This window comes from Lepidochelys olivacea, assembly GCF_965140295.1.
Source record: "Lepidochelys olivacea isolate rLepOli2 genome assembly, chromosome: 3".
NCBI classification, from domain to species: domain Eukaryota; kingdom Metazoa; phylum Chordata; order Testudines; family Cheloniidae; genus Lepidochelys; species Lepidochelys olivacea.
The window spans coordinates 70,611,805-70,900,162 of record NC_140413.1 but is presented as its reverse complement, the minus strand read 5'-3'; the positions used below and the strand labels follow the sequence as shown (position 1 = coordinate 70,900,162).

General features: G+C 42.0%; 1 protein-coding gene across 3 annotated transcripts; it reads right to left on the bottom strand.

Annotated features, from left to right (window-relative positions):
* Nucleotides 1-45,580: 45,580 nt before the first annotated feature.
* On the bottom strand, nucleotides 45,581-280,142 carry LOC311518245 (uncharacterized protein). Of its 3 annotated transcripts, XM_084623881.1 has the most exons (4): nucleotides 64,336-64,805; nucleotides 62,954-63,154; nucleotides 46,821-46,894; nucleotides 45,581-45,953 (listed from the first exon to the last, which is right to left on the bottom strand). In XM_084623881.1, exons 1-4 carry the CDS (start codon nucleotides 64,406-64,408, stop codon nucleotides 45,936-45,938), a joined length of 366 nt encoding a protein of 121 aa, XP_084480007.1. In that variant the 5' UTR covers nucleotides 64,409-64,805; the 3' UTR covers nucleotides 45,581-45,935. The 3 variants fall into 3 exon arrangements, 1 of the variants encoding a protein (XP_084480007.1); XR_014710932.1 differs by lacking the exons at nucleotides 62,954-63,154; nucleotides 64,336-64,805 and adding an exon at nucleotides 279,981-280,142; XR_014710933.1 differs by lacking the exons at nucleotides 62,954-63,154; nucleotides 64,336-64,805 and adding an exon at nucleotides 147,537-147,589.
* Between the last annotated feature and the right edge of the window lie 8,216 nt (nucleotides 280,143-288,358).

The window sequence follows — 288,358 nt, the reverse complement described above, 5'->3', positions numbered from 1 at the left end:
TAGTGACATGGTACAAGAAATAATGTAATCATTCAACAGGAAATCAACTCTAAATACCGAAAGGGACTGAATAAAAATGTCAATAACATTATGAGATTTACAGCTCTCCAGAAATGACGAGGATCAGTTTAAGAGGAAGTTCTGTTGAAAGGAAACTGTAACCACGAGGTATTGTGAGTATGTGAAAATAAAAAATGATGATTAATGAACACAATTAATAGATAATGAACAAAGGCACAAAAGGCAGTATATCAAAGAGCAGGCAAAACATTTATGTGTTGTAAAGCTTACGTGAAGTGAAAAGTCTTCAAGGTAAATTCAGCCAAAGTTTGTCAGTAGGATCCACAGAGGGTATTTAATTGTTCTACACAAATAATTCCAGCACTTGAGTCAAATAAGAATTCAGAAAGAATAAACAGATGCTGATTCAGAAGTTGTAGTGGTTTCATCCTGCTGGGTTTGAACCAAGTTTATTATGTTGGAGAAATCGGGAGACTGATAGTGCTGGACTGTGGACTGATAAGTTATATGGTCTTTAAAGTTTTCTTGGCTTTATGTAAAGTGGACTTTGAAAAGAAGAGACACTGCAGTAACAGAAGAAACACAAGGCCTGATTCAGAACCCCTAGGACTCCCAGTGATTTCAATAGGTTTTGGATCAGGCCTACAGAGAGTGCCAAGTTATCTAAGGTGCTATAACGCACCAAAAAACAGGCCTTGTGGAAGCATTGCAAAGACCATTGAATTGTGAATGGCAGAGGAGAACCCAGGGCCTCATTAGTTGAAACCTCTGAAATTCCAAAAGCAAAACACCTGCATGTGATCTGTTATAGTATGGACCTTGGGTTCTGGGAACAGAATTCATAGTACTGTAATACATTTACAAATCTAAAGCACTAAAGGACTGTTGTCTCATTTAACTGTGTAAAGATGTGATGCAAAACTTCGGTTTTGATGGCACCAGCTCAACACTTTGTATGAAACAAGGATTGGACTTTGATTGTTCCACACCATCTTTTCAAAAAGGTTACCTGTCAATGAGCCACCTAACACTGTGGGGGCAGTGGGGGGAAAGAAGCTTAATGCCTTCAAGAAATTGCTTAACAGAAGCTGAAAAACAGTAAGATTGGAAACTCAGTCATTTGTCTGTCTACCAAGTATCCTTGCTATTGGTAACAACAAAGACACAGTTTCCTTCTGTATGCTTTCCTTTCCCTACTCTTTTGAAATATTTTGACCTTGATTGATCCTTCCCCGCTATCGGAAAAATGTGCTCTAGTGTGATCATGAATTTTGTAATGTAAGTTGTCAAGCAGCACTGAAGGAATTTATTAATTTGTATAATGTTTTTACTGTTGAAGGAAGATAAACTGCACATTCTTAAGTTAATACATATGTCGCCCCCCAAGCTGACACCGAATGTATGAACTTACAAAATAATGAAGGAGCAGTTGTCCCCTCCATATTTGTCAATCTTCTCTTTATCGATCTTGATTATTTTTTTCCTCACTGACACAATAGCATAAAATTGTTAAGAATAGGCAAATAGGTTGGAATAAATTATAAGCCTACCTAATACTTGTGCCTTTTAAATGTTTCCATGAAGCTGAACATGATCATAAACATATAGTAGCATACTGACAAAAAGAACTGTTTAATTCCATTTTGAACATTGTATTTTTCTGGTAGGTCCAACTGGACTCTGTATGGACCTGATCCTATGATGGGCTGATGAGCACATCCCATGACCTATGTTCACATCAGTGGTAGCTGAGGGTGTACAACACCTCACATGAACATCAGACCCTATAGGGCTCCAGCTGTCCTCTCATGTAGTGTCATCAGTATATGGGTCATTTACCTATATACTTGTATGTCCTTTAATAGAACAACAAATAACTTAGAATAGGGTAATTACCCATCTAGATAAGTGTTAAACATTATAGTATACTGAAGTATAGTCTGGAGGAATGGCCCCAGTGATTGGACACAGGCACTCCTGAAGTCTAATCCTGTCTCTGCTACTGATACTCTCTGTGGACTTGAGCAACTCACTTTGCTGCCTTAGATTCACCTGGATGTGAAATAGGGATAATGGAACTTGCCTATCTGTCTTTCCAGGAATGGAGAGCAAAGATGATGTGGTGACTTGAAGAAGCTGTCTATGTACAACTTAAAAATACCAATTGATTTTATGAAATTGCTGTAACATTGAGTGCCTCAGTAGATATGGAATCAGCCATCTGCTACCAAGACTGGTGTCACATTTCTCCCAGACCACAGTCAATGGAGTCAGTAAACCTAAATAGTCTCCCATTCAAATGGGAGCACCTTAGAAAAGTGGGATGACTTTATCCAAGGGGAAGCCAGTTATGCCCAACTTGTCTGCTTGGAGCGGTGGAAATTCCCCATCAGGACAGGAGAGCAAAGGCAGAGGTGTTTACTGCTGTCTTGTAAAAAACTCAGTGGCTGGGATGTCCAAGAACACAAAGGTCTTGCATTCTGACCTAGGGGAACCATTTGATTGCCAGAGAAACACAAGCTGAAGGGAGCTTACTGCAGAATCAGAGAGGAAACTCCATGATAAGGAAGAGAAGAATGAGTCCAAGAGAGGGGACTTGGGACCCTGAAAAGACCCTGAGCAAATCCTAAGGAATGCTCGAGAGTGGTAAGAACTCTGAGGGAGGGAACTGCATGCTGGTGTGTAATTTTGCCTAGATCTCTCTATCTCTTGAGATCTGTCTATGAGTAAAATGTGTGTGTTTAAAAGTTACTTTGTAAAGCATCTAAGGTCCAGGCTTCAACTGTCATGTATCCCAAAGGATTAAGATGTAAACAAGAGTACCTATGAGGGTGGAGCTCTGGACAAGGGTGTGCTTAAACTACTGGGGAGAGTTGTGATGGGGGACGGGGAGACAGGTCATACCTAGTCTCCGACAGCTAGACTACATGCTACCGCTGCTGAGAAGAGGTACCAAACAGGGATTCTGGATCAATGGAGTGGGCCTTGAGGCCAGAGCCAGTGTCGAGCCTGCTCAGGGGAACTCAGAAGTGGATCCATCATGCGGGTCTAAACCCAGCAGCCTAGTAAGAGTTCAGCAGGGGGAGCTCAACCAAGACTTACAGAAGCTCTACATAGCCTGAGGATTCCCCTACCCATGTGGAATACTTCTGGGGCCAGTTTGACCAGATTTTGGGGTGCTTTGCATCAGCAGAGCTAAACCAAGCAGCTCTAGTATACAGGCATAATGTCTTACTGGTGTAATACCTTGTAGACATACCCTGAATGACTACACTGGAGCTGCAGGTGTCATTTCCAGCTTGGGTAGATATACCTGTGTACTCCAAAAACAGAAATGTAGCCACAGCGGCCTGGGTGGTGGGATGGGCTAGCTGCCCCTAGTACAATCCTGTTTGAAACTCTAGATATGTACTCGAGGTAGCTTGTGCATCTCACCACCCATGGAACTGGGGTAACACTGTTACTTTTGAGCGTAAGCTTTTGTGGGTAAAAACCCCAGATGTATCTGAAGAAGTGGGGTTTTTACCCACGAAAGCTTATGCTCAAATAAATCTGTTAGTCTTTAAGGTGCCACCGGACTCCTTGTTGTTTTTGTGGATTCAGACTAACACAGCTACCCCCGATACTGTTACTTTTAGCATGCAGGCTCGATGACAGCTAGAGCAGGTATGCCTACCCCAGCTGAAAATTACATCTCCAGTTCCAATGTAGACATGCCCTCGGAACCATACCTCTGTGGAATGTAAACTTAGATTAGAGACAGATGAAAGTATTTCTTTAGTCATCTCAGGGGAGATCTTCAAAAGACCACTTACGCACCCAACTCCAACTGGCAGTCAACAAGAGCTGGGTGCCTAACTACCATTTGTGGCTTCCCTTAATCTTTTCCTCCCTCCACTTCCTACTCACATTTCCCCCACCTTTCAGAGGGAGCAGGATGGACTCTTAAAGGAGTGACCTCTCTATTGGGAATCAGGAAGGAGTTTGGAAGGGAGCTCCTGCTATACAATGCTTTTGCCCAGTGAACTGTTAGCAGGTATGCCGCTTTATCTAGTGAAGTGGAAATTTTAAATGTCAAGCAAGCCAGTGGAAGGAGCCCCTGGAGGCAAAAAGAAGATGAATGATGCCTCCCTGTCTACATTTCCTTGCTTCACAGTAACTAATAGAGTAAGCATTAGTTTTCTTTAAGGGCATTGCTCCAAACCTCACTTCAATATCCTGCTTAAGTGTTCCAGTAAAATCCTCAGTCTTTTCACAGTTCTCTCTCATGATACCATATTCTGATGAATGTTGGCAGTGACAAATGACAGCATGGCTATCTATGTAGCAGTTCTCATTTGCATTCTCTCCACTTGCCCTCCATCATCTCTTTGGAATAAAAAAATTAAATTTAAAGACAGCACTTCTGAGAATGACATTAATGCACCAAACACTGAAGCAGTTTTAGCAAGGCATTATTGGGGTACCTGGCATTGGCCACTGTCGGAAGACAGGATACTGGGCTAGATGGACCTTTGGTCTGACCCAGTATGGCCACTCTTAAGTTCTTATTACCATGGTATAAAATACCTTCTGATTGCTGTGGATTCGCAGGTGTCTGACTGTAGAGACATCTGAAAAATGGGAAACATGTTTGCTTGAAACATTCCTCCATTTTCAGTGGAAAAAACATTTTCAAGAGAAATTTTGCTGCTCAGAAAATGTGAAAATGTGTCCCATTTTTCTGAAAAAAACTGTTTTGAGGGAAATTTGGACTCGATAGTATTTTACATGCACTAATCATGGGAGCCATGATTCAGCACATGCTTAACAACTTTCTGCTTGGTTTGCTGAATCAGGGCCTAACTTTGCAGTGGTTAATTCCTATACAAGGGGCAAGACAGTGGAGAATCAGGCCCCTTATGAATTGGACCAAATATATATATATCTATATTAGGGCTGTCAAGTGATTAAAAATATTAATCATAATTAATCATGCTGTTAATAATAGAATACCATTTCTTTAAATATTTGTGGATGTTTTCTACATTTTCAAATATATTGATTTCAGTTACAACACAGAATGCAAAGTGTACAGTGCTCACTTTATATTTTTTATTACAAATATTTGCACTGTTAAAAACAAAAGAAATTGTATTTTTCAATTCACCTAATACAAGTACTGTAGAGCAAGCTCTTTATCATGAAAGTTGAACTTAAAAATGTAGAATTATGTACAAAAAATAACTGCATTCAAAAATAAAACAGGGATGGATCAATTGATGATTACCTGTTTTGTTCATTCCTTCTGGGGAACGTGGCATTGGCCACTGTCAGAAGACAGGACACTGAGCTAGATGGACCTTTGTTCTTACACAGTATGGCCACTCTTATGTAAAACTTTAAAGCCTACAAGTCCACTCAGTCCTATTTCTTGTTCAGCCAAACACTCAGACAAACAAGTTTGCTTACATTTGCAAGAGATAATGCTGTCTGCTTCTTGTTTACAATGTCACCTGAAAGTGAGAACAAGTGTTCTCATTGCACTGTTTAGCTGTCGTCGCTAGATATTTATGTGCCAGATGCACTAAAGATTCATATGTCCCTTCATGCTTCAATCATCATACCAGAGGATATGCGTCCACGCTGTTGACGGGTTCTGCTCAATAACGATCAAAAACAGTGTGGCCCGACTCATGTTCATTTTCATGATCTGAGTCAGATGCCATCAGAAGAAAGTTGATTTTCTTTTTTGGTGGTTTGGCTTCTGTAGTTTCAGCATCAGAGTGTTGCTCTTTTAAGACTTCTGAAAGTATGCTCCACACCTCGTCCCTTGCAGATTTTGGAAGGCACTTCAGATTCTTAAACCTTGGTTTGAGTGCTCTAGCTATCTTTAGAAATCTCACATTGGTACCTTCGTTATATTTTGTCAAATCTCCAGTGAAAGTGTTCTTAAAATGAACTGTGCTGGCTCATCATCCAAGACTGCTATAACATGAAATATATGGCAGAATGCGGGTAAAACAGAGCAGGAGAGATACAATTCTCCCTCAAGAAGTTCAGTCACAAATTTAATTAACAAGCATCATCAGCATGAAAGCATGTCCTCTAGAATGGTGGCTGAAGCATGAAGAGGCATACGAATGTTTACCATAACTGGCACATAAATGCCTTGGAATGCCAGCTACAAAAGTGTCATGCTAACGTCTGTTCTCACTTTCAGGTGACATTGTAAATAAGAAGCATGCAGCATTGTCTCCTGCAAATGTAAACAAACTTGTTTCTTTTAGCAATTGGCTGAACAAGAAGTAAGACTGAGTGGACTTGTAGACTCTAAAGTTTTACATTGTTTTGTTTTTGAGTTCAGTTATGTAACAAAAAAATCTACATTTGCAAGTTGCACTTTCACAATAAAGAGATCGCACTACAGCACTTGTTTGTGGTGAATTGAAAAATACTATTTCTTTTGTTTATCATTTTTACAGTGCAAATATTTGTAATAAAAATAATATAAAGTGAGCACTACACTTTGTATTCTGTGTTGTAACTGAAATCAATATATTTGAAAATGTAGAAAAACATCAAAATATTTAATAAATTTCAATTGGTATTCTGTTTAAAGGTGCAATTAAACCTGTGATTAACCATGATTAATTTTTTTGAGTTAATCACGTGAGTTGATTAATCAAGAGTGCTACTCTATCTATCTATAGCAAATTGCTGGCATAATTTTTATACATGTAATTGCATGCAAAATACTGGACATCTGAGATGCTTGCAGCAACAGCTGTGTAGCTCCTGTAAATTTTGACTTATCTAGTTAGTTTTGTTGCCACATCAAAGAAAACTGAATGGGATCATTTTCCTTTTTACTTCATCAAAATGTTTGTTTAGCTCAAGGCTATAATACTGAATACCTCCCACTTGCCTGGCTGTTTCCTACAGTCCTTTCCTAGGTTCTTCCTTCTATCCTTCCTGCTGATTTTACATCCTGAGGAAGAGCACACTGCTACAATTGTGTGGGATGACCATTGTTCTGACTGGGTGGAAAATGGCTCCAATTATTGTCATGATACTGGACGGCTAGAAAATAAAACTGGTTGGAAAATATTGAGGAAAACAAAATTTAAATAAGAAAGGGAAACAAATGTGTGTGGGCTTTTTTTACCCAGCTAACTCTAGTGGCAAATGAGCATGGGATGAAAAGGAGGTGGAGGAGCAATTGTTTCTCTCACCAACAGAAGTTGGTCCAGTAAAAGGTAATACCTCACCCACCTCGTCTCTCTTATATAATCAGTGGAAGAGATACCATGGTCCATTATTTATTTATGTTGGGTACCAAACCTAAAGTGGAAGGGTGAAATATTTAAAGAGTGCAAACTGTAAGTATGCTGTAAATGTATGTAAATGTATGTAAATGTATGATCAAATGTATGTATTTGATCATAATCTTTCGTGAGCTACAGCTCACTTCATCTATGCATCCGATGAAGTGAGCTGTAGCTCACGAAAGCTTATGCTCAAATAAATTGGTTAGTCTCTAAGGTGCCACAAGTACTCCTTTTCTTTTTGCAAATACAGACTAACAAGGCTGTTACTCTGAAACCTGTTATATCTATATCTGCTAGACTGCAGAGTCCACTATCAAATGTTTTCTCCCCATGCAGGCACTGATCCAGTCCCCCTTAACCTTCTCTTTGTTAAACTAAAGAGCTTGAGCTCCTTGAGTCTATCACTATAAGGCATGTTTTCTAATCCTCTATTCATTCTCATTGCTCTTCTCTGAACCCTCTCAAATTTATCAGCATCCTTCTAGAATTGTGGACATCAGAACTGGACACAGTATTCCAGCAGTGCCAACTATAGAGGTAATATAATCTCTATACTTCTACTTGAGATTCTGCTCTTTATGCATCCAAGATCACATTAGCCCTTCTGGCCACAGCATTGCACTGAGCGTTCGTGTTCAGCTGATTATTCACCATCACCCCAAGTCTTTTTCAGAGTCGCTGCTTCTCAGGACAGAGCCCACCATCCAGTAAATATGGCCTACATACTTTTTTACTATGTGTGTAACTACATTTGGCCATAGTACAATGTGTATTGTTTGCTTGTGCACAGTTTACCTAGCTATGCTTGTAGCTCACCTGCCTCTCAGTGCAGGATTGTTCACTGCTTTATATTTTCACCTGGTTTGTCCATTCATTTCAGTTTAAAAAGTTTCATGTGATTGGGATTCCAACTCATTCCATGAGTGTCTAAGACAGTGCCACAGTTAGGAAATTTGGTGGGCCCCAATTTATGGTGGACAGGAAATGACCAAAGGTCTGATGACACTGCAAGTAATTTATACTACATATTATATAGTATTGCATAATATATTTGAATGCCAAAGGCAGGATTGTAAGAGGGGGAGCTGAGTGCAGAAAAGAGATCTGAGTTCAGAGAACCTGGCAGCTGGGCCAGAGGGGCAATCTCTGCAGCCTCATAGGCAGGCACAAGTTAAACCAGGGTGGGGGAGGGCTGTGAGTACATGTGTGGGGCTTAGAAATGAAGTTTCAAAATGACTCTCAATGAAGTTGTCTGGATCCAGGAGAAGTTTGCAGTGCTGAGCAGAAGCAATTGCATTGCTGGCCCAACTGCGCTGCTCTCCTCTGCTCCCAGCTGGTCAGGGCATTCCTCAGACAAGCCAAGAGCCACCCATTCTTCAGCCAGGAGTTCCTGACCCACAACCATGAAGATATCAGCTTCTGTATTCACAAAGACTCAGATTTGGGTGGCTCTGGGTGCTAATTAGGTGGGCGGTGGCCCACCAAGGTCCACCTGTGGTTATGTCCTTGGTCTAAGAAGTTTCATTATTAGCAATATCCGTACTAAATTTTCCTGTACTTAATCTCTTTATTCCAAGCCTCTCAACAACACTGCTAAGCAATGTAAATCAGATTTGACACATATCCTGCTCAGCAGAGTTATACCTGTCAATCTGTCAGTGCCTAAATGTGTGACACATTATGGGACAAAGACGTGAAATGAGTTACTGAAGGAAAGTAATGCAGGTCACAAAGCACAAAACATGAATCAGCATGTGTCCCTCTCACCGTATCCAACTATGGCAGTCAGTGGGGGAAAGGATGAATTTTCGCCACCAGCACGACCCATGAATAGGTCAGCCAGAATCGCAGCAGCTGAACTTGTGCAGTACAGAGGCTTCCACCAAGTTGCTCTCCCAAAAGAAGACAGTGAGGGGCAGCTAGAGTCATGACTCTGTCCCCTCTCTCCCCCACTCACACACACACATCAGTGAATATGCTGCACCTGTTAAAGGAGAGTTGCAGATTGCTATCTCCATAGCAAACTCTGAGAGTTCTGGGAGCTATTGTGCCTCTCTAAGTCAGAATGCTTCCCAAAGGGCTATGACTAAATGCCATGGCCTTGCCATATGGAGTTACTTTCTTAAGCATTTCGCTAACTTGAGTCCCATGATTCAGCAGGTCTTCTATGAACTCGTTGCAATAGTAAAAGTATGGCAATACCAAACCATTATCAAGTGAGAGAGAGGTGTGAATTTTGGTGTACAATATGAGCTGTCCCTGGTAATGAGGAACAGTTGGGGGTAGGAACAAATCAATGGGCAATGAACTTCAGTCTTGATAGGTCCACAGGGTGATGCACAATGAGACCAGAGCATTAGACCTACCAGGGTTTATACTGTAACAATATATGTATAAGCTCTAAAATTATCCAGTTTTGTCTCTACAAGGCAACTGGGAGAAGAGTTACAGGTGGTGAGGATGTTATAAATGAATACTCAATTGGAAATATCACAATTAATTCAATAAGTGTTTTTATGAAGTGCTTTTTGAAGCAACTGCTAAATTTAATGGGCCCCAGAAGTGCCGTAGAGTTAGCAATGTCATTTGTAGCAGAGAAGAGGAATGTAAATCTTGTAGCAGTTTACAGATGTTTTTATTTAATATCTTTAATCCAAAAGATCTGACAAGATGAAGCCACCCTGGAGTTCTTCAATGCCAGGACCTCATGGGCTTCAACACGTTGCAACTAGTAGCAAATCCTTATAAATCCCTTTAGCATTTGTTATAACAACATTAATCAGGATGAACTCTCTTGGTATTAATGTACATGTCACAGATAATTCCATGGGAATCCCATTGCAATTTTAAAAAAGCAAACCCCTTATAATTGGAGTAGGAGTCATAAACTAACTCAGTGTTTCAATTTTAGTCAAATGAATTTGTTCATCATTGGAAGAGCATTGATTATATTCAATTCATTTGTGGGTGTCACACTTATGGAGGACATACTTTGGCATGCCATTGCAATCCAGCATCAGTCAATGGACTTAAAGAACTAAAGCAACTGAGAAGTTAATCACAACTTAAACCACTTGTTATTTTATACCTAATTTTGTGTCATTATGGCATGTATAATCTGCCAGATGAAAGATCAGAAATGATGCAACAAAAACTGTTTGTACTGGGGGTCTCCCTGTTTAGAGCTAGACTTCAATGGTTTATCAGGTCCAGGTTGAAATTTCTGGTCAAAACAAGAGCAAATAGACACCCAGAAAGCCAGTAGTCTAGTATTAGGGCATGCATATAGGATTGGAGACCCAGGTTCAAGTCCCTTCTCTGTCATATTTGGAATAGGAACTTGAAGCTGGGTCTCCCACATGCCCGCTGACTGTCCTGACCACTGGGCTATAGAGTCAATCTCTCCTATTGGAGCTGATCCACTTTGTATAAATGAAATATTCCACTGGGCCAGCAAGTACAGAACTGAATGTATAGCTTGGTGCTTAAGGCATTCACATGAGCGATGGGAACCCCAGGTGCAACTCCCTGCTCCAAATCAGGCAGATCAGGGACCTGTACCTGGGTTGTACACATCCTAGGTAAATGCCCTAACCGCTTGGCTATTTGGTATTATGGGGTGGGCACTTTTATCTCTTTTGTGTTTTTTTGTGAAAAAAATTCAAAAGGTCTCATTTTCAGTCTAAATGAAGAATAAAAACAAGTTTTGAAACTTGAAAAACAAAATTTGCTAAATGGAATTGTTATTTTTCAGCCAGCCCTAGTATGTCGTCCTCAGTAGCCATGCATGTTTTCTATTGTCATCATTGCGAGTTCCATCATGTGTCAATGGGGTATTAATTTGTAACTTGATGACTCCTTATTGATTCTCAAGAAGGTCCCATTCAGAAATGACACATGTAATCCATTATTCCACAAACAAAATGCTCCATTTAAAAAAATATAAGGTTGCTATGTGACAAAGGGAAGTTGCCTGTCACATAATTTACAAATTGATTTTATATCAGAGATAAAGTGTCTGTGTTCAGGAAAGGGGATCAGTATACATCTTAGTATAGAATCAGAGAGACTGTCACCAGTCCATAGAACCTATTTTATATATATGAGTTGCCTTTGGCTTTTATTACTTAAGCTAAAGGAAGAGTTTTTATTATTTATGAGATGAACTCATAATCTTTTCAAAGCTGCTACCAACTTGCATGATCACTCAGATATATAGTACTTGGTCTTCTTCCTAGTGAAGTCAATAACAACGAATGAGATTGGCCACAACAACAAAAAGTTGCAGGGAAGTATTGCTCAAATACAATCTATTTTCTGCAAATATGGTTGGCATTGGGTGAAAAGACAAATTTTTGAGCAAGATGGAGACAAACAAATGTTAGACAAATGGCAATTTTTTCCAATCAAAGTAATATTTTATAAGCTGTGTTTTAAACCAGTGATTGTCAACCTTTTTCATTTGCGGACCCCTAAACATTTTCAAATGGAGGTGCAGACCCTTTTAATAACATTGGACATAGTCTGTGGACCCCCAGGAGTCTGCGGACCACAGGTTGAAAACCACTGACTTAAACAGTTTGACAAATTTTCTTTAAACCTGGCAGAAATACTCTTTTGTGCAGTATAAGTAAATATGGTAATCTTCAAGCCCAGCCAGTATTCCAAGACAAAGTTTTTGGAGGTTAAACTGGACTTTGTAATGGTAACTAGTTGCAACCTTTACTATGGAATGTCTCGGTTTGAACTCTGTGAGGCTGCAAGTTTACAAATCCTTTGATTAGCAAGAAAGAAATGGAAAGAAAAAATAACCTAACTCCTCATAGCATAAAAGAAAAGAGACGGAAAAGATTAAAACTGACAAGTATAAAATCTTTAAATACCACAAAGAATGCTAACACAGAATTTTCTAACATACTTTACAGAATGATGGATATAAATGGAAACTGAAGAAAAACAAATCAGAGCAAACCATTTTTTCAAGCAGAAAATGTACCTGGCAAGATTGCTGCTACAAGCATACTAAGGTTACTGAAGAAACAGATTCCATTCTCAGGCAGCAACAGTGGTATGTCATGTATAATTTTGGTATGTCATGTACTTAAATGGCAGGATGAGCATCTACATGAAAAGATAGTATCTTGAAAAATTTATATCTGGCTAACAAATCTGGGCAGTTATATTCCAAAAAACCTAAAAACCTTTTTAAAAAGCTATACTGACTGCAAATTCTTGCACTTCATAAAAGCTTTACAGCTCCTTTTTCTGAGACGGAGATTTCATAGTTATTTTCCACTCTGCTGATTACAGACAGCTCAACAGACAAAAATAAAAGGATTTTTAAAAGGCAGCAGCTACTAATGTGTGCTTTGTCAATGCTATTCATTATAAATAAACCTGCATGTTATCTTGCTATTTTCTATTTAACAGTGTCATAAAAGCAATCATGGAAACTCTTGCACTAAATGCATCATACCAAGGAAAGTGGCTTCTGTGATTCTACTGGGACTTAGGTAAATCTCCTTTATAGTCATTTCTATCATTTCCTGCAAGGCACGATCTAACAGAAACTATTGCACTTTTCACTGGTTATCATTGTATCAGTATATGATTTGGCATGATACTGACAGGCAATATTAGTCTAACCCAAGATAGTTTCAAAGTACTGGACCATATCCTGTGGACTTCATATTGCAATACAGTAGAATCATAGAATCATAGAATATCAGGGGTGGAAGGGACCTCAGGAGGTCATCTAGTCCAACCCCCTGCTCAAACAGGACCAATCCCCAATTAAATCATCCCAGCCAGGGCTTTGTCAAGCCTGACCTTAAAAACTTCTAAGGAAGGAGATGTCATAGTACTTTAAGCCCACCACCTTCTGCCAATTTCTTGGAAGATTTAAAAAAAACAAACAAAAATTACAGGAACTTAGTGAGTCACAGGTTACTTAAATGTTTACAAAATATACAAGCTTTATACTGCAGCACCCACAGTTAGGAACATTTTTTTTTTTTTACATTCTGTTCGGTGTGATGTTTGATGCCTTTTAATAATCCAGTACATTCTTCATCAAAAGGACAGCCGAAAATGCCCATTGCAATAGGTTGTTAGCTTATTACCATCTGCAAAAACAGTTAGGTAAAACAGAGACTACAGGCAGAGGGGCTTAAAACTACACATTGCAATACCCTGGGCAATTTGCTTCACATGTGATGTGTCACATGATGAAACCACAAATTAGGTTTCTAACTGATCCATATTGTAAGGCTGTGATATGGATTCTTAATATCCTTTCCTTTTAATCTTTTGTGGGACTGATTGGTAGATGCTTATCGAGTATTCACTGGTTTACCCAATTTTGGTGAAACATTAACATTATATTATAAGTGTGCTGTGTTCCTGTTACAAACTCTGTAATGAAACACTCAAACCTTTTTTAAAAAATTATTATTCTTTTTTGGAAGCATCCCCAAGACTTCTTGATCAAGATAAATAGCATAATGGATAAGCGAGCTTTAATTTCTAGGCTACTGGCATTCCAAGTGCTTGACTCACATTGTCATATGGAATTATTTGGTGTTCCGTATGAAACACGACTTCTTGATTGTTTTTTTCCCAGACAACCAGCCACCAGGAAATTATTGTCGGAGTCTTAAAACGATTTCTCAATGATTGCTCGTTAGGAAAATGAAATTTCTCTCTTCTCTTTCTCATTCCTTCTCTTTTGGGGAGGGATGAATCCCTATACTCTTACAACGAGGTGTGCAAATACTGTATAGATCGATCTCTGCTTCTCTTTCAGGAGCAGTAGCAACATCATTTAGCAGGGAATCAGTGAGCTAGTTTCAGAGAGAGGGTGGTGGAATGAGGGTTTAACGTGAAGAATGGACTCTTGAGTAAACAGATCTGATATCAGAACAAGGGGCTCATCAGTATGACAGCAGGCAAAAAAAGATATAGTAGCAAGGGTGATGGAAGGTGTGGAAGTGGGCTGGCATAAATAAAATAAAGGGAGGCAGAAGAGACAAGAGGATGGGAGGTGCTGGAAACAGAACAGGGATGTCTGAGGTGAGAAAATCATGGCCAGCAAAGATTGTTGAAGGAATGAATCTTGGGAAATACTTCCATCTAAGGAAGCTGTGAGTCTGAGCATGTTTTTTTCTAAAAGACATGAACTAATCTACTTAATTAGTAAAACATCTTGTGTTGTATTCGGTAATTTCCCAAGGAAAAATGCTGTTTCTTTTAACTGTATGATAAAATATCCCACACTGTGTCTGACCCCTGGCCTGCACAGTCTATCTCTAAGGCCCTGCCAATATTAGGGTTCAAACCAAGTCAGGAAACCATGTTTAAACACTGTCTCTGGATAGAGAAGTTTCTGGCACAATTTGGCTGGTCTATGTGGCCAGGTCATCATGTTCTAGCATTGGTAAGAACCACATTATAAAACATAGGAATATTAGACTAACATTATTAAATCTGTTGCCCTAAAGAGAGACATGGGCTAAAATACACCTTGAATTATAGTTCTATAGATCCACATGGATCAGTCAAACTGCATCAGAGGAAGTTTATCTGGAACTGCATTTAAACCAAATTTAAACAGGACTCTCAAAGGTAGGATAGACAAAGTGTGGACAAATAATTGTGTTTCTATGGGCCAGATTTTCATAGGTATTTAGGTGCCTTAAGAAGCATCTAGTGGGATTTTCATAAGTGCCTAGGTGCCTAACTCCCATTGAAATCAATAGGAAAACATTAACTACATTACAACTACATTGAAATCAATTGGAAAGCAGTACATTACATTACATTAGAACTACATTGAAATCAATGGGAGTTAGGCACCCAGGTGATATTGAAAATCCCACTAGCCACCAATCTGCATTTTTAGGTAAATAAATACCTTTAAAATAAAATAAATGCCTTAAAATACCTTATATTTCTTCTGCCAATGGCCTATATGCTACCAAAAGCATGGGGGTGGGTCGGGGTTGTTTGTTTGGGGTATTTTTTGTTGTCAATTGTGATGTGGGCACTTCTTCCATGTGAGCTAGAAAGAGACCACCAATATATTTCACTTGCTGTAGGTCACTGAAAGCCATTAGTAGTTATAACTTTCAGTCACCATTTACCTAGACAGAATGTGGACCAATGGTTAGCAGATAAAGGCACTGTATTCCACTACCACTCTTCTGAGACATGAATTAAGGCAACTCTACTTCTTTCAAATGCCTTGGGCCAGAGCCTCTGCTGGTCGAAACTGGCCAGTGAATTTAGTGGAGACACGTCTATTGACACCCGCAGAGGATCTGACCCCTAACTCTTGTGAGTTTAAATCCCAGTATTCAGATTATATTAATAACCCTTTTTTTGCACTGAATACTCACTGTAGTTCACTGTATTCTTTGGGGGGAGATGACATAGAAATATAATGCCGTGATATGGTTCTATTTCATGAGTTATTAAAATGTACACACAGCAAATTACTTTCCCTTTTATATATGCATATCAGTCTCAGTTAGTACATTTCTTTGATGGACAGTCCAAGTCCGACAAAAGTTAATCTTGGTTTGCATTCATTATTTTTTTAATGAACTGGTGCAGGGCATGAAATCCTTCTTGCACCTGGCACTAAGGTCAGCTAAACTGATCATAGATGTGTGCTTCACAAGCGAGCAACACCAAACTGAAGTGCTACTGCTCCGGTTCTCTTACTTGGGAGTTGCTGATTTCATACCAGGTCAACCGTGTTTGCCTCAAGCACTAGCATATGAGCTCACGTAAAAGATTCTTATCCCACGGGCAAGCCACCTTTTACTTTTACTTTTGGAAATTCTGATCGTATTTGCCACTTTATTCACTTCAGTAGCAAATATGTCGCCCAGGTTTTCATGGGGAATTAAAGGATTATGCAGCCCGACAATAACAAGTATATTTTTAGCACCTATGATAGGTATCTAGTATTTCTGTGTCTAAACATCCTTAGTCCCAATTCCCTGTGCAGATATCTTGGAAATAACCCATGGTGGCAACTCCAGATTTTTCTTCTTGCCTGATGGTAAACTGTGCTATACAATGTGAGCCCTCTTAATTGTCACTATTATGTTACTATAGTAGCAATATAGCAACTTGCTAGAGTAAATTGTTATAATAATTTACCTACCACAGGCACACTGCAGTAATCTCCTTGGAAAGTAACAAACTCCACTGTGGTGAGTTCTGTGTGTGAAAGAAAAGAATGCAGTTTCCTGACTGGTGGTTAAAGAAAAAAAGTCTTCTCAGCCACCGCTGCTAGCTGGATATCCAGAAGCAGTTGATGATCCTACAACAGTCCAAGTTGCAAACCTGAGTAATAAAAGATGATGAAATACTCACAAGTGAGAGACCTGATATCACCTCCACTGTTTCTTCCACTTCTTTTCCCCAGCCTAATAAATCTTGGTCCCAGCAAGGCCATCTCTAATCCCTAATGAGATGGGTGACTGTATTAGTAGGTCCAATGACACAGAAGCATAGAACTGTGTGTCAGCCATGTTTTGGAGGCAAAGCAGCTTCACTATCTCCCTTAACATCAACAGCCCTCAAGGACCCCTCCACACAGAGTCCTAGGCAGATGAATAAACTTGTGTCCGCTTAAGAGAAAAGAGAATGAAGCCACTTAAGAGTGAATTCATGTATATCCCTATCAGGGTCTGCAACTGCGTCAGCAGCACATCATAGTCAACAGCATCCAAGTCAGCTTATATATTTAAAAGAATCATCATGGGTGTCTGCTTCTTGCCCTTCATCAAAAGTAGATCAGTGGAATTACAGCAGTCCAATATCATACCTAGGTGGGTGAAGAATTAAAGATGTTCAAGGACTTCAGGCACTGGCAGAACTGCATCAATAACTACCTCTCTGTGACCTTCACCCAGAAGGACTATTTAAGTCACATCACCAGAAGATCTTGCCTTTTAAAATGGGCTTTTCTAAGATATTCATCACCATAGTATCTAGCACTTCACATGTATTATTGAACTTAATCTCATAACACTCTTGTCAGGTAGGTAAATATTATAGCTTCTTTATCTCTCTGCCACCAACAAGCCTGTTACTGTTAGAGGTCTGTGGCCAGGGAACTCTAGAAAGATTAGAAAGTGTTCCTCAAAGGTAGGGCTACCATCTTGCTGTCTTTTTATCTACTTCGATGGGGCAAGAATTTCACCCTAAGAACCTAAATCTCATTGACTTTCAATGAGACTTGAGCTCTTACGTGCCTAAGTTGCTTTTGCAAACAAAACAAGCTCCTAAGTCACATCGCTGCTTTAGAAAATTCTCTTTTTCCCAAAATTTCTGAAATCCATTTTTAATATACTCTTAATAAAATATTGCAACTCCTATGGGTTGTTAGTGACAATCTGTACGAAACAGGATCTCGCTGCAGCAACAGAAAGAGCCATCACTTGTGCACAGTTCTGGAAAAACACCTAGTTTGTGACAAGGACACAAGAAGAAGAAGAAGAGGAAGACTACTATGGGTGGATCCTTGGAGGTGTTCAATACCTTCCGCAACACATTGAGGACCATCAGTTTCAATGGTATTTAACGGGAACTGGTATTACTTTATTATTGTTATTGTTAGACATCCTCTAGATTTTATAAAGCTTCCTAAAATGATCCCATTTGACATTTATGCCAAAGGTATTTCCACATCTATCTTGAAAAATAACAATATGGCTATTTTCCTGCAAGATGCTGAGCTCTCTGGCCCTGCTCCAGAAAACCACTTAAACATGATCAAATTTAAGCACATGAGCAGCCTTATTTGGCTAAATCCTCAGATGATATAAATAGCTATAGCTTCACTGAAGTCAATGAAACTGTCAGTTTACATCAGCTGAAGATCTGGCTCATTAACCTCAATGCAACTATTCACATGCTGAAACAACTGTCTGGATTAGGAACAGAGTGCTTAGCACCTTGCAAGGTCTAGCCCTACATGGGCTTCTTTGTCGGTCAGGGTGTGAATAACTGTTTCTTAGTCCTTCATGAATGGCTGCGCCACTTTGCTGGGCCCATACCACTAATCCATGGTCTGCCTCTATCCCATTTTGGCAGGAATCAAAGGTGGTGATGTTAGAATAACATTCTGTCTAAAACTCAGCAGACTCACACACTTGATTGAATTTGCTTTCAGTGATGCTTGATTGCTCCATAATTATTAAGGACTGCCAGTGTTCTCACTGTATACTCAGGCAATATTGACATGCAAGTACACAGCCTTGAGTAAACTGTTTACAATGTTTATTTGCTTGTTGTAAACACTCAAGCTATATTATTTAGTGTGGGGAAAAACTGAAGTGTAATAGTATGGGACAGTATATTAGTTTCTTTATATTCCAAAACAAGCAATTAATGCAGAATGCAGTTTAATCATTTTGGGGCATTTGGGATATTTAAAAAAAATGTAGGTGCCAAAAGGCTGCGTACATAGTAGCTGCTTCTCTGTTTAATAAAAAATCATTACACTCACACTGTGTGAGGACACTCCCATACAATACAGCATATGTGTTAATAGGTGTGGGCCCATTTTCTAAATTAGGGGCACGCAATTGAGTCCAGATATTTGTTCATCCCTAAAGTGTTCTGGCAAACCCCAACCGTGCACACACAAAGCACATACCTTGTGCATGTGTAACCCATACACCTTCTGGGTGTGGTGTTGTAATAAATGAAGGGGGTATAGCTCCCTTTTATGGACACCCAGCCAGCCAGTTAGCTATAAAGTCCCTCTTGGTGGCTGTTCTCTGCTTGCTTTCCCTGTAAAGGGTTAACAAAGTCCCCCAGGTAAAGGAAAGGGAGTGGGCACCTGACCAAAAGAGCCAATGGGAAGTCTAGAACTTTTTAAAATGGAAAAAAAATAAAAAACTTCCCCCTTGTCTCTGTTGTTATTTTCCGGGAAAGAGGGAGCAGTTATGCTGTGAAGAAGCTTTAAGCCAGATATGAAAATCATCAGATCATATCTAGAACTACTATTAACAACTCAAATGTGTAAGTAGATCAGGAATGTTTAGAAATACGTGATTAGGTTTATTTCTTATGGCTAGTGGACTCCTCTGTGCTAACCCCAGATGCTTTTGTTCGCTTGTAACCTTTAAGCTGAACCCCCAAGAAAACTATTTTGGGTGCTTAATTTTTGGAATTGCTATTTTAAAATCTAGCAAAAGCACACATTCCAGAGGTATTTTTTCTTTTTGTTCTTAATAAAATTTACCTTTTTTTAAGAACAGGATTGGTTTTTTTGTGTCCTAAGAGTTTGTGCATATGTTGTTTAATTAGCTGATGGCAATAGCTGATTTTATTTGTTTTTCTTTCTCAACTCTTCCCCAGATGGGGGATAAAAGGGCTTGAGGGTACCCCACAGGAAGGAATTCCCAAGTGTGCCTTCCTGGGTTCCAAGGGGTTTGCAGTTAGGTGGTGGCAGCATCTAGTCATCAAGGTCAGAGAAGAGATGAGATAGGTGAAGCGCTTGGAGGCGGAAATGCAGGTGAAGCGCTTGGAGGCGGAGTTGGAGCTGAAGCGCTTAGAGCTGGAAAGGGCTAAGCTGGATCAATCAGGTAGCCCCTAACAATCTTTCTCCAAGTACCGCTCCCCATTCCGAAAAATTCCCCACATACAAGGTAGGCAATGATACAGCGGCCTTCTTAGAAAATGTTGAAAGGGCCTGCCTTGGTTACAACATCCCTACAGACCAGTATATGGTGGAGCTAAGGCTACAACTCAGTGGACCCTTATCAGAGGTGGCAGCTGAAATGCCTAAAGAATATGTGAATGAGTAAAAACTTTTTAAACACAAGACCAGAATTAGGATGGGACTAACACCCAAGTCGGCAATTCAGAACCCTCAGGTGGAAACCAGACATGGCATTTTCCTGACACACCCTATCACATTGTAAAAAATTGGCATGCCTGGATATCAGGAGCAAGCGTTAAATCTCTGGAAGATCTGTCTCTGCTAATGCAAATGGAGCAGTTCTTAGAGGGTGTTCCTGAGGAAATAGAAAAGTACATCCTAGATGGGAAGTCCAAAACTGTAATCGAGGTGGGGTAGACGCGCACACACACACACTCCCCCACCCCGAACAACAAAAGTTTTGCTGACGAAAAGCGCTGATGTGAACAGCACTTTGTTGGCACGAGGGTAGTCCTGCCAACAAACCTACTGCCGCTTGATGGAGGTGGATGACAAACAGCGGCAACACTGTGCACCTTTAATGGTATGGCTGTAGCAGCACAGATGTGTTGCTAAAAGGTGCGTCGTGCAGACATAGCCTAAAAAGGTTAATGGTGACCAGATACTCAGCACAATTAATGGGGGAAGGAACACAAGACAAAATAGGAAAAGAACAAGTTTAAGAATACTTAGATAAGTTAGATGTTTTTAGTCAGCAGTGTATGACGAAATTCACCCTAGGATACTCAAGCTGAAGCAATCTCGGAACCATTAGCAATTATTCTTGAGAACTCATGGAGGACAGATTAGGTCCCAGAGGACTGGAGAAGGACAAACATAGTACCCATTTTTAAAAAAGGAGAACAAAAAAGACCAGGGAATTATTGACCAGTCATCCTAACTTCTATACCTGGAAAGATGCTTGAACTAATTACTGAACAATCAATTTGTGAGTATCTAGAGGATAATAGCTTTATAAGGAATAAGCAGCGTGGATTTGTCAAAAACAAATCATGCCAAACCAACTTCTCTGACAGGGTTTCTAGCCTAGTGGAGAAGAGAGGGAAGCAGTAGATGTGATATCTCTTGATTTTAATAATGCTTTTGACACAATCCCACATGCCATTCTTATAAGCAAACTAGAGAAATATTGTCTAGATGAAATTACTATAAGGTGGGTGCCCAACTGGTTTAACTATTGTACTCAAAGAATAGTTATCAATGGTTTTCTGTCAGACTGGGAGGATGAATCTAGGAGTCCTTCAGTTAGTCCTGGGTCCCGTATTATTCAATATTTTCAACAATAACTTGGATAATGGAGTAGAGAGTATGCTTATAAAATTTGCATGTAATACCAAACTGGGAGGGCTTGAGAGAACTTTGGAGGACAGGATTAGAATTCATAATGATCCTGACATATTAGAGAACTGATCTGAAATCAACAAGATGAAAGTCAATAAAGACAAATGCAAAGTACTACACTTAAGAAGGAAAAATCAAGTGCACAACTACAAATAGGAAATAACTAGCAAGTGCTGGCTAGTGCTGAAAAGGATCTGGTACTCACAGAAAATCACAAATTGAATGAGAGTCAACAATGTGATTCAGTTGCAAAAAAGGGCTAATATTCTGGGGTGTATTAACAGTAATGCCATATGTAAGATGCAGGAGCTAATTGTCCTGTTCTATTTAGCGCTAGTGAGGCCTCAGCTGGAGTACTGTGGCCAGTTCGGGGCACCACACTTTAGGAAAGCTGTGGAGAAATTGGAGAGTCCAGAGGAGAGCAACAAAAAATGATAAAAGGTTTAGAAAACCTGACCTATGAGGAAAGGTTTAAAAAACTGGGCATCCTTTGTGTTCAACACAGAAGATGAGGGACCTGATAACTGTCTTCAGATATGTTAAGGGCTGTTATAAAGAGGAATGTGATCAATTGATCTCCATGTCCACTGAAGGTAGGACAAGAAGTAATGGGCTTAATCCCAGCAAGGGAGATTTAGATGAAATATTAGGAAACTTTCTAACTATAAGGGTAGTTAAATTCTGCAATAGGCTTCCAAGGAAGGTTGTGGAATCCCCATCACTGGAGGTTTTAAAGAGCTGGTTGGACAAACACCTGTTAGAGGTGGTCTAGGTTTATTTGGTCCTCCCTCAGGACAAGTGCTAGACTCGATGACTTCTTGAGGTCAGTTTCAGCACTGCATTTCTATGATTCTGTGATCTCTGTTATTCTAAGGCCATGTCTACACTTGAAAGCTTACAGTGGCATAGCTGTACCGATTCAGCTGTGCTGCTATAAGAGTGATTGCGTAGCCGCATTATGCCAATGGGAGAGAGCTCTCCCATTTACATAATAAAACCAGCTCAATTAGTGGCGGTAGCTATCCTGGCTGGAAAGCGTCTCCTGCTGACATAGCACTGCACACCCGAGCATTTATTCTGGCAAAATTTATGTAGCTCAAGGGAATTTTTTTCACACCCCTGAGCGACAAAAGTTTTGCTGACATAAGTGCAAATGTAGACATGGCCTAAGTTAGAGCAGTTGCTGGATGATGGACAGGGCTGAAAATATGCAAGACACATGTCATAAATATAAAGGGAAGGGTAAACACCTTTAAAATCCCTCCTGGCCAGAGGAAAAATCCTCTCACCTGTAAAAGCTAGGATAAAGCTAGGATAACCTCGCTGGCACCTGACCAAAATGACCAATGAGGAGACAAGATACTTTCAAAAGCTGGGAGGAGGGAGAAAAACAAAGGGTCTGTGTCTGTCTGTGTGATGCTTTTGCCGGGGACAGAACAGGAATGGAGTCTTAGAACTTAGTAAGTAACCTAGCCAGAGATGCGTTAGATTATGATTTCTTTAAATAGCTGAGAAATTAAGCTGTGCTGAATAGAATGGATATTCCTGTCTGTGTGTCTTTTTGTAACTTAAGGTTTTGCCTAGAAGGATTCTCTATGTTTTGAATCTAATTACCCTGTAAAGTAGTTACCATCCTGATTTTACAGTGGTGATTCTTTCTTACTTTTTACTTCTATTAAAATCCTTCTTTTCAGAAACTGAATGCTTTTTCATTATTCTTAAGATCCAAGGGTTTGGGTCTGTGTTCACCTATGCAAACTGGTGAGGATTTTTATCAAGCCTTCCCCAGGAAGGGGTGTGTAAGGTTTTGGTGAGGATTTTTGTGGGAAAGATGTTTCAAAACGAACTCTTTCCCAATAATAAATATCGGTTAGACTTTTGGTGGTGGCAGCGAAAGTCCAAGGGCAAAAGGTAAAATAGTTTATACCTTGGGGAATTTTTAACCTAAGCTGGTAAAAGTAAGCTTAGGAGGTTTTCATGCAGATCCCCACATCTGTACCCTAGAGTTCAGAGTGGGGAAGGAACCTTGACAACACAATAGCACCTTTGTTTTTCACACAAACACTCCCATTTCCTGTCCTTAGTGCAGGAATTTAGGAAGGAGAATCTGTCCCTTAGTGTCCACACATGTTAATTGTTTGCAGCCAATTTTGTCAACGTATTTCTGTTCATTTGTCTAAATTACTACATACATTATTAAGATTTTTTTCCTTGAAAGAGAAGACAGTTTACAAATAGAAAGGCTTCTTTACCGGCACTATTCTTCAGCAAAACTGGCTTAATTTATGAGGATACATTCCCCACTGTGTATAGAGGTATGGTACAGCTGACTTACAATGTGGAGCTCTTCACCTGTTTAATGCTGCTTGTGGCAGAACTATGCACTCACTACACTTTAAATTCTTTATTAAATGAAGCCACCACTTCATTAGCAATCAGATTAAAAAGTCTGTTCATGTAATGAATGAATATGTTTCTCCCTGTAGTGCTGGGAACTCTGTTTGTGTGCCATATTAATCCTATATCGGTGCATTTCACCCTATATCCCTGACCTAATGTTTTGTTCCATAGAAGCAGATTGCAGTGGCAGAGATGGGGACACGTTTTTATGAAATTCCAAAGCTGTGACCTCAAAAATCTGCAGCAACAAGGGACTGCCTAGAAGAGGTTACACCAAATCTCATCTTGATAGCGGAAACGAAAGGTTATTTGAGGACAGAAAAAGCCAAATGCTAACTAAAAATTGCAATGGTTTTGCTAGAAATACATATAGACATTTCCAGCAGAGTTTTGCTTGAGAATTGATCACTGTATCTCCTTTGCATAATCATTGACAAGTTGATTGTATCAAATATTTTGGCATTTTTAATTTAATCTCCTCCCACCCCCACAACCTAGCTCTCTTTATCAGAAACTAAAGGGAGCATAAAGGAATTTTAAAAAGAGCAAATCTCTGGTAATGATGACCTACAATGGAGTGAGTAAGAAAAAAGTCAGCTGGAAGGAAGAACTTGCATTTGACAATAAGGAGCCTGCTACTGGAAGTACCAGTGCTGCAGTGGGAAACAGTGCAAGGTGAAGCCAAGAAACAGAGAGAGAGAGACAGACAGAGAGAGAATGGAGTACAAGAGACTGCTTTACTATTCTACTGTTTCAGGAAATCCCTTGCGGATAAGGCGTAGCACTGGAGTAAGTCAGATAAATCCAGAGTTTTGTTTAGCAGAAGGGATTAATAGTGTGAAGAAGAAATTGTGTCTGAAAAGATATTCTTAAATAATAAGCTGCTATAACTTGCTAGGTCACTAAGCAGCATGTGAATGTGCTGCAGAGGAAGTTAAACAAGGGACATTCTAATTGTAAACTTAATCAATTTGCTAGCTATCATTGTTTGTCATAACCAGACATCATGCCCCAAAACCTGCCCTTCCCTTTTTCTGTGGGTATATAAGGCTACCCGCTCCTTTAATTCCGTTCTCATAACCCATTTCTTCAAGGAAGCTTTTCAAGTCTTAATAATACATGTGTATCCAATTTATAATGAAAATGAAAACATCAGCAATGTAGTTCTCAAGATAGGCAGGTTAGCCTCCAAAGTGTCTGCCCCTTGTGGCAGTGTATGCATGCCCCGTCCTCTGTTGCCACGGACTATGAGTGTGCTGACAGCACGGTCATAGTCTACCCAACTGATTCGGGCCTCACCACAAAAAGGCACAGTGGTCAGGTTCAATACAGCTGCCCTTGGGGTTGCGGCTATGTGGCCTAGTGGCCAAAGTCAATAAGGTGGCCCTTGGAGTCCAGGCTGGGTGGCCTAGTGGCCAGAGTCAATATCGTTGCCCTTGGGGGTCAGAGCTATGTGGCTTAGAGGCCAGAGTCAATACAGTTGCCCTTTGGATCAGGGCTAAATGGCCTAGTGGCCAGAGTCAAAGAAGGGCCAGCCAACAAAGGGGAGTGGCAGCAAGAGTGGTAGGGGGACCCAGCCGCTCCCTCTCCACGGGTCCTGGCCTAGGGCCCTGTCAGCAGAGTGTGTGGTCACCACCCAGTCAGTGGGGATCCTACTGCAATATGCTGACCTTCTCTGGGTGCGAGGTATCACTCACTACACCCCTTGGGCCACTTCTTACCTTGTGTCCTGAAGCTGGGGTCTGTTCATCGTTGGGGTCGCCGAGCTCTTTGGTGTCGGTAGCTTGTTGGGGCTCAGACTCCAGTCAACTGGTTGTGGGCAACCAGTCTCTGGTCTGTGCCTCCGGCTTTCTGGTCTCTGTAGTCAGGGGCTGAAGCGGCTCCCAGACTGGAGCCTCCACCAAGTGTCTTCCTTCCCCAGCAGTCTGAGCTGGGCTGCACTCCTTTATACTAGTGCAGCCTTTGGAGCATGCCCAATCTGATCTAAGGGGTGGGACTTCCGCTGCCCATAGTGTGGGATTAACCCTCTTCTGCCTAGTGTGGGGTATGCAAGTCCCGTCACACACCCTCTCCCTTAAGAGGGACCCCCGTGGGGGTCCATCTCCCCCCCTACCCCTTCCAGCCTGGAGAAAAAGTCCATGTTGGTGTGAGCCTTACCTCATCAGTGAAACGCACAGAAATCTCAGGGTTGGAGGGAGAGGTACCAATGCATGATCTGGGGATTTGTATCCATCATGCTGTGTAACCATCTGAGGTGGGCATGATCAGTAATTAGTTTGAAGGTGGTCCCAAGCAGGTAGTAGCATAGGGCATCAATAGCCCACTTCAAAGCCAGGCTTTCTTCTCAATCATTGAGTAATGCTGCTCGCTAGGGAATAACTTGTGGCTCAAGTATAAAATGGGGTGCTCTTCCCCATCAACTTCTTGAGACAGCCCAGCTCCTAAACCTATCTCTGAGGCAAAGGTTTGAAGCATGAAATCTTCCGCAAAATTGGGATGTCTAAGGACTGGTTCTTGTGTGGCCACTCTTTCAGCATCTGGAAGGCCTCTTCACACTCAGATCATCGCACTTGCCTGGGCTGGGAGTTCTTAGTCATGTCAGAGAGGAGGGCCGAAATCGTCGTGAACTCTGTCACAAAGCATCAATAGTATCCAGCTAATCCTAGGAATTGGTGTGCCTGTTTCTTTGTCTTCAGCACTGGAGTATCAGAAAGAGCTTGCATCTTAGCGACCAGCGGCCATAACGTACCCCCTCCCACTACGTACTCGAGGTATGTCACCTCTTCCTCTCCAAGATGGCATTTTGTGGGGTTGGCAGTGATACTGGCTTCCCAAAGGGCCTGGAGCACACTGGCAAGGTGCTGAAGGTGGTCCTCCCGGTTGCCACTGTAGACCACAGTGTTGTCTATATAGGCTGCCATATTCTGGTAATGAGGTTGTAACACCTTGTTCATCAGCTGCTGGAAAGTGGTGGCTGCCCCATGTAGCCCGAATGGCATTGTCATGAACTGGAAGAAGCCGAATGGTGTGGGAAAGGTCATCTTCACCTGGGAATTCGGTGTCAGGGGTCTTTGCCAGTACCCTTTGGTTAAATCCAGAGTCAACAGATATTTGGCTCCCCGCAACTATTCTAGGAGCAATTCAATATGGGGCTGTCATAAATATAAAGGGAAGGGTAAACCACTTTAAAATCCCTCCTGGCCAGAGGAAAACTCCTCTCACCTGTAAAGGGTTAAGAAGCTAAAGGTAACCTTGCTAGCACCTGACCAAAATGACCAATGAGGAGACAAGATACTTTCAAAAGCTGGGAGGAGGGAGAGAAACAAAGGGTCTCTGTGTCTGTCTATATGCTGCTTTTGCCGGGGATAGACCAGGAATGGAGTCTTAGAACTTTTAGTAAGTAATCTAGCTAGGTATGTGTTAGATTATGATTTCTTTAAATGGCTGAGAAAAGAACTGTGCTGAATAGAATGACTATTCCTGTCTGTGTGTCTTTTTTGTAACTTAAGGTTTTGCCTAGAGGGATTTTTGTTTTGAAATCTAATTACCCTGTAAGGTATCTACCATCCTGATTTTACAGGGGTGATTCCTTTACTTCTATTTCTATTAAAAGTCTTCTTGTAAGAAAACTGAATGCTTTTTCATTGTTCTCAGATCCAAGGGTTTGGGTCTGTGGTCACGTATGCAAATTGGTGAGGATTTTTAACAAACCTTCCCCAGGAAGTGGGGTGCAAGGGTTGGGAGGATTTTGGGGGGAAAGATGTGTCCAAACTATGTTTCCCAGTAAACCCTAGTTAGAGTTTGGTGGTGGCAGTGGCTATTCCAAGGACAAAGGATAAAATTAATTTGTACCTTGGGGAAGTTTTAACCTAAGCTGGTAAAAGTAAGCTTAGGAGGTTTTCATGCAGGTCCCCACATCTGTACCCTAGAGTTCAGAGTGGGGGAGGAACCTTGACAGGGACTTTGGATACATGTTGAACAGAGAGATGGCATTAACCTTGGGGAAATGGATACAAAACTGGATGGCCCCATTTGGCTTAGGGACTAGGAGAATCAGGCTTCACCACTCGCTTCTCGATTCTTCGACTACCCCCATCTCAGGCATCATGTCTAATTCCTGGTGTACAGCTGCCTACATCTTCCGGGCAGAGGTCAGTGGTCATTCCTCACTCTCTGCCCTGGGGTTGTTGCAATGTGGTGACTTATGAGGTTGGTCTGTCCAGGGTGGGTCAACAGGACATCCAGATAGTCCTGTAAGAGACATTGTGCCTGTTCCCATTGGGTGGTACTGAGACCTTCCCCAAGTACAGCTGGTTTGGTGTCTGGGGTCTCCCTGGTCCTCCAGGCTTTCAATAAGTTCACATGGTACCTACGTGTCTCTTTCTGTCATCCAGGTAATCGGACCTCATAGTCCACTGGCCCTACATGACAGGACACCTTGAAAGGACCTTGCCACTTGGCCAGGAGTTTTGATTCTGTAGCGGGCAACAAGAGTAAAACTCGGTTCCCTGGCTCAAAGCTATGCTTCTTAGTTCCCCTGTTATGTTGTCATTCTTGGGCCCTTTGGGCTTATATCAGGTTCTTCTGAGTGAAGGCACCCAAAGCCCAGAGGCACTCCTGGAGGCGCAGCACGTACTGAGCGGTTCTCAGGACTCACGTCTCTTGTGCCTCCCAGTCTTCTCTCAGGAAATTGAGGATCCCCCCATGGTTGTCTGCCATAAAGAAGCTCAAACAGGGGGGAACCCAGTCAAGGCTTGGAGTACCTCCCTTACGGCAAAGAGCAGGGCTGGAAGCAGTAAATCCCAATGACAGGGATCATCCTCTATGAATTTGCATAACATGGACTTCAGGGTGCCATTGAAATGTTCTACTAATCTGTCTGTTCAGGGATGGTATACCAATATCCGGAGAGTCTGTATGCTCAGAAAACAGCACAACTCTGCTATTAATTTGGAGGACACGTTGGTGCCCTGATCAGTCAGGATTTCTTTGGGTATCCCAATCCAAGTGAAGATCTTCACTGGCTCAGTGGTGATGGTGGGTGCTGTGGCCAAGCGGAGGGGTACGGTCTCAAGCTATTGTGTTTTGTAATCAACGATTATGAGGATAAAGTGATTCCCAGTTTTACTTTTTTCTAGGGGCCTGACAAGATCCATTCTGATGCATTCAAAGAGTAAGCCAATCACAGGGAGGGGTAAAGGGTGCTCAAGCTACCCCTTTGGGTGTGGCCTGCTGGCATTCAGGGAAGGAAGCGCAATAGTCCCTGAACTCTTGATGTATGCCAGGCCATAAGAAACAGCAGGCTATTCTCTAGAGAGTCTTTTCTCGACCCAAATGGCCCACCCAGGGTGTCACATGGGTTAAATGCAGGAGGCTCCAGCATAATCTTCTGGGGACCAAAACTGACAGATAGGCTCTAGTGTTTGTAGTTCTTGTAGCACCTGGTATAAGCGATCTCACTGGATCTTGAATCATGGCCTCTGTAGGGGTCTTGGCACGTCGTCCCCTTTTGGATCTGAGGCTGCTGCCTGTCGCCAGGCTCTACTCAAGGTCGGGTCTTCTCTTTGTTCCTGCACAAAATCTCCATCTCATTCCAGCTCCACCTCAGTGGTGTCTACGGGGTGATCAGCATCTGGCTGGGCATTGGCAGTCGGCTCAGGGGGGTTGGAGGGTCCTTACCTGGGGCCTGGTGGCCATCACCTTCTCATATACTAGACCATCCTGGGGGTCTAACCCACAATAAGCTGCCTGCACTGGCCTGGTCAAATAAGTGGCCAAAAGAGTGGCCCAGTGCCCTGGTGGCCATCCAGCAGCGGTGGCCACCCGTTCAAATGTTACCAGGAATGCCTTGGGGTCATTGCTGGGTCCCATTTTTGACAGCCGCAGTGGGAGGCCGGCATGAAGAGTTCCTCGGTCCAGTCCAGAAGGGCTGGGCTTCGGCATCCCAGTGGGAAGCATCAGCATAGCCAGCTGTTGAATCAGGTGCTCTTGCTGGGCTTGATGTTGTGCAGCCAACTCCCTCAACAGCTGTTGCTCCTGAGTTGTGATTTGTTGCAGTAGCTGCACCTGCTGTTGCTGCTGTTGGGTGGCTTGTCGCTGTTGGCTCTCCAACAGCCATTTCAACATCTTCTCCATCTCCATCTTTGGTAAGGTGGTGAATAGGCTGGCAAAGAAGGGTTGCTCTCCTAGCGTTCTTCTCCCCCTGGACCTTTCAAAAGGGCCTGATCATTATGCCCGCATTCTCCACCATGTGTGGCAGTGTATGTATGCCCCGTGTCCTGTTGCAGCAGGCAATGGGTGTGCTGACACCATGGTCACAGTCCACCTGACTGTTTTGGGCCTCACCACGATAAGGCACAGTGGGCAGATTCAACACAGCTTATCTCGGAGTCAGGGCTGGGTGGCGTAGTGGCCAGAGTCAATATCACTGCCCTTGGGATCAGGGCTGTGTGGCTTCATGGCCAAAGTCACTGTCACTGCCCTTGGGGTCAGGGCTATGAGGCCTAATGACCAGAGTCAATGCAGTTGCCATTGGGGTCAGGGCTATGTGGCCTAGTGTCCAGAGTCAAAGAAGGGACCGGCACCAAAGGGGGGTAGCAGCAGGGTTTGTAGGGGGACCTGGCTCCTCTCTCTCCACCAGGTCCCAGCCCAGGACCCTGTCAGCAGAGTGTGTGGTCACCACACAGTCAGCAGGAATCCTACTTCAACACTCTGACCTTCTTCGGGTGCAAGGTATCACTCACTACACCCCACTGGGCTACTTCCTACCGCGTGTCCTGAAGCCAAGTTCTGTTCGTCGTCAGGATCCCTGAGCTCCTTGGTGCGGGTAGCTTGTTGGGACTCTGAATCCAGTCAACTGGCTTTGGGCAACCAGTCTCCAGTCTGTGCCTCTGGCATTCTGGTCTCTGTAGTCAGGGGCTGAAGCAGCTCCCAGGCTGAAGCCTTTACCGAGTGTCCTTCTTTCCCAGTGGTCAGTGTTCCTTTCTAATACTGCAGCCTCTGGAGCATGCCCAGTCTGGTCTAAGGGTTGGGATTTCCATCACCATAGTGTGGGATTAACTCTTTCCTGCCTAGTGTGCGGTATGCACACCCCATCACACCCCTTTATATTGTTCTTAACTTTAGCCCATGCTGCCTTTTCCTCCTCTTTTTTGGCATCACCTCCAGTTCTGATCTTAACACTATATATAACCTCCTTGGGGCAGGGACACCACCATGAACTGTTTTGTAAAATGCTCTGGTGATCTATAGACTATAAGAATTATTTGGCCCCAAAGACTTTGGAACGACCCAAGAATCCTCTATGTGGGGAGGCAGAATGAGTCAAGCAAATGCAAGGGGTCTTCCGCTCCTGCATGCCATGGAATTTCTACTCCATAGGGGTCCAATCTGTTGTTATGATACAGAGAATGTTTGAGGGAAAACAGGAGAAGTGTTAAATTGTGGCCACTGGCCATAGGGAAATGAAGTGGCACAGTCTTCAGAGCCTCCATTTAAGCCCTGGAATCCCCTTTAGGGAAGGCCTGTTTACTTGATCTTTAAGGAGAAGAGAGGATCTGGGCCATTTAAAAAAAGAAAAGGAGAGAACTGGAGAGAAAAAGGCAGGAAGCGGGGAACAACTAGGGTGTCGTTAGTATCAGAGCAATTTTCATTTCAGGTTCTTTGAGGGTCAGGTAAAACATGCGGATTTCACAGCCTTTCAGCTAATGCTGAGGGTACTTCCTTCCAGCTAGTCTTGAAACCTTAAAGTGGGCCCTACTGAGCAACTGTGGGAATTCCCCTAAGGGAAGGTGTAACAGACTATCTGGCTCTTTATGTTAAAAATAATCAGGAAGGATAGGGTCTAGGATACCCCAAGTAGCCACAGCCACACAAAAGCCCTGGGCACGGCAGGGGCAAACATGGGGAGAGAGAAAGTGATTCCAGGGTAAAACTGAGTGTCAATGAGAAGAAACAACTGTTTCTTTAAGGGCCAGAAGCCTTGTAGTGGCAAGACTCTCATCTCTCCCAATCAGCTCTCTGAGGAATCAAGACAAAGCCCTGAGGGAAGGAGTAGAAGAAGAGACTGCTCTGTCAGTTAAGTCTTGATCCCCTGGAAGGAAAAGGGGTGAGCTGAGTGTCCCTTCTAGAACCACTCCCTCCAAAAGGAATGCTGGGAGGAAGGACTTTTCTTTTGCTATCAGTGTCTAAGTTTAAAGTAATTTTTGATTTTGAAAGACTTGGACAGTTAGATCAGGTATAGCTGGTGCCAGGAAATTTAAAAGATACACCAAGAAATATCATAGCTGAGGACTGTAAGCCCACCACAGGAAGATAATACTTTTTTTTCTTTTGAAATCTATTCCCTGCTGTGATAAATGAAAAGGGTGGGGGGTAGCTCCCTTTTATGGACACTCAGCCAGCCAGTAGCTATAAAACCCCTCTTAGTAGCTGTTCTCTAGTTGCTCTACCTGTAAATGGTTAAAAAGTCTCAGTGCTATGCACAGGTAAAAGGAAATGAGTGGGCACCTGGCCAAAAGAGCTAATGGGAAGGCTAGAACTTTTTAAAATTGAAAAAAAGTCTCCCCTTTTGTCTGTCTGTTGTTGTTCTTCCGGGGAGAGGCAGACAGGGCAGCAGCTACGTTGTAAGAAGCTTGGGCCAGGTATGAAAAATCATCAGTATCATACCTAGAAACTACTCATTTAAAACCCCAGATATGTCAGTAGATCAGGAAATGTCTAGGACGACGTGCTTAGGTTTATCCCTTTTATTTCATTATGGCTTTTGGATTCTTCTGTGTTAACCCCAGGTTAACAGGCTTTGTTTTGCTTGTAACCTTTAAGTTGGACCTCAAGAAACCTATTCTTGGTGCTTAATCCTTGTAGTTGCTCTTTTAAAATCTAGCAATAGCCTGAGTTCCCAGATGTATTTTCTTTCTTTTTTTAATTAATAAAATTTACCTTTTTTAAGAACAGAAGTGGATTTTTATGTCTTAAGAGGTTTGTGCACGTTGTTTAATTAGCTGGTGGCAACAGCTGATTTAGTTTTTTCTTCTTTTCAGCTCTTCTCAGTTGAAAGGGCTTGAGGGTACCCCACAGGAAGGAATTCCCAAGTGCACCTTCCTGGGCTCTGAAAGGGGTTCTGCACTTGGATGGTGGCATCTACCAATCCACGGTCAGAGGAAGCTGTAACCTTGGGAGTTTAATACAAGCCTGGAGTGGACAGTATTAATTTTTATAATCCTTGCAGGCCCCCACCTTCTGACAAATTGGGGAATTAGCTTTGACATCTGCTCTGAAACATTTTAGGATGTCCAACCAATCAGAATCCTAGAATTCTGGCCTTTGTACACTGCAAAAGAAGGTGCCTCATCTTGCTGATTTAGACTTTTCGGGTTGTCCTGGCTCAGTGGTAGTCTACTGCACAGTAAGAGAACAGGGTGTTTATGGTAAGAGTTTTACTTTTTTTTTAATGTTATTTCTTTTCCTTTATCCTTGTGCTTTATAATATACATTGTTCTGAGGTGACCTGAGCCCTGATCCTGCAAACATCCATGCATGTGTTTAACTTTATGCATGTAAGTAGCCTCACTAAACACAGTAAAGTCAAGTGCAAGCATATTTGCAGGACTGAGCCCTAATGTGCATTACTGAGGATATCTAATTTCCAGTTTGAGAACGTAATAGAGCTGTTCAATATCACTTTTTGGCCTTCTGTCATCCCACACCCAGAATGTTAAGAGTCAACCTCTCTAGCCACCATGAAACCTAGAACATAGCAACTCCAAAAATAGGTTCCTTTGGTTATACAGTGGAGGGATACATTCTGTACCTGTGTCTCCTTTTTCCCTTAGCAATCCCTAGAAATCTTACTCTTTACTCCTCTCATTTCCTAGATCTTCCTATTTAGGGAAGAGTTACAAGCTGTCAGATGGAAAGGGACCCAGAAAGAGCCAAAAAGAGCAGTGGGTTCATCCTACTTACAGAAAATCATTGGGTTTATGATTTTGAGATTTCTCTAAAGATGAGCATTTACTATGCGTCTGCAAGCCAATTCACATCAGCATGCTTTAGCAAACAAAAGCAGACTAAAAGTTGTAAAAATGAGCTATAATTCAGCTCTCTGGGAAACAGCCACACAAATAGATAGTACATGGTCAGTGTATCCCACTGCATTTCCATGTGGGGATCCAGCCAAGCCTCTTCTCCATAACTAAAACTTATCTTTTTAATGTGCTGTTATGTTAATTTAGTGATTTGCCAGAGATGGATCAAAAATACATCTGTTTTTTTATTTATTTCCTTGGAGGCCATGTTCAGACTGCTTCTCCTGCTAGTGGTAACCTCCTCTGTCTAATAGTTTAGTTTTAGTATCTCTCTTTTTTTATTTGGAAGAGCACCATGATGTCTATTGACCTAAATTAGCCAAGTGAACTCTCACCCCGTCTGTATATCCGTTAATTTTACTGGTGGAAAATGTACTTGAATCTGTACTTGAATCTTTCTCCTTCATCAATATATCTGCTATCCAACATTACTGGGCTTTTTTCCACTCATCCTGGCGGTAGTTCAGGATATGTCAATCCTGGATTCTAGAGGGGGAAATCCAGTGATTATACAGAAAACAGACCCATTCACTCACACATAATCATAAATAAGCAAACAATTATATATGATTCAAGTTATTTCTTCTACAGTCTGGGAAGGAAGACAGTTTTATTTATAAATACTTTGGGAGGTACTGAGATACTGCAGTGATGAGAACCATACAAGCTGCAAGTATCTGGATAGATAGATAATCCATTTACATCTAGATGTTGTGCCTTTTCAGTTGTTCAACCCTCTCCCACTTTCACAAATAATATCTTCAGTTAAGTACAGAATGGAAAAAACCTAGATACTGTATATTCTTTAAATTCATTCCGTTCTTTCCTTTCTCTGTTTGTGGTTAAAATTGTTGGATACTTTTTTCACTCCCCAAACCACTTGTAGTATCTCTTGCACTGCCATCTGCATCTCTGGGGCAATTATGTAGTGGCATATAACTCTAAATCCTGGTGAAACCTTCCATGCAAAGTCACCATCCCGCCTGGCTCTGAAGGTGTCTGTGCTTAGCTTACAGACAGAAGGGCTGAAGTGAATAAGAAACTCTGAGTCTGAACAGGAGAAATAGGTCCTCACATCAAAGCTGTGTATGGCTTTGGCTTCCCTTCTGTTGCCTAGGTAGCACCTCTGCTACATCTCAAGGCCAGATATCCTTGACCACTTCAGGGACTTCCTTCCTCTGTGAGAGGTTTAGCCAAATGGAGAAAGGGCAGTAGGCAAGTTCTTTAAACAATTTCTAAATGCAAGATTCCTTTGATAGTAAATAAACGGTTCAGATCCACATCAATGTTGGAAAAGAGTAAGGTACCAACTATATGGCTTCTAAGAGGCAGTATAACATTTTGAATAAGTAGAACCACATTTCCAAGGAACGGTTTTCTTGATGTGGTGAAAGCTGAGGATGCTTTAAGGAAGAAGTAATATTCTAAATCCTTTTAAAAGACAGCCTTAAAATAATTCAAATGCTTTAGGTATATAGCTATAGATAGATATTCTGTTTGGGACCAAGTCTAAAAAGAAGCATTCATCCAATAAGGAAATAGGACAGCAGAACTTCTATAGGAGAAGCAGAATTAATGGCTCACAACCTGCAAGCTCGGACCTGAATAAACAGGAAAGTTTGTTCCTGATGGAATTTTTGACAAAATATTCAGGCAATTAACAAACACCCACAACGTTCAGGAAAACAAAGCAGATATAGCAAAGAAATCAAAACAAAAATTCCCTTACAATAAACAGATTCTGAAGACTATTATTTTCTTTATACTCTTCATTCAGTGACTGATCATTCTAGGAGAATTGGAGCATCTGGGTGAGGGCAGATGGCTAAACTGTCAGATAATGACATTTTACAAAATTTCAGCAATCTAAGTGCAATATGGTTCCAATCCCAAAGGTAAACAATGGTGCTGAAGTTACACCCCTAGCAAAAGATTATTGATTCTAATTATTCTGAGAGAAGATTTCTTCCCTGAAGACTAAATTGACAGGAAGATTGAGAGCCCCCTTAGAAGGAATTTTGTGGCTGCCTCCTTGGTACTGTTCTGACATCTTTTTCCACCACATGCTTCAACAGTGGCATTTGCTTGCTGTGGTGAGCAAAAAGAAATGAGAATCACCAAGAATAAGATATTCATGTCCTTCGTTAAGAAAATACCTCTTCTATGAATCTTTCAGAGATTTGCCACAAGGAAGACACTGTTGCTAGGATAAATATCCGTCTCTGTCCTTGGAATGTGAAGAGACTTGGAATCTAAACAAATTTTATCATCTGCCAAGTTCAAAAGAGGAAATTTGTTTGCAAAGATATTAGGAAGTGGTAGCTGAGCCCGGGGCAGAAACCAAGAAATCCTTGCCTTTAGTGAAGTCCCAGGGAAACAAAAGTAAGAGCGCTGGATGGACACTTTTATAAATCTAAATAATTAAATTAAGCTTTTACAAAGAACAAAGACGTTTTTATGGGAACAAGGATTCAGGATACAAAAGAAACAAGTTTTGGATCAGAAGAAACAAAACAGGCAAGTCAGGACAGGATAGTTTTTTCTTTTAAACAATAATTCCCATTCTACTGTACTGTATGACAGAGAATAGCATGGAGAATTAGCTGTAATCTATGGTTTATAATTTCACTCTGGTGAAGGACACAGTTAAAGAGACCCAGCTGATTTTGTTAGACCTGTCAACACCCACTGATACCATCGACCATGTAGTTTTGTTGACTGTCTGGGGAGTCTTGAAGAAGTGACTGAGAAAGCCCTTCCATAGATTGTCCCTTCCTCTTGGTTGTAAGGTACACTTGATCGTCACCCCTGGAGTACTCATGTGTGAGCTCTGCAGACTGCCAATTTGCCACCTGCCTTGTTTTTAATTTGTGACTATGGGGATGGGGTCCATATAAGTCCCTTCACTGATAATAGACAGAACAGTAGACAAATAGATGGCCTCTGGAGAAAACAATGAGATATTTTACTGTTTAGTGTTATCAATATACAAATAACACTCAAGCCTACATCTGCTTTTTATTAAACTCACATGCAGCAATTTCCATGTTTTGCAGTGCTTGACAGATGTGGGAAAATAAACTAAATGGAAGTGAATTAGCTCAGGCTCAATCAGACAAAACCATCGTGATGCTGATAAGTAAAGGAAAGAACCTAAAGGAAAGAGCAAGGGTAATAAGTTGTGTTGGAGGTGTATATCTGTCCTTTCCAATATGATTCACAGTTTCCACATCATATTGGATGCATCACTGTTCCTGGAGCTTCAATGGAAACAGTGACTCAGAAGCTGTAAATACTTCTCTCTGAGGTAGATCCTACCATAGCGATGCAGGTCTTCGTAAACTTCAGGGTAATTTAATACAACACACTGCACCTAGGTCTGCCCAAGGAAATATCCAGAACCTTCAGGCATTCAAAGATCCACCTCTAGTGTGGGTGAACTATCATAAACAAATAACACTAGTGATCTTCACTCTTGATTGGCTACCTATTTGCATCTGAGTGAGAGTCAGGATGCTGGTTATGCTCTGTAGCAATAAATCGTCTGGGAACCATTTAACTGAGAGATTGCTTCTTTCCTTTTTTCATGTCCTGAGACAAACCACTGGGATATGCTCACTGTTGGTACTTGGAATTAAACTTTTCATGCCGCCATCAGAGCATTCTCAAGGAGGGCCTATGCCTCTGGAATTTGTTTCCTCCAGTTGGCTCAGCAAGTTCCCAAGGTTAATGAGCGTCATGGCATAAAATAAGACTAATCTGTTTGGTAAAATATTTGTATAAAATATCTTTGTAGCACTAGCTGAAGATGTGGCTCTGGGTTGTTTCTCTTATGGAACAGAGAGTTCATTATTGATTTTCAAGAACTGGCAGGCTGGTATTTTGCTGCTTGTAACTGATCCGTTTTTTAAAAGTAAATTGCTTTGGTTCTTCACAAGGGGAGCCAATATAAATTTCCCAGGGCTAGATTCTGCCAGTCTTATGAATGTTGATTAATACCTTACTCCATGAGTAGCCACACTGATTTCAATAGCACTCTTTGTAGAGTAAGGTAGCTCTCTATGTGAGTAAAGGCAGCAGAATCTGTTACGGGTGATGGTGTTTTGCAGTAATGACTACTGGTGGCAAGGTGACTCAATACTTGTGTTTTGGACATGCTGGCAGTGTGCTTGTTCTTTTAGAGTATTTTATAAATGATTACAGTGTTCTGCTTTGCCATTTGTGCTCAATCCTAGAATTGGAAAACTACCACCCCAGGGCACAAGGTCAGGTGTAAAACTGAGCATGATTTAAATGTTGTGAGCACAGTCTGACTTGCAAGGGCAACAGTACTTTTTTATTCAATGACTTTTTTTTATTCTCATTCCATCCCTGGAGGATCTGCACCTTGTTCCTTATTTCTAAATTTTACATGCAATGCCCTCTGGTGATCTGTAAATAGAGTTTCCTCCACCTATGGATCTTCCACTCTAGTTAGAAGGGGACATCAGCCACGTCCAAGGCACTGTCCCTGGAAGAGTAAATACCCAATTGCTAGCACATGAGTGATTGTGCAAATAAGTTGATGTTAAGTTTTGACCAAAACTCTAGATGGGCTCAAACACACTGAGCAAGATAAGGGAAGTGAAAAAGAGAATGAATAAATGTAAGTTAACGCACATTGACTGACATAGTCTAAGCAACTCGTATGTGCTGATTGGCTCTGAATGTACAAGTCCTCTGAGAAACAAAATGATTCATAGGATAGCTTGGTGGGGCTATTTGTCTAGAGTGCAGCATTAAATGAAACAGTTAATTGGAGGGTACATTATAAAAGGGGGACAATAGAAAAAGTATTTGTGTCACACGGTATTGAATAATGGTATGCCCTCATTTGGGTAACTGCAGTTTTGTCACCTTTACCTTTAAAAAGATACATGGCCAGACTCTTCAGTGAGATCCACCCCTTTGTATCACTCATGAAGTGTAAAGAAACCATAACCGGGTTGCAAATTCCTAGCAAGAATTCCTCCTCATAGAAGAACTCTTTGCTGGACATAACTGTTGGATTGCATGTATGCCATTAAGAAAAGGAGTACTTGTGGCACCTTAGAGACTAACCAATTTATTTGAGCATAAGCTTTCGTGAGCTACAGCTCACTTCATCGGATGCATACTGTGGAAAGTATAGATCTTTTTATACACACAAAGCATGAAAAAACGGGTGTTTACCACTACAAAAGGTTTTCTCTCCCCTCACCCCACTCTCCTGCTGGTAATAGTTTATCTAAAGTGATCACTCTCCTTACAATGTGTATGATAATCAAGTTGGGCCATTTCCAACACAAATCCAGGTTTTCTCCCCCCACCCCCCAAACCCACTCTCCTGTTGGTAATAGCTTATCTAAAGTGATCACTCTCCTTACAATGTGTATGATAATCAAGGTGGGCCATTTCCAGCACAAATCCAGGGTTTAACAAGAACGTCTGGGGCAGGGGGGTAGGAAAAAACAAGGGGAAATAGGTTACCTTGCATAACGACTTAGCCACTCCCAGGCTCTATTCAAGCCTAAGTTAATTGTATCCAATTTGCAAATGAATTCCAATTCAACAGTCTCTCGCTGGAGTCTGATTTTGAAGTTTTTTTGTTGTAATATCACAACTTTCATGTCTGTAATCGTGTGACCAGAGAGATTGAAGTGTTCTCCAACTGGTTTATGAATGTTATAATTCTTGACATCTGATTTGATTAGTTTCTCATGCCCTAGTATACGGGGCTGTAACCGTGCCTTAGTGGGTCACAACTGAGGATGCCAAATTCAGGACCAACTGCTGAGAAATAGAGCAAACAGAACCCAAAACTGGGGGTTATTCTTTTATAAGATTTACCAAACCAGCCACAAAAGTAAACTCCTGTTTCACCACAGTAGCTAACAAGAAACCATAAAGGCAGTTTCCTCAGGCATTCCAGTTCTTATGTCACCACCAAAAATTCAGAGGTGAGTGGTTCTTTACAATCAGTCTCATCAAATAAGAGGTTCTTCTGATCCCAAAGGACCAGCCACACACCCAGGTTAATATATAACTTAGATCTTATCCAAAAATCATGTTGGTGCCTGTTAGGGGGCTTATTCCTTCACCCACTTACTTTCCTGGTCCTTCTCGCATGAACACAGAGCAACAATACCAGAAGTCCAAAGGTGCAGACAATTCGATGTTTATTGGGGTGAACTTCCAGCAAGCATGATTCCAGTTTCCTTCCTTAGTGTCCCCCTTCCCAGCTCTGACACCACAGAGCCTTACCTGTGTCCCTGTTCCCATTCCCCCCCTTAGCAAAACATGATTCCAATTTCCCCACCCCCATTCCATTCCCATTCCCTCCCTTAGTGAAACATGATTCCAATTCTCCACCGCCATTCCCTGTTCCCATTTCCCCCACACACACACTTCCTGATTGACTGCAGACTATATAGTAAAACTTGAGTTCTGCTTTGCTATACCTTAACCAATGATTTTACTGAAATTTAACTAACCAATCCTAACATATTGTAACATGATTATTTAACCAATTATATCCCACCACCTTAATTAGTTTACACCCAGCAAAATTAATTATACAGCAGACAGAAACAATCACAGAACCAGACAGGTTTCAGAGTAACAGCAGTGTTAGTTTGTATTCGCAAAAAGAAAAGGAGTACTTGTGGCACCTTAGAGACTAACCAATTTATTTGAGCATAAGCTTTCATGAGCTACAGCTCACTTCATTGGATGCCAGACAGAGATTATACAGACAAACAATGGCAAAGTGGGAACTATAATGACAAAACAATACAGAAGTGAGGATTTCACATCTTAGCTATTGACAAGTGAGTTCTTGCCAGACAGGATGTTATCAAATTAAGTTTCCTTTTACATCTTCTAGGCACTTCCCTTTCTCTGGAGGCAATAGGCATTATCAGGACAAGATTGTATTCCTAACAGCCCAATAGCACCTTATTTCAATGTGACTAGTTTGGAATGTGAGGAGGTGACCGGTCGCTTCCCAGCTTATGGCTGCCTCTGTTGCTTAGCCAAAGGCCTTAGCCTAAGCACAGGGCCTCAGACTGTCACAGTAAGAGAAGGACCTTACACTGGCAGACAGTGATTTTGATTCTCTCTTTTATACCTCTAGAACTAGCTAAGTTATAAGAATACACCTAAATTCTTAGCATATAGGCCTTTACAGACAGGCCTGAATATCTATATCCTAACAATGCCAATCCCTTAATATCTAAAATCTAAAGGTTTATTTATAAAAAGAAAGAAAGAAAGAAAGAAAGAAAGAAAGAAAGAAAGAAAGAAAGAAAGAAAAAGAAAGGTGAGAGTTAAAATTGGTTAAAGGAATCAATTACATCCAGTAATGGCAAAATTCTTGGTTCAGGCTTGCAGCAGTGATAGAATAAGCTGCTGACTTAAGTCAAGTCTCTGGAGTACATCACAGCTTGGATGGGTCATTCAGTCCTTTGTTCAGAGCTTCAGTTTGTAGCAAGGTCCTCCAGAGGTAAGAAGCAGGATTGAAGACAAAATGGAGGTGTTTCCAGGGCCTTTTATAGCTTTTGCCATGTTGAGGGCATCCCATTGTTCTTACTGTGGACAGCAACAAGATGGAGTTTGGAGTCACATGGGCAAGTCACATGTCCATGCATTTTGCCAGGAAATTTCATTAAGTGTAGATAGGCGTATCCCATGGTCCATTGTCAGTTAAATGTTCTTTCGATGGACCACTCAATTTGAATTCCCTCTGAGATGTGCTTGCTAATTACTTTGTGGGCGTTACCCCAGGAGCAAACATTTGAAATCCAAGTATAGAGCCAATACTTATAACTTCACATACTAAAATGATACAATGCATACAGACAGCATAATCATAACCTGCAAATCATAACCTTTTCATAGACACCTCACTCAACAACCTTTGTACAATATTTGCTGCAAGTATATAACAGTGGTTGCAATAATGATCTATATGGTCATATTTTAATCATATAATGTCACAGGGCCATATTGTGGGAGGGGACATGGTGGAGTTCTTCTATGTTACCCTATTATCCTTCACTGCAGAAGGGCTCACTAAGGACCTTTCTATGTGGCACAACTTCGAATTGACTAGCTGCATCTCTAAATGGTGGCAGAACTGGTGATAGTTTTGAATATCAGAGAGTCATAACCAGCTGTCTGATGCCCAGGCCTACCCCTCTGCCATGCAGTCTTAAAAGAGAATCTGACCCAGAACTGGGACTGCAAAGATCCACAGAAAGGCAACAAATATAATTTGAGGCAAGGTGCAACTTTGTGTATATATATATTTACATATATCTGTATATATAATAAAAAGAGATTGCAAAAAGCTAGGATAATTGAGCCTGGTAAAGAAGAGGGTACAGAAGGTATCTGAGATGTTCAAAATGTTGATGGATACAGTGAAAACTGTTCAGCACCTTCTCCTTACCTTTTACTATAATATCAGACTGTCGGGGAGGTCAATCGATTAAACTAATAGCAAGAGAATATACAAGCAATAAAAGAAATGCTACTTCATATAGCTTATAATCAACGACTGGAATTTACTACCACAGAAAGTCATCATCAAAATATTATGTGACTGGAGTTTAAAGGGTTGGATAATTTTGTGACTGGTAATAACATTTGTAGTTATAAAAGCTAAGACAAGAGTACAATTGAATCTCATGCTTCAGGGCATAAACTGATCACCTGTAGTCAGGAAGGATTTTTTCCCTCATAATGTGGAGAATTACACAGTTGGCTAAGTGCATTATGGTAGGTTTGGCTTTTCTCTGAAGAATCAGTTAATGAAACTGCCAGAGGCCAGATAGAAAGACAAGGTGGGTGAGGTTAAGGTAATGTCTTTTATTGGACCAACTTCTGTTGGTGAGAGGGACAAACTTTGGAGCTTACACAGAGCTCTTCTTCAGGTCTGAGAAATGTACTTAGAGTGTAACAGCTAAATAGAAGGTGGAACATATTGTTTCGCATAAGTAGTTAACACATCTATTTCAAGGGGGCATTCAAGGTGAAGTGGCCCGTTAACACCTCTCCAGTTACAAGGGGGAAAGGGAGAAACAATCTGGGTGTGCGGCATTTAAATGAATTATAGATTGTTCTAATAAACCATAAATCCAGTGACTCTATTCAGTCCAGATACTGTATTTGATCGACCAATGTTCTGTTATAGTATGGCAAATCCTATTGTATGTTCCAATGGAAAATGTTTATTTTTATGAAAGGGTGATTTGATTATGTACTTAAGTCTTTTGTGGTAAAGCAAATAGAAATTCTGCAAGTGATCAAAAATCTTCAAAAACAGATAAAATTATGTTCAATAAATAGATAAATACTGCCACAGTTGTGGTCAACTGAGCGTTGGAGTCCCCTTGGTGTAACAGAAAGTGGGGCTGGTGATGGAGTATTCCCCATAAGGGGGCCCTGGAATAGGCTGTTGACTTTTGGTGCCCATTTGCAAGGCCTATCCTATTACCTGGATATCTGAAAAGAGTGGGGCCTCATTACATTAATGTTTATGGGAGAGAATTTTGGCAGTGAAAGAAATCCCACCTGTTTTGTTGTGTTGGGGGTGAAGTTTTACTTAGGGGCTTCCTGCTGCTTTTGTTTTGTTTTGTTATTTTCACTTGGAGAGAGTGCAGAAAAGAGACACCCAAATGATTTGAGGTCTGGAAAAAATGCCTCACCATGAGAGTTAAATAGCTCAATCTGATTTGTTAATCATAAAGAAGATTGAGAGGTGACTTGATTTTAATGTGAAATTATCTTCAAGGGGAGAAAATACTGTGTGCTAAAGAACTCTTTAATCTGTGACAGGCAGAACAAGCACCAATGGCTGGATGTTGAAGCCAGACAAATTCAAATATGAGATTAGGCACACATGTTTAACAGTGAGAGTGGTTAACCATTGGAACAAATTGCCAAGAGAAGTGACAGGTTCTCCATCTCCATGTCTTTAAATCAAGATTGGATGTCTTTCTAGAAGATATGCTTTAGCCAAACGCAAGTCATTGGGCTCAGTACAGGTGCAAAAGGCTAAAACTGCATGGTGTGTGATATCAGGAGGCCAGACTACATGATGTAATAGTCCCTTCTGCCCTTAAACTCTATTGATCTGTGAATAATGTTAAGGGTGCCCAGAGAAGCATACTTTTCTGTGTTGGTCTGTGTTAGAAGGAAGAAGAATAATATAATATGAAGATGGTTTTATTTCCTCCTAAGGCTGAAATGTGAAGAGATTTCAGATGTTGCACTTCTTTTATAGAAGAGAGGCTATTGAGATGGCTCTGGGAAATGAAGTTAAATACTAGAAAACACTGTGAATTTTTCATTTATATAGTCACTATGCACAGACACAAAGTTCACAATATTTGCAACTATAGGGCCCAATTCTGCACACCTTAATCACACAAGAAGTCCCACTAAAGTCAACACAGCTACTTCACTGACTCAGGTGAGCAGGATTTGGCCCTGAGGCAAACTTTTCAACAGATCCTAGTGCAAAGCATACTAGATGAGTTTGTCACGGGCTACAGCTATCCTACATGACTGAAATAAAGTAAGAAATTGAGGAGGTCAAAAGATTATCATAATACCAAACCTTTAGAATAACAGTGGAGATTAAGGAGAAGCCCAGTCACTCGACTCCCAATCAATAATAAACCAGTTCTCATTTTTCCAGCAGTCAGATTGGTTTTCTGCCTCTGTCATGAATAAAAACAATCTGCTCAGCAGGATACCCAGTGAGGCACCATACAGCCAGACCCAGACCTATATGTATCACATTCTTTCATCAAGCCCAGCAGAGATTTTATAAAGTCATTTTGCTTAGTGAATATACAGCTCAGAGCTAATGAAAAGAATACCTGCTCCATGGAAAAGAAAGCCACTACTAGGTTTCATATTGTATTTGTTTGTTGTCTTCTTTCTCTGTCTCCACCCCCCTACAGTGTTTTGGATTCCTCTATTACAGCTGGCAAGGCACAGAAAAATGGGGATAATACACCAGTGGTCAACAAGCCAGCTTTTAAAGAAAAACACTGCTGACAAGATAAACAGTTTGTGATGTACTTAATTACAATATTTCATATTCATTTAGCCATCTACAAATGCGGCACTAACAAAGTGGATTCAAACAGGAAACAAGACTCCTTCCCACGAGCCCCGAGGGCCAATTATAAAATAGCTCCATTTTTTTTTTGTAGCTAGTGTATTTTTTTCCAACAGAATTTATTGAGCTCATTACCAAGCTGCTTATGAAGTGATTTGAAATGAGGCAACATTAAAGCATTCTGAAAATCCCTTGTACTTAGTCATCTTGACACTTTGTTTGAACTCAGAGCATTAATATGAAATAACTGCCACAGCCCCATAGTTCTGATTCCATTGTTTGACAGCACATTTAAAAGCTAAAAGATGATATGATCAAGCTTTTTTAATCAGCACAGTCATTTGTAGGAGTGTCTCAAGTATTCATAACTCTGAAAAGACCAAAGGAGCATGACTGTGAGAAACAAGACAGGTACAGACAATGTCTGCCTAGGGTAACATGGCAGTGTTAATCAAGCACTATAGCACTGCTGACACCATTTTTTAATTTTTTATTTTAAAGCAAGACAGAAAATTGAGAGATACACATCAAAGCTGCTAAAGAACTCCATATACTGGACTGTATTCGCCTGGTTTTACCTTCTGTAATCACATTATACAATATGCATCACCAGATTAACCTACTCAGGGTCAGCAGAAGGGCCACCGTAAATATATTTGAAGTCAAGTCTGTGCAGGTTTCAAAGTAAAAAAAAAAACAAAAAACTACAAAGAAGAGTAGTAAAATCCATGGAAACCTATAGTGTTTTAAAGTCAACTCGGTGCATCATTTTGCTTTTCATCGCGTTTTTTTCTCTTCAGTTTTGAAACTAATAGTTAGAGTCAATGGAAATGCTTCTATTTAACATCACTCTTCACTCCAGCTAAATTCTGGTGTTCAGCTCACAGTGTTACAAGGCCCTTCAAAGGAAAAGAAAAAGAATTTGTAAAAGAACAAACAGTTATTGGGAATACAGGTACCGAATGATGAACTTTGCTCTATCCCAGAAAGAGGAGACTACCTCTAGTTTGGCCATTGTTATGCAACAAATAGGAGACAGATTCCAGCCATCCCTTGCTCTGGTACACAGAGGAGTTGTGGAGGGCACAAAAAGTTCCCTCTTCTCTTCATTGCATTCCCATGCAAGAAAGGGTCAGGTTCCCACTGAGAAACATATCCCCTGCTCTATAGCAGTACCTATACAAATGCTAGATGTCTGAAAGGGACTGTGGAGGGGTATGAAAAGGAGGGTAGCTCATCTCCTTACCCTCTCTGCACCAAGCAGCAGAGCTAGATCAGAGACCCAAGGAAGAATGGTTTCAGAGTGGTAGCCATGTTAGTCTGTATCATAAAAAACAACAAGGAGCCCTTGTGGCACCTTAGAGACTAACACATTTATGTGGGCATCAGCTTTTGTGGGCTAAAACCCACTTCATCAGACGCATGTTTTAGCCCACAAAAGCCCACATAAATGTGTTAGTCTCTAAGGTACCACAAGGACTCCTCATTGTTTTTGCTAAGGAAGAATGTTGATCAAGTCAGAACTCCATCTACTCTGCAGCCCCTTGACTGTGCTGTTGGGTTCTAGTCTGGTCCTAAGCTACGTAAATGATTGTTCGCATCACATAAAAAAGAGCACAGCTGGCACCAGTTGGTCATTAATTTAGCAAGGACACTGACTGAACTAGCATCTGACTTCTAGAGATCATCATGTCTCTGGATTGGTTGTTGAGGCACATGGGTGGGACAATGTCAGGAGGCCTGCATTGCTGAGAACTGGGCAGTACCTGTTCTGTTGATAAGCAAGGGGCTTCAATCTCCAGTGCTGTCAGGCCAGCTCCTTTCACAACATTACACCCACCTGGAAAATATTTAAATAAATGGCGGTTTTTTTACTTCATCATGCAGGCAAAAATACACAGTGCAGTGCAAGGGAAAAAACCAAATGTACAAATGAGGAAGATAAGCTATTATATAAATGGATACTTGTTTGGGGGCAAAGGCAATATAATATTGCTCAAGGCTAAAGTTTGCACAATACTATGAACTATTTTTATCCTTGAGCAATTTATCTGCTATTGTCCCTGGAGGAAGTGACCACTTGTTTTATTATCGACTCATCTTGGATGCATTTTGCATACACTGGAGCCACATTCAGGAGAACATCCGGGCTGCCGGTTGGCTCCTCTTGTTGGTGGGAGAGCTTAGGACAGTTGTTCATCTCCTCTCACCAGGGCGGAAGTTGGGGAGATGGCTGGCTCCATTTGCAGGAGACTCAAAGGAGCTATCCAACCCGTTTTGCAGGTTTCCCTGTGGAACATCAGTTACATTAGAGAGGATTATGTTTTTAGGAGGAATATAAACCCTCATGCTAATAACTCATGGTGGAAAAGAAGAAAATTTCCCTGTGTGCAGGATATTCCATAACTGTCTCCTGAAGAGCTTCTTGCACCTTCCTCTAAAGCATCTGGTACTGACTACTGTCAGAAATGAGATATTGAACTAGACAGACTTCTGAACCTGAGCCAGTATGGCCATTCCTGTGTTCCAATGCGTGTTATTGCTTATTTAGGATAGGAAAAAAATGAATCTCATGTTCATCATGTCACCAATTTTTAAACAGCTGGATTGGTTAAAAATAAATGAAGGAGTTTATATGGTGTGCAACACTCAGTAATGCTGTTGCAATAAAACCAAAAACAAACATCATTTTGGGATATATTAGCAGGAGTGTTGTAAGCAAGACACGAGAAGTAATTCTTCTGCTCTATTCCGCACTGATTAGGCCTCAACTGGAGTGTCCAGTTCTGGGCACCATGTTTCAGGAAAGATGTGGACAAATTGGAGAAAGTCCAGAGGAGAGAAACAAAAATGAATAAAGACCTAGAAAACATGATCTAGGAGGAAAGAGTGAAAAAGATGGGTTTGTTTAGTCTGGAGAAGAGAAGACTGAGGGGGGACATAACAGTTTTCAAGTACATAAAAGGGTTTTACAAGGAGGAGGGAGAAAAATTGTTCTACTTAACCTCTGAGGATAGGACAAGAAGCAATGAGCTTAAATTGCAGCAAGGGTGGTTTATGCTGGACATTAGGAAAAACCTCCTAACTGTCAGGGTGGAATAAATTGTCTAGAGAGGTTGTGGAACCTCCTCCATCATTGGAGATTTTTAAGAACAGGTTAGACAAACTCCTGTCAGGGGTGGTCTAAGACAATACTTAGTCCTGCCATGAGTTCGGGGACTACACTAGATGACCTCTCAAGGTCCCTTTCAGTCCTACAATTCTATTATTTTATATTGAAATGAAACAACAGTGAGTTAGCAAACAATATTTTTGGATGCTCAAAATAATAGGAAGAGTTATAAACATAAATATATATTGGTTGAAAATATATAGTAGCCCATGCTATATTTTCAGATTTCAAATTCTCTGGACTCCGAGGTCTCTTTCTTATGATCAGCTGATTTTTAATTTTTAAAGACTAGGTAACTAATAGTAATGGCAACTATTGCCATAGTAATGTGTGAGCATATCATATCTGGAATTGGGGTGCGAAGCTTCATTGTTTTGGAAGCAGAGCTGAGCAAAAGAGTTTTGAAGGATCAATGAAAGTTGCTGCTGCCTGGTTTATTTAACTTCAGCTGATCTTTTTCTAGTTAAACATTCTATAAAACCTTTTTTCAGCTCAGAGAAATGGATCAGGGAAATAACTCCCCAGATGTTTTTTGCTGATACCTAAAAGCACTAGAAGAACACTATCGCTGTGTCCTCTAGGAGTTCCTAACTACTACCCAAAGCAGCACATTGTATTAAGAGACCATAACAAGACTCTTCTAACAATATTGTAATCCCTGCATGAGGGAACATCTCACATTCGTACTGTAGTTATGGGTACTCAAAATGCATTGAATCTGTTGTGCAACTATTACAAGATATTTGATATGAATCTGAAGTACATCATTTTAAGTAAAAGATATCTAAAAAGTCAGATATGCAGAGCTGTTGAAAGAAGGTAAAAATTAAATTATGTCCTATACAGACCTAGATAAAACAACAGACGATATAGATCAGAATGTACCTTAAGGGTCCAACTTTTCTCTTAGAGGAGCCTTTGGAGATTCTTATCCACCAGAAAGAAAAGGAGTACTTGTGGCACCTTAGAGACTAACCAATTTATTTGAGCATAAGCTTTCGTGAGCTACAGCTCACTTCATCGGATGCATACCGTGGAAACTGCAGCAGACTTTATATATACACAGAGAATGTATTGTTTCATATTCTCTGTGTATATATAAAGTCTGCTGCAGTTTCCACGGTATGCATCCGATGAAGTGAGCTGTAGCTCACGAAAGCTTATGCTCAAATAAATTGGTTAGTCTCTAAGGTGCCACAAGTACTCCTTTTCTTTTTGCGAATACAGACTAACACGGCTGTTACTCTGAAACTTATCCACCAGAGTTTTTCCTGAAACTCACAGATGGGCAAATACTGTTGTACAGCCCCAGTGGGCTCTCTACTCTTCAGAGTGCCAATTCATTAGAGAGTTGGCAAGAAATCTCTCCCCTTGTATACCACTGCCAGCTCTCTTCTCATTGGAAGATGGGCCAGCCACTGAGGAGAAGTCCACGGGCTGTAAGTCACAGGCAGGGGAAAGACACTACGGCTGATGGGACACTGCAAGCCCAAAAGCAGTTTCAGCACAGGCCTGGGAGATAGGCACAGGGATTCGCTTGTAGCTCTCTTGCTTTATCCAAGGAACAACACAAGTGCATGGCCACTACAACCTTGCACCAAATGAATCATGAATCCCAAATGGAAGGAGGTGCCTAATGTTGAACTAAATGACCAAGAGTGAAGGGGCAGTTTGGACCCGTTGTTCCTTTGCATTAGAGTTCTTTGTGTTAAGCATCTGGGGTTTTATATTGTTGAAAGACACAGTTAATGACACATAGGCTATGTCTATATTGTAATCATTGTGGCATTAGCTGTGCCTTTCAACAATGTAATCAACTCCAGTGCTTAACACGTGAACCCTAACGCCAATGAACAAAGAGTCCAAACAGCCCCATCAACCTTGGTCATTTAGTTCAATCTAGCTTGCTTGGGTCCGTGACCACTGGCACCATGACAATACAGGTTTCAGCATGAGCTAGACCCACAGGTAATTACCCAGGGTTCCAGGCAGACTTGTACAGCCCACGCTGCAGCATACACTGCTGCAGCTTCACTGATCTGGGACATAAACAAGCTAGATTAAAGATCGTTTGGATCTGTCTACTCAAGCTGTAATCACATTTTTTGATTGCAGTGTGGGCCTGTCCACCATGATAAAAGTGTAGGAGTATATCTGTACATTGAAGTTATTTATGGATAAATTCCTGCCTCCCCAAAAGTTGTAGATGGAGGTCTTCACTCCAAGGCAAAGGGGTGGGAATTTGAGCCAATCTATCAAAAAGAAGAAGGTTTTGCAGTGTTTCTTAACAATGGCAGATTCTGGATTTGCCCAGTGTCCTCTGGAAGTTCATGCCAGAGCTAAATCTCTTTGTCCAAGAATGCTTTGTGCCCAGTTCTTGTGCATTTCATCCTCAGTTTTGTGATCTGCATTGTCACAAAGGAGCGCAGCTGCCTCAATACATTGTAGATTAAAATTCAGTCTTTATTGTAGCTGCATCTTGATCCAATAAGTGCTTTGAAGATTAGGACTAAGGTCTTAAACTAGCATCTGAAACTGAGTTGGAGCCAGTGCCAGGGACTTGAGAAAAAGCCTGATGTGTCAGACATTTGTGCAACTGAGTTTAACTGGCACAGATATACACAAAAAGCCACCTGTAGAGGTACATGGCTGAATATCTGAATGGAAGCAAATTTTAGATATGAACCTGTGACTATCAGACTACAAGTGATTGTACCCTTATCTAATCAGGAAACAGAAATAATACCACCACATAATGTACCTAACTAATCAAAATTGGCCAGCACAAAATGCATACTAAATATTCAGAGAAAGCTGTTTGGGATCAATCCATAGAGGTAAAGAAGTCACAAAAGTATTATAAAATAATGCTGAATAAAGACCACACTTGAGAAAATCACATATCATGACTTAAGCAGAAAGAGAGGCTAAATTCGTTTGACAAATTATTCATTGTGAATTATTTGCTTGGATCTAATACTTATCTTGATCCCCTGATTTAAAAACACATCCATGTTGTGACAAAAGCCACAATAATTCTACCACTTTAATTTAATTTTTCTGTCTGCTGTGTAGCAACTTTAAACTTTTCCATTTTTTTAACCATTGCAATTAGTAAGACTGCACTTATAGGTCATGAAATGCCTACTTATGCTCAAAGGAAACGTATCCGAGAGAATTGATTTTTACATTCTCAACCTTTCTCATACACTTTACAATTCACCTATTGCATCTCCCCAATATCTTTTTGAATTAGATTCTCTTTCAGAGCCATTTCTCACAGTAGCTAATTGGCCACCAGGTGTAATTAATTAATCAGCCAGTTAGATATCATCCAGCAGGGGAAGTAAAAAAGGTGAAAACTCTCTACAGTTTCTATGCTTTCAAAGGAGCAAAAGCTGCTTTCCAATGGGTCTTTCATATGCGTCTTCTCCCCTTTCCTTAGAACAGTCTGTCTGCACTGCTAAAGTCCAGGGTCTGCCAGTTATTAAACCTATTTTGAGCCTCTGTACCTTTTTGAGCGTCTATATCTTCTGAGCATCTGTACCAATTCACTTCAAGCTGAAGCAATAGCCAACAGGATTTCAACTCGTGTTTCCCCTTCCCCCTCCCAGAGGTCTAGTAAACCAGAAAGAATGGCTTTTATGGTTGTGATACTTTTTTTTTCATTCCATACCTCAAAAATGGCCTCACATTTTTTTCCAGATAGACATTTTGCTATCCACAATGTAAATAAACGTTCTGGTTTGGAGGTGATGAGTAAAATAAATTACAAAAAAAAAAAAAAATACAGCAGCCAAGAATCAAATGATGAGCTTTGGAATGCAGTCTTTTTGCACGAGCAGTAAGTGTGCAGTTGCTTTTCATAATATTTTTGTTGCCCATACGTGGAATAGGAATCTTCTGTGCACTTTTTTGGTTTGTTGGTTTTTTATTTTTTTGGAGGGTTTTTTGGTTAAAGGAAGATAGACTGAATATGGCATCGGCTATTGATGGGAGTCTGATTGCATTGAAGTAATATTTTTCAGGCAAAGCACAAGCTGGATGGAGCCTATGGGGCTCCCATGTAACTGCATATAGAGTTGGAAGCCTCTGAAAGGGCAATATGGGATAGTGAGGTGGCAGGACACTATCAAATTTTATATATATATATATATATATATATATATATATATATATATTTATAATATAGAAGTGTTTAAGACATTAATTTTAAATATGTATATTTATATATTAATTATATGTAATTAATGTCTTAAACACTTCTATATTTAAAAAGTTGTACAAGGAATATATATGATGCCTGAACTATCTAGTAGGACTTCAGTCTTACAGTGTTAGGCCCTGATCCAAAGAAGCAGGTAACCATATGCTTAACTCTAGCTTCAGTGGCCACTCATATGCTTAAGTTAAGAACATGCTTAAATGGTCAACTGGATCAGGATCTTATAGCCTGATCCAAAGCCCAACAAAGTTTATCTCTAAAATGCCTATTAGTTTATTTGGATCAGACATATAAGGCTCCAGTTCTTCAAACATGCATAGCTTTACACACATGAGTAGCCCCATTGACTTTAATGGAATTATGCATATGTATAAATTTAAGTACATGCTTAAGTGTTTGAAGGATAAGGGCAACAGGGCATATGAAAGAAATCATCCATTTTATATTAATGCAACTAGGGTGTCCATATTTTTCAAAAGTCTTGTTGTGTCTCCAATTGTAAATTTATTGGTGGCACACTGTGAGAATTCTGAAGTCCATTTGCAGACCATTGGGACCTTTTCCGACTCTCTTTGCTTTGTGGTACAAAGAATTGTACAACATGAAATCATGTACAGAAATATCTGTTTATGAGTATCATCTTTAGTAATAACTTGCAGGAGCAACATCTTTGAATCCAGGGAAAAAACGTGATTCTGTTACAACAATTCATATGTGTTTTATAGAGAGGAGTAGGGAAACCTGGAGCCATGGCCTCTTCTTTTCCCCATTCATATCAACGCCCAACACTGAATTGTGGAGCTGGAGCGGTATGTAGTGGGGGATAAACCACAGAGATTATTAGTCATTTGTAACCCAAGTTAACCAAAGGCTTAGTAACTTTGAAAATTTTTAGGAGAAGTCTGAATTTTCCTAAAGTAAAACCCAAATTAATTAGCATTTGATGAAGCCCAAGTTACATGACTCCTAACTCCACCCACCTAGTAAACTAAGTTCTATGTTGATTATTACCTGTTAAGAGCAAATCAGAAAATGAGGTAATAAAATATAGTTCAATTTTACAATTTTTACACTGCACTACAACATCAGCCAAAAGCCATCTTATACAGCATCGTATTTCCTTCAGTTATTGTCAGTTACTGCAAAAACAGGCTCCAATTAGGCAAAGCTTTGTTGTCACAATACTGAAATAAGGTGTTAAAACAGAAGTTACTTAACAGTTATTATTTTCTCCTGGAAATTGCCAGGGACTTTCAGATTACAATTTGTGTAGTTTTAAGAATTTGTATCTGATGGCAGTTGCATCATTGGAAACTGAGAGTTGATCCTGGATGTGGTAGAGGGTTGGAATTGGGAACACATCACAAATCTGGGAGGAGAATATGGTAATCCCCATGTTTTGTCTATTGAGACTGTGTTATAATAAATATATTCAGAGACTGCATGCAAATACTCTAATTATTTCAGGTATTGTGCATAGCCATATGAAAAAGCGATTTGTACCACAGAAATAAATAGGCATTTTTCTTAGTTCTTTCAAAGAGATAACAGACAAGAGAAGAAGCATCCCTTTCTTAATTAAAAAAGCAACAAATGAAAAAGTAAGTAGATTGGAAAAATTAAAGAGTGGAAAGGAGGGAATATTCTCAGCCTTTCTACTAACATTTTTTTTTAAGGGATGTGTTGTAACAGATATGTGGGCAAATGAGAAAAGTCCAATTGCTCTTCAGGCAAGGGAGAATGATTTTGCTGTAGCTATGAGCAGCATACGTGTTGGTGCCAATGGCATAGCATGTTGGAACAATCATTTCTTTTTCAGCCTTAGCTAGAGTAGGGTCTTTGTTGGGTTCCCTGTTTGTCTGGGGAGAGGAGAAGTAATTTAATTTAACAAACCAACAAACCTTTGCTATATATATTTCTATACTGCATCCTGCTATAAACATTATTAGTTTAAAAAAAAACAGACTTTGTATTACCAACTCTGTATACTCAGAAATAATTCCATCATATCTTTGTTCCCTCATTCAGTTCATAGGACATTTGATGGACTACAGAGATGAAACTCAGAGATCTACATCCCCTTTGACATTATTATCTCTTGCATTAAGAAATAAATTATTGCTCTACTATTATGTATTATAACTGAGATTTACAAAGGAGCCTAAGAGAATTAGGGACCCAAATTCCCTTGAATTTCAAGAATGTCATAAAACACAATAAGACAAAGGCCTGATCTTCCAATAGTATATTTACATGATTAGATTTTAGTCATGAGAGGAGGCCCATTGAAGAGTTGTGTTCATCTAGATGGAATATATGGGCTCAAAGAGCCAAAGGTGTTAACATAATCTTGTCCAACATTAAACAGTGTTAAACAAGTTCAGGGTTTGGTATACAGAGACTTCAACCTTCTTAGTAGCATGGCAAACATACCCTTAAACATCTTTTTAACCTTTTATTAAAGATATAGAAAAAGAAGGAAAAACAGTTAAAACATTTGAAATGTGAAGTGTAAAGTAAGGCTTTTGTTTTAACAATATCCCTTGTTCCTTTTCCCATTAGCTGGAGGGAGTTTAAAAGAAAAACTTCTCTGACAGTCTCTTAGATGGTATTAAAGATGGTAATAACTGTCCTTTTGGAGAAAGGAGAAGTTAGTTGACATGGTCTGGAGCTGTTGTTGTTGCTGTTGTTGTTAAAGTGTGATCCCGTTTCCTAGAAGACAAAACAAGATGAATACACACAAAAGAGGAGAAAAAAGAGCAGCAAAGACAGAAAATGCAGCTTTTTTCTGTGCAGTTGATTCTCATTTGCAGCATCAATGCTGGAAAAACACAGGCACAGCACATGGTCTTAGCAGTCATTCCGAGACCTGGCAAACTTGTACCAGCATCAGGCTGTTTAGGGCATTGGTTTTAGCTGCCTCTTTCTGGTCACAGGCTTACAGCAGTGTGCAAAATATGCAGTCTTGGACGGCTAAGTCAGACTCATGAGACAGAGGAAAAAAGGAGAAAGACAGAAAAGAGAAGAAATAAGGTGGGGAAGGGGAAAAGACACATGGGAGTCAGGGGAGTGGGGGGAAACAAAAACTCACATCCCAGCTGGTGTTTTGGATTTAGCTGGAGGTGGTGGTGTCATCTGGGTCCCTCTCTATGGCCTGTCTGGTCAGGACATCTCTCAGGATCAGGATGACAAAGGCCCAGTGGCATTACAGTAGATCCCAAGGTCCCAGAAAATGGTGAGTGTGGCAGCCATGATAGTGAATCTCACTCTTTCTCCTTCTTTTACTCAGCAATTGTTGCATTCCTCTCCTTAGTCTTTTCTTTTAAGGAATCCAAAAGCAAGTTGATGTGAAGAATAGCCTATCCCCTCATTATTTTGTCAGTTAGGCTGAATTTCTGACACCAATTTTGGTTCACTGGCCCCACACTTCTCAGCCACAACCACTAGGCTAGACCACCTACACTCAGGTCCCATACAGTTTGCCCAGATCCACTTCCAACTCTCACTGTGGGAGTCCCTTAACCAGGATATGGAAGGGGTAGGTCTATCACCACCCACTGTCCCCCACAGGAATGGGTCATGCAACTCCAAACTGAGAACCATCTGCTGGAGTCCCAAGTGGCTCAGCTCCTAGAGGAAAATCGGACAGTCTGTGAACAGCTAACACAGTCCCAGGAGGAAAATTCCGTGCTCTGGGCCCGATACTCTCTGAACTGAGCCTCACAGAACCATTACCTGAACACTTTAAGGGGAAACGCCAGAAGTTCAGGGGGTTCCTGAACTAATGCCATCTCCTTTTCCTGCTTTGCCTTCGAACATATGCCACTGACCAGGCCAGGGTGGGCTAGTGATCAATTTGCTTACTGGAGAGCACTTGACTAGGCCTCTCCCATCCTGAACAAGGCAGCATGGTGTTGATGGACTGGAATGCAAACATTGTTCACAATCTTTGATGACCCACATCACGCTTGCTCAGCAGAAGACACCCTATGAAGGTTCCAGCAATGACAAGGTCCAGCAGCCTTATATGATGCCCAGTTCCAGCAACTTGCAGCTGATGTCGAGTGGAACAAGGCAGCCCAACTACCTCATTTTCAGCATGGGTTTAGTGAGGAAGTAAAAAATGAACAAGCCCACGTGGAGACCCCAACCTGCTTGGAGGCATTTACTGGCCTCTCACTCCACTTTGACAACCAGCTGCAAGAGCAGAAGAAGGAGAGGTGGGGCACCCTACTACCACACCACCTAAATCTTATGCCTAAAACCCCAGGGCCCAGCCACAAACCAATGCAGGTTGATCTGGGTCACCAACACTAGACCCTGGAAGAAAAGGTGTGGTGATGGTGCAGTATTCTATGTTTTTATTGTGGAGCACCAGGACATGCCCTTGCCATTGGCCCATTGAAAACCTCTGCTCTCAAGGAATCAGGGAAACTAATGAATCCAGGCCATATAGGGAGAACCAGCATGGGCACCACCCAGGTGCTATGCTCTTGAACTACCTTGAGTCCTTGAGAGAAACCTGATCCAGGACACATGGGTCATCCCCATACTTCCAAATACAACTACAGTTAGGTACTATAGATGGGGCCAAACTGATTTCTCTCCCCCCACCCCCTTAGGCCCGATCGATTCCTAGCTAACAGATAACTTCATTGATGCTAAAACCACTCAAGCACTACAAATCCCTCTCCTCCCAAGGCCAACCTCAGTTCTCGTAGAAATGATAGATGGGTCCCTCCTGTCCTCAGGGCCAGTGACTCAGGAAATAATGCCCCTAGAGGCTGTAATCTGGGGTCAACAGGAAGTGCTACAGTTCAGCATCATCCACTCTCCCCATTTCCCCATAATTCTTGGCACCACTTGACTGAACAAGCATGATCCTTGAGTCTCCCTGAGAGAGAAAAGCATCAACTTCCCTTCCAAATACTGCCAAAGGGTCTGCCTGCAGTCAGCTGGGCCCAACTTTTTTGGTCCAGGGCTCCTGTGGCCAATCAGAAGTGACCTGATGAGGGACTCCAGCTGGCAATGGTTAGCCAGAAAGAATCACTCCCAAGCCTGAGGCCCCATCTCCCTGAAAAATACTGGGACTATGTGGATGTTTTTGAGAAGAAGAATGTGGACACACTATCCCCACACCAAGACTATGACTGCCCCATAGATCTGAAACCTGGGGTGAAGGTCCCTTATGGACAGATCTATGTGATGTCCAAACCTGAACTGGCAACCCTCCGTGAATACATCCAGGAAAACCTAGCCAAGGACTTCATTGGGCCTTCCACCTCCCAAGTAGGGCCTCCAGTCCTATTTGTCAAGAAAAAGAATGTAACTCTATGCCTTTGGGTAGACTATCAGGCCCTAAGCCAGGTAACGATCTGGAATGAGTATCCTCTACCTCTGATCCTGCAGTTACTAGATCATGTGTGGTCCGCTAGAATCTTCACTGAACTGTACCTCTGAGGTGCTTACAACCTAGTGCGTATCTGGGCAGGGGATGAATGGAAGACTGCATTTTGAACCCACTATGGGCACTCTAAATATTTAGTAATGCCCTTCAGTCTCACCAATGCCCCTATAACCTTTCAACACTTTGTGAATAATGTATTTAGAGACATCCTGGACCAGTGTGTAGTCATCTATCTCGATGACATACTTGTATTCTCAGACACTCTTAAAGAGCATTGTTACCCCATTCATTCCATCCTGGAAAGACTATAAAAACATGACCTGTTAATGATGTTGGGAAAATGCACCTTTGACCAGTCCTCTACAGAATTCCTGGGTTAATCTTCTCCCTGTAGGCTGTTAAAATGGACCCCCAGAAGATGGAGACCATCTGTAGCTGGACTGTGCCCAGGTCCCTCCAGGAGTTACAGCACTTCATGGGATTTGCCAGCTTTTACCAACAATTCATTCCCGGCTATTCAGTACAAATACCTCTATGACCTCCGCAAGACCACCAAATTTGTTTTGACATCCAGCGATCACCTTCCTTTTGAACAACTCAAGACAGCTTTCACCACTGCCCACATTCAAGCACACCCATATCCTGCCCAAGAACTCATAATGGAAGCTAATTCCTCCAACGTAGCCATAGGGGCAATCCTCTCCGCGAGGTTTGGCCCACAGCAAGTCCTGCAGCTCTGCACCTACTTTTCCCGAAATCTCACCTTGACAGAATGTAATTATGAAATATTGAATAAGGAACTACTTGCAATTAAATTGGCCTTCAAAGATTGGCACCATTTTACCATGGCCTGCCTACAGCTCTTTGGGCCACCTCCAGGCCAGAAGCTGTGGGGAGCTGCAGACCATCCACTTACCATGGGGGCTGCTCTCAGGCCCACCCCACCTGAGCGGTGGAGGGGCCTGGGCTCCAGCTTCAAGCTTGGCCAGGGGGCAGGGACTTGGGGGGGACAAGGAGGGATAGGGCGGGGCCACAGAGGGGGCAGGGCCTCATGGCCTCCTCACTTTTAGGAAGAATCCATCCCCCCGGGCGCATTCCACCGGGGTGCTCCTGGCTAGAAGCACTTCATCTCTCACCATGACACTTTATGGGCAGGCCACTTTGGCTGCCTCAAGACCTTCTTCATGGCTTCCCATTTCTTCTGGTGGCCTCATATGTAAGCCAAGGTCCAGGACTAAGTTGACTCTTGTGACTTGTGTGCATGCCCTATGATGCCACATGCTAAACCCCTCGGCACCCTAGACACTCCATCTAATCCTTGGGCTTCTATCACCCTGGACTTTGTAGTAGAGATCCCTGACAATGCCAGACTTTGCCTTGTCTCCTGGTCTCTGACTGCAGCCTGACTTCAAACCTCATTCCTGCCTCTCAGTTCTAACATGGTACTGCCTCTGATCTCCAGTCTCTGACCCTAGTCTGATTCTATCTCTGAGTCTTATTCATTGGCAGAGGGTGGAGCCCTCCCATAGGGGAGGCTCCACCCCATCCACCCGTGCACCCCCTGCCCCTCCTCCACAGACAGAGCCATGTGTTCTCCCTCGGCTGGAAGAATCCTGGGCTGGCTGAAGCCCCGAGCCTCCCTCCCCCCAACACCTGCCCAGAGGAGCCCTGAGCCAGCCGCAGCTACGTCACTCCTCCCCTCCTCCACCCCCAAGCTGCTGCAGGGAAAAGCCTCTCACTCTGGTCCAAAGAAGTTTTTGATATGCCCCATGCAGGTTCTGGGGCAGCTGAGGAGCCAGTATTTCCTACTCAGTTTCCTAGTTTCCTCAGTAATCTCTCTGGAGTCCAGAGAGATTACTGCTGAACCCAGGAAGGTGAATAGCACATACCACCTCCTCAGCTGCCCTAGAACCTGCATGGGGCATAATAAAGCAAAATCTTCCCCCAAAACCAAGCAACCAGGGGTACAGTGGCAGCCAATTATACCCGCCGCCCATGCTCTTATTTACAGAACCTGGCCTTGCAATTCCTCTAACTCCAGTCTGGCCTTTCCCACCCCTGGTGGCAGACCACGTCCCAACTACAACCATCCCAGTCCCTTAAACAGACAGAGTCCCAGGGCTGTGGCTGCATTTCCTTTCATGGAAAATTTTGAAATGTTGGGTGTTTGTTCTGAATTAGAATGAAACCAGATTATGAAATAACCAAATCCTTCATGAAATGGAATTATCTTTCTCTGCCCAGCTCTAGTAGTAAAACATTGGGTTGTTAGTAAATTCCACCTTGAGGCTTGGTTGAATCAATAGAACTAAGGCTTCTCTCATAGTATCTGAGCCTTTGGGTGAGCCCTTCCTGAGAATTTCTAAGCTTACTGCTTTGCTTCAACTTGGCACTTCATACTGTGCCAACATTATGTCAAACATTTTAATGCAAACTCTGAGTTTTCAGCACAGAGTTTAATGCTCCAAGCCTTGATTTTTGGCTGACGTCTGCGTCTCCATCTCTTCACACACATAAAGGAAAATATTTGAACTCTGTTCTTTCTAATAAATATATTAATAAGAAAAAATGCTTTTGTTTCCTTCCCATAAGAAGGATAAGTTTTATCAACTCTGGAGTCACTCCATCTAGGTACAAATATCTTATACTGAAAATTGAATGTACTGTTACATGAATGGTTTCAGAGTAGCCGCTGTGTTAGTCTGTATTCGCAAAAAGAAAAGGAGTACTTGTGGCACCTTAGAGACTAACAAATTTATTTGAGCATAAGCTTTCGTGAGCTACAGCTCACTTCATCAGATGCTCAAATAAATTCGTTAGTCTCTAAGGTGCAACAAGTACTCCTGTCAAGGTTTCTCCCCCACTCTGAACTCTAGGGTACAGATGTGGGGACCTGCATGAAAAACCTCCTAAGCTTATCTTTACCAGCTTAGGTCAAAACTTCCCCAAGGTACAAAATATTACCCCCGTTATCCTTGGACTGGCCGCTACCACCACCAAACTAATACTGGTTACTGGGGAAGAGCTGTTTGGACGCGTCCTTCCCCCCAAAATACTTCCCAAAACCTTGCACCCCACTTCCTGGACAAGGTTTGGTAAAAAGCCTCACCAATTTGCATAGGTGACCACAGACCCAAACCCTTGGATCTGAGAACAATGAAAAAGCATTCAGTTTTTTACAAGAAGACTTTTAATAAAAAATAGAAGTAAATAGAAATAAAGAAATCCCCCCTGTAAAATCAGGATGGTAGATATCTTACAGGGTAATTAGATTCAAAAACATAGAGAACCCCTCTAGGCAAAACCTTAAGTTACAAAAAAGATACACAGACAGAAATAGTTATTCTATTCAGCACAATTCTTTTCTCAGCCATTTAAAGAAATCATAATCTAACACATACCTAGCTAGATTACTTACTAAAAGTTCTAAGACTCCATTCCTGTTCTGTCCCCGGCCAAAACGACTACAGACAGACACAGACCCTTTGTTTCTCTCCCTCCTCCCAGCTTTTGAAAGTATCTTGTCTCCTCATTGGTCATTTTGGTCAGGTGCCAGCGAGGTTACCTTTAGCTTCTTAACCCTTTACAGGTGAGAGGAGCTTTCCCCTGGCCAGGAGGGATTTCAAAGGGGTTTACCCTTCCCTTTATATTTATGACACGCCCCCCAAATCTCAGCTAGGGTGAAACACTGGCTGGGATTTCTTCCTGGAGCTCTAGGAAAACAGAGTTAATAAGACACATGCATCTCTAAATATACTACCAAGTACATAAAGACTAACAATATTTTCCACATCTCAAGGACGATTTTAACCAGTTGATTCTGGGAAACTTTCACGGGAGAGTACATCAGCCACTTTGTTAGAAGCTACTGAGATGTGTTGGATGTCGAAATCAAAATCTTGGAGAGCTAAACTCCACCGAAGAAGTTTTTTGTTAGTTTCTTTGATGGTGTGAAGCCACTTTAGTGCAGCATGGTCGGTTTGCAGGTGGAAACGCCGTCCCCAAACATATGGGCGTAGCTTTTCCAGAGCGTAGACAATGGCATAACATTCTTTTTCAGTGACTGACCAGTTGCTTTCCCTCTCAGACAGTTTTTTGCTGAGAAACACTACAGGGTGGTATTCTTGATCAGGTCCTTTCTGCATTAAAACTGCTCCCACACCACGCTCGGATGCATCTGTGGTTACTAGGAACGGTTTGTCAAAGTCTGGGGCCCTTAGTACAGGGTCAGACATGAGTGTCACTTTAAGCTTGTTAAAGGCCTTCTGACACTTTCCGGTCCACTGAACAGCATTTGGCTGTTTCTTTTTGGTTAGGTCTGTCAGTGGGGCAGCGATTTGGCTGTAGTGCGGTACAAATCGTCTGTAATAACCGGCCAAGCCTAAGAAGGATTGAACCTGTTTCTTTGACTTTGGGACAGGCCACTTTTGGATAGCATCCACTTTGGCCTGTAGGGGGCTGATAGTTCCTTGACCCACCTGGTGTCCAAGGTAAGTCACTCTGTTTAGGCCTATTTGACACTTCTTAGCCTTAACAGTTAGTCCTGCCTCCCTTATGCGCTCAAGGACTTTTTGTAGATGTTCCAGGTGGTCTGCCCAGGAATCCGAAAATATGGCCACATCGTCAAGGTAGGCGACTGCATATTCTCCTAATCCCGCTAGGAGACCATCTACAAGTCTTTGGAAAGTGGCGGGTGCATTTCGCAGCCCGAAAGGGAGTACATTAAATTCATACAGCCCGAGATGTGTGATGAAGGCTGACCTTTCCTTGGCAGATTCATCTAGCGGTACCTGCCAGTACCCCTTGGTTAAGTCCAAGGTAGAGATGAACTGGGCCCGTCCCAGTTTCTCTAATAGTTCATCTGTGCGTGGCATGGGATAGTTGTCTGGGCGAGTTACAGCATTTAGCTTACGGTAGTCCACGCAAAAACGTATTTCCCCATCTGGTTTGGGAACTAGAACCACTGGAGATGCCCATGCACTTTCAGAGGGGCGGATTACACCCATCTGTAACATATCCTGGATCTCCCGTTCTATAGCAGTTTTAGCTTGAGGAGACACCCGGTAAGGGTGGACCCTAATTGGGTGAGCATTACCTGTGTCAATGGAGTGGTATGCCCGTTCAGTCAGTCCTGGGGTGGCTGAGAACGTTGGCGCGTAGCTAGTGCACAGCTCCTGGATCTGCTGTCGCTGCATACACCCAAGGGTCATGGAGAGGTTCACCTCTTCCACACCACCAGCACATTTCCCTTCGTAATAGACACCTTCAGGCCACTCAGCGTCGTCTCCTCCCTGGGCTGTAAACTGACAAACCTTTAATTCTCTGGAATAAAAGGGCTTTAGAGAATTAATATGATACACCTTAGGCTTTCGGTTGGAGGTGGGGAATGCTATGAGATAATTAACAGCTCCCAGGCGCTCCTGGACCACGAATGGCCCTTCCCACGATGCTTCCATTTTATGGGCCTGGAGCGCCTTTAAGACCATGACCTGGTCTCCTACTTTGAAGGAACGCTCTCTGGCATGTTTATCATACCAGGCTTTTTGCTCTTTTTGAGCATCCTGTAAGTTTTCTCTAGCAAGGGCTAAAGAGGTTCGGAGGGTGTTTTGTAGGTTGGTTACAAAGTCCAGAATGTTAGTTCCTGGAGAAGGTGTAAATCCCTCCCATTGCTGCTTCACCAACTGCAATGGCCCCTTAACCTCACGGCCATATACAAGTTCAAATGGGGAAAACCCTAAACTGGGATGTGGTACAGCTCTGTAGGCAAAGAGCAACTGCTGCAATACTAGGTCCCAATCACTGGAGTGCTCATTTACGAATTTACGTATCATGGCCCCCAAAGTTCCATTAAACTTCTCCACCATGCCATTTGTTTGATGATGGTAAGGAGTGGCAACCAAGTGATTTACCCCATGAGCTTCCCAAAGGTTTTTCATAGTTCCTGCCAGGAAATTAGTCCCTGCATCTGTGAGGATGTCGGAGGGCCAACCTACCCTGGCAAAAATGTCTGCTAGTGCCTGGCACACACTTTTAGCCCTGGTGTTGCTTAGAGCTACTGCTTCCGGCCATCGGGTGGCAAAATCCATGAAAGTCAGTATGTACTGCTTTCCTCTGGGTGTCTTTTTCGGAAAAGGACCCAGAATATCCACAGCTACTCGCTGAAATGGAACTTCAATGATGCGGAGTGGCTGGAGAGGAGCTTTGACCTGGTCTTGGGGTTTTCCCACTCTTTGGCACACCTCACAAGACTGGACATAGGTAGAAACATCCTTGCCCATTCCCTCCCAGTGGAATGACCCCCCCAAACGGTCTTTGGTCCTGTTCACCCCAGCATGGCCACTAGGGTGATCATGGGCTAAGCTCAAGAGCTTGGCCCGGTATTTAGTTGGAACTACCAACTGTCTCTGAGGATGCCAGTCTTCCTGGTGTCCACCAGAAAGAGTTTCCTTGTATAAAAGTCCTCTTTCTACAACAAACCTGGATCGATTAGAAGAGCTGAGAGGCGGTGGGTTGCTCCGTGCCGCCGTCCAAGCCCTCTGGAGGCTTTCATCTGCTTCCTGTTCGGTCTGGAACTGTTCCCTTGATGCTGGAGACATCAGTTCCTCATGGGATGGTGGACCTAGGCTTGGTCCCTCTGGAAGCGATATAGGGGATGGAGCTGTTTCTGTTGACTGTGAACCGCTCTCCGCTGGTGCACTATGTTGGGATTCAGGCTCCGGCTGAGCCTCTTGTGTAGGGTTATCGGCTGCTGCCAGTTCAGGTTCGGTGGGGCCCTCTGGTGTTGAGGTTGCAAGTACTGGATTCAGTGCTGACACGGGGTCTGGTGTTGGTTGTTCGGCTGGTTCCGGTTCTGGGACTGGTTCCGTCTGGGTCTCTGGGACTGGATCCACTACTGCGGTTGCAGACATTGGCCTGGGGTCCAGGTCCATCACCTCTGACTGGGTCCTGATAGAAGTTTCCGGAACAGAGCTAGGCCTCACGGCTTGTTTAGCCTGGCTGCGGGTGACCATTCCCACCCTCTTGGCCTGCTTCACATGATTGGCCAAGTCTTCCCCCAACAGCATGGGGATGGGATAATCATCATAGACTGCAAAAGTCCACATTCCTGACCAGCCCTTGTACTGGACAGGCAACTTGGCTGTAGGCAAATTGAAAGAGTTGGACTTGAAGGGTTGAATCGTCACTTGGATCTCTGGGTTGATTAAATTGGGGTCCACTAAGGAAGCATGGATAGCTGACACTTGGGCTCCGGTGTCCCTCCACGCGGTGACCTTCTTCCCGCCCACATTCACAGTTTCCCTCCGCTCCAAGGGTATCTGGGAGGTATCTGGGCCTGTGGACCTCTGGTGTGATTCCGGTGCAATGAACTGTAATCTGTTGGGGTTCTTGGGGCAGTTGGCCTTTACATGCCCCAGCTCGTTACATTTAAAACATCGTCCAGCTGACGGGTCACTGGGGCGAGGTGGGTTGCTGGAGAACAGGGTGGTGGGACGATAAGGGGTCTGGAGGGTTCTTTGGGAGGTAGGTGGGGCTTTGGGCGGCCCCCGGTAATAGGGTGTGGTCTGGGGTGGTCCCTTCTGGTCTCCGCTCCAACTGCGACCAGTTTTCTTCTTCTCTGCCACCTCCACCCATCTGGCTCCAATCTCTCCTGCCTCGATTACAGTTTTGGGTTTCCCATCTAGGATGTATCTTTCTATTTCCTCAGGAACACCCTCTAAGAATTGTTCCATTTGCATTAGGAAGGGCAAATTTACTGGAGATTCAACACTTGCTCCTGATATCCAGGCATCCCAATGTTTCACAATGTGGTAGGCATGTCGGGTAAATGACATGTCTGGTTTCCACCTTAGGGCTCGGAACCTCCGACGAGACTGCTCGGGTGTTATCCCCATTCTGACTCTCGCCTTGGATTTAAACAGTTCATACTTGTTCATGTGTTCTTTAGGCATTTCAGCTGCCACCTCAGCTAAGGGTCCACTGAGCTGCGGCCTCAGCTCTACCATGTATTGGTCAGTAGAGATGTTGTACCCAAGGCAGGCCCTTTCGAAGTTTTCTAAGAAGGTCTCAGTATCATCACCTGCCTTGTAGGTGGGGAACTTTCTGGGATGGGAAGTGGTACCTGGAGAAGGATTGCTAGGGTTTGTTGGTATATTCTGCTGGGCCTTTATCCTCTCCATCTCCTCCACATGCTTCCTTGCCTCCATTTCCCTCTTGTGGGCAGCCTCCTGTACCTCCTTCTCCAGCCGCATGAGTTCTATCTGTCTTTCATGTTCCCTTTGTTTTTCCTCAGCCTGAAATTTGGCTAATTCCAGCTGTAGTCGAGCCGAGGATTTGGCCATTCTAACCTCTCTGTTTTTAACTAACTTTACACCCGAGGTTTAGAAATAAACAAACAAAACTTGGCTGTAAAATTTTGCTGTGCTGGAATAGAATACCTATTCTCTGATAGTGATTGTCAGCCTACAGAAAAAGACAATTCCCTTGTCTCTGCTCTGGGCCCAAATTAAAGCAAAAAACCTCCAACTACTTGGAAACCTGCTTACCCAGCCCAAAGGAAAAAAAAATTCTTTTCAAACCTGTGCTCCTTGTAAAACAAAAAAAATCAAAATCCTAAAAAAAACCCTGCCACTTTTGTCTCCAGGCAAATGGGTAGAGCACACACCCCCTATTTACTTTTAGGAAGAAAAGAAAAAAAAAACCTCTGGGTTGGAAGACTGTGAATTTCCCTGCAGGAGTTAAGTACCCTGCCTCCAGGCAAAGAAAACCTGCAATTCACAAGATAATCCCCTTTTGTCTCTGCTTGGCCACAAAGCAGAGAGAAACCAAGCTGCTTTCAGTTTCAAAGCTGCTTTCTGGACTTCCTAAAAATTCCTTTTTAAAATCTGTATTTCTAGTTCAAAAAATCTCAACTGGATCTCAAAATGATTTCAGGTTAATCCCACCACTGTGCCACCATGTCACGGTTCCTCCCCCACTCTGAACTCTAGGGTACAGATGTGGGGACCTGCATGAAAAACCTCCTAAGCTTATCTTTACCAGCTTAGGTCAAAACTTCCCCAAGGTACAAAATATTACCCCCGTTATCCTTGGACTGGCCGCTACCACCACCAAACTAATACTGGTTACTGGGGAAGAGCTGTTTGGACGCGTCCTTCCCCCCAAAATACTTCCCAAAACCTTGCACCCCACTTCCTGGACAAGGTTTGGTAAAAAGCCTCACCAATTTGCATAGGTGACCACAGACCCAAACCCTTGGATCTGAGAACAATGAAAAAGCATTCAGTTTTTTACAAGAAGACTTTTAATAAAAAATAGAAGTAAATAGAAATAAAGAAATCCCCCCTGTAAAATCAGGATGGTAGATATCTTACAGGGTAATTAGATTCAAAAACATAGAGAACCCCTCTAGGCAAAACCTTAAGTTACAAAAAAGATACACAGACAGAAATAGTTATTCTATTCAGCACAATTCTTTTCTCAGCCATTTAAAGAAATCATAATCTAACACATACCTAGCTAGATTACTTACTAAAAGTTCTAAGACTCCATTCCTGTTCTGTCCCTGGCCAAAACGACTACAGACAGACACAGACCCTTTGTTTCTCTCCCTCCTCCCAGCTTTTGAAAGTATCTTGTCTCCTCATTGGTCATTTTGGTCAGGTGCCAGCGAGGTTACCTTTAGCTTCTTAACCCTTTACAGGTGAGAGGAGCTTTCCCCTGGCCAGGAGGGATTTCAAAGGGGTTTACCCTTCCCTTTATATTTATGACAACTCCTTTTCTTGTTACATGAATGTACCCCATTCCATTCTTATGCCAGTCCAGAGGTAGTAGCTGTGGAGCTGTCAGGAGTTAATTTTCATAAATTAATAATATCGATTCTGTTCTATTTTAGCTACCACATTTGCTGCTTAGAACAGAGTAATTACAGGCTGAGACTGTCTCAGTAGGAACAGCTTCAACAAAAAATAAAAGATCTACACAATAGCTGATAAAATAGATACCCTATATTTGGCATGAGGTACCAAAACATTAAGTGTAGAGCAAAATACAAAGACACATTGTCAGCTATTGATCAGCTATTGAATGCTGTAACCTGCTAGGAGATCGTAGGAATCAGAGATGGAAAAGATCATTTTCTATTAGTAGAGTCAATGAGATTGTTTTAAAACTATGCCCTCGGCCATACCCTCCACTTTTAAGGACAGATGGGCCCCTATTATAGTGAATCTCTCCTGAGGGAAACAAAAGGGCATGGTTCAAGGAGGAGAAAATCTTCCAAGGAGGGAAATGTGGTAATTGGGTTCCATTCATTTTGCGGGTTACCTCGGTGGTGTGTTTGGGAGGAGCCTTATCCCCTCAAATGGCAGTATACACCCCAGAATACATCTGGATTTAACTTAGATTCCACACCCTCACACCAGCGAGAGTAGGGGGCTTTGCGCAGGCATGGCCAATGGTAGCACTGCTCCTGTAGGGAAAAAGTGGGCTAAAGAAAGTATATGCAGGGTACAACCCACTGCCAGGCCAGGGATTCCAGAGGTATGGGTTGGATGGCCATGTCCCCTGTCTCCTCTGTGACCTGGCTCAAACACTCCTCTGCCTGGGAGGGACAGTTTACAAATTCCAAAAGATAAATATCACATGGTTTCCTCGATCAGTTGCTATACCACAGTAGGTATTTCTGTGGGAGGGTATGATTTGGCTTATGTTAATGAAAAATTCAAGTTGAAGTTGCAGCAAATGCAAAAGTTAACATTACTATTATTAGGTAAACCCTTGTCAGCAATCCTAACAAGGATGCTTTGTTAAATGCTTTGATTTGTTTGGGTTTGTTTGGTTTAGTTTTTGGTCAGCCTAACAGGTAGCATATTGGAGACTATTTTGGAGCCTTAACAATAGCAGCCAGCAAAAGCTATAATTCAAATCATGCAAAGGGAGCATGCTCACCTACAGGGAGATGGGTAGAGGGGGGAGTCTTAGGTTGCTCAACATAAACACCTCCAGAAGCTCAAATGAATATTGTTGACAGCCTCCAAAAATAATCTCATGCTGTCCAAGGATGGACAGTAATCACAAGAAGGTGCAAAGAGTTCAATAAGGTGCAATGTTTTTGACCCCTCGGAAAGTTTTGTGTTTCTGTGGGTACATCTTGCAGAATGCAGCTCAGTATCTGAGATATTATACCAGTCTGAGAGGCATAGGAAGAGAAAAAAATTACGAGAGAACAGTTCAGAAAACGTAATTTCCATCCTACAGAAAATTCCAATATTTCAATGTTTGTTTTCATCTTGAAATGGGACAAAAAAAGTTGAAACATTGGAAAAAATTGTGCAATGAAAAACTCCAAAAATCTTTAACTTTTATCAGGAAAATTAAACTTTTATGTGAAACACTGACATTTTGAAATGTCAGCATTTTTCACAATGAGGTTTCATTTCTAAATGTCAATTTAAAAACCACACCAACTTCACTTTCAACATTCCTGCTTAAAAATCAGCAAAATGCATTAACCTACATTTGGGGAAACCATTTATTTCAATGAAACCCCATATTTCAGCGAGGAAAACAAATATTGAAAAAATTCTACCTGTTCTATTTACTTCCCCTAATGTCCCTACTCTACTTGCGCTATATTGATGACATATTCATCATCTGGACCCATGGAAAAGAAGCCCTTGAGGAATTCCACCATGATTTCAACAATTTCCATCCCACCATCAACCTCAGCCTGGACCAGTCTACACAAGAGATCCACTTCCTGGACACTATGGTGCTAATAAGCGATGGTCACATAAACACCACCCTATACCGGAAACCTACTGACTGCTATTCCTACCTATATGCCTCCAGCTTTCACCCAGACCACACCACACGGTCCATTGTCTACAGCCAAGCTCTACGATACAACCGCATTTGCTCCCACCCCTCAGACAGAGACAAACACCTACAAGATCTTTATCAAGCATTCTTACAACTACAATACCTACCTGCTGAAGTGAAGAAACAGATTGACAGAGCCAGAAGAGTACCCAGAAGTCACCTACTACAGGACAGGCCTAACAAAAAAATAACAGAACGCCACTAGCCGTCACCTTCAGCCCCCAACTGAAACCTCTCCAACGCATTATCAAGGATCTACAACCTATCCTGAAGGACGACCCAACATTCTCACAAATCTTGGGAGACAGGCCAGTCCTTGCCTACAGACAGCCCCCCAACCTGAAGCGAATACTCACCAGCAACTACATACCACACAACAGAACCACTGACCCAGGAACCTATCCTTACAATAAAGCCCGTTGCCAACTGTGTCCACATATCTATTCAGGGGACACCATCACAGGGCCTAATAACATCAGCCACACTATCAGAGGCTCGTTCACCTGCACATCTACCAGTGTGATATATGCCATCATGTGCAAGCAATGCTCCTCTGCCATGTACATTGGTCAAACTGGACAGTCTCTGCATAAAAGAATAAATGGACACGAATCAGATGTCAAGAATTATAATATTCATAAACCAGTTGGAGAACAATTCAATCTCTCTGGTCACACGATTACAGACTTGAAAGTTGCGATATTACAACAGAAAAACTTCAAAACCAGACTCCAGCGAGAGACTGCTGAATTGGAATTCATTTGCAAATTGGATACAATTAACTTAGGCTTGAATAGAGACTGGGAGTGGTTAAGTCATTATGCAAGGTAATCTACTACCCCTTGTTTTTTCCTACCCCGCCCCCCCCCCCCACACACACACACATACACTGTTCCTCAGACGTTCTTGTTAAACCCTGGATTTGTGCTGGAAATGGCCCACCTTGATTATCATACACATTGTAAGGAGCGTGATCACTTTAGATAAGCTATTACCAGCAGGAGAGTGGGGTGGGGGGAGAGAAAACCTTTTGAAGTGATAAACACCCATTTTTTCATGGTCTGTATGTATAAAAGATCCTCACTGCATTTTCTACTTTATGCATCCGATGAAGTGAGCTGTAGCTCACAAAAGCTTATGCTCAAATAAATTGGTTAGTCTCTAAGGTGCCACAAGTACTCCTTTTCTTTTTGCGAATACAGACTAACACAGCTGCTACTCTGAAACCTCTCCTTACAGTGTGTATGATAACACCCATTTTTTCATGTTCTGTGTGTATATAAATCTCCTCACTGTGTTTTCCACAGTATGCATCTGATGAAGTGAGCTGTAGCTCACGAAAGCTTATGCGCAAATAAATTGGTTAGTCTCTAAGGTGCCACAAGTACTCCTTTTCTATTTACTGTGTTATCATCAGCTTCTAAAAAGCAGTGTACTGAACTATCAATGAACATTTCTCCAGGATCGAGTGCTTATACATTTAGTTACACAGAATTTATAACAGGAGGAACTGTACAAAAATAATTTAAAACAAACCAAAATCCACCTGTTATTCCTTTCAGAAATTTGGCCCATCTTTCTAGTAGCCTGTCCGCTGATTATAGCTTTGAAACTATATATGGGCCCTAGCCACAAATTTCACATCCAGATATTTTCTGAAGCCAAAGGTTCAGAGTATTTGGAGCAGGAGTTTTGGTTCGGCTCAGTCTCTGTAAGAGACGCTGACTGGTAAGCTTGAATTTGGTCATGTGACTGTATGTAGAGTAGTTGTAGCAGTGTTGGTCCCAGGATATTAGAGAGACAAGGGGTATGTGGTAATATCTTTTGTTTTAGTTGGACCAATAAAAGATATTACCTCACCCACCTTGTTTCTCTAGAGTTCCGTTATGTCTACTGAATAGAAATATGTGAGGAATTCAGATATATACACTTATGATGGTGCGTCTTTATCCTGGTGAATTTGTTGCAGATGAGTTGAAAATAGCTTGGCATTTAGGGAGCATCCACTAGCATCAATTAGCATTACAAAAGACTAAGAATTATAAAGAGAGCCTCTGAGGACTTTAGCATATGTCACAAGTGTGTAAGAAAAGAGTTAAGTAAGAACTATCTAGTAAATCCTCAAAATGCTGGAATGACTTAATTTTGAAGTAGTCTAATAATTAAGTGCTAATAGCAGACAGATTGAGAGTAAATTAGAGGGTTTATTTCAAAACCAGCAAAACCTGCATGGAGAGAAGGAGACACACAATGAAGGAAGAGTCAGCCTGCAGGGAAAAAAAATTGAAAGCTGTAGGGAAGATTTAGAAACAGCAGTGGCTTTAGGGCAAACTTTTAAAGTGTGTCACTATGTTTTAAGTGGGCCCTTAAACAGTGGCTGGAAGTAAAATGTTGTTATTTTACTGTTTGCAAGTAGTTAGTTTTACCATTGCCTGGTAATACATTATTCCCTTTACTGAAGTATTGTTTCATGCACAAGATCTGAGACCCTCACCATGCATTTCTATCTCCTTGAATGCTAATGTACACAGATTTTGGAATGTGTGCTGGAAGTCAACAAATCTGGGCTTTGACAGCCCAAGGAGGAAGCACATCCCAGAGGTAAGAGGAGAAATTATGATTATTTGTGGGCAGTGAACGTCACCATTTTAATGGTAATCTGTGCGCTCTGGAAACACGCGTTCCTGTTAGAAAAAGGTTCTGTGGAAAGCCCTGCTCTGAGACTGCATTGCCACTAGTTACCAGACTTGCAAATCTGGGGAATGCTATATCAAACTCTTATCTGAGTAGCTTATCGTGAGTGACTCCGGGAGCATTCATGCAATCTAGCTGGGTGTGGGGCTCCACATGCGGTTGTGCTGAGTAATCACAGCACCTGGAGGGGTTTGCAGCTTGTCACTAGCAAAGCATTGTGAGAGACAGCCCATGCTGGAGAGTTAAGGGGGCACAGCGGTCTCACAGTTCCAGGCTGCACCCCAGGGATCCCATCACACCTACCTACAATGAACAAGGAAAAGAAACCATCCATACAGAGAAACAACAAACCAGCCAGCAAAGAAATGAGGTGAAAAGAGGTGAAAAGAAGGGTTCACTGTGAAGTTCAATATTAACAACTCTGTGCATCTTAATTTCTATATTTGGCACCTAGTTATTTTGTTGATGAACACCCAAAAAATTACAAGAGCTGTAGATAAATGGACACACAGACAGACAGAGAGAGAGAGAGAGAGAATTATCCACTCTTTCTAGCAAATGGAGGTACTTAAAATGCAAATCAAAAATACCAAGGAGGCACCTTGAGCAAGAATAGTCCTTCATTATTTTGTTTTGTTTTTAACCAGAAATATTAGGTCTGTGTATCTGAACACAATGATCTACACTGAGCATTTTTGTTTCTATTACTTATTTTGTATCTGTCTTTTAAATTAACCTGTTAAGAAAAAATTAAAATCAGGCCTCTAAAGAAGTTTTAAAAATATTTTAAATTTCCACATAAAGATGGGGTGACAAACTGAAACCATCATTTTGTTTATATAAGCAAAGGTGGTCTCTTCACCTCTAGAAGACAGTAAATGGAATATGAGCTCAGAGGTGGCTGGTAGCTAGAGCTAGAAGGGGCTCAGCCCTTCCAAATCTGACTCTGAGCCACCCTACTGCCTGGCCTCCGGTGGCACCAGGACCAGTTGGGAGCTGAGCCGCCCGGCTGCCAAGTAGCAGAGAGTCCCTGGGGACTTGTGAAAGGCAGTGAAAGAGTTCACGTGGTGCAGCAGGCAAAGTCTGTCCTGAATGTGGCCAGCACCCAGAGAGTCAGACCCATCCCTAGTCACTGGAGTGAGACTGTTGCTCCCCAATGCCTGAAAGCAGAGCTGGAGCCAATGAGGGAGCTGGAATCCTCCACCATAGCCCGCAACCTGCCCCTCACACAGCCACCTACTCAACCCTCCACCACAGCCCCCCTAACATGCCCCGCCCACAGCTCCCACCAACCTCTTCTCAACCCGCCTCCCACAGCCCTCATCTAACCCCAAAATAACCCCCCAACCTTCCACCCAGTCCCTGCTTAAATCTGTCCACCTGCTACTTCATCCCCAAATAAACACACATCAACCCACTCCCACCTCGCAATAAACCCAAACCTCACAAAACTTCCTCCTGCCACAGCCCCCACCCATCCCACCTTCCCACCAACCTCTGTCACTCCAAATAAACCCATCATCATCACATGGCTCCACCAAATAAATACCCTCAAAAAGTTTTAAATGTCGCCCTGCCAAAACCCTCCCTCCAGTCCCCAACGCCCCATGTCCCCACCCCCAAACCTTTCCCTGTTATTGCTCACCATTCCCCCAAGGAGCTCCATTCCCCAATAAATGCACCTCTTAAAAACTCTTCTAGTCCCCAACCCCCCAATCTCCCTCACCCCCTGCCACTCCACCACCCCTTACCCCACCATGCAGCACCCTGCTGCTGCCCCCAACACCCAAATCCATCTACCGTATAGATCAGACCAAATGTCCCTAACTCCGGGCTGCACAAGCCCCCCACTCCCTTCTTCAGTTGCTCCAGACCCTTAGGGCTGACCCAGGAACCCCCTGCAGGGACCCCTCACTCCTTTACCTTCATCATCTCATATTCACTTTTGAGTGTGACACACACACTGGTGAGCGGGGCCTCACAGTTTTACTCAGCCCCCTCACCCCTGAAGAATATTTTCACCAGCTGTATTTTGTGGGTTTACACTCAGTGAGCTTTCGCAGGAAACTAGAACTATTGCCTGGCCCTGCAATCTCATGTCCCCTAATGGGAAAACTCAACTAAAACAAGGTCAATCTGCTTTTATTTATTACATTGTCTAACTTGGAGCTTGTAAGCAAGCACCTAGCAAGTCAGGACTAGGGGCGAGTAGGAAAAGACAGTGAATGTATATCCTATTTTTGAACTACTGAACTGAACAAATTCAGCCTGTGTAGAAATGCCTTTCTACAGAGAAATTCAGTGATTTCACTCCTTTGCCTGTACCCCAGTCAATGTCACTCTCAGCAGTTTCCTCAGACTCTGGTACCTCTCAATTTCAATACTTTTCTGTTTCTGAAAACATAGTCCCAACTAACTATGAGCTGATCCTGAAAAGTGTAGCGCCTCGTAACTTCCAGTGAAAACAGAGTTGCATCTGCTCCGCAGATATTCAGCAGCACCTCTCTAGACCAAGCCTTTCTTCTGTGCTACTCTCATAAAAACTCCATTACATAAACTGCTTGAACCAACCCGCCAAAGGCTACCAAAATTGCAGCATTGTTACATCAGCCCACCCACTTTCGTCTTCCCCCTTCAGAATGAAAATCTGCAAGCACATGCCATAGAATGAGGCTTCAAATCTCATGAAATGTTATGCTCTTTGTGATTTCTGTTATCCTGGATATACTGTGATTCTCACAGTAGTTTTAGCTAACAGACAAGACATGATAGATTGCTATTTAGTGATAATGAAAAATACACTCTAAAATAAAATACAATGAAAGTAACCACTCATTTTGGAACTTTAAAATGCATTTTGTTCTAGAAATGTGCAATCTTTAGGGGTACATTTTAAAAAAAGAGATTAATCTGTCTCTTGATTTTAGAAAGGCCTTGAGGTAATAAGATCACCTTTTTTCTGGTGAACAAGGGGTAAAATAGCATGAAACGCATTTTTCTTGGAGTCTTAAAAGTTTTATAAATTACCCATGGAGGCCTCTGAACCACGGTCATTCTGTTTGTTTTCATTCTCTTAATTATCTGGTTCCAGCCTGCTACATTAACCACACTAATTGGACATGGAGAAATCTCTTATCAGTAAAATTAGAGAAGGACCAGTAAAAGGGTGTTGAAGACCTCCATAAATCAAGGAGGAGAAAGTGAACAGAAGGAAAAAGGGGAAATAAGCCAATCAGCCATGCCCTTCAAAACACTAAGCTTATCAGCAGACTAGGGCCAGGTAGGCAGGGTGAATAACTGGCTGGCAGGCCTCCAAGGAAAACTCAGTGTTACAGGAAGTGTTGTTGCTGAGCCAGTAGGTGGCAATCTTCCTTCTGGCTCAGTACTGAACAAAATCGCAGCATGATGATAATGGGTTTTGTGTTTCTGGTAGTGCTGCTGTGTATTGACAATGGAAATGTAAACCTGAGATCCTGACCACTTTGGTCATTGACAATTCCATGACATTTTATTCAAAAGAAGGGATGCCACTCCAGTGTCCTGGCCAATTTCTAAATAGGAAATAGGAGACCAAAGTCCTGAGGTAAGTGTGGGAGTGGGATAGGGATACAGGAAGGAAGCACAAGCAGGAGAGAGCAAGAGGGGAGGGCTCCTGCCTCATACTGAGAAAGCGGGACGATCAGCGAGTTATCTTAAGTGCCTATACACAAATGCAAGAAGCCTGGGAAACAAGCAGGGAGAACTGGAAGTCCTGGCACAGTCAAGGAATTATGATGTGATTGGAATAACAGAGACTTGGTGGGATAACTCACATGACAGGAGTACTGTCATGGATGGACATAAACTGTTCAGAAAGGACAGGCAGGGCAGAAAAGGTGGGGGAGTTGCATGTATGTAAGAGAACTCCGGTATGAAACTGCAGAAAATCCTGAGTGTCTCTCGATTAAATTTAGAAGTGTGAGCAACAAGGGTGACATTGTGGGGGGAGTCTGCTATAGACCACCAGACCGGGGGATGAGGTGGACGAGAATTTCTTCCGGCAACTAACAGAAGTTACTAGATCGCAGGCCTTGGTTGTCATGGGAGACTTCAATCACTCTGATATCTGATGGGAGAGCAATACAGCGGTACACAGACAATCCAGGAAGTTTTTGGAAAGTGTAGGGGTCAATTTCCTGGTGCAAGTGCTGGAGGAACCAACCAGGGGCAGAGCTCTTCTTGACCTGCTGCTCCCAAACCGGGAAGAATTACTAGGGGAAGCAAAAGTGGATGGGAACCTGGGAGGCAGTGACCATGAGATGGTCGAGTTCAGGATCCTGACAGAAGGAAGAAAGGAGAACAGCAGAATATGGACCCTGGACTTCAGAAAAGCAGACTTTGACTCCCTCTGGGAACTGATGAGCAGGATCCCCTGGGAGAATAACATGAGGGGGAAAGGAGTCCAGGAGAGCTGGCTGTATTTTAAAGAATCCCTATTGAGGTTACAGGAACAAACCATCCCGATGTGTTGAAAGAATAGTAAATATGGCTGGCTTAACAGTGAAATCCTTGCTGATCTTAAACACAAAAAGGAAGTTTACAAGAAGTGGAAGCTTGGACGAATGACCATGGAGGAATATAAAAATATTACTCAGGCATGCAGGAGTGAAATCAGGAAGGCCAAATCACACTTGGAGTTGCAGCTAGCAAGAGATGCTAAGAGTAATGAGAGGGGTTTCTTCAGGTATGTTAGCAACAAGAAGAAAGTCAAGGAAAGTGTGGGCCCCTTACTGAATGAAGGAGGCAACCTAGTGACAGAGGATGTGGAAAAAGCTAATGTATTCAATGCTTTTTTTGCCTCTGTCTTCATGAACAAGGTCAGCTCCCAGACTGCTGCACTGAGCAGCACAGCATGGAGAGGAGGTGACCAGCCCTCTGTGAAGAAAGAAGTGGTTCGGGACTATTTAGAAAAGATGGACAGGCACAAGTCCATGGGGCCGGATGTGCTGCATCTGAGAGTGCTAAAGGAGTTGGCGGATGTGATTGCAGAGCCATTGGCCATTATCTTTGAGAACTCATGGCGATCTGGGGAGGTCCTAGACAACTGGAAAAAGGCTAATGTAGTGCCCATCTTTAAAAAAGAGAAGAAGGAGGATCCTGGGAACTACAGGCCAGTTAGCCTCACCTGAGTCCCTGGAAAAATCATGGAGCAGGTCCTCAAGGAATCAGTTCTGAAGCACTTAGAGGAGAGGAAAGTGATCAGGAACAGTCAGCATGGATTCACCAAGGGCAAGTCATGCCTGACTCATCTAATTGCCTTCTATGACAAGATAACTGGCTCTGTGGACTTGTTATTCCTTGACTTTAGCAAAGCTTTTGATATGGTCTCCCACAGTATTCTTGCTAGCAAGTTAAAGAAGTATGGGCTGGATCAATGGAATATAAGGTGGATAGAAAGCTGGCTAGATCGTCGGGCTCAATGGGTAGTGATCAATGACTCCATGTCTAGTTGGCAGCCGGTATCAAGTGGAGTGCCCCAAGGATCGGTCCTGGGGCCGGTTTTGTTCAATATCTTCATTAATGATCTGGAGGATGGTGTGGATTGCACCCTCAGCAAGTTTGCAGATGACACTACACTGGAAGGAGTGGTAGATACGCTGGAGGGTAGGGATAGGATACAGAGGGACCTAGACAAATTAGAGGATTGGGCCAAAAGAAATCTGATGACGTTCAGCAAGGACAAGTGCAGAGTCCTGCACTTAGGATGGAAGAATCCCAGGCACTGCTACAGACTAAGGACTGAATGGCTAGGCAGCAGTTCTGCAGAAAAGGACCTAGGGGTTACAGTGGACGAGAAGCTGGATATGAGTCAACAGTGTGCCCTTGTTGCCAAGAAGGCTAATGTCATTTTGGGCTGTATAAGTAGGGGCATTGCCAGCAGATCGAGGGACGTGATCGTTCCCCTCTATTCGACATTGTGAGGCCTCATCTGGAGTACTGTGTCCAGTTTTGGGCCCCACACTACAAGAAGGATGTGAAAAAATTGGAAAATGCCCGGCGGAGGGCAACAAAAATTATTACGGGACTGGAACACCTGACTGATGAGGAGAGGCTGAGCAAACTGGGATATTTAGACTGCAGAAGAGAAGACTGAGGGGGGAATTGATAGCTGCTTTCAACTACCTGAAAGGGGGTTCCAAAGAGGATGGATCTAGACTGTTCTCAGTGGTGGCAGATGACAGAACAAGAATAATGGTCTCAAGTGGCACTGGGAGAGGTTTAGGTTGAATATTGGGAAAAACTTTTTCACTAAAGGGTGGTGAAGCACTGGAATGTGCTACCTAGGGACGTGGTGGAATCTCCTTCTTTAGAGGTTTTTAAGGTCAGGCTCAACAAAGCCCTGGCTGGGATGATTTAGTTGGGGATTGGTCCTGCTTTGAGCAGGGGGTTGGACTAGATGACCTCCTGAGGTCCCTTCCAACTCTAATATTCTATGATTCTATAATTCTATGATCTGCTTTTACATTTTTCCCTGAACTATCAATTAGATAAAGCACTGCTCACTTCTATTGTGTGGTTTTGCTCTTTGATGCCAAACAGTGTGTTTCTTCTTCACTGTGTTTCTTCTTAGAAGTGACTGCATTTCAGTGGTGGATAAAGTGAGCTCTCTATAAATGTAATTTGTAAAGGACATTTGGAAGTAGTGCCTAGCTTCATATAAAAAGATAGAAAGAACCACTGTTTGTGTAGTTCCTCTGTGAAGCAACACACGAACACCATAAAGATCCTGAAAGATTGGAGTTGTCCCCACTCACCATTTCATCAAGGTTTTCGTGGATATTAGAGCTGGACAGAAAATAGAATTTTCTAAAATTCACTAAAACTAACATCCCAAATAAGAATGAAAAGTCAAAACCTCAGTTTTTCACAGAATGGAACTACCACACATGTTCCCTGGATTCCTGGCTCACCAAGAAGCAGGGGACCTGGAAGCCCTGAAAGCTGCTTTCTAAAATTAACTTCATTCTTGTTAGTTTCACGGCTGCCCACAATTGAATAGCAGCAGTGAAACTGACCAGACTCTTGTCAAATTAACAAGTCTGATCAGTTTCTGGACCCTAATGCTGCTCAGTCCTGGGCAGCTGTGAAACATAAGAATCATGTCAGTTTCAGTCCTCAGCTTCCAGGGTCTGCCCAGATCTAATGCAGCCTACCGGACAGGCTGCTGGCTAGCTTGAAAGCCCAGGAAGCTCTGGGTCCTTAACAGCCTGTCTGGAAGGCTGATGGGGAGCCAGGAGCCTGAAAGCCGCTTCTGGAGCTCTGAGGCTCCCAGCTCAGCCAGGGCTTTTAGGCTTGTGGCTCCACTTCAGCCCACCTGGTTGTTGTATTTTTTTGTTTTGTTTTTCAAAATTTACATTTTATTTATTTAGTTAGTTTTATGAATGGTCAAATTCAAAATGAAACTTTTCAACTGTAGTGAAACAAACATATTCAGAATTTCATTTAACAAAATTCAAAATGTTGTCTTTTCATCCAAATTTGTAACCAAAAAAATGAAATCTCTACATTTTTGCAGGATGAAAAATCTGTTTTCTTTTTAATATCCAGGTCTGGACCCAGATTAGGTTGCGGCTGGATTGAGTAGCTCTAAGCAAATATTTTGGTTTTGTACATATTTTCTATTTCTCTTTTTCATTAACTGTAACAGGCTCATAATATGTATTTCTGTAAGTAGCTATTTTATCTTTTAGGATGTTCTTTTTCACAAAGGATATGTCACTGCTGGGGGTTTTGTTTGTTTGTTTGTTTTGTTTTTTGCTTTTTTGGGCAGGGGGAGGGAGCTGTTTGTTTTTTTCTGAACTCTGTTGTACTGCTGGCTGCCTGTGGGTATGACAGGTCCAGATCCACCTTCTTCCTCAGCTGGACAGCACAATGAGGGGTGGGAAAGATAAGAGCAGAGAAGCCTCCCCCAGCCCCTCATCCACACTGCTTCCTGCATGAGGGTGTCTGAGGCGAGTGAGGCTTCAAGCTGGGGGATGAGGGCTCCTGAGAGAGGAAGAGAGGGTCAGAATAGAGGGAGGGGGGCCATGGCCTGTTTTTCTGTATCTCAGGTTGTCACCCTAATCCACACTGCAACTCTGAAATAGACTCTGCTCCAGCTCTGCGTCTGGAAAGCATGGGCCCAGGTTCAGCTCTAGGGATTCACATCTCATTTTCCACTTCCCTGTCTCTGTGACCTCTTGGTACCAACTGGCAGAGGACATAAGGGTGCATGAGGGGTAGAGGGATCTTCTGAGTCTGGTATCTTCATACTAGTTGGCCAAAGGGTGTCATGCAAGGTTTCTACTGAAAGCCTGTGTCACACTGGTCATCTTAATCATTGTGAAATGTATGTATAGGTAATATGTTAGATATATACTGAAAATTATGTTCTTGGGGTCTGTGAATTGGGGCTGCTCACCAGAAGGGGATAAACAAGGGTTTTTTTCAGGCAAGAGATGTTTATCTATCTATCTGGCTATATATAAACTGAGTACTGTATGAATCACAATGGTACCCATTTACAGTCTGAACCCAATGTTAATGAAAAGATTGTAAAATCTTCATGGGAAGGAATTTACAGGGGAAAGTAAACCAGCCAGAAGGAGTCCTGTTTACAAGTGAAAAAAATTGATTTCTGGACTGTGACCACAGGTACAGGGACTCTAAATCTTTCACCTAGGAAGTAAGTTTACAGCGTGTAGGTTTTTGCCCCCCAGGAAGAAAGGATCATAGCCAGGCTTGGCTGAAAAATTCTGGAAAGACTTTGGGGTGAGCTAAATATTATTCGACAAGGGGGTTTCTAGTTAAGTAAGTCTAGGTTCTAGAATGCATGTTATAATTTTAATTTATATGTAAGCCTTTGTTTCAAGTACTTCTACTTGCTACCCACTTGAATCTGTGCTCTCTGTTAAACAAATTTCTTATTTTTACTATGAATGTATCTAACTGGTGCATATTAGGTGGAGCTGTGCTCTATGGCATAACTGGTCATCTAGGGAGTACTGCTCCTTTGAGAGCAAAGCATCGGGATTCTGTAAGTGTCCAGTGGATCCGGGACTGGGCACTTCAGGGGACCCTCTGAGGACTCCAGGGTTGGTGTGTGCCTATCATTAACCTGTAAAGAGAGTGTGGGGCCTGTGAAGCCTAGAGGGGAGTGCTTGTGTTGTCACAGATGAGATTGCGTTACTGACCTCTGGCAGGCACTTCCTCATGCTAAAAAGGGAGGTGCCTCACAGCCCTGGGTACCCCCAGGAAGAGTCAATCATCCCGTTCCGAGCCAAAATTTTAAATAGGTTCAGATTTGAGGCTCCATTTTTTGTCCATTTTTGGAATCAAGTTGCTGGGCTTTGGATGTGGAAATGAAATAACAAAATGCACTATACACATGACTATCAGACATTGCAGAGCACAGCATGTGCTACCCTGTTACATGAGGTGTGCTGAGAATTAGTGATGGGTGAACCTCAACGAGTTTGCTTTGATTTAGATACGAATGCTAAAATGTAGACACTTACCTGAATGTACTCAGTTGAGCAGTACCTCACAAAACCTTATGCTCAAATAAATTGGTTAGTCTCTAAGGTGCCACAAGTCCTCCTTTTCTTTTTAGCGGATACAGACTAACACGGCTGCTACTCTGAAACCTCTCATGAACAGAGACTCTCATGGGATTGCTGGGTCAGTACTTCAGAAGTATGAGAATTGCCTCTCTTGCAGTATTTCAGCCATTCAAAACCCAGCAAAGGAAGAGAAAAATAGTTTGTAGGTCTCATTTTTACAGCTGGGCAAAGGATGAGCTCATTTTACCCATTCTCCCTTAAAAACAGAGATTCACACTGATGAGCAGAAAAATGATAGTATATTCCAGTCTGAGGCTTTCAGGTCCCAAGGGGAGACAACATTCCCCCCTCTATTACAGTAGCCAGAGAAAATGAACAGAGGCTTCCAGTAATAAATATAGATATACAGATTTCTGGTTCATTTTTTGCCTCAGGGGCTATCAAGAAAATTTAATCAAGCCTTTCTTTCTAGTCAATCCACAGATTATTTTAAGACTCGCACATTCCATATTGAAATCCTGTCATTCTCGTCATTGCCTTTTCCTGATGGCTGCACGCAGTCATTGCTGAACAATTTGTAAAAATGTTATATTTTTAGAGACGTCAACTCACTTGTCATCAAATGGTAATGCCAGTTTGCAGATGTCGTGAGGAAAAGAACATATTTATGATGAGAGAGATTAAATGAATGGCTGAAAGTACATGACTATCTACCCATCTTATCTTCTCTATCTACCCATCTTATCTGCCCTACTCTTTCTTTTCTCCTGTAAAAAATGCCACCCACCAGCGAGACCTTTAACAGATATAAACCCAGTATGGTGTCGTCTTTCCTACACTAAATTATGTAGTGCTTCTAAACAAAGTGTGTACAAGAGCTGAATATAAATTAGAAAGAAAGAGCTACAAGGAGCTCTAGAAGTAAATCAGGCTAGAGTAGTCACTACCATTTACCCAAAGAAACCACTCAGTGGTATCTGAGCTACTAATTTCCCACATTTTAAGTACAGAGGAATATTGTGGTCTCTCCAATGCCATGGAGTGCTAGCTGTAGGAAAAAGGTAACTTTCTGATGGTGACCACGGTATAAAATAAGTGATACAGAGCTGTGAGAATATAGCTTATGTGGAAATGAAGGGGTGAATTTCCCCTGCAAGGTGCATCAAATTCAAGAATATGAATCAAATAAGAAAAGGAGTACTTGTGGCACCTTAGAGACTAACAAATATTATTTGAGCATAAGCTTTCGTGAGCTACAGCTCACTTCATCGGAATGCAATATGAATGTATCATAAATTCTGGGTTCTTTGTGTATTTTCTTTTAAATACAAAATGTTGCCACACTCTGTTATTCCAAATCAGAAAGGAAGAGAAGCAGCAACACAAGGGAAATATAATATATACAACACAAGGGACATATACTGCATAGAGTTTTGATAAACCTGATTAATTCTCTGCTTCATCGTGAACTTTCTTTTCTATTGACCTTTCCTCATTGTTCCACAGTTCATCATGGGCTATTATGAAAACAAACACTTAGTGGGAAAATTACCAGTTAAAAATATGACTACTACGGTGTACGCATTCTGTAGCCAACCTTCATTATATTTTAGCTGAAGTAAAGTAGCTGGATTGCAATCCTGTATGCAAAATAAAGCAAGTACATACTAAAGTTGCCTTATTCTAAAACATTTCACAACACCCTCCACCACACCTCCCACAAGCACACACCCCTTGTTTGATCAATTACAAAAGAAATATATGAAAATATTGTTTAGCCACTTGAGGGTCTGTGAATGCATACTTTATAACTCTTAAGCAACCCTTCCACCACCCTCTGAACAGATGTTTTCTATTCTCTATTTCCTATGCCATGAATGGAGCCTGGAAGAAAAGGGATTAAAATTAAATCTTATTTGGCAGATCCATCTTTCTGGTCTATGCACACATCAAAGGGTACCGGATGAGGGCTCACCATTCGAGCATAGGTGAAGAGGAATTTAATGAATAAGAAAAGTATAGCCTCTGCTAATGTTTGAAGCATTTTTCTACACTTGTGATGAGTACAGTCTCATGCAAACCCATATAAGTGCTACATAACTTGATAATGAGCCATTTACTGGTCTTTCAAAAGGCTCATATGTGCTAATGAAATGGCTACTTTCTGCTGCAATGATTATATGGCTATTGTAAAAATGGGATCCATTTACTTTCTCACTTGCTAACAAAGGAAAGCTGATTGTTTTCTGTGAAATGTAAGAGCATCCTTGATGAGACGTTTAGTTAAAATCAACCGTTTCTCCTAAACTTGAGCTGGGATTTCTTTTGTGTTTGGCTGGATATGCTATCTTCCTTTTGGATCTAGTGTGTAACGATGTCAGATATTTGTGAGAGGAAATTGAAAGGAAATATTTTAAACAGACTGTTGAAACCACGTGAGACTAATGAAGCCTTAATGGGGCCAATTGCACTGCAAATGCATATAAAATAGAAGACCATACTCCTAATGATTCTAGTGCATATTATTCACTGAGCATGACTGAAATTTAGGGTACGCAGTGTTATTGTAGCCATGTTGGTGTCAGGATATTAGTAAGACAAGGTGGATGAGTTGATATCTTTTACTGGACCAACTTCTGTTGATGAGAGATATAAACTTTTGATTTCTGTGCAAGATGTTCCCTCACCCACCTAGCCTCTGAAATGTAGGGTGGCATCATTCCCACCTTCACACTGGTCTAATAGTTCAGTGTGTGGGAAAGAAGAAAGAAAATATATTTGCCTTCAAAATTTTACACATGTTCCCACATTGTTTTGCATATAGTCTCTTCTAATTTACCTGTTCTGGATATTTCAAAGCATTTTGTCAACCTACTATTTAAGCAGGTGCTGGGAAATCTCCCAATCCTGCTCACTGCAGAGATGTGTGTGCATGTGCTTGATATTCTGATATTTCTCAGCAGGAGCTATGATCCACATAACTAATTATTCCTGTCACTTTAGTGATATGGTGAATCATGTAACCTTTTTCTTCAGAAGATTATTTCATCAGTGTTTTAGTTTGTGCAGTTATTTCTTCACTGTTTCCCTTAACTGAACCTTGTGTGTCATGAATTCATTAATGCCCGGTAATGAGGTGGAGATTCCAACTTCTAGAGCAGGGAGGGATTCGCAATCTTTGGCACGCGGCCCATCAGGGAAATCCCCTGGCGGGCCGGGACAGTTTCTTTACCTGCAGCATCTGTAGGTTCGGCTGATCGCAGTTCCCACTGGCTGCGATTCGCTGTTCCAGGCCAATGGCGGCTGTACGAAGTGGCGGCCAGGACATTGCTTGGCCCGTGCTGCTTCCCACAGCCCCCCTTGGCCTGGAACGATGAACCGTGGCCAGTGGGAGCTGCGATTGGCCGAACCTGCGGACACTACAGGTAAAGAAACTGACCTGGCCTGCCAGTGGATTTCCCTGATGGGCCACGTGCCAAAGGTTGCCGATCCCTGTTCTAGAGGAATCTACAGAGAGAATTGCAACTAACTTATACTAGTTTCATCTATTTTATTTAGCACAAAATGTATACAATCTATTTAAATTAAGCATGGTGGTCAGAGTAATTATTAAATCTTTCATTTTGTCCCAAACATTCTGATAAATAAGAATGACATTATTGCATTCGGCCTCAAAAACAGGTAAACTATTGTAAACCAAGTGGCTCTGTGCAAGTGTTTTATCTACTCTATTACTGACTTCATCATTCTGTTTGGTGAATGATACATTCTAAGCTAAATGCTTCACTTTGAAAGCTGCGGGGGTCAGCACAATATAAATTAACATATACACAAGCAATAAAAAAGTGTTTCTAAGATAGGTGGGGAATGATTTTCCCAACTTGTGAAACTGTTCAAGATATCACAAAAATTTTTTGTCTCAAATAGGACAAAAAGTCAAAATCTCAACTTTTTATGACCTCAAGATCTGAAAAAGTTTTTGAAACATTTCTTTTTGACTGTTTAAAAAAATATATTATAATTAGTTTAAATTTCAAAACAGTCATTTCAAATGGGAAAAACAGAATTTTTTCTTTTGAAAAAATATTGAAAGAAAACACTGACAATTTTGAAACTTTTTAACGTAATGTTTTTGAGTAAAAAGAATGGTCAAAACCAGACTGTTTCTTGCAAAAAGTTTCAGATTTGACAAATCAACATTTTCCAAGAAAAAAAAGTTTAATCAAAAGAATTCTCAAACACCTCTAGCAGCCACATAATAGTGTTTAGCCCAATGGGCCATCTTCAGTCCATTCATTATGCTTTTCCAGGATGATGGATAAACATCATCCCTAGAAAAAGAAAAAAAGCAGGGGAATGTAGTGGGAAGAGTGCCTAAGACATAAGCCCTTGTATCAGAGGCCTGCTATGACGCAAGACCTGCTCACAAAATCTGGCAAGAACAGGGCTGATATTGCAAAAATACACATTCCTAAGAAGTGCTAGTCAGAGAGTACTCACGTAAACACATCCTGATATCAAGTGGTCCCAAAACATCACAAAATCAAAAATGGTACAAAAACATTCCCCAAGACTAAGAGGAACACACTGACCCCTCCTAAAAGATAAGGTCAGAATAACAGTACATAATAGAAATGTTTTAATTGAACCAATATGTACAAGGTAATGGGTAATAACTGGCCACTTGTTTGTATTGGGGTATAAAGATGTATCTCAGAGGGAGTATCTTTGTCTAGCCTAGGGAGGAATGGAAAGTCCTGCCATTCACTGAGCTGGTCCATTGTTATGGGCATACAAATATTAGTGGTCCAGTAGAGTCTGCAGGATACTATAGTACCGTGCTTGGTCGACAATAAACTTAGCTGGGTGCCTTTGTCCCTTAACAGCTCTTGTAGTTGTTGGGCGGTTCACTCAAGGTCTTCCGTGCCAGCTGTCTGCACAGGGCTGGGGCAGCACACAGAGGAAACGCACACACACAGCCAAACATCTATCAACTTCTAACCACAGGAGGGTAACTTTGGATAAAATGTTCTGGCTTTGGCACATCTCACTTAATGCCTGATCCTGCTCCATTGAAGTAAATGGGAGCTTTGCCCTTGACTTCACTGGACTCAGGATCAAGCCTTTAAATTTTATCACAAAGATCTGTTTGCTGAAATTTGAAAATAGAGAAAAGATGAATAGCAAATCTTAATGAAGTGATAAGTGATCCCAAGATACGTTTGCATGCTTTGATCCAGCATGCTCCATATTCTAATTTAGACCAACGGTTGTGATGATAAATAGCAAGCCGCTCAGAAGCCTCACTATTCCTATTAACCTGCCATTCCATATTCCTTGCTGCCAAATGCAGTAAGCATGAAATGTAGCAATAGATTAACAGGAACAGCAATTTAAAATATCAGCTTGTCATTGCTTTCCTGATTCTTGTCCTAAATATCAAATGTTCCCTGTGGGGGTCTCTCTCTCTCTCTCTTTCTCAAAAAAAACCAAAAACTTAGTAAGGTTCTGTATAAATCTAAATAAATAAACAACCTCTTCTTCTACTTTGAAGACTTTGAAGAGGGAAGCAGAGCAGTTTTGCAAAACTTTCTTGGTGGCCAGCACACAGAAGGCAGCCCCTCAGTAACAAGCTTCAGCAAAATGAAAACCATACCAGCCAAAAAATGAAAAAATAAAAATAATCCACTGAAAATAAAACAGAAGATATGATCATCTTATTCTGTTGCCAAAAAGTATTAAGTAGCAGCAAAGAGTGCTAATTTCCCCTGTAAATGGGACTCTAGACAGAGAAATCCCATTTACAGATGAAAATTTATTGTAACTGGGCAACTGAGAGACCTTCAGTGAAGTCAGTGACTTGTCTAACCGGCAATGCATTGTCATATCAGCAGCATTTTCATATCAAGGCATTACTGCGGAAGCAAGGGAGACGTAGGTGCTGGAACCAGGGATGTTAGGGGTTCTGCCACATCCCCTGGTTTGAAGTGGTTTCCATTATATACATGTTTCAGAGTAACAGCCGTGTTAGTCTGTATTCGCAAAAAGAAAAGGAGTACTTGTGGCACCTTAGAGACTAACCAATTTATTTGAGCATAAGCTTTCGTGAGCTACAGCTCCCTTCATCAGATGCATTCAGTGGAAAATACAGTGAGGAGATTTATATACACACAGAAAATGAAAAAATGGGTGTTTATCATACACACTGTAAGGAGAGTGATCACTTAAGATGAGCTATTATGGTGTGTGGTGGCTGAAGTGAAGAAACAAACTGACAGCGCCAGAAGAGTACCCAGAAGTCACCTACTACAGGACAGGCCCAACAAAGATAATAACAGAACGCCACTAGCCATTACCTTCAGCCCCCAACTAAAACCTCTCCAACGCATCATCAAGGATCTACAACCTATCCTGAAGGACGATCCAACACTCTCACAGATCTTCGGAGACAGGCCAGTCCTTGCTTACTGACAGCCCCCCAACCTGAAGCAAATACTCACCAGCAACCACATACCACACAACAGAACCACTAAGCCAGGAACCTATCCTTGCAACAAAGCCCATTGCCAACTGTGTCCACATATCTATTCAGGGGACACCATCATAGGGCCTAATCACATCAGCTACACTATCAGAGGCTCGTTCACCTGCACATCTACCAATGTGATATATGCCATCATGTGCCAGCAATGCCCCTCTGCCGTGTACATTGGTCAAACTGGACAGTCTCTACGTAAAAGATTAAATGGACACAAATCGATTTCAAGAATTATAACATTCATAAACCAGTCGGAGAACACTTCAATCTCTCTGGTCACTCGATTACAGACCTAAAGGTCGCAATATTAGAACAAAAAGACTTCAAAAACAGACTCCAATGAGAGATTGCTGAATTGGAATTAATTTGCAAACTGGATAGAATTAACTTAGGCTTGAATAGAGACTGGGAGTGGATGTGTCATTACACAAAGTAAAACTATTTCCATATGTTTATTTTCCGTCCTCCCCTCCCCGCCACTGTTCCTCAGACATTCCTGTTAACTGCTGGAAATGACCCACCTTGATTATCACTACAAAAGGTTTTCTTCCCCCCCCCCACCCCACCTCCCGCTCTCCTGCTGGTAATAGCTCATCTTAAGTGATCACTCTCCTTACAATGTGTATGATAACTAAAACCCATTTTTTCATGTTCTGTGTGTATATAAATCTCCTCACTGTATTTTCCACTGAATGCATCCGATGAAGTGAGCTGTAGCTCACGAAAGCTTATGCTCAAATAAATTGGTTAGTCTCTAAGGTGCCACTAGTACTCCTTTTATTATATACATGGTTTATAGTTTGTTTCAGTGGCTCTCAGAACCCCCACTATAATAATAGTTCCAGTACCTCTGAGTAGGGACAGGATTCAAGGGGGATATTCAAGATAAAAATGCTATAGCTGTCAAAATGTTGAGGACTACTTAGTGGATGGGAAAAATGTCTAAGTGACTTAAGTGAGGTCAGTGGGACCTATAGGGTAAGAAAAGGAACATGAGTGAGGCCCTGTTAAATGGCATTGCTCTGGAATCATTGAAGAAGCTCATGACACAGGAAGTTTCTTACAGGAACCAGTTCTGCTGTTAAAAGAGAAAAGAACAGCTGACACTGATCAACCTATCTTGAACTTTCAGGTTCATCAGGCTTCAGTTAGATGGGGGTTCTCACAGATTACCCCTAGGGGAGAGAGAGGGTTACAATCAAGCGTCACACCAGAAATGGAACAAAAAGCAGAATTTCAAGGATCACAGGTTAGTTGTTATAACAAGGAATGGGGCTTCTCACCAGAATCTATAATTCTAGTTAAATTGTCATTCTTTTCGTCTCATCCTCATTGTTGTCTTTCATGCAAGCACACGCAAAATACTGGGAGATAAAACGATATGGACAATCTGCTTACAGGGAGTAGTTTCTCACAGATTAACAAAAGAGATTCTGCTAACATACAACAGCTATAATTCTATTTTGTCCACTCCAAACTAAAAAAACCCCTAGGAAAGGTATTATAAGGAACAATCTTGCACAGGGAGGGAGATGAGTTAAATTACCTAACTGGGCTTTTTCATGTTTAATTGATATGATTCTAAGTGGTAGAGCCATAGTTCTGCCTACATCCTAGCACTCTCCTTTCCCAAGAGAGCAGTTTTTGTGCTCTTGAACAATTCTGCAGGCTACACAAAGAAAGAAGGTGCTTCTTGTTCCCTCACTCTATGGCTGCACAACTGTCTAAGGCATAGGCAGAATCTAGCCCTAAATAAGCGTATGGGTTGGGTGTGGTCTTTTTCTGGTTGATACTCCTTTTCAGTGTCTTTGTGAAGCATTACATGCATGAAAGGATCAATACATATAATTTAAACATGTGCTGTAGATAGAAAAAAAAACAGGGAGGGATTTTCAAAAGCACTCAGCAGCATTGATCTAACTTTGCTTTCAATGAAGTCACTGGTAAAGTTCCCATTGATTTCAGTGGAAAGAGAGTAAGGTCAACGATGAGCACTTTGGGTAGTCTTAGATTCCTATATTAACAAAGCTTGACAATCAAGAAATTTCCATAACATACACTGATGTCAGATCGGTGGGTAACTTTATATTAAAAATAGGGCCAGATCTTCAATTGTTAGTTCTACTGAACTATGCTGATTTACACCAACTGAGAAGTAAGTGTGTGGTAAGTGCTCATGTGAAATGGCTGGCCACATTTGTTATAACACTTGATGGGGACAAGATAAGTACCCAGATTATAAACAGGTGGAAAGGAAGATATATGGATAGATTCAATATTGTACTAGCCTGTGTTGTTTTAAATAATCTACATCAGTTATAAACTTTTTCTTTCATAAGAAAAAAAGAAGAATTCTAAGGTATAATTCCACATATTATTGGGAAGTACTTTTGAAAATCACAGTAGTACCACAGCCAGAAATCCATGACAGCAGGGAAGGACATTTTTCTTATTCACGTGCATATATTGTAAAAAAAAATAATAATACAACTAAGCGACCATGTATAACAATGCTGTCTTATCCACCTCCAGCATCTGGTAACTTCACACACTCTCTCACAGAACCCTTTGGTAGAATAATTGTCCTGTTACGCACGGTTGCGTATCTATTTTTGTCTTGGTTTTGTGCTCACAGAAATGCAGAAAGGAAAACCCTCTGTTTTTCCTATTTATATATACTTTTTAACCAATAACAAATGCACAGTTGCTCTTACCCAACACATTTTTCCTTCTCTTGTTTTTGTTAAACATCCATTTCTGATGCTGTCTTTTAAGTAATCTCTAATAAAAAAAAGTACAGAGAGGAACCTGTTCATTCTGAATCCAAAGTTATAGATTGGACAAAACATCAATCCTATTTAACATCTTCATTAATGATATGGAAGAAGACAAACAACATGTTAATAAAATTCAGAGCTTGTTGTACCAATAAAATAAAAACCAGCAGGATCTTATTAAAGGGAAAAAGGCAAAATACCACATTTATTGTGAATACAGAAAGAATCATAGTAAGCAGTTAGTTATAGCTATAACATTCCATTCAATCTCATATTTATTCTCACATTCATTCATACAAACACACACACACACACACATACACACACACAGGTTCTGCAAGGTTGTTATCATAGTTACCAGCCTTAGAGTTGCTCATGGCAAGCCACTGGCCAGGTGGCCTGGACATGAGGAGGGAGCAGGGCCTTGTCAGATGCTCATCTGATGCTCCTGGAAGTTGGTTTGCAGAATCAGACCCCAAAGTTCTCACTTTTTAGAGTCTATTTTTATAGGAATTTCTTCCTATGCCAGTCTATGGGAATTGCTTCATCATGCTGTTGCTGAATCAATCAGCAGATAGCACATTCCTGACGGCTCCAAGATGTTATCTTGTTCTTTGGTTCTCCCATTCTTGAGGCTGTTGGGTGGATTCCAGTCTGCCCTCCGGGGGGTGGGGGTCCTCTGGTTATTTCCACTTGATGCCTTCTTCAGCCGATGGACACTGGATTCTTAGGCTGGCACCTCCCTGATCATTCAGTTATTATCCACACCAAGCATCCATCCACATACATCCTCTATCTCTATTTTAATCACAATTGTTAATACAACAAAAGGGCGGGGAGTCTCTGGGTGCTGTTTCTGTTGTTAGAGTATTGCTTTGAGTCTCTCTCTCTCTGTGAATTGCTTTGAGAACAGACTCTGTCTTAGAATGTACTAACACAATTAGCAGCTTGCAAGTTTCACACATAGAGGGAGAGAAACAGTACCAAAAACCAAGAGACCTCTTAATTAGTAATACCCTGGAATTTAAACTCTGGGGAATCAAACTCATTTGTGATTTTAATACAGAACTTCTTTAATATGATCCAACTAGCTGATGCTAAATTGGGGGGTGCTGCAAATATTGGTGAGGACCAATATCTAAGGTCACTCAAGACACTCCTGTAAAAGAAACATCTGAGAGGCGTGTAAGTTAATGGAACAGCACAAAGACCTGACCTATATGAAAACCAGAGTATGGGGGACCGCTTTTGCATCTGTATTTTAGCATAGATATAGTAGATGCTTTTGACAGTTTCTACAGTGATGTTGTGAAAGAGGAATGGGGAGGAGATAAGGGGCAGTTTCTTTTCACTATAACCCAGATGGATAAAAAACAAATAAAACCGTCTCTAAATGTCATGAATCATCCTTTGTCATTTACACAATAACGGGACATTCACTGGAGTGTGTTGGGACCAGCAGCCTGTCCATGTATGGTAAGGGCTATTTAGTTAAATATGTAACTGCTTACTTAATGGGAAAAGTTTGGATGGATACATTCTCTTGTTACACGAAAGGGTGAGTATGCTAACAGCCTTAGAGGACATCCCTATACAACCCTCCTGAAAGCTCACAAAATTCCCAAAACAGCACATGGGAGGAGTTATCAAAGTTTGCTGGATCAGTCAAAAGCATGTCCCCCACACCCACAATGGCTCTCTGCAGCAACTTACTGTGACACGGAGGCTTTGTGTGGCTTTGCCAGCTCACCTACTCAGCTGTCTGGCCATAGGAAAAAATTGTTTCTCTCTTCTAATATGATTGAGCCAAGATTTGAGCAACAATCAACAAATTTTGAGAGGCTAAATGTGACTGTCTTCTCCCCACCTAATGCCAGCACATCATTTCCTTTCCCACTCCCATTCCCATTCCAGCACCTGTCGCTAGGCAGCAGCCAGGAAGGAATGCTGATATTGCTCACAGACTCTAGATGCACAAATAAATCACTACACTTCTTTGTACTTTCCAAAACCTCTCCTATCTGTGTTTCACTGAGGAGCTAGCAATGGGGATTGAATTCTGTGTCCAGACTCAGACTGCAGTGTGAGGCAGAGGAAAAAGAAAAGTCTACATTACACATTCTTCTATGCACCGATTGGTACAAACAGAGAGCTTACAGCGGCAACTTAATCCACCCCCAATGAGCGGCGGTAGCTATGTCAGCGGGAGAAGCTCTCCAACAAATGTAGCACTGTTCATACTGGGATATTAGGATATGCTAATGAATGATGCTAATAACCACTGGAAATCTAGGGGCCCACAATTTAGCAGTAGGCAATTTTCAGCCAAATGTGAGAGCCAAATACAACTGTCACAGCAGGTGAATGAGGGAATGGCAGACAAGACATGGGGCATGAGAAAAAGCTAAGCTATACAAATGGTGAATCAGGCACCTTCTTAACTGCAGTAGCTCCCCTTGAAGATGACTTCTTGGAGAATACTCTCAAGCACTCTCCATCACAGTAAAACACAGGTTGTGGAACCAGATTGTTAGATGGGTAACAGAGGCAAAGTGGAGGAACTTCTGCAATGAAGGGACATCACAACAACAGTAAAGACCACTAAACTAACCCCATAAAACACAAGGACCCAGAGGTCCATCCCACCACCTCAGTTAGGGAGCTTAGCAATTGGATGCCATTTGAATGGGGGTCAGGAAAAAATATAATTCACTATACAAGACGCAAAGCAATGGAGAAACTAGCCCCCTGCACTCCACAAAACATTCTAATCATTTTAGCCACCATGCTCTGCAAACAGTTCCAGTGAAGAAAAGGGAACTACTCAGAGTAGGACACTGCCTTTTCAGCATGAACAAAGGTGTCAGAATCTGTCCCTTTGATCTCATATACAAAGAAATCCCTCTACCTGGAGAGCAGAATCAAGTTGCCTATTCAATTTCCTGTATGCTGTACTGTCTTATATTTCTTTCACAGTTATACTGATTTGTATATTGCACACATTGCACTCTTTTTCACTAGACACTACATCTCCCTAAATACGGAAAGAATTAATGTCTCCATAGTATCCCAGTTTGTGTCCATAAGGCACTAGTGTAATCTCTCTTCATACTGTCATTGTCCTAGCAGCAACCAGGGAGGTTATATTTAATTAAACATCACTCATTTTGAAATAAGACTCATTAATCAAAACACCTAAGAATGGAGAATAAGTCAAGCAATTAAAAATGTTTTTTCTTTATAGGAATTTTGTAGCAAAATAATAAAGAATAACTCGCAGTAGTGTGTATTGTGTAACAAATAATAACTATAACAGAAAATATGCTTTAGAACTGGGAAAAAAAATCAAATTCAGAAATTTTCTGGGGAAGCGGAAGGACTATGCAAAAATCTTTCCCAATTTTTCAACCAGCTCTGGTAAATTCATAAACACCCAAGGAAACTACAGAGTTGACAGCTACTAAGATAAGACATGCACCTGCTGCCTTCTGAAGACCTATGACTGGACGTAGAGAAAGTAAATAAGGAAGTGTTATTTACTCCTTCTCATAGCACAAAAACTAGGGGTCACCAAATGAAATTAATAGGCAGCAGACTTAAAACAAATGAAAGGAAGTATTTTTTTCACATAACACATAGTCAACCTGTGGAACTCCTTGCCAGAGGATGTTGTGAAGGTCAAGACTATAATAGGGTTAAAAAAAGAGCTAGATACATTTATGAAGGATAGGTCCATCAATGGCTATTAGCCAGGATGGACAGGGATGGTGTCCCTAGCCTCTGTTTGCCAGAAGCTGGGAATGGGAGACAGGGGACGAATCATTTGATGGTTACCTATTCTGTTCTTTCCCTCTGAGGCACCTGGCATTGGCCACTGTCAGAAGACAGGAAACTGGTCTAGATGGACTTTTGGTCTGACCCAGTATGGCCTTTCTTATGTTCTTATTAATCATTATTGAACTACTGTAGTGTCTGTAGGCCCCAACCAAGACTTAGGCCCCACTGTGCTAGGCACTGTAGAAACACATGATAAGGAAAGTCCCTTCTCCTAAGAACTTATTGTTTAAACAGAGAAGACAGACAACTTTGTGAGTGGAAGCCAAGATGAAGAGACTTATCCAAGACCACACAGCAGGTCAACAGCAGGAATAGATCTCAAGTCTTCATAAGCCCCGTCTGGTGCCCTCTCAACCGGCCACTAGCCTGACAGGAGCTATGGTGTCTCTCATCACTCACTATTCTCACATGTACATTTCTTTCAAAGTGGACCAAACTCCCAGTACAACCCAAGTGTGAGCACTAGTAAAATATAATGATAGGAGTGAGTGCAGCAGGGTAGGGTAAACTGCTATGTCAATTGAAAACTGTCCCATGTAAATTGTGTTATTAGTATGGTAGAAAAAGTGGGAAAAGATATTAATCCTATGTTTATTTTTATAAGATATATTTGAAATTTGCAAGAGAACCCTTTGGAAGAGATTAACTGTCTTTGCAGGTTCATCTAGCTCAACACCAAGTTGGACTAATTAGTGAGGACAATAGATGCCTTTGAATTTAATAAGCCGATACACATAACGGCCCAAGTGGCTTATGTTAAGTGGAAGGGTTATTGATAGCTGAATTACTTTTATTTTGCAAAATATCCAGAGCCCTGTATGCTTGACTTTGAGTGACAGCCCAACAACATGTTCTTAAAAAAGATTTCAATATGTGTGAGGTAAAAATGCAAAAAGACAGACAGAATCATGCAATCATTGGGACAAGCTATTTATTTTTTAAGAGAACCTGCATTAATTATTATTCATCTTCAAATTTCTCCCTAGAGCCAATTATCTACACTTTCTAGAACCACTCTTCTGAAATAGGATCCTCGCTCTTTTCCGGAACCAAGCAATTACACTCTTGGCTGCTATCAATGAATGATTAAACCATTCATTATTCAACACACTACCTGAAATATTCTACATAAGCAAGGTCACATCCGACCACAGCTTTTACTCCAATTGATACGTCCAATACATATGCATGAAGGATCCTTTTGTTTTACATCCACTCTAACAGGACCCAATCCTGTGAGGTGCAGAGCATTTAGATTCCCAGGCAAGAAAAGTCAGAGGGAGTTGGGGAGTGGTTTAGCACCTCACACAGGATTAGGTCCAGTGTGGTGAAAAGAATTTATCAACATGACAGTAACAAATAAATTCTTTATAGGACATTGACCTAAATTTCTATTAAGCTACAGGAACTAGACTGTTTTGTAATGTATTTCCAGATATAGAGCCATTTGCCCTCTAAGTGCCCCAAGAATGTTTACAAACCAGATTTGATGAGAACTTTGCACAGTCTAGATAGTAAAGCAACTCTGTTCAAAGGAGAGTTAAAGGATTAAGGGTACTAATGATCCACATTATAGGAGGTGGGGAGGCAGGGGCCAGGCAAAAGTAAGGATTGAAAATGGAATGTACTAAAATTGAACTTCATTCAACTGTTCCATCCTTCCCCCACAAAAGCTCCTTGTGACAACTAAGTTTACTAAATGAAAAAGTTGAAGATTGGAAAACTTGTCTGGGAAATGGGCAAATGTTCAAATGACTGAGGTAAACGAAGCACTTCCAGCTGCTTTTGGGGGTAAAAATATGAGAATTTTATTATCTAGAAGAGGGGACAGATGGTCTTGTGGTTAAGGAAATGGTCACTTCCTAGCTCCGCCACTGACTTCATCTGTGACCCTGTGTATGGACTTAAGATGGGATGTCCTCAAGTGCTGAATGTTGGTTTAACTCCATTCCCATTGAAGTCAATGGGAGTTTTATCATCTGAAGCGCGCTGCTGGGCCGGGGCACACCTGTCCCGGGTGGAAGGCAGCAGCCGGGCGCGACCCCTGCCCGCAGGTTATCATAGAGCAATCCGAAAGCAGCCGCTGGCCGTCAACACAAGCGTGTGCCTGCGAGACCGGGCCGAGAGGCGCGCCTTTGAATGGCACGGTGCTTGATTCGCTACGTGTTGAGCCCGCGGCAATCCAGAGGGGTATCGCCGCCGGGGCTTTCTGGGGGTTGTTTCTTTCTTCCCGCTCCGTGCAATCGGGGGGAGGTCTTTGCTCTCCCCTCCTTGCAATCAGCCGTTGCACCTGCTTGTGCTGGGGAAGGGGTCGTGGTGCAAATGCAAGCTTCCTTTTAAAGCAGGCTGAATCCCGCTTTGCATTTAGGGGGTCGCCAAGAAAAAGGGAGGCCGGGCTGCGAACCCAAATTCAGCCCGCTTCTCAGTTCAGCTGCGCCTGCAACGAATAACGCTTCAGACCTTTCTGGCCTGAGGCTCGACCCATGGCGCAGCACCAGCCCCTGTGCGTTATGCTGCTTGTGGCTGGGGTGGGGAGGGCTTTTTCCAAATCAGACTCTCCGCTAGGAGTGTCTCTGAAACCTGCTTTAAAGCGTTTTTAGTGCAGCCGCGTGTCCTGGCGTGGCGATGGGGCTGAGCAGCGGCTGCTGACTGTTGCAAACTGAAAGGAAAAGTGAAGTGATGGCCCGTGATCACACACAGACAGAACTTTCTCCTCTGGGCGGGGGTGTGTCTACACTGAGCTAGACACAAATCAGATGTCAAGAATTGTAACATTCATAAACCAGTCGGAGAACACTTCAATCTCTCTGGTCACGCGATCACAGACATGAAGGTCGCTATCTTAAAACAAAAAAACTTCAAATCCAGACTCCAGCGAGAAACTGCTGAATTGGAATTCATTTGCAAATTGGATACTATTAATTTAGGCTTAAATAGAGACTTGGAGTGGCTAAGTCATTATGCAAGGTAGCCTGTTTCCTCTTGTTTTTTCCTACCCCCCCCCCAGATGTTCTGGTTTAACTTGGATTTTAACTTGAAGAGTGGTCAGTTTGGATGAGCTATTACCAGCAGGAGAGTGAGTTTGTGTGTGTATGGGGGTGGGGGGATGTGAGAACCTGGATTTATGCAGGAAATAGCCCAGCTTGATTGTCATGCACATTGTGTAAAGAGTTGTCACTTTGGATGGGCTATCACCAGCAGGAGAGTGAATTTGTGTGGGGGGGTGGAGGGTGAGAAAACCTGGATTTGTGCTGGAAATCACTTTAGATAAGCTATTACCAGCAGGACAGTGGGGTGGGAATAGGTATTGTTTCATATTCTCTGTGTATATATAAAGCCTGCTGCAGTTTCCACGATATGCATCTGAGGAAGTGAGCTGTAGCTCACGAAAGCTTATGCTCTAATAAATTGGTTAGTCTCTAAGGTGCCACAAGTCCTCCTTTTCTTTTTGCGAATACAGACTAACACGGCTGCTACTCTGAAAATTGACTTTAATGTGAGCAGAAATAGGCCAGCTCTGAGTGCTTTCGAAATCCTCACACCTAATCTTTGTTTCTCCATCAGTCAAATGGGTACAACATTTGTCTACTTTGCACAGTAGTTATGAGGCTCTATTCAAAACTAATGGGGAGATACTCAGACAGTATCATGATGTATCTAGGTAGAAGAAAGAGGCCAGACAGATGGACCTAGTACTAGAACTAAACTATTCTATTTATCCACAAGATTGCTACAGCACAAGTAGCCACAGCATAAACTTCCCTGGGAACAATGCTACAGATGAGAAGTGCAGTTCCTTTTCTATGCCTATTTGGTCCATCTGCTGAGATTGCCAACAAGGGTGCCAGTTGTGGTGGCAGTTATTTGTGATGTGGACACCTGCCCACTGGGCACAGCACTGATCTACCTAACTCATTTCACATAGCTTACTAAACACCAATTAGCCCACTGCTAAATTAGGCTGAATTTGAACCAGCAACCCAGAGGTGAATGTTCTGTTACCTTATCACTGAAGCTCCTTACTTTTAGCTGAGAAGGGATATGTTCCAAAAGCCAACAAAATTATCCTTAGCAAATGAAAATATTTTGACTCAAGCTCCATTATGAGTCAGCCTGCTGTATCACTGCCCATTAATAGAGACTAAAGTCAGAAGCTGTCAGTTTTGCCTTCCTTTCTCCAGTTCAAGAGATGCCATTACAGTGCATCAAGTGATCTTGGAGTCATGGGTGGTTCTATGATACTAAGGAGTCAAGCTGATGTCTAAGGAGCCTGGATGGGATGCCAGCTAAATACAGTAAACAGAAATATGTGGAGAGGATAAACATTCTCAATGCAATGATTCTGCGAGCTAAGTTTCTATATAAACCTTGCCAGTGTGATTTTTTGAAGTTAAACAGCCCTCTGCCATGCTGGAAAGTGCCACGGCCTCTTCCTCTTTCCTTTTGGATAAGCTTGTAGTTGTAGAAGATAATTTGTATACCTAACAGTAGCTGAGAGATATACAAGACCACATCCCAGGTAGGCTAGTTTCAGTTCAGAGCAGTGTGGGTTAGTGGCTTATGCTCTAGACTTGGAGACCTTAGTTCTAGTCCCGGCTTTGCTACTAACTTGCCGCATGAGCTACAGCAAGTCACTTCACTACCCTATTCTTCAGTTTTTCTATCTGTAAATTGAGGATAATGATATTGACCTGTTTTGTAAGGCACTTTGAGATCTACTAATGACAAGTGCTATATAAAACGTAGGTATTATAATAATTATTTATTTATTTATTTATTAAAACTTCTGAGTGATTTTATGTCAGAAGATATAATAAGATGCCACCTCACAATCCCTTCTTTTGAGTGGGATGTGCAACATGTCTTGAGAATTTGCAAGACATCATAACTAGGGCTGCAGCTGTTTCATATTGGAACATTTGGGAGAAATTATATATTACATCTATTTTAATCTGCTTCAATGGAATTTACAACATCATAAAACTGGTGTATTGTAGTGGAAAATCAGGCCTAGGAAGCTTTGACAGAATCACAAACTTTATCAAAAATTGTCTCACTTATGATTTTATTCTAGAATTTCCTACTTGCTCTCACTCCAACACTAACACCACTCCTTACGTCCTGTGCCACTTACAAGAGCTCCCTGTCTCGGACTTGTTCTTATTAATCACTTTTTTTTTCTGCTATTGCTCGACAAAATGGTTTGTATGACCAAATCTCACCGAAGGGTTTATTCACAAACTTGAATGAGTATTCATTAGTTGTCATGCTGCACAGTACGATTGGCCACCTAAATCACATCAGATAGTTTCTGTTCCTTGAGTCTTTTCTTATTCCTATTCTCAAATTATTTCCAAACATTCAGCACTGTTTGGATGGATCTATTAAGCCAACAATATAAAAAGTGCTTTGCAAAAATGACCTTGAGAGAACTTTTTATATGAATATTTTTGGAAGTATTTATTTGCAATATTTTTCAGAAGCATTTGCTTCCAGACTTTCTGGCGAACATTCACCTGAACTTGCACAAATACACAAACATAATGCCAAAGAGAAAAGAATCAGTAGGGTTTTTTCACAAGCATATTTGCATTTTTTTTTTTTTTTTGCTGAAGTGGCTCAGCTGAACCATGAACACATCACAGCTGCAAATCTGATGCCAAGAAAGTGGATCCAAATCTTTTTAGAGACGATTATATCAAGAAAGGAAAGGAAAGGAGAAAGGTGCATATTATATTACAAGTGCAGAATTTTTTTTAAAAAATCCTCAAGATGACTTTCATGTTTTCTGGGAAGAAACTTCTGTCTACAGGCTGCAAGTTCAGCATTTTGATGTTCCAAGGCAATGGAAAGCTAGGCCAGCAGGGAAATGTCTGACATATGCTTCCAGAGAAGGAGAATTGTTTTTCTGACAAGAAGCAAGAAGTGATGAAGGGTGTTCTTGGTGTGTGAATTAACTTCAGTTTTCCCAACAGTATCACAAAGATTAATTTAAAAATTATTCCCAAACAGTAGAAAAACTAAAATGATTAAGGCATAGGGTGACCAGATAGCAAGTGTGAAAAATCGGGACGGGGGTGGGGGGTAATAGGAGCCTATGTAAGAAAAACCCCCAAATATTGGGACTGTCCCTATAAAATCGGGACATCTGGTCACCCTCTTAAGGCATCCTGTAGTAAAAATAGATATTAGAATTCTATTTTCATTTAAAACTTAACCCTTGTATGATCTGACACTTCCAATCTGGCATGTATATCTGTAAGCACATAGTCTCCCACAGGCATATTGCTAACCCTTAAGAGGTGAAAAGTTCCCTGCAGATGTAAACAGAAATGCCCTGGCATGGGTTAGATCCTTCCTCCCAGACCAAATCTAGGGCATTGTTATGTGAAGCTGCTCTCCATTTTCAAAGTCCTCACTGATGGAGTACCATAAGGCTCAATCCTCTTCCGCAGAGCATTCAGCTTTCACAGGAAGCCATTGGTAGAACTGGTGAGAAAACAGGAACTGAAGTGCCAGCAATACATGGACGACCCTCAGCTGTACATCTCCTTTACAGGAGCAGTGACTTTTCAGCTTTCCCATGGCCTAACCAAATCAGATGGGCCTTAGGAGGAGGGAAGTACTTTAACAAACTTGCATCCTCTATAACATCCCTCCACTATTAAAGCATCTGCCCTCCTGCCATTAAAATGGTCCATAGCTTTGGGGTCTTTTTAGACACTCAGTACTGGTGGTCACAAAGTCACCTGTTTCCATATGTGCCTGGCTGGTAGATAGCATCCGAATCTATCAGACTCAGACCTGGCCACAGTAATTTACATCTTTGTGACCTCCTGGTGAGGCTATTGCAAGTTTCTATATTTCTCAATGAAGCCAAACACTCTGACAAATTCCAACTAGTACAAAATGCAATACACTAGCTGCTTAGCAACACAGGCCACCAGGAATCCATCACTCTGGTGTTCCACTCTCTTCACTGACTCTCCATTGAATGTAGAGTCCAGTTCAAGGTCTCAGCCCTGATCTCCAATCCCTGGGGCTGATCATAGCTACCTGAGAGCTTGCCACTACCTCCATGATCATGACTGTCTACAACAATTATGTTTCACTGGAGTAATGAAATTATATAGTCAAGAAACATAACCTTCATGAGAGCTGGACCTATATGATTCACTTCCTCAACAGACAAGAATGATGGCTAATCTCACCAGTTCAGAGCTAAATGCAAATCACATTTGAGACTTAACTTTCCCTCAGTAAGTTCTTCCCATATGCACAAATCACACCCACTCATCCTCAAATATAAAAGAAGATGTAAACAATCAGAAAGCTTATGAACTAATCAAGCTGTTTCTCCCACAGGCTGGAAAGGAAGTAAAAGACAAAGAGGTTGTCTGTATCTCTATTTACAAAAGTTTGGGAGGTGCTCAGGTACTTAGATGATGGAGACAGAGGCAAGGTAGGTAGACAAGATCCCCACAATGCCATTTTTACAGAGTCACTTTTTAAAGTAGAACCATGTCTAAATAATCCTATTTGCTCCGTTGGAACTCTTGCCATGCAGTGTTAGTGTTCCCTGGTGTGGTGCCTATTGTAATCTCTGTTCCTGGCCCCCAAATTCTATTCGCCTCTCTCCCTTTTACACTCAGTCTCTACTCTGGAACCCTGGACTGCTGGAAAGTATCAACATCCCTACACATAAGAGGCTGATGCAAGTAACTATGTGGACTGACAGCTCTGGACAGGGTAGCATATATTGTCATAGCTCAAGACATAAAAACAGTTTGAGATTATATTATTTTCATTTCTTGATATGAATAATCAGGGATCCTTTGCTGTACAATGACACTACTCTCCCCTCCTGAGGGGAGAGAAATTACGGTCTTTTCTCCATTCTCCAAAAATGGTCTTTCTGTCTCATTTTCTCTCTCTCTCTTTCATCCTTGGGTTATTACTCATATCATGTCCCCAATATGCAAAGTGCCTCATAGGTAAATAAAGGAGACTCATTCCCTTCCCTAAGGAGCTTGCAGCCAACATGACACAACAAGAGAGAGCAAGAAATAAAGAAGGGCAATAGGGAATGAGAGTACAAGAACACAGCAATCAGGTTTCTTACTGAATGTCTTTAAAGTAATAAAAACATTCAATATGGGAAATGGGGAAATAGATGCTGTCTTTTTGAGCAGCTGGACAACAGATGGCGCACCCGGTGGACTCAGCCCTCCCACACTCCATCTACACCCCTGGATTTCTCACATGTGGGAAGCATGTCAAGTGACTCCCCCTGCTTTCCAGCACTAGACCCAGCTGATCTAGGTTGAAGGAGAGAGCCAGGATAGTCCAGTGATTAAGATACCAGTGTAGGATTTGGGAGACCTGGGTTCAGTTTCTTACCAGACTTGTTTTGTGACCTTATACAAATCCCTTAGTCTCTCTTCTCAGTTGCCAATCTACAAAAGGGGGATGATATTACTTCCCTGGGATATGGTGAGGCTAAAAACATTAGAGATCGCAAAGACCGCCAAAACTACAGTGACGGGAGCCACAAGCATCCCTACGATAGAGAGATCTGCTGCTTTTGCAAGTCATCCACAAAATAGTGAACAGCACTCCTTACTAAAGCTGGTCAGCACATTTTTTGTGAAACATTTTTCTCCAGAAAGATGCTATTTTATCAAAAACATTTGGTGGAAACTATTTTGACAAAGATTTTCAACAGGAAGGTCTCTGAGGTTCAGGGTGGACTCTGCAGTCAGAGAGGAGAGAGAGAGAGAGAGAGATGAATCTAAAGCCTGACTTTTTCAGTCTGAAAACAGACATTTTGACACCATTCCTTTTCCCAAAAACATTTGAAAGGTTTTGGTTTTGTTGCACTGTGGAATGAAAGAAAATTTCAGGACCACAAAAGTTCTCATGAAAGAAAATTGTGGTTCTTTGGACTGCTCTATAATTCAGGACACACAAAAGGAGCACAACTCTTAGGTTGAGACAGAAGATGCCACCTCTTCGATACATGACTAGTGTGCAGGTTTTGAACCGCTTCAGGCTAGTCTGTTCTCAGCTGAAATTACAGGTTTCATCGACCAAATGAAGGACATTTAGGAACAGTGATATATATGTAGCCAGATTTTTTTCAAATCCGCCTCCATCTTTGCAGACATAATCTTGCACTCAACAGTGAATTGTATCTATGCTACTGTACATTGGGGAGGCAAAATTCTAGGCATGAAATAGAGGTGCAGTTTGAAAATCAGGCCTGTAATACCCTTTTGCAGTTACTATGGTTACCCAAAATTATTTAGCCAATATTATGTATTTCTAAGAGGATCTATACTTATGATAAAGTAAGCTTCCTATCATCTTCTAGACTGAAATACATTTAAAATGGTGTATCAGCTTTTGTTCTTGGTACATGCAAAGCTAGTCCAGGACAAGATAGTATTCTGCTAAACTTTGTGAAAATAACAAGCAGCTAGTGTAATTGTTGCTAAAAACTGGATACAAATTTCCAGTAACTTTGGACAGCAAGTGCAAACTGCATGGGAGCTGAAATATTAGGGTAAGAATGATGCAAACTAATTTTGGGAAGTTTGTGGCCCACAGTGAGGGCAGAATGAAGGCTGCATTGGAATATATTTTAATTCTGCATTTTCTGATTTTCAGAAGTTATCATTTTAATTCCCTTAACTCTTTATTTCCTGGTTTTCAGAGGTTTGATTTTTGCTGAACACAACATTCTGCTAGGCCATGAGACATCACTGAGCAATCTTAGTTCTGAGTTAACAAGTATTTTTTGGTCCAGTACTTACTTCAGCTGTTCATGTATTTTTTATTTTTGTTTTGTATCGAAAGAGGTTTTTTTGGAGGATCATTGAGGACACTAATAGTGAAGGATGCTCAGTGATTCCTAAGGGGTTCCTAGTCTATCCCATACACTTTATTATAGTGAAATGAGGATTATGATCATGCTTTGAAATGTTTGGAGTGCGGCGCTACTGACAGGGCAGGGAGAAAAATTAAAGACATTGTCTGTGTCCTAAAATCTTGACAGCTTTATTCTATGTTTTTTACAGTAACTTTATACGCATGCGAGAAGATTGATGTGTCTCTCTCCTTCTCCATCCCCTTCCACCAGCCCCCTCCACAATGCGTAGCCCCCTGGTACATTTCCAGCTAACCCTTCCCATCCTATTAAGCCATTAGCACTTTAGAAACGGTTAGCACATAAATACATGTTTCTCGTAGTGTGGCATACTCTGGTCTTGCATACACATACCACGGGCTTCAGCTTACTAGAGAGTGTCACACTTCCTTGGTTATGAAAGCCAAGCTGTACACCAAGCATTCTGCAAAAGTGAGCAACCCCTTTGACGGAGTTGGACAGCAGCAGCATGGCTAAAGATCATTCTCAGAGTTCTTCTAAGGGGGTGATGGTGAAGTTCTAGTAGCTCAGGTTCAATGGCCGCAGCGTGTCCCCTCAGGCTTCCAAGCTCATCAGAACCTCTGGAAAGCCCCTTGCCAAGGGCTTGTCTTCATATACAGCCCTACAGTGGTGTAGCCGCACTGATGCAGCTGCACAGCTGTAGCACTTTAGTGAAGACACTACGATGCCGACAGGAGAGTGTCTGCCACCTGGGTCGTTAATCCACCTCCCCAAGCGGTGACAGCTATGTTGGCGGGAGAAGCTCTCAAGTCAACATAGAGCTGTCGACACGGGGGGGTTGGGTTGGTATGACTACGCCACCCGGGGTGTGGATTTTTCAGACCCCGAGCTATGTAGTTATGCCAATACAGGTCTGTAGTGTCGACCTGGGCTAAGTCTTTCTGCACATAGACCATGGCCTTCGATTTGGTGCATGAGTGTTTTGTAGGCACTAATACAGAGAGCCTAACTCTTCTTTTGATAATGATTTCAATATTGCTTTCCCAAAGGGCAGTGGATGCCAAGCACCTGCTGAGTTAAATGTTGAGCAACTGAAATCAGCTGGGGAATGATCTGAGCCGTGGTTTGACCCCCATCTGTGCACAAAAAAAAGTTAGTAGGATCTGTGGACTTTATGAAATGCTGTTTCTTTCGGGGGGGAGGTAGTATCTCAAGAACCCCTTGCTCAGATCACACTAAATATGGACCACTAGCCCTATCCTCCTCTCCTGCGATGCACAGCAAATTTCAAGAGAATCCAAGTAACCATGTGGATTTTATAGCCCTTCGAAGAGTTGACCTTTAAACAGAAAGGGGTTCTCAACTTTAACAGAATCCAAGCTCCGCTATAATAGAGAGGAAATGAATGAACCTGGAAAGACCAAAGAATTCAGGCTCCACCTAGTGGGCAAACATTACTATTCCTTTAAAAAACACATTTTGAACAGAGAATGTTTCAATACCTGGCTAGACACCACAAACACACTGAACAAGCACAACTACAAACTTATTTTAGAGTTGTACCTGCTGAATTCCTCATAGACGGGCCATGATCACTTACCCCGTGTGCTCATTGATTCCTGCCTCTTCCTGAATCACAACTGTTGCAATTATGTAAAATTGTTTCCTTGAAGTATCAGGTGGTAAGGTTTAAAAAGACAACAAATTTAGATACAGAATATATGTGCTGTCATCTGCATGCTTATAACAAGAATGCTTATCAGAAAAAATTCAGCCTTAAAATGTCTGCTTTCATAGTCTTTTAAGGTGGAGCTATGCCATGCAACTGAATAGAGACTGTCCCTCACAGATGCAGTCTATGACTCCTATCTCCTTGAGTCAGTAACTCAAAGAAAATGACCCTCAAAGAGTATGATTTTCTGCTTCACACAAAGCTCTTTATCCTGGGGCTGTTTTTCAGTTTCTTCTTTCCTTTGTGCCACCCCCTCACAAACACAAAAGATCATACAAGTCATCAGAACCAGGCTTGACTGGAGATGCCTTTGGTGTATTGTAGTTTTTTTTCTTTCCCCTTTAGCCAACCTTATTTGATCAAGAAAAAAAGTACTTTTTTTTTTCAAAATAATTTTAGATAGTATACAGTTGTCTGACGCATTCATGAATTGAGGTGTGCTGCTCGCTGCTCTGTTGGAAGGATGTGTGAAGTAGCAATCACTTAACCTTTTCATTTTTCCATATATTATAGTTAAGGTACCTGGTTTTAATTATTTCGCTATTTATTTTTATTTTAAATATTAATTTTTAGGAAAATTATGCCTTCAGAGTAAAAATTAGGGTTTAAACAATGTTGTAAAAACCAGTTCTCCTTGAATTAATGAAAAAAAATTGGACATCTCGAAGTCCTGTGTTTCTGAAGAAGCTCATAGAAAATCGATTCTCCCCTTTTCCTCGAAACAAGTTGCAACACCACCAAAAGGGTACAGTCAGGCAATTTTCACTATATATTATCAAAACAAGATAGAAATAGAAAATAAAACTCTGGATCTGAAGTTTGTAACATAAACCCATTTCTTATATAAACCTATATACATCCACTCATGTGATTAAAGTAAATCATGTGCTTAAGACCTATACCCTATAAAGACTTAAGCACTTACTAAACATTACACACTGTGAATAGTTCTATTGAAATCAATGGGACTACTCATACTGCATAAAGTTAAGTACATATGTAAGTCTTTTCAGAATCAGGGCATTAATATTTGTCAGATTAGGCCCCAAATCTGTGAAGCTGAAAGCACGCAACTGCTCACATGAGTAGTCCTATTCAAGCCTATGGAAGTACTCACATTAAAGCTGGTCAGAAAACAGTAAGTCCTTAGAGCAAAACATTTCAAAAGAACCAGCTAATTTTCATTTTTTTTTGCATAAATTTTGAATTAAACGAAAACTTTCCACATACATTTTCATTTAAAAAAAAAAGATATTAGTCAGTAAAAAAAATAGATGGAAAAGCTTTGACGAACTCAGACACATACATAAAGTTAGGCATATGCATAAGCATTTCAAGGTCAAAACATTAGTCTTTGGTTTGCTTTATCCTGTCTCATGGTTCAGAGGCCCTTGATAAAATATCTTTGCAATACATATAGGCAGAGCATCACTGTTGAACCTACATTTATGAGCCCACACACAGTTAAAGCTGAGCTATATTAATGTTACATCCCCTACTGTGTATGGCCAGAATCTGACGAGTTAACAAAAAATGTGCTATAATGAGATGACCTGTTTCAAGGAGAGTTTCATAATGAAATTTCAGTTGATTAGCTGATGTCCGAAATAAATGTTTCCATTAATTGCTAATATATAAATCTTCTTACAGTGTAGAATTCTGTAGAGAACAAATAAGAACATTTCAAACAGATGATTCACCAAATATTGTCATTGTGCACTACTGACGACCTATACTGACTACCTATACAATAATGTGTAATAAAAGCCTATTTGGACTTCAATAGTTCAATCATTTTATATATGAGTGGTCATCATTAAAATGTTAATATTTCCTAGATGAAAATAATTATCATTAATTACCATCATCACAATATTGCAGGTATTTCCTAAATTACATTTTTGCTGCATTAAATGTGTTTACATCATAACAGAAGCTGTCAATATTTAGCATTAATGCAGCATTAGGGAACACTGGTAACGCTGCATTAATGCTAAATATCAGCATTTTTGGTGACCACTGATTTTTAGGGGGCGGAGGGAGGCAATATCCAAATTGAGCCCCTGAACCTGCAAACCCTTATGCATATGCTTAATGTTACATTTGAGAGTCATTGCACTGACTTATATGGGACTATTTACATGCATAAATATAAGCATGTGGAAAAGTGTTTTCAGAATCAGGGCCTAAGGGCCTGCGAATTTCACTGTTCTAAGCCTTTTTTATTATTATGTTTTTTAGGTTATCAAGAATAAAACATTTTCTTAGCCAAACTAACCAAAATAATAAAAATAAATAATAATAAATTACATAAAATGGTAAGAGAGAAAAATGATTGCCATGCTGAGCAACTCTATGAGGGGAAAGATAGCCTTGTGGCTAAAGGACAGGACTTGACATCAGGGTATTTAGATTTGAATGAATCGCTGTGTCACAAACTTCCTGTGTGACCTTGACATAGGTGCTGGAACTAGGGATGCTGCGGGTCCTGCCACATCCCTTGGCTTGAAGTGGTTTCTACCATATAAAGGGTTTAGAGTTTGATTCAATGGCTCTCAGCACCCCCACTATACAAATTGTTCCAGCACCACTGGACCTTGAGCAAGAAACATTGGCCAAAATTTTCAACTGTGAGTACTTCAAGTTGGATATTTAAAACCATATTTAGGCACATAAATAAAAGTAGTTTGATCATTAGAGTGAATGAGCACATACCACTCCCAAATGAACTTCCCTGTATGGTAGTTTTCATGTACAGTCATATATATGGAATTGGCTGTTCTTGTTTTCTTGGAACCCCTCACCTTATTGTGAGATACTGAATCCTGATGGAAAAAATTTTAATGGGTTGTGAGAACTCATTGGGGTAGTTGGCTCACTACTCTGCCGTGGTGGTTGCGTGTCTCAAGAGAGAGAAAGAGACTATGTCTAATCTAGGATGTACACTGAACAATCCTGAGAACAACCAAGCCTGAGGAGCAAACTCAAGTATAAGGTTAGCTCATTCTATTCTTAATGTGTTTGTTGATAAAGGCAGATCCCTGGAATGGGGTGCATTTTTGACTTTATCACTTACGCTTTAGAGTACATAGGGAAAGACACCTTGTAAGTTTGTAAGGTGTTATGAGACACTTAGATGGAAAGAGCAATGGGAGCACAACATATTATTAATATTACCAGGACTGATGGAAGCTCCCTAAAAGCGGGGGGGCCACTGGCACCCAAACAGTGGCCCTCACACCATCCCTTCTCTGCGAGGCCCCACCCACATGCCACCTCTTCCCACCAAGACCCCGCCCCCCCACTTGCTCATCTCTGCCTCCTTTATTATCTTGCTTGGTTATTTTTAGCATCCCCCTTTTCAGACACTTTTCTTTCTTCCCATCTGTCTCCACAAACCCTTCTTTCTCTTGTGCCTTGCCATACCAGCACCTTTTTTGTTTCCACTACTTCTCTTCAGATCCTCTTTTTTCTCTTCTCTTGCCTCCTTGTCCCATTCTCATTGGACTCACCTCCATCTTCCTGACATGAGTGTTATTAACTGATATATAGTGCCTGCTCCCACAACATCCTCATAGTTGGCAGAGCAGAAGAAAATGCAAATCCTATTTTCTAAGCTGGCGCTGGCTTCTTCCCATCACCAGCTTGAGAAGAAGGATTAATTCATAGGTAAGGTATTAGAGATGTGCACTGAATTCCTGGCTTCTTGTGTGATGTTGAGCAAGACACTTTACAGGGATGTTCATTCTTTCTTTTTCCCACCCTTTTTCTGCTCTGTCTATTTAGACTTTAAGATCTTTGGGGCAGTGACCATCTCTGACTGGGTGTCTGTACCCTGTCTACAACAGTAGGGCCCTGATCTCAGCTGGGGCCTCTACACCATAATTCCAAATTATTAAGACAAAAAGAAGTGGGTACTGCAGCTGCTGAGGCTGGCTCCTTGAGCATGGAGTCATGGGGCATAGGTTTCATAGCCATGAAATAAGTAGGCGAGTGCCTTCAGAAGCTGTCAATCTCTAAACAAAAATGCCGTTGTGTAACCGTGGCTGACAGGACAGTCATTTGCTGGAAACCACATTAGACATCGTTAGATATATTGCTGTCTATTTCCCTTAATAAATGCTCCTTTCTCTGCTGGTGGCTGTTTCAGAGGAAGACATCATGACGATTTAACTAACCATATTAATTTAAAAATATAGAGGGCAGCCTAGCTACGTTAGATTAGTTATACAAACACTGCTGGGGTTAATAGCTATGTGATAAATTGCAGAGCCATGTGATAAATTGCATTTATTATGCACTTTTGACTGTCTCACTTGCACTCTACCTAGTAATCCATCTCTGCCAGGATCCATTCCAACCTTCCAAACCTTTGAACAGCTTTTAACTAGCTGCTTTAAAAAAAACCAATCACTTTGCTACAAAAATATTTTTCCTTCTCCCCTCCCCCCAAATGGAATTTCTTCTCCAAATTACACCACACAGAGGTGCAGGATGGACAGTATTCAGTTCCGGACCAGTAAGAGGCTGAAGGTTCAATATCTTCTTGCATATCATCAGGATGAGAGAGACAACAGGAGTGAAATAATATCTTTTATTGGACTGACTTCTGTTGGTGAAAAAGGCTAGCTTTTGAGCTTACACTGAGCTCTTCTTCCGGTATGGGAAAGATAAAGTGTCACACTCACAACTAAATACAAGGTAAAACAGATACTGTAGCATAAGGAGTAAGTCAGAGTTGTAAATAGTGTTCAGAGGGCTGTAGATGATGAGTCCTCAGAGGATGATGGTTTGTTTTTTGCATTTGCTCAGGAAGTAGACATCACTGTTAAGTTTGACTTTCTTTTTTCTTCATGTTGTAGACTTTACATTTCATATGGCAAAATTCAATATCTTCCATTCCTATTTGCAGTGTTGTTATAGTTGTGTTGGTGCCAGGATATTAGGGAAACAAAGTGAGTGAGGTAATATCTTTTATTGGAACAACTTGTCTTGGTGAAAGAGAGAAGCTTTTGAGTTTACACAGAGCTCTTCTTCAGGTATGGGAGATTAGTGATACCTGCTTTGTTGCAGTAGTAATCGGCACTTTCCAATGGGACATAGCATGTGTCTAGCCCAGTTATGTAGTCATAGTCCAGATTTTAAAAGTGTGATATTGTGATTTATGGACAAGATGTTTAAGATCATTTTAGAGGGTTCAAAATTGTTTTGGTTTGAATATTTCTCTTATTTTGAGGCCTGGACACTTGTACTTATGATACTATGTCAATCTGTCTTCACATGTGGAAAGAAGTGCCAAAATAACATCAATAAGAAATCTTAAACCTCCCAAAACCATTTCAAAAATATATTTTTCTATAAAATTTGTGGCATGAATGAAATACATAACATGTGGTATAAAAGTTTGGATTGATCTGTATAACACACTTTTCGCTACACCACTCGTGTGCAATATATAAGCAACTTGGGCCAATACAGGGCCAGATAGAGCCTCTGCTAGTGTAAATCATCAAAGCTCTTTTGAAATATATAGATCTATGCGTATTTACACAAAGGATCTGGCCCAAAATTTTTGCACAACACCATTATTGATATGTATCCCGATAGAGACAGATGGTCTGTATACAAAACCATATGTATATTGTACATATGTATAAAACATTCTTCAGTGGGAGACTTGGATAGAATGAACTGTTTTGTTCTTATACCACTGAGGTGAGAGTTCTGTTTACCGGTATTCGGACACTTTAAGCATTCAGTTTGATCAGCAGTACTTACTGCATGTTAAATTACTGCACCTAAAAATACTATGTTAAAAAAACTTTAAGGTCGCAAAGTCGCACACTCAAATGTTACGAAATATCAGTATTAAGGTTGCCTGTGCAACTTTGTTTCAGCCCTTTCATAAGGAGTGTCATGAGCAGAACATAGATGGCCTGGTCTAGTGGATAGGAGCGGGAGTCAGGCCTAATGGTCAGTGCAGGAATAGAGCCCAGTGGTTAGAGTAGGAGATGGAGTTGGGAGTCAAGCCACGGGTCAGAGACAGAGTCAGAAACCAGGAGCAGGCCTAAAGTTGGAACCAGAATCTGGGATCAGGAGTCAAGTTAAGGGTCAAACTAGGAATCAGAGCCAGAGTCTGAAGCAGGGAATGAGAGTGGGGTCTGTTGGAGCACCAGACCAGGACTGCTGAGTTGCAGCTTCCTGGAACTCCCTCCAGGCTTAAATAGTGTGCCTGGACCAATCAGAGGTCCTGGGTAAGGGCTGCCAACTGGGTATTCTGTTGGTGGCAGTTCCTATGGTGCTTAGTCCCTTAAAGTTTATAGTGCATGAGGCAAAGCTCTGCCATAGTTGCCAAGTAGCATCAGTTCCACAGACCTGCATTCTAGTCCTCTGGATCCTTGCAGAAAGTTGCATTAATCGCTCTCCACAGATGTAAATATTGCTGAAGGATAATATGTAATGCAACACATTAAATGCAATTTGCCTATTTTTTTTTCAATTGCAAATTGTCCAAAGTGCAGTTTTCTCATTTATTCATTTAACAAAATGATTCACATATTTATCAAATGACTAATTTGTAGTCAGCTTGTTCAGTTAATTGTGAACATTTGAATTCTATTTTGGGGTGGTTAGCTATGTAAGTCAAGTGATATTATTTATGTTCCCTGATTGGATGATTTATATAAATTATCAACCTAGCAGCAAGAAGAATTTCAAATATGAAAGTTGAATATAAAATCTGACATCTGCTTTCAGTACATATTGGAGCATTTGGGAGTAAATTTGCTAATCGCAAATGTTCACACTAGTTAACCTCATTTGGTGGATATTTGCAGAAAGAAAACTCAAGCATGGTATCAATACACTTGAAGCAAACATGTTTAAAGGAAGATACATAATATTTCCCAACTCAAGAAGTAAACTACATGGTTATCAACAGTGCTTAATTTGTGCAAGGGCTGAGTCCCAGCACCTCTAGGCTTGCCGCGTCAGTTATGGAATTAAATAAATTGCTTGAGCCCTGGCACCTCTTTCATTACAAGTTAAGCACTGGTTATCAACACATCATAAATACTATACAAAGCTTTTGGACTCCTTTGGTAAGACATATTATTGTCACTGGCTATGTTATCAGGCAGGACATAAGCCATTACTGTAAGGTTCTCTCTTATCTAAAATTTCACAACAGCAAAGTAACTACCAATGGATGACAAATTCTAAAATTGCTCCAACCCAGGGAGTAAGGTACTTAATTGGTTATTTAACTGAATCTTATCAAAGACAATATATGTACTAAAATGATAGTCTTAAAAAATATTATATTTGCAAAATTTTATGCGTCTGATAAAACAGTTATATTGTATAATGTGCATAATATATTCCTGAATATATATATATATATATATATATATATATATATATATATACACACACACACGCGCACAGATGCAAGCTATTTTTCTGAATCAAATACTTTAAGAATTGATTTCCAAATGCAGCGATAGAAAGAACTTGGTTAAGAAAAATAGCTTATGCAGTTTGATTTTACTAGGTTCTATAAATGTCCCATTGAAATCAAACAAAACTGATTATTGAGACATTTCTCATATTTCTAGTAATCATGTTTAGGATTTTTTAAATGATCAACCAGAATATAACATTTGAAAGAACCAAGAAAAATTGCAAAAAGAATTTTCCTTTATACTGTTTGTCTGTAAAATATAGGAATTCCCCATACATCTGGGAAATGCCCAAAATTCTGGAGATCAAATCAGCTGGACAAACACCCATCAGGGTATCTCAGAGAAGACACAAAAGACAGTCTTTTACTGAGGAAGGAGCTTTCATTCTCTGTGAGTGGCAGATCTGTGAGAACGAAAACCACTAGATTGTTCTCTAACTGAAGTGAAGGTTCAATTTAACTGGTTTTGTACTGCTGCAAGACCAAAGCTTATCAGCTTTCATATATTGTAGGAAATGAAAAAGGATAGAACTGGATTACTTTCTTTTTGCAGCTCTGAGGTCAACCAAGAACAGCTTTAGGGTCAATCTGACTGCCTACACTTTCTGAATGACCAAAGCATAGTTAGCCATATAGGAACAGGAGTACTTGTGGCACCTTAGAGACTAACAAATTTATTAGAGCATAAGCTTTCGTGGGGTACAGCCCACTTCATCGAATGCATAAAATGGAACAGATAGTAAGAAGATAGATAGGTTGAAAGTTGCCATACAAACTGTGAGAGGCTAATTAGTTAAGATGAGCTATTAGCAGCAGGAGAAAAAAAACTTTTGTAGTGATAATCAAGATGGCCCATTTAGACAGTTGACAAGAAGGTGTGAGGATACTTAACTTTAGGGAAATAGACTCAATATGTGTAATGACCCAGCCACTCCCAGTCTCTATTCAAACCCAAGTTAATGGTATCCAGTTTGCATATTAATTCAAGCTCAGCAATTTCTCATTGGAGTCTGTTTTTGAAGCTTTTCTGTTTCAAAATTGCCACCCTTAAGTCTTTTACTGAGTGGCCAGAGAGGTTGAAGTGTTCTCCTACCGGTTTTTGAATGTTATGATTCCTGATACCAGATTTGTGTCCATTTAGTTTTTTGCATAGAGACTGTCCAGTTTGGCCAATGTACATGGCAGAGGGGCATTGCTGGCACATGATGGCATATATCACGTTGGTAGATGTGCAGGTGAATGAACCCCTGATGGTGTGGCTAATGTGATTAGGTCCTGTGATGGTGTCACTTGAATAAATATGTGGACAGAGTTGGCTGATTGCTACTTTAGATACAAGGCTACGATGCCCTCTTAAAGCCTCTGAAAATCTTTGATGTAACATACAGAGGCACGAAATGTCACAGCCACATCTGAGTGGCATATGCAGTGTTAACACTAAAAGTAACTTGTTTTCAGAATTTTTGCTTTGATAGGAGCCAAGAGAGAAAGAGGTATGTTTAGTTGGGAAGGAGATAACAAACAATGCAGTGCCACATTCTCTGTGTGTGCTCTTTGTTATCAGCACAACAGCAGCATCATGTACTATACAATGAAAGATAACCATAGAATGAGAGATAGCAGGCTTTGTAGCTCTATAGATTAAACAGCACACCAGGGTAATCAGACAAAGAATGTTTTAGGGGTGGGAGTTGAACCACTCTGGAATCCTGAAAGTTGATGGCAATATCTACAATGTTAATTTTTTGAATAAAATTGTATCTCTGAAGCACTGTTTTCTTACTGTCCTATGTGTTTTAACTACTTATATAACACTGCTCAATACACAACTAATTCTGCATAGATAAGAATTATGATTTATCCTCTCTATCTAACAGAGACAGGCATGAGCTGAAACAGTATGTATTTAGAACCAATGCCCAAAAGAAAGAGTTCAGGTCTAATGTTTTGGTTCTGGACATTATAGAGATGCAGTTAACTTCATAACTACTGTGGAAAGGGATCTGGGGGTCACAGTGGACCACAAGCTAAATATGAGCCAACAGTGTACTGCTGTTGCAAAAAAAGCGAACATCATTCTGGGATGATGTTGTAAGCAAGTGTTAGCAGGAGTGTTGTAAGCAAGACACGAGAAAAAATTCTTCCGCTCTACTCTGCGCTGATTAGACCTCAACTGGCATATTGTGTCCAGTTCTGGGCGCCACATTTCAGGAAAGATGTGGACAAATTGGAGAGAGTCTAGAGAAGATCAACAAAAATGATTAAAGGTCTAGAAAACGTGACCTATGAGGGAAGATTGAAAAAATTGGGGTTGTTTAGTCTGGAAAAGAGAAGACTGAGAGGGGACATGATAACAGTTTTCAAGTACATAAAAGGTCGTTACAAGGAGGAGGAAGAAAAATTGTTTTTCTTAACCTCTGAGGATAGGACACAAAGCAATGGGCTTAAATTGCAGAAAGGGAGGTTTAGGTTGGACATCAGGAAAAACTTCCTTATTGTCAGGGTGGTTAAGCACTGAAATAAATTGCCTAGGGAAGGTGTGGAATCTCCATCATTGGAGATTTTTCAGAGCAGGTGTCAAGGTTCCTCCCCCACTCTGAACTCTAGGGTACAGATGTGGGGACCTGCATGAAAACCTCCTAAGCTTACTTTTACTTTTTAGGTTAAAACTTCCCCAAGGTACAAATTAATTTTATCCTTTGTCCTTGGAATATCCACTGCCACCACCAAATTCTAACTGGGTTTACTGGGAAATGCAGTTTGGACATGTCTTTCCCCCCAAAATCCTCCCAACCCTTGCACCCCACTTCCTGGGAAAGGTTTGGTAAAAATCCTCACCAATTTGCATAGGTGGCCACAGACCCAAACCCTTGGATCTGAGAACAATGAAAAAGCATTCAGTTTTCTTACAAGAAGACTTTTAATAGAAATAGAAGTAGATAGAAGTAAAGGAATCACCCCTGTAAAATCAGGATGGTAGATACCTTACAGGGTAATTAGATTCAAAACATAGAGAATCCCTCTAGGCAAAATCTTAAGTTACAAAAAAGACATACAGACAGAAATAGTCATTCTATTCAGCACAATTCTTTTCTCAGCCATTTAAAGAAATCATAATCTAATGCATACCTAGCTAGATTACTTAGTAAAAGTTCTAAGTTACCATTCCTGGTCTATCCCCAGCAAAAGCAGCATATAGACAGACACAGAGACCCTTTATTTCTCTCCCTCCTCCCAGCTTTTGAAAGTATCTTGTCTCCTCATTGGTCATTTTGGTCTGGTGCCAGCGAGGTTAGCTTTAGCTTCTTAACCCTTTACAGGTGAGAGGATTTTTCCTCTGGCCAGGAGGGATTTTAAAGGGGTTTACCCTTCCCTTTATATTTATGACAGCAGGTTAGACAAACAGCTATCAGGAATGTTCCAGATAATTAGTCCTGCCAGGAGTGCAGGGGACTGGACTAGATGACCTTTTGATGTCCCTTCCAGCTCTATGATTCTATAATAATGTGGATCCAGGTTCAAGTGTCAAACCTCTCCAAACTTTCCTGGTATAAAAATCAGAGATTTGGACAGGCCTCTCTCTAATATTCAATGTTTATATTTTTCCTTTTTAAATATAGGCCCTTTGTGTTAGTTTTTTGTATATATATGAGCAATTACACACTTTAGAACTCAGTCATGTCCATACAAAAACCCCATACTATATTGGTAAATTTGCCAGACACATCCCTTTTTCAGTGGATTATAACTTTGCCAAAAACCTCTCAAATTCTGAGTCTTGAAAAATTTCATTCCACGTGTGCTTAATAGCAACTTGTTAGAGTTTGGCAGCTAATTCTCTGAAGTTTCTGACTGCACTGAGCATGCTCCAGTTCTTCACAGCTCCTGTGTACTGATTGCAACGTGCATGCATCATTCCCACAGAATGACTGTTCATACTCCATCCTGGAACTACAAGGACTGACCGGAACTGAATATGCACCATTCCAGGGCTGCAGGGGCTGAGCAGTGGAAATTGTATGTAATCATGTAATTATTATATGATAATCTAAATGCATAAGAGGGCCAAATTAAATGTACATAGGTAGCCTTTCTGAAATTCCCTTTTTAGTGCTTGACTTTGCTATCTTAACATTTTTTTAACATAGTTTTTTTTTATATAATAGTTATACTGGTTGAGATTTTCAACCCTGTTCCAATCGTGTACATCTGAGGAGAACTCGTCTGGCTCAGGAACTGAGGAAGACAAGCTATAGGCTGTATTACAAGTACTTTCTTATCCTGGTTCATAGGATGTGCTGGGTGGGCAGGACTACACTGGTCTAGTATGTTGCATGAACTTATACATTGGTGAATGTGTCAAACCTGGCGATGTAGGATGACATATCTTCTGTTCTAATTGGAAGTTAAACACATCTCATTCCCTGTCCCATATAATGTGGCTATACTTACAAACAACTGATAGAACAATTGATAATATCTTGGTGCCAAATTGTTTTTCTTTTATAAACAGTAACTACTTAATGCCATTTTAACAAAATAATTCACTCTTCCACTCATTCCTTTTACCCATTTGCCTGCATCCTGCAACTCTGCAGCCCACTAATAATCCAGCATTAGGGCTGCAAACTTGCTTTTGTCAAAGAAAAGCACTAAAACCCTCCGACTAATTCCGAGTTTACTCTTTCAAGGAAAGAATTAGGAAGCAAATCCTGACAAAGTTCAGCACATATTGGTGATTCACAACTTGATCCTGCTCCCACTTAAGTCAATGGCAAAACTCCTATAGATTAAAGTGGGGACAAACCGATGCCTGCTTTTTTATTATATGGACACTCACACACATTTCTCCACTCTTCTGTTTCTTTTCTTAGACGCCTCATTGCGAGTTCATAATTCAATGTAACTAGTTCTTCATACAAGTCTGCTTCTATCCGGTACCTTGATCTGGAGCCAATTGAAATTGATGGAGACTACCCCCTTGATTTCAATGAGTTTTGAATTAGTCCACATTAGCATTGTCATATCATTTGAAATTTGGTTCCTTCATATTTCATAATGGGAATACAGTACATCTTTTTTTTTTTTTCAAAATCCTGAGTTCTACCAAATGACAAATCAATACGATCTAAAAGAAACAAATAACCACTCCATTTTTTTAACTTAATGGTCACAAAAATGATTTGAAAATAATAGGCCAAATCATGAAGCTTGACTTCTTAGGCCGCATCTCCACTTGGAGCAAGGGGATGATCACAGAACTAAAAATTAATGGCAGTTTAGGTACAAATGATCATGATTTGATCACATTTATAATGTTCAAGCAGAATAAAGTCTAGACTAGTAATATATATATATATATATACACACACACTTGGTGCTTTAATCAGGCCAGTTTCATAAAGCTGAAAACAATTATGAGCCCAATCTGCCGGAAGGAAGAATTTTAATCAGAAAAAGAATGTGAATGATCATTGGCAATCAATTAGGAATACCTAATAGATGCCTAAAAGCCACAATTAAGAAAAAAAGATGTACTGGTTAAAAAAAAAAAAAACACAGCCTGGTTTACAGGGGGAGTGAATGCAGCTGTAAAAATAATTTATATATATCAAATGGAAGAAAGGGGAAGCTGATAGTAATGAATATAAATCAGAAGATAGAAATTGTAGAAAATTGATAAGGGAAATCAAGGGACACAAGGTAAAAACTATGGCTATCAGAATTAAGAACAATAATAAAGAGGTTTTTTAAAGATATAAGGAGCAAAAAGAATCCTAACAATGGTACTGGACCCTTACTAGATGGAAACTATCAATAGTAATGTGGAAAAGGCATAAGTGTTGAATAAATATTTCTGTTCTGTAGTTGGGGAAAAACAGATTATGTAATTTCATCATATGGTGTTAGTGCTCTTTCCATTCTACTAATATCTCTGGAGGGTGTTAAACAGAAGCTACCAAAGTTACATTTTAAAATCAGCAGGTTCAGATAACTTGCACCCAATATTTTTAAAAGAGCTAGCTAAGGAGCTGTCTGGACCATTAATGTTGATTTTCACTGAGTCTTGGAGCATTGGGGAAGTTTCAGAAGACTGGAAGAAAGCTAATGTTGTCCCAATCTTTATAAAGGGTAAACAGGATGAGCTGGGTAATTTTAGGCCTACCAGCCTGACAACAATTTCAGGCAAGATTATAGATCCTGTCAAACTAATTTTTTTTATCAGATTACCAGTTTCATAAAAAGTAACTGTGTTGACTTAATACACTTAGACTTCTGTAAGTCATTTTACTTGGTACCACACATTTTGATTAAAAAACTAGAACAATATAAAATTATCATGACACACATTGAATGGATTAAAAACTATCTGACTGGTCTCAAATGTAACTATAGATGGGGAATCATCACTGAAGGGGTATGATTCCAGTGAGGTCCTGCAGAGATCAGTTGCTGGCCCTAAGCTATTTAATATTTTTATCAGTAACCTGAAAGAAAACATAAAATCATCAGTGATAAAGTTTGCAGATGACACAAAAATTGGGGGAGTGTTAAATAATGATTCAGAGAGATCTGGTCACTTGGTAAACTAGGCACAAGAAAATGATGTTTTAATACTATTAAATGTAAACGTATACATCAAGGAAAAAAGATTGTAGGCCATGTTTACAGGATGTGGGAGTTTATCCTTTGAAGACTCTGAAAAAAATTTGGATGTCATGGTGGATAATCAGCTGAACATGAACTCCTCGTGTTATGCTGTGGCTAAAAAAGCTAATGTGATCCTGGGATACATAAACAGTGGAAACTCGGGTAGAAGTAGAGAGGTTATTTTACCTCTGGTTTTGGCCCTGGTGCAGCAGCTGCTGGAATACTATGTCCAGTTCTGGTGCCCACAGTTAAAGAAGGATGTTGAAAAAATTGGACAGGGTTCAGAGAAGAGTCACAAGAATGACCACAGGATGAGAAAACATGCCTTATAGTGATAAGCGCAAAGAGCTCAATCTGTTTAGCTTAACAAAGCTTACTGTGATGTTCATGAACATCTGTTCTACTCAAACTGTGGATCCAAATCTGTTTTCATTGAAGTCAATGAAAGTTTTATCGTTGACTTAACTGGCAGCATATACAGGACCCTTCAGGTGCCAGTAGCTCTACTATGAGTACATACCACCTGGCTGGCAAATTCATCTTACCTTATCTCCTAAATAGTCTGAAAGAGTCCTGATCTGTAGGCAACTTTCCCATTGATGTAATATGCAGCAATGTCACCACCATTTGAAGGTCTAGATTGAGCAATATTGTTCCTACTGGGCTGGCTAATATTAAGCACATCTTCATAGCTGGTTAAAGCCAGCACAAAGCACAAGGTTAATAAGGACAGGCTTACAAATAAGCATGTTGTGCAGCTCTTACCTTCCTTTCTGCCTTACTCCTCACCATTTTGAAGATTTGCTTCAATTGGTGGTATTTTGCTTGCAGATTTACTTGGGTATTCACAAGTCTTTTTCCAGTGTCAGCCAGAAAGCTAGTGACCATTCTGAAGTCAATTGGCTCATGCCAAAATTTAATTAAACGTTTCACTGCATGTGTAGAGGAAACTTATTTCACTCAACATCATTTATGTGGATAATATGTAGAATTAATTCTCCTTCACTAAGTTATCATTGCACTAAGCAGATAAACACAGATATGTTATTAAAAGTAATGGATTAGGTTCATCAGCAGTTAACTTTAATGGCTTGTATCATTGTGATCCTGTGTGCAGTTTAAGAGAAACTACTCAGCCTCTCAGTTTGAACAGGCTGAAGGTCAATGACTAGGGTTACCTGATTCTCCAGACACCAAAGCAGAATGGTTTCTGTACTGCTGAGATCTAAAGGGTTTGTGCAGGTCCCCTGCTAAAAGCCTAATTATACCTAGTTCTTGCATCCTTGTGTCAGTGTGGGAGTGGGAGGGGGGCTTAAATGCTATACTCTAGCCCTAATTGTCCAGCTGAGTTTGGTAAGGATTTCAGACTAAATGAGGATAAAGCCCAGGAGAAATGTAACTGAATATAAATACCTGCCTTCTTCATTCAGACTTTGTAAAGTGAAACCCTGACACTGCCAGGCTAAACTAATGCACTTCTTTCTACTGCACATCAGCCTCTCAAGTCCTTATATCACTTTAGCGGCCCTTCTTTCAAAAATCTTTTTTTTAACATATCGCTAAGAATATGGTAGGGCTTTTCTTTTGGTAGAGCTGCTTCAGAAACAAACCAGGGCCCCATAGCTATGGTTTAGAGCAGAGGCACATATTTGTGCATGAGATCATTCTCCTGGAGGAAGGCTTTTGAAATGTCACATGACAAATTCCTCTGACGTTAGTAGCATTGAAAGCATTACTCATGCTACATGCAATGACATAATCAGCTGTGCTGTTGCCTCACAGAGCTGCAAAACTGGGCTGAATTTCTCAGTTCTACATTTTAAAAAGGTGACCGGTAAAATATCTGGTAAAACCAGCCATGGCATTTATATCAAATTGGGGTCAAAAGTTAAGAAACTAAATCCAAATCCAGGTACCCATTTTAGACATCAAAACCGGCACTTTGGCACCTAAAGTGGATTTTGGGGTGCTTCACTACAGAGGTAGCTGCCTAACTCTAGGCAATCAAGTCTGGAGGTCATATGGGTGGATTACCGAGGTCAGATCTGAATCCAAAGAGATAGGGCTGAGTCTGTTGGTGAGCTGAAGGAAGAAGAGAGCATTTTTCACAGCTAGAGCTATATTTGTATATCCAATAGCAGTGGAAAGTCCAGAAGGATCACCCCTAAACTGCACACCATCTTAAGGATCTGAAGGCAGATGTCCTTTATGGATGGTGACATTACAATAGGGATGAGTGCTCCATTGTGCTTCCCTCTTCCCACCAATCATCCTCACTTCTGTCTTGCCCCATTTTGTTTCAGCCGACTATTTGCTTAATGTCCTCTGCAGTCTCTATCTCTGGTCCTAAAAGAAACAAAGATTTTTATAACCTTCTATCCATATTGGATAGAATCAGCCACTAAGTGAGTTTTGCAATATGGTGATATTTAGAGTGATGACCACCTTCTGCTTTCTAAGTAAGTAAATGGAGGAAAACTAAGTTAAGTGCTAAATCCAAGACACCATGACATTATGGGCTGATTCAGTTACTGGACTATGTGTCAGAATATACTGCAGAATTACTCAGAATTAGCTCAGACGCTAATCCTGGCCAAATTCCAACACAGGTGTTTACATTCTACCTGCTGGACAAAGTTCCTCCTCTACCTTGGTGGGTCCTGCGCTTATTGGCAGATTTGCTTGCCTTGGAGCTTCACAGCAGCCCTTAGCTTGGCCGTTTTTCTGAACCCACAGTCCAGGTCAACTCCTCCTGTGTCTGACCAGGAGTTGGGAGGATTTGAGTAGTCCTCTACTCCGGGTTCCAGCCAAGGGTCCTGTGGAATGCAGCTGTCTAGAGTGTCTCCTGGAACAGCTGTGCAACAGCTACAACTCCCTGGGTGACTTCCCCATGGTCTCCTCCCAACACCTTCTTTATCCTCACAATAGGACCTTCTTCCTGATGTCTGATAATGCTTGTACACCTCAGTCCTCCAACAGTCTACGTTCTCACTCTCATCTCTTAGTGCCTCTTGCTCCCAGCTCCTCACACACACACCACAAACTGAAGTGAGCTGCTTTTTAAAATCCAGGTGCCCTGATTAGCCTGCCTTAATTGATGCTAGCAGCTTCTTGATTGGCTGCAGGTGTTCTAATCAGCCTGTCTTAATTGTCTCCAGAAGGTTCCTGATTGTTCTGGAACCTTCCCTGTTAGGAAACGGAACGTCTTTTGCTTGCTCCTCAGCTATCTGCTTTCTATTCTTTCCTAAAGCCCCCTGGCCCGGATTTTTCTTACTTTTTGCATCTGCCTTAGTCCCCCCCCCGACCGGGCCAGACGCTTTTTTTGATTTTTCTTTTTATTTTTTGTGTTTTTTTCCCATCTACGTCCTTCGCCGGCCATCCCCCCCACGCCTGCTTTCGGGCGCAGCTATTTGCCTCAGCTGAGCCCCCGGAGGAGGGGGGGGAAGATTGCCGATTTTGCTGTCCGGAGGGGGGAGTGGAAACCCCCAGACCCAGCCGTTTCGCCAGTAGCTCGGACCTTATAGCATTCTTAACATACCGGAGGACTTGGAACACAGCCAACACAGCCGGAGACGGAGATTCCATCGGACAGAAGAAATAATATAAATCATCGTGACGGAGGCCGTAAGACTGAGTAACTTTTTGAATTATGCTCTCGTGGGGGGGAGTTTGACTGTGATTACTTGCGTTTGTGGCGGCACAGGGGGTGTGGCGTGGAGACCCCCACCCCCGATCCATCGGTGCCCCTACCCCCCCCATCGTTATTACAACTGTCACGGCCCCCCCGCAGTCTGTCCCTGCTGGCAATCTGCCATCTCCCTTCGGATCCAGCTGTTTGCTTTGAACTTTGCCTTCCGGACCGGACCTAACAACCGACCAACCGAGACTCTTTGGACAAACGTGTGTGGGTCTGCACCCCCCCCCCGGATTGCTTATCCCACAGTTTGCCCCTTTTACTGGACCCCGATTTTGTTCCCCCCCTCCTCCCAGACCCCCTCCCTCGGCATTTTTTCCCTTCCCGTCCGCAGCCAGCGGAGGGAGGGGCTATTCTGCCTCCCCCCCCCTCCTTCCGGTGTCTCCCTGTCTCTCCCTGCTCACAATGGCGGGGAACGAGAGGGGTGAGACTGCTTCAATAAAATTAGTTGTCCCTTCCCCACCACCACCCCAGCCCAACCCCCAAGGTCCCCCCCCTACTACTATTGTTAAGGTACTTGCCACCCCCCCTGCTGGGGCACCGGTAGTAGGAGGCACCAGGGTGATTGCTGCTGCTGCTGCTGCACCCATCACCCCCCCAGATTCTAGGAAACCCCCCCCGGTTCGCAAGAAGGGCCAGGGCGGGTGGAAGGGAAAGGGCCCCGCTAAAACCACTGAGCCCTCCATGGCGGGAGCTGCCCCCACCGCTGCGGCCTCGTCATCAACCGTGGCGCCCCTCCCAGCGTTTCCCTCCACCAGCTCTGCGATTGTCCCTCCCCCGGCCCCCAGGACGTATGCCCGGGCAGCAACGGGCTCCCCGCTGCCTGCCACCTCGTCATCTCGCCCCCCCCCTGCCTCTGCCACCATCACCAGCGGCCGAGGCCCTTTCCCCGCCTTGACCAGGAAGCACGGCGTTCGTTGCCTCCTGGTGCCCGCCTCGCCCCACGTGGAGACATACGTGCAGGCGTTGGCGAAGGTGGTGGGACCCACGGCTATTGTGGCGGCCTCCAAGATGTATGGGAAGGTCGTTTTCTTCTTAGCCTCGGAGGATGCCGCCCAGGAGGCGGTGGAGAGGGGCCTGACGGTAGGGGGGGTGTTTGTCCCCCTAGAACCGTTAGAAGACCTGGGCGTTCGCCTTGTCCTTACCTCCGTTCCTCCCTTCTTACCCAATGCTGCCCTGTTACCCGCTCTTTCCACCCTGGGGAAACTTGTTTCTGTCATCAGCCCTCTCCCGTTGGGCTGCAAGGACCCCACCCTCCGTCACATTTTTTCGTTCCGCCGGCAAGTGCAGCTTCTACCACCGGCAGGGGCGCATGACGGAGAGGCGCTTGAGGGGTCCTTTCTAGTCCCCTACGAGGGAGCCCGCTATCGGGTCTTTTATTCTACCGGAGAGGCCCGGTGCTACCTCTGCCGCTCAGCGGGGCATGTCCGCAGAGACTGCCCTTTGGCTCGGGGGGGAGGGGCACCCGAAACCCCCGAGACCCGGCAGGACATCGGCCCCGTCGCTGCCGACGCCCCTGGCTGCCCAGTACCTGAAACCAATCCTCCTCCTATTCGACCCATCGCTGCTCCCGTCCGGGCCCAAGAGATACCTTCCCTACAATGCCCGGGCGAGCAAGGGGTTTCCACCCTTGCTAGTACCACCCCAATAGAGCCCATGGAGGAGGGTGTGGCAAGGATGTTATCGGGTATAAGAGAGGGCCCTCCCCAAGGAGAAGCCCCCGCCCCTCATGTTGCCCCACCGCTACCTCCCCGAACCCCTAAACCATCGCCTCCGCCCCCCGACACGACCCCTGCTAACCAACCCCCAGATGATGCTATGGAGGGATGGACCCTAGTCCAGGGGAAGCGAGGCAAGCGGAAGGCTCGAGCTCCGCTGCATCCACCCGACGCGGAAGCCCCCCGGAAGACCAGGAAAGGAGGCACTGCTATCGAGCCTCCCGCCACGGCCGCGAGCGAGATCCATCCGCCGGTGTCGGGAGGGGAAGACGGACTGGCATTGGAGGGCAGAATCCCCCCTCCACGGGAAACCCTCCCCTCCGAGACTCCTGAGGACACCCCTTCTGCCTGGATGCTACCCGAACCCCCCGCGGACCCCGAGGCGGCCGTTGAGGCTGGCCCTAGAGGAGAGGCCCCCGGGGTGGCAGGAGTTGGCCTCTCCTCCGTGTATGCGGAGATTGAGGCCCTAGATTTGACCCCGGTCACCCAGGGAGGGGATGATTTGCTGCCGGCCGGCCTCGAGCTGGGCAGCCTTACCCCAGCCTCCCTTTCCCCATGCTCCCTCCCCCTTTTTGCCTTCCCGGGTGAGCACCCTGCAGAAGGCGGTCCACCACCTGATGCCGTGACCGCTAAAATCACCATGGAGCCAGCACCTAGCATTATTGGGAGCCCCTCCCCTTCCCCCTTAACCCTTGATTCTGCTCAGGAGGCACTTTCCTTTAGCTGCTTGCCTCCTGCACCCCAGAGCCTTACCCCTGCCCCTGCCCCCACCCCTGCCCCTGCCCAAGGTCCCTCCTCCTGCAATGTTAATGCCGCCCCTGGGGTTATTTCCTTTCCGCCTTTTGCAGACTCCCCCCAGGGAGCAGTCTTTGCACTTTCTAGTCGCGACCCGTTAGGAGTGGCAATTTTTCCCCTGCCATCCCCCTCCACCCCAAGGCGTGAAATGAATTTAAGAACCCCAGCCTGTCAGACGCCCCGTCGGTGGTCCGCACCCTGTCTACCTGCCTTAGCGGACCACGAGGCTGTATTAAGAGGCCCATTAGGGAATACCTCGGGAATTGTAACCCCACCCCCCCATGAGCTGCGGCATGCGCTACGGAAGTTCCTAGAGCACTCCCGTGGCACCCGCAATAGGGCACAGCTGGCTCTTCGGCTATGGGGGGACTTTGATCAACTCCTCCAGGCCACAAAGGCCCTTATGAAGGAGGGCAGGGGGCAAGGAAAGCGCGGTGCTGCGGCCTACGAGCGAGCCCGCAGCTTCCGAAGCGATCTACTCACCCACGGGATGGGTCATGGGTTGCTGCGCAACCCGCCGGGGGCCCTGAACCCCCCCGCCAATACGAGACCCCCACCCCTCCAGCCCTCCGTATGACGCCTCTTATTATTGCGACCCTGAATACCAGGGGCTGTAGGATGGCTCTCCGCAGGTCCCAGGTGCTCTCTTACCTTCGGGAGGGGAGGTACTCTGTAGTTTTCCTGCAGGAGACCCATACAGACCCGGCCGCCGAGGACAGGTGGCGGCTGGAGTGGGGGGACGGGGTATACTTTAGCCACTTTGCGACCTGGCAGGCTGGAGTGGCAACCCTATTCTCCCCCAACCTACGGCCTGAGGTGCTAGGGGTCAATGAGGCCGTGCCGGGCCACGTGCTGCACCTTCGAGTCCGTATGGAGGGGCTCGTGGTTAATTTTGTTAACATCTATGCCCCGCAAATGAGCTCCAGGCGGCCACAATTTTATCAGCAGGTGTCCGACTTTCTCGGCACCCTGGATTCGCACGAGTGCCTGGTCCTGGGAGGGGACTTTAACACCACCCTCGAGGAACGGGACCGCTCAGGGGCCGAACCGAGTCCGGCCGCTGCGAATATTCTTCAAGGGATAGTTGACCATCATTCCCTAGTGGACGTCTGGCGTGACCATCACCCAGATGACACCTCCACGTTTACCTTTGTCCGGGTGGAGGCCCATCGGTCACACCACTCTCGGTTGGACCGTATTTACTTATCCCGTTTCCATCTTTCACAGGCCCACTCCTCCGCCATTCGGCCGGCCACATTCTCCGATCATCATTTAGTCACTGTAACGGTTTCCCTCCGTGCAGAGAGACCGGGGCCGGCCTATTGGCACTTTAATAACAGCCTGTTGGAGGACGAGAGCTTTGTGATGTCCTTCCGGGAGTTTTGGTTGGCCTGGCGAGAGCAGTGGCGTGCCTTTCCCTCGGTGCGGCGATGGTGGGATCTCGGGAAGGTGCGCGCCAAGCTCTTCTGCCGTGACTACACTCGGGGCACCAGCCGACGGCGAAATGCGGCAATAGAGCAGCTGGAACGGGAGGTCTTAGAGATGGAGAGGCGCCTGGCCGCCGATCCCGAGGACCCGTCCCTCTGCGGAGCGTGCCGGGAGAAGCGGGAGGAGCTCCGGGCCCTTGAGGACCACCGGGCCCGAGGTGCCTTTGTTCGATCCCGCATCCGCCTCCTTCGGGAGATGGACCGCGGCTCCCGCTTCTTCTATGCCCTGGAGAAAACGAGGGGGGCCAAGAAACACGTCACCTGCCTTCTTGCGGAAGACGGCACCCCCCTCACGGGTCCGGAGGAGATGTGTGGGAGGGCCCGTGACTTCTACACAAGCCTTTTCTCCCCGGACCCGACCGATCCTGACGCTTGCGAGGTGCTCTGGGAGGAACTCCCCACGGTCAGCGTGGGCGACCGAGACCGACTAGAGCTGCCTCTCACCCTGGCCGAGTTCTCGGAAGCCCTCCGTCGCATGCCCACCAATAAATCTCCGGGCATGGACGGGCTGACCGTGGAGTTTTACCGCGCGTTCTGGGACATTCTCGGCCCAGACCTAGTCACCGTCTGGGCTGAGTCCTTGCAGAGCGGGGTCCTCCCTCTGTCATGCAGGCGAGCGGTGCTTGCTTTGCTGCCAAAGAAGGGGGACCTCCGCGCTCTACGAAACTGGCGTCCCGTCTCACTCCTTAGCACGGATTACAAAATTGTAGCGAAAGCAATCTCGCTGCGGCTGGGGTCCGTGATGGCGGACGTGGTCCACCCAGACCAGACCTATACTGTCCCGGGTCGCAGCATTTTCGACAACCTCTTTCTCGTCCGAGACCTTTTGGAACTCGGGCGGAGAGATGGTCTATCGTTCGCCCTCCTGTCTCTTGATCAGGAGAAGGCGTTTGATAGAGTAGACCATGGGTACCTCCTGAGCAGTCTGCAGGCGTTTGGATTTGGACCTCGGTTTGTGAGTTTTCTCCGGGTGCTGTATGCCTCCGCGGAGTGTTTGGTTAGGCTCAACTGGACCCTGACTGAACCGGTCAGCTTCGGGCGAGGAGTGCGGCAGGGGTGCCCCCTCTCGGGCCAGTTGTATGCTCTGGCGATCGAGCCTTTCCTCTGTCTCCTCCGCAGGAGGATGACAGGGTTGGTGCTGCGGGAGCCGGAGCTGCGGCTGGTCCTGTCGGCGTACGCCGATGACGTACTTCTCGTGGTCCAGGACCCGGGCGACTTGGCGCGAGTGGAGGCATGCCAAGCCATCTATTCGGCAGCCTCCTCCGCCCGAGTCAACTGGGTCAAGAGCTCTGGCTTGGCGGTGGGGGACTGGCGGCAGGTGAGCTCCCTCCCACCCGCACTTCAGACCATCCGGTGGAGTGCGGGTCCACTGCTCTATCTCGGCGTTTACCTTTCCGCCACGCATCCTTCCCCGCCGGAGAACTGGCAAAATTTAGAGGGCGGGGTGATAGAGCGGATCCGGAGATGGACGAGGCTTCTTCGATGTCTCTCCCTCCGAGGGAGAGCACTGGTGCTTAACCAACTAGTCCTGTCCACGCTCTGGTACCGGCTCAACACCCTGGCCCCGGCCCCGGGTTTCCTGACCCATCTCCGGAGATTGATTCTAGAGTTCTTTTGGTCAGGAATGCACTGGGCCCCTGTTGGAGTTCTTCATCTACCCCTGAAGGAAGGAGGGCAGGGCCTGAAGTGTCTGTACACTCAGGTCCGCGTCTTCCGCCTCCAGGCCCTGCAGAGGCTCTTTTATAGTGCAAGTAGTTCGGCGTGGAGCATACTGGCGCACGCCTTCCTGCGCCGTTTCCAAGGTTTCGATATGACCGGCAGCTCTTTTATCTTTCTCCGAGGGGTTTTCCGCGAGACCTCTCCGGGCTGCCGGTCTTCTACCAGGACCTCCTCCGGACCTGGAAATTGTTTCTAACAACCAGGTCCGTGGCGGCCACCGTGGGGGCAGATCTCCTCACGGAGCCCCTGCTACACAACCCCCAGCTCCGTGTGCAGGTGGCGGAGTCCCGCTCGGTGCGCCAGAGGTTGGTCCTGGCGGAAGTTACGAGGGTCGGAGACCTCCTGGACTACGACCGGAGAGACTGGCTGGATCCCCTGATGCTCGCTCGGCGCATGGGGCTCTCCAGCCTCCATACCCCCCGGCGCGTACTTCAGGAGGTGAAGGCCGCCTTGACCCCCGCTGCTCGGGCTTATGTTAGCCGAGCCTTGTGCGAGGGCACACCCCGCCCATCCCTTACCCCAGGCCCGCCGGACCTTTCCATCGGGCCCCCACCCCATAGATCCCAACACACCCCTCACCCTTTCACTGCAAGCCGGCTGCACGAACTGCAGCCGGTTAGCTTTCAAATTGCTTCACGGAAATATTTATATACACTTACGCTTCACACCCTTCACGCCCACACCCTGGTGTCCCGCCCCGATACAAAGTGGCGGGATCTCCTGCCACCTTTGGAGGGTGAGCAACCTCGGTGGGCCAGCCTGTATTCCACCCTGGTCCCAAGGCCCGTCGGGGACATCAGTTGGCGGCTCCTTCACGGAGCTGTGAGCACGGGCGTGTTTTTGACACGGTTTACCCCCATTCCGGACACTTGTCCTTTTTGTAATGTGAGGGAAACCCTGGTGCACGTGTATTTAGAGTGCGCCAGATTGCAGCCCCTTTTCCGGCTCCTCACAAATATTTTATTACGCTTCTGGCTTCATTTTTCCCCCCACCTTTTTATCTATACACTTCCCATTCGTGGCCCCACAAAGTCGCGGGATCTTCTGGTCAACCTCCTCCTAGCTTTGGCTAAAACAGCCATTTACAAAACCAGAGAGAGGAGGTTGGCCCATGAAACGTCCTGCGATTGTGGGGCCGTTTTCCGATCCTCAGTACACTCACGTATCCGAGCGGAGTTCCTCTGGGCGGCGTCCACCGACTCCCTTGAAGCCTTCGAGGAGCGGTGGGCGCTGTCTGGGGTTCTCTGCTCGGTGACCCCGTCCGGTTCCCTCCGTCTGACCCTTTGATTGAGGGGAAGAGCGAGAGACGCCAGCCCCAGCCATTGCCGCTGTGGATACCATCATTCCTGTCATCTAGGAGGGGTCCTATAATACATGGGTGTCTACCCCCCGCTCCCTAAACCGCCCACCCCGCAGCCGTGCCCATCTTACCGGGCACTCTCAGGAGAGGGAGGATCGGTGACACTGGGCGCGGCACTGGGTAACTCGAGGGGGTGGAAGACCACGAGTGTCGAGGAAGCCCCCCCGCTCTAGGCCACCAGGTAACTCAGGAGGGTGGAAGACCACGAGTGTCGAGGAAGCCCCCCCGCTCTGGGCCCAGGCTAGCCTGAACACTTCTCCCTCCTGAAAGCTGCTGTGTTATACCTTCTGATTGCGTTGTTTTGTTGCATAGTTGTTTTGTTTCCTTTGGTAATTCTGTAAGCGTTACCAATAAACTTTCTTTTTGTTTTAAAAAAAAAAAAAAAAACCTTCCCTGTTACCTTACCCAGGGGAAAGGGATCTATTTAGCCTGGGGCTAATATATCTGCCTTCTATTACTCTCCTGTAACCATCTGGTCCGATGCTGTCACACTACCTTTCCCCTATTGTTTCAATTAAGTTTTATTCTTCACTTCCCCCTGCTAGAACACTGTTATGTCATGTGGCTTGCCCAGAATGGCTTCTATCGTTCCAGAGGTGGCTGTATTTCAGCAGTGAGTACAGCAATCTCAATATACACAATGTAAAGTACTTGCGCATCACTCTGGGTAAAGATTTCTTTAGATGTAAAATGTAATAGTGAAGCTGCCACCCTGTTATACATAAAAGGGTGAGGGACAGCAAAGGGGAAAGTGGGTAAGTTAGACAGAAGTAACATTTCAACCCTGTACCTGGGCTTGCAGCTGTTCCAGGGCTCAATTAAATTAGGCCAGATTATATTAAGTGTCCCAAGAGAAATATTCACCACCCCCCTTCTCTTCTTTAAAGGTGACAAGCAAGCACCAACTGGGATGTCCACTGCACTGTATCTTTGATTCTAATTTGTGTCCTGAATGGAATGGGAAGTAGACATTCCTGGAATCTTATTAACTACAGTGTATTGCAATAATTCTATAGAAAACCAATATAAATACAAATATAAAACTGCCTCTACCTTTAAAAAAATCCATATACCTTTGTGTAGGGATTTTGTTTTTTTGTTTTTAGCTGCTCACAATAACAATAATGACCTCAGTGCATGACATTTCCTGGGAACTAATGATTAGCTGGGGTTAATGGCCTGAAGTGCAGCCATGGGCCATCAACTCCTCCCAGCCCCTCCTTAATCCTACAGAAATACCCTATGCCTTCACTGTCATTGCTTAATTCAGTCTCTCTAATTTTAGTATCGCCTTAAAAACCTCATGACAGCCACTGAGCAGCTCTGAATTTTATTAGGCTGCATGACTGTTCCTGAGCAAGGGTTGCTTTCCTAGCCACTGATCAACTCTACATACAGAATATACTTTATTAAAAGTTGATTACCAAGCCTCTGAGCATCTCTAGCCATTTAAATACTTTATACAAGTTTGCTTTGAGTGGCCCTGAGCAATTAATAGATTGTTTCATTAGGAGGGTTTTTACTAGCCACTAAGTGACTCTAAACACCTAATGTATTTCACAAGAAGTTTCTATCCCATCCATTGAGCAGCTTTAAACACTAAATTGGCATCATACATTTTTAAAAGAAATATTCAGTGTTTCACATTTGTCACAAGCAGTTTCCTGCCTCTGTACCCCCTAAACATTATTCTTCTGCTATGTGGGGTTTTTTTTTAACTGATAAATTCCTATTTTAAATGTTGGACCACCAGTACATTTCATTCTAAAGCACAAAGCTACATTGGAATTGGCTTTGGTTCCTTTTCCTCATCTAACTCAGGGGAAAAGAGCAGTAAGGGGGCAATATACACATTGGGTCCCTTTCTGATTAAAATTAAGGGCTTAAAAACTATTCAGGAGGCTCAAGCCAAAATTATAATTGGTATTGTAGACATAAAAATGCCTGTGGTCTATCACTGCATATGTAGCCACAGTGTGACAATCAAAATTGCAGTGATTCAGTAAGAATTCTTAATCACTCTTATAGGCCTGATCTAAAGCCCACGGAAGTCAATAGAAATACTCACATTACAGCAATAACTGTTGAGATGAGCTAATGTGCTCTCACTCAGGGTATGTCTACACTACAGCAGTTATAGTGGCAGAGCTTTGACACGGCAGCAATGCCGCTGTAGCGCCATAGTGCAGATGCTTCCCACATCAATGGAAGGGATTTTTTCCATTTATGTAGTTGATCCACCTACCTAAGAGGTGGTAGTTAGGTCAATGGAAAAAAATTTCTATCAACCTAGCTGCATCTACACTGAGGGTTAGTGTAGTGACCTAACAACATCACACAAGGTACAAAATTTTGCACAGCTCTAAGCAATGTAGCTAGGCCAGGGCTGGGCAAACTTTTTGGCCCGAGGGCCACATCGGGGTATGAAACTGTATGGAGGACCGGGTAGGGAAGGCTGTGCACATGTCCCCAAACAGCCTGACCCTCCCACTTCAAGCCCCCTGACTGCCCCCCCTCAAAATACCCCACCCATCCAAACCACCCACCCCCGCTCCTTCTCCCCTGACCGCCCCTTCCCTGGACCCCTGCCCCTAACTGCCCCCTAGGACCCCATCCCCTATCTAACCCCCCCTGTTCCCCATCCCCTGCCCCCCCAAGAACCTCTGCCCCATCCAAACGCCCCCTGCTCCCTGTCCCCTGACTGCCCCCAGGGACCCCCTGCCCCTTATCTAACCCCCTGGCCCCGGCCCCCTTACCATGCTGCTCAGAGCAGCATGTCTGGCAGCCATGCTGCCCAGCCAGAGCCAGACATGCTGCCGCACTGCCTTGCAGTAGCGCGCAGCCCCGCCGCCCAGAATGCTGCCCGCATAGCGGCGTGGCTGCAGGGGAGGGGGAACAGCAGTGGAGGGGCCAGGTGCTAACCTTCCAGGCCAGGAGCTCAGGGGCCTGGCAGGACAGTCCCATGGGCCGGATGTGGCCCGCAGGCCGTAGTTTGCCCACCTCTGTGCTCGGCAATCTGATTTTAAGAGACCAGGCCTACTACACGACAGGCCCAACAAAGAAAGTAACAGAACGCCACTAACCATCACCTACAGCCCCCAACTAAAACGTCTCCAGCGCATTATCAAGGATCTACAACCTATCCTGAAGGATGATCCCTCACTCTCACAGATCTTGAGAGACAGGCCAGTTCTCGCTTACAGACAGTCCCCCAACCTGAAGCAAATACTCACCAGCAAGTACACACCACATATCAAAAACACTAACCCAGGAACCTATCCTTGCAACAAAGCCCGTTGCCAACTCTGCCCACATATCTATTCAGGGGACGCCATCATAGGGCCTAATCACATCAGCCCACACTATCAGAGGCTCGTTCACCTGCACATCTACCAATGCGATATATGCCATCATGTGCCAGCAATGCCCCTCTGCCATGTACATTGGCCAAACCCGACAGTTTCTAAGCAAAAGAATAAATGGACACAAATCAGACGTTCAACCCCAGTTGGAGAACACTTCAACCTCCCTGGACACTCAATTACAGACCTAAAAGTGGCGATTCTTCAACAAAAAGACTTCAAAAACAGACTCCAACGAGAAACTGCAAAACTGGAATTAATTTGCAAACTGCACACCATTAAATTAGGTTTGAATAAAGACTGGGAGTGGATGAGTCATTACACAAACTAACAACTATTTCCCCATGCTAATTTCCCCTTACTGTTACTCACACCTTCTTGTCAAAGGTTTGAAATGGCCTATCCTGTATGCATCTGATGAAGTGACTTTAGCCCATGAAAGCTTATGCCCAAATAAATTTGTTAGTCTTCAAGGTGCCACAAGTATTCCTCGACTCTTTTTGCTGATACAAACTAACACAGCTACCACTCTGAAACCTGTCACCATAGATTACCTGTGTATGCATAGGAAATTGAATGTTAGCTTCAAAGTGGTGAGTCAGTGTGTGCTCAACAAAGAAGAAAAATCCTCAAAATAATAGCCTGCTTCAGCTATAAAAGTAAAACCTTGGGCTTGATCATCATCTCTAGTCTGCTGAACTTTAAACAGGGAAAGTTTAAGCCATGGGACTGAGATCTTCCAAGTAGTTGTTTGGAATACCCTGGAAAATGCCTGGAAAGACATTAACAGACTTTACATCTAAGCTGCATTTGGAGTCTGACCTTTTAGGATGATTCCAGAGAGACTTTTGCAAGCCAGCAGACTCATTCATCGCTGCTACAAATCTGATGTCAGGACCCTGCAAGCATTTGTAATGTACTGTATATAAACTTTTAACCACTCAATAATTCTCCTCTTTTCCTAATATCTGTACATTTTTTAGTTGATTTACTAAGGATTGGCTGACAGTGTGATATTTGGGTAACATCTGAGACATATATTGACCTGAAGGTAAGTGTCTGATCCTTTGGGATTGGTAGAATTTTAAATATGGCAAATAGGGTTTTCAATAACTTCTCACTATATTAGACCAATTTGTCTGGATGGGAGCCAAAGGTTGGAATGCCTAAAAGGGACCGTGTCTGACTTCTTGTTAACCAGTGTGGTACTACAGAGGCTCTTTTCTTACTAGCTTGGTGAATCTAATTATAGAATAAATGACCAGTTTGGGGGATTGTCTGCCTTATTCCTTGCAGTCTGCCCTGGATGTGGCATTCTCAGCGTGGTCCATCCCAAACGCCTGGTCACACTGATAACCCCCAATGAGCCATAATTCTTAGAGATCTATTAATTCCGCAAGCTTTCACTGCTGATGTTAAACAGAGAGGCAATTGTTCTACAGTTAACATGTAAACTGCTTGATGTGTCCATCCATTTTATTGACTGTTTGTGCCATTTTATAATGCACAAAAACACCTACCTACCTTGCCATGATTCAATCTTAATCAAACCCAGACTTCTCAAAGCTGCTTGTTCTTTGGGGCAGCTGCATGAGCTGCACATACCTAGAAAACTGTTACAATTAATGACATGGATCATGCATCTCTGTGTGATGGTCCAGCCTATTGTTTCTTCCTAGAGACCTCCTGAGATGAAGTTCATGACTTGAAAGAGCCAGGGCACAGTTTGAATTCTGAGGTGTATCTTTCATCTGTGTAGTACACATTGTGAAGATTTATCCTTTTATTGAGAGTGGTTCTCTTTTGCCTGCCTTACGTGGCCTTAAAAGATCTAAAATGTCCTGTTCACGATTATCTCCTGAAGCTAAAGTAAAGATTTCAAATAATTTCTTTTGTCTGTAATGTTCTTCATCCACCAAAGAAAGCTGTGTGACATAGACAAGATCACTCTGTCTTTTTGCTTTCTCCATTTATCTTAATTAGCATATTTCTCAAGGCATGGTCAGAGAAGTATCTGTATACTTGTATTTGACTTTTCTGTTATATTTTCTATTTCTAATTTAGTTGTGGCTCTCTGCTCATGCTCTCTTAAAATGGCACCATCTAAAAAACTGAATTACAAGACTTCTGCTTCTTAAGATCTTCTAAGGTAAGAGATTTATAATCACCCAGCAGCTCATTTTTAAAACTCCTAGATGAGCTTTTACCAAAGCTATTACTTTAGAAACACATGCTCCGAGTGTGTTCTTTGTAGGCTATTCTCTATTTGAATTATATAGAGTCATAAAGTTTAAAGCCAGAAGGGACAACCAGATCATCTGACCTTCTTACATCAAAGCCACCAACACTATCCGGTGCCTGCACATGAAACTCAACGGCGGAAATGCATGTACATCCTGTCTTAGGTGGCAAGTGGAAATGAGTTGGGTGTTCTCTTTATAGTTCCCACTAGTAAATATTTCAAAATTGTCTCACGCTTCAGCACAATTGTCAGGATCTCTTTGAGGGCAGTCCCAAACTGGAATAGCAGTAGAGGTAAGGTGGGAAGAAAGAGGTATTGCCATTTGGAACCAAGAGGTATTGTAATAATCAGGGCCAATGCAAACACGTTGCGGCACCCCATGAAGACACTCAATTGACCTCCCTCTGTGGCAAGGCCTGAGATGGTGGGCCTGACTCTCAGGTTTTCTCTGGCTGCTTTGCAACATACTGGTGGCATAAAGCATCAAGAAACCCAACAGATACAGCTTTCTACAATGGGGGAATCCTGAGGAAGAATCCCTAGGTGGCAGAAAGCTAGCATAGCAGCTTCTCTGCAAGCCCTGAAGCCCATGATACAGAGGGCATTCCTGGGAAGGAAAGGATGTGACTAAAGGGTCATTGTGCTCTAATGACACCCCCTCCTCTCTGCTGGAATAGCTTCTGCAGAATGTTGGCAGCTTAGTGAAGGCCTTCGCTACTGCCAGGATCAGTAAAGGTCTGCAAAGGTGACACACAACTAGTTTTACCCTGGCACCACCCCACAGCTTGACTGGGACAGACTCTAGATGCCAGTGTGCAACTTTGCCTATCTTGCCATACTTCCTCCCAAACTGCTGTGCCTTGCCAAGGAAGTTACATCCCTTGACTTGCCAAGGAAGTGTGAACACACAAACTGTACAGAACTGGGATGGAGCTGTGGAAGGACTTAGGGAATCATTACTACATTCTTCAAAGTAGTAGTCTACTGAAATGAATACACCCTGCTTAGCCCCTTGACCTTAACAATTACCAAGTTGTTAACCATAGTTTTGTAGAAGCAGGACTGTCACAGTTAAAACTATTACTAGCATTTGAAAGTGAAAGAAATAACTAAGAATTTTTCCATGTGGCAATGGCGGGGACAGCCACAGAAGCTGCCGGTAACTCAGTGACCCTAAAGACAGCAGTTAATGGAGAAATTAAACCCAGGCCAGCAAAGATGCCTTAATGCCATCTTAGTTCTCCAGAGCCCTGATTAGGTAATCTTATGGGCATGCTGAAAAGGCCATCTTTTTTTCATTCTTTGCTAAGGCTGTTGAGGAGGGTGTGAGCTGGGCTAGATACTTTTATGGGCAGCCCTTTATTTATGGTGCAATTTTTAATTTATGGGAGAGGCACCAGTGAACTGGATGCACGTCTACAGCTGTATTTTAAAAAAATTGAAGAAAAAATGTTGACAAAATAAATAATGCTGACTTATTAGAACATTTGCATACTAGAGCAATTTAAGTATTATGGGCCAAATCCTGCCCTTACATGGAAAAAAACTACATAGGATAAGTCTGGGAGCTTCCGTCTTATGGAGTTTCCTCTGCTTAATTCCATCAAAGTATTTGTCCCCCCCAGAAAAGGCCCTCTTTCTCTGGATGTTTGGACATCTTCCTGAAAGTACTAAAGCCTGGAAAGATTTAATGCTATGTATCAAATCATGTTGCAGTGCTATTCAGAGTCTTTTACATAAGTCCCCTGTACCATTAGTGGCACAAACCAACATGGCTGCCACCAGCAACCTCTTAGCACTGATTACTAATATTGGTTATTTCCTGTGGAATGCTTATAAACTGACTGATTTTCCAGGGAAGTGCTTTCTTTTCCTTCTTGTTTGTGTTTTTCCTTTCCAGGAACTGTTAGATGACATTTCTGAAAATATAAGATAGCAAAAGGAAGATTAAAACAGAATTTTAAAGAGGAATAAGGAAGTCAAATGTCAGACAAGGGTAAGAGTTTTGAGTGAAAGGCTTGGAATCTGCTTCTTTCTCTACGCCATTCCAGCAGTCTCCTTCTTGCTGCTTCTGTCTCACAGCCTGCTTCAGAGGCAGGTGTGCAGAGGTTATTATATTATCCCAAAGCCCAGGTATTTTGTATTCAAACCATGGTTGAGACTGAATTTTTACAGCATGCAGGATTTACTTAAAATTTGCAACCTAGTCCTAAGTAACATATATGATTAGGTTCAAGAAGAAACTATAGTTGAGCCACTAAGCTACAGTGATCACAGTGTAATTACGTTCCACATCTCTGAGGAAGGAAAGGTATCCAAAAAATGCATGGTGACAATAAACATTAGAAAACAGGACTTTTAAAAAATGAACAGGCTAGTCAAAGTGAGACCTGGAGTCAAAAGTAAGGAAATAAAAATCCGTAGACACAACATAGAGGTTTTGTAAATATACCTTAACAGAGTCACAGAAGGCGAGCATACCTCTACACATAAAATGAAACAGAAAGGCAAGAAGTAAACCTCAACAGCTGAACAGCAAGGGCTCTGGAGTTATGAGAGCCAAACAGAAAGTGAAAATCCAACCCTAGTGAAGCCAATATAAAGGAGCATAAACAATAGTAGATAATGTGTAAAACAGGGAATTAGGAGGGTTACAACAGAATTTGAAGAGCAAATAGCCAAAGATATAAAATAAAATAAGAAAGTTTTTATGTATATTGGAGGCAGAAAGCCTGCAGAAGAATGGGTAGGTCTACTGGACTACAAAGGAATAATGGGAGAAATGAAGGAGTCCAATTTTTTTTCATCAGTCTTCACCACAAAGGATATTAGGGAGATACCTAACCTGGACTAATCCTTTTCAGGTAATAGAGTTGACATAGTGTCATCAATTGAGATTGCCAAAAGTAGAGATCCAGACATAATGTTGGGATGCATAAGGATAGGATGGAGCTAATGCTGAAAATATTATAATGCCATTATACAACTCACTGGATCACTCTCACTTGGAATATCTTGTTCATTTTGGGTCACCCGATAACAGACATAGGGGTCAGAGACAGAGATGGAAATACTTAGGAGTGGCAAAAAACTTCCATATGAAGAGATATTTAAAAGATGATGGTCTTTCTATCATGGCAAATGTGAATAGGAAAAGATACTGTTATGTATCTTTAATATTTAGCATTGAGAGAACTGCCATACAGGATGAAACAAATAGAATCAACAACTGTGTCATCTTAATCCTTTGATATTCAGCATGTTAAAGATTCTTCAGCACAGTTTGTTGCAGCATGATATGTTTATTCTCTCTCTGGCTCTCTGGCATAAAAAGTTTCATGTCCATCTCAGAATTTTAGCATCTATGAAAATATATCAGTACAGTTCCTTCAATGTCATTTCCAGGAGTGCCCTGTCATTGCATTTTAACAACACATTTGTAATGGAATACTCTGTAGCTTTTGTCAGGAGCCTAGGTTAAGAAAATCAGTATGGCAGAACAACAATCCGAAATAAAGCATGCAGAGGGGGCTATGAGGTCAGAGTTGTAGGACTGTAACAAGATCAGGTTTTTCCCAACCTCACGAGAATCATTGTCATGAGAATGGATTCGTGTGGAGTCACTTTTTTGTTCTCACTACTGTCTTTTCCATGAGGATGAGACATCGCCGTTTGATTAGGTCATTGTAGTCTGTGAAAAGGAAAGCAAAGTACTTCTGGGAATGATGTCATAGAACCAGTGAATAAGATCTTTCAAAGCTTTAATGTGATGCTCAGAAGTATTCACTATTGGGACTGAGTGCTTGCAGATAAATAAAAACAATGAGTGATTAAAGCACATTTCTTCTCTGAAAATGACTAAATACACATGGAACTGTTTTACTGATCAGATGTACTCTGTGGATCTTTCGAGTAGTTCTATTTGCTAACTTCAGTAAAATTTATTTATTCTACTAATTTTGTATTCCCATTGCACTTCAGAGCCAACACAAGTCAGCTGGAGTCTACTGTGGTTTGTGTATCCTTAATGGGATTGGGAACTAAGGCATAATCCTGAAAACACACATGTTTAATTTTAAGCACATGAACAATCCTATTGAATCATTGGAAGCCACTAAGAGACAATAAGTGTAAAGGTCCACCGTGCCATTTACAGAGACACTTTTCAGAGCAGAAGCACACTTTAAGGCAAGCACCTTTTCCACAAAATATTCTCCCTGAAATATATAACTTTCACCTTCTCATTATTATCTGTATTGATGGACTGGCCATTTTACATCCCCCTCCTAGGGTACTGAAGCTAAAAATAGAGGAGAATGGAAATGGCTAGCACATTGTAAAACATTGAATAGGTCAAAGACATAGAATTTACTATGACCTTCCCAAGAATATATGCAGCAGTATTACATCTTGTGCTTCCTCATTTTTGTTCTGATAATTTTAACAAGTCTATGAAATGCCACAATATGAACCCATTCTCATGACAATTACTATGTGAGAAAAGAAAGTACAGTGCAATCCATATGTGCTACAGATATCACAGTCCTTTTTAAAAATCACATAATCTTGTAGTCATCTTCAAATGTCCTTTAAAACTTCTGTTTTCTCTCATTTTGCTGAATGTTTAGAATAAAAACAATAACTGCACTGTGTAAGAGTGTCCAAAAAACTGTCAACTCATTGAGACAGAAAGCTTCTTAGTAGTACCGCTGTACGTATGGTTACTCATCCTAATTAAAATTGTAATAAAGCTAAGAGCAATCAGGTAATAAATTTGAAGATGACATAAAACTAAAGCATCAGCTGCTTTTCTATACACCATTAATGACTGCTTCTTGGAGCAACAAGTCCAAGAACTCACAAGGGGAGAGCACGGGATCTGATCTAAATTGGTGAATATAGTTGAACCATTCTGTAATGGTGACCATGATGTAATTAAATTAACCTCCTGGGGGGAATACCAAAGAAACCCACCACATTAGCATTTAACTCCAGAAAGGAGAACTACACAAAAATGAGGAGGTTAGTTAAATAGAAATTAAAAGGAACAGTCACAAGAGTGAAATGCCTGAAAGCTGCATGGAAACTTTTTTAAAACACTACTATAGAGGCTCAAACTACATATATACCCCAAATAAAAAAAGCAGTAAGAGGACCAAAAAAATGCCATCATGACTAAACAGAGTAAAGGTCATGGTTAGAGACAAAGACATCCTTTAAAAACTGGAAGTCAAAACCTACCGAGGAAAATAGAAAGGAGCATAAACTCTGGCAAGTCAAATATAAAATTATAATTAGGCAGGCAAAACCAAATCTTAAGAGCAACTGGCAAAAGAGACAAAAACTAATAGCAAAATATTTTGAGTACATCAAAAGCAGGAAACCTGCAATCAGTGAGATCGCTGGACGATTTAAGTGCTAAAGGAGCACTTAATGGAAACAAAACCATTGCTGAAAAACTAAATGAATTCTGTGCATTGGTCTTCACTGCAGAGGATGTGAGGGAGTTTCCCACATCAGAACCATTCTTTTCAGTTGACAAATTTGAGAAGCTGTCCCAGATTGAGGTGTCAGAAGAAGAGGATTTGGAACAAATTGATAAATTAAACAGTAATAAGTCACCAGGACCAGATGGTATTCACCCAAGAATTCTGAAGGAACTCAAATATGCAATTGCAGAACTACTAACTGTGCTATGTAACTTATTGCTTAAGTCAGCCTCTCATCCAGATGACTGGAGGATAGCTTACATGATGTTGATTTTTTTTTAAACAGCTCCAGAGGCAGTCCTGGCAATTACAAGCCGGTAAGCCTAACTTCAGTTCCAGGCAAACCGGTTGAAACGATAGTGAAGAACAAAATTATCAGATGCATAAATGAACACACTATGTTGAGAACAAGTCAACACAGCTTTTGTAAAGGAAAATCATGCCTCATCAATTTATTAGAATTCTTTGAGGGGGTCAACAAATGTGTGGCCAAGATTGAACCAGTGGATATAGTATACTTGGACTTTCAGAAAGTCTTTGACACGGTCTCTCACCAAAGCAGAGTAAGCTGTCATGGGATAAGAGGGAAGATGCTCTCATGGTTCAGTAATTGTTTAAAAGATAGGAAACAAATAGTAGGAATAAATTTCAGTTTTCATGATGGAGAGAAGTAAATACTCGGGTCCCCCAAAGATCTGTACTGGAACCAGTGCTGTTCAACATATTCATAAATGGTCCTGGAAAAGGGGGTAAACAATGATGTGGGAAATTTTGCAGATGATACAAAATGATTGAAGGTAGTCAAGTCCGAAGCTGACTGTGAAGAGTTACAAAAGGATCTCACAAAACTGGGTGACCAGACAAGGAAAATGGCAGATGAAATTCAATGTTGATAAATGTAAAGTAATGCACACTGGAAAACATAATCCCAACTATTTTGGAGTCATTTTGGATAGTTTTCTGAAAACATCCACTCAATGTACAGCAGCCTTCAAAAGAGCTAACAGAATGTTTGGAAAAGAGTAAGGGATAGATAATCCATTAGTAAGGGATAGATAATAAGACGGAAAATATCCTAGTGCCACTATATAAATACATGTTACGCCCATGCATTTCTAGTCACCTCATCTCAAAAAAATATATATTAGAATTGGGAAAAGTACAGAGAAGGGCAACAAAAAATATTAGGGTTGTGGAACAGGTTCCGTGTGAGGAGAGATTAAAAAGATGGGGACGGTTCATCTTCGAAAAGAGCCGACTAAGGGGGTCTATAAAACCATAATGGTGTGGAGAGAGTGAATAAGGTAGCGATATTTGCCTTCTCAAATAACACAAGAACCAGGGTTAACACAACTAAGTTAATAGGCAGTAGGTTTAAAACCAACATAGGAAAGTACTTCTTCACAAAAGCTGTGGAGCTCATTGCCAGGGGATGTTGTGAAAGTCTAAAGCATAGAATCATAGAATCATAAAATATCAGGGTTGGAAGGGACCTCAGGAGGTCATCTAGTCCAACCCCCTGCTCACAGCAGGACCAATCCCCAACTAAATCATCCCAGCCAGGGCTTTGTCAAGCCTGACCTTAAAAACCTCAAAGGAAGGAGATTCCACCACCTCCCTAGGTAACGCATTCCAGTGCTTCACCACGCTCCTAGTGAAAAAGTTTTTCCTAATATTTAGCCTAAAACTCCCCCACTGCAACTTGAGACCATTACTCCTTGTTCTGTTAACCGGGTTCAAAAAAGAATTCGGTAAATTAATGGAGGGTAGGCCCATCGATGTCTATTAGCCAAGATGTCCGGATGTCCCTAAACCTCTGAATGCCAGAGGCTGGAACTGGAAGACAGAGGATGGATCATTCAATAATTGCCCTGTTCTGTTCATTCCCTCTGAAACATCTGGCCCTGGCCACTGTCAGAAAACAGGATGCTGGGCTAGATGGACCACTGGCCTGACCCAGAATAGCCATTCTTATGTTCTTTATGCTCGAAGAGCTCTCATCTGCTTGGAACAAAAGATCAACTGAACATGAGCTGAACTCTGTGCAGAATACTTTAAGCCAGATCATATGGCACTAATTTCCCTGCCATCCTGACTTAGTTTGGCCCTATCACATAAACTGAAGGCTGAAAAACTGAGAAATATTTAAGGCACAAATTTTGAAACAGATCCATGATCTTTTAACTGGCTGAAGGCCAATGATGAAGGTCTAATTCAGAGAAATGAACCTGCTATCCTCACTGAAGAGTAAAAAGAAAAGGAGTACTTGTGGCACCTTAGAGACTAACCGATTTATTTGAGCATAAGCTTTTGTGAGCTACAGCTCACTTCATCGGATGCATAGTATCTAAGGTGCCATAAGTACTCCTTTTCTTTTTGTGAATACAGACTAAGACGGCTGCTACTCTAAAACCTGTCATTGAAGAGTGTAATAGTCCAGTGAATCCTCAGAGAGCCAACATGTAGTGCAAAAAATCTCTCCAGGTACTGCCCTGTCTCCAGTTTCCCATCCAAAGGCAAAGCCATTGGCAAAGCGGACAACTCAGCTCTAATAACATGTGACATCTGCCAACATCTTGTATCTCAAAAGTCCCCAAAGGATATACCCTGTTTCCCCTTTTACTTATATTTATGTGATAAGGCCTGAAGCGGTTGTGCGATGTCATGATCTGCAATGTCAACAATTTGTTTATGACATCCAGATAAATACTGGATGAGACTAGAACAAAATTATTGGCTAGCACAACACATTTAGTGATATAATAGTTATAATCTATTAAAATTAAAATAATCTAGGTTTATGTTTTTAAATTATTAGCTGTCAATGATAAATCCTACTTCACTACTTATGCATTTATTTTAAAGAATATCTATCTTGGTTGTGTTCACATTTTTCATGCACAATACACAAGACTGATATATCAAAAAGTACCATTGAAAATTATTACATACAGGAGAAAAAAAATCTAGGCTCATGATGGGCCAAAAACAGTCATCCGATGTATAATCATGTTTTTATCCTTCTCTTCTTCCCAAGGAACTGAACAATATAGGCAAATGAATTTATCCTGATTACCTGCCACTGCACTCGTGAAAACTCCTATTTAATTCTGATGAGCCAATCAGAGAGCTTATATACATTTTTGCTTCTTGACAGACTCACCGTAGGTGAATATCAGATTTTTCTAGATCTCCAACTTTGTCTCTTCTTTAGAATGTTAATTTAAAGGGAGAATTGATGGAAACTGAATATGTTAAATGACTTTCGATGAAGAGATTTCCAAATAGCTTAGATAAAAGCATTCTGAATTTATACCTATACTGATGTCACTCTTGTTATTGTGCCTATTGTCTCATCACCTTGGTCAGTCTTTTTACCCTTTGAATCAATAAATCTTGATATTTACTTCAACAGCAATCAATACGTGTTTTGACGAGCTTGTAATTAATGAGATAAAACTGCTGTACAATTAGATGGAACACCATGAAATAAGTATGGAGCACCATTTACTAAATCCATGTTTTTTTCAGATATGCAATTTATTATATGATTTGTGACTAGTCACATCTTTCATATGCAGAAGCATGTCAGAATGTGAACAGGCAGGAAATAAAATGAAGAAAATCTGAAGCATTTGCGTTTCCAATAATATAGAGAGAAATATATCTGTGATGTTCCATATATGAATTTTCATTTACAGGAACACTGTGTTGAGAACCAAAGAGAGGTTAGAGTTCATCTGACAAAGTGTTGAGGTGCTGGTTTTAGTGTATGATCATATTCAGAAATATGCTAATCAAACTTGGGTGCTCACTAATTAAATTTACAAATGATTAGAAATATTTGCCACTGAAAGATTTAAAGTCATTTTTTGAATCCTAATGAAAGTTCCAACATTATGTGTATGCCTCTTGAGGGCCTACTGAGGATAAAGTGTATTAAAAATATAATTGGCTTTAAAGCATGCTAGATTAAGTTTTTGCTGTGATTTATGCTGTCTGCTTTGCATTCACTGTGAGAGTTGTTTTTCCCTCTCTGAACCATGTATATTGATAGCTCACATGTAAGATGCTAACATCTGTTGATTTGCTTATATTACATTGATTATTATAATGGCTGAAAAGTCTGTCTCTTGCATCTGATCTTACTCATGTATCCTTGAAGCTGTGGTTTTAGCAAAAATGACGTTGGCATTACTGGTGATACTTTGAAAATATTGTATCTAAGAAAAAGAACAAAAGTGTATTGTTACAGGGTCAATGAAGAAGTTGGTAAAAATTATGAAAATCTGTTAAGTTTTACACTCTGGGATGTTTTAGTATTTCCCCTGAATCCCAATCGTTTCATTTACATAACACATAAAATACTCATGGAATCGAGTTTAAAAAGGGATGGATTTATTTTTCACTTGTGTTGAAAGTGGATTTTAACAAAGAATCCCCCAAAACACTTGCTTATTGGGGGCGGAGAGGGAGGAATGGCTTGGCCTTCAGACATGTTTAAAATAAACCAGGGAATTGAGGAAGGAAGAGGAGAGGGAAGATCAGACAGAAAAGAGAACAGGATGAGAAATAAAGAAAACAAAGAAAGAAGGCAGAAGAGAGGCAAGGAGAATGAGAAAAGTGCAAATGAACAGAGAAGAATGGAACATGGCCCTGATTCAGCACAGTATTTAAGCAAGAAGGTAACTTTAAGCATGTGATGAGTTCAGCCACTGAAGTCTACCGGGCTATTCCAATGTTTAAACTGGTTACATGCAGACTTTTGTACCTTACTGAAGCAGGGCCTCTGAGAAAAGGGGATACAGGAAACGAAGACTTGGATCTGAAAAACATTTTTCAGATCATTAGCATTAGTAGAGTGTAATTGCTCTTCCTCTTTTTATTTTTAAGGGAAAATGTCAGATTAAAAAGTTATGGTGTTTTTAATGGATTGATGCACATTCAGAGTGATTCAGCATTCAGAGACTGTTGCAGACTTTTTTATTCTGCACTCGATTATTACATTTGTATTTGATTTTATATTGCGTGTTTGTATGTCTGAGTACATAGGCACGCATGTACAAATCCATGAGATGAAAACTGACCCCTGCATTTTATATTTATGGATCATAGCACTGGTCAGGAATTTTCTATTAGAATGTGTTGAACAGAAACAAATGGTTTCTTCCAAAAAAATCAAAATAAAAGTTTGATTTTTCCTGAAAAAAATTTCAGTTTTCCACTAGGAATATTTACATGAAATATTTTGTTTCAGATTGCATCATCCCACATCAAAACATTTTGGTTTGTCTTTTCATTTTAGGTCAGTTCAACATTAATCTGTATTTGCTTAAATTGCCCTAAAGCCAAATGGAAGTTGCAGGTCAGGTGCTGCATGCCCCCATTCTCTCCTATTGCCCAGGCTCTCTTGCTGGATTATATCTCCCATGATGCACTGTAGTTTCTCCTCTGGTTGAACACTGACCATGTGCCATGAAAACCCTATAACCAAAGAGTATTATGGGAGATGTGGTCCAAATCAGGAGCCTTGCCCATACAGCATGATGCCCACAAACTACAACTCCCATAAGTTACCCTGGCAGCTTAGTGACAGTTCAAAATTAAATGGAGCCCAATTTAAACATTTTGACAGCTCTGAATTGAAATCTTTCAAAATTTTATTCAGCACAAAATATTGATATTTTTAATATTTATCATGATTTGGGATGAATACAAATGTCAAAATATCCGAATTTTCTATGGGAAGAAAATCTGAATTTAGATTACCTCTAAAGAATTAATAATTACTTTACAACAATTCATAAAAATTTAAAATCAACTATTTTGTCTGGATAGGTAGGGTGTTATACCAATAAAATAAAAACCAGCAGGATCTTATTAAAGGGAAAAAGGCAAAATACCACATTTATTGTGAATATATAAAGAATCATAGCAAGCAGTTAGTTATAGCTATAACATTCCATTCAATCTCATATTTATTCTCACATTCATTCATTCATACACACACAGGTTCTGCAAGGTTGTTATCATAGTTACCAGCCTTAGAGTTGCTCATGCCAAGCCACTGGCCAGGTGGCCTGGACATGAGGAGGGAGCAGGGCCTTGTCAGATGCTCATCTGATGCTCCTGGAAGTTGGTTTGCAGAATCAGACCCCAAAGTTCTCACTTTTTAGAGTCTATTTTTATAGGAATTTCTTCCTATGCCAGTCTATGGGAATTGCTTCATCATGCTGTTGCTGAATCAATCAGCAGATAGCACAGTCCTGACGGCTCCAAGATGTTATCTTGTTCTTTGGTTCTCCCATTCTTGAGGCTGTTGGGTGGATTCCAGTCTGCCCTCCGGGGGGTGGGGGTCCTCTGGTTATTTCCACTTGATGCCTTCTTCAGCCGATGGACACTGGATTCTTAGGCTGGCACCTTCCTGATCATTCAGTTATTATCCACACCAAGCATCCATCCACATACATCCTCTATCTCTATTTTAATCACAATTGTTAATACAACAAAAGGGCGGGGAGTCTCTGGGTGCTGTTTCTGTTGTTAGAGTATTGCTTTGAGTCTCTCTCTCTGTGAATTGCTTTGAGAACAGACTCTGTCTTAGAATGTACTAACACAATTAGCAGCTTGCAAGTTTCACACATAGAGGGAGAGAAACAGTACCAAAAACCAAGAGACCTCTTAATTAGTAATACCCTGGAATTTAAACTCTGGGGAATCAAACTCATTTGTGATTTTAATACAGAACTTCTTTAATATGATCCAACATTACCTCTAAAGAATTAATAATTACTTTACAACAATTCATAAAAATTTAAAATCAACTATTTTGTCTGGATAGGTAGGGTTTCTTTAAAATAAAAATCATTAGCAAAACGTTTGTTTTCTTTTCTAACATTAAAAGATCAGCAACTAACAGACATGCCCTCCTTTCTCATGTACCTTCCCTCCTCACACACATAAACGTTCCTTGAGATATCCTGATAAAGAGTTCTTGCTAGCCATTTCTTCATTATGGTGTGTATTCAGCAGAGCACTTAAGTATATGTTTAACTTTAAGCACTATAAGTGGGACTTGGGCACATATTCAGAGGTGAAAGTAAGCCAGTACGCCCTGGTAAGGCGTACTGGTAGGAGCCAGTGCACAGTACTGGGGCAGCCCGGCTTCCACAGGGGGCAATTTAAAGGGCCTGGGGCTCCAGCAGCCTCTACCGCCCCAGTCCTTTAAATAGCTGCTGGAGCCCCACCGCTTCCCCAGGGCTCCGGGGGCTATTTAAAGGGCCAGGGCGGTAGAAGAGGGGAGCCCCGGGCCCTTTAAATTGCCTCCAGAGCCCCGCTGCTGGAGCCCTGGGGTAGCGGCTGCAGGACTCCAGCAGCTATTTAAAGGGCCTTGGGCTCCCTTGCTTCTACCGCCCGGGCCCTTTAAATAGCCCCCGGAGCCCCGGGCTGCTGCTGCTACCCCGGTGGAAGGGGACACTTACCTTACAGGGTGGGCTGGGGCTGGCTCTGACCCCGTCAACCCCACCCCTTCTGCCTTAGGCCCCGCCCCTTCCGGGGGCCAGAGCTGGCCCCAGAGTACCGGTAAGTCACTGGACTTACTTTCACCCCTGCACATATTTAAAGTTAAGCACATGTTTAAGTGCTTTGCAGAAACAGGACATTACACTGAACTGTCATGGCTGCTAGAATATCTCCTCTACTACACCCACTTTGTAAAATGCCCCGCTATCTGAAATCTGATAAACAAATTTGGTACATATTTATTCAGCGGCACTCAAGCATTATTCTTCCAGGCGAGCATGTGAGTAGGACTTGTCCACCTACTGACTCCATCATAATCTTGATAAATCTCCTGTTTTGATAAATACTGTGAGATACAGTGCCACCACTTTGAAATGCTGTATCCCCACAGGGTCCAACCAAGCTGTAAAATCCTTGCTTCCATTTTTTATTTGCTTCTCTGAGGGACGAGTTCTCTCAGACACTGTTAAAACTTTAAAAGCTTCTTGTTTTGCAAAGGCCTCTCTAAGCTGCATATTTTGGGCATATAGCTACTGCACTTGCATGCAACAAAGTGCACTCGCAACAGGCATTGGCATTTCTTGATGGGCATGCAAAGCCATTCGTTGTAGGGTTACCATATTTGAACATTCAAAAAAGAGGACACTCCATGGGGGGGGGGTATTTGCTCATGCGCCCCAGCCCCGTTCCCATTCCAACCCCTTCCCCAAAGTCCCCACCCCAACTCTGCCCCCTCCCTGCCCCATAGGACCCCTTCCCCAAATCCCCGCCCCAGCCCCGCCTCCTCCCCTGAGCACACCGTGTTCCCCCTCCTCCCTCCTAGCTGCACAAAACAGCTGTTTCTCAGTGCAAGCACTGGGAGCTAGAGGGGAAAAGCGGGCACTCTCTCGAGTGATCAACATTCACTTTCTTTCTCGAATGATCAACATTCACTCTCTTTCTTGAATGATCAACTCTTCTTTGAGGAAAAATAATAATGGCAAAGTCCCGGACTTTTTTAGATATTTAAAAATTCCTCCTGGGTGGTGATTTAAGAACCAGAAAGCCAGACAGGTTTGGGAAAATACGGACGTATGGTAACCCTAATTCTTTGCTAATGTCCATGTTAATGACTCCAGCCCAACAGTGTCACTACGCTCTGTACAGCACCAGCCTAAGAATTTTGGGGAGGGCAGTGGCACTTTTCTTAGGGATACTCCCCAGACACAACTAGTTAATTTTATATTAAAGCTGTGTATGTGAGACGTGGGGGAGGGAGGCTTTAGGTTCCCACTCTCCCTGGAGCCTCATGCTGCAGAAGTGGAGTCCAGCTGCTTCTTCTTTCCATCCCTGATGACTGGGTTACATTTTTAATGCTGTCTTTGCAAGGAAAGAGGCCAGAAACTAAACTTTAAAAATAATAAGAACCAAAATTGAGATTCTCCTTTACATTTACATTTCTGTATCCTTTCCTAAAGGATGTCTCTATCTTTCACACAAAAGGCCATGACCAAGCCCTTAGGGCCATATTGTCAAACACACCTAGAAAATTTGCAAGTTCATCTTTTTGCATATGCTGAAAGACCAGATTTTTTCCCTGCCTACATGGGCATTTCTGCATGCAAACCGCACAAGTACACACTGGAGCACCAATTACTAGTGAAAAACACGTGTGCGTGGTTTTATTTGAGCAAACAGACTTGCAAATGTAAACTTAAAAATGTAAACTGATGCAAATGAATACATTTTAAAGGCTTATTTGAAAATTTGGACTGTTAGAAATTTACTTCCTTATTTATCATAGTCACCCAGCATATCAAGGGAATCAATGAATAATAAAAAAATACTTGAACAAACACTACCTTGCCAACATTTGTTATTTTTATTTATTTATGTCCTTTATATTTTTCAACAGATTAAACTTTTTTGTTTTGTTTTCAAAACAATTAAAATTGGGGTTCAAAGCCTGGCAATTATTTTTCTAGTCAAGACAATACTCCCCTGGAGAATGTTTTTAAAAAGATATTTGATTCACTTTAAGTAAAAAAAAAAAAAAAAAGATCCAATTTAAAATCTCTCCTTGTTGTTGTTGCTATTGTCAGAGCTTCAGATGACACTGAAATATGTGACCAAATGTTTTTGCTGCTTTGATTTCAAAGTTCTTCTGCCTTTTTTGAAATATTAAATGAGTGACCACTATCTAAGCTTTCCTGGGTTTTTGTTTGTCTTTAAGTGCCACTAAAGGGATGCTACCTATCTAAATCCCTAATCCAAGAGCTGATGCAACTGTGGTGAAGGGTGATTAATGGGAAGCAAGTTGGGGAGTAGTCAAATCACATAAGAAAGTGAAAAAGAAAAAAGGATGCAGGTACTCCTGGGACAATTCTAAGCTCTCAGGGCATGTCTATGTGAGAAACTCAAGTCAACCTATGTTAGGTCAACTCACAACCACCACTTACCTCTCTTACAGCCGATGTAAGTAACACAGTAGTGTCTACACAGACACTGCATCACCCTAACTACACCGACATAAGCCCTACGCCTCTCACGGAGGTGGAGTTATGTCAGTGTGGTTGGGCACTTGCATCGGAGGGAGTAGGTCTGTAGTATGTACACTGACAGAATTAGTATGTACACTAACGCTGTACTGTAGACCAAGCCTAAGTGTTTGGCACAAATCAAAATAACAGATAGTATAAGCATAAAAATTCATGAATATGTTCCAATTAATCTGTATGCGCACTGCAATGCTCTGTAGTCTGGTTCATTTAAATCTGAAATTCCCTTCCCCGTTGATGTCAGCTAGTTAGCCAAGATGGTGCATTACTGTTATGATCACTACAGCGCACGTAATTTAGATTTATCTCTTTAGGGATTCAGCTCCACCCCCTGCTAGCATATATCCTCACCATGTTTAATGATGCAAAAAATTTCCCTGAGTACAGGTTATTTATCTTTATCAGGGACTGCTTTTGGCTGGCTGTCAGTTATCAGCCAGAATATTTGCTCCTAAATGGTTTGTACTCATCCATATTCCAGGGGAATCCTGAGGCCCATATTATCACTGATGTTTGCAATAAAAATGTTTCAGTTCTTGAGATACACCTTAGTAATACTGATTTATGAGTCTGTACTAGCTATATTTCTGATTCAGTGATATGAACCCTGAAATCTCTGTCAGAGCGGTAAAATATCTCTCCAAAATCTCAGAAGCAAAACTAGGGTGTTACAGTTCTGCAAAAACACAAGGAATGAAGATACTTCTTTGAATATATGTGGGGGGGGGGACAAAAGAGTCATAAGTGACTTTTTTGACTATGACAGGAAGATCTGGAAAGAGGAAAGACACAAGCGTAATAAGGAACAGAAAGGTGGAAAGGAGACAAATAAAAAGGAGAGGAAAAGGAAAGGTGAGAAGACAATAATATTGGGCAGAGAATTAGGGAAACCAAAAGGAACAAGAAGAAGAAGCTGGAGAGATAACGAGAGAGTGCTAGCTTTCAATGCATCAGATGAATGCTGAGGTGAGAATTAATCTCTGCTTATCAGACTTTATTGATAAATGGTTGTGGCAATAGCAGAAAACCTAGGAATACCTCATAAAAGTATTTGCTACAGAACCGCAGCCATTGGGAGCTGCGGATGGCCGTGCCTGCACATGGTTGATGTAAACAAACTGTTTTGTGGCCTGCCAGTGGATTACCCTGACGGGCCGCATGCGGCCCGTGGATCAAAGGTTGCCCACCATGGCTTTCACATATTTGAATATTTTTCAGATCCCCCCTCAGTCTTCTTTTCTCAAGACTAAACCTGCCCAGTTCTTTAACATTTCCTCATAGGTCAGGTATTCTAAATCTTTTATCATTTTTGTTTCTCTTATCTGGACTCTCTCCAAGAATTTCTCTGCATCCTAAAATGTGGCATCCAGAATTGGACATGGTACTCCAGCTGAGGCCTCACCAGTACTGAGCAGAGTGGGACAATTACCTCCCATGTCTTACATATGACACTTCTATTAATACATCCCAGAACGATATTAGCCTTTTTTAGTAATTGCTCACATTGTGATCCACTATAACCCCCAGATCCTTTTCAGCAATACCACCACCCAGCCAGTTATTCCTCATTTTGTAGTTGTGCATTTGACTTTTCCTTCCCAAGTGAAGTGCTTTGCACTTGTCTTTATTGACTTTTATCCTGGTGATTTCAGACCAATTCTCCAATTTGTCAAGATCATTTTGAATTCTAATCCTGTCCTCCAAAATACTTGCAACCCCTCCCAGTTTGGCGTCATTGGCAAGTTTTATAATCATACTCTCCACTTCATTATCCAACACATTTATAAAAATGTTGAATAGTACCGGCCCTGGCACTGACCCCGTGGGACCCCATTAGATAGGTCCTCCCAGTTTGACAGGGAACCATTGATAACTACTCTTTGAGTACAGCCTTTCGACCAGTTGTGTCCCCAATTTATAGTAATTTCAAATCAGAAATTAACGATTCAATTTGTTAAAACTATGTCTAAGATGACAACAGGAGCAGCGAGTGAGTGTTGGATTTAATGTATACAGTAAAACGAGCCAGATCTTCTTCTCAGGGATCGGAGAAAGATGAAATCCTCCCATCATGGTCTTGGAGTCACTCCACATCTCATAATCTGAAAGCTACAATAGCCTCCAAGACTACAGTTTTCTCCTGCTCTCCACACGCATGCAGGGCAAGATTGGTTAGCAGGTAGATCCACATAATTATAGACAGATGAAGAAAGTCCTCCACCCCCCACCATATATGCCCCCTGTCAAGGTCACTACATACCATTCCCTGATGGATAGTGTAACCATGTTGGTTTTGCTACAGACAGGCCACAGAGGTTTGGGGAAGAGCTTAGCTGGTTTGTTGTCATATCATATTGTTATACTGAGGGTTGGGTGAAACCTGGTTCAAGCTGGTGGGTATACCAGCTGCTCTTCATGCAGGACAAAGGTAAAAAGAAATTGAGCTCCGTTTACGGAATAGATAGCTGAATTAATAGAACCACAACCCAAATCACAAGCCACATGAAAGTCTGAAGTTGAGAATTGTGGCCCAAAGATTTCCCAGGGGTTGAATACCAATGGCAGAAGTAGGGGATTGGTTGGATTGCAACTGTGTGTGTGTGGGAGAAAGAAGCACCAGTGTAACACACAGAGAAGGCCACAGAAATCCAAGGACAACCAGAGACAGACTTGTAGCATGACTGTGAAATAAAGCTAAGAGAGAGAGAGAGCTTTGGGGGCAGAGTGCTAGCTGGAAAGAGGTTTGGAACTGTGAGCAAGAAAACTGTCTCCTGCCGTTTGATTCCTACTGTGTTCAGGGAAACAAGACTTTATGTAGATTCTTTCTAAATAATTACATCAAAGGATTACATCAAAGAAATACCTGACTTCAGTATTAATTTCTCCTAATGGAAACAACCCACAAGACCCCAAATTTTGGCTAACACCTTGGGTCAAAAAGAGGAACACTATAATTTCTCCCATGAAGAAATTTAGAACTATCATTATATTTTTCAAGAATATCTAAGGGACCTTAGAGAGAAAGAAAAAATGTTGACTCACACAGTCAACCTGTGGAACTCTTTTTCAGGGGATGCTGTGAAGGCCAAAAGTATAACAGGGTTCAGAAAAGAACTAGATAAGTTCATGGAGGATAAGTCTATCAATGGCTATTAGCAGGAATTAGCATGCAACCCCATGCTCTGAGTGTCCCTAGCCTTTATTTGCCAGAAGCTGGGAGTGGACACAGGATGGATCACTTGATGATTACCTGTTCTGTTCATTCCCTCTGGAGCACCCGGCATTGGCCATTGCTGGAAGACAGGACACTGGGCTAGATGGACCACTGGTCAACCAAGTATGGCTGCTCTTATGTTCTTATGTTGTGGGATCAAAACAAATTCAAGGATGGAATGTGTAAATCCATTATTCTTCAGCCTAAATCTGAGCACACTGAAGTCATTGGAAGTTTTACCACTGACTTCAGTGGGACCAGAGTGATTTGAAAACCCCATCCCAAATTCATCCAGGTGGTAGGTCCACCAAATTATACTAAAAATTATCCTTTATTATTTAAAATGTTAAAAGTGCATGCCAGCAATGATTGCTGTCTGATTGCAACAGGCAGTCTGATTGCAACAGGCAGGTGCCAACTCATGCCAAGGTCCCCATGTCTCAGTTGAAGGCTAACAATACATGACTGAAATCAGTTTGGCTCACCTGTGTGTTAGCATTGTTAAAATAGGTGCTAAAATTATCAGAATGTGTTTAGAGTTTAGATTTAATTGAATGCTTGTGAGTTGCTGCATGCATTAATGTCACTTTTAACATCTGTATCCCATATTATAAGGTAATATTTGAGCAGTTGTATTGTGAGCCTCTGTAACTATGTAAATCACCAGACAGGAGAAAATAGAAGGCATTATGGCCTTCCCAAAAGGAAAGGTCCATCAATACCAGATGACTACGGTGGCACGTTGCAACTTGCATTTCCCTCTGTAGCATCAAGGGAAAGACAAAATACTTTTGTTGTATGAAGATGAAGATGAGTCATGCAAGTGGACTCCTCCTTTCAGCTAAGTTTGCAGCTCAGAGCACATGACCAGAGGGGGATAGAAACCCCAGACAAAAAAGAATTTGGTATCTCAATACTGCTTGGACTCTGGGGGACAAAAAGTGTTTCTAGGCATAAGCAAAATATCCCCAGCTGCTTAGTCTGGATTAGCCCTAAGGGACATAAAGAGTTTGCAAATTTTAGAAGCTTCTATTATCTTTTGAAACTTAAGATTGTAACTCATTTGTGTATCTATGTTTACCTGATTTAACCTTTGTAAATAACCTTCTGGTTTCCTTTTCCTCTTTAATAAATCTGTAGATAGTTTATTATAGGTTTGGCTACAAGCACTGTCTTTGGTGTGAGATCTAAACTGCAACTGACCTGGGGTAAGTGACTGGTCCTTTAGGACTGTGAGTAACCTGAATGCATCCGATGAAGTGAGCTGTAGCTTACGAAAGCTTATGCTCAAATAAATTGGTTAGTCTCTAAGGTGCCACAAGTACTCCTTTTCTTTCTGAGTATTGCTGTGATTCTCAGTGTAAGGGACCATCTATCACAGAGATATGCTCACCTGGGTGGCAAGATAGATCAGCATACCCAAGGGGACTGTCTGTCACTCCATGTTAAGGCTGTTATAGTGCTTGAGGAGTTTATCCTTGATAACTGGTTGGTGAAATCTAAATATTAAAACCCATAACCAGTTTGGGGTTTGTGCCCTGCTTCCTAACAGTCTACCCTGAGGTTGGTACACATGTTTTTGAACCACTGCAGGCAGTATTACAGCATTATTGTTACATTTTTAATTATTGTTGATACAAAATTATTTTAAATTAAGTGTCTGGGCCAACTATCTGCATGTATGTGTTTGTTTAGAACTCTTCTTTACCATGTGTAACCCGCACAAATATATATTTATAGTGCATGTGGTTCCTGGGCATGATCTACTGAAGAGATAAAATACTACATTTGAACACGAGAAAAAAACAATTAGCATTAGAGCATAATTATTCTTTGGGTAGCATCTAGAGACCCAAGGTCCCCACTGTGATTGGCATTGGATGAACACATGGAAAGAGACTTTTCCTCCCGCCCAGAAGTTTCAGTCTAATTAAACAAGATGCGTGAGGATGATCTTCACCATCCCCTATTTTGCAGATGAGGAACCAAGACACAGGAAGATTACATACCTTACATAGGTCACTCAGGAAGCCTCTAGCAAAGTCAGCAACTAAATATCACTCTTCTTAGTGCTGGACCACTGCCTTTACCACAAAACCATCCTTCCTCTCAGTCTTCGTGGTGAAACTTCTGTTACATATCCTACAACCAGGGGCAATTGGCCTGTTTTCAGGTCTTGTTAGAATTCCAAAACCCATCTCAGATTTTCAAGCCTTTTCTGAGAGCAGGACTGAGTTCTGAGTAACCCTGGCCCATTTTATTGCTTCAGGTGGAAACAATGGGGAACTCAGTGCTTTCACGTGGTTTTGATTAGAAAGCAGGCAAACTCAAGGGTTTAACCACATTTTTGCATTGAGTTTTGTTCAAACTCGAAATTAAAGCAAAATCCAGAGGCTATGAACCCCAGACCAGAAGAAATGTCACACAAATGCTTTTGAATAGAAATAGTTGAGTTTTCTCACTGCTCTAATTCACACGCAGGTGTTCCTGTTGTGTCCAGATCCAGAATGTGGCTGGGAAAAGGTTGACCCTCTCTCCCTCTAACTAGAAAAGGAACGGAAGTGTCTGCTCTGAGTTCAGCAATTTGGAGGTATCAGGGTTGGGCCATCTAAGGGGAATTAGCCAAGTTCCTCTAACACAATATAAAAGGGATATGCTCGGATGAGTTAGGGATTTTATTCTGTTAAGGAGACTTGAGGGAGCTCTTGAAAGTAGATCCATATGAATGAATGAAATAATTCATTCTCTTCTCTAGAATTTGGCTAACGTGCATCCTGATTTATACCTTTCCTTTGAGCTTGGCTGCAGCAAGTCATGCTTCTTCCCTTGGCTTTGGACATTGTCTAGCTAAAGCCCTGATATATTTGTTTGGTCCTTAGAAGAACAAACCATTCTCTGCTTACTTGTTTGCCTTACAGTAAAGCTCACCACAAAGATGTTTAAATTTCACCTATATTCATGAATTCTTTCATGCGCTGAATGACCTAATGCAGTTGCCTTAAATCTAATCAATCAAATTTGTCCCTAGTAGAAGTCAATTGAAGTGAATGGAGCTATGCCAGGGATGAATGTGATGTAATAGCTCTTGAAATGCTAAATCCTGTTTTATTTACTTTAGACATTATTTTTATTGCTGAAGAAAACTCCAATGCACTGATGCATAAAGATAGGGTTTCTTTCAAAATACGGTATATTGGGTTTTTTCTGCATGAATAAGCCTGACACAAAATACAGTGAGATGTTTGTTCTCTTCAGAAAGTCAAATATACTGATCAATACTTCAGTTCTGTTTAATTTACACAAAATTTAAATAAGTAGAAAAGGTTTTCCAGTCCTCCTACAAACTAGTGGAGTTTTAACCATTGGCTTAAGATCAAGTCCAAAGCAACAAAGAAGAAACCATTAAAGGCGGGGGGTGGGGAGAGAGACAATGGAAACTGTAAAAAATATATACTGCAGAAAATAAAGGAAGATAATCAGGATACTTGTACAGAAATACATTCTGAGAAGCTAAATTACTTATAAGATGTTTGAAAATAAGATTAGAAGGTTGAACTAATTTACTGAAACCAAGCTATAGTGACTCTATTGTGGAGGTGGTGGTAGCAACCTCATGGAAAAGAGTGAGATTAGATTTTCATTCTAAGCCACGTTTTCATTCCCCCTCCAAACTTTTATTGGAGCAAGTGATTTGTTTTCACCTTAGGAAGCGTAGAATGGGTCTGGAGAAGAATCCTGAGAAACTGGAAAGGAATGCAGCATTATATATACTTATTCACTGTTTAATCAGAAAATTGCAGGTATTATTAATGCCTCCCCTTTGTATTATACATTTTCAGTCCCAATATCAGCAGAATTCCCACTTCTGAGCAAGAGGGTCCTCAGTCAAATTTCAGCAGGTTCTTGCTCTCCAAATGTACAAAAGTGCCTGGCAAAAACATGCTTGTTTCTTCCACCATCATGTTCTGTCAAAATTGTCTGTCATTAGAGACAAACAACTCAGAACTGTGGCTGGTTTTTTTCCCCTTCCTACTTCAACATTATTCTGTACCACTATCCTGATGTCTCATTATACCTGTACAAGAAAGGTTATTATCCCCTCACACGTTTAGCTGAAGATTTAAATTATCTAAGTAGTTGAATCAAGGAGCATACAAGTAAAGCTTATTTCAGTCTGATCTGTATTTCTTGGTGCTTTAGCAGGTTAACAGCTTCTTTTGAAAATTACTTCATTCAAGGGTTTTCACCATAATTTCGTCCTAATGTGGTCTAGACCAAATGGTAATAAGAGCCTACAGGAAATTTGCTGTTCATTTTCATGTCCTCTTAAAAAAGACAAAAGGGGGGGGGGGTATTTTCCAAATAATTTGGACAGTGTCTTCAGGAATAATATATGTATGGTTCAGGAGAATTCTATATTGAAAAGGAATTTGTTTAACAGAGTAATATTTGAAATACTTATCATAACATACAGATATTTAGTGTTGACTATTAATATAAAAGAGAATCAGGTTGCTACATTCCTGAACATTGTGCTGAATATTCCCCCCCAGCAATCTTGAAAATAATGTATGAATCATATTCTATTTGGGAAGTGTTTCATGTTAATTTCAAATAGTCACAGGATCACATTGGCACCATCATAGTAATCTATTCATGCCAACAGACATTGTTATCTTTGTGAGAGTTTATATCATAGATTTCTTGCCATTAATCTAGGTCTGTGTGAAATGTCATCATGGGAAGAGCATGTGATGGCAGAAAACAGCCGTGTTTCTCAAATGTGGCCACCGTGGCCGCATGCGACCAGGAGGAGCTTTTCATGCAGCCACAGCTTCCGGGGTGGGGTGGGGTGCAAAGCAGAGTTAAACATACACAAAAAACTTTTCACAGAAACAGACTTACTAGCTAGCAAGTCTAAAAACAAAAAGCAATCCCCCCACCCCCGCCCAAAAACAAAGGAAACAACAACAACAAAAGGTCAAAAATGTGCAAAGCACATTATTTGTTTCTATTCTGTTTAGGTCCAGTAAAGAATGGAGACAATTGTACATTATTTTTATGATTGAGTGTGCAATAAAAAACCCTACATAAATAAATTACAGTGATTTGGACATGTATATGTGCCTATTTATTTGTTTTTCCTGAAGTTAATTTAGTATTTTAGGAAAAATTGTCAGAGCGGCCACCAGGAAGAATTGGCATTCTGAGGCCACCAAAATATTTCTTGTGAGACTCCCTGCTCTAAACACAAACAGAGCAGACTCTATACATTTGTTATATTTTCATTCAGTATCTGTTTACTTGTTGCAATGCTAACATTCTAACAGAAGATGAATTCTCTTATGCAGATTGCGAAGCCAGTCAACCTTTCTGAATATTCATATTTGGATATTTGATTTTCTTTAGGTTTAAAAATAGCTCTAAATAATTTTTAGTCTTTAATTTTAGAATTAGTCAAAAATATTAACGTTTCACAAAGTTGTTTGCCAAAAAAATCCCTTTTTTCACTGCAAAATTAAAATTCAGAACATTTCAAACTACTCTGTTTGTTTGTTTGTTTGTTTGTTTATTAAATAGAACAGCTAGCTTCCCCGAGAGTATACTACATTCCAGACAAATTCAGCCCTTCCCCTAAAGATAAACTAGAGGCACTTAGCCCTCTCCTTGGCTTTCTCTCTTCCTTTTTCCAGTCCTCCTTCATATGATTATGTCCCGCTGAAATCAATGGAATTTAAGCATATGCCTAAAGTTAAGTGCACGCTTTAGTGCTCTGCTGAATTGGGGACCTGATTCTGTAATCCAGTATCAATTTCCATTATTGCATGAACTTTACTATCTTTGTGCATTTTGTTTTTCTGGTATAGTTTCTGCAAATTTTCTCTGCTATAAGACTCGTGTTCCTGAAATGTCCTGTACAATACTTCCAGTGCCTACTGTTGTTCTTTGCTCATTCTGCTCCTTTTTTTATGAAACTTTTTCTAGCAGCTGGTTTCTTTAATTAACTACTCACCATTTTTGCTTCTTTATTTTTTTGGGGGGGTCTGCCAGGGTTTTGTTTATTATTATTATTATGTATTAATATTGTGCTCAGAAGCCTGGATCAGAACTGAGCCGTGGTTGTGCTAAGTACTGTCCAATAAAGTGTACAGAGGAAGACCCAGTCACTATCCCAAAGAATTTACTATCTAAGTTTTGGGACTAAACGTTTGTCTTTTGCAAATGTGTGAAGGATTTTAACTTAGCTCTGTCAAATCAATTTCTTATGTACTTTAATCCTTTTGGAGACTATTTTTCTCCTACAATTTAGGTTTGACTGGGAAAATGAATAAAACCAGCAAATCTCTCTGGAGGATTGAAGGATATAGTAGTGGCCACTATGAACAGAACATATTCCTCTTTATGGAGAAAATACCAGTAGGAAATTATCATCAAATATTTTTGCACACCACTGTTGCAAAATAAAATAGGTGCAAAATTCATAGCGCCGAGCTGAAAGGGACATCATGACATAAGGGATCATCTCCATATCTTCTGGGAAATTGAAAGGCTTCTGTTGTGATGTTAGAAGAGTGATTTCAGGGATACCTACCCCATATTCCTATTACGGTGTGGCCTGATTTTTTGTCATTAGACGAAGGTGGATTTTTTTGTGGCAGCAGCCAAAAATTGGTTGCAAGAAGAAATATCATTTATAGAAATGTGGTTATCCAGAATAAAAGTATTACAATAAATAGAATGACTTACTGCTTCCATTAGATTAACAAGTGACCCCACTCAACATTTATTAATAAAGTGAATGATTGATTGCCTTGTACAACAAGGTGCTGCTACTCAGTATTTTAATCTTAGCTAGGTGGCTTTTAGGTGGCTCCCCACTTAGTGTGCTAGCTTCTGAGGATCCCTTTCTTAGGCACGTAACTCTCCCCATGCATTGTATGGGTTACCTACATGCCTAGATTGGGGTGGAGGATTCCACCAGGTGGCAAGCTGCCTAGGGGTTATGTGTTGCAATCCTGAGCACAGCAATGCCTAAGTACCTTTGAGGATCTGATTTAGGTGCTTTGCTGGATTTGGGCCTAAAAGGCTACTTCTACAGTCACTCTAATGAAGTGAGCTGTAGCTCATGAAAGCTCATGCTCAAATAAATTGGTTAGTCTCTAAGGTGCCACAAGTCCTCCTTTTCTTTTTGCAGATACAGACTAACACGGCTGCTACTCTGAAATCTAAACACAGAATGTCCCATCGAAAATCAGGATTTCCATCCCATGGGGAATTCCAGTTGTGACAGAGTGCTGGGAACCAACAGCTGTGCCAGCACTCTGATTACTTGAACACTAATTAACTCCCCTGTGATGGACCTGACTGTGCTTAATTAACAGCTTAGAGTGGTCTGGGGAGGACTAAAGAGCTAATTTGCTCATTAATGCAGAGGGTAGAAGAAGGTATAGGAAGGAAGTGCTAGAGGGAGAGAGAGGCTAGCAGAGTCAGAACTAAGAAGGCTCTCTGGGTGGAAAGCTCTCTTCCTGCTCCTCGGCAGAGGACTGAGGAGGAACTGATATTGAAAATGCTGTGGTTTATGGATCAGTAGAGGTGGTAGAAAGAGCAATATAAATAATCTACATGGTGGTGATTAATGACTGGAGGTCTCCAAACAGTCTGTGGAGACAGAGCAGAAGACAGGAACAGGTCCTTGCCCTGTCACACCAATATTTCAACATTTATTTGCATCCTGAATCATGATGAAAAGTCAAACTGTAATCCCACGATGCACTGCAGTGGCTCAGCCCACATGGAGATACACTTTATCTTAGTAAGTACTTTAGGTTTTATGCAATTAAAAGATTTTGTATTGCATTAATCCTTCACATAGAGCAGCTATTTTAGTCTTCTTTAACTGAAAATTCTAATAGGACAGATATGAAGTATGAGAGAGAATGATAATAAGGAGGAGAAGAGGTATTTTTGACAGATACAGGCAGAGCTCTTGGAGTTTTTCTTTGGGTTTCATCAGGTCTAACACTAGTCCTACAAACCTTTATGCTATCAAAATGCAAACATACATACATACATAAAAACCCCGTTCAGCAAACAAGTGTCAGAAGTTAACTCATGTTCTTTTTCGTCTCCAAAGTAATATAGACTATACAAATACTCATCTAAGTGAATTATAGGGTTGGCTACAAGTGAAATAGAAATCTGCCACCAAAGAAGGATAACAATGAAGGATTCTATGTAAGTGTTTCTTTAAAAGGAAACCAGAGCTTTTTGGCACAAATTACTTTGTTTCCCTATTGGGTCCCTCATTCTAGTCAAGTTCTATAGTTATTTGAAAGAAAAAAATAAAGGGAAGGCTCACTTTCTTTCCTGTGTCATTGATATGTTAGAAATCATTCTTGGAATAAAATAGAGGAAGATAGGAATTACTACATAGTCCAGCTCATTCAGTATCCTGTTTCCAACAACAGTCAGTACCAAATGCTTTAAAGGAAGCAGCAGGAAACCCCACAACAGGTAGATGGGGGTAATCTGCCCCTGTAAAGGTCATGTCCTACTTTTAAGAGTGTGAGATTGTTTTAAGACTTGAAACATGAGGTTTTATCTCCCTTCCTGTATTCTTTTTGTGACCATTAATGATTGTAACACTGGGTATTGTTGTTATCCATATAACTGTCAATCCCTCTTTTAATCTTGCTAAATTCTTGGTCTCAGTGATATCCTGTGCCAATGAGTTCCACAGTTTAATAACTGTTTAATAACTGTGTAAAACATCTTACCATAGATTAATAATAATAATACTTAACAATACCTAGCTCATATATAGCACTTTTCATTTCAAAGTTCTTTATAGACTCATCAACAGTTTGACTCCAGTCATGTAGTAGTTCCTGGCCAAATATCTTAGAATATTGGGTGGAGTGGCAAAAATCCTCCACTTACACATTGCTTTTTCATATAACACAGAATACTGACATTCATGATACCAGGGGGGCTTGATCCTGCAATCCCTACTCAGTCATTATTGCCACTGAAATCAATGTGTAGTTTTGACTGAATGTTGAGGACAGGATCAAGCTAAGAAAGGAAAAAAAGAGCATGAGGAAAAATATATGTAATCTGCGTAATTGTATTCTCTTTCTGAAATAATGCTCTCCGGTCTCCATTAGTGTAATTCAAGGGTATATTGCTGAATGGCATGGTGATTTATTTCAGTTTTTCTTTCTGTAGAATTTTAAAACATCTATCATGCTAAAACATTTTAAGCTGCACAGCCTGTTTACTATCATTAGCTCTCATTGGTTGTTATGCTCGTGTTCAAAATATATTATCTAATTTTCTTCTTAAAGTCCATATAGATTTTCCATAATGAAGCAGATCTACTAGCTTCACATGACAGGAGGAAATCTTAAATAACACTCCTCCCTTTCAGCAACAAATGGTAGGCTGAAATGCAAGACTAAAGTGCTGAATTAATTTACTTTGTAACAAGGATGGGGGAAAATAGATTAGAAACAAAAAGTGCAATCTAAATATCCATAATTTGGAGGGAAAATAGGGTCACAAACAAGATTTCAATCAGTTAAGATTTTGGATAACAATAATTCCTTGTGCATGGAGATCAAAAACCCAGGCTCAGCCAAAAACTAAAGTACGCTTCCTAAGGAAGTTTGATTAAAGAACTAGTTTTAGCAATAGAAAGGAATGATGGTATTTTTTGATCTGTAAAGAAAAGTGCAATTATTGTATTCCATGGTAACTGGAAATTTCTAAAGGTGATACAATATTCTCCAGATAGAACCCTTTCCTTTAATTTGGGTCCTATCCTTCCCACAAGTTGTCATAAACAATCTCTTCTTTCTTAATGTACCAAACTCTCATTTAGGGCCAAATTCTCAACTGGTAATGCTCAGTTTTGCATGAAAAATTTCATGTTTGGAAAAGGATTTTTTTTCAACCAAAATAATTTTCATTCAAACCATTTTGACTAGCTGAGTGTACATTTTGGGGAAAATATTCAAAACACTTAAGTGACTTCCTATTGCCAAGTTCTATTTTCAAAAGTGACTTAGGCATTAAAAAGTCTAAGTCCCATTGATTTTTCCATCATAAATACCTAGGTAATTAAGTTAACTCTGAAAATGGGTTTTAGGTGATTTAGAACATTTTATCCTGTGTATCTGAGGGTAATAATCGTCTATGACAAGGATTGACAACCTTTGGCACATGGTCCATCAGGGAAATCCGCTGGTGGGCTGGGACGGTTTGCTTACCTGCAGCGTCCACAGGTTTGGCCAATCGTAGCTCCCACTGGCCGCGTTTTGCCATTCCAGGCCAATGGGGGCTGTGGGAAGTGTCAGCCAGCAAATCCCTTAGCCTGTGCCACTTCCCACAGCCCGCATTGGCCTGGAATGGCAAACCACGGCCAGTGGGAGCTGCAATCAGCCAAACCCGTGGACACTGCAGGTAAACAAACCATCCTGGCCCGCTAGCGGATTTCCCTGATGGGCCACGTGCCAAAAGTTGCCAATCCCTGGTCTATCATGATACACGAAAATGAAGCCCAGACAGATCCATCATATCCAGCCACAGCACTCTTACTGAAGGAATATCGGGCTCATAGAAACCATCCTCAAACCACTCTCTACACAAAGGATATAACTGACTTCCTTCTCAAACTCTGCAATATTAACTATCTCCCTCAGAACACTATCCTCACCACAGTGGATGTCACTTCCCTGTACATGAACCTTCTTCACAATGACTGCATAGCTGCCTGCTTCAAATATCTACAAGACAATGGACAATCTTCACATAGCTCCCCCAAACACTTCACCAAACTCATCCATTTCATCCTCACCCATAACAATTTTACATTCAACAACAAACACTTTGTCCAAACCGTGAGAACACCATGGGTACTGGATGGCTCCCCAATATGCCAATCTCTTCATGGGCCACCCTGAAGAAGAATTTCTGGACAAATGCATCACAAAACCAATGATATACCTGAGATACATCAAGGATATTTTCATCCTCTGGACAGATGCCTTAAATTTCCACACAGATTTCCACCACAGCTTCAACAACCACCACCCATCCATTAAACTCTTTCTGGAACACTCTCACACTAGCATCAACTTTCTGGACACTGAGATCAGCTTCATCAATGAAATCCCACAGAGCATCATATACAAGAAACCCATGGATCACCACACTTACCTTCATAGATCCAGGAACCACCCCAAACACACCAAGAAATCTGTTATCTACCACCAGGCACTCCGATACCACAGAATATGCTCCTAGAAGAAAGTATGGGATATACACCTTACACACTTAAAACTGCCTTCACCAAAAAAGGTCACTCAACCAGAGAAATAGATCACATCATGGAATGGGCCACCCAAACATCCAGAGAGAACCTGCTTCTATACAGAAATAAAACCCCTTCTGAATGCACCCACTGCTAGTTGTCACCTGCCACCCCCCACTGGAACCCATATGGGTAATAACCCACCATCAATGGGAAGCCGTCCTGAAATAAATCTTTCCTGAACTCCCACTTCTGGCCTTCAAACAACCCCCCAACCTCTCCAAGCCCATCATCAGAAGCAAGCTCCACAAAGACCAGCAAACGCCAACTCAAAGTGGCACCAAACCCAGCCACAACAACAGATGCAAAACCTGCAGACATATCTCCACTGCTACAGTGATCAACACCCCACACAACACACCTTTCAAGATCCATGGATCCTGCACATGCTTATCACAACATATGGTACATCACATTCAGGGCACTAAATGCCCCAGCTATGTGGGTGAAACCAGACAATCACTACACTCTCAAAGAAACTCGCACAGGAAAATGATAAAAGAAAAAACACCACATCACCTCTGGGTGAATACTTTTCACAAAGCGATCACTCTACATCAGTAGTGGGCAACTTCTACATTTCTGTCTCCACTTCTCATTTTTTATTTTGAAACATCACTGTTTAGCTCTGTGTGATGCTTGATGTGAAAAACACCTTGCACAATAAAGCTGTGTTCTATTGTACTCTCCGCACCCAATCTATGCATGGGGAACTAATATAAATGCGGAACTAGTATGACAGAAGTTTGGACCACCTGCAAATTATGAATCCCTTTCTCTGCAAATCCAGAGAGGAAATCACAGTAATCAATCATGCTGGCTAAAAAGCTCCCAAATCCATTTTGGATAACATGCAATGGACCAGTGTATTCCCGAGTATATCTTCACATTTCAATTGGGAATAAATTGGCTCAGTATATCTAAGCAGATAACATTGTGATTTGCTGATATTTTTAATATGAAGCTCAAAAGAGAAACTGGGAAGAAAGAAGATCTTTAAGATTCCAAACATAGGCCATAGGATCAATCATATCAGCAGAAATATAGACAGAGGGAAGGAGATGATAACTTTAATAAAGAAATTTTAATTGTTTTTTTTTAAAGTATGATTTCTGGGACTGTAAAGTATCAAACTAGTTAATAAGAATGAAAATAGGTAATTTAGGTAATTGCAATCAATTTTTATTGTATAGCACGATTAAGCCCAGGAAAATAAAAATTGTTCTAAGAGATAACTAACACATAATGAAACATGTAAGGACAAAGAATAGGTTTCATCAAATGGTCCTGAGGAACCTCAGAATGTGCAGTTAGTGAGTGAGAACTCTGTGTAACTGTTGAGAAAAATGTTAAGAAGCAGAGTGGACCAATAAGAAAAGAGCTGTCCCGCACAGTCTAGCCTTCAGCCTCAATGGTATAAAGAATCCACACACAGCTTTTTAAACATTAGTTGAAATTTTGCATGAACTATAAGCAGAGAACAAGCATTTGTTAGTCTATTATTAAGATCATCAGTGGCCTTCAGTATATTTCTCTTTACTACAAGATAAAAAAAATCAGACTGGCATTTGTATTAGATTTCATAAATTACACTATCATCAATAGTTATCTCCTACAAGACACTGCTTAGGAGTAGAGATTTTATTATAAAGGATGTATAATAAAATATGTCCCTTATAATGGGAGGGGGGGATAGCTCAGTGGTTTGAGCATTGGCCTGTTAAAACCAGGGTTGTGAGTTCAACCCTTGAGGGGGCTAATTAGGGATCTGTGCCAAAAATTGGGGATTGGCCCTGCTTTGAGCAGGGGGTTGAACTAGATGATTTCCTGAGGTCCCTTCCAACCCTGATATTCTATGATGTCTCTCCTCCACTTGGAATAGAACTGGAGCCACAAATTTGCTTTATAAAACAGGGGTGGGGGCAGATAAGTGTTGTTTGCTTTAAGTTTCAAAGTTATCTAAACTCTGCACTGGAGCCATGATGTAAGTATCCTTTTATCCTGTTAGCTTTAGGTGTTGAAGCTCTGAACCTCCTGCTGTTTTTGTAATTCCTGAATAATCATGCAGTTTCCAGTAATCAAAACTGATGCACATACTGGCTCTCTGGCATGACTGCATTTATCCCCATCTGCTAGGCTAATGTGCCCACTAAGAAGATGCTATTCCATTATTTAGAGGCCATAATGGCAAAACAAGGATGGACTTAGGCAGGTCTTCAAAGCAATGCTAGTACTATTTCTTCTGCCAGAATAATCCTTCTGTCTGCATAGAATCATAGGCTCACAAGAAATGGTACATGGAATTAAAAGTATAAATGTTGCGGACAATCTCTATCTCAGCTACTTCTTGTGACCACAGGTATGTGAAGAACATAAAAAAAAATTATTTGCAAAACACTTCAAGTGAACTAAGTTCAGCTTTGGCTGTTTGCCAATATTCACCTCACTATTCACCGCAACTACTTGTAATTTGTTATTCATTATTTGTAGTGTGTGTTTGGAAAACTCCAAGACACACAACTGATTCTGTTCTGTTCCCTGAGTTGATTATTTAGATTTGTATAAGCAACAAGTGGAGAGAAATTGAAGAGACTTCAAGATGGCTGCATGACCATTTTCAGCATGGGCATATAGTCGCACAGGTCATTGTGACACTTTGCTTTCTGTGTATATTCCTACTAACAATTGTCGCTCTATACAAACAGAAAATGACATTGCATGAATGTTTGTGGAAAACACGATGTTTCCCTTATCCTCTAAGTGTTTAGTGATTGTTGTCTTTAATGATTCTTCCATTGTTTTACTAGGCACAGAACTTAGATTTATGGGGAAACAGATTAATATACAATGCAAAATGTACATTGCCTGTCCAGCCGACGAATGAGGGAGAGGAGGAAAAGGAAATAATGCAGTGAGGGAAAAATAATCTTTAATTGTTATGTGTTCTTTATAGACCTTCTACCATGTCAGGGTTCCCTCCCCACTCTGAACTCTAGGGTACAGACGTGGGGACCCACATGAAAGACCCCCTAAGCTTATTTCTACCAGCTTAGGTTAAAAACTCCCCAGGCACAAATTCTCCTTTGTACCTTGGGTTTAAGTAACGCTGCCACCACCAAGTGATTTAACAAAGAACCAGGGAAAAGGACCACTTGGAGTTCCTTCTTCCACCAGCCATCCCCCCGAGCCCTTACACCCCCTTTCCTAGAGAGGCTTGAGAATAATATCCTAACCAATTGGTTACAACATGATCAAAGTCCCAAACTCCTGGGTCTTGGAACAATGGAAAAATCAGTCAGGTTCTTAAAAGAAGGATTTTATTTAAAAAAAAGGTAAGAATCATCTCTGTAAAATCAGGATGGAAAATACTTTAAAGGTATTCAGATTCAAAATGCAGAGGATTCCCCTACGGGTAAAACCTTAAAGTTACAGAAAACAGAAATAAACCTCCCCCTTAACACAGGGAAAATTCACAAGAAAAACAAAAGATAAACTAATCCACCTTGCCTGGTTTACCTATACTGGTTGCAATATTGGAGACTTGGGATGGGTTGGAGAAGATGGATTTCTGTCTGGCCCCTCTCACTCCCAAGAGAGAACCCCCACACACAAACAAAGAGCACAAACAAAACCTTCCCCCATTCCAAGATTTGAAAGTATCCTCTTTCCCCATTGGATCTGTTGGTCAGGTGCCAACCAGGCTATTTGAGCTTCTTAACCCCTTACAGGTAAGGAGGAATTCTAGGCTACCCTTAGCTGTATGTTTATGACAGACCTTCTATACCCCCTGGTCACAGCGCGTTATGAGAAATAAAAAACAGCAAGCCTGTAGTTCTCGTGAAGTGTTTTGCAAATAATTTCAAATAAAATCATAAAAATCAGAAACTGTGTGTAATGAGAACAGAGAAAAGGATGAATTTCACTTAGGGTGCATCTACACAGCAACTGGGTAATGCTTCCCAGCCCAGGAAGACAGATACCCCCTATCTCTACTTGAGCTAAGCATGCTAAAAATAGCAGTGTAACTGCAGCAGTATGGGCAGCAGCTCAGGCTAGGCACCTAGTATGTATGCAGGGGGTCCAGTGGGCTTGAACTCAGGTACCCATGCCTCAGTGGCCACACTGCTATTTTTAGCATGCGGTCTCAAGCAGAGCTACAGAATGTCCGTCTACCGGCACTGGGAAGCATCCTCCCAGCTTCTGTGTAGACGTACCCTACTATGCTCATCTCTAAGCACATCATGGAGGAATGAGGAAATGGTCCTTCTCTATTTGACTTCAGTAGAATTGCACCTGGGAAATTGAGTTAGCTTCTCTTCATGCAGCAGGATCCCAACTACAAGGCACAGATCGAGGCCGGGTTGAAGGGGACTCGATAATGAGGTCTGAGTTTAGTCCAGGCCAAAAGTAGCCGTCCACTGTAGTGTAGCCATCCATACTAGCTATAGGATCAGGGCAGTGTCAAGGTCCATGAGCTGCACTGGGGCAGAGCCAAGTAGGTCAGCTGAGGTAGGGACTGTGGAGCAGAGACAGGCAAGGTGTCAGGAGCGGAGCAGGGGGCCAAGCACCAGGCCCAGAAACGAGGCCAGGTATCCAGAGCAGGGCTGGGGCAGGATATAAGGAGAACGCAACAAAGCCTGTTGCAGCAGCAAGCCAACACTCTGCCTAATTGTGCGTACAGCTTTCGGGTGTTTACCCTAGGCCTTAAATAGCATGCCTGGGCCATTCAGGGAACACGATAGGCACTGCCAGTCAGGCCCTCTGTGAGCAACACATCCAGTGGTGCTTCAGCCCAGAGGGCTCATAGGCTGCTGTTCCCCACTTTGCTAGAGATTTTTGGGGATAGGAGGGACACAGCAGTTACCCAGAAGCCATCAGAACTGCGTTCTGGACCTGCAGATCTTCACAATTAGGGGCTGGAAGAACTTAATTATTAGGAAAGCATTAAATGTAGCTTGATTAAGAAATGACAAAGGCAAGGGCATAATAAAAGCCAATAGTCTCGGGGTATAAACCCCAAGCAGGGAAAGGGATTACAGAGAGTTGCTGGAGGGGATAAAACTAAGAGAGATGAGGTGAGATTAAGAAAGGGAAAATGTATAATGAATATCAGGAAAAATGTGCTAACAATGAGAGCTGTATTAGGCAGCAAAATAGTCTCCCAAAGGAAGTGGTGCAACATTTAAACTTAGGCTGGACAAAGCTCCAGTAAATGCACAGAGAGGGACTAAATCTGCATGGGCAAGGAGCACGGCTAGATTCCCTAACCGGTCTCTTCAATCTCTAACAGCTAGGGTTCTATTCTGCAAATTTCAGTCTCCTTTTTTTAATGAGGATGCACCCAATTCCCTTAGCCTTTTTAAAAATCATTTAGATTATTCAGACTTAGTATCATTTTTATTGCCCTTTGCTGCTGCATTGGGCAGTAATATCCTTCCTGTAGTACTGTGAAGAGTATTGTACCCCATATTCAGGATGTGGCATAGCAAGAAATACTTTTGTCCATGCACTGTTCCTTTCCTGCCACATCTGAATATCCAGGAGGCAATGCAGTGTGTATAAACACTAGCTTTCCCCACTTCCTATTAAATTTGACTACTAAAAAATAATAATAAGCATAAACTCCCATATACCTGCTGAGCACATTTTCTGTGTTTCTTTTCTCATTGTTGTTGATTGCCAAGATAATTGTGTTGATCTTTCTTTCCCCTTAATAATCATCTCCTTTTGCTGCCTCAGGGCCTTGTTCTGCACACCCTTTCTACTGAGCGTAGTGCTTACTGGCTTGAAAATAGAGTAAATCCTGGAAATAAGCACTGTGGACTTTACTTTCTGCTTTGAGGAAGGGTAGCGCATAGCTGTGCTGCCTCAGGAGCAAAAGAGAGAATGAACTGCAACTCAGAGTCACAAGTCCACTTGGGGAGAAGTAAGTCACTTTACCCTTTTCTGGGTACAGCTTACCTCTCGGTGTGCCTGGCCAGCTACTCAGACTGCTGAGTAAAGTGGGGAAGAGTCAAGGCATCTCCCATTCCCTGCTCCTCTTCACAATTTTCCCACCTACCTAAGGTGTGGAGTATCAGGCAGTAGCCCATGCTCTCCCCTTCACACCTGGGGCTACAATTTAAACAAGGCTAAGTATGGAAATAAGGGGAGAGGGCTGACGTCATCTTATTCTCCTGCACAGCCAGATTAGAACTGTGACAACCTAATACCATGCTTGGAATTGTTTGCGGAATTGGGTCTTTATTCCATAGGTATGTATTGCCCTGCTATGTACATGGAACCCCCACTGGTGCACATGAACATTATGCATGTGTGATGATAGGAAAATTGTGATTCTGCAGCCCAGTGAATTTGTGACATAACTATTTCCATAGCAGTGCAATATAACCAACTAAACAAGCAGATTATGATATTAGAGAAGGAATTTGGCAGCAGCAAGTATAACATGTCAGATTCTGTTGGCCTTTGCAGTAAAATTAAAACTGAAACAGGATGAGTTAAGAGATTTATAGAGCTATACAAATAAAAAAGGCCTGAATCTGCTCATACAATCTATAGCTTGCTATTAGTTTTTTTAAATATTTATTCAATTTATTTTGCTTTTTGACTTCTCACATTTATTCCTACTTTTCTCCCTCTAGTTTTGTTACTATTCTCAGTGAGGCCCAAGTCAAGAAATCACTTCTGCTGGTGCTTATGTTCATCCAGGTTCAAGCACTTAAGACATGTGCTTAAATTTAAGCATGTGCTTCAGTCCCATTGGCTTTAATTTAAGTGCCCGCTTAAGTGCTTTCCTGAAGAGCGACACTTGCCTGAATTGGGGACCTGTCTGCAGCTACTCTGCAGCTTTATTTTGGCTTTCCTCTGAATGCCGGAAGTTTAGTAATTTAAGAATAAAATGCTGGGTTTTTAATGGAGTATTTTTTTAGTAAAGAGTTGCAAAGATTGTATATTGACAAAGTATTGATATGCTTTAGTTCAGTGGTTCTCAACCATGGATACATGTATCCCTGGAGGTACACAGAAGTCTTCCAGGGGGTACATCAACTCATCTAGATACATGCCTCGTTTTACAACAGGCTACACAAAAAGCACTAGCAAAATTAGTACAAACTAAAATTTCATACAGACAGTGAGTTTATACTAGTCTATATATTATACACAGAAATGTAAGTACAATATATATCTTGCAATTGATTTATTTTATAATTCTATGGTAAAAACAAGAAAGTAAGCAATTTTCGGTAATAGTGTGCTATGACACTTTTGTATTTTTATGTCTCATTTTGTAAGCAAGTAGTTTTTAAGTGAGGTGAAACTTGAGGGTACACAAGACAAATCAGGCTCCTGAAAGGGGTACAGTAGTCTGGAAAAGTTGAAAGTCGCTGCTTTCATTCATAGTGTGACATCAGCTCAGTGTGTACTAGCTGCTGCTGATTCCCCACCCACTGTCCACCCCTCCTGCATTGGACGTGGGGCAATAGCCCCATAAAGTCTGCTCTCCCTGCACTGTAAATAGCCATTCAAGTAGCCCAACAACCCTGCATGGGCTCATTGGTCAAGTCACATGCTTCCCCTTAATGATCAATTGAAAAACAAATCTGCAAAGCAATTAATTAAACATTACTCTGATTTTTCACAGTGTGTGTTTTTAAATGATTTTTCCCAATTGTATTCACTTTCATTCATATCAAATAATAGTAACAACCACTGGAAATGTACAATCTTTAGGAATCCAAAGCTCCCAGTGTCTGCTGAAATACACACATGCACTTCTGGCCTCACCCAAGTCACAATGTCTGTTGCCTTTGAAGGCTCTGAAATAACCATGGCTCAGACTGAAGGCACTTTTAAATAGAGAAATCCATGGGCGGGGGGGGGGGGGGTTAATGCTCTAATTCTGCTGCTCACAGTTGAAAATGTGGCTGCACGAAAAATTAAAGTTTTTTTTTCTCCCGAACAGCCAGTTTTTCCCTTCAGAGCAGCTGCCACCTGAGCTGTGGATATTTCAAAGTCTTCAAAGGCAGCTGGGGCTGACAGTGAAAATTCTGGTTTCAGCAGACACTAGAGGTTCTGGACCCTGGGGGTTTCCAGTGGCTTCATTTGTTTCAAACGAATTAAAATGAATATCAAAACTAAAAAAAAACTGCAAGGTGGGAAATCATGGAGACACTGAGCTGAATTATCTGCTGCATCCAGCTTCTGCTGAGGCATCAGGGAGCTAGCTATTGCCTTGTGGGTCTATATCCAGCCCAGGCCCTGAGGGCAGCCCTATACCATCTGGCAATGACCCCAAGGAACCACGTGCCAGTTTGAAATCACCAGAGTGCATCACGGTTCAGGCACTCCTCCTCCTAGACCCAGATACGCTCCTGGGGCTGGAGGCTGTAGAAGAATGGCATAGGAACCAGCTCCATTATCCACTGCGGACTGGACACTCCCCAACACTGCAGCAGTGTCCAACATCCTCCTTTTGTACAATCTGAGTGCTGCAAAGGGACCAAATCAGGATACAGAATGTACCACTTTCTCTCTGCCATGTTCTCTTTAGGTTGTATTGATCCAGGGACCATGATATGGCTACTGCCTTGTGAACCAAGCATCTGCTGTCTTATATCAGTAGCAGAGGTCAGAAATTTTGCCAACCAGCCCTCTATTTTCTACGAATCGTTAGTATTCAATGAAGGAATTATTTAAATAATCCTAAAACGCTAATGTTTTATTTATACAAATACCTGAAAGTCTAGCTGAGTCTCGTGAATTATTCATCAGGGTTGGCTACCGTGTGAATTTCATTTTAGGTGCTATGCTTCTATGCGCACTGGCTCAGCTTTTTGACTAGTGCAAACCAGCAGCCATGGGCTGGCAGTGCAATTAGTGCATAGCGACTCGACATCTTTTATTTCTAAGGAGTCTGGGTTTTCAATTTTGGGGATTAAATAATTTTAAAAAACTAAAAATGGTTTGAGTAAGAGCCCTTCAAAATGAAAAATGGCTTTCTTAGCCAGCTCTGGATGAACGGCTCTGGCAAAAATGAATATTGTTTAATTTTCATTTTGAATTAAAGACCTGGAAAGCTAAGTAATACGGAGGCTAATGATGAACTGAGGTGTGCTGCAGCTCCTCTGAGGGCCATAAAAATGTATTAAAACAGGAATTATTTTGTACACTGTGCTGTACTTCAATGTTTAATTCTCAGCAGCCTATAAAATCACTTCCAGGATAATGAAATTACAAAAGAATTTTAATTTCACTTGAGATCTCTTCTCATTACAAAATATTAAGAAAACATGGATGGAGAAGACAATGTGCAAAATTTCCACTGTGGATCTTCAGACTGGACATGTTTTTTTGACAGGATTACCTGTGAAAGACTTTTGTAAACGAGAGGTAGTGCAGAGACCTTGTAATACTGCTGGCTGACCTCACTTCATGCACTATAAACATCTCTGCCCCAAGGGACCCAATGCACACCCCTAGCAAGCAATATGTACAGAGAAGAGACTCATTATCAGGCACTAAGATGTTATAGTAAAGGCTGAATGTAGCAAAAAGAGAACAAAGCTTATATCTTATTATTAGCTTAATGGAAACAGCTGAAGTTTACATTTCTACATTATTTCAAGTGAAACTAGCAAAATGTTTCTAACTATAAATATTTCCTCATGACCTGTGAAACAATCAGGTGCTTGCACCTGAGTCCACAGCCGTTGTTCAGGCCAAACACTGTCAAAGGGGATATTTCACATCTTTCTAAACAATATGCCCTAGCTCCATCAGAAGCTATGGACTTGATGCAGGAATTACTGGGTGGAATTCTATGGCCTGTGTTATACAGGTCAGACTAGCTAATCGTAATGGTCCCCTCTGCCTTAAATTCTATCTCTACTGTTTGTCTGAGTAACAGACTGCAGGACTGATGCTGTAAAAATATGTTACGTTTTTGCACTTCTAAAAGTCTGTCTAGAGCTAAAGGTAAAGGCTAAAACTTTCCACTCTCTGTAAAGCCTAAGTAAATGAGGAGAAGCTCCCCAGTTGTCCGAGAGAGGGAAGGAACACTCATGAAAGATCTGATCAATGGATGGACACAGTGGCAGGACCCCTGGCTCTGCCCCCTCCTCCCTAAGACACTCACCTTTCAGACTGCCTTTGAGCAACAGCATTCATTAAACCCCATGATGCAAAGTTTTACAACAGGCAGAGAATAAGGACACCTTGCTGCATGGGCTCTCCAGTGTCTGCTTCCGACTGCTCAGCTGAACTGCATCAGTCTTTTGCTTTTAGCCTGACCGAGAGGTGGAGAAGTATGATACTGTTACAGGCAGAGGGACAAGTTTGGGGAAGGAAATGTTAATATTTGTAAGCCCTGCTGTAATATTTTACTAGAATGGGGATTTGGGTTTAGTGCAGTAACCTGAACAGAAACGTTAGGAAAGATTAACATAAAATCACTTTGAGTTCTGCCTTCTAAAAAACAAAACTGGAATGGGGCCATAAATGTAATCACAACCTGAGTTTGTATTTGCTTTTCTCACCCTGGCAGCCTGGATTCAGCACAACCTAGACTTTACTAAAAGCAAAAATAGAAATGGAGGCGTGACATGTAAAACATACTGGGTTTCAGGAAAAGTGAGTTTTCTTTATAGAGTTTGGATGAGGAAAATTGTGTGTTGCCATTCAGATTGAACATGGATGGAATCATGATCACTCTCTCTGACCTGTTTCAGAGTAACAGCCGTGTTAGTCTGTATTCGCAAAAAGAAAAGGAGTACTTGTGGCACCTTAGAGACTCACCAATTTATTTGACCATAAGCTTTCATGAGCTACACCTCACTTCATCGGATGCTTTTATCAGTGGAAAGTACTCCTTTTCTTCTCTCTGACCTAAGGTTTTGTATGGTCACCCATCACCACAGAATACCTGTGCCTTCCACATGTTATAGCCTAGAACACTCAAACAAACAAAAGGATTCCTTTGTTCTATTTCCAGAATTCATTTAGGATTTAGGCCCGGATCCACCCATTGTCCAATAATAGCCTGGGTCCAATTCTACCTCAATAATGCATTGTACTTCTATAGCACTGTCCTTCCAAGGATCTCATTTTTCAAATATTGATCATTAAGACTTTCAGTGGGAGCTGGGCAAAGTCCTTTAGGCACCACTGAAACTCCAGTGCCAGACTTTTAGTGCTATGTCCACAAAAACTCATTGAAAATTGTTAATTTTTGAAACGTTGATGACATGTTTCTTTGAAAATTCAAATTTGGATGGAAAAAAAACTGAACGCAATTTTTGCATGAAAATTTTCCTTCATTTTTTTTCAACCAGCTCTGTTATCCTGAGACAAGAGGAAAAAAAGAGAAAGCAGAACACCAGGGCAGTGCTGGGAGGCCACACAAGATCTGGAGAAGGAAATAAGTGAGCATGGAGAGAAGACCCAAAGCTGGGATAAAGAGAAAGGAGGGAGGAAGTGCAATAACAGACATTTGAAAAGGGATGGTAGACAGAGAGAAGACATAACAGATGGGAGGGGAAACAAAAACAAAGGAACAGAAAATAATAGGAGCAGGATCCAGGATACACAGGGGAAGAGATAGAGAACCAAAATAGAACTATCAGGGAACAGGGTGAAAAAGGCATTAATTATTCCTGTACTCCATCACCTGTAGACCCCCAATCAAGCTCCAGCCCCATTCTGATATTCACAGTGCATATATATAGTCAGATACAGTCTAAATGAACAAAACATAGACTAGGAAACAGTCACAGAGAAGAGACATGCTGAAGGTCACACAGCAGGATATTGCTAGAATTGCGAATACAATCCAGATCTCTTAAATACCGTTACATAAGCTTAGCTGCTGGGCCACACTGACTCTGTGAAAGGGGTGAGAAACTAAAATAGGGGCACAGAGGAACAAACAGTGGAGGAAAGAGGAGATGGGAAACAATCAAGAGATAAAATAGCAAAGTGTCTTGGTTTTTCATTTTGAAGATGTAATTATCGTATTCAGGTTCATAGAGATGATTTCTTTTAAAATGTTTTATGCCTGCTTAATAGGTGCATTTTCAGTGGCAGTTCATAGCCCCAGCACCTCTGGGCTTTGCCATGTCAGTTATGAAAGTAAAAAAAATTACTTGAGCCCCACCACCTTGTTCATTACAAATTAAGCTCTGTGCCTTTTCTCAGCTCTCATGGACCTTGTGTGCCAGCCTGCCCCCATCTCCCGCCCGCAAAAAGTAAACTACAAATGTGCATGATGAGGCGCATGAGTGCTCCTATAGCTGCTGACTGAGCCATATTTCATTTCAAGTGCAATACTAGAACATTCTGTGTTTATTTTAATAGGTTCTCTACTTAATTTGTATAATTTAGTTCAAACCATTACTTGTTTAGTCTAAGATAGCCAAATTTATGGGGAACATTTATCCTGGTCTTTTAAACAGTTTCATTGTATCCATACAATGAGCACTAAAAGAGATGTGATTCCAGAAGCTGTGCAGGCTTCTATTCATTTGTGCCAAGTTCCACATTATATTTATCTTCCAGCTATCACCCAAACACAGGCCCAATTCCTACAAAACAGCCTTTGTGCTGCCATGGTACTTGCTTTTCTTAGGCCATATGAAATGAACTATGAGTTTCCTTTGCCTTCCCTCCACCCCCCTTTCTCTAATACCCACTCCTCTTCATTTCCTTTTTTCTTCCTTTGTTTTATTTGTGCTGGTGTTAAATATACCAAACTTCTTAAAACATTAATTTGGGTATCCTGAATCTTGGATCCAGTAGCAGCTCCCATCACTTTCCCCCAAATGAAGTTAGTTAAGCCAACTAGGTACAGTACTTACTAAATTAAATGCTACATAACATTAATATCCCTGACATAGAGTGCATGTTTTATATTTTCAACTGTACAAAACTGTGGGAAGAAAAATGGTAAATGGACCTGTCATTCTGCAAAAGAGCCCAGAGATAAATGAAACATGATTGAGATCCAAGATTAGGTCATGTAATTTCACTTGCCAAATAACCTCCAAAATTATGGCCACTGCCAGTGATATCCTCCCCTCCCAAAGCTGTGCTAGCTGGAATGATGTCACAACTCACAGCAAATCCATGTCAGTCTCTATTAGGAATTCACCAACTTGTTTGGGTGATTTGAACACTGCCATGCGTTTGAAAGTTTGACTCAGACTGATGTATTTTGAGGTTCATGCGCTGCTTAGGAGAGGTTATTAAATAAGGAACAGAGAATGGAAGACAGAAAAAGTCTAAGGGAAAATGAATATGAGACATAGGACACTTAACCTGTGCCTGCCTAGTTTGTGGTGGTGGAAGAGAAGAATTCTTTTATCTGTTGGTCTTATGGCATAACTAAGGTATCTGGCTTTATATCAAGAGAGGTATAAATATTGGCCAGAATCAATCAATCAATAAAATATTTCTAAAACATGTGCCATGTTCTGAAAAACAAGATAGATTAGTATGGTGCCAAAGTTTTATCACCATTTGTTTAGGGTGATGCACACATGGAACAATGCCTCAACTGTGAGGTCTGTGATGTTATTGACATGGACTGTGACCGTTTAGATCATTGTTGCAACTAAGGTCCTATAGTGGCACCAAATCTTGTACAAAGGAGGTCAAATAAGGTGTCTATGACAAGGTTATGATTTGCTGGTTATGATTATGCTATCTGTATGCATGTATCATTTTGTATTTAAAGTTATAAGTATTGGCTCTATACTGTCTGTATTTCAAACTTGTGCTATGCTTCTGGGGGAGACCCCAGACAGTTTGGCATCAGCACTGCCTAGCCTGCTTGATGGCCCATTAAGGACCATCAGCTATACAATTGACCCACTGAGAAGGCAGATACACCTTGTGACTCAGCAAGGCATGCAGGGACATGCCTATGGACAGAATTCTAAGGTTTTTCCATGCCATGTGCTGGGTAGCTTGTGTCTGGAACAAAGGAAGCACAAGCTACATGGCAAAAGGACTGTAAAAGAAAGCTGCATTGTCTCCATTTTGTCTTCAGTCCTGCTTCTTACTTCTGGAGGAAGTTTGCTACACTGAAGCTCTGAACAAAGGACTGAATGACCCATCCAAGCTGTGGATGTACTCCAGAGACTTGATTTGAACCTGCAGTTTATTCCATCACTGCTACAAACCTGAACCAAGGACTTCCATTACTATATGCAATTGATTCCATTTAACCAATTCTAGCTCTCATCTATATTTCTTTCTTTTTATGAATAAACCTTTAGATTTTAGATTCTAAAGGATTGGCAACAGCGTGATTTGTGGGTAAGATCTGGCTTGTTTACTGACTTGGGTCTGGGGCTTGGTCCTTTGGGATCAGGGGAACCCTTTTTCTTTTACTGAGCTATTGGTTTTCATAACCATTCATCCCCATAACAAGTGGTGCTGGTGGTGATACAAGGGAACTGGAGTATCTAAGGGAATTGCTTGTATGACTTGTGGTTATCCAGTGGGGTAAAACCAAAGTCCTCTCTGTTTGGCTGGTTTGGCATGCCTTAATAGTAAAGGAACTTCAGCTTTGGCCTGTAACCGTCCTGCTCTAAGCAATTTGTCCTGAATTGATACACTCAGTTGTGTCCTGCCAGAGGCCACTTCGTTACAAGGTCTCTCCCCTTTATCCCTAGAACCTGTCTCTACTGCTTCAGGTCCCATCAAAGCCATACCCCAGCTAGTGAGATGAAATTTAAAAAAAAAAATCATATAAATAGAAAACTATGCTGACTGACTTTGAAAGGCCACACTTACTTCAACTTTGTATTGAACTTTGCAGTGTCTCCTGTACTCTGAAACTTACCTGAAAAAAAATGTAACTCAATAATACATTACACTGAGGAACAGCATTAAACTGAAGGGACCTATACGGGGACTGAAGGAGCTTCAACGTTGTCCCTTCACTCTGTACCCATATCCTCTTGAAATGGTTTTGGCCTGTTGATCGGGGTAGTTGTGGACTCACTGCTACTTCCTGTCCTGTTCCCAATTGTCAAGGTTCCTTCCCCACTCTGAATGGTACAGATGTGGGGACCTTCATGAAAAACCTCCTGAGCTTATCTTTACCAGCTTAGGTCAAAACTTCCCCAAGGTACAAAATATTCCACCCTTTGTCCTTGGATTGGCCGCTACCACCACCAAACAAATACTGGTTACTGGGGAAGAGCTGTTTGGAAATTTCTTTCCCCCCAAAATACTTCCCAAAACCTTGCACCCCACTTCCTGGACAAGGTTTGGTAAAAAGCCTCACCAGTTTGCCTAGGTGACTACAGACCCAGACCCTTGGATCTTAAGAACAATGAACAATCCTCCCAACACTTGCACCCCCCTTTCCTGGGAAATGTTGGATAAAAAGCCTCACCAATTTGTATAGGTGACCACAGACCCAAACCCTTGGATCTGAGAACAATGAAAAAGCATTCAGTTTTCTTACAAGACTTTTAATAGAAATAGAAGTAAATAGAAGTAAAGAAATCACCTCTGTAAAATCAGGATGGTAGATACCTTACAGGGTAATTAGATTCAAAACACAGAGAATCCCTCTAGGCAAAAACTTAAGTTACAAAAAAGATACACAGACAGAAATAGTTATTCTATTCAGCACAATTCTTTTCTCAGCCATTTAAAGAAATCATAATCTAACACGTACCTAGCTACATTACTTACTAAAAGTTCTAAGACTCCATTCCTGGTCTATCCCCCACAAAAACAGCATATAGACAGACAGAGACCCCTTTGTTTCTCTCCCTCCTCCCAGCTTTTGAAAGTATCTTGTCTCCTCATTGGTCATTTTGGTCAGGTGCCAGCGAGGTTACCTTTAGCTTCTTAACCCTTTACCGGTGAGAGGAGCTTTCCCCTGGCCAGGAGGGATTTCAAAGGGGTTTACCCTTCCTTTTATATTTATGATACCAATTGTTCCACAGCCATCAGGCATGACTGATTCCTCCTGTGTAACTGTCATAGGCGCCAACTCCATGGGTGCTCCAGGGTTGGAGTGTGCTGCATCCTGCTCCTTGGCCTACCTCCCAGCGTTTCCAGCCCAGCTCCTCCAAACAGCTGTTTGGCATTGTTAGCACACTCTGGGAGGGGCGGGAGGAGGTGGGGAAGAGGTGGGGGCCAGGGCGGGGATTTGGGGAAGGAGTTGGAATAGGGGCAAGGAGGGGGCGGAGTTGGGGCGGGGACTTTGGGGAAGGGGTGAGGCCTCATGGAAGGGGTGGAATGGGGATGGGGCCAGGGCAGAGCGGGGGTCAAGCACCCACGTGAAAGAGGGGAAGTCAGTGTCTATGGTAACTGTGACCATAACAACCCCTCAATGCCAGCTGGCAAAGGGTTCACTGTTCTGTAACAGCAACGCTTATCAGGCCTGACAAACTCACTACACCCAACACATGGCTTTCAGAGAATTTACACAAAAAGGGTTGTGTGAGCTGTCTAATGGAAGTTTACATGATACTGATCCTGGATGTATGTATGAGTGATATTTAAGACATTGTGTGTATGGTTTGAAATATGTTTAGAATCTGCGTCCCCAGTGGCATTGACTAGCCAGTTTTGCCAGTCAAAGGGGTGTGGAATCACCTATCTGCCCTCACTCTGCTGTAAGTTAAGCATTGTGAAGCCAACACAAAGGAAGACCCATTTGCATGTAAAGTCAAAAGGGAAAAAGAAGTTGGTGGGGGGATGTGAACTCAACACGGCATGGGCACACGGGAGTACAGACAACAAGAATGTATTTCAAAGGTTTACTGGACTACAGCAGGGGAGGGAAGGGCAACAGCCTGTTATCCGTTTCACTCAGGAACCCCCTGGGCAGAACGAGGTGGTTTGTGAACATTCTGGATCCTCACCAGCAAGCTCTGCAGAAAGACTCTGAGGTCGAGAAACTGCTTTAGACAAGGATTGTGGCCTGCTAGGTTAAGTCTTAGTCTGTAGAAAGTGTGTTAAACGTTTGTTTTATTTGTAACCTGTTGATCTTATTACTCTTGCTCACTATCTCTTAAAAATCGTAACCTTTGTGTAAAAAAACCCTATCTTTGATTTTACTATAGATAGATTACAGTACTGTGTTATTCTATTGAGCTGATACTCACTTGAATCAAACAAGCTGATGTGTAGGTACTATTCCCTTGGGAGTAGCAAACTTGATCATTTCTGTGAGTGTCGAGTGACAGTGGAAGGATGCTACAGGGATATGCTCTTCAAAGGGGCTTCAGGGCTGGGTTACACCACACGTTAACCTGCAAAGCAAAGTGGGTGCTGGCAGAGCTCCTGAGGAGATTGTATGGGTAGCTAACAGACTGAGGTAGCAGGCACCTGACCCCCAGTTTAGCACCAGCAAATCTCTCTCTCACCGAGGTGGAGGGTTACAGTCCTGAGTGCCCTGAGAAAGCATTACAGTAGCATCTCTTTGGCTGCCGCTATCCTCCTCCTCCATTCTGTAGCAGAACCACACTTGTTTAACTGCCTTAGCAGACTTGCACAGCCACACATCACACAGGTTTGTTTGTTAGACCCTTGTCCAACATACTATAGAACAATTTATACTGAATGGTCATACAATGCCTTTTCAATTTCTGAAGACATTGACTAATCTCTAGCAGAGATGAGGGCTACAGTAAATGCCTTTAGTGCTCATATCTTCCTCAACAGTAGTTTATGCCACCTCGATGCTTATGTTTGGCACTGTCATGCAAATACCCATTTAAGAGTATATTTTTAGCACTGGGATTTAGCCATCTGATTCTCATTAACAGTAATGGGAACTGCCTGACTAAGTAAATTACCACAAACTGTGCTGAGCTTCTACTGTTTAGTATCTATCTTTTGTTTTCCCTTTAAAATATTCTCTAACTTTTTTTGAATTACTGTGCTAAATCTGGGTTCAGAGCTGGAAATGGAACAGAGAAAGGGCTGCTTGTATTGATGGACATTTGTTGTCATATCCATGGACAGAGACAACATGCCCAGGCTAATACTGCTTGATTCATCAGTTGCCTTTCATCCCGTTTATATGGTTCTTCAGACTCATCTACAAAGTTAGGGTGGGGGGGAGATGGAATTGTACTCTCTGATAACATCTCTCTCATGTACCCGAAATGGTCATAGACAACTGCTTTTCTTCTCTCAACTTTGGATTCCCACAAGGCTTAATCTTGTTACCGCTCTCATTCAAGCACATGCAAAACATGTGGGGGAGATCATAAGACACAATAGCTTCACTACTAACTATGTGCTGGTGACATCAAGCTCTGTCTCTTTTCTATCTAGTGTCAGCAACACCATTTCCCACCTGTGGCAATGTCCAAAGGAAAATGGAGACTGGATGAAAGGAATTTGGCTAAAGCTCAGTCTAGGTAAGGCTGAGTTTAGCAGAAAAAGGAGAACGTTCTGAGGAACCGTACAAGCCACAACCCTGTCTATTGCTTCCATCTGCTCACCAGTAGTCAAGCTTGTGTTCTGTCTTGAGGTCCTACAAGATTCATCACTGTTTTGGGATAGAGAGATAGCAATTGTGGCTGGAAATGCCTTCATCCTCCCCCCTCCCCCCCATTAAGTCAGCAGCAAAAAGGGGCTGTAGTAAGGGAGTCTGTAGCTACTGTCTCGGCATTAGAGACAGAAAGGAGGACTCCTAAATGGAGAGTAGAAACCCCAGGGATCCAGGCTGTAAAGGAAGAGTTTCCCCTGAAGGGTGGAGTAGAAAAAGGCTTAGGGTAGCAGCAGCAAGGTGAGATGTTGTAGAGCTTGGCCACTGATTAGAGGTTTCTTGAGCTGGAACCTGGAGTAAATGGTGGCCCCAGGTTTCCCTGCCAGTCACTGAGGAAGTGACACAGTCAGGGCAGTGGATTTGAAAACTGCCTAAGACAGTTTATCCTGCGGAAGTTTGATACTATGGGAGGAAAACACATAGTGACTTGGCCGGAGGGCCAAGCCATGAAGAGGGAACAACCAAATTTCGAAGATGAAGTGCACAGAGTCTCAGAAAGCAAGTGGGATTGCAGTGTGAGTGAGATGATGGAAGGGGGCATCAGACCTGGACACACCTAATCCCCAGAGCAGCTAGGAGGAGAAGGAGGTGCCACCCTACCAGTGAGTGTACCTGTGACAATTCCCAATAAGGCTAAGTCACCATTTCTCTCTCTTGCTGCATACTGCTTTAAAGTGCCCTGAAATGGTTCACCCTCTTATTCAATCTTATATGTTGTTATTAAATGTATTGCAAATTAGTTCACAAAATGGCAAAAAGTCGGGGGGGATTGCCAAAAAAAGGTTTAAAAAAATGTTGCCTGGTTCTAATCAAAGTACATTTTATGTGGCAATTGAAGCAATTGAGGAATGAAGCAAACATTCAGCAGAACAGTCATTCTGCTCCTTACGTATTCCTGCAGCACATTATCTTCTCTACATGGGCAGGGAGGATCTGTTCCCTACCCATTAAGAAATGGCCTGAAACTACCAGCTCATTTCAAATAGGATACCAAGCAGTCATTATATGTTAGTGACATTTTGGTTGCTAACAACTTGGACTAGATTTGAATTGATGCCCAGAGGTAAAAGGCAGCCTATTCCCCTTTCTGCATTTTGATTTTTAGTGCTGTTTAGACCTGGTTGGAAAATATTTGTGACTTTTTTTTCCTGATGGAAAACAACATATTTTTTCCTACAAAAACTTGCACAGGAAAAAAAGTCATGTTTTTTAGCTGTCTCTCCTTTTGTTTTTGTTCTCAAAGTGTTCATGTGGTATCCCCTGCTATTCTCAGACTGTACGCCGGCCTGGGATTTGGGTAATGTTTGACCACCTCGGATAAGTTACCATTTCATGTTCAAGCATGACACTTCACAAGTCAAGTACTGTGGTGTCAAAAGAACACAAGGATAAAAGGCAAGTGACTTAGCAACTGGAGTAATGCAGTTATTTCATAACACCCCACCCCTTTCAATACATCACTGTGATTATAAAAAGACTGAAATTCTTTCTGTTTGTATTATGATAGTGATGGTTTCTTCATGTTATACCCGTGCCACTTCTGTATCCCAATCAAACTGCTACTACAGCCTATTATTTAACTGGTTGCTTAGCATTATAATTTTTTTTGGTTTTTGTCCTTAGCTTCATTGCTTCAAATTCCTCTACACTGAACAGCAAAAGCCATTTAACAGCCCGATGCATTTGGCCTATTCAAGTCATTCTGAAATGCATTGCCCTCCCGGACTCCTCTTCTGTATTGTCCTCTTGCCAGTTATCCTACTTCATCACCTAACTGTGGTTAGCTGGTACTAGAAGTTTTTTTTATAAGTGGACAAATTTGGTTCTACTGCTGATCCTTGTGAGTCATCTTGACTCAAGCTGTGACCTCCCACAGGCTCCCTTTGATATTCAGGCTAGCTCTTTATCACTCAAGTAGTTCATTCTTATGGGATAATTATTGATCTTGTATTCTTTTCCAAGCTGTTTTATCAAAAGCTTGTCAATTCTGTTTGTTCCTTCTTTCAAAAACTACATCAGATTTGTTACTGCCTCAGGTTTGTGGTTCTGCACTCTCATTCCTTTTCAGGAATTCTCCCAAATGTCTCTTTTTAGTGTTCCCAGTACCCTTCTCCACCCCCCCACCCCCCATTATTGTAGTCAGTTTTAAAGGTCTGTACGTGCTTGCATCTTCCAGACTATTTGTTTTGTACTCAGATCTATCGGTACACTGCACCGCCACTGTTGGTAAGCAAGTTTTAATCTCTATTTAGATCATGGTAAAAGCATTGGACTGGACTCTCATGAGCCGGGTTTAATTCTCAGTTCTGCTGCAGACCTCCTGTGTGCAGTTAGGCAAGACACTTCATCTCTCTGCCTCAGCTTCCCACCTGTGAAATAAGGATGACAATACTTCCTTGTTCTGATCTTTCCTCAATCTCCTCTGTTTAGATTGCAAACTCTTCAGGACAAGGAGTGGCTCTTACTGTGTGTGAATTCAGTGCCCAGCATAATGCAGATCCAATCTTGGCTGGGACTCCTAGTTGCTACTATAACAGTATATATCAGTGTATGACTATCTCTTTTGCCATTCCCACCAGGATTTAAGAATGGACTCTGTCCCAAATGATGAGTTCTAAGGGTTCAGACAAACTAGTTTCTTTGGCCATGATCAGCTCCCTTTCCTAGTAGAATTTTCTTCTATTTTGGCTAGAATCCATCACTCTTCTTTGGGACTAATGATGCATTGAATGAATGTATTTGTTTATCAAGGCAGGCCCCTTCTAGCAAATAAAATTACATTTGCCACTTTTATGTACTTGACAGTTTGCTTAGAATTTATCATAAAAGCATAATGACAAGTTTGATGCTGTAGGGCAAAAACAAAAAAAAAATTAACCACTGTGTTGGTTCTCACTTTAAGATCTTATCTGAAATAGTCCCTCCTTCTATTTTTAAGCAATTGTTCTTGACAGCATTTCCTCTTCAGTGCTTTGTGCCATTCAATTTCACTTAACATGTCCTGCATGCTTCCAAAATTTAACCTCTTAGAATTAAAAATTATACATTCAAAAGATTTTACATCATTTTTCCAATGTTTTTTTCTCACCATTATTTATAATAAGCACTTGGAAGTTTGAAATTGTTTCTTTATTGAAGTGTTTACTCCATCACACTTGTGCCGCTTGCTTTGCTGTTTGCAGTTACTGAGCTGCAACACTTATTTTTTGTATTTTTAGAAAATCACACAAAGCATTGCCTGCATTTTAATATATGTAAACTGAAATGAAGGCTGTATGTTAGGCTTAATATTAAACATTATTACCAATTTGTCAGTGAAGAGATTTTAAAGCAAAGCCAATACACGTAACTGGAGATTTGCGGGGAAAAAAGGCACCATCAAATTTTCAATGTGCTAGTTGGGAAACCATCATTAACTTACTGGGTATTAGAAATAAACCCAAATGAGACATAAGTTTCTTTGAACTAAGAGTGAACTGTAAAGCAAAACATAAAAGTTTATGACCATTTACTATACCTTTCTATAGAAGCTTCAAAGGTGGGTTTTTCCCATTAAAAACATGTATGTGTCTAGGTCAGAATTTGCCTCTTTATGTAGGAGGACTGTGCACATCTGGCAAACTGGAACTCAATTTTGGGGGTAGCAGTTCGCTGAGCTGTGTAGGGGGAAAAACTGCCCGTGTAGGAGAGGTCCAGTACTGAGGAAGATACCAGCACATGGAAGAGTCCATGGACTGTATGGCTACTTAATAATGTTTCCTTTAGAAATGCCTTTTCCTTTTGTGAATGTAGAATTACCCCTGCTACCGCTTTTGACCCTCTTCAATGTTTAAATAATGCTTCTGATACTATAACAGAACAGAGGAGAAAGCTGAACTTTCCTAGATGGTGGTGTGTGATGTTGCACTCTATATGATTTTATAAAAATATGCTGATGAGTGTGAATATAATGTAACTGGAATATGCTTCATGCAAAAGGTCTCTTGTAAGGTATCATTATGTAGCAGGGGAATAGTCCCGCTATTGTGGGGAACTTTCCTGGCCTCTGCACTACCCCGGTGAAGTGGAGTCCTCGCTCCCACTTCTTTTACCCAGTGGCCTCCTTGCCCTTGGAGGACTCCCCTTCCACTCTCCTGTCTGGCAGAGTCCTAATAACCCCAACAAGGCTGGGCCCAGGATTCCTGGGGGGCTCGACCCCCAACCCTGCTGTGGTCACCTAGGACAGAGGCTAGGGTGTCCCCACTCCGGGGTACTCTCTCTGCACTGGGCACTTCTCTGACCCACTGACCATTATATACAATTTAAAGCAAATGTCTAGGGCAGGGATCCTGTTGTATAAAAGTATACAGCATATAGCAAAATGTGGCCCTGAACTTGATTGGGGGGCCCCAGGGTCACTAGTGCAGTACGAGTATGATTAAATGATAAATTAAGTAGTACAAATAGGAAATATTATTAGCACCACAAACTAACAAAATGGGATCACTTGGAATGCTTCAGACATCAAGATGAATATTGTTCACAGCCCTTGATTGTAGTATACTATAACACTTCCTTATAGAAATGAAAGGATTTATTGGGACACTGCAAGTAACAATTCCAGCGCACACAGCTGGGACTCAAACTTCCTGCCAATCCCCCCCAATCAGATACAACATAATATCCAAACAGAACAATATGTTAGCACTAACATAAAGATACAGCACCACTTAGTGGTGGAGGTCCTGTTTGCACTGATTATTACAATTTTCTCCGCTTTAGCTTAATAAGACTTCAAAACGGTAACAAAAGTTTTATCATTGTAACTCCTAGGAATCCAGGTAGCCTGCCATTCACACAGACTGTGTGCTTGCTCCATTCCTATATTCAGTCATGGAGAGGCATCACTCCAGTTGTATATAGATCATCAGCAAGTGCTGGGTTCATATTCTCTAAATTGCCTATCGTTTGTGGACAGATGGATAAGGATTGCAGTGTAACGAGGTACTGAGGACATATCAGCAATTTCTCCTCCAAAACTGATCTCTCATTACAGGCCACAGAAACCTGCTGGGGTACTTCCAAATCCTCCTCTACATCCCTCTGAGAAGATGGTTGTGTCCCCTCAGTGTTTGTCCTCCCCTTTCTTTCAATGAAGCTGTGCACCAGTTATTGATGCAATACAGAGGCACAAGCTCTTCCTTTTTGAATCAGCAAGGATCAGTTTTACTTAAATGCTGTGTAAGGTCCCCTCCAAAAAAGGCACACATTTAGGATTTTTTTCTGGGCTCCTGTTTCTAGCTGCATAGCCACACCTTTTCCTTCCTGGAAAGGCATATAGTTCTCCTTTTTCCTGGCATCTTGTGCCTGCTATGCTCACTTCCCAGTCATCTGCTCCTCCATTTGCCATTTCTCCAACTTGTGTAGGTTCAGGGGGTCTTGCCAGTTCTTGCTGCCTGAACATCAAGTTATATGGAGGTAAAGATTTGTCAAGTCCAAAAATAATCTAATAGGGAGAGTAATGAGTAGCTGAGTGCCAGCTGGTGGCAAAAGATGTCTTCAAAGTTTGGATCAGTTTTATTTGTCTTAGGGCTTTGTCTACATGACCAATTAGTTTGTGGCAACCTGGGGTGTGAGTGTACCCCACACTAGCCTGCTGTAGAATGATTGTCTGTGTGGCCCAGTTAGCTAATGTGCTTTGATCTGTTTCTCTTTGAAATGGGCCTTGCCACAAACTAAATGTTCATGTAGACAAACCTTTAGGTTCCAAGCATAAAACCAATGGTGTGGTTTATTTTCCACTCCCCCATTACCAGCAGTTTGGACAACACTGATTGTCACCTTGGTTATCTGGAGTTGTTGGCAAACTGTGTAATAACCATGATTCAGATTCCTTCCCATGATCGTTGCAGAAGCAGCTAGGTGGGCCAAACTGCAACAGAGAAGGTTTCCATCAATGTGGCTGGATGAGACTCCACATCCTTTGATAAGGCGTCATATGCTACCAGCAAATATCAGTTTCCAGCTGGTGTTTCTGGAAGTAGGCCTTTCAAGTCAATCTATTTGAACTCCCAGGGTTTACTAGCTTGGAGCATTTCGCCTAAAGGAGTTCTGCCTCCCCTTGCTGATACTTTGCTGTCTTACCTGGCAAGGAAGGAAAGTACCAGTTCTTAACATCTGCAGCCACGCTCAGCCAAAAAGATTTGTTGGAAACCTGACTCAGGGTAATTGCATGCCCCAGGTGGCCAGCTGCTTTATTATAATGAAAACATTATAGTTCTGTTCCCTGTAAGCTTGCTGGCAAAAGACAATTCTGTTACTTTCATACACCAGCAAGTTCGTAGCCAGATTGATGGATAATCTTCATTTCATAAATTCATAAGAGTTGAAGGCCAGAAGGGATCATTAACTGCTGAATCTCCCCAGTCTGAGGCTCCTTCTGTAGACTCTTGCTCCAAAAGTAAGTCAAGGTCCTTAGACTGTTCTTGCCAGATAGCCCAGGCTGAGGCTGTTCTCACTTCTTTTCCAGCTGAAAGCATCTGCAACCACATTTTGCTTTCCAGGTTTATGGTGAACTGTGACTGTATATTCAGACTGGTTTGTGAATCCATCTCTACAGGTGTCCTTCTGGGTTGTTTCACAAGGAGCTACTACAGGGCACTGTGATCTGTGTACACTGTAAATTCCATACCCAGTAATCAGGGATGATAGGCCTTGAGAGCCTCCACAATAGCCAGACACTCCAGTTCTGAAATGAATACTTGGTTTTCCTCTAATTTAATGGGCAACCTCAAATAGCCACCAGTCTGAACTGACCAAACTCATCAATGTGTTCAAATGCAAATCTGACAAAGCAACCTTTGAGACGTCACAGGTTACCACTGATGGATGGGTTGGAGCCAGGAATTTAAGCACAGCATGGTTTAGAAGACCTTTCTTCAGTCACTGAAATGCTGTTTTTTTTTAATTTGGTATTCTCCTGTCCAAACAAAGTCATTCTTTTAGCTGGTATAATGGCATTGCCCACTCTTTGAAACTTCTTACATGTGTCTACAGATTCTACAGGAGATCTGCAAACCTCCTCCATGTCCATAGGCTCCTTCCAGTCCTTAATAATACATTTTCTGGGGTTGGCTCTCCAACCCATCCTCACTGACTGTGTCCTAGGAAGGTTATGTTCTAGGAAGGTAATGTAACTCCTTCCAACTGACATTTGTTTCCTCCACATTTAAATCCTGACTCCCTGAGAATCCTTAGAATCTCTTCCATTCTATCAGATGTTCCGCCCATATTTTATGGAAACAAATGAAGCCATCTTAGTATATGAGGATGTCTTCAGTTCTCATAACTTGGGTTAAATCACTTTACTGCCCTCTTAAATGTCCCTGGTGCATTTATAAATATGAAAGGCATTCTGAGGAATTGGAACAGCCCAGAGGGTATCACAAAGGCAGGTTTTTTTTCCTCAGCCCTCAGGTGCCACTTCAAACTGATGATATCCAGATGCCAAAGCAAAATGACTAAAATATATTGCTCCTCGCATTTTATACAGGTGTCTGCTATGTGGGAAAATGAGTAACTATCTTGAACTGTCTGCAAATTAAGTCTCCTGTAGTCAAGGCATATCCTTAAGTCTCCATTGGACTTTTTTGCAATTATAATTGGGGATGCTTCAAATGATGATCAGGTCATCCTCCAGCATGGGATTTAGCTTCTCTTTCACTGTGACCTGATACACCGGTGGAATCCAGTGTGGGGCTGCCTCAGAGGTACACTCCCTGGCTTAAGTACAGTTTGATGTTGCATCTGATCATATCTCCCAAGCTCTTCATTATTCCTGGAAAACACACTAGCATATCATAAGAGCAGCTGTTTTAATCACTTCCTTTCATTGCTGTCTGGATGCTTCATCAAGTCAATCCCCACCTTGTTTACTGGCTGGGCTGCTTCACAGTTCTTGATATCTGCCCAAGAGGTTTTGAGACACCAGCTACACTAGACAATGTCCCTGTGGTCTGATGTTTTCACTAGCTGCACTTCTTGATCTGTCATATTAATTATGCTAACCCAGAACTCCCCTTAGCTCCAGCTTGAAGCAGAGTCTGCTAAACAACAATCCTGAGTGGATATTGGTAGCTTCAAACATTCCCACAGGTCCACTGCAGCTGTCCTTTATCCATAGGGGTATTATTGAAGGATGACCTGGCTGACCACAATTTGCTTTCCAGCCACCACAAGGAGCAATTCCTCTGTCATGTTGTAGGCATGGTAGAGGAATCTGAGGCCCTAATTGTTGCATCCCAATGTCCACACTTCCTCCTACCCACAATCCAGTAGGGGTATCTGAATACTGTCCAGGACCATGTTCATTCTATTAATACCCCCTGAAGTTCTTGAGGTGCCCTCCAGTGAAATATACTCCAAATACAACAGCATTAGAAATATTGGTCACCAGAACTAAAGTACATGGAAACTGAATTTCTCCTGTTTGCTGTGGCTGATGATTGATAGTCAGCAATTTAATTCCTGCAGTACACTTTTTTTTTCCATTTTAGCACTGGTTGTTCTCCTTGGCTCACGCTTATCTGAAATCCTGCATCCAACAGCAGTGTGGTTTTCCAGCTGTCAGTTTCTCCAGACACAGTAATGGGTATCTGGGCAGCTCTTCACATGGGTCATTCTAATGAATACTGATAATGAACCTACTTCTGTTTTATCTGATCTCTTCCCTCTGCCTGGGCAATTCTATCCCCAGTGGTCTTAACCTTTGCAGGCAATGCAGAGGCAATCTGGCCTGGGACCCGCTCAGGAAACAGTCTCTCTTATCTGACCCACAGGATGTCTGTGAATAACTTGAACTGGGGCTGATTTCAACTTTTTTAGCCACATCATTAGCAGACACTTATTGAAGTGCTGCATCTGGTATAAAGGAATCACCCTGGGGCTGGGAATTGACAGTTGGTCCCTTAAGGAAACACCCCAGTTTCTTCTTCCACATCTTGAACTCTGTATACAAGCTGCTCTATAAGTTTATCCAGGATGTTATCTTCCTTCACCAGCAGATTATGAAGTTCCTCTGTTAACCCTTTTCACACAGGATTCTCTCTTGGCTTGCCACTGGGCATAGATCCTCTCTCAGCAGTGCTAGTTCCAGATTTGGCACAGGTTCTGCTTTACTTGAACTATCTCTTGGACTGGAAGGTGCAGGAAAAAACCCCTACCAAACAGTCTTCTCAATGCACACAAGTAACTATACAGGGATTTCCCTTCCTGTCACCTCCTGGCTTTCCATTCCTTCTGGTATTTCAAAAGGGCCCCTCATAGTGAATATGTAAATGTTTGTGAAACCATCTATAAGATCCATGATCTGTACTGGAAAGCTGCTGGTAAAAGGCTTTGCAGACACAATCCAAAAACACTTCTAAGGACCACACTGCTTTCTCATCAGTTCACTCTCTCACAGAGAACAACTTCTCAAAGTCTGCCAAGTACTCATAGATTCCAGAATCATCTGCATGTGTAACCCACAAACCTCCAGGGTGTGGTGTTCTGCCCCATCTAGTGGCACTGAGACCCCTTAGAATTAAATGAGTCTGCTCTACAGCCTTAGCTAAGAGGCAGTTGGTGTTTAGCTCATGCAATAGAGGCTCATGCACTAAGCTCCAGAGATCTCTGGTTCAATCCTGCTGACTGGGGTCTGTTGGTGTTATGCATGACCAGTACATTTTTTTCAGATGCAAATGCTCTTGTCATCTTGAAGCTGCTGCAACCAGTTGTAATGCTCACTTATAAAATCCCAGGTATTTATGGAACACTGCAAGCTCTAATTCTAACACACACAGAATGCTAACACACTCAAACTTCCTCAACCTGCTGCCCCTCAGTTAGATACAGCAACATGATATCAAAACAAGACAATTTAGCATTAAGATAAAGATTCAGCACCGTATGTTGAACATAAGAACATAAGAATAGCCATACTGGGTCAGATCAAAGGTCCATGCAGCCCAGTATCCTGTCTACCGATAGTGGCCAGTGCTAGGTGCCCAGAGGGAGTGAACCTAATAGGTAATGATCAAGTGATCTCTCTCCTGCCATCCATCTCCACCCTCTGACCAACAGAGGCTAGGGACACCATTCCTTACCCATCCTGGCTAATAGCCATTAATGGACTTAACCTCCATGAATTTATCCAGTTCTCTTTTAAACCCTGTTATAGTCCTAGCCTTCCCAACCTCCTCAGGCAAGGAGTTCCACAGGTTGACTGTGCGCTGAGTGAAGAACTTCCTTTTATTTGTTTTAAACCTGCTGCCCATTAATTTCATTTGGTGGCCCCTAGTTCTTATATTATGGGAACAAGTAAATAAGTTTTCCTTATTCACTTTCGCCACACCACTCATGATTTTATGTACCTCTATCATATCCCCGCCCTTAGTCTCCTCTTTTCCAAGCTGAAAAGTCCTAGCCTCTTTAATCTCTTCTCATATGGGACCCATTGAAACCCCTAATCATTTTAGTTGCCCTTTTCTGAACCTTTTCGAACAATAGTATATCTTTTTTGAGATGAGGGGACCACCTTTGTATGCAGTATTCAAGATGTGGGCATACCATGGATTTATATAAGGGCAATAAGATAGTCTCCGTCTTATTCTCTATCCCTTTTTTAATGATTCCTAACATCCCGTTTGCTTTTTTGACTGCTGCTGCACACTGCGTGGATGTCTTCAGAGAACTATCCACGATGACTCCAAGATCTTTCTCCTGATTAGTTGTAGCTAAATTAGCCCCCATCATATTGTATGTATAGCTGGGGTTATTTTTTTCCAATGTGCATTACTTTACATTTATCCACATTAAATTTAATTTGCCATTTTGTTGACCAATCACTTCGTTTTGTGAGATCTTTTTGAAGTTCTTCACAGTCTGCTTTGGTCTTAACTATCTTGAGCAGTTTAGTATTATCTGCAAACTTTGCCACCTCACTGTTTACCCCTTTCTCCAGATCATTTATGAATAAGTTGAATAGGATTGGTCCTAGGACTGACCCTTGGGGAACACCACTAGTCACCCCTCTCCATTCTGAAAATTTACTATTTATTCCTATTCTTTGTTCCCTGTCTTTTAACCAGTTCTCAATCCCTGAAAGGGTCTTCCCCCTTATCCCATGACAACTTAATTTACATAAGAGCCTTTGGTGAGGATACCTTGTCAAAGGTTTTCTGGAAATCTATGTACACTATGTCAACTGGATCCCTCTTGTCCACATGTTTTTTGACCCCCCTCAAAGAACTCTAATAGATTAGTAAGACATGATCTCCCTTTACAGAAACCATGTTGACTTTTGCACAACAATTTATGTTCTTCTATATGTCTGACAATTTTATTCTTTACTATTGTTTCAACTAGTTAATGGAGGTGCTGTCTACACTGATCACTACAATGCTTTTTAGTTTAGTCAATTTCAGTTTAGATTCTTTGTTTTCTGCACAAGTTTTGTTTATTCTTCTTTTCTACATATTTTATGGACTCAAACAATCCCATTACAGATATGCCACATCCTTCGTTACTAGTTAATAGAGTTACAATATGATCAAGCTTAGACAACTAATGTGACACACATTCTGGACTAAATCCAGAATGGATATGTAAAGGATGTAAATTAAACTCTCTTAGATATAAATTGCAACCTGAGGAGCAAAGAGGAAGTATAAGAAGGTGTAAGTTAAAGTAGGGAAGCTGTGTTCACATTTTGAGATCCTTAAGGACTTGACCCCAAGCCTGTTGAAATCAGAGTCTTTCCCTTTACTTCAGTTGCATTTAGATCTAACTCTTGGTGCGTAAGCCACATTAATGAGAAACCACTTACACATTAGTAGAATGAATTTAAGTATGTCTAGGAGAGCCTAACTGAGGTAAGTGGGACTATTTACTATGAGGAGCTCCAACTACACATCTTCTCTGAATTTGGTCCAATATATTTGCACTTTATTAAACTCAGAAAAGATATACCTTAGACATCGACTTAGTTGCAGACAATGTCTGGGTAGAGATGATGAAAGAAAATGTTATTTTTATATTCTATATCATCTGTCAGATATCAACATCCGTCTTGCTTATCTCTTCATGCTGTTCTTTATTAAAGCACAATTCTTCATCAAATATTGCAGAAGGGTAAGATGGGGAGGGGATTTGGGTGTTTCTAATTAACATATATAGTTGAACTGCCATGAAGATAAGATCCACCTATATCTTATCACTCTTTTCAAACTCCTTCTGCACTTATTTTTCCATGGTACAATTCTCCATTCTGGGGATGGAACAATGGGTATCCCTGTGAACTCCAATATTATCTGAACATAAGTTTTAAAAAAAAGTCTGTACTTGGATGTATGGGCTTTGGGCATGTGTTCAAGTAGCTGATGCATTCTGGTATTTCCAATTAATCTTTGAAGAGTCTAATGAATGCTTGGCTAAAATAGAATAACTGTATGGTATTTATTTAAATGCATTGAGGGCAAACATCAGTGACTTCCATCTTATTGCTCAATCTTTTCCCTAATTCTATCTGTATGTCTGTAACTCTCGGCCTCTTTTTTTTTTTTTACAAGCATCCTGAGTTTTCTAAAATTATTTTCTAATGGAGAAGTCAAACTCTATATCCCCTTTTTGATTAATTTTGGCCTTTTTTCAGTTTCCTATCCCCCACTCTGAGAGCCATACAATTGCCCCAAATTAGCTATTATTTGCAAGTAATAATCCCTGGGGATTATATTATCCCACATTTATCTGAAGACCATTAGAAGCTTCAGAGATAGAAAGCCCCCCACAGAGATGTTTTTCCTTCCAAGTTCTTTTATTACAGGCTTCCTCTTATAGCTGTGCAAATTTCACAGCAGATGCGGATGCTCTGGAATATTCTGGACCATATATTTAATCTAATTTTTAATGGTAGTTTTACTGTGGCCAATCAGCAGCAGGCAATTTGTGTGTGTGTGTGTGTGTTTGGTAATCAGGAGGATGATGAACTAGTCATTGGCTTGGGTTCCTCTGCCCTGTTCTCAAATTGAAATCTCTTCAGCTGAAACCAAATCAGGTTTATTTCATGGGCATCAAATGTCCAGTCAATTGACTAAGAAGTAGCAAAAGGTAGGATATAGTTCTAGATTAAGAAATCCATCCAAAGTTCCCTTTTCCTAATTCCAGCCACAGTTTTTTATAGAGCATCGTGTCTTTCCAAACAAAGACATCAAACAGCCTGCATCATTTCTTCAGCAACTTGTTATGAACTTTATTTTATTTCACTGTTTAAAAAACAAAACAGAAAAATGTAAGTCTCTCCCACATCTTTAGCAGACGCCACCAAGGCTGCAGAATTCAAACTGTGTATTTTTCCAGTGGCTATAACTTAATACCTACGTACCCATGTTTGAGGCCAGAATCTTTCCATTTTAAACCCTAAACCATCAGTCTCCTCCTATGTTCAAGCTAGGGCTTCCCAGACAAGATCAAGGATGATTTCAGGAGAGACATTATTCTGGCATATGAGGCTATCTGCATCCTTGTTTCTCTAATAACATCTGGGTCTTTAAGGAGTAGATTATTGAATTTCCACTGCTTTGGCCCATGGATATTTTTGCTTATTATTTTAGGCTGGGATTCTCACAGGAGGCTATGGGACTTAAGTGCCCAAATCCTGTTGAAATTGAATGGGATTTGAGTACCTAACTCCCATAAACTCTTCTAAAAAACCCAGTATTAATGTATCATTTACCATTCACTATCCCTGATTGTGTTCCTCAATCTAGACATCATTAAAAGCTGACATCTCATAGGTATCACAGCAGAAAAGAGTCTGGTCTTGAGAAAACATTTTTAAAAATGAGACAATAGTGGCCTTAAAGTGAGTTCGTGGAGGCCATTTCACACGTGAGAGGGTGCGCGGGAAAAGGTGCAGAGCTGATCATGTGAGAAATGGACAACTAAAAAGTCAGTGATGACAGTGCACAGAGGGAAGGGTAGGCAATGCGATAACAGATTGTGACCTACTGTAACCTAAAGCTAGCAGTGGGAATTGTGAGGAATGGTCTGTAGCAATCATGGATTGATCAACTGCCAATTTCTTATAGAAAGTGTTTGTGGAAGATATTGAATGTAACAGTCATTAGCTGTCTTACCTTTATTATTTATTAATAAATACACTTATTCTTTATTTCTTATTGGGCAGCCACTGACCCTGAATTTCCACTTCCGTACATCTTGGATTCGCTCACCAAGTGGGACATCACCAGAGCTTCCCATTTACTTAATTTGAACATTTTGGTTCACTGACTGAGAATGTGTGATTTTTGCCTACTCAGATGCTTTGCTTCACAGCTTGATTCCCTTTGGGGTCCCTGCCTCTGTTAGAGGAAAGCAATCTGGCTAATGATACATTAACACCTACCCTTACAACAACACCCAAAACTACCACATTTGCCCCCACTTTGCCACTTCCATTACTGTTGAATGACACACACCTTTGCGTTAAGGTTTTATTTGCATTGCAGACACTTGTCTCTCACAGAATGATACTGTTTGTTTTTTCAGAGCTATTTTTCCTGCACGTTATTTGTTCAACAATCTGAAATAGAGAAACATAGGGATGGTTCTTCTGTTCTTTGTCCTTTATGCTGTATTAGGACCTATACAATTCTCAGTTTGAGCACCACACTCATCTGTAATGATCTTCCATTCCATCTTTGACACTTCTATCAAGATATCCTTCCGCTTGGAGTTTGGGGAAGTTCTTCAGAGTTTTCAGAGCAGCTATCTTTTATTCACACTGAAGTTCTGGCTGATAGGATTTGGGGATTTGGTTTCTTTTGCATTCAGATCTTGGCTTTAAAAAGTTGATGGCCATGCCTATTTTAGGTCTCAGGAGTAGCTTTGCCACAAGCCCCCAAAGGAAGGTGGAGGGTAGTACATTGTGATGTTGCTCTTGGAACAGACCAGAAGGCAGATCTGCGTCCTATTTTACACATAGGAATGTGTGCCTATACCAGATGCCACATATTTACCCTGGTGTACCAGCTAAGGAAACTCTGCCTGCAAGCATACAGGGAGCAGAGCCAAAGCTCTGACTATGCTCCACACAATCCCACGCACTTGTGCCAGTAGAACGTAGTCATCCACAAGGGAGTCAGGAGAGATTCCCCCCTCTGCTCCCCCCCATGTCGTTGCTCAAGCTGAGCCACACTCTGGCACTTAATATTCAGTGATATAAACTGCACTCTTTAAGGTCCCACTGTGCACTTCTCTAAACTCTTTCATTGCTACATTTGGATCCAACACATTTATTTTTTATATCGCCAATTATTCATTTACTGCTCTTATCGGCTTGTTCCAAATCTCATTGATGTCAAAGGGAGCCTTTCCATTGACTTCAGTAGCTTTGGATTAGGCACTTAAAGGTTCCACCCTTTAAAGTTGCTTTTAATATATTAGTTATTGTCTACTATTTTGTGACAACTTTTTAAAACAATATCCCTCTTGGATCGCCCTATGGCAGGCTTGCAAATGCTTCTCAGTAAGTTGATTTTATAGGACCTCATGTGCACCATATTATGGTACACCATGAAACAGTAATACGCATTAGGAGGGTACCCGAGCATTTGTTCCCACTAGTGAAAGACCTGACTGGAAAAACTGTAGAAGTGATGCAGACAAGAAACTACCAGTTAATGGATACTTTACTACAGGTTCCTCTGCATTTCTTTGTTTTAGTTACCCAAATGTAAACTGAAGCTCTGAGGACATCACCAATTTGCTATCAGCCTTCCTGTGCTCCCCAAACATTGCCTCCTGGGGAAACCACTCGACTGGAATTTCTAAACAAGAGACTGAATGTTCAGCCAAAGCTGCACAATAGTTAAGGGCAGGTAGAGGAAAAATAAATTGGCATTAAGCAGCATGTAATTGTTCATGTTACATGCCAAGGAGCGAAAAAAGTAGCTAGTGTCTCTGATGTCCCTGAGACTTCATTTAATCTAGCCAAACAACCTCAGCCACAAAGGGAGACTAGTATTATGCTATCTATATTCTGCGCCTCACTCTGTAGTTCTTTCAATCCCCTGCTTTTGTGCAGCACACTGTCATGTTTGCGGACCCAAACAGTACAGAGACAGTGTCAAAAGTCAAATAGTCATAAAGTAAACACTACTTGAAGAGTTTTCTCTGCAGACACCAGAGACCATTTTGACACAATATAGTAGGGCAAACGGAAGCATTCCTCTTACCCTCCATCAGGAATTATGATATGTCAAGCATTCTTATTTACTGCTGCTTAAAGTAGAAATAAGTCACCTTCAACCTGTCTTCACCATTGTGGAGGGGGATTTTGCATTTTGGGGGGCGGGGAGGCGCTAAACGCAACACCATAGAACCAGCATGAGAACTGGGAGACTCAAAAAGGCAGAGATACACACATTTCCATTCACAGATCCTAACCTCTTCCCTCCTTTAGCCACTCACCCTCTTAGGTCTGGCTAGGTGTGAAGGGGATCCATCTTCAAGAGGGGCCATGTACCCAAGCAACAGCCAGTTAAGAGCTGTGGATCTGCCTTCCCTTTTTTTGCTCCTGAGGCAAGAAAGAAGGCTTTGGCCCTAAATCCGTCATGGTTGATCTCCACAATTCCTAGAGTAGGTGTTCAGATTCAGTGGCTTCCAAAGTGAGCTCTTCCACATGGGATACTAGTCACTACTTCTGATTACCTTAGTGTTTATCGCTATTTAATACTAATAAATACAGTAATGATCAACAGATTCCATTAATGATGTTCATACAAAGATTAGGAAGTTACCTGGCTACCATAGTTCACTAATCATCATCATATTATAGTGGGAGCTGGTTTTGGCTTCATAACAACTTTCAGTGTAGCCCCCTTCATTCAGTTTCTCATAACTTTCAGGGGTTAAGGTGTTCAAAAGTTCATGTCTAAAGATGGGCTCCTAAATATGATTTCCCAAAGTGCTGAGTACCTAGTAACTCTAATGAATTTCACATAGTTCTCGATTAGGAAATTTGCATCCATTGCCTTTGTTTTTCCTTTGCAAGCCTGTGGTGCTGTGAGATCATTGAAAATAAAGCTCCTGTGGTTTTTTTCTCACAAGAAAGAAGATTCCATACAAAAAGTGGCATAAAGAGAATGGCAGTTAACCATTTAAAGCCAAGAAATACCAAAAGTTAAGGTTGCGCATGCAGTTTAAACTCTGCTATGTCATATGATTTGAGAAACAGAACATCAGCATAAAATTAAGAATTGTATCATAAAGTAATGTGGATCTGGGATGTGTTCCTGAATCCTTCACTCTTACATTTGAGAATGTAATTGTGCAAACTTAACATTCCCTTAACTTAATTTTTGCACGGAATATATAATATCTAACATTTTATATCTTCAAAATGTTGTACAGATTCCAGTTATCACAATACCCTATGAGGAAAATAAATGTGATTGTTCCCATTTTATGGATGAGGAAAGTGAGTCTTCCCAAAGACATACAGAACTGCAGAGAGAGGCAAGTATAATAAGCCAGAGCAAGCTGCATTTCTATAGCTTTGTATGCTGAAACAAGAAAAGTTCTGGTTTGATCTATGTAGTCAGAGGTGTAGGGGGAAATCCAGCTTGGGGTTTGTGAGTGGATACAAATAAGAAGGTGGAGCAGGAGTATAAAACATCTAGGTCCTACTGAAACTTGCAAGTGGGGCTGTGGGAGAGGTATAAATGTTTACAGATATCTGCAGGGTTTAAATAGTATAAAATGTTTATGAAAAACTATGCTTAGGGTCACACAAAGAGGTGTAACTAGGAATAAGGGGATGAAAGAGAGCAAAGAGAAATGTAGGCTAGATATTGGGCTCAAAGCCTAATAATGAGGTTTGCTAAACTGGGATTGTCTCCTCAGGAAAGCAGTGAAACCGCATGGCTTCAGTCCAGACTGGACAGAGCATTACAGTATTAAATAATGTACCGAAAAAGACAAAAGCATAATCACACCTTCTCAGGAACATGGATGAGGTGACTCAGTAGGTCCTTTCCATCTTAGATTTCAGTGGCCCAGTTCCTACAGGAGACAGTGTGGTCTAATGGATAGAAGATAGAATTAGGAGTGCAGAGACCTGGGCTTCGGATCTTAGTCTTCAGCTTAGCTTTGCCTAAGGATTCAGTGATTGACACTTATGGTTCTGTGATAATGGGAATTATTTTCCTATGCCTTGGAACTGCCTTCAAATAACTGTCTGCTGGGTGTGACGTTACACTCCATATTCTTTATGAAAATATGCTTATGATATGGATATCATATAACCAAGATATACTTTATGCAAGATGGCTCATGTAAGATATCATTGGAAAGGTTATGATTTACTGAATGTGATTATCCAATTTGTATGCATGTATCATTTCTGTACCTAAAGTTAGGAATATTGGCAATGTAACAATTACAGCTATGTGTGTATTTGGGAGACACCCACCAGACAACTGGCCATCTCAGGCCAGATAGTCCATTAGAAAGAAGAAACAAGACTGTGAAGATACTAATCCCTCTCCTTCCTGAGAGTCATCCAGGGACTAGCCGTGACACTACTAGGTCAGGTGGTCCTGCTACCTGGTACTAAACACTATCTTGGACTTCTAGTAATATTTTACTCACAGGAGGGGGGAGGTCAAGTTTGGGATACAAAAGGCTTCCCGCTTTATGTAAATTCTATTTAAGCCTGGGAGGGAAGGCATTCCAGACCCTCCTCCATGGCCTACCCAAGAAGAAGGACTGCTGAAAGAAACTGAAGGGACAAAAGAGACTAACCTGAAGGGAAAGGCAGGGACGAGTCCAGACTGAGACCGGGATCCAGTCTGTAAGAAGAAATAACTAGATCTCTGAGCTACAGAAACTCTGCATCCTGCCTAATTCAACATTTAGTGTGAGAAATTACATTTTGTAACCTGTTTCTTTAGTGAATCGAGCTTAGTTTACGTGTTTTGTTTTATTTGCTCCGTAATCTGCTTTGTTCTATTTGCTACCCCTTTAACTACTTAAAAATTGTCTTTTATAGTTAATAACATTTGTTTTGTTTGTTATTAAACCAGTTGCTGTAATTTCTAACTTGGGGGTTGGGGGGTGCAAGAAGCTGTACATATCTTCTTCCACAATGAGGGAGGGGGCGAATTTATGAGCTCGTGTTGTATAGATTTCTCTACAGCGCAAGACAATATACCTTGGGGTCTGCACTCCAAGGGAGGTGGACACCCGAGTGCTCGGGCAAGTCCCTTAAGCTGCGTCTACCCAGAGCTGATCTCAGTGTCTGTGTCTTTCTGCAGCAGGGTGTGGCTCTGCCTGTGTGTGTGCTAGAGGAGGCTTAAGAGCCTGGCTCAGCAAGACAGGTTAAAGGGGGCCCATGTTGGCAGAACAGTGGTATCTCAGCACATCAGGTGGCATCTTGAAGCAGGGCAACCCATCACACTGGGATGAAACAGAATCAGTATAATTATGGGGTACTATTCCAAAGGACAAATTCATTTTCATATCCTAAAACAGAGCTATCTGGGACAAAAGACGGCAATGCCAATTAATATGAGGCTCATATGCTCATCAGATGAACTGCAATTCACCCCTAAGCCCCCCATATTCATTTTCCATGGATATTTATTAAGTAAACATTAAATATGGGCTGATCATCTTTTGACCCAAATGTGATGCATTTCTTTAGTATCCTTTTATAATTAAAAGCAACTGAAAAAGAAAACAGAATAAAGAATGGTTGTTTTAATAACATAATAGACCAGCAATGATTTGTAGTATTAAAATTGGGAAAGGGGTTAGTTTTAAATATATTGCTTAAATAACTGGGAGGCCTTAATCTTTCAGAAGTAGTCCACTCAGAACTCAGAGTAAGCATGGACTCTATTGAACTTGGGTATACAGCCAAGTCCCAAATATTCAGGATTAGCTCAAAGTACTCAAACTGTGTCATAGCAAGTTCATTCACAGAACACTAGGACCATTCAGAGCAATGAAAAGCTTAAATCTGGTAGAACAGGAAACAGACTAATAAGACACAGTTCTGATGGGAAACCCATTCTTTGCATCTTGCACATGATGGTATCCTTATGGATAAGGAATGCCATGGGCTTTTTGAACAACAGAAATGTGCAATTTCTTTCCCAAATGTACATCTATTTGCTTTTGTCTTGTTGTCAGGACTCTTCATTATGTCCATAAAGAATAATTTTATGTTTTTGTCTTGTCTGTACAGATTTTGGGACTTATTTTGTAATCTGCTAGAAGGCAATATTGTCCCTTAATAAAAGTTTATTACACTCTGATTTCACTGATATTGTGTATATGTTACTTTTTTTTTCTTTTACTCTAGAGCCCAAACTATTCCAGCTAATTTACCGCAAGACCGCTGTGAGCAACTGGCAATGCAAAAGACTTGTCAATTTTTTGATACAGATTTTTCCCTTGAAATAATCATTTAGGGCTAGATTGTCACAGCCCTTACTTGGTCATGCAGGGATGCTTAGAAGAGTAAGTCATAGGAGCATATCGAAGGCACAAATTTGAGCTAGATAACAACTCCCCCTGACTTTCAATAGGAGTTAGGTGCCAGACTTCCCTTTGTGCCTTTGAAAATCTCTGCGTGTCCACAGTTACTCACATGTGCTCTTTAGAAATGTGCATCATTTGCCTCATTTTATTTGCCATTATTTTGGGGGTTTATTCAATTAAGGTTACAAGTTGCCCAGGTGTTTACTTGGCAAGTCAGGGCTTACCTCCTGGCCTGGTACCTTCCTTCACCTCCAGCAATGTTCTGTAAAAGTGGCTATGGCCTTTTGGTAGGGTGGGATTTTCTATTGAATTCTAGGAAGTGGGAGCTCTCCTCATGCCACTAATATGTCAGATCTTGTCTACACTACACAGTTTTGTTGACAGAAGGCAGCTTTTCTCTACAAAACAGTGGAGGTATACACACTACAGTTCTCCTCCCACCAACAAAACTCTCCTGCTTTGCTGACAAAATAAAATTCAACGAGAGGCATAGATAGGGTTGCCAACTTTCTAGTCACACAAAACCAAACACCCTAGCCCTGCCTCTTCCCTGAGACTCCACCCCCTGCTCACTACATTCCCCCTCCCTCGATGGCTCACTCTCCCACACCCTCACTCAGTTTCACTGGGCTCAGGTGGAGGTTTGGGGATGTGGGCTCTGGGGTGGGGCCAGAAATGAGGGGTTCAAGGTGCAGGAGGGGGCTCCAGGCTGGGGCAGGGAGTTGGGGTGCAGGAGGGGGTGAGGGCTCCAGCTGAGGGTGTGGACCCTGGGGTAGGGCTGGGGATGAGGGGTTTGGGTGCAGGAGGGGGCTTCAGCCTGAGGGGGTGGGGCTAAGGGATTCAGACTGTGGGAGGGGCTGTGGATTGAGGCAGGGGGTTGGGGTGAAGGAGGGGGTGAGGGCTATCGACTAGGAGTGCTGACTCTGGGGTGGGGACAGGACTCTGGGCTGGGGATGAGGGGTTTGGGGTTTGGGCTCCAGGTTTGGAGGGGCTCAGGGCTGGGGCAGGGGGTTCGGGCTTGAGGTTGGGTGCGGGCTTACCTCGGGCACCTCTTGGTCAGCGGTGCAGCAGGGGGGCTAAGACAGGCTACATGCCTGTCCTGGCACCCCGTGGTGCTGGAACATTTATAGTAATGGAGGTGCTAAAAGCCAGCCCCTTTTCCCTGTCCACCCCTCCCCCCCCCCAAGGCTGGGAGCAGGACTATGTCTCTGGGAGTGGGGGACCCAGACTGGGGGCTTAGGCCACAGCTGGCCCGGACAGTGGGCATGGGGCCAGGAGTGGAGACCTAGGTAGGGGCCAGCAGCTGGGACCACAAGTGCAGGGCCAAGAACAGCCAGATCGCCTGCCATGGGGCCAGGAGCAGAGCCTCGGGAACGGGGCCAATGGCTGGGCCTCCAGGAGCAGAGCCCAGGTGTGGAGCCAGTGGGCCCCAGGAATGGAGACCTGGAAGTGGGGCCGCAGGGCCAGCAGCTGGGACCCGAGGCGCCTCCCCCCCCACCCCACAGGTGAAGAGTTGGGGAGCGGAGGGCTGGGAGCAGGGCATAGGCGTGGGAAGCACGACCCTACTTCCTGTGCCTATGCTGGCACTGTTCTGTGCATGCCCCAGAAGCAGCAAACAGCCAGCAGGTCCAGGTCCTAGGCTGGGGGGCCAGGGGGCTCCACGTGCTGCTCTCACCCACTGACCAATGGGAGTAAGGAGCCGGGGTTTGGGGCAGGGGTAGCACATGAAGCCCCATGGCTCCCCCCAGGAGCTGGACTTGCTGGCTGCTTCCACCGAGCAGCGCAATGCCAGCCTGGACTGGTACGGACTAGCCTGCCTTAGCACCACAGCACCACCGACCAGAGTCACCAGGGTCCCTTTTTGACTGGGTGTTCTGGTCGAAAACTGGACACCTGGTCACCCTAGAAATAGAGGTTTTTGCAACAAAGTTAGAGCGACAAAGTGTTAGTGTAGACACTGCGTTCATTACGTTGCTGTAAATGGCCTCTAGGAGGTATCTCACAATGTCCACCATGACCGCTCAGCTCAGTGTTTTGAACTCTGCAGCCCCGCATCCAGCTACATAGGATTTCACCCCTCCCTTTCAAAGCTCCAGGAAGTGTTGAAATTGCTCAGGGCGGAGGAGAGCTCACATAGCTACTGCCCAGCTGAGCATAGCGGCTCCTGGCAGCAAATGCGCTCCTGCCTCGACTACAGGGTATTGGGTGGTTCTCCTTGGTCTGTGGGGAGAGGAAGCTGTGGGAGAACTCAGAGGGAATCACAAAATCAAAACATTTATGCAGAATCCTGCTCTCCCTGTCACTAGGACCGAAGCGGCAGGCTGGCAGGGCGGGCTGATGCTGTGGGAGAGGGGGAAGAGACACATGCTGGGCTGTGCAAAGCCAGGGAGGGAATCGGGGCCTGGTGTCGGGGGTGTTCACCTCCCCGCACCAGTGTACTGGTCTCTGTTGAACTGGGGTGGGGAACACCAGTTGTCTGTGCACCAGCTTCTGCCTCAGGATTGGTTGCTTCTGACTGCTATCTGAACTTAAAGAGAGAGCATGCCAACATACTCACTCTCTCTCAACACACACACACCCTGTCACACCCTCTCCCAAACTTCAATTGAAAAGCTGCTGGAAATCTAGTAGGAGGCCCATGAAATGATAGGATTGAGAAACCTGCCTCATGTAATGCTGTACCTGCCCCAGAAGGCATTTCAAACCCTTCCCAAAGCCCCCTGCAGCCAGTTGCACAGTGGGATAGCTATCTTGTGGATGCACTGTGCCGACACAAGAAGCATAGCGTGGACAGGCAACAGTGGTTTAATTACAGTGGTGGCTGTATGTCAGCATTACTTGCATCAGCAAAGTTTTGTATTGTAGATAATGCCTTAGCCTGCTGCAGGTCCATCTCCTTGATCAGGGCTCTGCGTCTCACCTTGCCTGTGAGTGTATATATGCATACACTGTACACAATAGAGATGATCTGGGGAGAATTAATTAAAGTAGCATACGCTGACCGTCCATCAACTTGCCTTTCCCATTCCAAATCTAACGAGTCTCAGTGTAGGTTAAAATGAGTAATACCTTACAGCCAAAAGAAAAGGAGTACTTGTGGCACCTTAGAGACTAACCAATTTATTTGAGCATAAGCTTTCGTGAGCTACAGCTCACTTCATCAGATGCATACTGTGGAAACTGCAGAAGACATTATGTACACAGAGACCATGAAACAATACCTCCTCCCACCCCACTCTCCTGCTGGTAATAGCTTATCTAAAGTGATCACTCTCCTTACAATGTGTATGATAATCAAGTTGGGCCATTTCCATTTCCATTTTTTCCCCTCCCTCCCCACCCCCCCCCCCAGACTCACTCTCCTGCTGATTATCATACACATTGTAAGGAGAGTGGTCAGTTTGGATGAGCTATTGCCAGCAGGAGAGTGGGTTTGGGGGGGTGGGGGAGGGGGGAGGGGAGAAAACCTGGATTTGTGCTGGAAATGGCCCACCTTGATTTTCATACACATTGTAAGGAAAGTGGTCACTTTGGATAAGCTATTACCAGCAGGAGAGTGAGTTTCTGTGTGTGGTTTTTGGGGAAAAAAAAGGGGGGGGGTGAGAAAACCTGGATTTGTGCTGGAAATGGCCCACCTTGATTATCATACACATTGTAAAGAGAGTGGTCACTTTGGATGGGCTATTACCAGCAGGAAAGTGAGTTGGGGGGGGGGCGGAGGGTGAGAAAACCTGGATTTGTGCTGGAAATGGCCCAACTTGATTATCATATACATTGTAAGGAGAGTGATCACTTTAGATAAGCTATTACCAGCAGAAGAGTGGGTGGGAGGAGGTATTGTTTCATGGTCTCTGTGTATATAATGTCTTCTGCAGTTTCCACAGTATGCATCCGATGAAGTGAGCTGTAGCTCACGAAAGCTTATGCTCAAATAAATTGGTTAGTCTCTAAGGTGCCACAAGTACTCCTTTTCTTTTTGCGAATACAGACTCACACAGCTGTTACTCTGAAACCTGTCATTATGCAAGGCACTGCATTTAGCCGTATGGAGTGGAAATCTATCAACTACATGAAAAAACTTGTACAGATACAGACAGACATCATCTTCCTTTCCAAATGCAAACAGATGGACATCGTACCAAAAGGACTGAAGGTAAAAAATCCATTACAATCTACATACCACACAGACTATGCTGACAGCTTGTGCCACACGCTCTCAGAGAAACTCCGGAATCACCTGATCAACATCCTCTACAGCAAACAGGGAAAGATTAAGAATGAGCTCTCAAAAATGGATACTCTCATAAAAAACCAACCTTCCACACAAACTTCCTCGTGGCTGGAATTTACTAAAACTAGACAAGCCATTTACAACTCACACTTTGCTTCTCTACAAAAGAAAAAGGACACTAAACTTTCTAAACTACTACATGCTACAAGGGGCCACAGCAATGGTTCCCTTAACCCACCCAGCAATATTGTTAACCTATCCAACTATACTCTCAGCCCAGCAGAAGAAGCTGTCCTATCTCGGGGCCTCTCCTTCTGCCCCTCCACCGCCACGAACATGATACAGTTCTGTGGTGACCTAGAATCCTATATTCGACGTCTCCGACTCAAGGAATATTTCCAAAATACCTCTGAACAACATACTAATCCACAGAGGCCTCCCTACCAACATTACAAAAAGAAGGATTCTAGGTGGACTCCTCCTGAAGGTCGAAACAGCAGACTGGACTTCTACATAGAGTGCTTCCGCCGACGTGCACGGGCTGAAATTGTGGAAAAGCAGCATCACTTGCCCCATAACCTCAGCCGTGCAGAACACAATGCCATCCACAGCCTCAGAAACAACTCTGACATCATAATCAAAAAGGCTGACAAAGGAGGTGCTGTTGTCATCATGCATAGGTCGGAATATGAACAAGAGGCTGCTCGGCAGCTCTCCAACACCACTTTCTACAAGCCATTACCCTACGATCCCACTGAGAGTTACCAAAAGAAACTACAGCATTTGCTCAAGAAACTTCCTGAAAAAGCACAAGATCAAATCTGCACAGACACACCCCTGGAACCCCGACCTGGGATATTCTATCTACTACCTAAGATCCATAAACCTGGAAATCCTGGGCGCCCCATCATCTCAGGCATTGGCACCCTGACAGCAGGATTGTCTGGCTATGTAGACTCCCTCCTCAGGCCCTACGCTACCAGCACCCCCAGCTATCTTCGAGACACCACTGACTTCCTGAGGAAACTACAATCCATCGGTGATCTTCCTCATAACACCATCCTGGCCACTATGGATGTAGAAGCCCTCTACACCAACATTCCACACAAAGATGGACTACAAGCCATCAAGAACACTATCCCCGATAATGTCACGGCTAACCTGGTGGCTGAACTTTGTGACTTTGTCCTTACCCATAACTATTTTACATTTGGGGACAATGTATACCTTCAGATCAGCGGCACTGCTATGGGTACCCGCATGGCCCCACAGTATGCCAACATTTTTATGGCTGAATTAGAACAACGCTTCCTCAGCTCTCGTGCCCTAACGCCCCTACTCTACTTGCGCTATATTGATGACATCTTCATCATCTGGACCCATGGAAAAGAAGCCCTTGAGGAATTCCACCATGCTTTCAGCAATTTCCATCCCACCATCAACCTCAGCCTGGTCCAGTCCACACAAGAGATCCACTTCCTGGACACTACAGTGCTAATAAACAATGGTCACATAAACACCACCCTATACCAGAAACCTACTGACTGCTATTCCTACCTGCATGCCTCCAGCTTTCACCCTGACCACGCCACACGATCCATCGTCTACAGCCAAGCTCTGCGATACAACCGCATTTGCTCCAACCCCTCAGACAGAGACAAACACCTACAAGATCTGTATCAAGCATTCTTACAACTACAATACCCACCTGCGGAAGTGAAGAAACAGATTGATAGAGCCAGAAGAGTTCCCAGAAGTCACCTACTACAGGACAGGCCTAACAAAAAAAATAAGAGAACGCCACTAGCCGTTACCTTCAGCCCCCAACTAAAACCCCTCCAACGCATTATTAAGGATCTACAACCTATCCTGAAGGATGACCCAACACTCTCACAAATCTTGGGAGACAGGCCAGTCCTTGCCTACAGACAGCCCCCCAACCTGAAGCAAATACTCACCAACAACCACATACCACACAACAGAACCACTAACCCAGGAACTTATCCTTGCAACAAAGCCCGTTGCCAACTGTGCCCACATATCTATTCAGGGGACACCATCACAGGGCCTAATCACATCAGCCACACTATCAGAGGCTCGTTCACCTTCACATCCACCAATGTGATATATGCCATCATGTGCCAGCAATGCCCCTCTGCCATGTACATTGGTCAAACTGGACAGTCTCCACGTAAAAGAATAAATGGACACAAATCAGATGTCAAGAATTATAACATTCATAAACCAGTCGGAGAACACTTCAATCTCTCTGGTTACGCAATTACTGACATGAAGGTCGCTATCTTAAAACAAAAAAACTTCAAATCCAGACTCCAGCGAGAAACTGCTGAATTGGAATTCATTTGCAAATTGGATACTATTAATTTAGGCTTAAATAGAGACTGGGAGTGGCTAAGTCATTATGCAAGGTAGCCTATTTCCTCTTGTTTTTTCCTACCCCCCTCTCCCCAGACGTTCTGATTAAACTTGGATTTATGCTGGAAATGGCCCACCTTGATTATCATACACATTGTAAGGAGAGTGGTCAGTTTGGATGAGCTATTGCCAGCAGGAGAGTGAGTCTGTGGGGAGGGGGGTGAGAAAACCTGGATTTGTGCTGGAAATGGCCCACCTTGATTATCATACACATTGTAAAGAGAGTGATCACTTTAGATAAGCTATTACCAGCAGGAGAGTGGGGTGGGAGGAGGTATTGTTTCATGGTCTCTGTGTATATAATGTCTTCTGCAGTTTCCACAGTATGCATCCGATGAAGTGAGCTGTAGCTCACGAAAGCTGATGCTCAAATAAATTGGTTAGTCTCTAAGGTGCCACAAGTACTCCTTTTCTTTTTGCGAATACAGACTAACATGGCTGTTACTCTGAAACCTTACAGCCAATATTCCTGACTGTTGAAGGACATAACTGAGCTGGCAGGCTTTTGAGGAGAATGGAATTGGCAACACTCATTCAACAACCTTTGGTGATTGGTGGCAAGGCAGTATGGCTTCAGATGCTGAATGGACACAGCTGCCTGGACCTGCTAGAAAGAGATAGGAATTAAGCCATGAAACTAATGAACAGTAACGGAGACAGACGGCAAGGTTATGTTGTCTTTCACCGAATGCTGAAGTCCAGAATTTTAATTCCTTGCCTGCATCCTGCACTGTCAAAAGTGGTAATCAAACAAGGTTAAAACAGACTTCTGCAGCTATCCTGTATTTGTGTTCTCTTCACCATTAGAAATTTCTCCTCCTTTGGCCTTCACTAGAGCTAGAAGTTGTCCTCTGCACCATGTAGGCTACATCAGCCTCTAGTATACAAAGAGTACAAGCCCAACACTATTAGCAAGATACTGATGAAAGGCATCTACTGCAGCCCGTGACCTTTGAGGGACAGAGACACTCCAGGGCCAGAAGCTCAGAGGTCTGCAACATTTAAACAGGTACCATCTTGGCTTTGTTACAACGTATGTTTACAATTATATAAATACACATTCTAAGACCCCAGTCCATGGGTGCACTTAAGCTCCATAAGGAGGTGAGGAAAAAATGTTCTAAACTATGCTGACCTGCAACCGCCTAGGGGGCCATGCCAGCTGCTGAGACTAACAGAAGTGCAGTAGCGTTCTGGCCCTGCCTGCCTCACCCTAGTCATACTCTCAGAATCTGGGGCTATGAGGGGGAAGTGGTATAGAACCATTACACTGGCTCTGGGCTACCCAAATTTTACTATGGGTATCCCCTGCAAGTGGTGAGTTTATTGCACCTTATCTTTGCTGTGGAGATGCACCAAGAGGCTGTGATAGACCGAAAATTGGGCCCATATCATGGGCTTACCTAGAACATAGAACCAACTTGGGAGAGAGTTTCTGCTCTCACTTGCAACAGTATAAATCAGGGGTAACTCCACTGATATCAGGGGAATTACACCCATATGAAAACAGTGTGAGGTCAGAATCAATCCCAAAGCTTTCACATTGATTTGGCTTTGCATTTGTGTCTTTCTTCTGTTCTGTGTCTTTCTTCTGTTCCCCAAAACCTCTATACAGGAGAGCTTATATGCATCTCTATATCACACTTTGTTCATAGATGTAAAGGAAGCACACAATATCATGTGCAGTCACTACTTTGCTTCCCAAAGTGTTCCAAGCATGCCTGGGCCCTTTTTTTATCTACTGGCTTGTGGTTTGATACCTTCAAAATCTGGAAATTATTTTGCTGCCAAGAGTACAGAAGAAGGTGGGGGACAATGTGTGGGCTTCTGCTTGAGCAAACACAAAGGGCCATTCTCTCATCTAGCAAAACAATAAGATTAGCCCTTTTATCACTAATTTTTTGCAATCCTCTACTGCTTTGTACACACTGCTTGTATGACTTTGCCTCTTATCAACTAGAAACTGAATCTCATTTTGTTGAAGCAGTGTCAATCACAAGGGTTTTTCTGTCCATATGCTTAGTGGTATAACTGATTGAAAAAGAAGACAGACTTTCATTTAGGTCTGCAATGTGTGACACTGTCACTGTTAGAAATGGAGGAAAAAAAACAAAAAGGACCCATTCTGTACAGCATAACCCAGAGTTCACTTTCTCCGTCAAGCAGATTAAGATAAAACTGGAGGAGGTCAAAGCTATTAACATTTAGACCTCAGTGCATATAACAAGTTAGCATCTAGTTAAACATTGGCTTTTTAATTGGAAGAGCTTGTTTCTAACTTATGTAAACACTAACATTAGCTAAAGCCTGGGTGGTCCCAATTGTGTAACCCAGAGGCTATATTTGATCCACATCTCCCTGCAAAATATCCTTTATGACCAAACTCACATTTGAATTGTAAATGAGCCTTTTGATTCTTCTCTTCTCCCTACTACAGCATTTGCAAATGGAAAACTTCACAGTTACTTGTGGGCTTGCTTTACATTTGTATTCCCAACAGCCAACTTCTCCTTTCCATGATGCACTCTGTGACAACCTTATTTATGGTCAGCTCTTTTGACTTAGCAATAAGGATACTGGGGGCACTGGTAAGGACCACAGGCATGACTTGCTTTGATTAACTATTTTTTGTAGCAAAGCCTTTAGCAACAGCAAGTCACATACTCCCTGTCTTGTTTAGGGAACATCCTTTACATCTACACTTAACATTTTATACATTACTTCTAGGGTGCAGTTATATTGCCATTTCCTCAAAATCCAAGGCTGGGTGATACCAGCTGGGTCATCCAGCCAAAAAGCTAGAGAGCAGTCAGGTAGGCATGAGAGGGTTTAGCTATTGGTGAGTGGGAAATGACTTGGTCAAGTCTTCAGTTGCACTTAGGCAAACAAGGCGCACGGTGTCATCTATCCCCGAACCACGTAATCTTTTTTTATAATCTTCCTATACGCTTCAGGACACAGACCTACCAAAAGGGTATTTATGTGTTGTTGTTGTTGTTGTACTGTGTCAGATCCAGGATATTAGAGAGAGAAAGTGGGTGAGCTAATATCTTTTATTGGACCAATAAAAGATATTACCTCACCCACCTTGTCTCTTTACAAGTGTATTTACACAGGATGGGGAGGCATTTATAGGGAATAGGCTGCATGCATTTCAAAGTGGAAATACATCTCAGGGAAATATCTTTGTTTATCTGCTGGTATTTTAATTCCGGGGTTGTCAATATAAGCATTTTCCAGCCACAGAGCATCATGTCAGAATCAGCTGCACCACTTCAAATACTCATGCAGCCACACAACACTCCTCAAAAAGAAAAGGAGGACTTGTGGCACCTTAGAGACTAACCAATTTATTTGAGCACAAGCTTTCGTGAGCTACAGCTCACTTCATTGGATGCAACACTCCTCAGTTGGCAAAAGTCCACCATGTTACATAGGCATATCTACTCTGAAAAACACTCCTCTTACTCAGCAGAGGGAACTTTAGCACTATCCACTTCACTTAAACAAGTGTCATAAGATTAGAGCGGGGCGGGACACTGTTTTCCTGAACTATGAATATTTTCAACCTATTTAAAAATGTTCCCATAATGAATGGGGTGAAAATTTAATTTCACATTTTTGTAAACTGAAAATCTGAAAACAAAAATGTGGTTCAGATGAATCGGAATAATTAATTATGATAATTTTTAACCATTTTGTTTCAATTTTGACCTCTTTTCTTTTTTCTAACCTTTTTTTTAAAATTTGCTGACAAAAAATTGTTTTGACTCAAAAAAACTAAAGTTTCCAGATGAAAATTGTCAACTTTTTTCCAAAAATTTTTCAAGCAAGGAGATCTGTCTAAACCAGCCCTGTTTTGTGAACAGTTTCGATTTTGAGAAGTTGGCATTTTTGGGCAAAAAAGTGGTTTGTAGAAAAATTCCCAACCAGTTCTCCTTTGCATTTAGGTATGAACAATGAAATTCCTTTTTCAGGCAGCTACAGGCCCTGTACTTCTTCAAGACTTCTTTAAATCCTGTCTAAAACCCCCAATTCCTCACAGAAGGGAACTCCTTGCAGTAATATCACATCTTTTAAAATGTATTGCAGAACTTTGATATCATAAAAGCATAGAGTGTTACATTCACACCATCCCTTTGGAGCACAGTAACATCAAGTACAACAAGGGTCATCAAAGCCTCTCAGGTCCAATTGTCTAGAAGCTAGGTGTCTGACTCATATGAAATTAAGATTTAGACCTCTTTATCTGTCTGATCCATCTATCATATGTCTATCACTGTAATTTCATTCCTCTCACACAGTCAGAACAATAACAATTGTCACCATAAGAGGTATTCAGAGTAACAGCCGTGTTAGTCTGTATTCGCAAAAAGAAAAGGAGTACTTGTGGCACCTTAGAGACTAACCAATTTATTTGAGCATGAGCTTTCGTGAGCTACAGCTCACTTCATCGGATGCATGTTGTGGAAACTGTAGCAGACTTTATATATACACAGAGAATATGAAAAAATACCTCCTCCCACCCCACTGTCCAGCTGGTAATAGCTTATCTAAAGTGATCATCAGGTGGGCCATTTCCAGCACAAATCCAGGTTTTCTCACCCTCCACCCCCCCCCCCCCACAAATTCACTCTCCTGCTGGTGATAGCCCATCCAAAGTGACAACTCTTTACACAATGTGCATGATAATAAAGTTGGGCCATTTCCTGCACAAATCCAGGTTCTCTCACCCCCCTCCCAAAAACCACACACACAAACTCACTATCCTGCTGGTAATAGCTCATCCAAATTGACCATTCTCCCTACAATGTGCATAATTAAGGTGGGCCATTTCCAGCACAAATCCAGGTTTTCTCACATTCCCCCCACCCCCATACACACACAAACTCACTCTCCTGCTGGTAATAGCTCATGCAAACTGACCACTCTCCAAGTTTAAATCCAAGTTAAACCAGAACATCTGGGGGGGGGGGTAGGAAAAAACAAGAGGAAATAGGCTACCTTGCATAATGACTTAGCCACTCCCAGTCTCTATTTAAGCCTAAATTAATAGTATCCAATTTGCAAATGAATTCCAATTCAGCAGTTTCTCGCTGGAGTCTGGATTTGAAGTTTTTTTGTTTTAAGATAGCGACCTTCATGTCTGTGATTGCGTGACCAGAGAGATTGAAGTGTTCTCCGACTGGTTTATGAATGTTATAATTCTTGACATCTGATTTGTGTCCATTTATTCTTTTACGTAGAGACTGTCCAGTTTGACCAATGTACATGGCAGAGGGGCATTGCTGGCACATGATGGCATATATCACATTGGTGGATGTGCAGGTATACGAGCCTCTGATAGTGTGGCTGATGTTATTAGGCCCTGTGATGGTGTCCCCTGAATAGATATGTGGGCACAATTGGCAACGGGCTTTGTTGCAAGGATAAGTTCCTGGGTTAGTGGTTTTGTTGTGTGGTATGTGTTGTGTTGGTGAGTATTTGCTTCAGGTTGGGGGGCTGTCTGTAGGCAAGGACTGGCCTGTCTCCCAAGATTTGTGAGAGTGTTGGGTCATCCTTTAGGATAGGTTGTAGATCCTTAATAATGCGTTGGAGGGGTTTTAGTTGGGGGCTGAAGGTGACGGCCAGTGGTGTTCTGTTATTTTCTTTGTTAGGCCTGTCCTGTAATAGGTAACTTCTGGGAACTCTTCTGGCTCTATCAATCTGTTTCTTTACTTCAGCAGGTGGGTATTGTAGTTGTAAGAAAGCTTGACAGAGATCTTGTAGGTGTTTGTCTCTGTCTGAGGGGTTGGAGCAAATGCGGTTGTATCGCAGAGCTTGGCTGTAGACGATGGATCGTGTGGTGTGGTCAGGGTGAAAGCTGGAGGCATGCAGGTAGGAATAGCGGTCAGTAGGTTTCCGGTATAGGGTGGTGTCTATGTGACCATTGTTTATTAGCACTGTAGTGTCCAGGAAGTGGATCTCTTGTGTGGACTGGACCAGGCTGAGGTTGGTGGTGGGATGGAAATTGTTGAAATCATGGTGGAATTCCTCAAGGGCTTCTTTTCCATGGGTCCAGATGATGAAGATGTCATCAATATAGCGCAAGTAGAGTAGGGGCTTTAGGGGACGAGAGCTGAGGAAGCGTTGTTCTAAATCAGCCATAAAAATGTTGGCATACTGTGGGGCCATGCGGGTACCCATAGCAGTGCCGCTGATCTTGACCTTCCAGTCCAATTTTAATTTTACCTGATGCATTTAAAATGACGATTGTCAGTGTAGTATTCTCTGTGAATCTGGGTTGCTGTGTTAATTAATTTGCAAACTGGATACAGTTAATTTAGGTTTGAATAAAGACTGGGAGTGGATGTGTCATTACACAAAGTAAAACTATTTCCCCTTAAAAAGAAAAGGAGTACTTGTGGCACCTTAGAGACTAACCAATTTATTTGAGCATAAGCTTTCGTGAGCTACAGCTCACTACATCTGATGCATACTGTGGAAAGTATAGAAGATCTTTTTATACACACAAAGCATGAAAAAACGGGTGTTTACCACTACAAAAGGTTTTCTCTCCCCCCACCCCACTCTCCTGCTGGTAATAGCTTATCTAAAGTGATCACTCTTCTTACAGATTTCAGAGTAACAGCCGTGTTAGTCTGTATTCGCAAAAAGAAAAGGAGTACTTGTGGCATGTTAGAGACCAACCAATTTATTTGATCATAATCTTTCGTGAGCTACAGCTCACTTCATCTATGCATCCGATGAAGTGAGCTGTAGCTCACGAAAGCTTATGCTCAAATAAATTGGTTAGTCTCTAAGGTGCCACAAGTACTCCTTTTCTTTTTACTCTTCCTACAATGTGTATGATAATCAAGTTGGGCCATTTCCAGCACAAATCCAGGTTTTCTCCGCCCCTCCCCCCCAAACCCACTCTCCTGTTGGTAATAGCTTGTCTAAAGTGATCACTATTCTTACAATGTGTATGATTTTCAGAGTAACAGCTGTGTTAGTCTATATTCGCAAAAAGAAAAGGAGTACTTGTGGCACCTTAGAGACTAACCTTTTCAGTGTTCTTGTAAAGTGCTGGAAATGGCCCACCTTGATTATCACTACAAAAGTTTCCAAACCCCCCACCTCTACTCTCCTGCTGATAATAGCTCGCCTTACCTGATCACTCTTGTTACAGTGTGTTATGGTAACACCCATTGTTTCATGTTCTCTGTGTATATAAATCTCCCCACTGTATTTTCCACTGAATGCATCCGATGAAGTGAGCTGTAGCTCATGAAAGCTTATGCTCAAATAAATTTGTTAATCTCTAAGGTGCCACAAGTACTCGTTTTCTTTTTGCGGATACAGACTAACACGGCTGCTACTCTGAAACCTTTCATACAAATGTTAATTAGGAATGCTCTAAGAAAGCTGTTAAAGGCTATCTTTCATCCGATAAAGCGAGATTTAAGTAAAATAGGTTTCAGAGTAGCAGCTGTGTTAGTCTGTATTAAGTAAAATAGTTATGCAAGAATTGTGAGGAAAACGAATAAGTTAAATTGTACTTTGTTTCAGAGAAGTGTGTGTGTCTAAATAGACTATGATTATTATTATTTACCATATTTGCTAATATGTGTTAGGCACTTTCCAAATACAGAGGGAAGCAGTTTTTTCGCCTTCTGAAGAGCTTACAATCTAAAAAGAAAAGGCAGATGAATGGTGGGGAAAAGGGACTATAATGTATATGCAAAATGGTCAGATAGACACACCTTGGTAGTTACATGTTTGCTTGGGGACAATAGATATTGTCATGGTTTATTGGATTTAGCTATGTGTTAATCCTAAACCAAGACCAGACACAAGAAGTTACTAATGTTGTCTGAAAGAAGGGATGTTCATTGAGAAATGTAATAGGGATTTTCATGAAATGTAAATGAACTAACACCGCTGTTTATTGATCTGACTTGAAAAACTGGATCGGATAACACACAAATGCAAGTGTTTCAGATACAAAAGTGGGTGTTGGGTCTTTGAAATGGCTTGAGACAGAGGAGGTTTCTTTCAGTAATGCACAGCTCTTAATTTGCAGTATGGTGTCATTCAGAAAGGCTTAAGAGAGGTTTGCATAAAAAATCAGGAAAAGTTAAGAACTGAAGTAAGCCTGGCAGTGAATGCCAAAGAGGATGGAGCTCAGCTGTTCTCAGTGGTGGCAGGTGACAGAACAAGAAGCAATGGTCTCAAGTTGCAGTAGCGGAGGTCTAGGTTGGATATTAGGAAAAACTATTTCACTAGGAGGGTGGTGAAGCACTGGAATGGGTTACCTAGGGCGGTGGCAGAACCTCCATCCTTAGAAGTTTTTAAGGCCCAGCTTGACAAAGCCCTGGCTGGGATGATTTGGTTGGGGTTGCTCCTGCTTTTCCTGCAACCCTAATTTTCTATGATTCTTCTATGATTCTATGAATTACATGCCAAAATCTCATCACAAGATAGATTTTGTAACAAGGACAGGCTTTCCATATTTGAGAGTGTAAACTGACTCCCAACCAGGCAACCCAGTTAATGGATAGGACAATTTGTTAACTGGTCAGGGTTAACCACCTGTAACATTGCCATTGATTTGATTATTAGTTTCACAGGCCATATAGATTGCTCAATTTACTACATTTCTCTGTTAAAATCAACATTTTGAATCAGGGGCATCATTCTGAATCATTTAGAATCAGGTTGATCCTAGTACAAGAAGTCCCTTGACCTCCTCTCCATCTGTAAAAATAAATACATAAATAAATGAAGCTGATTTTTAAAAGCCTGCATGTGATTTAAAACAAAATATGTTGTTGTTATCCTATATTAATATTATTTGCTGTATTTAATTTATGCCAAGTTATGAAATGCTACAAAATCTATCATTACTGGGCCTAGCCTAATGGGTGAACTAGGGCCTCAATCCTGCAAATACTTACGCATATGAGAACCTCCATGTACATCAGTAGTTTCTTTAAACTGAATGGTTTCAGAGTAGCAGCCGTGTTAGTCTGTATTCGCAAAAAGAAAGGAGTACTAGTGGCATCTTAGAGACTAACCAATTTATTTGAGCATAAGCCTTCGTGAGCTACAGCTCACTTCATTGGATGCATGTGAGCTGTAGCCCACGAAGGCTTATGCTCAAATAAATTGGTTAGTCTCTAAGGTGCCACTAATACTCCTTTTCTTTTTAAACTGTGTCATAAACATAAAGGAGAGGGTAAACACCTTTAAAATCCCTCCTGGCCAGAGGAAAAATCCTTTCACCTGTAAAGGGTTAAGAAGCTAGGATAACCTCGCTGGCACCTGACCAAAATGACCAATGAGGAGACAAGATACTTTCAAAAGCTGGGAGGAGGGAGAAAAACAAAGGGTCTGTGTCTGTCTGGGTGAGGTTTTTGCCGGGGACAGAACAGGAATGGAGTCTTAGAACTTAGTAAGTAATCTAGCTAGATATGTGTTAGATTATGATTTCTTTAAATGGCTGAGAAAATAAGTTGTGCTGAATAGAATGAATATTCCTGTCTGTGTATCTTTTTGTAACCTAAGGTTTTGCCTAGAGGGATTCTCTATGTTTTGAATCTGATTACCCTGTAAGGTATTTACCATCCTGATCTTACAGAGGTGATCCTTTTCTTTTTACTGTTTCTTCTATTAAAATGTTTCTTTTTAAGAACTGAATGCTTTTTTTCATTGTTCTAAGATCCAAGGGCTTGGGTCTGTGGTCACTGATGCAAATTGGTGAGGATTTTTACCAAACCTTCCCCAAGAAGTAGGGTGCAAGGGTTGGGAGGATTTTTGGGGGGAAAGATGTTTCCAAACAACGCTTTCTCAGGAACCCAGAGAAATGTTTGGTGGTGGCAGTGGAAAACCCAGAGCAAAGGGTAAAATAGTTTGTACCTTGGGGAAGTTTTAACCTAAGCTGGTAAAAGTAAGCTTAGGAGGTTTTCATGCAGGTCCCCACATTTGTACCCTAGAGTTCAAAGTGGGGAAGGAACCTTGACAAACTGAATGAGTGTATTTGTGCATGTAAAGTTATTCACCTGAATTAGTGTTTCTAGGATCAGGGCCTGAATTTAGGTCCTGAGCTCTGTGGGCTGCACTAGAGCTCATAGATCCTAGGGAGAGCGAGAGCCTTAAAATTGGGCATTGAGGCAATTCCTGTCTTCTCTGCTGATGTTTGGAATACTGATTGCTCTCTCCACTCCTGAGCTATGTCCCATCCTTCTCACCTGAAATTAGGGTTAATGTAACGCAAGCCTTTCAGGGTAGAGAAGCAAAGAGAGATCCTACCTTTACTTTCCCATCTCCATACCACTCTCTTCCTCCCCCACATTCTGATGCACAATACCTACCATGATGTTGTTGATATTATTAGTCAGCTTGAATAATCCCTGCTAATTTAGCTGACCTTCATTTAAGCCATCCCTAAAGTTGAGACACTGTCTGATTAAATATCCCTAGGCATTTGTAAAGGATATATGGATCATGGATGATTAATACAGCAATCACATGCAAAAGTTTTATTTCCTTATCCTTAAGTTAAAGACAAGACAGATCGTCCCTGAACACTTTAATAGCTACATATGTTTTCCAATGACTGTTTTGTAAAGAACTATGTGTCCCTTGTAAAAAAGGGGAAGGAAAGGATATTGCTTTTATCCTGTACATTAAGAAGGAGTAGAGAATGGGAAGCAGTTGCAAATGTGGTAAAAGAGCAAGTTAAATGACTACCAGCAGCTGAGATCTTTTTATACTTATTGAGCTTAGTGTCACAAATTAAACAGTACACACAAATGCAAGTCACTGAGCAGCTACATCAGACTCAAGAAGAAGAGGTCTTCATAACTGTCACCCTCCATCCATGTTGCCATTCCACCTTGGAAAAGTATCATGTTAAGCCTCCCAGCCTCGAGCATCTTCCTTCTGCACAAGTCTCAGGGGATTACACTCAGTTGTCCTTTTAATGTTCAGAAGAGAAACTTTTCAAAGGAATTCAAGTTTGTCTGCAGCCTCAAAGGCTGTATTTTGAAGAAATAGCTTTATTACATTCTTATGCCATCAAAACCCATAAGAAGAAAATCAATCACGTTTTGATTTCTGCAACAAAGTGGGGATTATTTGGGCTATTTCCGTATACCTTATAAGGAAATATCTTTACATTCATAATACAGGTTTCAGAGTAGCAGCCGTGTTAGTCTGTATTCGCAAAAAGAAAAGGAGGACTTGTGGCACGTTAGAGACTAACCAATTTATTTGAGCATAAGCTTTCGTGAGCATCCGATGAAGTGAGCTGTAGCTCACGAAAGCTTATGCTCAGATAAATTGGTTAGTCTCTAACGTGCCACAAGCCCTCCTTTTCTTTATTCATAATACAGTTAGCTGGAACTACAACTAAAATAAAAGGCTCCAAACCACTACTCATCAAATCAAGAAAAATCAGAACAAAAAAAGAAGCCTGATATATTTTAACCCACTGAATACAAACCAGAAACCACTCTGAAGTTCCTCTTGCAAAATAATATTTTATGTTATAGGAAGTTGCTTGGAGACAGTGGAAGTAATAATGGAATCTCATGCATTTGGAATAAAGTTTTTACCAGCAATATTATGCAGTAAACAAAAAGAATCATAAAAGATACATTACAAGTTGTTTCTCCATAGTGATCCATCCAAGTGGTTTTTATAATTCCATTTTCCTTCTTTATAGATCCATTGCAGCTTTAAATGAGAAAAGTCCAGAGAGCTGAGACGCATAGTGGCACCCTAATGAAGGAAAGTCAGTTTTGCAAAAATCTGAAGGTCCACCCACTATAAGGTCAGAGGAGATATGGGGCCAGCTTGTCAAATTGCAAATCAATTTACGACATCTGAAGATCTGGTCCCTGGGTATTTCACCTCTTTCTCGAGAGGCTTAGTCAGTGATGACAAGTGTACCATATGATGTTGTATGGTTAAAAATATGACCATGTAGATCATTATTGCTGCTACTGTTATACAATTGCAACAATCTCATACAAAGTATGGTATGTAAGGTGTCAATGGAAAAGTTATGATTTCCTAAGCGTGATTATCCTGTTTATATGCATATATCACTTCTGTATCTGAAATTTTGAATATTGACTATATCCCTGTATTTCAAATGTGTTTGCTCCTGGGGTAACACCCACAAGGTAGTTTGCATCCAGTCTGGCCAGCACATTGTGAATGAACTGTTCAAGTTGATAGCCCATTAAAGGACAGGTTTCAGAGTAACAGCCGTGTTAGTCTGTATTCGCAAAAAGAAAAGGAGTACTTGTGGCACCTTAGAGACTAACCAATTTATTTGAGCATGAGCTTTCGTGAGCTACAGCTCACTTCATCGGATGCATGTCGTGGAAACTGTAGCAGACTTTATATATACACAGAGAATATGAAAAAATACCTCCTCCCACCCCACTGTCCAGCTGGTAATAGCTTATCTAAAGTGATCATCAGGTGGGCCATTTCCAGCACAAATCCAGGTTTTCTCACCCTCCACCCCCCCCCCCCCACAAATTCACTCTCCTGCTGGTGATAGCCCATCCAAAGTGACAACTCTTTACACAATGTGCATGATAATAAAGTTGGGCCATTTCCTGCACAAATCCAGGTTCTCTCACCCCCCTCCCAAAAACCACACACACAAACTCACTATCCTGCTGGTAATAGCTCATCCAAATTGACCATTCTCCCTACAATGTGCATAATTAAGGTGGGCCATTTCCAGCACAAATCCAGGTTTTCTCACATTCCCCCCACCCCCATACACACACAAACTCACTCTCCTGCTGGTAATAGCTCATCCAAACTGACCACTCTTCAAGTTTAAATCCAAGTTAAACCAGAACATCTGGGGGGGGGGGTAGGAAAAAACAAGAGGAAATAGGCTACCTTGCATAATGACTTAGCCACTCCCAGTCTCTATTTAAGCCTAAATTAATAGTATCCAATTTGCAAATGAATTCCAATTCAGCAGTTTCTCGCTGGAGTCTGGATTTGAAGTTTTTTTGTTTTAAGATAGCGACCTTCATGTCTGTGATTGCGTGACCAGAGAGATTGAAGTGTTCTCCGACTGGTTTATGAATGTTATAATTCTTGACATCTGATTTGTGTCCATTTATTCTTTTACGTAGAGACTGTCCAGTTTGACCAATGTACATGGCAGAGGGGCATTGCTGGCACATGATGGCATATATCACATTGGTGGATGTGCAGGTATACGAGCCTCTGATAGTGTGGCTGATGTTATTAGGCCCTGTGATGGTGTCCCCTGAATAGATATGTGGGCACAATTGGCAACGGGCTTTGTTGCAAGGATAAGTTCCTGGGTTAGTGGTTCTGTTGTGTGGTATGTGGTTGTTGGTGAGTATTTGCTTCAGGTTGGGGGGCTGTCTGTAGGCAAGGACTGGCCTGTCTCCCAAGATTTGTGAGAGTGTTGGGTCATCCTTTAGGATAGGTTGTAGATCCTTAATAATGCGTTGGAGGGGTTTTAGTTGGGGGCTGAAGGTGACGGCTAGTGGCATTCTGTTATTTTCTTTGTTAGGCCTGTCCTGTAGTAGGTAACTTCTGGGAACTCTTCTGGCTCTATCAATCTGTTTCTTTACTTCAGCAGGTGGGTACTGTAGTTGTAAGAAAGCTTGACAGAGATCTTGTAGGTGTTTGTCTCTGTCTGAGGGGTTGGAGCAAATGCGGTTGTATCGCAGAGCTTGGCTGTAGACGATGGATCGTGTGGTGTGGTCGGGGTGAAAGCTGGAGGCATGCAGGTAGGAATAGCGGTCAGTAGGTTTCCGGTATAGGGTGGTGTTTATGTGACCATTGTTTATTAGCACTGTAGTGTCCAGGAAGTGGATTTCTTGTGTGGACTGGACCAGGCTGAGGTTGGTGGTGGGATGGAAATTGTTGAAATCATGGTGGAATTCCTCAAGGGCTTCTTTTCCATGGGTCCAGATGATGAAGATGTCATCAATATAGCGCAAGTAGAGTAGGGGCTTTAAGGGACGAGAGCTGAGGAAGCGTTGTTCTAAATCAGCCATAAAAATGTTGGCATACTGTGGGGCCATGCGGGTACCCATAGCAGTGCCGCTGATCTGAAGGTATACATTGTCCCCAAATGTGAAATAGTTATGGGTAAGGACAAAGTCACAAAGTTCAGCCACCAGGTTAGCCGTGACATTATCGGGGATAGTGTTCCTGACGGCTTGTAGTCCATCTTTGTGTGGAATGTTGGTGTAGAGGGCTTCTACATCCATAGTGGCCAGGATGGTGTTATCAGGAAGATCACCGATGGATTGAAGTTTCCTTAGGAAGTCAGTGGTGTCTCGAAGATAGCTGGGAGTGCTGGTAGCGTAGGGCCTGAGGAGGGAGTCTACATAGCCAGACAATCCTGCTGTCAGGGTGCCAATGCCTGAGATGATGGGGCGCCCAGGATTTCCAGGTTTATGGATCTTGGGTAGTAGATAGAATATCCCAGGTCGGGGCTCCAGGAGTGTGTCTGTGCGGATTTGATCTTGTGCTTTTTCAGGAAGTTTCTTGAGCAAATGCTGTAGTTGCTTTTGGTAACTCTCAGTGGGATCATAGGGTAATGGCTTGTAGAAACTCGTGTTGGACAATTAAATTAAAGGACAATTTAATTAAATTAAATTAAAGGACAATTAGCTCACACAATAGTTCATAGAAGAAGCCTGACCCTGCCTGATGGGCTTTCCTTTGGATGCTTTAGCCAGAATAAGGGTAATGGCTCCTGCTATGACTCATCGAAGCATGCAAGGACATGTGACCAGTGGCAGATTAGCCATTGGGTCAACAGGGCCCAGGACTGGCCAACTGGGGGGCCCTGGGAAAAATGGGTGCCCCTGCACCCAGACCTGCTCTGCCCACCAGCTGCTCCTGCTGGGGAGTAGGGGAAGCCTGCATGTCCCAACCCCACTCCCTAGCAGGAATGCCAGGCAGGCAGAGCGGGGCAAGCCCCTGCACCTTGACCCCACTCCCCGACTGAAGCACTGGGCAGGTGGAGTGAGGGAAGCCCCCATGCCCTGACCCTGCTCCCCAGCAGGAACATCAAGCAGGGAGGTGAGGAGACTGCAGGCGGAAGGGGTGGGGAGGAGTCCCCATTTGCTCTGGCTCAGGGCCCCACAAACCATTAATCCACCTCTGCGTGTGACTTGCTCATGTGACCCTGGACACCATCTTGTGCTTGTAATTTTCCACAGACTAGGGCTGAGAATGTTCCCTCCACATGGAAGAAGGTATAAAAGAAACCCTGGAAGCATCTTCATTTTTGCATCTTTCTTGCTCTGATCTCTGGAGTATGGACTTACACTAAAAGGAGCATTCCAATCAATGGACTGATGACCTTCCAATCTTTTGGAATTTCCCCGAGATTTTACAAGCCAGCAGTTTATTCCATCACTGCTTCAAACCTGATACAAGAACTCTGCAATGGTTGTATCCTTTGACCATTTTCACTCTGTCCTCTTTCGTTTCTCTTATAAATAAACTTTCGATATTAGGTACTAAAGCATTGGCAACAGTGTAACTATTGGGTAATATCTGAGTTATATATTGACCTTGCCATGTGGCTGATCTCTTGGGATTAGAAGAACCCTTTGTTTGATTAAAGTAGTTTTAAATAACCACTCATCATAAAGTCTAGTGTCTGTGTGGTGAAATAATGGCTGGGATACCCAAGGAGACCGTATTTCTGACTTCTTGTTAACCAGTGTGGTGAGACAGAAGTGTACTTTTGTTACTGGCTTGGTATATCTTATGGAAGAATAACCACCAGTTTGGGGTCGGTCTGTCCCATTTCTCAGCAGTTTGTCCTGAATCTGGTATTCTCATCTGTGACCCACTGAAGCACGGTGACACACCACTCAGTAGAATCTCTTTCCAGGTGGTCAAAATCATAGTTTTCTGAAGCTTTAGAATTTCTGCATTCTACCAGAAGTCTGAGTGGACAATTGGAACCAGCAACAGGGGCTGAAGAAAATAAATGAAGATGATTTCACAGAAGTTATGAGCCCTCAAGAGTTATGCTGTTGTTTTTGTCCTTCTTCCATAACTCTTGCCTGTGTATGTATTTCATTACTATGGTCACTATCTGACTCCTATGTCCTCAACCCAGACATTTATTCGTCTTTTTCACAAATACAGGTTCATACTCACAGTTTGATTCACTCCTCTGTCCCTTACTTTTTGAGGATTTACCAAGGCTGTCTGGGCCTGCATGCTATTATTGGGGTTTTTAATATTCTATATCTCTTTCTTTCTAACAGAATTAATCAGTATCCATGGCTCATTGTGATGACATACCTTCTCCTGATACTTTTAATATTCTCTCTTGAGAGTCAGGAATCAATTTAGGATTAGTAAATATTCACATTTCTAACATGTCACTAGCTATTAGACAATATAAAATTAGAACTGGTTGAAACTATAGAGTCTTCAAAACTGATTTTTTTTTTTTGGCAAAAAATTAAAATTTTAGAAATTTGTCATTCTCACAACATCTTTGGCAAACAATCTGAACTGAAATCTTTACTGAAAACATCACTGGTGATGTGGTTATGAGTATTTTCCATTTACTGAAAACTATAAATGAAATGTTTTGATAACCACCTCAAAACCCACAATGTTCTTGATAACGATAAAAATAACTGGTAAAAACATTCCTTGATTTTTTTAAAAACAAATAATTGGTCTATTTCAAGCACTCTGAACCAAAACCAATTTGAAAATTTAAAAATTTTCATGAAATTTGTTTTTCATTTTTAAAATGGCTTTGTATAAATTAGATATTTCATTGAACAAAAGTTTTAGGTTAACCTTAACCCAGACAGTGAGTTTGATGTTCTAACTTAGTGCTCCTTTAAAAGGCTTTTCATTATTAAGTGACTTCTGATAGAAAAAAGGTCACTGTGCTGTACTACCTAACCTCTATTGACTTCTGTTATAAATTTCCCCTTAATGCAATGCACAGTCAGAGTGAGCATGATACATAAAGGAATTGAATTCCATATCCAAGGAACTTAGTGTGCCAATTCACTGGGTTCATAAAACACAGTCCACCCACATGGAGCAGATTAAAGGCATTTCAAAGGAGAATGAAGGGGACTAATCTGGTGAATACATACATAGGATGCAGCCCTATCCTGTAAAACTTTTTCTAAATGAGTTCCAAAATGTTTAAATTAGCCCACTGCTTTGCTGAAGGCCAATAGCGTGCTCTTAGTTATATACATAATGGCCCAGATTCAGACTTTGTGTATGTGACTACAACTCCATTGAAACCAAGACTTAACCTACCAATGTCAGAGAAATGACAGCTGAAACATCAGCAGCCCAAACACAGACAACTCCAGAGGAAATGAAAGGATATTTTAAGCTTACAGCACCCTGAGTCAGGCAACCAACTGGCAGAAATGAACTTTAAAGTTATACAACTAATATGTACTTTACAAAAAAGCTGTGAACCGTCAGTAACTCCATCATTCATAGCATTATCTGGATAATAAATTACCACTGAAAGCCACCAGAGAGGAAAATTTAAGATTATTACAATGGAGAACCAGTCAACAACAGCTCATATTTAAGCTAATATTTAAGAAAATGCGAAAATATGCACAACTTCATCAGGAAAAGCACCAAATTGATTCCAGAAGAGCATGCTAGAGACTCACATGTATACAGATAAACTATTCTGGATCTACTTCAGGAGATTCAGGACACATCAGAGCCATAAATCTGCTGGACCCAGGTCATCCATGCATTAAGTGACTGTTTTGAGAACTTTATGGCATCCACATGCAGCCACTAGTTGAACTGGTCAGACTACATGGACTCAAGTGCCAGCAATATGCATATGACACACAAACTGTACATATCCTTCATCACATGTGACCATACCTTTATCAACGTGGCCCAGTGCTTGGACGAGATCAGCTCATGGATGAAGAACAGCTGATCCTGAGCTAAACAGAGGAAAGTATTTTGAAAAGCTTTCAGCCACAGCACAAGCTTCTTTGGTTGAAGGTACATGCCCATAAACCCATAAGTTCTGTGGGTTTCTCACGGATACTAACCTCTCACAAAGTAGCATCCGTGAGAAATGTTTTCTATCATCTCTGCTTGGGTAGGAGACGGTTCCATCTCAGTGAATGATGATTTGGCCTCAATGATTGCCCGCTTCATCACTTTTTGGCTGGACGACAGCAATGTGATATATCTGGACATGAAGCATTCAGTGCTTAGGAAACACCAGCTAGTACAGAATGCTGCAGTATGTCTCCTCAATCACACAAGTTACCATGAGCATCTCTTTCCAAACATGTATTCCACTACCTACACTGCATTCCCATAGACTATTAAATCAAGTTCAGGGTCTCAGTCCTTATCTGTAAGGCGCTCCGTGGCCTGGGCCCAGCATATCTAAAAAACAGCTTAAAGCTCCGGGATGAAAACATGGTCAACAAGTTAATTCCTCTGGCACAATGGAACTCTCCAAAATAAGGGTAAAGCTCATCTGAGTGAGAGGCAGAACTTGACCGGTGAGTGGGTCTGAAACTGTAGAATGAACTCCTCCAGGTACTAAAGACCATCACAAATCTCACCACCTTCCCCTCCAAGAGCACGTGCCGTTTGTAACATAAATACATTGCAACATGTGTATTTAAATCAAAACAAAACACCCTACAAATACAAGATATTCTACAGCACACATTTCTCCCCCTAGGAAAAGGAGACAACAATCATGTGACAGATGTGTAGTCACATTGTATTTAATGTACTACTGGAAGATTCTGAGTATAGGAACCTGTATAGAATAGAACTGTATTGATTCAGTTACTGGTGAGAGTATCTCCATCCTTAATTCCCACAAGTGTAGCCTTCCTTAGGGGAAATTTTACCTTTTTATGTACATATCCCAGAGAGCTAAAAAATGTTAATAAATATCAAGCCCACACTTCTCTCAGCAGCTGGGTTTCCAAAAGTGGTTAGAGCGGTGGACTAACTACTGCATGCACACATGCTAATCAAGTCTCCATCTGAACAGGAGGCTGCTTAGCAATATAGACAATTATGTGACTCCATGCAATGCTGCTCAGGGAATGGGGAACAGATGGAAAAAATTGAGTTCCCAGGGCCTGTGACTGCTAAGGGATTCCCTCAAAGCACTTAAGCCTTTGAAATAAAAAACAGAACGTTTCCTAAACCCTGAAAAGAAAGCCTTCCTCCCTGGAAACTTCTCCATTTATTTCAAAGACTTTTCCAGCAGAGAAAACATTTCTCTGCAGCAGATATAACTGCCCCAGACATGTGGAGTGATCCCATGGTACACTCAGTGGTTGTCCTGCCAATTTCCTTTTCAACTAAACCAGGAAATTATGGGATGCCAGCCACAGGACAACTTCATATCCTGATGATTGGCATTTCTGTGTAGAGAATGTTCAGTATCCTTCCTAATGATTAGTTATTCCTTTGGCACTGCACAGGGGAAGGGTTAGGTAACAGATGACTGTGGGATAGGGACAGGCAAATGGCATGTGGACCTTCCAAATGGCTCAAGGAGCAGAGATCTGTCTCTTGCTGCCTATTGACTATACAAGTCTGTGATGTTATGGAAGTTATTTGGGATGTTATGGCCAAACACCCATAGAACTACTCAGAGGATGCTCTTATTCTTTAACAAACCTATAATGACACTGATCATTGGAATACGTTATTCCAGTATGGAGAAGAGGGAAACCGCTAATATATTTTAAGGGAACTATAGGTATGACTTAGGCTTTGTCTACCTTAGCACTTTTGTCAGCAAAACTTTTGTTGGTCAGGGGTGTGAAAAAACAACCCAACTTTTCATCCACAAAAGTGCCCTGTGGACAGCACTATTTTGGCAGGAGACGCTCTCCTGCCAACATAACTACCACCGCTTGTTGGGGGTAGTTTAAGTAGACCGGAAGGAGAGCGCTTTCCTGCCGGCATAAACCAGCTGCACAGGAGACTTTACAGCGATACAGCTGTGCCGCTGTAAGGTCTGTAATGCAGACATAGCCTTAGTGTCTCATCCCTCCTTGTAACGTTACCTCCTGGAAGGGATGGGATTAATTCCTTTCCTTGAAGACGAGCAATGCAGTTACTGAGAGGAAGTCACATAAAGCAAGAATGAACGAAAATCACTAAGGACTAACTAATGCAAATCCCTAGAGTGGTAAACAAGTCTGCAGAAGTACCATGCCCTCAGGGAAATTGCATATACTGGTTTTGACTGAGTTCAAGACGCCCAGCAAACAAAGAACTGAGAATTGTATAAAATGGCCAGCCTGATATAGAGGAAAGTCACCTTCACTGAGTCCAAGAGCTGAACTGAGACTGTGACACAGAAGTATAGCCCCAGCAGAAAGGGTTTGAAGGACTTTGAGACCTACCAGGGTCTCCATCCCAAGTGGAAGACAGGTGACACCTAGTAAGACAGGCATGCATATAAACAGTTATTGTTTTCAGGATGTATTTTCTCTGTAATGCTTTTGTTCAAAATAAATAGTTTGGTTTATGAAGTCTGGCTGGTCACTAGTTAACCTTGTCCTTGTCCCTGAGAGAGACCTGGGTGGCAGGTGCTGAACTCAACTCAGAATTGCTAAGGTGATCACAGTGAAGGGCAGGAGAAACTGCAGCCTAAATCCCTGGTCTGGAGAGAGAGGAACATGAGTTCCCACCCTGAGAAAGGTAATGGCTAGAGGCCTGACCCTGTTTGGGGTACCTCAAAGAGCCTACAAAGGGATCAGAAAGGCAGTGGCTTCAGGAAATGTGACAGCTAATAATGACTGTGGCAGGTGGGGCTGCCTTGCAACACTTCCTGTGGGACCAGGTGTGGTACTGCAAGTGTAACCTGCCTTAGTGCATAAGTTTTGGCCACATGCTCGTGACCTGTGCCATAAGCTCAGTATCAGTCTCTCAGCAAACCAACAAACTCAGGATTCGGTTTTCTGCACCTTTAAGTGAAAAAACTCAGCCTCTAATGCAAGCACTTCATTGTAGAACTTAGGGTAAGGCCTGGGGGTTCTGGGCTAGCACGGAGCAGCTCCTCTTCTGTTCCAGTCTCAGCCACCTCCACCCAGGAGAACAGCAGGCATGTCTTCTTAACTGGCCTGATGACCTTCTAGGCCTCCGGAGGCCTGTCTTTTGATAGCCCATCCTGGGGGGATTTTCCTTGAGCAAGGTGGAGTGCCTCCAGCAGGGGGCAGAGAACACCTGATAGACCCTGTCACACTGACATTTATATAACACTTTTCATTCAAATGTCTGTATCTGGTTCTGAACCGAGATGCTCCTCATCTGATGATTCAGGAACGCTGGAGCACCATGCTAATGTATATGAAGTGTCAGCAGTAGCTAGAAAATTGGGAGTGGGCTATGGTTGTCCTGAAACAGAGAGCATGGGGCCTACAAGGATAGCAGTGGGCTCTGCCTGATCTCCCTAGTGCAGCACTGTGCAGCTTCAAAGAGGTTTCACTGGTTCCTGGTACTAGATTGAACAACCAGCAGTTTGTAATGCAGGAAATTAGGATGCTATTGGGGTGAATCCAAGTGGATGTAGATACCACATTGTATCTCCATTGGCCCCTTTTCTGAATTTGGTCTTGCTGCTGGGTGCTCCTCTTCCACTCGTCCATCTATAGTTGCCAGTGATATAGTGGGCCCCCAAAGGGAGAACCAACCAAGAAGGTGCCTGAACGGTGATTTTTGCTGGTGGCAACAAGGCAAACAGTCATAGCGACGCTGGGGACTCCTGGCCAGACAAGGAGATTGTCCTTTAGTCCATGCAGCTTAATGTAGTTAAAATATTCATAATTGTTTTAGGGATTCATCAAAGCAGAGCAGACTAAACTCGTATTGCAGTGAGTGAGCCCAGAAATCATGGCCCAGCTAGATCAGAAAGGAATTTATTAGTATTTATTATTTTTGTAGTAGTAGCTAGAGGCCCCAGTCAGGACTGGGATCCCCATTATAGAAGTATTATACAATCATAGAGTAGAAGACAATCTCTTACCCGAAGAGCTTGCAATTTAAGGCCCTGATCCTGCAAAGATTTGCCTGCATGCATCTCTTCGCAGGACTGGAGCCCTTAAGGGACTGGAGTTGGAGGATGGTTGCTCTTAAGACATGGGCAATACACAATCCCTGGCTGTGTATCAACAGTTGCAGAAGGGGATTCTGACTGAGATCATGTAGTTTATTTAGTTATCAGTTTCAGTTTATTTTTAATATGTTTAATGTAAACATTGTATATAGAATGTGCCAATATTAGAATATAAAGCTCTTCTCTCCTTCTTTTCTTTATCACCATTAACAAATATCCTCCCTCCACACCCCTTTCTCAAGAGCCTGGGGGAAAAAAGAGATCAGCCTTGTAGCTTCAGAGTAACAGCCGTGTTAGTCTGTATTCCCAAAAAGGAGTACTTGTGGCACCTTAGAGACTAACCAATTTATTTGAGCATAAGCTTTTGTGAGCTACAGCTCACTTCCTCAGATGCATACTGTGGAAAATACAGAAGATGTTTGTTTTTATACACACAAATCATGAAAAAATGGGTGTTTATCACTACAAAAGGTTTTCTCTCCCCCCACCCCACTCTCCTGCTGGTGATAGCTTATGTAAAGTGATCACTCTCCTTACAATGTGTATGGTAATCAAGGTGGGCCATTTCCAGCACAAATCCAGGTTTTCTCCCCTCCCCACCCCACACCTCCCCCAAAACAAACCCACTCTCCTGTTGGTAATAGCTTATCTAAAGTGATCACTCTCCTTACAATGTGTAGCTGACCCTGAAGATCAACAGCCTCGGGGTGTATCAGACCAAGGGGCTGAAATGAATTCTAAAGTCAAAGGCCCTTCACTAAAAGGATGTTTCCAGCAGCTCCCTCCAATTTAAACCAGGGAAATGTCAGCACAATCACCTGAGCTGATCTCAACTGCAGCTGTGCCACACAAGGGTCAGGAGGCCTCCCCCATTCCCAGGAGCCCCAAGCCATTTAGGTCTGTATAGATTGAAACTAACAACACGAATTGCACCCAGAAATAAATCATATCTTGCAGATCTTGGATCATCTGTGTAACATACTCCCTATGAGAAGCACTGTGAAGCAAGCGAGCAGGGAGAGGCAAGATGACAGGGATAGGGAAGGTGCTGACTCAGCAAGCAGAGATTGAACAGTACTGTACAGGACATGTATAGAGACTTTCGATAAACCAACTGTTTTCTGAATCAACATGGTGTGCCACTAAGCAGGGACACACAGGTCCAAATAAAATCTCTTACAGTACCAAGCAAATGGAAGTCACAGATTGAAAACTAATATCCACAGATCATGTTTAGACAAACATTTCAAGCAAGGAAACACACAGCTTTTAACCCTGGGGCTGGCTTTCCACACATAGACTATTTATCTAATTGTCACTAGACTGTACTCTGCCATGAAATGGAATAAACCTCCCCATAAATCCATTCTTCTGCATGACCAAGTAAGAAATGTTCAGTTTCACTAATGGCTTCAGTTTTGGAGGGTGCGGGTGGGGGAAACAGGGGTAAGCAAGTGGAGAGGGTGTGGGAACAGGATAGGAGAAGCTTTGGCCCCACCTCCTACTCACTGGCTAGGGGCAGAGTAAGCTGCACCATGAAAAGAGGTGAAGTAAATTAACTCTGTATTTCCCTGAAAAAGGAGGGAGAAAGGAAAACATCCGCCTCTCTGAGGTTCAATTCCTTCCCTGAGCACATCATGGGGCAGTGCAGTTACCAGTCTAATAGCTCAGTCTAGCCCCGGGTAAATAGTTATTCATTCCTAGGAAATGCTACAGCTATCCAGCAGCAAAATGTGATGAGCCAGTGAAATTATTAATTCATTGTCTGTCTATCTATACACGCTCACATGCATTTTTACAGCCTCATGAAATTTCATTTATCTAGGCCCCCTTTTTAGTGAGGATAGACTAATGGGGGACCTACAGATGTAATACATTCAAATATAATTGCCAGGAGTAAATGTTAAAGGATAGGGATGAACTTTTTCTTTTACTTTATACATATTAATAGGCACTCTTTTTGAGAAAGAATGACATCAGACATTGATACATTTGACAGAAGTGGGCAGGGGGGGAATACTATTATTAGGAACACTCTTGAGGTGGTAGAGATGGTATTTTTGATACATCAACCTTCAGTCTCTGAGCACATCCTTATTAACTCACGTGTGCACCCAGAATTCAAATGAGCTACTGCTTTAGATGATGGTTTATAGCAGCAGTCCCAGGAGACATGCTGGAATCAAACTCACCATTTTAGCGTGTGGTAAAGTATAATTTTCTGAATACACTTTGTGCCTTCTGTAGCTCTCTGCAGATTAGAGGAAGAGATGGCACACTGCAGATTGTTAAAGAGCCACAGAAGGCTGAAGGGTAAAAAATCTTCAACTAGTTTCAGAGTAGCAGCCGTGTTAGTCTGTATTCGCAAAAACGAAAAGGAGGACTTGTGGCACCTTAGAGACTAACCAATTTATTTGAGCATGAGCTTTCGTGAGCTACAGCTCACTTCATCGGATGCATTCAGTGGAAAATACAATGAGGAGATTTATATACACACAGAACATGAAAAAATGGGTGTTATCATACACACGGTAAGAAGAGTGATCACGTAAGAAATTGAAGATAATCTTCAACTGAGCACTATGTTCTGACCACAGACTTTCTCCTCTGCTGAGAGATAAGTGCAAGATTGTGTATTTAATACAACTATCATCAGAAAGATGAGAAATGCCCTGAAATGGATCCACTTAAAGGCTGGGGCGGCTCTACCCCAATTTTGCCACCCCAAGCAATCACCGCTGAATTGCCACTGCTGCAACAACAGCGGAGCTGCCACCGAATTGCCGCCGGGGGGACACGGACGGCCGCCCCATTCTAAATGCCGCCCCAAGCACCTGCTTGGAAAGCTGGTGTCTGGAGCTGGCCCTGCTTAAAGGCATATGTGGGCTAACCACTGATGTCTGACTACAGTTCGCACAGTCTTACAACATGAACACACTGTATAAAAACCTGATTACAACTGTGAAAATTATCCTAGATACAAGCAATTCATACTATAACTTTGGAACCGTATTTATATATCATCATGCCAACAAAGTTATTAAAATTGGTTCTGAACCTGCAATATAATCTGGCTTCCCAGTTGAGTATGAGAATACCGTACTCAGTGTGGGCTGCAGAATTTAACAAAAAGCTATGGTAATGCACCTTTTCTTACCTTCCCCATCCTTTTCAATAGTTGGAGGTGGGGAGGTCACTTGCTCCTTTGGTTTCTGAAGATACTGGTTAATACAATTAACCAGTGTCTTTTGATGTCAGTGTCATCCTCAAAAGAAAAATAGAAAAGGAAGAGGCAAAGGAAAAGGAAGTGGAAGAGGAGACTGAGGTGACAAGGAAAGGAAAGGGAAGAGCTGAAAAAAGAGAAAGAGAGGGAAGGAGCATAGGGGCAGGAATGGCATGGAAGCATGAAGAGAGAACAGAGGAAATAGGAAAGAGGAAGAAAAAAAAAGAGGAAAATAATGATAATTATTATAATAAATTAATATTATAATTATATTATATTTAATATTATAATTAATATTATAATTAATATTATAATTAATAAAAGCTCTTTCATAGCGCTTTTCATCAGTAGATCTCAAAGCACTTTACAAAGAAGCATCATTATCTCCATTTACAGATGGAGAAACTGGAGAAGAAATTAAATGAAGATAGGAGGCAAAGTGCAAGACAGAGATGATACCCATAGGGCTGGTTAAAAATGTTCAATCGAAACAATTTTTGATGAGAACTTGGGTTTTTTACAAAATGACATTTTTGGTTAAAAAAAAATCTGCTTTTCATGGAAAATGTAAAGCCTTCTTTGGGCAGGAAAGAATTGGAGCCAGCTCTCCCTACATACATAGTGTCCATCAATTTTTGAAACCAAAATATATTCAGTTTTTCATTGTTCATTGAAAAACCAGTAAATTTCTGACAAATATTGCTATTTTTCAAAATTATTCATAGAAAAAACACCCATTTTTGATCAGATCTAAAATATGTTGTTATACATTTATTGTGTGTTACATTATAAATCCAACTGCAGATATGTTGAGAAATTAATTCTTTTTTTAACCAAGATGGTGAGTGAAAAGTACAAACAGTATTGTGTATCTGTGTAATAATGAAGTGTTTCATTCCACAAAAGACAAAGAATGCTATCAGATCTACAGTATGCTAAAATATTTCACTGAGGATATACTTGAATGCTTCCCATTAGAGCACCATTATGCTGTTTTGTAGTTAAGGATAATTAAAGTAATAGTACTAATGTTACCCTGCGTACATTACACCCATCAACAGAGTATCTTGTGTAATTAAAATAAACCTCACCTCATAACAACAGTGGGGGTGAAGACAAAACTAAATCTGCACACTACTTGGTCCTGCCAGCTAAAAGGAGATTCATAAAGCTATTATTTCATAACTGGGATAAAGCAAGTATTCTCAGATTTCATAGAACAGGCACCACGTATTACTAGAATGACTCTCTCATGGAATAATTTCCCTCCCATTCAGGATTGCCCAACTCACATCCCCTCCCATTCGCAATAATACTTTCTCTCTGTGGAAACTATACCAATTGCTTACATGGCAAAGTGATATTAAGAAGTACTAAATGTGTTTTTAGCCAGTGTTAATGCAATTCTGAAGCTGCAAGCAAGGAGAAGAGTTAGTAGCATGAGACTAGCCAGTTCTCACCAGCTCACCAGCAAGATAGTTTACAGAACCACAGTCGGGAACCTCTGTACCAAAGCATATCAGAATAGAAATCATTTATTTTAACTCATCTTGCAAAGCCAAGTGGTAGCTATCCCTTACAGTATATATCTTATGCCCCGAATTTTTTCATTATAATTTTATCCATATTAATTTGTGTTCAGATGTTTCAATTTTCTGAAATACATGTTACTGTAATTTACCTGATATTGCAATGTCTTTCCTAGGCAGTTCTTCTTCTTTCGTATGGCTTGGGTAGGTAGCAACAACTACAAATTTATATCGACGTTTGATAGCCAGCACATTGCCGCAGCAGTGAGCTGATGAATGTCCTTCACGCCCCCTAAGGAGGTGGTGGAATCTCCTTCCTTTGAGGTTTTTAAGGTCAGGTTTGACAAAGCCCTGGCTGTGATGATTTAGTTGGGGATTGGTCCTGCTTTGAGCAGGGGGTTGGACTAGATGACCTCCTGAGGTTCCTTCCAACCCTGAAATTCTATGATTCTATGAAAAGAACAAAGGGGACATTCAGATATGATGTTCTCTATTGTTTGTGTCTGGTGACCACAGTTGCATACAGGTTTTTCCCTTGTTTTCCATTTAAAGAGGGTTTGTCCACATCTCCCATGAAATGTCCTGATGCGATTCAATCTGCACCAGTCTTTCTGACATAAATCAAAACCCAGTGGTTCCTCAACAGGATCAACGATGAGCTGTTTGTTTTGAGTGGTCGAAGTGCTTCATGTGACTCTCCATTGAGCCTCAGCATCAAAGTTGGGTGTAAGGATCTTGATACGGTTCCATAGAGGGTTGAGGGGTTTTAATCCAGTCTTTGGTGGGTTCTGTAGGTCATGGTGTAGTGGGATCCTTGTATTTGCATTGACATGATTAAGAAAGCGAGATATCTGAATAGCTCTACTAATCTGTGGAGGCTGAGGCTGGATATGCAATAAGACCGGGAGCCAGTCAACTGGAGTAGATTTGAGCGTCCTTGACACTATGCACATAGCATTATTGAGTTGAGTGTCAAGGAGTTTAATGTGACTGCTATGAAACCACACTGGTGCACAATATTTAGCTGCAGAATATACCAAGGCAATTGTTGTGGTTCGTAAGGTTCATGATCTGGAGCCCCATGAAGTTCCGGCCAATTTTCTGTGAAGTTCAACACGAGACCTGACGACAATACTCATGTGATGCTTCTGTTAAGTGCTGGTGTTTTTGTGCTCTGTGTTTTGTGCAAATCCACCAATATACCAATGTCGTCAACTGGCCACTGGACGTCGTTTTACCGACCTCCCAGTGAATGTAGCAATGATTATACTTCCTCCCTAGGAAGTGTACGTACACTATATATTCATGTATTCCACTCCATATGCATTGGGCACTGTGGCCTAGAAATAAAGTACACCTATCCCAGCTTCATCACACAAAAAGTATTTCTCTCTTTCTCATTGTATGTCTTCATTATAACTGAAAAAGCTCCAGCATTCAAACGTTCCTTTGATTCAGAATCTCAGATTCCTTCCTAATTATTGCAGTGACTCCCAAATAACATATCATTGGCACATTAGAAATGGATGAATGGATACAATGGAAACAATTCTTAAGAAGTCTACTTTATGAAATGAAGCATCTATCTTTATTGATTAGTCCTGGGTGTTTAATCTTTACTTGCTACAGCAAGTGTTTTGCTTATGAATGGTAGAGGCTGATAATCCACAATGGTAAAATATGTACACACTTTCCCCATCAGGCTTCCTTCCCCATTCTGAACTCTAGGGTACAGATGTGGGGACCTGCATGAAACACCCCCTAAGCTTATTCTTACCAGCTTAGGTTAAAAACTTCCCCAAGGTACAAACTTTGCCTTGGCCTTGAACAGTATGCTGCCACCACCAAGCGTTTTAAACAAAGAACAGGGAAAGAGACCACTTGGAAATGTCTTTCCCCAAAATATCCCTCCAAGCCCTACACCCCCTTTCCTGGGGAAGACTTGATAAGAATACTCACCAATTTGTACAGGTGAACACAGACCCAAACCCTTGGATCTTAAGAACAATGAAAAATCAATCAGCTTCTTAAAAGAAGAGTTTTAATTAAAGAAAGGGTAAAAGAATCACCTCTGTAAAATCAGGATGGAAAATACTTCACAGGGTATTCAGATTCAAAACACAGAGGATTCCCTTCTGGGCAAAACCTTAAAGTTACAGAAAACAGAAATAAACCTCCCTCTTAACACCGAGAAAATTCACATAAAACAAAAGATAAACTAATCCACCTTGCCTGGCTTACCTATACTGGTTGCAATGTTGGAGACTTGGATTAGGATGGATTGGAGAAGATGGATTTCTGTCCAGCCTCTCTCAGTCCCAAGAGAGAACAAACACGTAAACAAAGAGCACAAACAAAAGCCTTTCCCCCTCCAAGATTTGAAAGTATCTTGTTCCCTTATTGGTCCTTTGGGTCAGGTGCCAGCCAGGTTAGCTGAGCTTCTTAACCCTTTACAGGTAACAGGATGTTACCTCTGGCCAGGAGGGATTTTATAGCACTGTATACAGAAAGGTGATTACCCTTCCCTTTATATTTATGACACCCCCCAACTCCTAGATATGCATTCTCTGTATATTGTCAATGACCAACCCCCTTTAACTCTGTTTGTGTCTGATATTTGTTTCTAATCAGTACTAGTAGGTTCGGAGAAACATCTATAGCCTAGCACAACAGAACAGTGAAATTAGTTCTGATTCATTGGTAGTGACTTTTCATCTCTGAGTGTGCAAGCTAAGATGTCTTTTACTTAGAATAACCTGGTTAATGAGACCCAGAAGGAAGGAACTTAGTTACAAGTGGATTTGCACCAAGTGTTGACATTATGCCAGTGCTGCTGAAAACTCATTGGATGAGAATAAATTAAAGAGGAACAGTCTGGTTCTGACAGATGAATTCCAACACTTCTTGCACCATTTAGCCAGTTCACATGCTATGAGATCAGTAGTCAGCAGTGACAGGGATTTACCATATAAAAGCTTATAGGAAGTATTTTTTGGTCCTGGCATGGCAAAACCAATTTAAAAAAAAAGTTATATAAGTATTATAAGCAATGAACCAGTTTGTCTAAGATGTACATACAATGTCAAGTTTGCTTTGATTTTATAGAATTTGAATCACCACCATGGGATTTCTTCCTCACCCTGAAATCTTACAGTGTATCTGAAGACAAAATCGTTGGGGAAAAAACTTCATATCACAGAGCCCTTGAACATGGGAAACCCAACATTTTTCCTACTGACATATGTCCCTTAGGACATCAGTGGCATCTTTTTGGAGGTGAGAACAAAGCAACATCCCCAAAACTCATTCAGATCTGACACTAGATAGTTTTCAGATCTTGAGATGGGGTAAAGAGAGTGAGCCTTTATTTTATTATATGCTACTATAACAATATTGAATATTTTCCTTTAGGCTTCAACTCATATATTTCTATGTAATATGGCAAAGAAGCAATTCAATTCTTCTGTAACACCTGATTCTATTCACTTCAGTTCTCTTCCTCGTGTACTCATTTCAGTGAATAGTTCCCAGGTATGAGTAGACTCAAGGCATTTCTTCATCCAGCTGTTTATCCGAGGGCTAGATTTTGAGCCTGCTAGAGCCTGCTGAGGCATGTCTCGGCTCAGTTTGATAGATCTATGGGGTAGTTATTTAAATAAACTGTTGTTCCTGGCTTGTCTTGAATTTCTGGATGACAGTATTTTCCTCTCCCCATCCCCCACCCCACCCCTTAAAAATCAGACTGCGTGAGCCTATGAGAAACCTGTCTATAAAATAAAAACCAAAAAGGAAAAACTGTATTCCTGACAAGTTATGTGGAGATACATGCATCTCACAGGGTATCAGTTATATGCCAGAGACTACAAAACAAAAGACAGAAAGTGCCAAGTAAAAGTTGGAAGCACTTAACTCTGCCTCCTACTGTGTTTGCATTATTATAATCCTTCACTACATGACAACTGTGACCGTTGGTGCCTAGGGGGGCCAAACTGAGATTGCTCAATCAGGGCAAACTGCAAAGAATGGGGCAGACAATCCCCAAAACCAGTGGTTATTCTAATACTTAGATTCACCAAGACAGCAACAAAACAGCTTCTATAATACCTTATTGATTATATAGGTCCCTTAAAGCAACCCAGCCTTTGGCTCCCACCTGGCCAGTCAAGTCAAATATGATGAGGATTATTGAAAATCTTGTTCATCATATATAAAGTGCTATCGATCCCAAGAGATCGGACACATTACCCACCAGGTCAATGAATATTTCAGCTCTTACCTAAATACAGGCTTACAGCCAATTCTTATTAACTAAACTAAGATTTATTAAAAAAGAAAAAAGAGAGAGTATTGTGGTTAAAAGATCATTATACATACAGATATGAATATACTTCATAGGTCAGTTTCATAGTAGAGATGATGACATGCTGAGTTGCAAAAACTTCTTTCCAGAATCAGTTCATCAGGTTATAGTCCAATAGGCAGTCCATATACGGAGTTTGTTCAAATTCTTTCTGAGAATTAGCAGGGTAATCCAAAATAGAGCTGGAGACCTCAGTCTTGTGACTCAAACTTCCCCTGATCAAGCTTAAGCAGATCTGAGATGACAGAATCAGATCCTAGAGGTTTTTTTATAGGTCTCTGACAGGCTACTATAGCCTCTTGACAGCATGATAACACAATAGGCATTCCTCGAATGAGGAATAGGTAATGCCTTATGGCTTTGAAGTAAAACCTCCTATTTCCTATGTTTACACAGGTAAACTAGTAGTATTAATTAACATACAGCAATTATCCATTCAAACTATCAAGGCATTCCATTATGGCACAGACAATTCAAACTGAAGACAATATAAGTAATATTATTTCCTTCAATATCTTACATCTTTGATCTTAAGGTTAACTGAACCATCCACATGCATAATATAATGTAAATAAGACACAAAAGTAAATTAGCACCCACAAGCTAATTTGGTTACATGGTTAACATCTAACAGGATATAAGTAAATACATAGGAATACAATTAGCATTTACCTCTAATTCTCTAACAATACAGGTTGGCATTTCAAAGCTCTTGTCTATCCAACATGGCTTTGTTAGCTATGTATAAGGAATGACCCTAATTACCATTTATATACTTTTCTAATATGTCTTTAAAGGTTGAATTTGGGCCATTTAGCCTGCTAGTTGCTTAACCCTTTCTGGCTCACTGTCACAACCACATATTATTTCACAAACAAAATATATAACACAATTTTTCTGCCATTTTATAGATTAATATGCTTAGATTATTTTAATAATTTGTCATCCTAACATACGTCAATAACTTTATTTTTATAATGGTTCCATATTTCAGTATTGACTTGGACACTGTGTGGTAAGTCCCCTTGTCTCTAAGGTATGCACGTTAATAATCTTGTCTGCACAGATGTATAATACATTTAAGAGGACATTTTTTTCCCCTTTGGAGACTGATACATTGTTGAACAGCAATTGATTGCTTAGCCTTGGTCTACACAATGTGGCTCGTTGGCTGCCTCCTTGCAGCTCTTTGGCTTCCCCCTTGCAGGCAGCCATTTTTTGAAGGGGTGCTAGGTGCAGGCTCTGGCCGGGAGGTGCTTCCCACAGGTGGCTGCCTGCCCTGGCCCCACACTGCTCCCGGAAGCAGCTGATTACTGGCATGTCTCCATGCACTGCCCGCACCCGCAATCACTGCCCCCGCAGTTCCTATTGGCCGGTTTCTGGCCAATGGGAGCTGTGAGGACAGTGATGGGGATGGCAGCAGTACACAGAGCTGTCTTCCCCCCTCCCCCACCCCACCAGGGTCATGCAGAGCAGCCAGCCGCTTCCATCTTCCACTTCCCCAACCGCCTGCCCTAGGTCAGACTCTGCAACCCCTCCTGCACCTCAATCCACTACCCCAGCCCAGAGCCCCCTCCTGTTTATATTCAAATTCAAATGGTTCATTACCAAGGCAACTATTGTCTACCAATAAAATTCTTGGAATTTCTTATGAAAAGAAAGCGGATGTGCTCTGTCTTTACTAGTATGTTCCAACGTCCAACAGTTAGAAAAAGTCTAGGGTCAGAAATAAAATAGATCAAATAAATACCTTCAATCAAAAAAGATATTGGTGAGTAGAAATAACTTTAATATGTTTAATTATTAGTAGTTGATAAATACTAACTCGACAAGTAGCTTTGCGTGTGATGCGGCTCTTGAAAAATTTTGGTCAAAGACAAAAACAAAAAAATTGCTCTTCTTCTTTGAAAGGTTGCCAATCCCTAGCTACATCACTCAAGGCTGTGAAAAATTTCACACCTGGAGCACAGTAATTAAGTTGACCTAACCCCCCATGTTGACACAGCTAGGTCAATGAAAGGATTCTTCCATCAACCTAGCTACCACCTCTTGGAGAAATGGATTACCTGCAGTGATGGAAAAAACCCATCCATCAATGTAAGAAGTGTTTCCCTGCAGTAGAATACAGACCCTGGACTTCAGAAAAGCAGACTTTGATTCCCTCAGGGAACTGATGGGCAGGATCAGAGGGACCTAGACAAATTAGAGGATTGGGCCAAAAGAAATCTGATGAGGTTCAACAAGGACAAGTGCAGACTCCTTCACTTAGTATGGAAGAATCCCATGTACTGCTACAGACTAGGGACCAAGTGGCTAAGCAGCAGTTCTGCAGAAAAGGACCTAGGGGTTACAGTGGACGAGAAACTGGATATGAGTCAACAGTGTGCCCTTGTTGCCAAGAAGGCTAACAGCATTTTGGGCTGTATGAGTAGGAGCATTGCCAGCAGATCAAGGGACATGATCATTCCCCTCTCTTCGGTATTGGCGAGGCCTCATCTGTAGTACTGTGTCCAATTTTGGGCCCCATACTACCAGAAGGATGTGGAAAATTGGAAAGAGTCCAGTGGAGGGCAACAAAAATGATGAGGGGACTGGAACACATGATTTATGAGGAGAGGCTGAGCAAACTGGGAATATTTAGTCTGCAGAAGAGAAGAATGAAGGTGGATTTAATAGCTGCTTTCAACCACCTGAAGGGGGGTTCCAAAGAGGATAGAGCTCGGCTGTTCTCAGTGGTGGCAGATGACAGAACAAGGAGTAATGGTCTCAAGTTGCAGTGAGGGAGGTTTAGGTTGGATATTAGGAAAAACTTTTTCACTAGAGGGTGGTGAAGCACTGGAATGGGTTACCTAGGGAGGTGGTGGAATCTCCTTCCTTAGAGGTTTTTAAGGTCAGGCTTGACAAAGCCCTGGCTGGGATGATTTAGGTGGGGATTGGTCCTGCTTTGAGCAGGGAGTTGGACTAGATGACCTCCTGAGGTCCCTTCCAACCCTGATATTCTATGATGCTATGATTCTATAAGGTGCTACAGCAGCACAGCTGTGCTGCCACAGCTGTAGGGTAGACATGAGTTACTCACAAGCTGCTTCTTTGACAAATAAACTCTTGGCATTTTATTATCACCATTTTTTAATGATTTCTTTTGTGTCACTATGTCTTATATGGAGAACTGTAGCTGGGCCTGTTCCATAGCTTATGGAAGTCAGTGGGAGTCTTTCCATTAACTTCAGAGGGCTTAACGTCAGGTTCTTAATTTTTGAAATGACCTGTCCTGGAATTGTCTTAAATAAAGTTCATAAAACTATTTTCTCCAAGTATTGGATGTACTTTTTATAAAAATGTACAACTGTTTCTTCAACATCAAAGAGTTTCTTTAACGAGAATTTATTCCTGTAGACTGCTGAATTGAGAATATCGATTTACACCAAGCTAAAAGAGAGTAAAGTGTGTGTTTAAAGTGGACTAGTTAAATTAGTTAAATGTCTGTGTGGACATTCTCATTCAGAATTAAAGTGGTTTTAAAATGAATTAATCCACTTTACATTCACACCTTTTGTTAATTCAGATTAATTTTCCTGTGTGCCCCCATGTAGACTAGCCCTAAACTGAAAGTTTAAGTATGTTTCCAGATGTTACTAGTAATAAATCATAATATCAGATGGAATTTTCATAAGTGCCTAAGAGATTTATGAGCACAAGCCCTGTTAACTTTCAACAGAATTTGGGCTAATGCCTAAGTCACTTGGGCATGTTTGAAAATTCCACCCAATGTATTTACATTAAGCTATATTCACAAAGTATCACTTATAGAAACAGTGGCTCTGATCCAGCAAAGAATTTTGCTAACACGAACCTCAGCATTCGTACACAGCCCTATTAACTTTGTTGGTGGAGAGCTCCATGCATGTGCCCAGGTTGCCCATGCAGGTCTGGGGCCATTGTTACTAAAGGACTTAATACTTAATTCTATAATTTAATTCTAAATCTCAATATATGCCAGCACATTTTCATTAGTACTCTGTCTTGTTATATTTGATATATAAAATGTTGTCTAAGTACCATATGGTCGACTGGGTGGATTTTAGATACATAACTGTGATGGACTTTGTTTCTCTCACATACACAGAGTAATTCTCAGTACTGTCAGATGCAACAGGCTTATCTGAACTGGTGAAAAATAACGTATGATAACGTAAAGAAGCAGTGGTAGCTACTCTATTTGTAAGATTGAAACCAGTCACCCATTATAAACCCAGCTTTTCAACACTGTCCTTAAAGAGAGACCCCTGACATTTTCCATAGACTTCTCTGTTAAAATCAGAAAGGGAGTTTTACAATTATAGTGTTTTGAAAATGTGCCTATGTCAAGGTTCCTTCCCCACTCTGAACTCTAGGGTACAGATGTGGGGACCTGCATGAAAACCTCCTAAGCTTACTTTTACCAGCTTAGGTTAAAAATTCCCCAAGGTATAAACTATTTTACCTTTTGCCCTTGGACTTTCGCTGCCACCACCAAACGTCTAACCAGTATTTATTATTGGGAAAGAGTTCATTTGGAAACATCTTTCCTCCCAAAATCCTCACCAAAACATAACACACCCCTTCCTGGGGAAGGTTTGATAAAAATCCTCACCAATTTGCACAGGTGAACACAGACCCAAACCCTTTGATCTTAAGAACAATGAAAAAGCATTCAGATTCTTAAAAGAAGAATTTTAATAGAAGAAAAAGTAAAAAGAATCACCTCTGTAAAATCAGGATGGTAAATACCTTACAGGGTAATTAGATTCAAAACATAGAGAATCCCTCTAGGCAAAACCTTAAGTTACAAAACGACACAAAAACAGGAATCTACATTCCATTCAGCACAGCTTATTTTCTCAGTCATTTAAAGGAATCAGAATCTAACGTATATCTAGCTAGATTACTTACTAAGTTCTAAGACTCCATTCCTCTTCTGTCCCCAGCAAAAGCATCACACAGACAGAGAGAGCCTTTGTTTCTCCCCCCTCCAGCTTTTGAAAGTATCTTGTCTCCTCATTGGTCATTTTGGTCAGGTGCAAGTGAGGTTACCCTAGCTTCTTAACCGTTTACAGGTGAAAGGGTTTTTCCTCTGGCCAGGAGGGATTTTAAAGGTGTTTACCCTTCCCTTTATATTTATGACAGCCTATACTTAATATTTTCATCTTGTCTGGTTCAACATTTATCAAAAATTTTCAGGCTGCAAATTTCTTTCACTTTGCTGGGGGGAAATTACTTTAATATTTTGGGGAGTAACATTACAACATTATAAATTGTGGACAACATTACAAAGATATATAATACAATCCGTTTAATAAGGTTATTATTATTATATCATTAATTTGCATTACTGTAGTGCCTAGAGATCCCAGTCATAGATCAGGAGTCTATTATGTAAGCTGCAGTACAAACACAGAACAAAAAGATGGTAGTGATAAACTTAATACTAAGGTAGGGAAGGAGTTCCCTAGGGGTTCATTGGAGCATAGATAGAAGGCACAGGAATTCTGGTGAAAAAAGCCATAGATATAAAACATGGTTGCCATTCTTTCCCTGCCTATCAGGAAAAGCCAGAAGGGAAGGGATTTAAACAAGAGAAAGAACATGTTTCCATTCTATCAATGTCAGCAGGTCATCCTAACAAGGATGAATCATAGGACAGCCTCCACTGAACTTCCTTGCTTCAGTAAAACAATTGTTGAGCTGCATATATTTCCATATTTGAGCTGCATTAATACTAAAATCCTCCTGAACTTTCTGGAAAGATTTACATGTCAGAGAAATCCCTTCTTATGTTATACGGTAAATTGATTCTTCTTAAAAATTCAATAAATATTTGATTTTAACAAACAAAGCAAAAGTGAAGAACCACAAAAAGTGCCATATGACAAGAGAGACTCAGAGACTGAACTGTTAGCTCCATTTGCTATTACCACCTACTGTAATAGTTACCCAGGCAAAACCCACAGTCACTCTATATGAAATACCAGATAGAAGATTTGTTATTCACTCGTTTTGGTATTCAGTGTTTTTCTGTCAAGCAAGCAGGAATTAGCAGGGATTATTTTCTCCTGGAATTACATTACTTATTGACTGCAACACTGGATGGATAAATAGCAGAGAATAAGAATCAATAGGCATCAGTACAGCAATATGGCAGGGTCAGGATAGCAAGTGGCATGTGGTCAGTCAGTGGGATGGGACAAGACACAAAACACTGGCAATAACAAGTGTTAGGTTAACCTCAAAATGTTTCAGATTTTAGTTTAGATGAGCCTTGAAGAGCTCAGATGTTTATTTATTTATTTATTTATATTAAGCCTATTTTCTGTTTCTCATCAGCCCAGGGATTATACAAGAATAACCTCTCAAAATCTTTCAGCATTTCCAATTCCATCTAGTACCCAGTAATCAAGTTTGGGGGGAGGCAAAAATGAAAAAAAATTGATTGTTTTTACATAGGACCAAATATTAAGTAGCTGGCTGTGCTTCAAGCCAAATTTTATTTTATTCAAATTTAGCAAAGAATTTAGGAAATGTGTGCTGTCTAGAGAGTGCTCTTCTCACTCCTTATGAATCTCATCCCTTTGTCTTTCACTGCCTCTCCTTTCATATCTGCCACATACTGAGATCCCCCTAAATTAGGAGAATACGGAATCCCAATTATTTGCAACATTTTAAACTTCCTGGACAAATCACTAGAGCATATGCTATCAGGAACTATTTTACAGTGACAGGGAAATAGACTTTATTATATAACAGGTCTTCTCAGTTTCCAATTTATATTGGACCAATCAGCCATGCCTGTGGAAAAATCCATGAGAAAAGGAGTGAAGAAGAGAGGAGAGAAATCCCATTCGGCTCTTCTGAGTTCTCCCTTTGGGATGTTGGAATTTAGCTCCTACCCTTCACAGAGAAACAAGAGGTTCAGTCCCCAAGGCTCATACATTCATCTAGATACATAGGAGACCAGGGCTGACTGCATGAGGGTTTATGCCTCCATGCAGCCTCTCAGTTCCCTAGCTCTGACCCATTTTCACAGTCACCTTTTCCAGGCAGCAATTGCCCCTGGAGGCTTCCTCTCTCCCTTAAAAAGGTGTTCAACAGCACAGAGGCAGATCTAGAAGGTCCACAGACAGAGATGGGAGATACTGCAAAGGAGACATCTGATTTCCTTACCTCACTGGCAACACAGACCAAGGGGATTTGCTCAGGCTGTATGATTCTATGATAATATTAACTTCTCTAGCTGTTAGAATTATAATTTCAGAGCAGACATCAAACTTTCTAGTTTATCAATAGTAAACAACAGCAGGCTGCATAAATCCATGTGTCATGCAAAAAAACCCTGAAGCTTGGCATGTATGTCTTTATGCCACACACACCCATAAACAGCTACACTTTTATGGTTACCATACATAACGTACTGCTGCCTGACGTCAAATAGCTCTTATCCTGTCATGAGATATGCCTGCTCTGAGATTTTTTAAAATTATTATTTGACATTCTCTTTTCGGAGTGCCTATTTCAGAGTGAGCTCTTTTACCCTGTCCCACTTGACTAAGTAGCACCTGTATATATAGTTAGGGGTGGGAAGTGATGCTATACCCATGAAGGTGATTCACTCAGCAGAAAAATTCTTGTTTATCTCTGGTTGTTGTTTCAACTCACCACTTTCCCTTTCTCCCCATTCTCCCCCTACTCCTCCATGTTATCAAATAATTCTAAGTCAGTTCCCATGCCTGTGCATCACTGCATTTCATGCTGGTGGCTATCAGCCCCTCTCCAGTCACCAAACACTTTGGCAAAAGTCATTGAGTTCAGTGGAGATGCCCTCACATGAATTTGGTAAAGTCAGGCTTCAAAAGGAGAAAATATTCCACATCAGCCATGCACCAATTCAGTGTGTTTACACTGGTAAAAATGTTGGGCCTGACTCTCATTTACATGAAGACCTCTTTAAACTACTCTCACAGGGTAAAGAGGCTTTAAAATGCACATAAATAATTCCCATGGACTTTAAGGCCCCTTTGTATTATAAGAGTGGTTTAAAGCAGTGTTTCCCAAAGTTGGGACACCGCTTGTTCAGGGAAAGCCCCTGGCGGGCCCGGGGGGTTTGTTTACCTGCTGCATCCACAGGTTCGGCCAATCGCGGCTCTCACTGGCCATGGTTTGCTGTGCCCAGCCAATGGGGGCTGCGGGAAGTGGTGACCAGTACATCCCTTGGCCCGTGCCACTTCCCGCAGCCCCCATTGGCCAGGCACAGCAAACCGTGGCCAGTGGGAGCCGTGATCGGCCGAACTTGCGGACGCGGCAGGTAAACAAACCGGCCGGTCCCGCCAGGCGCTTTCCCTGAACAAGCAGTGTCCCAAGTTTGGGAAACACTGGTTTAAAGGACATAAATGATTATCTGGCCCTTTTACCTGATGTGAACCGATGTAGCTCTACTGGAAATCTCAATTTACATCTTCTTGAGACCTATCCCTAAATCTTTAGGTTAAAAAAGAGCTTTGGGTGCCTTTATCTTACCACATTATCCTGATTATAGGAGTAATTTTTATTTAGAAATAAAAGCTTAATACAAGAATGTCAGGTTTTGGTCTCTGTTTTGCATGAACAATTAGATATGCCCAAGATTTTTAGTTTAAAAATTTCCTGCAGGATTATCTTTTAATGTCTTAAACAAAATGAAACAAAATAAAATAAAGGACTGATGAACGCCCTAATAACTGATCTTAAGGAACAAAGAATTTTGTATTATTTGATTAAGACTGTGTCCTGAGGTGAAAAAAATCAAAGCTCACACAAAATCACAACCATTACCATTCATAAACCTTTATTTAGAGTTAAAAAGATGAATTGGGATGTAAGAAAAGTAATCCACAATCTAAAATTAAATAGCTTGTAGTGTGCAGTTAAATTAAATGTGTTAAAAGTACAATCTGTGAGAAAATAGAGCATTCATTTCATACCTATTACATGGACAGATACTGGTTGTAGTTAGGATTATAGTCACACATGCTCACATCTGTCTAACTCCCATGTTCAACTGTTCAGGAGTTATGACTGTGACATTACTAGATCGTCCAAAATCACAGTACAACATCTTGCAATTTTCTGATATACCGCAGCTGCAATATATTCATTCTAATAGCTTAAAACTGAAGTACACTGATCACAAGGGAAGCTGAATGCAATTTACCTTTTCATGCAAAGAAAATATAATTGTTTTCTGCAGAAAAGGACCTAGGGGTTACAGTGGACGAGAAACTGGATGTGAGTCAACAGTGTGCCCTTGTTGCCAAGAAGGCCAATGGCATTTTGGGATGTATAAGTGGGGCATTGCCCGCAGATTGAGGGATGTGATCATTCCCCTCTATTCGACATTGGTGAGGCCTTATCTGGAGTACTGTGTCCAGTTTTGGGCCCCACACTACAAGAAGGATGTGGAAAAATTGGAAAGAGTCCAACGGAGGGCAACAAAAATGATTAGGGGACTAGAACACATGACTTATGAGGACAGGCTGAGGGAACTGGGATTGTTTAGTCTGCAGAAGAGAAGAATGAGGGGGGATTTGATAGCTGCTTTCAACTACCTGAAAGGGGTTTCCAAAGAGGATGGATCTAGTCTGTTCTCAGTGGTAGCTGATGACAGAACAAGGAGTCTCAAGTTGCAGTGGGGGAGATTTAGGTTGGATATTAGGAAAAACTTTTTCACAAAGAGAGTGGTGAAACACTGGAATGCGTTACCTAGGGAGGTGGTGGAATCTCCGTCCTTAGACGTTTTTAAGGTCAGGCTTGACAAAGCCCTGGCTGGGATGATTTAGTTGTGGATTGGTCCTGCTTTGAGCAGGGAGTTGGACTAGATGACCTCCTGAGGTCCCTTCCAACCCTGATATTCTATGATTCTACGATTCTATAATATACTGCAGTTTAAAACAGTTAAGCATTCATTTAACTATATAAGGACTGATAATGCTTCTACGCCTTCCGCTGTATGAGAGTCAGTATGTAAATGCACCACTCCAGCAGTACAGGGAAAGAGCCATGCCTTAGATTATGTTTACACTATGAAATTAGATCGAATTTAGAGAAGTCGATTTTTTAGAACGCGATTTTATACAGTTGATTGTGTGTGTCCTCTCTCTAATGCACTAAGCGCATTAAGTCGGCAGAGTGCGTCCACAGTACTGAGGCTAGCGTCGACTTTCGGAGCGTTGCACTGTGGGTAGCTATCCCACAGTTCCCGCAGCCTCCGCCACCCATTGGAATTCTGGGTTAAGCTCCCAATGCCTGATGGGGCAAAAACATTGTCACGGGTGGTTTTGGCTACGTGTCGTCAGTCGCCCCTCCCTCCATGAAAGCAATGGCAGACAATCGTTTTGCACCTTTTTTCTGTGTGGGCACCATACTATTTTCAGCAGACAGTGCAGTATGACTGCTAACCATCGTCGTCATCATCCACTGCTTCTGCTGCCACTCTGCTCTCCTGCTCTCCTGATGCTATGAATCCACCTCGCAGGTCCTCTATATGACCGTCGTCATCCACCTCTTCCGCTGGCACTCTGCTCTCCTGGTGGTCTCTTAGGGCCGCTTCCACTGCAGCTCTGCTTGGCTGCTCTTGTCTCGTCATACCACAGCAAGCGTGCAGTCCACTCAGCTGTTGTGTCCTGGCAGCAGACAGTGCAGTAGGTCTGCAAAACTGGTCATCCAACCACCGCTTCCCTTGCAACCCTGCTCTCCTGCAGACACCAAACTATGGCAAGCATGGAACCCACTCAGATCACCGCAGCAGTTATGAGCATTGCAAACACCTCATGCATAATCATGCAGAACCAGAACCTGCAAAAGCAGGCGAGGAGGTGACGGCAGCACAGTGACGAGCGTGATGAGGACGTGGACACAGACTTCTCTCAAAGCATGGGCCCCGGCAATTTGGCCATCCTGGTGGCAATGGGGCGGGCTCATGCCATGGAACGCCGATTCTGGGCCCGGGAAACACACACAGACTGGTGGGACCGCATAGTTTTGCAGGTCTGGGATGATTCCCAGTGGCTGCAAAACTTTCACATGAGTAAGGGCACTTTCATGGAACTTTGTGATTTGCTTTCCCCTGCCCTGAAGCACAAGAATACCAAGATGAGAGCAGCCCTCACAGTTCACAAGTGAGTGGCAATAGCCCTCTGGAAGCTTGCAATGTCAGACAGCTACCGGTCAGTCGGGAATCAATTTGGAGAGGGAAAATCTACTGTGGGGGCTGCTGTGATCCAAGTAGCCAATGCGATCACTGAGCTGCTGCTATCAGGGGTAGTGACTCTGGGAAATGTGCAGGTCATAGTGGATGGCTTTGCTGCAATGGGATTCCCTAACTGTGGTGGGGCTATTGACGGAACCCATATCCCTATCTTGGGACCGGACCACCAGGGCAGCCAGTACATAAACCGCAAGGGGTACTTTTCAATGGTGCTGCAAGCACTGGTGGATCACAATGGACATTTAACCAACATCAACATGGGATGGCCGGGAAAGGTACATGACGCTCGCATCTTCAGGAACTCTGGTCTGTATTAACAGCTGCAGCAAGGGACTTACTTTCCAGACCAGAAAATAATCGTTGGGGATGTTGAAATGCCTATAGTTATCCTTGGGGACCCAGCCTACCCCTTAATGCCATGGCTCATGAAGCCATACACAGGCAGCCTGGACAGTAGTCAGGAGCTGGTCAGCTGTAGGCTGAGCAAGTGCAGAATGGTGGTAGAATGTGCATTTGGACATTTAAAAGCACACTGAGGGAGTTTACTGACTCGGTTAGACCTCAGTGAAACCAATATTCCCATTGTTATTACTATTTCCTGTGTGCTCCACAATACCAGTGAGAGTAAGGGGGAGACATTTATGGCGGGGTGGGAACTTGAGGCATATCGACTGGCAGCTGATTATGCACTACCAGACACCAGGGCAGTTAGAAGAGCACAGCAGGGTACGCTGCACATCAGATAAGCTTTGAAAACCAGTTTCATGGCTGACCAGGCTATGGTGTGACAGTTCTATTTGTTTCTCCTTGATGAAAACCTGCCCCCTTGGTTCACTCTACTTCCCTGTAAACCAACCGCCATCCCCCCTGCCCCCTTCGATCACCGCTTGCAGAGGCAATAAAGTCATTGTTGTTTCAAATTCATGCATTCTTTATTAATTCGTCACACAAATAGGGAGATAACTGCCAAGGTAGCCCGGTAGGGGTGAGGGAGGAGGGAAGCACCAGGTGCGGTGGTGAAGGAGGGGAGGAGGGAAGGACAAGGCCACACTGCACTTCAAAACTTATTGAATGCCAGCCTTCTGTTGCTTGGGCAGTCCTCTGGGGTGGAGTGGTGCCCGGAGCCCCCAGCCCCACGTTCTTGGGAGTCTGGGTGAGGAGGCTATGGAACTTGAGGAGGTGGGTGGTTGGTTACACAGTGGCTGCAATGGCGGTCTGTACCTTTCCTGCACCTCAACCATATGCCAGAGCATATCAGTTGATCCTCCAGTAGTCTCAGCATTGCATCCTGCCTCCTTTCATCATGCTGCTGCCACCTTTCTTCTTGATCCCACCACCTGTCCTGTTGCTCCAGCCATCTATCCACTTACTCATCCCTCCTATCCTCGCGTTCATTTTGTGCTTTCCTGGACTCTGCCATTGTCTGCCTCCATGCATTCCTTTGGGCTCTTTCAGTTTGGGTGGACTGCATGAGCTCAGAGAACATTTCATTGCGAGTGCATTTTTTTTTGCCTTCTTATCTGCGCTAGCCTCTGAGACGGAGATGCTACTCACAGCGTTGAAACATTTGCAGCTGCGGGAGGGAAAAAAGGGAGATTAAAATTGAAAAAGACACATTGGCCATTTAAAAGACCGGGCTGATGTTTTCGGGTCAATGTGCAGCACAAACCCAACTAACCTCCCACACACACCCAATCCTCTGGGATGATCGCTTCACCCTTCCCCTCACCACGTGGCTAACAGTGGAGATGATTTCTTTTCAGCCATAGGCCAACAGCCCAGCATGAACGGCCACCTCTGATGTCCCCTTAATAAAATTCCCCTATTTCAACCAGGTGACCATGAATGATATCACTCTCCTGAGGATAACACGGAGAGATAAAGAACGGCTGTTGCTTGAATGCCAGCAAACACCGCGACCACACGCTGCCATGCTTTCTTATGCAACGATTCCAGACTACATGCTACTGGCCTGCCCTGGTAAAGTGTCCTACTATGGAGGACGCAGTAAGGCTTCCCTCCCCAGAAACATTTTGCAAAGGCTTTGGGAGTACCTCCAGGACAGCTTCATTGAGATGTCCCTGGAGGATTTCCGCCCCATCCCCAGACACGTTAACAGATTTTTCCAGTAGCTGTACTGGCCGCAAATGAATCCCAAGTCTTCAGGGCAAATTAATCATTAAACATCCTGGCTTTTAAACTGTGTATTATATTTACAAAGGTACACTCAGCAGAGCTGCCTTCTCCGCCTTCAAGGTCCGGGAGCCTGGGTTGAGAAGGTATTGGCTCCAGGGTGATAAACAGTTCCTGGCTGTTGGGGGGAACGGTTTCTCCACTTGCCTGGTGTGCGCTATGTTCAACCTCCCCTTCCTCATCATCTTCCTCGTCCCCAAAATCCTCGTCCCTGTTGCATGAGACTCCCCCCTTGCAGGAGTCCACGTACAGGGGTGGGGCAGTGGGAGGGGCACCCCCTAGAAGTGCATGCAGCTCATCATAGAAGCAGCATGTCTGGAGCTCTGACCCCGAGCAGGCGTTTGCCTCTTGGGATTTTTGGTAGGCTTGCCTAAGCTCCTTAAGTTTCACGCAGCACTGCTGCGGGTACCTGTGATAGCCTCTGTCCTTCATGCCCTTGGAGATTTTTTCAAATATTTTGGCATTTCGTCTTTTGGAATGGAGTTCTGATAGCATGGATTTGTGTCCACATACAGCGATCAGATCCAGTACCTCCCGTTTGGTCCATGCTGGAGCTCTTTTGTGGTTCTGGGACTCCATGGTCACCTCTGCTGATGAGCTGTGCATGGTCACCTCTGCTGATGAGCTCACCACACTGGCCAAACAGGAAATGAAATTCAAAAGTTTGTGGGGCTTTTCCTGTCTACCTGGCCAGTGCATCCGAGTTGAAAGTGCTGTCCAGAGTGGTCACAATGGAGCACTCTGGTATAGCTCCCAGAGGCCAATACCATCGAATTGCGTCCACACTAACGCAAACTCAACCCGCCGATGTTGATTTCAGCACTAATCCCCTCGTCGGGGAGGAGTACAGAAATAGATTTTAAGAGCCCATTAAGTCGACAAAAATGGCTTCGTTGTGTGGACGGGTGCAGGGTTAAATCAATCGAACGCTGCTAAATTCGACCTTCACTCATAGTGTAGACCAGGGCTTAGATGCATGATTCCTCCTTTCCCTCTCTCCATTTACTTCAAGAGGGTCAATAATCTGTTACAGTACTGGCACTTGCCAGAGGTGGAAGTCCAAAAGAATGGGAAACTGGCTTGAAGGGCTTCCAATGATCCTTGATAAGCCAATATAGTAAAGCCTTTATCTTACTGTAATTAATTTTGATTCCCCAAAATTCACCAAGAGACTCAAATGATATGCAGTTGTGCAAGTGGAAGCCATTTCTTACAGGCACAGGCAGGAGGGAGATGGGGAGCCAGTAGCTAATGGTGGGGCACGTGACTTCCTCACGTGACCTTCCATGTGACTCCACCCTACCCCCAGCCCAGGGCCCTCATGCTCTCCCCATGATTCACCACCCCCTTACCTTGAGGAGGGCCTCTGTCCTCCTCCCGCTGCACTGGAGACTTCGCAATAGCAAAAGGAGCAGAACGTGGGTGTAACGATACTGGTTCTGGCAGGACCCAACTGAGAGTGCCAATTAAGGACAAATTGCTTAAAGCAGGGCAGTTACAGCCAAAGGCTGGGGTTTCTATGCACACCAAGGCAAACCAAACCAACCAAACTGAGAAGACTTTGGTCTCACCCCACTGGCTAACCACAAGTCACACAAGCAATTCCCTTAGACACTCCAGTTTCCCGGTATATCCACCAGTGCCACTCGTTATGGGGATGAATGGTTATGAAAACCAATACCCCAGTAAAAGAAAAAAGGTTCTCTCGATCCCAAAGGACCAAGCCCCAGACCCAAGTCAGTAAACAAGCCAGATCTTACCCACAAATCACGCTGTTGCCAATCCTTTAGAATCTAAAATCTAAAGGTTTATTCATAAAAGCAAAAGATATAGCTGAGAGCAAGAACTGGTTAAATGGAATCAATTACATACAGTAATGGCAAAGTTTTTGGTTCACGCTTGTAGCAGTGATGGAATAAACTGCAGGTTCAAATCAAGTCTCTGGAGTACATCCACAGCTGGGATGGGTCATCAGTCCTCTGTTCAGAGCTTCAGTTTGAAGCAAAGTCCCTCCAGAGGTATGAAGCAGGATTGAAGACCAGATGAGGAGCTGCAGCAGCTTTTTAAATTCTCATGCCATGTGCTCTTTCTTTCTTTGTTCCAAAGACAAGCTGTCCATCACATGGCATGGAAAAACCTCAGAATTCTGTCCAAAGGCATGTCCCTGCATACCTTGCTGAGTCCTAAGGCATGTCTGCCTCCTGTCAATGGATCAGTTGTATAGCTGATGGTCCTTAATGGACCATCAAGCAGGCTAGGCAGAGCTAACACCAACTTGTCTGGGGTGTCACCCAGAAACGTAGCATAAGTTTGAAATGCAGACAGTATAGAGCCAATATTCATAACTTTAACTATAAAAATGATACACACATATCGACAGCATAATCATAACCAGCAAACATAACCTTGTCTTAGACACCTTATTTGACTCCCTTTATACAAGATTTGGTGCCACTACAGGACTTGTTTGCAACAATGATCTATACAGTCCCAGTTTATGTCAATAACGTCCCAGTGGGACTGCTAGGTGGCCCCACACCCGCAGGTCCTCCGGCATGGCTGTACCACCCCAGCCCTTCCACGCAGTGTCTCCTGTGTCTGTAAAGCAGCCTCGCCGGAGGACAGGGCTGGGGACGGGACAGCTGCGTTGGAGGAGCTGCCGGTATGTGGCCGCCCGGTGGCTCCATGTATTGTTCCTTTCCCTGCAGCAATTCCCGGGAGAGCCCTGCAGTTCAGGGCTCTCCCAGGAACCACCGTAGGGAAAGGGCAGAACGCCAACAGCTCCTCCGGCGGCTGTACCGCCCCCAGCCCAGCCCTGATCCCCCAGCCCTGTCCTCCAGTGGGGCTGCTGTACAGATGGAGGAGACCTTGCGTGGAAGGGCTGGGGGCAGTGCTGGCATGGGGCCACCCAGCGGTCCCACATTCTGCTCCTGTGTCTTTCCAGTACGCTGTACCAGCTATAAATATCTTGCTGGTACGGCATACTGGACTGGACCGCCCTACTTGCACGGCTGGTGATACATGTATTGGGAAGGGGCTCTATGGGGCTGCTGGCAATAAGGTAATGCAGTGATTTATCTCCCCAAACTTTTTATCACTAATGCTTACAGGGGCAAATTCTTTGAGCCAAATATTTTGTAGTTAGAGCAAGTAATTAGGAAGAGAAAGGGAAGCCCTGCCTCATACCACAGATCAGGTCAAAAACTTTGTATCCAAACTAATTAATAAAAAACCTTGTACATTTGACCCTGTACATTAATCTTGTCTAGAAAAGAGATTTTATTCACTGATCTTCCTCAGGCACGTTCTATAAAAAAGGTCAGACTTAGCCAACTCTGCTATGTTCACAAATGAAAACTAGTGTAAATTAAAGCACAAAGGAAATTTCACACAGCATGTATACATTTGCAATTGGAGGTTTTTTTTGGGGGGGGGGTTTGGTCTTATAGTTGCTCAAAGATTTATTGACACATTTTCTGTCCCTTTGGCTGTAAATATCTTTCTCTTCATTCATTGACACGCCATCAATAACCACATTTTGGATACGTCTTCCATTAGATGAACTCCCTCTGGTTCATCTTCCAGAAGAGCCAGCAGGCCCTGGCCTGTTCAAAAATCCCTTCAGGCCAGATTCCTTAATAGGAGTTCAAGCAAATCATGTAACAGCAGCTTTACCCCTACGCAGTGGCACCAATGGGTGCAATTCTTTCATTGTTCCCCTTCTAGTTGGGTTTTGGCACCTCCTTGGGAAGTGCTAAGGTACCATTACTAACTTCAGCATTGCAGAAGGTGTGATGACAGGCCTCTATGCTCAGCCAAATGGCTAATTTACTTTCCAATCTGTATTTTATCATGGCCACCAGCATTTTGTAGCTGACATACTATTAATTGGACCATGTGCTTTTCTGCATTTGGTTCTGTTGTCATTCACCACTTGTCATGTATACGTACTTTGCATTAGAAGACTGTGTACCTGCTTGTGTTCAACCCACCATCCACCAGGTTGTCCCATCAGAGATCAGCAAGCATTCTATGCCAATAGGAGTCACACACCATGTATTTGGCCTGGGATTTTTATCCTGCTGACAAATCTGTAATGAAGTCTTGGTCTGTTATCACTATTCTTGCTTGTTTAAATGGGCATTTATACTGAGCTATGCCTCCAGCTGCTTTCCTTTATCATACTTCACAGATAGGGGACACGTCCTGTTTATCAGCCTGAAGGAATTCTGCTAGACCCTGGCCATGTCTATATTTTCCCTGGTGAAATACCAGGAGACTATAAATTAGGCTTCCCAGAGCAGTATATGGGCCATATGAAGACCACAGTATTTCAGCATATTATATTCAGGACAATGTGTATGTCTTGAAAGTTAAGCCCACTGGCCCTCCCAGAGGTGACCAAAAACACCAGACTTTCTCCGCTGGTGAATCGGCCATAAAATTGCTTCACAGACCCTCTGGGAGCCATCTTCCAGAATACACTCAGATACACTCCCTGCTTAATCAAAGTAATCTTTTACCCATGTTATTTTCTTGTTAGTATTTCCAATCACAACCACTCATAGTTTGCTCCCTCTCATCCTCAATAAAGAAAATATGAGAGCCCACTTCTGATCTTCCTGTAGCCACATCACTCTATGTATGATGTTGCCCATTAGGGAATGTCCTTGATGGTTCAGCACTTGTGAGTTAGTTTATGGTCTGTGCCAAAACTCAGTCCCTTGAGGAGAGCATTTCTTCCAGCTCCTGCAGGGCTTCTGCTCTTTGGAGATTTAGTTGCATAAGCATTTTGGCTATGATCGTCTCAGCGGTGATAACCTGATCTTCTACTCTTCCCATCTTATTATTGGGTGAGCTGGCCGCATGTCCATGGAAGTTTCTGTTGCTTGAATACACCCTCCATATTTGTGCCTATTGACATCTGTGCCTTTGCTGGATGATCAGCTCCCCCCCTTAAAAAATCCTCTCAGACACCAAAGTCATCACTCCAGTTGCCTGTGTAGACCCCAGCCTCCTGAGGAATTACCACTGTGTTTTCTATCATGCCACACATAGTAGTCCCCTTGTCACAAGTCTCTATCCTCACCATAGAAGCCTTTTTTAATTTCTCCAGCACCTTAATCTGTTCCCAGATCTGCACCTCTTCTCCTCTGAGTTCCATTCCTTCCTAGTTACTTTCTTCTAACTGGCATTGTAGGCTTATCAGTCCCCAAAAATATTCTTCTAGACTACTGGCTGAGCTGCCCATATCCTGGCAGTCTTTGTGGAGTACTTCATTCATGAGCTGTATGGCTTGCTCAGGATCTTTAATCTGAGTTCTAGGATTACTTGTCTTTTGGATAATTCCTCACCTACTTTGGCTAACAAGTGGCTAGCCACCTGGTACTTCTTGGAAGCTGAATCCACTGCCCTTCTAGCTATGTGATCCTCACCTCTAAAGTAACAAAGGAATGTTCATGCCATCTTCTGCAACTTAACCCTCAAGACTGCAATTACTGGACCAACCTGCAGATTTATTTTCTTTTCTGTTCCCTCTGCAGCTTTTTCTCAAGACAAATGTTCCTTAGCCATAGGCATTAGCACACCATTCATTCACATCCTTTAGCCATTCAGCTAGCTGAAGCAATCTCAGAGCCATTAGCAATTATCTTCAAAAACTCCTGGAGGATGGAAGAGCTCCCAGAAGACTGGAGATAGTACCGATCTTTAGAAAGGGGAACAAAGAGGACCTGGGGAATTATAGACCAGTCAGCCTAACTTGAATACCTGGAAAGATACTGGAGCATTTTATTAAACAATCAATTTATAAGCACCTGGAGGATAATAGAGTTACAAGAAATTGTCATCATGGAGTTCTCAAAATCATGCCAAACCAACTTAATTTCCTTCTTTGATAGGATCACTGACCTAGTGGATAGTGGGGAAGCAATTGATGACATATACCCTAATTTTAGCAAGGCTTTTGACACAGTTCCACATGGCATTCTTGTAAGTAAACTAGGGAAATTTCAAATTACATGAAATTACTATCAGGTGGGTGCACAACTGGTTGAAAGACCATACTCAAAGAGTGGTTGTCAATGGTTTGCTGTCAAATTGGGAGGCTATATCTAGTGGGGTCCTGCAGGGTCAGTCCTGGGTCCGGTACTATTCACTGTTTTCCTTAATGACTTGGATAATGGAGTAGAGAATACGCTTATAAAGTTGGAAAATGACACCAAGCTGGGAGGGGTTGCAAGCTCTTTGGAGAATTAGAATTAGGATTAGAATTTAAAATGACCTTCACAAATTGGAAAATTGGTCTTAATTCAACAAGATTAAATTCAGTAAAGATAAGTGCAAAGTACTTCACTTAGAAAGGAAAAATCAAATGCACAACTACAAAATGGGGGATAACTGTCTAGGGAATAATACTGCTGAAAAGGATCTGGGGTTATAGTGGATCACAAATTGAATATGAGTCTGCAGTGTGATGCAGTTGCAAAAAAGACTAAAATAATCCTGGAGTGTATTAACAGGAGTGTTGTATTTAGGACATGTAATTGTCCCACGCTACTTGGCACTGATGAGGCCCCAAATAGGGTAGTGAGTCCAATTCTGGACACCATAATTTAGGAAAGAAGTGAACAAACTGGAAAGACTGTAAGGAGAGCAACAAAATGACCTATGAGGAAAGTTTACAAAAACTGGGCATGGAGAAAAGAAGTAGGAAGGACCTGATAAGAGTCTTCCAATACGTTAAGGGTTCTTATAAACAGGAAGGTGATCAATTGTTGTCCATGTCAATTAAAGGTTAGGACAAGAAGTAATGGGCTTAATCTGCAGCAGGGGAGATTTAGGTTAGATATTAGGAAAAACTTTGTAACTATAAGGGTAGTTAAGCTCTGGAATAGGTTGTCAAGGGAGGTTGTGGAGTCTGCATCACTGGAAGCTTTTAAAAACAAGTTGGACAAACACCAGTCAGGGATGGTCTGGAGGTTTACTTGATCCTGCCTCGGCACAGGGGGCTAGAATTGATGAATTCCCAAAGTCTCTTCCAGCCCTACATTTCTATGATTCTATGATTCTTTTTGGGTAAAACCTGATATTCTGACCCTTTAGGCTCGATGAATCCCTCCTACCATTGGGCTGTTTCATTCATAGCCTGCTCAGAGAAATCCTGAATCTTTGTCCTTAAGTATTGGGTTTCATGGAGGTTGACTCAAACTTTGCCCCAAAGAATGCCATTTTCCTTTTCTAGACTGTTAATCCACTCCCTAATCTTCACCACAACATAGTGGTTTTGACCCTTCTTCGTGACTAGCTCTCTCTGCCCAGACTCCAAGTGCTGTATTTGTTTGCTTGGCCAAGTCTAACACAGGCCTGCAAATTGTGTAACTATTAAGGCTCACCCTTAAAGATCTCATTGTGTGTATACTATTTCCCAGGGGTGCTCTCAAGATCTGTCTTACACCTGGTTCCGTCAGACTGGGAAACCAGCGGCACTCACAAGCAACTGACTGAACCTTTCCTATGAGGCTTTTTTTCAGGTTCCTGTAATAGGCTAATCAGACTCACCACATTCTCATGTTCTGAGGCTGGGGCCAAATTTTGGGTATCTTCAGCAACTGGGGGTAAATCTGAAATGCAGGGCTGCCCTCTGCCTATTGGGATTACACTCCAGAGCATCTCTCATGGGGTACCCTTGGTGGACCAGTACAATAGAAGCCTACTTCCTTCCCTGTAGTGACACCCCTTTGGTGCAAAGTCCAAGCTTCTCATGGGGAGCATTTTCTAATATTCCTTTTTTTCCCAGAGTCAAAACAGATTACTTCCAAGGCACCCCTTTAATTTTGCCCTAACTGATGTCCCTTCAGCCCTTTAGTCAGCTTTGGCTGCCACACTGACCCTGGGACTCTGAGGCCCTATGCCTTTAATAGTTAGAATCTCCCCCCTAGTTGCAAACTTAAGCATCACCCAGCAATCCCTATAGACCCTCCTGGGGCAGACCCAACTTACATGTCCCTCCTGTCCACAGTCTGTGCACTTAACTGTTTGGGCCATACATCACCATCACTTGCGGCATCCATGTCAGCCAGTCCTCTCTTGTCAGTGTTATAGCCACTATGCTCCCTGCCAAGCTGTCTGTAAGTGAGGACTGGCTTGTCTGGATCCATGGGAAAGAGGCCCTTGAGGAATTCCAGCAGGATTTCAACAATTTCCACCCCACCATCAACCTTAGCCTGGACCAGCCCACACAAGAGATCCACTTCATAGACACTACAGTGCTAATAAGTGATGGTCACATAAACACCACCTATACCGGAAACCTACTGAACGTTATGCCTACCTACATGCCTCCAGCTTTCACCCAGACCACATCACATGATCCATTGTTTACAGCCAAGCTCTAAGATACAACCGCATTTGCTCCAATCTCTCAGACAGAGACAAACACCTACAGAATCTCTATCAAGCATTATTAAAACTACAATACCCACCTGGTGAAGTGAAGAAACAGATTGACAGAGCCAGAAGGGTACCCAGAAGTCACCTACTACAAGACAGACCCAATAAAGAAAGTAACAGAACGCCACTAGCCATCACCTACAGCCCCCAACTAAAACCTCTCCAGTGCATCATCAAGGATGTACAACCTATCCTGAAGGATGATCCCTCACTCTCACAGACCTTGGGACATAGGCCAGTCCTCGCTTACAGACAGCCCCCCAACCTGAACCAAATACTCACCAGCAACTATACACCACACAACAAAAACACTAACCCAGGAACCAAACCCTGCAACAAACCCGGTGCTAACTCTGTCCACATATCTATTCAAGGGACACCATCATAGCACCTAACCACATCAGCCACACCATCAGGAGCTCGTTCACCTGCACATCTACCAATGTGATATATGCCATCATGTGCCAGCAATGCCCCTCTGCCATGTACATTGGCCAAACCGGACAGTCTCTACGCAAAAGAATAAATGGACGCAAATCTGACATCAAGAATTATAACATTCAAAAGCCAGTAGGAGAACACTTCAATCTCCCTGGTCACTCAATATCAGACTTAAAAGTGGCAATTCTTCAAACAAAAAACTTCAAAAACAGACTCCAACGAGAAACTGCAGAACTGGAATTAATTTGCAAACTGGACACCATCAAATTAGGCCTGAATAAAGACTGGGAATGGATGGGTCATTGCAAAAACCAATTTCCCCATACTAATTGCCCCCTACTGTTACTCAGACCTTCTTGTCAACTGTTCGAAATAGGCCACCCTCATTAGCACTACAAAAGTGATTTTTCCTCCCTTGGTATTCTACTGTTAATTGAATTGTCTCGTTGGCACAGACCCCCAACTTGGTAAGGCAACTCCCATCTTTTCATGTACTGTGTATATATACCTGCTACTGTATTTTCTACTCCATGCATCTGATGAAGTGGGTTTAAGCCCACGAAAGCTTATGTCCAAATAAATTTGTTAGTCTCTAAGGTGCCACAAGGATGCCTCGTTGTTTTTGCTTATACAGACTAACATGGCTATCACTCTGAAACCTATGAAAGTAAAGTGTCTTATTCCCATTGAAAGTCTGCTGCTGCACTAAGTCATGTGACACGTTAGTTTGCACAGCAACATGTTAGTTAACACACTGTGTCAAGAGCCTCAGTATAATCCCTATTAGTGCTACTTCCCAACAGCCATGCAGCTACCGCTAGTATTTTGACATGCTCATGTTGTTTTAGCTACCCTGCACACTAGCATGTTAGTACTAAGACTTATTTAATCATATGTAAAACACCAACATTTGTTTCTCTCTCAAAATACCGGTGGTGAAAAATTGGCTACGCTCTATCTAGTCCTTAGCATTCTGTGGGGTAGGCTTACTGCACTTAAACAAAGAGGCCTTGATCCAAAGCCTATTAAAATTAATGGAAAGACTCCTATTGACTTCCCTTGGCTTTGGATGAGGCCCTGACTGTATGGCATGGAGCAATTAGTTTGAAATGGATTAGGCACCAGCATCCTTTATTCAATAGTATGAATTATTTCAAAACCAACTGACGCTCACATTTGTTTTGTACAAGAAGCTAAAGCATCAATAGCAACAATACAGACATTAATCAACACAGACTTATTTCCTGCTCCTCACAGGTATTTTGCTTCATATTGCTTTACAAAGGCTGTCAGTCATTGTTTGCCGTTTAGAAAGCACTTGCAATATAATACAGCAGTTTCACAGTGCATTTTCCAGACACTGGCATCATCCATATATAGCACTTGTACTTCAGGCTTTTCAATCACACACTGATGTTGCAAATTTGCAGTGATGAAGTAACCCATACAGTACTTTCTTATCTTATCAACTGCCTACTTCGTACTCATCACCTTGGTATCTCCACTACAGTGGTATAGATAGCATATGGTAACCTCTCTGTTTTCCAGCTGTTCTCCAGCAGAATACCCAGCCATAAAATGCTTTGATATGGAGTGTGTGACAAGATGGCTGCAAATGTCAATATACACAGCATGTTTCAGCTTCACATACTGTGGCTGTGAAAGCTTCCAGGGTCCATCCATATTCATTTGTATTGTATGATACAAGTGGCATCTATATCTAATGGCATGGTAGATGTGTTAGTGTGTGTTATTTGCCATTACTATTTTGATTATATCTCTCATGATGCACTGCGATCTCCTCTCTGACCCACCTGCATCATGAGAGTCACATGGCTACAGCTGCATCATGGAAGATATAGTCCAGCCAAGGAACATAGCCCTTACGGGAGAATGGCGGTATGAGGCATCCAAACTATAACTCCCATGATGCACCATGGTACCATAAGTAGATGGAGTTGACTCAAAATTAAATATCTTGCCATTTTCAAACTGGAAATTTCTAGAACATTTGCTCTGTGAAACATTTCACTATTTTGAATTTGAATTCCAATTAGGGATCAAAATATTGGAATTTTTCACAGGACAGAAATTCTGATTTTCCCTCAGCTATCGTTTTCAAGCTTTCATGGGGAAAAAACCCTAAACACCAAAAAAATCATATTTCATAAATTAATTTTGTCTATTTTTTTTCAGGGAAAGAAATAATTTCCCAACAGTCACTAACCTCTCCCATTTCACCTTTTTGCCAAAGAACCTCATGGCAAAGTAGAAAAACAACAACAACAGCTGAACATCTGCTGAATAGATTGGAAGGGTAAATAAACTCTAATAAGTTATAATGAGCTTATAGCAACTGTCAGGATTCCTTCCCCACTCTGAACTCTAGGGTATAGATGTGGGGACCCGCATGAAAGACTCCCTAAGCTTATTCTTACCAGCTTAGGTTAAAAACTTCCCTAAGGTACAAACTTTGCCTTGGCCTTGAACCCTGTGCTGCCACCGCCAAGCATTTTAAACAAAGAACAGGGAAAGAGACCACTTGGAGAGTCTTTCCCCAAAATATCCCCCCAAGCCCTACACCCCCTTTCCTGGGGAAGGCTTGATAAGAATACTCACCAATTTGTACAGGTGAATACAGACCCAAACCCTTGGGTCTTAAGAACAATAAAAAATCAATCAGCTTCTTAAAAGAAGAGTTTTAATTAAAGAAAAGGTAAAAGAATCACCTCTGTAAAATCAGGATGGAAAATACTTCACAGGGTATTCAGGTTCAATACACAGAGGATCCCCCTCTGGGCAAAACCTTAAAGTTACAGAAAACAGGAATAAACCTCCCTCTTAACACCGAGAAAATTCACATAAAACAAAAGATAAACTAATCCACCTTGCCTGGCTTACCTATACTGGTTGCAATATTGGAGACTTGGATTAGGATGGGTTGGAGAAGATGGATTTCTGTCTGGCCTCTCTCAGTCCCAAGAGAGAGCAACACATAAACAAAGAGCACAAACAAATGCCTTTCCCCCTCCAAGATTTGAAAGTATCTTGTTCCCTTATTGGTCCTTTCAGTCAGGTGCCAGCCAGGTTAGCTAAGCTTCTTAACCCTTTACAGGTAGCAGGATGTTGCATCTGGCCAGGAGAGATTTTATAGCACTGTATACAGAAAGGTGGTTACCCTTCCCTTTATATTTATGACAGCAACATATTGCATTGGGACAGATGAATAGATCTAACTGCTCAACCCCTTACTTAGAAGACTATCGTGATTAGTTGCTTAATGCAATTATGGACATGAGTAAATTAAAATGCTGGATAATATTTAAAATTATATATTAACAATTATATTTAAAGTAAGACAATAGTGATTTTTCTTTATTTAGAACACTTACTAATCATGACAGATATACATCCCACATTTATGCATTAAGAGTGAAATTCACCTCCCTGGAACATAGGGCTGTCGGGGCACTCTTCACCCTGTGCCACACACAACTGCCATGGAAGACATGCAGCTGCTATTCTAGCCCATAAGATGAAGAAGCAGCCATGAGGGTGCTGCATGGCAACTCCGCACTCTAGCTCTGGGTTGAGGGGATTTCACTTTCCCAAACTCCCCACACCATCCACATACAGTCCAAATCTTTTATGCAGGTGGAGTGAATGTCACCATATGTATAAAATTCAGAGCTGCAGTAAGTGAATGCCGCTCCTGTAAAGTCAATAAAGTTACACTCACAGTAGGAGTGAATTTAGCAATAAATCAATACAGAAACGCGAAATGTTCTCTGTGTTCTTGTATGTGTCCTTCAGCTGAGGATTTCAACATCACTTAGAGAATCAATGTGATGGTAGAAAATAAACTGTGTTTTCAATAAAACTGAAGATGTGAGCAGCTTCAGGATTGCATAATTATTAATTTCCAGAAGTAGTGATTGAGTTCTAACCATTTCCATTAAATTTCCAAAGGAACCTGCAGTACTTGGGTGATTATCAAATATGCAGGTATTAAGCTACTTCCCTCCATCCCTCTACATATGCAGAAGCCACTTGGTATGCTAGTAGTACAAGCAAAAATATACTTCAGCCTGGAAAGTGATGGTGCTTCATTGCTACTTATTTCCAGGATAGTCCTATGCTCATTCTGCCACCTTGTGTGATCCACATATATTGCAGCAAAATCTCATTTTAAGAGTTCTGTTTTCTTACACTGATAGTATATGTCTTTCATATTGTGTTAGTACTAGCTAATAACCTGGTCTTGGCTGAATATTGTAGAAACGTAAATCATTTTTGTGCAGATATATACAAACTATTCGGCTGAGGCAGGTTCAGTATTTCATCTACAGAAGAATGCAATATTTTAATTAGAGCAAATGAATAATCCTCAACAAATAATGTTTTGAACAATTTCATCTTTCTTTCTCTTTTTTCGCCATCAGCAAATCATGATTTTCTTGAATTTATAGGTTATTTGAAATGATTTGCTAAATAATATCTGTGAATAGTTCTTGCCTGTAATGCATTAAAAGCTGTTTGTTGAAAGAAATGAATATTCACAATTTGATGGCACCTAAGCCTCATGGTTTGTTTCTCCACTTTTATTAATCATTTCTCTGTTCCTACAGTCATGCTTATCATGACTGGACACATAGGTGCTGGAACTAGAGGTGCTGGGAGTGCTGCCGCACTCCCTGGTTTGAAGTGGTTTCCATCATATACAGGGGTTAGAGTTTGGTTCAATGGCTCTCAGCACCCCCACTATACAAATTGTTCCAGCACAACTGATTGGACAAGTATGACATATTAAAATATTGAGGTTTCAATGTAAAAAGCTCATGGAAAGCAAATGCAAAAAATTGTCTTTGGGAAATCTCCAATATTTGCTTAAGATTAATTGTTTCCATGAACATTCCTCCCATTAAACTCAGTCATTGCAATAGCCACAGAAAGCAAACTCAAAAGAGCAGAATAACAGTCAAAATGGATTCATGTACAATTTCAAAATAATATTTGCCAAAAGTGTTTTGCCTTCATTCTGTTCTTGTGTTAATAGAGGGCAGAAGCAGTGGCTGCTACAAATATTCCCAGAGATTAGCTGGAAAAAACCATGATTGCTTTGGGGTCAGAACATCATAGGACCATGAGAGGGGGATTCATACTGCCATAACTTAATACGGTCAAGATGCAGATCTGTTGAGTTTCGTCAAGTTGATCCCTACAGGTGAAATTCATGCAAGGCCCATGAACCATTTTGGCTCCCAAAACAGAGATAAATGAGACTACAGTGGTGCACAGGTTTGTTCTCTTCACAGTGGTGAATTTCACCACTCAGTATGTTCAGAATGGATATGCATTTTCATTTGTGTGTGCTGAGCTGCTGCTAAATTAGGGTGAGAGAATGTAGGAAGCAGAGAAAACAAATACTAAATGTTTTTTCTAAATCCCACAAACTCAGCTCTTGACATCTATTATTCCCTTATGTTCTACAGGTGTGGAACTGGATTTCTTATCTAGAAAGTGAACCATACCTCAAACTAAATTAACCAGAACGGCCATGTCCACAAAATGTATGCGGAGAACATGGTAAGTGCAAGCAAAGCAAGACTTATTCAAGCACTCTGGTGTATATATTTTTCCCATAGGAAAATAATTATATTTGAAATCTGGTTTGTGTGCTCTTTTTACCCAAGCAAATACAATTAAGCTTATATCTCATGACCAGATTACATTGTGGTTGTGATCATAAAAGTAACTACGAAATAATGTTCCTTCCTACTCAGTATACACGTTCCCTGTATGTTGAGCAGGAAGGAAGGAATCAAATTACAGGCCCGATTCCCAGTCTTTCTCCAAGGAAAGCCAATTGAGTTAATGGTTAGGCTCCCACTGAATTCATTGGGCTTTGGATCAGGCCCCAGCAGCAGAAAGCAGCCCTGAACCTGGCACATATAGTGAGTAGAGTGGAACACAGACCAACACAACTAGAAAGTTCAAATCTGTGTACTGTCTTCTTGTGGAGCTTTGGCCAAGTCACTGAACTTTTGAACTTTTGAACAAGTCACTGAGCTATTACCAGCAGGACAGTGGGGTGGGAGGAGGTATTGTTTCATATTCTCTGTGTATATATAAAGTCTGCTGCAGTTTCCACGGTATGCATCCGATGAAGTGAGCTGTAGCTCACGAAAGCTCATGCTCAAATAAATTGGTTAGTCTCTAAGGTGCCACAAGTACTCCTTTTCTTTTTGCGAATACAGACTAACACGGCTGTTACTCTGAAACCTGAACTTCCCTGTGGTCTCTGTTTCCCCATGTATTCAGTGGGAACAATAATACTTACCTTCCCCATAGGGAAGACAGTAATTAAGTCAATGTTTTATATAGCACTTCAAAATGCAAATCTCTACATTAAAGTTCTAAGTGTAATTATTATTATTATCATTATTATCTGATTACCGTTAAGCCCAAAGCCACTGTATAATGCATATGTTCTCAATTTGTTCCCAGAAATAAATCCAACTGCCATTCTAAGCTAATTATACTATCCATTCTTAAATACGGAAGTATACCTTTTGCTGCCTTTGCAGTCCCTTGTTTCTTTCAAACACTCTTTGTGTTAAGAAAGGTGTATACTTAACTAATGCCTTAAAGGAGGTAACAGCACTGCCAGATTAGCTCATTGCAATTAGTATGTCAAGTTTCACTGCAATACCAGAGAAAATAGCAGCAGTCATTGATGCAGTTAATAATTCTGACTTAGTAAGATAAAACTGGAAGGCTAACATTCAGAGGCCTGTCAGAGAGCAAAGGGCCACTTTTCAAATGACCCTTAAACGGTTTACAACTCCTGTGGAAGATGAGAAGCAGGACTGAGTGACCAAATGCTTTTTTCAGTTCACTCACTTTTGGCAAAGCAACGAAACATTTTCAAAAAGCATTCAACAGACATTTCGGCATCACTTTATGATACAGGACACAGGTCTGAAACAGGTCTATGAAACTGGGTGAACTTCAGGGACATGTAGAGTGGCAAATAAGCAGGGCTCAGAGAGAGTGAAGTGTTCATTGCATAAGGCAGAAGAGAAGAGACATGTATCCCTTGAGCATCAAATGTGAGGGGCACCCAAAAACCATGAGGCTTTAAAGGAACAGTGTCACTGCCAGTGTTTGTCTAAAGTTAGACATGTTGCATTATGTGTTTTGGTTTGCAGTAGCACTTGTGCATGTTGTTCCTGTCCCTCCATGCTGTCTGTCCAGAAAGTTTGATGTGTACTGTCTGTCTGTAGGAAGTTTGATGTGTACAGGTTCCAAATCTCTGGGCATTATAATGACGACAAATCAGTATATTTCTAACCCTGCCTGCCACAAGAATAGAAAAAGAAAGGAAAAGTGAAGAGATAGCATGGTATATGCAGGCTTGCAGGCATGGAGAAATCCAGTGCCTTGTTTCTGCTTGTTTGTTTGTTGTGACAACGTATCAGTGAAAATTCTAAAGATAATATATTTGTATGGATAAAGTGAAATTTGACAGCTCCAGCCTTGAAAGGGTCTCTTCATGACATTTTGCATTTCTATAGCACTTCTGTCTAAGGAGCTCAGTGCATGTTATAAACATTAAATAATTAAGCTGCTTAACAAACCTGAGGGGTAGAGTATCATTTTACAGAAAACAAAACTGAAGCACAGAGATTTAGTGACTTCCCTAGGTCATACAGTGTATATCTACACTGCAATTAGATACCCGTGGCTGGCCCATGCCAGCTGACTCAGGCTTACGGGGCTGTTTCATAGCAATGTAGATTTCTGGGCTCATGCTGGAACCTGAGCTCCAGGAACCTGCGAGGTGGGAGAGTCCCAGAGCCCAAGCCCAGAAGTCTACACTGCAATTAAATGGGCCCGCAGCCTGAGCCCTGCGAGCTTGTGTCAGCTGGTACGGTCCAGCTGTGGGTTTTTAATTACAATGTAGAGATACCCATAGTGAGTGAGTGGCAGAACTGGAAAGGGAACTCAAGTTTCTAATGTCTAGTTCTGTGTCTTAACTAAAAGGGAATGCCATCCTTTCTTCCTTTCCTTGAATGTGACCCCTTAATTTCACAGAGGGTGGACAGATGAATGTTGCTTGCATGACCTAATGGACCCAAGAGATTAATGAAGCATGAGAAAGGATAGCAGCAATAATCATAATCGTATTCATTTATAACACACATTTCATCCAGAAACCTTAACTCTGAAATGTCTTGCCTTTCGGGGAGTTTCACAGTGCAACTATAATGTACACTTAGGGCTTCTGGTTTTCAGTTTTAACTGACAAACCCCAATACAGCACTTTGATATAAAAAAAAAGAAATAGGTGTTTATCTAATAAACACTGGAAAAACACTGGAAATGGTTACTTGTATATAAGGGTTTGTCTACATGGAGCAATAATGCAGCGTATAGGGGTGTGATTTCTAAAGCACATTAATGTGTTGCACATTAATTGGTATGTGTTGACTCTGCTAGTGCACATTAAAGGCTCCCTAGTGTGCTTTAATGTAGTGCTGTTTGAAACAGTACTATGTTAAAGTCCACAAGGGAACATTACAAAGAGTTTACTCATTACAGCATATGCTACTATATATATCACTCATTACGGTATATACAAAGAGAAAGCCTTGAGAACCCCCAATTTTTGGACACCTACATAAAACTCAAAAATTGCTAAAAATACACCGCCCTCCCCCGCCCCCCAATGAAATTAATTAACCCTGAAAAACTGAACCCCTATGTACATATTACATACAGTTGTGTGATATAAGAATAGTAATTAGAATAACAAACGGATTAATTATATTAAACATTTTACTTTCTCCTCAAGAGTAGTTTCCGCTCTTGGTCCAAAATAGTCCAAGGTTGTTGATCCTCTAGACATGCTGCAAGGATTATATTTTTGTTCAGGCATCTGAAGCCTGGGGGAGATGGGGGAGACAGAGTTTTGGTGGGGACAGTCCCACTTATTCAGTTGTGTTAGGGGTGTAATTTTGCCAGAGTTTTTGGGGAAAGAATTCCTGCTGAGTTTATTGTTGCTTTAAATAATGGCAACAAAATATTAGATGAGGATAATTAGTTTCCACGGTATGCATCCGATGTAGTGAGCTGTAGCTCACGAAAGCTCATGCTCAAATAAAATGGTTAGTCTCTAAGGTGCCACAAGTACTCCTTTTCTTTATATGTCTTTAGAAATCGAAAGTTATTATGACTATTATTGAGTAACCCATTTAAAGTGATAAAATGTACAATAAGTAACAACACATTTTATATCATTATGTTTTAAATGCTAATGTATTTGCATACCTTTAAAAGTATATATACACAATTTCAGGGTGACACGGTATCCTCCCCTCCATGTAGTATCCAGTTAGGATTCAGCTCTCCAACTGTCACCTGTCTCTGGGCAGGGACTCTTGTCCCACTGCCTTCTGACCAGGGGTTGTAAGACTGCACAGCTCCCTGCCTTCCTCTGTGATATCCCCAGCAAGCCAGTCTGCCTAGCAGCTAGCATCCATGCTTTGCTTTCTCTTAAAGGACTACAGTATATTGGCAGCAGTTATAAGTTACCACATGCGCACACACACACGTATATGCACCTCTCTCTCTCTCTCTCTAATCTATTTAGACATATACATTAGAGTTGGATTAATTAATTTAATTGATTAATCTAGTTTATGAGCAACATTTTCTATTGGGACTAAGCAATTTAGGATCCTAAGTCCCATCGACAGCCAATGAATGAATCCCATTGACATTTGACACTACATAAAAAATAATAATAAAACCCAGAAAAGGAAAGCACATTGCTATGAGAAATGGAACCTCTATATAAATGGCACATGCAAATCTATTAAATGCTGAACTTCACCATAGGCTGTTGTGGGTGAATAAAAGTTTTACTATTAGCCATCTTAGTGTAGCTGTTTGTTCAGCTCCTCTTTGAGGTGTATATTCCTCTGCTTTGGAACTTTAGCTCTCCAATTGGAATCAAATTGCTCTTGCATGAGAAATCCAAGAGCGTTCCTTAAAAATATTATTTCCAAGTGCTTTGAGGTGTCCCTTCTTCTCTGTCTGTCTTCCATGAGGTTTTTTAGGTATACTTAATCAGAGATAAATAACAATAACAAAAAAGACAACAAGAAAGTTTTAGAATCAGATTAATTTAAACAATTAAAGTTATGTCATTCCTTTAAAATTGTTAAGAACACAAAGATTGTGTCAGCAAAGATAATGATTCCATTTTCTTCCCAGTGCTCGTAGAAACACAACACTGGCAAGCTTTAAAATATAATTGGAAAACTTTTCATCATGGCTGTTTATATCCATTTATTAGATAAAGCTACATGCTGCTATTTACCTTCATTTTGTTTCAAGGCAAAACATTGTTTTTAAAAACCCCACCATTTTAGCAGGCTCAAAAATGGCTGAAACTTGGAATCTGACTTCTGACAGATCTGGCCATTCCTATCGCACTAGTTTTGCTCCTCAAAGCATCAGGCTGATAGCTCTGGAAATTAAATTGACCCATATATTCAAAACTGCAGTAGGGTATAAACCTCAACAGTGTGATTGCCATCATGTTAGCACTGCCAATGACCTAAGTCTTGAATTTAAGAGATTGCCCCAGCAACACTTGATAATAAGTGGCAAAACATTATTACTTCCTTTGGTACTCATTATAATAACATTAATTGGGGTGAAAGGTCATCCACTTCATATGCTAAGCCATGGAATTTTTCTAAAGGGAACGGGGATTGCAAGAATAAGTATGCCAGGGTGATTTGATGCAATAATATGTTCTCAGAGCTCAACTGATTTGCGTCTGGGGATGGGAAAATGGGGAGAAAATTTCTTTTGATTCAGGTTATCTAGATTTGATCAAAAAGGTCATCATCAAATGAGAATGCAGTGATTGAAAGGGAGGAAATCAGAAAAAGTTTCTGCACGATTTATGAGAAACACTTTAGCCCATTACATTTTTGCTATTGTTCCCATCTTTTTTGATGTTTAAAATCATTTGTGAATTTTGTTTTGAGGACCACTCCATGTGCCTCATAGTGGTACCATTAAAATTCACTGTCTCCCTGTTCTTCCCCTACACTCTCTCCCATCCCATCCTACAGCTTTAACATTTCTCCCATTTTAGCATTGGACACTTCTACTGATTTTTCCAAGAAACACATGCTGCAGCAGGCAGCAATTTTCCCCAGCTTGAGTATTGTCACTATACAACTCTGTTTTCAGTTCTACTTTACCAGTTTCATAGAAGTCCATTCTCCATTTCTATGAACACATAAAACTCCCATTAACGTTAGGGGGACTTATGCATGTATAATGAGGAGGAAAAAGATCCCGCAGCCTAAGTGGAGAAACAAGAATCCCAAGACAAACTGGTATCCATCTAAGAAACATCACTGCAAGTAATCAATAGGCTACCTCAGTTAAGCAAGTCATATGGTTTCCAAATTCCCATCTGAGCGTGCCCTGCCTTGGAGACATTTCAGTATTAAAATGGACTCAGCTCAACTTATCTTGAAATACTTGTCTTGAAATACTTTATCTTGAAATACTTGTCTTTCATCTTCATGGAAGGGAAAGTATTTAAAGACAAAAATTTAAATAAAATCCCAAGCCTCATAAAGAGGCATCCCAGGGGCTGGCTACTGGCAGCGCAATAGAAAGCGGCACTGCCAAATGGAAAATCTGAGTTGGCAAGTGGACTTGAAATCTTAGACTCTGAGCTCACAGATCTAAAAAGTCTTGGCATTTGGTTACAGATACTGGAATGCAAGGCTTGTGAACAAGTTTTTCCCTCAAGAGTATAAAAAATACATTTGATATGTGCAAAGAAACCTTCCCTTTATCATCTTTATAAGCAGTACACATGGGGTCTCACATACTGTGCAGTATTCTTTAGAAATCTGTTGATTTTGCTTAGAAATCCAGTCTTCATTTGCCTTGTTTTATGTATCGTGTGGGCCCCCATGACTGTTCGACCTTCCAGTAAATTTTAGCATCACTCAGGAAGGTCAAATAGTCAATGGTACCAAGAATGGATTCAAATATAAAGCCACAGAAAAGAATTGCAACATTTATTACAGCCTCAAAGGAAGTGTATTTCAGATGGTAAGGATTTTAACAGTAGTGAACTTTAAAGAAGGCAATATACCAGCCACTGGCTTTACTGGAGAATGCAGGACACTGTTAGTTTTCCATGCTAATCTCTAATTATCAGGAAATACAATTACAAAAATCTTCCTACAAGGTTTACACACAAATTAAACTTTCAAAAATATTGAAAAAAAAATCAGTTTCTTAATGATAGATGAAGAATTCTGACATATTTGCTTAGCCCCCATAAATCTGAAATAGTTTTGGGTCAAATTTGGGCCTAATGATTTCTGTCATGCTTTTTTCTCTGCACAAAGAACAACCATATATTCTGTCAGAATAATCTTTATTTTATATTAAGAGAACAACAAAAAAAGAGAGAACAAATGTGAGGTCTCCATGAGCAAGCAGAGTGTGTCTGTCTCCTTTATAGTAGAGATCAGAACACCAAATGGGAGGTGTCTCTGCAGCAAGAAGGAGGACTTTTCTCCATTTAAAGGTGCAATACATATAAAACAAGTCATAATAAATGCAAGCTATAGTAGATGGGTCTGATTCTCCTCTAACTTCCCGAGCATCACTGTAAAACAGGAATCATTACATTGACAACAGTGGATTTACATCACTAAAAAACCGGTGTACGTAATGGAAGACTCAAAATCCCCAGTGTCAATGGAGTTGCACCTGTAGGAACACAGGAATTGCCAAACTAAAGTAGACCCATTGTCCATCTTTCTTCAGCATCCCATCTCCAACAGTGGCCAGCACCAGATGTTTCAGAGGAACATGCAAGAAGCTCCACTTGGAGGCAAATGTAGGATAATATGCCCCTCAATGATTTTGTCCTCGTTAAATAGACTAACCCTGAAGGATGAGTTTTATATACATTCTGTTGGGTGACAAATCAGATCTGCTCCAAGTTAGACTTAAACAATTTCTTGTAGCCTTTATTCTGTATGTTTTAAGACAATGCAATTATCGCCTATGAATTACATGTACAAGCAAAAACAGATAAGGTTAGAAAAGTAATTGATCAAGTTACCTCTGCTGGGGACAGGGTGAGTTTTTTCATATCTCTGGTCTCTGCAATGTTTCTTTCCCTGTGTCTTCTCCATTTTCCTATTGTCAATCACCTATCTTTTATCCCCCATTCTGTACCTTTATGCAGACTCAGTTACCTCATCTGTGTGCCTATCCTTTCTAGACCCACGAACAAAACATTTTTCTGCGTAAATCACAATACCTAACCTAAACAAATACATTTTTGCTTACTCTACTAAAACTTACTTTTATCAATCTATTTCTATCTTCTATTCTCTGCTGTTAATCCCACTGGCTCCTTCCAGTTATTTTTATCTTACTGGTATGTTTTATGGCCTTGGGATTTTGCTTGTTAGCTTATCTTGGGGCACAACTGAAGTTATCAATTCCCTCTTGACATTCTGTTTCTCCATGCTGTTTACATAGATCAAGGTTTTGCAAAGTAAGACACACACACCAGGTTTCATGCTTTACACAACCCTGAAGCTCTTTAAGCTAAATTCTGGAATGCAGCATCTGCAGGGACACATATGAAAACAGAAAATCCTTTATATTTTTATATTTCACTAACACAATTCATTACATAGTTTTCCAACACTTCCAACACTCTTTTCTTAACATTAAATATTGTAACTCTGGACATTCTTGTTATCCACATATAATTATGCAATTCCTCTTTGAATCTTGCTAGGTTCTTATACTCACCAAGCTCATGTGTCAATGAGTTCCATAGTCTAATCATACATATTGTTCAGTGAAAAAGTTTTTTCTTTTATCAGCTTTGAATTTGTCACCTTTTAATTTCATTTGTGTCCCCTTGTTCTTCTGTTGTGAAATGGGAAGAGCAGAAGCTCTCTATCTACCTTATCTAAACCACCCATTATTTTATATATCTTTGTAATGTCCCTTCTCATTCAATAACTTTCTAAAATAAACAATCTCAATCTTTTCAATCTCTTTTTATATAAAAGTTTTTCCATTCCCCTAATCATTCTCATTAGCCTTCTTTGAACCCCATATTATTCTGCAAATTATAATTTTTGAGATCTGGTAACCCTTACAGCGATAGTCTAGATAAGGACATACCATTGGTTTATATATTGGCATTCTAATATTTTCTAGAGAAGTCAAATCCCTGATAATTGGGAGGGCTTGGGGTGAAAGGATTCCATCAATTTTCCGTACTTACCATGATGATGAGAGGTAAACTGTGGACGAAGGAGAGATATAAAAACCAAAAGACTCCCAGGGGAGTGGTTCTCTTGACATGAATATTGTAGTGTGTCTCTTTCCTTTTGCTTTTCTTATTTTCTGATCTATATTTCAGATCTAATAAATGTTAAGCTTATTGAACTCTGTATCTCTAGGGGTTTGATAATACAGTATAACCATTTTGAGTGTGGTTCCTGCCTGTACATTTAATGTTGGCTTTGCTGGTACTGCTGTTGGGACAGAGCAGGAAATTTGACAGCTGATGTCAAACTTGACAAATTGATGTCACGACCAGCTCCCCATTCTTCAGCCTGACCTGAAAGTCCATAGTGAATGCTGTTCTTGGGTGCCTGAGAAAATGAGCAACTTTGACTTGATGAACAAACTCTACACCTACCTTTTCGTATCTGGTCATAATAGAGCATCTTTACATAAGAACATAAGAATGGCCATACTGAGTCAGACCATCTAGCCCAGTATTCTGTCTTCCAACAGTGGCCAATGCCAGGTGCCCCAGAGGGAATGAACAGAACAGATAATCGTCAGGTGATCCATTCCCTGTTGCTCATTCCCAGCTTCTGGCAAACAGGCTAATAGCCACTGATGGACCTATCCTCCATGAATTTATCTAGTTCTTTTTTGAACCCTGTTATAGACTTGGCCTTCACACCATCCTCTGGCAAAGAGTTCCACAAGTTGACTGTGCACTGTGTGAAGAAATACTTCCTTTTGTTTGTTTTAAACCTGCCGCCTATTTATTTCATTTGGTGACCCCTAGTTCTTGTGTTATGAGAATGAGTAAAGAACACTTCCTTATTTACTTTCTCTACACCAGGTCATGATTTTATAGACCTCTATCATATCACTCCTTAGTCGTCTCTTTTCCAAGCTGAAAAGTCCCACTCTTATTAATCTGTCCTCTGTTGAATAGGACTGGTGCAGTACAGACCTTTGGGGGACATCACTATTTACCTCTCTCCATTCTGAAACCTGACCATTTATTCCTACCCCTTGTTTCCTATCTTTTAACCTGTTACCAATCCGTGAGAGGACCTTCCTTCTTACCCCATCACAGCTCACTTTGCTTAAGAGCCTTTGGTGAGGGACCTTGTCAAAGCTTTCTGAAAATCTAAGTACACCATATCCACTGGATCCCCCTTGTCCACATGCTTGTTGACCCCCTCAGAGAATTCTAGTAGATTGGTGAGGCATGATTTCCCTTTACAAAAACCATGTTGACTCTTCCCCAACAAATTATGTTCATCTATATGTCTGACAATTTTTCTTCTTTTCTATAGTTTCAACCAGTTTGCCCGGTACTGAAGTCAGGCTTACCGACCTGTAATTGCTGGGATCACCTCTGGGGCCCTTTTTCAAAATTGACATCATATTAGCTATCCGCCAGTCATTTGGTACAGAAGCTGATTTAAATGATAGGTTACAAACTACAGTTAGTCGTTCTGCAATTTCACATTTGAGTTCCTTCAGAACTCTTGAATACCATCTGGTCCTGGTGACTTATTACTGTTTAATTTATCATTTTGTTCCAAAACCTCGTCTAATGGCACCTCAATCTGAGACAATTCCTCAGATTTGTCACCTAAAAAGAATGGCTCCGGTTTGGGAATCTCCCTCACATCCTCAGCCATGAAGACCGATGCAAAGAATTCATTTAGTTTCTCTGCAATGGCCTTATAGTCCGTGAGTTCTCCTTTAGTATCTCGATCATCCAGTCGCCCCACTGGTTGTTTAGCAGGCTTCCTGATTCTGACGTACTTTAAAAATATTTTGCTATTACTTTTTGAGTCTTTGGCTAGCTGTTCTTAAAATTCTTTTTTGGCCTTCCTAATGATATTTTTACACTTCATTTGCCAGAGTTTATGCTCCTTTCTATTTTTCTCACTAGGATTTAACTTTCACTTTTTAAAGGTTGCCTTTTTGCCTCTCACTGCTTCTTTTACTTTGTTGTTTAGCCATGGTGGCACTTTTTTGGTTCTCTTACTCCTTTTTTTTAATTTGGGGTATACATTTAAGTTGAGCCTCTATTATGGTGTCTTTAAAAAATTTCCATGCAGCTTGCACGGATTTCACTTTTGGCACTGTACCTTATAATTTCTGTTTAACTAACTTCCTCATTTCTGTGTCGTCCCCCTTTCTGAAATTAAATGCTGCAGTGTTGGGCTGCTGTGGTGTTTTCCCCACCATAGGGATGTTAAATTTAATTATACTATGGTCACTATTACCAAGCCAGCTATATTCAGCTCTCGGACCAGATCCTGTGCTCCACTTAGGACTAAATCAAGAATTGCCTCTCCTCTGGTGGGTTCCAGGACTAGCTGCTCCAAGAAGCAGTCATTTAAGGTGTCAAGAAACTGTATCCCATCCTGCAGGTGACATGTACCCAGTCAATATGAGGAGAGTTGAAGTCGCCATTATTGAGTTTTTTATTTTAATAGCCTCTCTAATCTCCCTGAGCATTTCACAGTCACTATCAACATCCTAGGCAGGTAGTCAGTAATATATCCCTATGGCTATGTTCTTATTATTGACCATGGAATTACTTTCCATAGAGATTATATGGTACAGTTTGGTTCATTTAAGATTTTTACTTCATTTGATTCTATGCTTTCTTTCACATACAGTGCCCCTCCCACACCAGCATGACCTGTTCTGTCCTTCCGATAGATTTTGTACCCTGGTATTACTGTGTTCCATTGATTATCCTCATTCCACCAAGTTTCTGTGATGCCTGTTATAGCAGTATCCTCATTTAATATGAGACACTCTAGTTCACCCATCTTATTATTTAGACTTCTAGCATTGCTATATAAGCACTTTAAAAACTTGTCACTTTTTAGCTGTCTGCCATTACATGATGTAATTGAATGGGACGTTTTTTCATTTTACTGTTTCTCATCAGATCCTACCTGTATTTTATCATCTTCCATCCTCTCCTCCTTAATAGGACATAGAGAATCTCCATTAATAGATCCTCCCCAAAGCGATGTCTCTGTCTTAATCATGTGCTCCTCCGCACTTGTCAGCTTTCCCCCAGCCCTTAGTTTAAAAATGCTCAACAACCTTTTTAATTTTAAGTGCCAGCAATCTGGTTCCATTTTGGTTTAGATGGAGCCCATTCTTCCTTTCCCAAAAGTTTCCCCAGTTCCTAATAAATCTAATCCCCCTCCTCCGTAAACCATCATCTCATCCACGCATTGAGACGCTGCAGTTCTGCCTATCTGGCCCTGTGCGTGGAACTGGAAGCATTTCAGAGAATGCTACCATCGAGGTTTTAGACTTCAATCTCTTACCTAGCAGCCTAAATTTGGCCTTGAAGACCTTTCGCCCATCCCTCCTTACTGTACCACGACCACCACCTCCTCCCCAGCACTACACATAAGTCTATCTAGATGTCTCAAGAGATCCGCAACCTTTGCACCAGGCAGGCAAGTCACTATGTGGTTCTCCCTGTCATCGCATACCCAGCTATCTATGTTTCTATTGATCTAATCACCCATTACTAATAACTATCTCTTCTTAAAAACTGGAGTTTCCTCCCCCGGAGAGGTATCCTCAGTGCAAGAGGATACCATGACATCATCTGGAAAGAGGGTCCCAACTATGGGATCATTTCCCTCTGCTCCAGTTGGATGTTCTCCTTCCCTGGGACTTTCATCCTCCTCAACAGCACTGAGGCTGTCAGAGTGGGGGTGGGACTGTTCTACTGTGCTCCAGAAAGTCTTATCTATGTACCTCTCTGTCTCCCTTAGCTCCTCCAGTTCAGCCACTCTGGTCTCCAAAGCCATACACTGTCTCTGAGGACCAGGAGCTCCTTGCACCAAATGCACACATACACCACCTACCCACATGGCAGGTAATCACACATGACGCATTGGGTGCATAAACTGGATAGCCCTCACTCTGTTGCTGGACTTCTGCCTGCATTCTCTTTTTACTCCTGAAGCTTGTTCCTTTGTTGTTGTTTTGTTTTTATCAGGGGGTGTTTTTGGATTTAAGTTTCAGGAATGTTAAGTGTATCTAGACCCCCATCACAATCTCCCCTATAAACTCCCTTGCAAAACTCCCCTGTTAGCTGCTCCTGTTCACTAGCCCCTCTGGTTGCTTAGGAGTGTGCTTTTTAAAGCCCTGGTCTTCCTGAGTAGCCCTGCCCCTTGGTTAAGTGTTGATGGGTGCTAAAGGAGATAGGGATCAAAGCCTCGTTAAGAAGCTCTCAGCCTTGTCTAGCAGGCCTCTAGGCTCAGCACACACATACACAGTCAGCACACGGTCCCCCAAACAAACAGACCACATGGTATATTTAAGTCAAGCAGCAAGCACACCACAACACAAACACACACTGTACAGACAACAAACTTACCCGAAGGGTCACATAATCGCTCCTCCTTCACCTGGAGAACTCCCTCCCAAAACTCCTGTTAGCCTCTTCTGTTCACTAGCTCCTCTGGTTGCTTAGGAGCGGGCTTTTTAATCCCTGGTCTTCCTGAGTAGCCCCACCCCTGGTTAAGAGTTGATGGGTGCTAAAGGAGTTAGAACACATCTTTCTTTTTATTTTCCCTCTACCTGTGTCTTCTTTATTGTTTGTTTGTGCTTGGTTGGGGGGATTGATTTAATAAAATCACAGCTTTGTAAGTGAGTCAAGAATATTTTGGTTGCAACAGTGTCATCATCAGCTCATTAATGTTGTTATACTGAATTTACTGACATTATTATGGCAGCTTAAGAGAACTGTAAGAGATGAAACTGATTTTGTAAGTCAGGTTTTCTTTCTAGCATATAGTTAATAAAATAGAAGGTTTATGTCTTGAGTGATTGTTGAGAAATTAGAGGTTGAGACCATTGAAAAGAACCTTGGATATAACACTAGTCATGTGCTGGAAAGTAACATAAAAATATCCTCTATTGAACTTTTGCTGTCAGCTGTTGGTCAGCTGTCTTGTGGAGAAAGACTCCAGCCCATGATTTAGGAACCAGGTTAAAAAACCATGTTGTGATCCATTACAATAGCTGTAGTGAATTTTATGACAGATATTGCAACCATATGCAAAATCTTTGGGTACCATATTGTATTAAGTAGGAGATGGCTGGGAGCCTTAACCCTTAAGTGGGTGCCTTTGAGGGACCACAGACGGGGTGCAGTTACCCCTGAAACTGTGACCATATGGGTGTTTGATGTGAGATCTATAACATGGGGGAATTGCAGCAATGTGCAGTGAAATCATGTAGGGTGGAAGGAAAAAGAACACGGAAAAGTCTCAATAGTCTTTTTAGAAAAGGAATAGCAAAAAGAGAGACAGGAGAAAATGAATTACGGACAACTAAAAAAAAAGTCAGCTAATTGAGATATGCAGAAAAGGCAGTTCAACACTAAGGCATATCAGGTGCGAAACCTCACACTGGACTACAAGAAGTTAAGGAGCTGCTCCTGGCTCAGACAGCTCCACTGTGCCACACCTGCAAGGCATGCACAGGCTGGTAGAGGAGTTTAAAAGGGAAGCAGAGTAACTCACTTGCTGACAGAGCAGGGAGGAGAATGGACCTTCAGCCCCCAAGGAAAGAACTGAGTGAAGGCAGGAGCTTCCCAGATGATGGCTGCCTGAAGGTCCCTCCCTGATGGGAAAGGAGGGCCAGATATTGATGCACCCTGAGAAGGAGTCATTCCTCTCTATTTCCTATTCACTCGATTTATTTGTATTCATTCCCTTTGTTTTTCTGTTCACGGACTACCTCAGAAGGAGAGACACTTTGAAGTGGCCTGGCCAGAGGGCTGCCACAGGAAGAGACAAGTCACAGCAGAAGGCGCCAATGGTGAGTCAGTCCTTTCACAGAGAGTGAAGAAGGAGTGACCCATCTCTGCCGTGCCTGACCCCACCACCTCCCCTCCCAGAAGGCTCTGGGGAGGTGGTTTCCTTTAACAAGAGCACAAGACGCTTTCAGGAAAGTTTGTATCAACCCATAAAGTGTATTCAGGCTCTTTTCTCTGGGAATGCCTAGATGAGCAATTTGATATGGTAGGTCTTCAATTCCCAATGGCTCATCTGATTATTTTGGGAGATTTTCATACTAGAATGGGTTCTCTAATGAAGTCAGTGTCAGGGGAAGAAAGCATTGAGGATATTTTTGAACTTCCACCTTCAAACTCTAAAGATCAGATGATTAACATCTCTGGCCAAAAATGAAAGGCTCTATTATATACATTTAATCTGGTACCTGCAAATGGAAAAAGTGCAGGAGATTGAGGACATTTTACCTACATTTCATGGAATGGTGATAATGTTATTGATATTATTTTCCCTATAATCAATTTGTCCTTCCAAAGAGATATCTCTATATTTTGTTGCACAGATGTGCTGAAACTACCTCCGAGCCTGTTTTCCCTGATGGCTTGGGACTCCAGAACCCTGCCTTGTTGACCCAGACAACGCTAGTCTACTGCAATACAGGCCCAGGTCTGAACCATGCCCTCAAAGCTGCAGTCTTTAACTGAAAACCACTCAGCAGGTATTCCTGTCTCCAGCACCCAGACACCCAGCTTCCAGTGGAATCCAAACCCCAATTAAATCCATTTTACTCTGTATAAAGCTTATACAGGGTAAATTCCTAAATTGCCCGCCCCCTATAACACTGATAGAGAGATACACACAGCTGTTTGCTCCCCTGGGTATTAATCACTTACTCTGGGTTAATTAATAAACAAAAGTGATTTTACTGTGTATAAAAAGTAGGATTTAAGTGGTTTCAAGTAATAAAAGACAGAACAAAATAAGTTACCAAGCAAAATAAAACAAAACACACAAGTCTAAGCCTAATACATTTAAGAAGCTGAATACAGGTAAATCTCACCCTCAGAGATGTTCCAATAAGCTTCTTTCACAGACTGGACTCCTTCTTAGTCTGGTCACAATCCTTTCCCCGGTACAGTTCTTGTTAGCTCAAGCTCAGGTGGTAACTAGGGGATTTCTCATGGCTGGCAGCCCTATTTGTTCTGTTCCAACCCCTTTTATATCGTTGGCACAAGGAGGGAATCCTTTGTCTCTCTGGGTCCCACCCCTCCTTCTAAATTGAAAAGCACCAGGTTTAAGTTGGATTCCAGTACCAGGTGACATGATCACATGTCACTCTAAGACCTCATTCTCCATTCTTTCAGGG

What these genes read in the sequence shown, in the direction of transcription:
- LOC311518245 (XM_084623881.1), bottom strand. Translation starts at nt 64,408, where the DNA reads ATGAAAGCCTCCAGAGGGCTTGGACGGCGGCACGGAGCAACCCACCGC. An exon ending in AGCTCTTCTAATCGATCCAG is followed by an intron (nt 63,155 to 64,335) that starts GTTTGTTGTAGA and finishes GTCAGTTTACAG; the next exon opens with CCCAGGGAGGAGACGACGCT. An exon ending in ATACCACTCCATTGACACAG is followed by an intron (nt 46,895 to 62,953) that starts GTAATGCTCACC and finishes AATATTTTCCAG; the next exon opens with GTGGGTGTAATGTTGTGAAA.